The 287,070-nt window shown below is 40.9% G+C and overlaps 17 protein-coding genes across 29 annotated transcripts in view; 4 read left to right on the forward strand and 13 right to left on the reverse strand.

The window, feature by feature from the left end:
• Positions 1-537: 537 nt before the first annotated feature.
• Positions 538-4,048, reverse strand: dnajb1b (DnaJ heat shock protein family (Hsp40) member B1b). The gene is made up of 3 exons (XM_061680584.1): positions 3,640-4,048; positions 1,213-1,799; positions 538-1,109 (listed from the first exon to the last, which is right to left on the reverse strand). The coding sequence occupies exons 1-3, from the start codon at positions 3,848-3,850 to the stop codon at positions 876-878; spliced, it is 1,032 nt and encodes a 343-aa protein (XP_061536568.1). The 5' UTR covers positions 3,851-4,048; the 3' UTR covers positions 538-875.
• Positions 4,049-6,851: 2,803 nt separating this feature from the next.
• Positions 6,852-24,283, forward strand: tecrb (trans-2,3-enoyl-CoA reductase b). 2 transcript variants are annotated; one of them, XM_061680241.1, is made up of 12 exons: positions 6,852-6,913; positions 12,877-12,927; positions 16,762-16,813; positions 16,894-16,938; positions 19,954-20,057; positions 20,580-20,695; positions 21,557-21,662; positions 21,776-21,848; positions 21,928-21,971; positions 22,047-22,104; positions 23,438-23,526; positions 23,653-24,283. In XM_061680241.1, exons 1-12 carry the CDS (start codon positions 6,899-6,901, stop codon positions 23,824-23,826), a joined length of 927 nt encoding a protein of 308 aa, XP_061536225.1. In that variant the 5' UTR covers positions 6,852-6,898; the 3' UTR covers positions 23,827-24,283. The 2 variants fall into 2 exon arrangements, with proteins under 2 accessions (XP_061536225.1, XP_061536224.1); XM_061680240.1 differs by lacking the exon at positions 6,852-6,913 and having other exon boundaries at positions 12,653-12,927.
• A 2,831-nt stretch (positions 24,284-27,114) lies between these two features.
• ndufb7 (NADH:ubiquinone oxidoreductase subunit B7) lies at positions 27,115-32,071 on the reverse strand. The gene is made up of 3 exons (XM_061680068.1): positions 31,823-32,071; positions 28,076-28,244; positions 27,115-27,284 (listed from the first exon to the last, which is right to left on the reverse strand). Exons 1-3 carry the CDS (start codon positions 31,932-31,934, stop codon positions 27,197-27,199), a joined length of 369 nt encoding a protein of 122 aa, XP_061536052.1. The 5' UTR covers positions 31,935-32,071; the 3' UTR covers positions 27,115-27,196.
• Positions 32,072-35,097: 3,026 nt separating this feature from the next.
• On the reverse strand, positions 35,098-50,158 carry samd1b (sterile alpha motif domain containing 1b). The gene is made up of 7 exons (XM_061679900.1): positions 49,154-50,158; positions 41,862-42,078; positions 39,573-39,694; positions 37,084-37,117; positions 36,851-36,968; positions 35,886-36,000; positions 35,098-35,761 (listed from the first exon to the last, which is right to left on the reverse strand). The coding sequence occupies exons 1-7, from the start codon at positions 50,048-50,050 to the stop codon at positions 35,615-35,617; spliced, it is 1,650 nt and encodes a 549-aa protein (XP_061535884.1). The 5' UTR covers positions 50,051-50,158; the 3' UTR covers positions 35,098-35,614.
• Positions 50,159-57,799: 7,641 nt separating this feature from the next.
• prkacab (protein kinase, cAMP-dependent, catalytic, alpha, genome duplicate b) lies at positions 57,800-75,161 on the reverse strand. The gene is made up of 11 exons (XM_061679644.1): positions 74,340-75,161; positions 70,765-70,826; positions 69,410-69,538; positions 67,535-67,633; positions 66,660-66,742; positions 66,409-66,535; positions 65,442-65,537; positions 62,079-62,201; positions 60,855-60,914; positions 60,659-60,763; positions 57,800-60,587 (listed from the first exon to the last, which is right to left on the reverse strand). The coding sequence occupies exons 1-11, from the start codon at positions 74,383-74,385 to the stop codon at positions 60,462-60,464; spliced, it is 1,056 nt and encodes a 351-aa protein (XP_061535628.1). The 5' UTR covers positions 74,386-75,161; the 3' UTR covers positions 57,800-60,461.
• A 1,517-nt stretch (positions 75,162-76,678) lies between these two features.
• Positions 76,679-82,764, reverse strand: asf1bb (anti-silencing function 1Bb histone chaperone). Its single transcript, XM_061679806.1, has 4 exons — positions 82,496-82,764; positions 79,269-79,384; positions 78,997-79,173; positions 76,679-77,543 (listed from the first exon to the last, which is right to left on the reverse strand). The coding sequence occupies exons 1-4, from the start codon at positions 82,602-82,604 to the stop codon at positions 77,346-77,348; spliced, it is 600 nt and encodes a 199-aa protein (XP_061535790.1). The 5' UTR covers positions 82,605-82,764; the 3' UTR covers positions 76,679-77,345.
• A 1,275-nt stretch (positions 82,765-84,039) lies between these two features.
• On the reverse strand, positions 84,040-103,573 carry LOC133403636 (complement C3-like). Of its 2 annotated transcripts, XM_061678681.1 has the most exons (43): positions 103,419-103,571; positions 102,130-102,325; positions 101,872-102,034; positions 101,676-101,773; positions 100,151-100,239; positions 99,832-99,914; positions 99,648-99,735; positions 99,424-99,526; positions 98,698-98,818; positions 98,459-98,574; positions 97,535-97,681; positions 97,292-97,391; positions 97,115-97,209; positions 96,844-97,035; positions 96,551-96,706; positions 96,190-96,319; positions 94,602-94,670; positions 94,261-94,455; positions 94,058-94,178; positions 93,522-93,610; positions 93,261-93,400; positions 92,876-93,088; positions 92,489-92,552; positions 91,965-92,054; positions 91,598-91,804; positions 91,363-91,438; positions 91,060-91,219; positions 90,828-90,923; positions 89,671-89,821; positions 89,311-89,396; positions 88,985-89,062; positions 88,762-88,917; positions 88,608-88,670; positions 87,357-87,438; positions 87,199-87,247; positions 86,949-87,039; positions 86,785-86,874; positions 86,583-86,685; positions 85,588-85,677; positions 85,104-85,196; positions 84,945-85,028; positions 84,417-84,561; positions 84,040-84,288 (listed from the first exon to the last, which is right to left on the reverse strand). In XM_061678681.1, the coding sequence occupies exons 1-43, from the start codon at positions 103,493-103,495 to the stop codon at positions 84,147-84,149; spliced, it is 4,977 nt and encodes a 1,658-aa protein (XP_061534665.1). In that variant the 5' UTR covers positions 103,496-103,571; the 3' UTR covers positions 84,040-84,146. The 2 variants fall into 2 exon arrangements, with proteins under 2 accessions (XP_061534665.1, XP_061534664.1); XM_061678680.1 differs by having other exon boundaries at positions 86,583-86,874; positions 103,419-103,573.
• Positions 103,574-109,256: 5,683 nt separating this feature from the next.
• dennd1c (DENN domain containing 1C) lies at positions 109,257-121,180 on the reverse strand. 3 transcript variants are annotated; one of them, XM_061679502.1, is made up of 23 exons: positions 121,012-121,180; positions 120,506-120,675; positions 120,090-120,154; positions 118,990-119,033; positions 118,841-118,890; positions 117,544-117,663; positions 117,398-117,467; positions 117,243-117,323; positions 116,324-116,377; positions 116,127-116,237; positions 115,949-116,049; positions 115,842-115,887; positions 115,665-115,763; positions 114,547-114,672; positions 114,166-114,267; positions 113,109-113,196; positions 112,982-113,022; positions 112,841-112,894; positions 112,702-112,749; positions 112,506-112,607; positions 111,673-111,752; positions 111,020-111,236; positions 109,257-110,476 (listed from the first exon to the last, which is right to left on the reverse strand). In XM_061679502.1, exons 2-23 carry the CDS (start codon positions 120,658-120,660, stop codon positions 109,727-109,729), a joined length of 2,604 nt encoding a protein of 867 aa, XP_061535486.1. In that variant the 5' UTR covers positions 120,661-120,675; positions 121,012-121,180; the 3' UTR covers positions 109,257-109,726. The 3 variants fall into 3 exon arrangements, with proteins under 3 accessions (XP_061535486.1, XP_061535485.1, XP_061535487.1); XM_061679501.1 differs by having other exon boundaries at positions 115,665-115,766; XM_061679503.1 differs by lacking the exon at positions 115,665-115,763.
• A 1,430-nt stretch (positions 121,181-122,610) lies between these two features.
• LOC133403537 (tubulin beta chain-like) lies at positions 122,611-130,892 on the reverse strand. The gene is made up of 5 exons (XM_061678469.1): positions 130,733-130,892; positions 126,220-126,328; positions 126,019-126,129; positions 125,659-125,903; positions 122,611-123,771 (listed from the first exon to the last, which is right to left on the reverse strand). Exons 1-5 carry the CDS (start codon positions 130,787-130,789, stop codon positions 122,959-122,961), a joined length of 1,335 nt encoding a protein of 444 aa, XP_061534453.1. The 5' UTR covers positions 130,790-130,892; the 3' UTR covers positions 122,611-122,958.
• Positions 130,893-150,620: 19,728 nt separating this feature from the next.
• On the reverse strand, positions 150,621-191,657 carry gcgrb (glucagon receptor b). 4 transcript variants are annotated; one of them, XM_061680581.1, is made up of 14 exons: positions 191,553-191,657; positions 160,540-160,597; positions 160,369-160,465; positions 160,170-160,277; positions 159,198-159,286; positions 158,735-158,841; positions 157,872-158,028; positions 156,471-156,630; positions 156,135-156,195; positions 155,899-155,968; positions 152,895-152,983; positions 152,579-152,723; positions 152,283-152,324; positions 150,621-152,030 (listed from the first exon to the last, which is right to left on the reverse strand). In XM_061680581.1, exons 2-14 carry the CDS (start codon positions 160,591-160,593, stop codon positions 151,614-151,616), a joined length of 1,596 nt encoding a protein of 531 aa, XP_061536565.1. In that variant the 5' UTR covers positions 160,594-160,597; positions 191,553-191,657; the 3' UTR covers positions 150,621-151,613. The 4 variants fall into 4 exon arrangements, with proteins under 4 accessions (XP_061536565.1, XP_061536564.1, XP_061536563.1 ...); XM_061680580.1 differs by having other exon boundaries at positions 160,540-160,690; XM_061680579.1 differs by having other exon boundaries at positions 160,540-160,690; positions 191,229-191,657.
• An 8,501-nt stretch (positions 191,658-200,158) lies between these two features.
• On the reverse strand, positions 200,159-210,393 carry slc25a10b (solute carrier family 25 member 10b). Of its 3 annotated transcripts, XM_061678775.1 has the most exons (12): positions 209,957-210,393; positions 209,651-209,836; positions 206,042-206,161; positions 204,189-204,303; positions 204,061-204,109; positions 203,928-203,969; positions 203,795-203,838; positions 203,652-203,722; positions 202,101-202,193; positions 201,919-201,996; positions 201,789-201,845; positions 200,159-201,671 (listed from the first exon to the last, which is right to left on the reverse strand). In XM_061678775.1, exons 2-12 carry the CDS (start codon positions 209,738-209,740, stop codon positions 201,570-201,572), a joined length of 861 nt encoding a protein of 286 aa, XP_061534759.1. In that variant the 5' UTR covers positions 209,741-209,836; positions 209,957-210,393; the 3' UTR covers positions 200,159-201,569. The 3 variants fall into 3 exon arrangements, with proteins under 3 accessions (XP_061534759.1, XP_061534760.1, XP_061534758.1); XM_061678776.1 differs by having other exon boundaries at positions 200,159-201,631; positions 209,651-210,393; XM_061678774.1 differs by having other exon boundaries at positions 209,651-210,393.
• A 2,950-nt stretch (positions 210,394-213,343) lies between these two features.
• Positions 213,344-214,850, reverse strand: LOC133403667 (claudin-9-like). Its single transcript, XM_061678777.1, has one exon. The coding sequence runs from the start codon at positions 214,848-214,850 to the stop codon at positions 214,185-214,187; it is 666 nt and encodes a 221-aa protein (XP_061534761.1). The 3' UTR covers positions 213,344-214,184.
• A 2,781-nt stretch (positions 214,851-217,631) lies between these two features.
• LOC133403665 (GTPase IMAP family member 4-like) lies at positions 217,632-221,396 on the reverse strand. 2 transcript variants are annotated; one of them, XM_061678772.1, is made up of 3 exons: positions 221,064-221,396; positions 220,803-220,874; positions 217,632-218,583 (listed from the first exon to the last, which is right to left on the reverse strand). In XM_061678772.1, the coding sequence occupies exons 1-3, from the start codon at positions 221,071-221,073 to the stop codon at positions 217,652-217,654; spliced, it is 1,014 nt and encodes a 337-aa protein (XP_061534756.1). In that variant the 5' UTR covers positions 221,074-221,396; the 3' UTR covers positions 217,632-217,651. The 2 variants fall into 2 exon arrangements, with proteins under 2 accessions (XP_061534756.1, XP_061534757.1); XM_061678773.1 differs by lacking the exon at positions 220,803-220,874.
• Positions 221,397-226,338: 4,942 nt separating this feature from the next.
• On the reverse strand, positions 226,339-228,426 carry rasd2b (RASD family member 2b). The gene is made up of 2 exons (XM_061678849.1): positions 227,826-228,426; positions 226,339-226,868 (listed from the first exon to the last, which is right to left on the reverse strand). Exons 1-2 carry the CDS (start codon positions 228,424-228,426, stop codon positions 226,339-226,341), a joined length of 1,131 nt encoding a protein of 376 aa, XP_061534833.1.
• A 1,356-nt stretch (positions 228,427-229,782) lies between these two features.
• On the forward strand, positions 229,783-245,366 carry mycbpap (mycbp associated protein). Its single transcript, XM_061679275.1, has 14 exons — positions 229,783-229,983; positions 232,211-232,347; positions 232,425-232,543; positions 232,692-232,875; positions 233,135-233,250; positions 233,384-233,534; positions 234,534-234,646; positions 237,193-237,314; positions 238,273-238,381; positions 239,343-239,535; positions 239,723-239,910; positions 240,363-240,473; positions 241,701-241,796; positions 243,812-245,366. Exons 2-14 carry the CDS (start codon positions 232,254-232,256, stop codon positions 243,917-243,919), a joined length of 1,704 nt encoding a protein of 567 aa, XP_061535259.1. The 5' UTR covers positions 229,783-229,983; positions 232,211-232,253; the 3' UTR covers positions 243,920-245,366.
• A 99-nt stretch (positions 245,367-245,465) lies between these two features.
• epn3b (epsin 3b) lies at positions 245,466-262,516 on the forward strand. 2 transcript variants are annotated; one of them, XM_061679273.1, is made up of 12 exons: positions 245,466-245,720; positions 248,357-248,488; positions 248,602-248,760; positions 249,065-249,148; positions 249,500-249,815; positions 249,956-250,077; positions 250,736-250,819; positions 259,613-259,736; positions 259,849-259,986; positions 260,092-260,187; positions 260,585-260,866; positions 260,951-262,516. In XM_061679273.1, the coding sequence occupies exons 1-12, from the start codon at positions 245,712-245,714 to the stop codon at positions 261,247-261,249; spliced, it is 1,845 nt and encodes a 614-aa protein (XP_061535257.1). In that variant the 5' UTR covers positions 245,466-245,711; the 3' UTR covers positions 261,250-262,516. The 2 variants fall into 2 exon arrangements, with proteins under 2 accessions (XP_061535257.1, XP_061535258.1); XM_061679274.1 differs by having other exon boundaries at positions 249,959-250,077.
• A 3,298-nt stretch (positions 262,517-265,814) lies between these two features.
• The window catches only part of b3gntl1 (UDP-GlcNAc:betaGal beta-1,3-N-acetylglucosaminyltransferase-like 1), a 23,769-nt gene continuing 2,513 nt past the window's right edge, over positions 265,815-287,070 (forward strand). Inside the window, exons 1-12 of one of the 2 annotated variants that reach the window (XM_061679277.1) lie at positions 265,815-266,125; positions 271,584-271,700; positions 271,906-272,005; positions 272,527-272,591; positions 273,196-273,261; positions 274,469-274,564; positions 279,061-279,156; positions 279,555-279,679; positions 280,343-280,478; positions 280,597-280,665; positions 280,745-280,819; positions 281,522-281,633. In XM_061679277.1, the coding sequence (XP_061535261.1) occupies positions 265,991-266,125; positions 271,584-271,700; positions 271,906-272,005; positions 272,527-272,591; positions 273,196-273,261; positions 274,469-274,564; positions 279,061-279,156; positions 279,555-279,679; positions 280,343-280,478; positions 280,597-280,665; positions 280,745-280,819; positions 281,522-281,602 (1,161 nt within the window). In that variant the 5' untranslated portion in view covers positions 265,815-265,990 and the 3' untranslated portion in view covers positions 281,603-281,633. Of the gene's footprint in view, positions 266,126-271,583; positions 271,701-271,905; positions 272,006-272,526; positions 272,592-273,195; positions 273,262-274,468; positions 274,565-279,060; positions 279,157-279,554; positions 279,680-280,342; positions 280,479-280,596; positions 280,666-280,744; positions 280,820-281,521; positions 283,689-287,070 lie in introns of those variants that run through there. The other variant, XM_061679276.1, reaches the window with a different exon arrangement.

Below are 287,070 nucleotides of genomic sequence, written 5' to 3' on the forward strand. Positions count from 1 at the left end.
AGCGTGGGTACTGACTGTCATTACATATGGAGATCATCAGTTTAAAATGTTTTTTTCGAAAATGTCATTTGTAATGTACGCGTTTAAATGAATGTTTCAAACAAATAAGTACAACTCTCGGAGTAACACTTTCTGTCAACTATTCACCATTATTAATTATAGGAGGGAATTACATAACCATTTTAATTCATGTGCAAATATTTGTTGGCCCGTCAATATAACTATTAACTACTTAATTTAACCCAACTTGAATGAGAAAAGTGTCTCATGAATCAATAGTTTTGTTTTCACAGTTTCAGAAGTTGCAAACCGTTATTATTTCAAAGATGCTATTGTTGGAACCAAATGACTGAGTTTATTGTTGTCACGGAGGGTGAAGCCACATTATTAAACAAAGGCGCAAATTTTTGTCCTATGTTTTAATCTTGTTTAAGGCCCGTCTATTTCCGACTGCACTGCAACGGCTGAAAGGTCTCGCATGTGAGTACAAAATCTCACTACGTGCAGCTCACTTGTCAACAACATAACTACATAATAAACAATCAAATCCTCTCAATTTTTATTGCTGTTAACACAGTGCTTTAGCTCCAGTCCCCTTATAAACAAATATTTCAGAAAAATATAATCTTACTCATTACATTTAACACCAAACAATATTGGCTATACTGTATTTACAATGTAGCCTGTAATAGCTTACAGTTTCAAATGTGGCATTTACAATATGGGTGACTGGGAATTACGTCCCATATGTATGGTGTGACAACAGTACACAACATTGTCTCCCACGTGGTGAAATACAAAAAATTAAATACAATTGGCAGCTTAAGGAACTATTGGGGGAGGGGGAGGGGGCGCTTAAGTCCAGTTCAGCTTGTTCACGATCGAGGCAGAACCTGGGCGATGGTGTCCCGAGCGCTTTGACTGAGCCGCTCAGGGAACTTGACCTCATATTCCACAATGAGGTCACCGCGACGATCGGGGCGCTTGGGATAAGGCAGCCCCTCGCCACTGATGCGCCTCTTCATCCCAGGCTGCACCACATCTGTTGCTGTCACCGTGACGACTCGTCCTTCCAATGTAGGTGCGTTGATTGTGCAGCCACATAAGGCCTGATGAAAGAAGACACATCCAAGTAAGTTACACATATCAAGAATAGACTTCCCACATTTGGGTATTCCACACATTGAAGAGGTGTACTGAGATTGAACTTACATCTCTGAGTGAGATCCTGGCTATGTAAATGATGTCAGAGTTGTCACGCTTGAACACAGCGTGTGGTTTGTCCTTTAACACGAAGACCACATCAGCTGGAATGTTGGTCGGGGTTTCATCCCCCTCTTTGGGAAATGTGATTTTCGTGCCTTCCTTCCATCCCTTCTTTATCTGCACCTCCAGGATTTTATCCTCTCTTCTCAGCGTTCGGCCGTCAGGATTCACCCTTTTGCGAGAAATCTTCATTTTCTTTGTGCAACCAGACAGCACTTCTTCTAAGGTCACCCTCAGCTCATGGATCACAGGGGGGTCTTGTTGTTTCTTCACAACACTACTGTGACCGCCAAACCCTCCCATACCAGAGCTGAAGGAGCGGGGAAAGCCGCCACCTCCCATTCCAAAGCGGGCAAAACCATCGTCAGTGTCCATATCCTCATCCATGCCGCCATTGCGCCCACCAAAGAATTGCTCAAAAGGATTTCGTCCACCGAAAAACTCTGAAAAGATGACATGTGGGTCACCTTGGAAGGTGTAGCTGAAGTTGCCTGGACCACCGCCACCACCCGAGGGACCGCCTCCTTTCAGACCTGAATGTAAGAGGGGGAACAAAATAATCAAATATGAATGGTAAAACTGTGATCATGTACTTTTGGGAAAAAAAATTCTGTGCTACCTGAGAATGCACAATTCTTCTTGAATTAATTTATTATATAATATCTATTTTTGTCTATTTTAATTCTCAACTTGGAATTAATAGTCATAAATCTGGTGCCTAGAAACATGCTTGCTGGTTGTAGACATAATATCTAAGTCACAATACGGAAAGAGAAAGACTTCAAATACAACAAAAATATCTCCTTTGCCACACTTAAATTGTTGACCTGTTGTATTCAAGTGTCACCAAAAGTGAGTATGGTCACTTTGATGACAAAATGCTTGCCTTACATCTATCAGGGTTAAAATCTTAAAATGTTGCCCCCCCCCTCAAAAAAAAAAAACTGGAAAAAAATGATTCTGGTGGTTTGAATGTCATCAAATTTAAAGTCCACTGCATAAAGACCCTACCATTAGAAACAATATTATTCTTCAGCAAGGAATTCCCTTGCATGTACATACAGACATTCACCCTGCTAAATTGTCAAAAAAGGAAATACCTGGTCAACTTCTGCTACAAGTACAATAATTAAGTAGGGCTGGGTAAAATTGCCTTCAAATAAAATTTCAGATTTTTTTGACAAAAATCTGATTTTAATTAGTTTTACTTCTTCGCATCAACATGCATCAACATCTACAAAGACAGGTTAAACAAATGTTTTCTTTACAGACGTGAAAATGAGGCTAAATAAGAAAAAAAAATGTCCCTAACAAAACATACTTTATGTAAAAACGATCATGTGTTCAGTGTTCAAACATTAAATGTAATGAAATGAGCTGCCAGACTGCATGGCTCAGCTGTCCCGTTTGTCTGCTTTTGAAGATAACACCACACCCAATCCGATTCTCTCAGGTACAGTTGTGTAGGTGGGGCAGACAAACTGAAAATTATTGGTGGCTTGAAAGCATGTAGCTCGGGTCAAATGTTTCCCACGTCGATAACTCAATGACTTTGCAACGTATAAAACGGGCATCATATCTGTGGAAATGTTCAGCGCGATTGACTACGTCATTGCCTTCCACTGAGCTTCTTGCTTGTCATATGGAAAATGATGCGGCTCATGATGACTTTTTATTAAATTTGAATAAAATTTATTTAATTTTTTTTTTAAAAAAAAAGACAGGTTGGTAATTGTGTTGACAACACTGACTTAGCATTTGTAAACTAGTTCCACCGTTGAACTCCAGAAGTCACTAGAAAAAAAATAAAAAAGGTACTGACCAATAATGTTTTAAAATATATGTCATATAAAGGAAATGACATTAAGTTTTACATTTGGGGAAACGTTATATCCAGTCCACAGGGGCCTTACTACGTATGACGTTTCCACGGTAACATAACATGGGCCCGCGAACACGTTTCTCGGGTCATAAATTAATAACAATAAGAATCCGTTAGAATGATTTTCATGATGTATTCTGCTATGTATATTAATGTCCCACATTCCCATCTTAGAGGACTAGATTTTGAATTGGTAAAAGTTCAACAGCATGACGCTGGAATTAAAATAGGAAGCCACGTCGCTCTGACGTTCGGCATCTGCATATTATTTGCACAAGATCAGCTAAGAAGTCGAATTCTCAAGACACAAGTAAGGACTCGGTTAGGCTGGTTTCCGGGCCCAGACCCAAAGTTTGACGGCCGAACTTGAACCGAGTGCACACGGGACGACCTCGGAGTGCTGCTACCCATTTTGCCTGCCACCGGCTCAAAGAACAGCCTTGCTCATTTAAAATCCATCGAGCACTGCTGCCAAATGAAAACAAGTTTACCTTCTTCTCCAAAGCGGTCGTAAATGTCCTTTTTCTTCGGGTCGCTCAGGACATCGTAAGCTTCCGCGATTTCCTTAAATTTCTCCTCAGCTCCCGGCGACTTGTTCTTGTCCGGGTGGTAGCGCAGCGCTTGCTTACGATAAGCTTTCTTTATGTCGTCCTCAGAGGAGTCTTTCTTAATTCCCAAAATGTCGTAGTAGTCTTTCCCCATCCTGCCCGCCCACCCGGCCGGCCGGCAGTCAGACAGTTAGTCGTTTTAAATGCAAAACTGTTTGAAAAGTCTTGAGTCCTCGTTCTATGCCCCGTTTCAAATCTGCGACACGCCCGACACAGAGTCAATATAAACCGTATGGAAACTTCCAGAGACTTCCATAACAAGCCAGTACAATCTACGCGGTGGCGAGTCCGGAGTCTGAGATAAACCACGCCTCCCAACGCGTCACCCCGTGATGCCTTCAACTACAGTCAGAAATATTCTCGTACACTACGAGAATACACTATCTCCTTTTTAGTCCCCCCATAAAACAAACTATTTTTAAAGTAGAGTGTGCCGGTTATGACTTGAATAAACTGTAAAACAAAACAAAAAACACATCCGCAACACGCTAGTTTTTCTTTCTCAACCAAATGACAAAGTAAAGCGCTCGAACATTTGTTTCAGTAAGGTGTGGCCCAGATTTTTGCACACTAGTGAGGCATGTCAATAAATTGAGTCACAAATTCCGAGGCGAGAGAGAGAGAGAGAGAGTTAGAATTTTATTGGAGGACAATTGACCCATTGTATAATGTCCATCTCATCCATCAAATGTACACTTCTTATGCAATACTTTATTTGTCAACACTGTTACAGATACTCAGGCACCTGAAAAAAAAATAAAATGTATCCATCCATCCATCCATCCATCCATCCATCCATCTTCTAGCCTAAAAATTTTATACAGGTAAATTTGATCCATCCGTTAATTTTGCTGCACCACTTATCCTCCCTCACTGTAGGGTCACAGGTGAGCTGGAGCCTATCCCAGTTGACTTTCCGCAGAGCCTGCTTCACCCTGAATTAGTCGCCAGCTAGCAAACTGGTGTAGGCCTACCCGAAGAAAACACACACAAGCACGGGACGAACATGCACACTCCATAAAGGAAGGGTTTAGGGCTAGCCCAGATTCAAAGACCCAATCTCCGAACCATGAAGCGGATGTGCTAACCACTCAATCGCGTGCCACAAAATTTTATTGTATTACTCATTTGATTTTAATATGGAGTGGAAAACTGGTTAGCACGTCTGCCTCACAGTTCTGAGGACTGGGGTTCAAATCCCAGCCTCCCCTGTGTGGAGTTTGCATGTTCTCCCCGTGCCTGAGTGGGGTTTCCCCGGGTACTCCGGTTTCCTCCCACATCCCAAAAACATGCATCGGAGGTTAATTGAAGACTAAATTGCCCATAGGTGTGATTGTGAGTGTGAGTGCGAATGGTTGTTTGTTTCTATGTGCACTGCATTTGGCGGGCGACCAGTTCAGGGTGTACCCCGCCTCTCGCTCGAAGATAGCTGGGATAGGCTCCAGCACGCTTGTGACCCTAGTAAAATTTATTTTATTAGTTATATCTGATTTTAAAGTTGGTCATCAAGACAAAGGGACAAGAGAAAAAAATAATTCGGGAGGGCTCAAGAGCTGTTTCGGTATTTTAAACAATACTTTGGAATCACTTTCTCTTTTACTTTTTTTCTTTGTTTTTAAATGCTTTTAGTCATGTAAAGCACATTGAGTTACCTTGTGGATGAAATGCGCTATATAAATAAATTTGCTTATCTTATTACAACTACAGTTGCATTTGCCTGTAGTCAGCTATAATTTACATAACAAGTGCATGTTTCTGGATTTTCTGCATGAATTATTTGAATTGTCATTGCAATTTTGGTAGTTTTTCTGCCAACATGAAAAAAAAACCAAATCCATTTAGCAAGAAACATGAAATAGACACGCTTTATTTGCTTTAGTGAGTTGGCCACAGAAAAATGATATGGCGGGCTAGATCGGGCCCCCCGGGCCTTGAGTTTGAAAAAAACAAAAAACAAAACTGGCACACTACCGTATGGGATACATCTCTCTGTTTGATACAGTGCGAGTCTAAGCATCACCAACAACATATTTTTAGATAAATACCTCCCTGTGCTCATCAAAACTGATCATTGTTGTCTTTAAAGGGGAATATTTTCTCTCTCTCTTGTATCATATAATATTTATGTGTTAGTTAATTTTGTGACCAGAGTAGGCATTAGTGAACTAAGCAACTGCAAATTAACAGCAATTAACAGTCAACTGTAATGAGGAAGAAAAGAGCACAAAAAAAAAAGTTAAACGCTTGGATTAAGGTAAATTTGGATTTTTCACATTTTTTTAAAACACAGTTTTAAAACCTTATTATAAACTTTATATTGCTTTATAAGCACTTTTTGCCACCTGATTTCAGGTACCTTTGTTCAGTTGCATCATTTTTAAAGTATTTGCATGACATTGTATTATTTATTTGATTTAAAACACCTTTTTTGTACATTTGAAGTTATTTTGCATATCCCTAAATTGATTTTATTTGTCATTGCACTTTACTGTTGTTCTTTCACTACAAATTAGTTTAGTACATTTGTTTTACAGTTTTAAACCAAAAATAACACAATAGGCCTCGATGATATTCGTGCTTTATCACTTGGGATACTGTGTAAATCTACCCCTGCATGCAGTCTACTATTTTGGCTTCAACATACGACGTACAGTTGCGCTCATAGGTTTACACGCCCTGTCAGAATTTGAAAAAATATGTACCATTCTTAAAAGATCATGTGTGATTAGGCAAAACACGTTTATTTTATTTTCAATGTCATTCAAATTAAGCTATAATGATGCGTTTCAGAATAGCACAACACAAAACATAGCAATAAAAAAATAACGAGATAGTCCCCATTCAGTCATCATATTAGTCATATCTTCAGCCAAAATGGCCAATATTTCACATATTTTGCCAGGGCATGTACATTTATTAGCACAATTGTAGATACTGTATTTCTATTGACAAGGACCTCACAATTTACTCAAGTCCTATTTGCTAGGCTGCAGATACTGTGGGTGTATTTCTCCGACTAATGCAAACGACGATTGGCTAATGAGCATAGTTTAGCCTGCCTACTTTTTGCTCAGCGGTACTAGTTCTCTGATTGGAGGTTGCTGTGTCAATCATTTGAGATACCAAGGAAAGGACTAACAAAATGAAGCACTACGAGGTGAGTTGTGACCAAGAAGCGCTCGGTCGGCAATGGAGCTGAGAAAGATTTGGCCAGTGTAACGGCTGGCGAATGTTTTGTGTGAATTTATCGCAGCCAACACCCCGTCAAATGTACATATGTGATAATACAAGAGTTAGGATTGTACAGCACGAGGCAATTTACACCGCCGTGACCGAAGCTTTGTGGCTAAGCGTATGCGGACATATGCGGTTGTATTGTTGAATGTACCCTCTCATTAACGGGTTCGTCGAAGTTTGAAGACCAACCTGTCGCTTTTCTGTAACTACACATATTTGTAATCTGAGGACATACATTTATGATTAGCACCATGCGCTGCATCACTGCCATCTCTGGCTGGAATGACTCATGGCGCTGCTTATCACGTTATTACTCAATAATCCAGTTGATAAAACAGTCCCGTTTCAACGGTCCCTCTTCTTGATCCAGTGCAGAAGAATACCCACGTCTCTGTAAATAAAGATGACATTCACGTATCTGATAATGCGAAAAACACAGCCTAAAACAATGCAAATACAGAAAGAGGGAAATATGTCTCATTGAGTTCCCAAAGCCCCAAACACCTTCAGACAGGATTGAAGCAGTCTCCTGACATAAACCTGAGAGGGGAATGTAACAACAGGACACAAACAAGTCAAGGGAGCATGTGCAATCATCAAATCCGACGATGCTCACGATAATGTTAACCCTGGGAGAAACAGCACATTTGATGAGCAGACTGAGGACTAATATCTGCGGTTAACGAACGTATGCATTCATGTGTTATCATCACATTAGATACCTGAGCTGTATATACAAATGAGATCCAATGTATGGGTTGCGGTGGAATGGTGAATTACTGGTTAGCAAATCTGTCTCACAGTTCTGAGGACCCGGGTTCAAATCCGGCCTCGCCTGTGTGGAGTTTGCACGTTCTCCCTGTGACTGCGTGGGTTTTCTCCGGGTACTCCGGTTTCCTCCCACGTCCCCAAAACATGCACGGTAGGTTAATTGCCCGTAGGTATGAATGTGAGTGCGAATGCTTGTTTGTTTATATGTGCCCTGCAATTGGCTGGCAACCAGTTCAGGGTGTATCCGGCCTGCTGACCGCAGTTAGCGGGGATAGGCTCCAGCATACCCGTGACTGTAGTGAGGAAAAGCGGTACAGAAAATGGATGGATGTAAGAGTTGTATCAAACACATCAGCTTTTATAAAGATAATAATTCTTAGGTTTGACTGGCACAGTCAGGGTATGATGTTTCTTATACCCCATACCCTATATTATTTATTATAATGGTTGTAGCGTACTGAAATGTATAGTGCCAAAATGTAACAAAAATATCTATGCGAAGCTCTTTTTGGGCATGATTGACAATGCAAGCTCGTCTATCCATCCATGCATTTTCTTTACCGCTTTTCCCATAAATAAAAAGATTTTCGTTATGGATCTTATTAAATAATTTATTACATGTAGCAGTATAGTATTTGTCTTCATTACAGTTGTTGTCAAAGCAAATGCAGTATAAAACCTTAAATTAAGCATCTCAACTAGTGAAATGACACCAACATGGATTATTTTAATTTATTGTTATTTTTAAGCTTATTATTATTATTATTATTGTTAGTGTCCTTTACTGGGGACAATTAACCACAATTCCACCAAGCCGAACAGTTCATTTCAGCTTTCAGTGGTTTTGAACAGTAAACCATCCTATAGTTTATGTTTCCATCAAGGGGTGTGTAGGCGCTAGGGTTTGCATGAGTTGCGTTTTTTTTTTTTTTAAAGTCAACACTAATGTAATGAAAGTGGAGTCGACATCGACTCGTTGTTGAATATATTTGAAATTTTTTCAGTAGCCCACTGTAATCTAAAAAAAAAAAAAAAAAAAATCACAGTAGAAAGGGAATGCTTTGCAATATATACAGTATTCAGTGACAATGGACAGCTCATACACTAAATATACACAGAACATACAGGTGGGTACGGAAAGTTTTCAGACCCCCTTAAATGTTTCACTCTTTTTTATATTGCAGCCATTTGTTCAATTCATTTAAGTTCATTTTTTTCCTCATTAATGTACACACAATGGGGCACGGTGGACGACTGGTTAGAGCGTCTGCCTCACAGTTCTGAGGACCGGGGTTCAATCCCCGGCCCCGCCTGTGTGGAGTTTGCATGTTCTCCCCGTGCCTGCGTGGGTTTTCTCCGGGCACTACGGTTTCCTCCCACATCCCAAAAACTTGCATGAATTGGTGACTCTAAATTGCCCGTAGGTGTGAATGTGAGTGCGAATGGTTATTTGTTTGTATGTGCCCTGCGATTGGCTGGCAACCAGTTCAGGGTGTACCCTGCCTCCTGTCACAGTCAGCATGCAGTAGGACAACAACAGAACACATCCAGATCCCTTGGATGGATTTACAATGGTGCAAATGACAAATTCAAATTTGGTGCCTATCCAATTTTGTCCATGTACAAGTGATGCACAGCCAATATCACTGTGTTTACATTCACTGAACACATGAAACAACCCTATGTGCCGACATCCGTGCACGTGTCAACACCGGGCAGTGATACATACCGTTACATACCGTTTACTTGGCCTGGATTGACTGTTTCACCCCAATTGATTTAAATTAGGTTTAAGTATAAGGTTGTAATTAGTCACAAAAGCAGGGGTGCCAAAATTGGCACAGTGCAGACCATTAAGTTTGTTACCCTTCACAATTTAGGACAAAGTAATTGCAAAATGTTGCATGCTGTACTTCTTGTTGAAAACAGGGATACGCAATATAAACTTATGTGAAGCAAAAAAGAGGATGCGGTAAATTTTGCTTAAAGTACTATGAAGGAAATGAACTATCGTCATTTTCTTCTAATATTATTTCATGATGAATCTTTCTCTAAACTCCTGTTTTGATCTCATTGTTGTACTGAGCAGAACTACTTAAAGCTGACTCCATGTTGTCCTTCTAGTTGAGAGTGAATTAACAGCACCTCTGCTGGTGGAAGTTAATTAGTACACTCAATTTTGCCCCGTTGATAAAACAGAAAGCAATCAATTCCACACATTCTACATAATACTGAACGATAAATTAATGAAATTTCCTTGTAGGTACTGTATTCTTGTTTTGTAAAATGTATCCCAGACCGCTATAGTGGGTGATATCATCCCTTCTCCTCTCTCTTACACTATAGATAAACTGTGTCTAATGGTTGCCTATATTTGACAATAAGTATCTTACCTTGCAACTTCCTAGTCAGAGGGTTCTGGCAAATGAGTCAATCTTTGCTTGTGTTCACCGTACCAAGAGCTTTTGGAGTCAATTCTCCTCGCTTCACCCTCAGCTCATCGTGCCTTAGCGAGACAGCCTGTTGCTATTAAGTTGAACCTTTATATAGACAAGGATGAGAGGGTGTGGGGGGTATAAAGTGGCCATGGGTATGCTTGGATGCTTGGCTTGGAGAACAGTATCACAGGGCCATATCCCCCTTATGCTGCCATTTGAAATGCTTTTCTTCAATATGAAATAGATCCTGTCTAATTAATAAAACAAGCAATTGAAGTAATCGTAGAAAAGCTGTTGGACAAAAATATGACCAAAATAAATGCAAATTATTATATATAAAATGTGTTAGTGACTACCTCCATCAGGCCCAAAAGAGAGAGGAACAGTATTTTTTATAAAAACTATGAAACAATTTTGAAAAAAAATTTATGGAATGGGTGTCACTGATCGTGTAGTGGTACATTCGCCTGACTTAGGTGCAGGCAGCGTGGTTCCCACTCAGCAATTGTATAAATGTGAGAGTTAATGGTTGTCTGTGTATACTGTACGTGCCCTGTGACTGACTGACGACCAGTCCAGGGTCGAGTGTGCCTTTTATCCGAAGTCAGCTGGGATAAGCTACAGCTCACCACACCCCTGGTTATGATAAGGGGTATAGAAAAATGGATTTATGGAGTGGAGGCAAATGCCTCAAGGAAGAGTCCATTAAAATGTTGTGTGAATCCAGATAGAAAAGATAAAGAGGAATTAATTTTTTGTCATTTTTCATTTTCTATGTTGAAACCGCCATCCCTTCGCCAATGCTAATGGTAGACTGGTGTGGCTATTCCTAATATATTTTATTAGCAACATGACAAGATAGATGACAGTCTGTCAAATTGCTAAGTGTGGTTGGAATGGCCACTTCAAACTGAGCCCAATGCAATCAGACAATGGGTTCCAAAGAAATTTTTTGTTGTTTTTTTTTTTGTATAGGAAAAAAAAGCCTTTTTGGCCAATGTTTTTGTGGGATATGGCCTATAGAAACTCCTGTCAAAAAGTGGCTTCAAATTAGAGTAAAACACTATAACTTCGTTATTTCTCAATATATCTACCCCGACCCTTTAGTTTTGTCTACTACTTGGAGAACCCGTTCTCCGATTGGCTGAGAGGTTTCAGTTAAAATATCCACCACTAAGCTTGTACAGGCCGAAATTCCGAGGGGTTGTCCAAGTCGAAGCACCAAAATTGCCATGATGTTTCGAACAGTATCACTTGCCCTAAAAACCCGACTTAAATAGCGTAAATTGGAACATTATTCATGAAAGAGCAAATTTTATTTCTCCTTTGAGGAATTTACTTTCTCACTGTTGCCGTTAAAACCACAATGGAATCATTCACACATTCCTCAGAATGTACATGTAATATAGTCCGTATATTCGTAACATTTTACATTATTTTCCATAACACAGAAAGTAGCCTAGTGCTAACTAAATCGATGGACAATATGGTGCTCCATGATTTATCACTTTTGTTGGGTCAACCATGCCAGATATCCGTACTCTACTGAGTACCATTGTAATTTTTATTATTAACTTTGTGAGTGATGTGACGATACCATTGCACGTTAAAATCCGACTTTCATTGACAAGTTTATACTTGACAGTAAACACGTCTGAGCTGAAGCTCCATGTTGGAAGGTGTAACTGTCTTTCATTGAGAAATGGCAACTGTATGAGCAACTGTTGACCATTAGAGGGTGGAGAGGCAGTGGTGGGCTTCATCAAGGGGAATGCCCTAACTTAGTTAGGAGAATCTGTGGTATTATCACCCTTGGTTGACAGGAAAGTGCAATTGCCTCTGTGTGTGACTGAAATATAGGAAAAGAGGGTTTGAAGCCACCAGTCAACCAACAGAACCTGTTGAAGAAGTCAGGTGTTTTTTAGACACAAATGGCAGTGCCAATCTAATGACATCACCACATAGACATATGGGGGGGTCAGTGGCAAGAGGGTTGTGCAGAGTTAGCAGTAGATTTTATATTTAGCTGCAGGGAGAGGAAGAGATGGGGTCGAACGGTGTTGGTTGTCATAACACCTCTCCCTTCTGATCACTTAGCTGGAGACTAGACTGAGTGGTGTCAGAGTGTTGTTTATTGTAGAGTTGAGTGTGGGGAGTGTACATTGCATAATCAAATTAACTCCATAATCATGTGCCTGCTCGAGAAGTTTCCCTCAACAAGATGTTTGCAGATGGCCATTCTGAATCTGTAACTATGCACACACATGTCCACTCAATAGGGGTTGGCTGGCAGTTAAAATAACCCGTTGGCCAGAAGTGAAGGAATGAGGCTGGGCCAGCTAGGAAGGGAGGGACGGGGTGGTTGGATGAGTTAGAGGAGCAAGAGGGAGGGGCTGCCACAGCACCAAGCATGGAGGAGACAGATTTATTTCCATTGCTGAGTGCAGCACCTCTCCTCTTGGGCTCAGAGTGGTTCTGGTTTGACACTTGGGTGGTGGGGAGAAGGGAATAAAGTGAGTCCAGAAGGTGGACCGTTGACATGGATGCCCTCGCGCTCGAGGCCGCCATTGGTAAAAAGCCAGCTAACGGTGCAGCGGCTGCACCTGTACTGGCCCCAGCACCGGTCAAACGCAAACCTGCTAAAAAAGCTAAAAAGGCTGTTGTTTTCTTTGAGGTGGAGATACTTGATGCCAAGACCAAGGACAAGCTGTGCTTCCTGGACAAGGTGAGCAACAACACTCCAATAACACTGTGAATAAATAATTGTTTGCATGGCCTGGGTATTTTAATGCTTTTTGCACGCAAATGACACAACTGAGGTGGTCCTCTGTAATGTAAAAATATTCCACTGTGTCATTGAGAGTCGAACCTTTTCGAGAACATACTGTAGTGAAGCTGCCTCAGTTCCTGTCAGAGAGTGAGCAACTGTAAACCCATACCTTCACACGTGACCCAACTCTGCCTGTTTGGAGATCCGGCCACATGGTGATGATATCCACAATGTTGAGAAGTTCAGATTCAATATACATTGGGTCTTCCTCGGTTTACGGCACCCACATAGCCCAAATTTGTACACAAGTCAGGACAAGTCTATCACTAATCTATCCTAACGCAGTAGTTAAGTCAGAACTACAGAAAATCTTTTTTTTTTTTTTTTTCTTTTTCAAATTAATTTGTGTCCAAACGGCACAGCGAACAACTGGTTAGCACATCTGCCTCATAGTTCTGAGGACCTGGGTTCAAATCCGGCCTCGCCTGTGTGGAGTTTGCTTTTTCTTCCTGTGCCTGCGTGGGTTTTCTCCGGGTACTCCGGTTTCTTCCCACATCCCAAAAACTTGCATGGTAGGTTAATTGAAGACTCTAAATTGCCCGTAGGTGTGAATGTGAGTGCGAATGGTTCAGGACTGTGAAAAAGTCCACGGATCTGCGGAATTCTGTGGATTTTCCTCGTAGAGAAATCATTTATGTAAATCGTGTAAATTTGCAAAAACAATTCTGTTCACCTGAGATCTTCAATTTGAATAATTTCAAACAGAATAAAAAAAAAGAATGCAAGTAAACCCGGCTAGTGCTTCTGATAGTGTTTAGACCAGCAGAGAAGGAATTGTGGGTTTCAACACTTAAGCAGGACTTTAATGCTTATTACTATTATTATAGTTACTCCATGTATCCATTGTCCTATGTTGTACCTCCATCCATCCATTGTCTTCCACTTATCCGATGTCGGGTCACGGGGGCAGCAGCCTCAGCAGGGAAGCCCAGACTTACCTCTCCCCAGCCCTTTCCTCTAGCTCTTCCGAAGGGATCCCAAGGCGTTCCCAGGCAAGCCGAGAGACGTAGTCTCTCCAGCGTGTCCTGGGTCGTCCCCGGGGTCTCCTCCCGGTGGGACGTGCCCGGACACCTCACCAGGGAGGCATCCAGGAGGCATCCTAAACAGATGCCCGAGCCACCTCATCTGGCTCCTCTCAATGCGGAGGAGCAGCGGCTCTACTCTGAATCCCTCCTGGATGACCGAGCTTCTCACCCTATCTCTGTCACGTACGTGGTTAGGGCGAAGGCGAGGAACGCAAGGCAAGAACATGGTGGACCCAATTGCAGAGAAGCAAGGCAGGAGTGCGGGAGTCTCAAAATAATAACATTTAATCTTCAAAAAAGGAAAACAAGGATATTGGCTAAAGCAAAACTGAACAAAGTCCCACAAGAGATAACAACCAAACCAAAGTAACAAAAAAACACTTGAATATCTAAAACTGGAAACAAACCTGTGAGTAAGACGTGGAATAGATAGGGAAAAATGACACCTGACAATGACATACCACAATGATAAAGACAACTGGCGACTGTTGTAACACGTGCAGAATATGGTTTGGCTTAGTCTTGCTGAAATAAGTAGGGGCGTCCATGAAAAAGACGTTGCTTGGATGGGAGCATATGTTTCTCCAAAACCTGTATGTACCTTTCAGCATTAATGGTGCCTTCACAGATGTGCAAGTTACCCATGCCATTGGCACTAACACAGCCCCATACCATCACAGATCCTGGCTTTTGAACTTTGCATCCATAACAGTTCGGATGGTTCTTTTCCCCTTTGGCCCAGAGGACACGACGTCCGCAATTTCCCAAAACAATTTGAAATGTGGACTCGTCAGACCACAGAACACTTTTCCACTTTTCATCAGTCCATCTTAGATGAGCTCGTGCCCAGAGAAGCCGGCGGCATTTCTGGGTGTTGTTGATAAATGGCATTTGCTTTGCATAGTAGAGTTTCAAGTTGCACTTACGGATGTAGCGCCAAACCGTATTTACTGACATTGGTTTTCTGAAGTGTTCCTGATCCCATGTGGTGATATCCTTTATACAATGATGTCAGTTTTTGATGCAGTGCCCCCTGAGGGATCGAAGGTCACGGACATTCAATGTTGGTTTTCGGCCTTGCCACTTGCTTACATGCAAGTGATTTCTCCAGATTCTCTGAACCTTTTGATGATATTATGGACCGTAGATGATGAAATCCCTAAATTCCTCGCAATTGTACGTTTAGGAACATTGTCCTTAAACTGTTCGACCATTTTCTCACGCACTTGTTCACAAGGAGGTGAATCTCGCCCCATCTTTGCTTGCGAATGACTGAGCAATTCAGGGAAGCTGCTTCTATACCCAATCATGGCACCCACCTGTTCCCAATTAGCCTGTTCACCTGCGGGATGTTCCAAACAGGTGTTGGATGAGCATTCCTCAACTTTCTCAGTCTTTTTTGGCACCTGTCCCAGCTTTTTTGGAATGTGTTGCAGCCATAAAATTCTAAGTTAATGATTATTTGCTAAAAACAATCAAGTTTATCAGTTTGAACATGAAATATCTCGTCTTTGTTGTGTATTCAATTAAATATAGGTCACACATGATTTGCAAATCATTGTATTCTGTTTTTATTTATGTTTAACACAACGTCCCACCTTCTTTGGAATTGGGGTTGTCGAAAGGGTGGGGGTTACAATGGTAGGGGATTGTTTCTTTAAATGGTTTATCATGTCTAGTCAGGGTTTATAGGACAAAGCCCTGATCTGAGCCCCTTATGAGGCCCAGATAGTTGTGCGGGGGCTGTATGCACATAATCTTAAAGGGGCATTTTTTTAAAGTGATGTCATCCTGTTGAAAATGGCGCGGGGTCTTCAGAATGACCTGGACAGAAATGGAGCAGGTTAGTCTTTCAAAGCCGGGCTACTGAGATGGGTCTGCAAGTTCAGCCAACATGGAAAAGCCAACCTTTTGAGTAGATGTTAGATGTAATACTCAAACCAGCTCTACTTTCTTTAGATTGGCAGTATTATTAGTTTTTTTAATAGTTTATGATTAAGTGAGTCGAATTCTAATGTACACAATCAATTCAGTTTAATTAACTGATACAGGGTCATCTGGTCCCATGCCAAGGCAGTATAGAGTAAGGATAGAGACGAGTGACGAAACTTCACTGAGAGTCCCCAGAAACATCTGTAGTAGCTGTCATGATGGCATGCAACAAGATACTGAAGATAGATGAGAACAGAGAAGGATCTTCTTCCACCATGTTGTAGGCATATGATGGTTCACAATGTTTTGCTATGAATTCAAAGATTCGGGGTGAGAAAATGCTTTAACACCAAACTGATTAATGAACTCGTATGTCTGGATATTATTTATTGTGTAGATACGGTAGAATTATTGCTTGCTTTACTTTTTTTTTTTGCTGGAATATGGCAACATCAATTCACGGTATGGCCATTAGTTTGTGTATAGTCATCCCCAATTTGTGTGTTTGTGTATGCGTCTACTGTATTTTTGGGTCATATTTCGTCAGGCTGGTTCCCGTGAGGCCTGGCATGATGCCGTGTGCTTTAGCTGTCTGTGGCTTTAGGATCCTTGAAACCCGAATACCAGCTGTTGGCTTGCTCACATCCACGGGGTGTGTGTGGGCACAGCCAGAGCTAAATTTACCTCTAATCACTGTCATGAATGGAAAACTGGTTTGTCGTCTGTTCCTTTGTATGTTTGCGTCAATTATTTGTCATGGTGTTATTTGTAGGTGGAACCAAATGCCACCATTGGGGAGATCAAGTCTATGTTCCACAAGAGCCGTGAGTGCATTAATTCTTGCTATTGCTTCATATGTCCTAATTAAGAGCAAGCAAATATTCACAGTGTCTGTCTGTTTTAGATCCTCAGTGGTACCCAGCCAGACAGTCCATTCGCCTCGACCCCAGTAAGTCGTTGATATGGCTTCATCAAAGTAATCTCATCGTCAATGCAGTCAACAGTGAATCCCCGTTTGTCGGGGGGGGGGGGGTATGTTCCAGACCCACCCACAATTGGTGAAAATCTTCAATACAGTGGACCCCTGTATAATCGCGGTTCGGCAACCCCGGATTCACATACAACGGCTGAAATAAGTATGTAACACGTCACCATTTTTCTCAAATAGATTTTCAAAGGTGCTATTGACATGCAAATTTCACCAGATGTTGGGAACAACCCAAGTAATCCATACATACAAAGAAAGTTGAATAAATAAGCTATCAAATTAATTTGTGTCTAATAATGTGAAATGACACAGGGAAAAGTATTGAACACACCAACTGGTATTTATTTAATACTTTGTACAAAAGCCTTTGTTTGCAACGACAGCTTTAAGACGCCTCCTATATGGAGAAACTAGTCGCATACATTGCTCTGGTGTGATTTTGGCCCATTACGCCATAAGACATGGAACAAGGCTAAAATAAACTCGTTTTTGGATTCGCGGAGTAAATGTCTTTTGCGGAGCCGATCGATGACGTCATTGATTGGATCGGCGAATTAGGACATGAAAGCCGATCAGCATAAAATGGTAATTATCGGCCGATACCGATCAGGCCGACCAGATGGGTGTAAAGTCTACATATTATGGCCCCAACCAGAAGCTTAGATATGCGTCTGTAACCAATGAAATCGTTATGTTATGCAACAATTAGTTTGCAATGGTCTTGAGACAGCTCTCTGCTCTTACCCATCATGAGATGCATCTGGACTCACACCTTGGCCATGAGACCTTTTTGTTGGCCATCAATTAGGACTGAAACAGCTAATATTCATTTGCACTGACAAGTGCCTGGATTGCTGTTTGATTAGTGATAGAGTTTAGCTGTTGTCTTGGCTTTCCATCCCTTTTTGCACCTCCCTTTCTTCATGTGTTCAATACTTTTTCCCTGTGTCATTTCACATTTTTAGACACAACTTAATTTCTGATCTTATTTGTTCTACTTTCTTTGTATGTATGGATTACTTGGGTTGTTCCCAACATCCTGTGAAATGTTCAGGTCAATAGGACCTTAGGAAGTATGTTTAGTGAGAAAAATGGTGCTGTTATATACTTCTACTCAGTCGCTGTATTCCCGGAGTTTTTTACAGAACCTCTCCCGCACGCATTAAACGCATTAAAATCTATGAAAACACTTTTAAAGTATTCTTTCGCACCTGTTCTCACTCTGTAGCTTGTTTCAAGCTGTTTATTTGTCACTTCCAGTTGATGTTTACTGTAAAACTGACACATCAAACAAACGATCATAAAACCTTGTGTAATTAAACATTAAAATGTTCATCCAAGGTGGCACGGTAGACGAATGGTTAGCACATCTGCCTCACAGTTCTGAGGACCTGGGTTCAAATCCAGCCTCGTCTGTGTGGAGTTTGCATGTTCGCCTCGTGCCTACCCTGCATGTTTTTGGGATGTGGGAGGAAACCGGAGTACCCGGAGAAAACAGGCACGGGGAGAACATGAAAACTCCACACAGGCGGGGATTTGAACCCCGGTCCTCAGAACTATGAGGCAGTTGTGCTAACCAGTCGTCCGCTGTTCCGCCGCACTGTATAATAATATAATTAATAATGTAAGGTAAGATAGCCTTTATAAGTCCCACAATGGGGAAATTTGCATCATTTCAGCAGTAATAGTGGATACACGAAAAAAACATGAAAAACAATAAATATTCAGCATTTGGCAAATATGAATAATTTTGGTCATCCTAATTGACCTAAAACAGGAAAATGTTTGTCTGATTTCATGTCAGACAGTCAGGGGGGGGGGGAAATGACAATATCTGGTGTTCCTGCTGTGCGCGCCTTGGCCTCTTAGGGGCAGTGTGGTGTAATGCATGCATGGAGCTATACATTTGCAGCAAGCTTAAAAAAGAAAAGAAGAAGAACATCGCGATAAAACATTAACTATTACATATTATGTGTATGTGTTACCACGGAGTTTGTGTATAAATGTTCGTTATTTGAAGGTAAATCCCCCGCCCCCCTCCCACCCCCACGTGATCTAATGCTAATTCTAGCTTACCCGTCAATGGGGTTTTCCATTGACTATTATCATTAAGCTGGCAATTTCGAAAACGATCATGTGTCTTAAAGGTACCATATTTTACCCGACCAACTTTTTTCTCGTATTTGGGATGTAATATTGGCTCTGCGGTGTCTCAGTAAACATGTGAAATATGAATGAAAATCGTCCATGCATTCTTTAGTTTCTTTTTGCCGAGAGATCTGAAATAATGTTTTGATCTTATCTTCGTCACTAGCGAATATCTCCGCCTGCCTCTCCACTCCTGAGCCAGCGCTGTCAACATAACAACATGTGTGCTCTCACAAGTGGGTCTTCTGCACGGAGGCAACCAATCAGGGGAAAGGGGGCGGTCTTAGCCAAATATGGACAAAGCGGATACAAAATTCGGTCAAACAGCAATAGCTGTCAGAGGCCCTTTTCTGGACACTCGTATGACAAAACCAAGGTGTTTTTTTAAAATGAAATTGACACTTTTATGCTAAGTCCATGTTAGGGAGTCACTGTATGGAGGTCTAAATAGCCAAAATATGGGACTTTTAAAATGTACAATGTATCTAATTATTTTTCTTGCTTGTTTAGTTTTACAGTAGACAACACTTGGGGTGTCATTAAAGAGTTTAAAGCACGCTCAGGGAGACTCTTTGTGTGTGTGCGTGTGTGTGTGTGTGTGTGTGTGTGTAACGCACGCACACACAAAGACACAGAGTTTGTATTCCAAAAGAATGATTCCATACGTGGTGTGGGGCATGCAAGTTGGAGCAAAAATACTAATAATACTGTGAAAACTCATTAACGATCGCTTAAAAATCATCTGCAAATCTAATCTAGCATGAATGATGAACCACATTATAGCGGGGGAAGTGTATTTCTTTCTATAGTGTAGTGTGTGTGTTTCAGAGGGGAAATCTCTAAAGGATGAGGATGTTCTACAACAGCTTCCTGTGGGAACCACAGCAACGTTTTACTTCCGAGACCTGGGGGCTCAAATCAGCTGGGTCACGGCAAGTACAGGTTCTGCTATATAAACTGTACACGGAACCACTCGTCAAGGTTCCCGAAATACATTCTACCTGAGCAGCTAATTTCATCATCATTTAATGTTACAGTGGAGTTGAGCAATGATTTTACAGTTCATGTTTTGACTCTTTTGGGAGTTGGGGGAGAGTCTGTTCAGTGTAATCTGCATAGAGATAAAAGGTTTGTTAAAATTAGCCAGTTAAAGAGGCAGTAATAGCAAGCAGGCTGACTCAATTGGTAATGTTGGCCAATCTCTCTGAGATTCAGTACTGAGGAAGATGGGACAGGACAGAAGGAAGCAGAGAGAGGGATTTTTTTTAAGACCAGTAAAAGAAACCAAGCCCTGTTGTGAATAGCGAAAAGATGTGAATAATTACGCCCACCTCCATAAAATGTATGATTTCATAGTTTAAAAGCTAAATATATCAAAAACTACGGCCCTAATCTTATTATTCATGCTTGCTTAGTACGCTGTGCACTGTGATGTGACTTATTGTGACTTTCAGGTTTTTCTGACGGAGTACACAGGGCCTCTTGTTATTTACCTGATGTTCTACTTCAGGGTTCCCTTCATCTACGCTCCCAAATATGATTTTACCACCAGTAAACACTGGGTAGTACAGTAAGTGTCTCGGAAAATATATCAGAAGTACGCACACACTATCTTACCAAGTGAATATATCTTATTTCTAGTAAAAACATCTTACTCTGCTTATGTGACTGTGAGTGCGAATGGTTGTCTGTTTGTATGTGCCGTGCGATTGGCTGGCAACCAGTTCAGGGTGTACCCCGCCCCCTCCCCGATGATAACTGGGATAGGCTCCAGCACGCCTGCGACCCTAGTGAGGAGAAGCGGCTCAGAAAATGGATGGATGGATGGATGGATGGATGCATTATTTAGTCACTCCTCAGTCACACTGTAGTGGTGATAAGCTACTTGTGTAGCCACAGCTGCCCTGGGGCTGCCATTCGGCGCCTACGCCCCGCCTGACCACCACCAAACATCCAGCCATATTCATTCGTAGGCAATGTGGGTTATGTGTCTTGTCCAGGGAGATACGAACAAGCTACCCTCGGGTTGCAGAGTGTACGCTTACCCTCTGCACCACACCGCCCCAGTTAAGACAGTTTTGACTTTTTTGTCTACATTTTCAGCAAGACAGAAAGTAAATTCATTCTAGTTTTTTCACTTGTTTTAGAGGCAAAATGTCTTGTTTTTAGTATTTTTTAAAAACTTTTTTTGAGAAGGTTGTTATTTTTCCAGTGCAGTGACACCATCCATCCATCCATTTTCCGAACCACTTAGCTCGCCATTTAGCTAATTGGTTCCACGAAACAAATATGTTTGGCTATAAAAATGTAACCAGTAGACATCTGGGAACATGATATGAATGGCTGAGGCTTTATGTTGCCATGACAATAGGGCCATGAGCCACATCTGCTTTTTAATAAGCGGCTAACCCAGAGCTTTTGCTTTTCCCAGTCTGGCCTGCATGTGTCACTCTTTCCACTTCGTCAAGAGGCTGCTGGAGACACTGTTTGTCCATCGCTTCTCTCATGGTACCATGCCACTGCGCAACATCTTCAAGGTGAGACTGATGCTACCATTCTTGCGCAGTCATTTTACCATGCACTGAATTCTTTGCCCAGTCAAAGTTGAGGGACATGATTTAGCGCTACTAAAAGAGTGCCATCTTTTCAGAATTGTACATACTACTGGGGCTTTGCAGCATGGATGGCCTATTACATCAATCACCCGCTATATACACCACCAAGTGAGTGTGCACACACTGCAGTTCCAAACATGTCTCCTTGGAACTTTATTCCCCATGTTTGTGTGAATTATTGTTACAGTTTATGGTGAGCAACAGATCAGACTGGCCCTTGTCTTATTTCTGGTAAGAATCCTTCCACTCACTGTATGACATCCTAAGCGATGGTATGTTTTTGATCAGTGACGTTCTCTTCCTCAGTTCTGTCAAATTGGAAACTTTTCCATCCACATCGCGCTCCGCAACCTCCGTCCGCCAGGTACACACACTGCTGTCCCACCTGAGCACCCAGTAGAAAAGTGACTATTTTGACAACAACTTGTATGTATATCTGTGGATATTTGATGGGCTCTATTCCCGCTAATTATTAGTGATGGGACAAATTGTGCCGATGCTTCCAAACGTGTCAAGAAATCCAGCAAGTATATAATGAAGGGCGTATCGAAGCATGATTCGTTTCAGGCAAATGACGTCACGGATGACGTATGAAGCCTCGCTGCTTCAAGAAGTGGTTCACGTGTTGGCACAATTAATAAACAGGCGAGAAAAAAAGCACACAATCAATGTCCCATCTTTTGTAAACACTGCAACATAAACATATCCTATTAGATTTGAATGTTTTCCATTACAGTATTTTCACAACCGTAGGGTGCACCGTATTCAAAGGCGCAGTCTCAGTTACGGGGTCTATTTCTGTATTTAACACATACATAAGGAATATTATTGGGCGCAGGCATGGCAAAACATACGCTAGCTTAAAACATACAGTAGCATGCATGCATGCTAAAACAATGTTTTTAAAAAGGCAGCGGGAGCAAAACTGAGATCGGTTGTACTTTATTGAAGTATTTAACAATGTATTCACGTTATTTTTTTTATCAATCCTCCTCATCCACAAATCCATCAAAGTCCTCATCTTCTGTATCTGAAATGAACAGCTGGGCAAGTTCTCAATCATCCATCCATACATTTTCTGAGCCGCTTCTCCTCACAAGGGTCTCTGGCGTCCCGGAGCCCATCCCAGCTATCATCGGGCAGGAGGCGGGGTACACCCTGAACTGGTTGCCAGCCAATCGCAGGGCACATAGAAACAAACAGCCATTCGCACTCACATTCACACCTATGGGCAATTTAGAGTCTCCAATTAATGCATGTTTTTGGGATGTGGGAGGAAACCGGAGTGCCCGGAGAAAACCCACGCAGGCACGGGGAGAACATGCAAACTCCACACAGGCGGGGCCGGGGATTGAACCCTGGTCCTCAGAACTGTGAGGCTGACGCTCTAACCAGTCGTCCGCCAGTTCTTAATCAAAAAGTGTAAATTAAATTAAATTGAACAAATGACATCTTCATCAAATCTACATAAAATATATAATGAATAAAAGGTAAAAGTTTGAAAATAACTTAAGTCACATGAATTCATTTAATTCACCTATTTAAATTTAATATGGAAAATCACTTTCAACATGTTGAGATTTAACAGGTGTTACTATAAAATGTATTGTATTATAAAATACTTTTGGAGGTAACTGTACAAATGTTTTTAACACATCTATTAAATAGTTCTTTCATCTCACTACCTTTGTATTTAGGCTCCAAGACCAGGAAGATACCCTATCCAACAAAGAATCCCTTTACCTGGATCTTCCTGCTGGTCTCTTGCCCCAACTACACTTACGAGGTTGTGTGTTTTATTTGTTATACTGTTAACTCAAGTCAGAGTCTAGTATATTCTAGAATGCTTAATAATAATGGTGATATAACAAAGAGAATGATGATGATTTCCACGGTCCTCCTCTTCTTGCAGTTGGGCTCTTGGCTCGGCTTCACGCTGATGACTCAGTGTCTGCCCGTGGCTTTCTTCACCTTGGTGGGTTTCATTCAGATGACCGTGTGGGCCAAAGGAAAGCATCGCAGCTACCTGAAGGAATTCCGTGATTACCCCCCTCTCCGATCGCCCATCCTGCCATTTGTCCTGTAGAAGACCACATTCATGGCCGCTCCTTCATCCAAATCAGCTTCCATTGATTGTAGCAACCTCCCCCTCTCTACCCAAACCTTAAAAGAGCATCAACTCCCTTTGTTTCACTCCCAATTCTACACTGGAACGCCACTGACTGAAAACATGACTGCTGGCTTCCTTCCTAAACCATTTTTTTCTTGATCGCTATGATGCTAAATGTTTAATACATCACTGGGTTTATTTGTTTTCTTTATTTAACATGCTAAACAAACCATGCAATTATGCCTGGTTATTTGAATTATTTTGCATCTCCAGAGATGTTCTGACTTTCAAATGAGCCCGTGTGCGCTGAATGGCATACAGTATTGCATTCATACAGGTCGGATTTATGTTTTGATGTTCAGAAATTTATAAATTGCTGTTCACATCCATTCATCTGAAAAGGTAATTTATTAATAAAAAGGAACCAAACCTATGGCAGTTTTTTTTGTCTGTCTGGAATGTTAGTGCTAGAAAACATTTGACAGAATGACTTAAGCATGTCCTTGTCATGAAACAAAAGAGCAAAGCTTCATGGTTTTTTGCTACAGTGTATTAGGGCAGTGCTGAAGAGAGAGAGAAAAATACTAATTATGGGATTAAAATTGGAATTTTACAAGAATGAAGTCGGAATTTTACAGGAATAGACATAGTATGCAAACAGAGGTGTAACATGAGTATAAGAGCACGTTAAGCGCAATTGTTTCGCAAGATTTTGGCACATCAGCAGCATCAACAGTCGGAGAAGTTTAACATGACTGAACAAAACAGTCACCAACATCACATGGTGGAAGCACAAAGACTTGTTTCAGTCTTGCTCCTTACACACAACACTGTACCTGTGGACTGTCTCCTCTCTCTGAGTGTGAATGGGTGTGAGTGAACTAGTTCCCTTGTATTTATTGGAGGCATGATGCTACCACCACCATGCATGGTATGGTGTTATTGATTAAGAAAATGTGTTTCATATATATCAAATATTCGTTTTACATAACCTTTATGTATTTTATGGTTCCATAGCTCTTAGCACAGTACTTTGTGTGTCATTGATTGTTTTGACAACACACTGTTTTTATCTTCCGTTCTCATCCACTGCATGCACCCATTCCCATAAAGAGTGCAGCTGGACGAAGCTAATTGTGTGGGAATGAGAGGGGTGTATTTCTTTTCTTCTCAGTCTCTCACTTCTGTATAGCCATCCCTCCATCCATTCTCTGAGCCGCTTATCTTCACAAGGGTCGCGGGAATGCTGGAGCCTATCCCAGGGGACACCCTGAACTGGTTGCCAGCCAATCGCAGCACTTCTGTATAACGAAGGTGATTTTTTTTTCCTTGCGCTTCACTAAGGGGTAACAAATCATGACGACTTGTACCTTTTCCTCTCTTTGAAAAGATTTGTTTCTTGCAATAAAAACCCACAAAGACAAGATTGATTCCTTACTTATTCTGTCATAAAAATATTTGCCAAAACAAAGTGACTGCTGCTCAGCAGCAGGATGAATTCTGAAGGGTTTTGGCAAATATTATCTGCTCAATATTCATTTAAACGCTTCAGAACTCATCTTTTAAGGCAAAGAAATGGAATGTTAATTAATCATCGACCTGAATCCAGCTAAGGATGCATTTCACCCGCTGAGGAGAGAATTGAAGGGAAAAATCCCTCAAGAACAAGCAGGAAGTGAAGAAGGTTTCAGTAGAGGCCTGGCAGATCATCACCAGGGATGAAATCCAGCATTTGGTTATGTCTATGCATTCCAGACTTCAGGCTATAAGTGGCTGCAACTAAAAAAAAGTTTACTTTCGGCACCTTAAAAAGTGGGAATCACATATACAGTGGGTACGGAAAGTATTCAGTCCCCCTTAAATGTTTCACTCTTTGCAATATTGCAGCCATTAGCTAAAATCATTGAAATTCATTTTTTCCCCTCAATGTACACACTGCACCCCATATTGACAGAATTGTTGAAATTGTTGCAGATTTAAAAAGAAAAACTGAAATATCAGAGCCAAAAGTATTCAGACCCTTTGCTCAGCATTTAGTAGCAGCACCCTTTTGAGCTAATACAGACATGAGTCTTTTTGGGAATGATGCAACAAGTTTTTCACACCTGGATTTGGGGATCCTCTCCAGTTGTGTCAGGTTGGATGGTGAACGTTGGACAGCCATTTTCAGGTCTCTCCAGAGATGCTCAATTGGGTTTAAGTCAGGGCTCTGGCTGGGCCATTCAAAATCAGTCACGGAGTTGTTCTGAAGCCACTCCTTCGGTACTTTAGCTGTGTGCTTAGGGCCATGGTCTTTTTTTAAGGTTCTGAGCACTCTGGAGAAGGTTTTCGTCCAGGATATCCCTGTATTTGGCCGCATTCATCGTTTCTTTCATTGCAACCAGTCGCCCTGTCCCTGCAGCTGAAAAACACTCCCAAGTCATGATGCTGCTACCACCATGCTTCACTGTTGGGACTGCATCGGACAGGCTATAAGCAGTGCCTGGTTTTCTCCACACATACCGCTTAGAATTAAGGCCAGAAAGATTTATCTTGGTCTCATCAGACCGAATCTTATTTCCCACAATCTTGGAGTCCTTCAGGGTTTTTTTTCTTTTCTTAGCAAACTCTATGCAAACTTTCATGTGTCTTACATTGAAGAGAGGCTTCCATCGGGCTACTCTGCCATAAAGCCCTGACTGGTGGAGGGCTGCAGTGATGGTTGACTTGCTAGAACTTTCTCCCATCTCCCGACTGCATCTCTGGAGCTCAGCCAGTTGGTTCTCAACTGTTGTCACCCTGGGACCCGCATTTTCCCATTGTTGTAAAGTCGTGACTCACTTCTATAGAAGTTAACAAAGATTTTTTTTTTAATAGCCACTGAAAACATGTACAATATATTTTTAAACACCATTTCAAACGCGTATGACCTACCTCCAAAAGCATATTGCTAGCCACGACGTCCACTAGCCAGAGATTGAGCTAGATGTGGTTGTTTACGGAGTAATCCAATGGCTAGAGCGCAAGCAAGTGAGATTTCCTGTCACTTACCTAATATGTTCCAATTGAGAACCTGATACGCCTCTGTACTGTACCGAAAAAAAAATTACTGAATACGTCCACGTTTTTACTAGCTATCTGCGACCCATCCAAAATGGGTTCGCAATCCACCCCCACCCCCCCAAAAAAAACTTTCATGTTAATCCAAGGGAGCAGGGTAACGCTATTGGCAATGTGAAATCCCAAATGCTTGACATTACCGCAAAAAAATAGCGAAGACTGTGATACGTTATTAAGCAGCACTGTTTAATGTGAAACAGTGCAAATTGTAAATTATATACAGAGATGAGGAAACGGATGGGCTTTATTATGCAGCTTCAGCCTGCGACTCAAGTCTCTTCTTCCTCAGCTGGAGCCTCCTCTCCCTCTCATACTCCTTCATCCGCATCACATAGCTAGAGACGAAAACAAATACATGAAATACACATTTTGCCTGAAGATACAAAGCTTAAGCATTTACATCAAAAACATTTTTCTATGGATTAATCCACATTTTGTCAATTCTGTTTTCAACCCTGAAGAAGAGACTCCGGTTCAGACGCGGCGTCCTGTGTAGACGGGTATTATGTTATATTTACAAGCATATCTCTAAACATTCATTGGCCTGTTTTGTTGTTCAAAGTGGGTTGCTTTCTGTGAGAACGTGGTTCCAGCAAGACCTATGTGACAAGTGTACTGTATCACCAAATCACTTATTTCGATGCCTTGCGACTGCATGACACGATAGCTAAGCAATTAGAGATGCTTGCATGTGGAGTAGTTGTGATTAATAATCGTGATTACAATATTGATCAAAATAGTCACGATTATTTTGGCCGTAATCGTGCAGCCCTATCTAACATGCTGCAAATCGGAAACATTGTTTAATAAACATATGCTTAAAAAGGTATTCAAACAAAGTGTTGGAGTTTGTATTATTCAAAAGGTTCACACCAATATTTTTTCCCTTTTACTGCAACTGAATATCGGCGTCATATGTCAGTTATTGCCCTCCTCCACTACTAATAATTGGTATTGCATCGGCCCTCTAAAATCATAATCTAGTTCCGTTTTTGGTAAATTAGTGTTGACAAATAACAGACAAACTCCACTATAATCAAACCGTTCCCTTTTTGGTCAATCAAATATATTTTATAAAGCAAGAATGACTATTCACAAAACACTAACTCTTGGGGTAAACACTTACTCCTGGTGTTCACAGTAGTCCCAGTCATGTCTCTCATGTTTGCAGGCAAGGAAGTTTGGCCAGTTGTCCCTTTTGCACTTCATAAACTTGAGGAGGTGATGAGCACAATAGTCCCTCTGCTCCAGAGGCAGCTGGCCCAGGTTCAACTGCTCCTGGGTTGCAACCATCTCTGCAATGGGGACAAGAATATCAGTCTTCTTTAATGTAGTAGTAATGTACAAGCAGTGTTGGGGAGTACATAATTACATGTATGAGATTATGAAAAAAATCCAAGAGCCCCGTTGAAGCATTCACTCAAAATGAAGAAAAGTAATCAAAATTAATGACATTTGATTAGTTATGGTCACAAAGTAATTGAAATAGTTATACTACTATGACATTTTTAACAGGGTAACTAATATTTCCAAAGTAATCTTCCCAACACTACAAGCTAGCGGCTAAACTTGGCTGAGAGTTTAAAAATGTATTATTTCAGGACTATGATGCTGGTTAATAAAACAGAACATGTATATTAACTATTTATTTAATATTATTTATCATGCTTAGTAACTATTTATATACTATTGGTCAGAGGTGGGACCAAGTCATTCCTTTGCAAGTCACAAGTCTTTACCCTCAAGTCTTGAGTCAAGTAGCAAGTCCTACACTTTGAGTTTCGAGTTGAGCCATTTTAACAACAAAGTACTGTCATTTCTTGTGTATAATACGCATTTTTAGCCCCCCCAAAAAATGTCAAAAATCAATGGTGTGCATTATACATAGGTATAGGGGGAAATGAAAAAAAAACTTGCCCATTTTATAAATGTATGCCGCCATCTAGAGGTAAAAAGTGACGGGGATCCCCTTTAATAGGTAAAATGAAGTCCTTTGTTATGTTGGCAGTGTGTTTTGGGTCATTGACTTGTTGCTTCTCTTTCTGTCATAAACTGCTGTTGATACCCTTGGCCAACCTATTCGATGTCTGTTGCTCAGTACACCAGTAGTTTTTTTTGCAAATTGTTGTATTGGCAATGTCCAATGTTGGTGCGATAGCGCTGATAAATTTTCCCTCTTCTCTCAGCTTCAAAATAGTTTGCTTTTCTCTCATAGACAGCTGTCTGGTCTTCATGTTTGCTTAACAGCAAATGCAGTTTTCACAGGTGAAACCCAAAGGCAAAAACAAGCACTAATGTTTAAGCAACACCTGACCAATTAGAAACACCCATCAGTCACATGTGCCAATACTTTTGCGCACTTGAAAAGTAGGTGGCTTCAAACAAAAGGTACTCTGTCCTGAGTTGTTTAACACGTCTCGATGTAAACAACACGAAATAAATCAGAATCAGAATCAACTGATACAACTGGAGAGCGGCTCCAACTACTGGAGACAAATTCCTTGTGTTTTTTGGACATACTTGTGAAATTAAGATGATTCTGATTCTGAATGGTTGTTTGTTTATATGTGCCCTGTGATTGGCTGACAACCAGTTCTGAGTCCAAACCGCCTCTTGCCCAGAGTAAGCTGAGATAGGTTCCAGCACGCGACTCTACTGAGGATAAGCGGTTAAGAGAATGGCTGGATGGATATACTTATATATTAAATTTATATAATATTTATATATTTCATATCTTTTAAAATCCATATTCATTTATCAAAACAAATTTGAAAACAAGTCCACTGAACCGTTATTAGAAAACTAGGTTGCTGAAACAAAGATTTTGCGCCTTCAAAGCCAAAGGTCAAGGTGGGGGGAGGGATATTCTATGAAAAATTATACAACAGGCTATGACTTTTCCGCACTTTATTTCTGAGGTGACATTAAACAGACCTGTCACAAATGAGAATTTGCATCCAGTGGTGCTGCAATTAGTAATCAAGTATCCTACTGACAATTCTATTAAATAATCAAGTAGTCGGCTAAATATATATTTTTGCCTGGTTAAAGAGCAATTATGAATACACGAGAAAATGAGACCTTTCACTTAATAATGAACGACCAATTGTTTTCTTCTTTTGGATAATCAACAATATTTCTTGTGAGTATTAAAAAAGGAGCACAAGTTTGTCATCTTGTTGTAAAGACAATTGTATCAAACTGTGGTATCTCAGTCAGAACACTACGGGGCACTACATGAAAATATTACATAACTAACAGGCGAAGAAGAAAAAGACACAAAGAAGAATGTTGCTTTATGTCAAATAGATGCTAGCTGTGTGCTGATTGGTAAATAAAGTGCATTAAAAAAAGAAATACAATACTGATTCTTGAGAACACCACACTGACTAAACCACACTGTAATAAACAGGAACTCCAGACAGCGCACAGCCGGCCCGCCGTGTACTTGCATGATCGCTCACAAACCCTGCTGTTAATGCAAACAAAAACAAGTGATGTCAAACTGCGCGATTTTCTCTATGAAATGTGGATTGTTTTGCAATAATTAACATGCTTAATGTTAGGTTAATTATCCTCTGTGTAGGTTACCAGTACTTCATGGAATCTGTACCTAATGTAAATGCCACATTTATTGTTGATTTATATTGCACTGTTTTTGAAAAAATAATTATATATTTTTTTAATGAATATCATTACTTTAGGTAGTGTCTGAGTGACCTCCTGGTCAATTCCTCACCATGAACATGCGCAACAGTGTGTTAACTGTTAAAAGAAATAAGCTGAAATAAAGCTTTAAAATGGTGGGACAATACCACATGAGTGATAGCCGTTGATAATATCAACATTATGGTTACATCATTCTAAAATTCCTGTAATAAAATAAGCTTTGGAATGCTGAGCTATAGAGAAAAAGTTGCAAAGTGTAGGTATCTCAATACGTTGGTAAAAATGGCAAGTCTTTTCAAGTGGGCTTGAGTCCAAGTCACGAGTCATTGCTGTTCAAATCCAAGTCGAGTTGCACATCTTGTGAGTCTCAAGTCATCAAATTCATGACTCCAGTCTGACTCGGGTCCAAGTCACATGGCTCAAGTCCACACCTCTGCTATTTGTTATCTGGGGATTGCTATACAATATGATTTAATTTATTCATCACCTGTGGCCCTTCCCCCCCCCCCCCATTTCAATATAATTTGCCAGTAAAGATGTTTTCAAATCCTGTACCCAACCATCTATATTCTATGACGCTTGTCCTCATTAGGGTCACGGGTGTGCTGGAGCCTATCCCAGATGACACTGGGTGAGATGTGAGATACACCCTGGACTGGTCGCCGGCCGGTCGCAGGGAACAGACAAAGAACAGTCACACTCACACCTGTGGGCAATTTAGTCTTCAAGGGAGGTAACGTGCATGTTTTGGGAATGTGGGAGGAAGCTGGCAAGGGAAGAACATGCAAACTGCACAAAGGAGAAATATTCAAATCCTCAACCTTAGAACTGTGAGGCAAACGTGCCAACTGAACCACCATACTGATATCATTGCATTTTTGCCAAATATTAATGACCTCGTACCAGTGTTCAAAACAGTCAACTGCACGATCTAATTCGATATTACAGAAATCATCATTAGTTTGCTCATCCTATTTAGATTAAATATATCTCCCTCTCTCTAGGAAAAGATTGGTAAGAGAGTAATAAATTGTCTAAAACATTACATCGCGGTAAAGGGCAAAATATGAACGGAAGCAACTTCAAAAGGCACACGCCGAGCTGAATAGCTATCGCGAGAATACGTCTGTACATGCGAATATAGGTGCACTAATTTCAGACACCATCGAATTACAAAAATGACACACCAATTCTTCCTACAAACCTCGCTCTTTCCTCTCAGGAAACCCAAACTGGGGGTCGAACTCGAATTTCTTCGCCGGGTCCGGTTCGGTGTCGGTCTCGGTAATATACCGCCTGACCAGGTGAGCGCCCATGGTATCCTTTATATAGTATGCACTTTAATTTGTTTAGTCCGGTCGTCTTTGTGCTGGGATATTTTCAAAATGCTTCAGCTGGCTGGCATTCGGTCACCTACACAAGCCCCTTGGATCCACTTCCGCTTGTACCGGAAATAAACAGATCAAAAGTGCACGGTACTTCAGAAATGTCGTCCTCTTTAAACAAGTGACACAGGTTCCGTGACGAGCGCTGGGTCCTTGTTGCACGTGCCGACTGTATTAAAGAGTTCATTAATTCATTAATTTACCTTCTGTTCCCCTCATTAGGATCGCGGGCGGGCTGGAGCCTATCCCAGCTACATTCGGGCGAGAGGCGGGTTACACCCTGAACTGGTCGCCAGCCAATCGCAGTGCACATATAAACAAACAACAATTTGCACCTACGGGCAATTTAGAGTCACCAATTAATGCATGCTTTTGGGATGTGGGAGGAAACCGGAGTGCCCGGAGAAAACCCACGCAGGCACGGGGAGAACATGCAACCACAAACAACATGGCTCACAGGCAGGGCTGGGGATTGAACCCGGGTCCTCAGAACTGTGAGGCTGACGCTCTAACCAGTCGTCCACCGTGCCGCTTGATTGTGATCGTGATTTGATTGTCAGTGTTGTTTATGTCCTTTGTTTATGTCTGGTGTTAAGTAACCATTTGAAATTTGATTTTTTTTTTTTAAATCTTCCAAATTGCAATTCTAAATGGGTAATATTTCTTCATGCCACGTTGATTTTATATATTTTCTAACTTTTCTCAAATATAAAAACAATGCTTGACTGCATTATGGTTAATACTTATATATACTTTGAGTGTATTCCCCCTCCAAAAACTGACTATTACAAAACACACAGGGAACCTATATTTTTTTTATTCCACATCTAAAGCGGCCAGGGCAATCCGCTTCTTCCTTGAGCATCCTTGACAATTGAGCCATGTTGTTTTGTGGTCCAAAACGTTTTTGTTTCAGCGAGTTAGTTGTGTGCAAGGGATAATCACCCGGTGTGCGGGTGTGAGTTGTCGACTCTTTTTTTTGCAATCGTCTCGTTGCGACGCCGTTCGGCTGCAATTCAAATGCATTGCCCAGTGTGCGCCGGGCCTTACAAGCCTGCTGGCAGACCAGTCACTCTGGAGCAAGCTTCTGTGATGTGATACAGACAGGCTGGTAGACAGACCGACAGACAGAGATACCGAGAACTGAATAAAATGTTCCATTGCATAGATGGAATACAGAATATATGGCAGCGAACTGTCCACCTGTTGCCTGTCATGTCTGTAATACTTTGATGATTCATTCAGTGTGTATTTTGGTGATGGTGACAGCACGTCCTGAGAGTCGTCCTCTTGTGGATGACAACTGAGGAACAAACACAAAAAGGTGTGTGCGATACGTTGACTTACTTAACCTTGGGAAAAGCCGTGTTTGACAGCTTGTTATCCTTTGATAGTCAATAATAAAGTCAGACCTGAAAATTTTTACCATATACCCTGCTTGCATTTAAAAGCATAGACCTACTGTGGTTATAAGAAAAAAACCCTAGGATCCTGAACACATACTATACAATTGCTCGCCTAAAGTTTGTTTCATTACAAATATCATCTTCTTAGTTGTGTACAAGCTCGAGAACTAAATGCTGTACCTGGATATTAAAGCAGAACTGTTCATCATTATCACTGTCTTTTTTAAATTCATTTTAATTTTTTTATGTCAAACCCAAATCCTTTCAGTCAAGAGCTAAAATAAAGGCTCGATGTTGAAATACTTTGAAGAGTGAATGAAATCCAGTGAAAGAACTCCCACCTGTAAAATGATATATGCATGTAGATGCATGTAATCTACCAGAAGACATCACTATGTGGCTCGAGTTATCACACATAACAATGCACATGCATACAATTAATAAAATAAATTGTTCAACATGTAAGGTTTGGCATATACCCAATGTAATTATTGAGTAGATTTGTCATTTGGGACAAATTTAGATTGGACAGTGTTTGCTATTTAACGCGCTGTTCTCCTACAGAATCTGTTATGACTTGCTCTTCTTTGTGTGCTTCCATTTCCTCCACTTGTCATTCTGGGTCCAGTCAGGCTGTATTAGTCGGGTATGATCTGCCTTCTGCTCTAGTGCCAACAGTATCAGGTTCTTGTTCCTGTGTGCTTCTGCTCCTTTGGAGTCCCGTGTAGATTTTTTCCTCTCCCTCTTTATAATTGGTCAGGACAAACATGTTTCCACAGCAAAGCATGTACCTGCTTGGATGCCTCTATTGCCTCAGCGTGTGCACATAACTATCTACAAGCACACACCCAAAGTCCCAAATATGGGCACGGTTATTGCTTACACTGCTCTCAACATGGCAGAGCAGAGCACGAACATACACAGAGGAGACACATGAGGGAGTTCTTTAATTCACATTTTATTATGAAAGGTTGGCAAATAACCAGCAAGTATGACAAAACTTGATTGTATACAGCATGTGAGAACCAAAGATGTTTAACACTTACGGGTATACTGTATGTAAAAGGATCATCAAACACCTCAATAGGAAGTGAAAATGTGCTCTTGGACATTGAAGAGAAAGTTGAAGGGGGGAATGAGACAAAAGAAAGAGGTAGTCATGCTTGTGGAGTACAACATTCGTAAAATTGAACCAAATATATAGATTTGAATAACAAAATAATCATTTATGTGGTATAAAACTGCAGAAGCTGTAATGTTTGTTGCATGTGAGTTTGATTTAACGGCTGCTTGATGAGAGCAGTTGAATTACTTGAAACTGTTTTACTCAATTACATCATTGCCTTTATGTTATTTACAAATTCTTGTCAAAGAGGCTTGAATATTTTTACATATTTACACCTAACAGTTTTTTGTCCGGTTGACTTAGCTGGTAAATCTTTTATGTGATAGATTAAACTCACACAACCAATTGTTTGCTTGAGCGAATAATTATGTTGTTGCATTTAGCTGAGAACAGTACAGTACCAGATTTCTTCGGGATTCATAGCATCTATTTCTCCATGAGCACCAGCCACAATATTAGCTACACTTGGATAGGATCATGTGCAAGAACATTCTGCTTTAAAATTTAAAAAAAAAAAAAAAAAAAAAAAAAGATAATGCTCTGTTTGCCACATAATGCCAGAGAGGAAGTAAATTCACAATGAGTATTATTGAGTTTGCATCATTTAATTCCTATCAAGGTCAAAAATGTATTGGACAAAACATGACATAACTAAACACACTGAATGAAATATCATGAGAATGTTAGTGCTAATGCTTGTTTGTTTATATGTGCGCTGCAATTGACGGGTGATCAGTCCAGGCAGGTGTACCCTACCTGGGTTAGGCTCCAACTCACCCGGGACCCTAACAAGGACAAGCGGTATAGAAAATGGATGGCTGGACAGACTGCATCCGTCAACAAGCAAAACACAGGGCAGATTGACAGAGAAATGATTAAAAAAAAAAAAAATCTTTGTCATTGTCAATAAGTAAAGATACATTGTTTGATTGTTGGTGGACAGACTGATATAAAATATTTCTTTTTTTAAATGGGGAAGTTAAGCGTGTACATGTGAGGATAAGCGGTACGGAAAATGGATGGATGGATGGATGTGGTGTTGTTTTGTGTTGTAATATTTGAGTTTCAGTCTGTGTGTTTCATGTACAGTCGTCATCCTCAAAGTGTGTTTTTTGCAAAACCTTCACGTGACGGTCATAGATCTTGAGGGCGGGGCCTAGCCTGATTGACAGACCAGTCAAAACGTCATTCCGCTGCATGAGGAGAAGAGACTTCCCATCGATTTCCTAAAGAGAGCAAAGCCAAGTGCAGTCGGTGGAAAAGGAAACGTGCACACGTGTGAATAAAATGTACAGCTGTTGAGCTGGTCTGCGGTGCCCCCTGGTGGTAAATAGGGAGGTGCCTCCTCACCTGTATGCCAAAGGCAGCGGCCTGCTCAGGGAAACCAGCTAAGGTAAAATAAGTGACCACGTCAGACACGGTCCAGTCCACAGGGCTCCTCCTGACGCCTTCCATCTTTATAAACCTATAAATTTAAACAAATGAGTTAGTGCTGGGATACACTCACATGTGGGTAATTAAAGTCACAGTCACTGATCCACTTGTCATCCATTTATTGGACGGCTTGAGGTAAAACTTAAATTTGAGCACACATGCGGGAGCTGCTGTCAGCCACAGCCCACGCCCAGACAATCACACGCAGACTGACCATGTCATATGCCACCCCAAAGGGACATTCATGTCTCTAACACGCAGGCACTACAATATGTACAGTATTTTCTATACATTTTAAGGTGCTTACACATTGCACTTGGTTTGTGTGGCGCCTGCCGTGGGGTACCGCGCGGGATGGCACAGGGAGGAGGGCGGCACGGCACAAGCTTGCCCATATTTGGCACTGGTTGATCAGCGACCGAACAGGAAGTAGGCTGGTGCCCTTTCCCGGTGGTTTGGACATAAAATAGGGCGCTGTGCGATAATATGGATTTGTCACTGTTGCTACGGAAAGTCCTGGCTTTGCTTATAAGGCACTGTGGTGCACTACAGCATCTCTGTTTGTCCGAAACACTTTTTTTGGTCCATATTCAATGCTGAGTATTCTCAAGGTCTTTCACGGTGTCCATCGTGGGCCGTGTTGAGACAGGTACGCGTGCAATGTGGAGTTACCTCGACACCTCTCTGCTCATATATAGTTAGTTATAGTTACACTGCTTTTACATGTTCAACAGGGTAACTTGTAATTGTACCGGACTTCATTTCCCGCATAATCTTCCCAACACGGTCCACCCGTGACTCTAAAAAGGTTTCGCGGTAAAAAACCAACAAACAAACAAAACAAAAAAACAGATGGACGGTTAAGAAAAGACTGAGCTCACCCCCCATTAGTGACTCCACCGTTGATCCCGTGTTCTTCAGACAGGCCAGTGTCTCTTGGCGAGGCCGTGGGTGTGAGCAGGCATGAGGACACGCCTACTTCTGCCTTACATTCAACACCTGCCCAAAAAAGAAAGTTTGATTGCTTGCTCTTGTTGCTAGTAATGTTACTAGTAATATTGCAATGTACATGAAAATCAACACACACACACACAATGAGGAGAGAGGAACTCACCGTTAAAGCCTGACTGGTTGTGCTGGATCTGACTCTGCGTGTGAAGAGAGGTTTTTCAATATTGGCATAAATCAATAACTAATAACTAATTTAGTTAACACTTAGACAAACAGTATAACAGGTGAAATCATGCTAAACATCCTAATGATTACCTAAAGGACAAAAAGAAGCTGGCTGCATCATGTTACATTGTGACAAATTGTGTTATATACACTTCTGGACAGACTGCATATACAAAACAAGTTAGCTTGTTAAAAAAAATCTGAAATCAACTACTTTATACTATATGTTACTTTATATATCATCTTATCACAGTTTACTGTATTTTCTTTCTTTTAAGTAGTTGGGGAAATTGGTTTATTCAACTACAGTGCGTCCAAAACAGAAAACCTTGGCGAAGTTCCACTGTAAAACGAGACTTAGCTCTTCAAAGTAGTAAGCAGCCCACAAGGCAGGTAAACGTGTTACATTGATTAAGATGTGAGCTGTACTGTGATAGTATGTCTATGCAGGTTCGCACTGGTGTAACTTAGATCATGTTTAAGTACAGTATGAGGTGCCGTAAATGACATCTACCTCACACACACATGCACACACACACACACACACATTTTTGTTGTTGTGGTGAGATTTTTTGTTGTATGTGAGGTTTTTTTTGTGTGCGAAAGGTCAATATTATTTTTGGCCTACAATATATACGGAACCTAATACTGATGAGTATTTTCTTTGATCCACTGTATGTTTTAATAGACCTATTATATTTGGGGCCCGTTTGAACCCATTCAACATTTAACGTCACTGAGTATATCCATATATTTTCTAGAAACCCTTGTCCTCATTAGGATATACCCGGGACTGGGCGTCAGCTAATCGCAGGGCAAATATAAATATTAAACAAATAACTATTCGCAGTCAAATTCCAATGGGCAATTTAGAGTTTTCGATGAACCTAACATGCATGTTTTTGCCATGAAGAGTGAAGCTGGAGTACCCAAAGAAAATCTATGCAAGCATGAGGAAAACAACCATGCTTCATACAGGAAGGCCGGAGCTGAGATTCAAGCCCTGAACCTCAGAACTGTGAGGCAGACGTGCTAAGCATTTCACAATGTGTCACTGGTCAATAAATCTGATTGACAGATTTTTTTTCTTCATATTTTGTGACTTTTCCTAATTTAATGGGGACCACTGGGTTATTATTATTATTGTAATCATATTTTAAATCGCACGGTGGACAACTGGTTGGAGATATTTTAAATCATCCCACAGCTATGGGAGGCCACACGAATGATCGGGGGCGGGGTCTCCAAGTGCCCATTTTATGTCGAAAATCATCCAACCTTGGAGGTCTGCTTGCAGTTCCGTATAAATGTACTTTGCAGGCTTCCACCAAGCAAATCAGTTTCTTCTTGGGAAAAATTTTGTCGTCTGTGCTCCGCCATGTCAAAGGCTGTCAGTGCGCTACTAGCGTGCCACATTTAAAGGGAAGGAGAGGAGCTGCTTTGATTGGATATGATTGAAATCGGGTGTAATCAATCCCACAACGGCACAAACCTCTCTCTTTTAGATCCACAGGCCTGCACTTGTTTACGAAATTACCAACAGTCTAACTTGCCTCTGGCGCACAGTTGCCGTTGATGAAAAAAAGGGCCCAATATGTTTTCAATGGCCTGTACATATGTTGTATGCATTTGACCACAGTCTGTTTTAGCTGTATAAAATATGTATGAAAGATCCCATTTTAACATATTTGTTTTCCTGGATTTTATACAGATAAAAAGTGACATGGTGCCCTTTACGAGACAAAATTAGTTTGATTTTAACTTTGAAACGTAAATCGGACTAACCTGGAAGTGAACGCAGATGTTCAACTTCGACGAATTTATTTCTTAAATAAATTACGTTTTATCTAAACGCCAATATAGGCAGAGGTAAAGGGCTTTATTCAGGTAGTTGATCAAGAATCCGATGGTCACTCTGTCAGAGCTCCAACGTTCCGCTGTGGAAAGAGGGGAACCTTCTAGAAGGACAGCCATCGATGCAACATCACAGAAATCAGGCAAAATTCCCTGATATATTAAGACAATGATGGAACTCAGATGTTAGATATGGAAAAATCCCGGCACTGCTCAACACCTCACCAATAGCATCTCTACAGTAATGGTGTCATGGTGGTGTCAGCATCAACAGTCAACATAATCTATTGATATACTGCACAATATAGAAAACTACTGTATGCCCTGTATATCAGTCCATCCATCCATGTTCTATACCGCTTCTATATTCAGGGTCGTGCTGGGTTGCAGCCTATCTCAGCTGACTTTGGGCAAAAGGCAGACCACACGTTGGACTGATTGGCAGACAGTCAAAGGGCACAACTCACATTCACACAGTCACCCAGTGGGAAAACAGTCTAATGTAATGACTACCTTTAATAGTTATTTTTTTGTTTTATTTTGATGTATATATTTTTTAACAAAGTGGTTTACCTGCATGTCCATAGGTGGCTGATAAGGTGTGGCAGGTCTTTTTTCCACATATGCTGTGATGGACATAGAAGGGGGCGCACCCAAAGGAGGTGGACACCCAGTCCTACTAAGTGGATCCATGACTGAGAAGGCATTTGCACGTATAAGGGTGAATTAGTAAATAACCATTCGCCACTAATGCATAGATATGATATCGTCAAACATGTTATTCACCGGCCACAATATCAGAACACTAGCACAATTTAATGAGACCCTTACATGTATCAAAAGATGTGTTAATGCTCAGGTTTGATTGACATTTTCAGAGAGGTATTAATAGAATATGTCTGCATTCGTGTAAAACTGCACTGAATCATCCTGGGAGGTGTATCTTATAGTTTGCTAACTTTAGCCACACAAATAGCTGTAATAGAAACAGCTCTCCATGTGATGCAGAACAGTACATCAGTGTATGTATAGCACAATACTACAACCCCAAATCCAATAACGTTGGGACGTTGTATTAAACATAAATAAAAACAGAATACAATGATTTGCAAATCATGTTCAACTTATATTTAATTGAATACACTACAAAGACAAGATATTTAATGCTCAAACTGATAAACGTTATTGTTTTTAGCAAATAATCATTAACATAGCATTTTATGGCTGCAACACATTCCAAAAAAGCTGGGACATATGGCAAAAAAGACTGAGAAAGTTGAGGCATGCTCATCAAACACCTGTTTGGAACATCCCACAGGTGAACAGGCAAATTGGGAACAGGTGGGTGCCATGATTGGTTATAAAAGGAGCTTCCGTGAATTGCTCAGTCATTCACAAGCAAAGATGGGGTGAGGTTCACCTCTTTGTGAACAAGTGCGTTAGAAAATGGTCGAACAGTTTAAGGACAATGTTCCTCAACATACAATTGCAAGGAATTTAGGGATTTTATCATCTACGGTCCATAATATCATCAAAACGTTTAGAGAATCTGGAGAAATCACTGCATGTAAGCGGCAAGGCCGAAAACCAACACTGACCTTTGATGCCTCAGGCGGCACGGCATCAAAAACCGACATCAATGTGTCAAGGATATCACCACATGGGCTCAGGAACACTTCAGAAAACCAATGTCAGTAAATACAGTTCGGCGCTACATCCGTAAGTGAAACTTCAAACTCTACTATGCAAAGCAAAAACCATTGATCAAAAACACCCAGAAACGCCGCCGGCTTCTCTGGACCCGAGATCATCTAAGATGGACTGATGCAAAGTGGAAAAGTGTTCTGTGGTCCGACGAGTCCACATTTCAAATTGTTTTTGGAAATTGTAGACGTCGTGTCCTCTGGGCCAAAGAGGAAAAGAACCATCCGGACTGTTATGGACGCAAAGCATCTGTGATGGCATGGGGCTGTGTTAGTGCAAAGCAAACCGGCATCTGTGATGGTATGGGGCTGTGTTAGTGCCAGTGGCATGGGTAACTTACACATCTGTGAAGGCGACATTAATGCTGAAAGGTACATACAGGGTTTGGAGAAACATATACTGCCATCCAAGCAACGTCTTTTTCATGGACGCCCCTGCTTATTTCAGCAAAAACCACATTCTGCACGGGTTACAACAGCGTGGCTATGTAGTAAAAGAGTGCGGGTACTAGACTGGCCTGCCTGCCGTCCAGACCTGTCTTCCATTGAAAATGTGTGGCGCATTATGAAGCGTAAAATACGATAACGGAGACCCCGGACTGTTGAACAGCTTAAGCTTTACATCAAGCAAGAATGGGAAATTATTCCACCTACGAAGCTTCAACAATTAGGGTCCTCAGTTCCCAAACATTTATTGAATGTTGTTAAAAGAAAATGTGATGTAACACAGTGGTAAACTTGACCCTGTCCCAGCTTTTTTGGAACGTGTTGCAGCTATAAAATTCGAAGTTCATGATTATTTGCTAAAACAATGAAGTTTGTCAGTTTGAACATTAAATATCTTGTCTTTGTAGTGTATTCAATTAATTATAGGTTGAACATGATTTGCAAATCATTGTATTCTGTTTTTATTTATGTTTAACACAACGTCCCAACTTCATTGGAATTGAGCTTGTAAATACCTCTGTGAAAGTTTCAATCAAAACAGAGCATTGTTATCCTTTATCCTCCTTTGTTATTCAGCTTTTATATCAGATCTCTTTAGATTGTGCATGAGTATAGTGCTTCATGGCCAGGGCATGCAACATACTAAAAATGTGAGAAAATGTCTTTCACTAAATGATAAATGAATTATTCTTGAACTCTGACAAACACGCACCTTTGTCACGATGCGGTTGATGACAGAGGCTCTCCTCATCTTCCGACGCTTTCTGGATGTCGCTATCTTCACTGGCTTTCCCAACCAGTGCTGCTGTGGTTGTCATGGAGACTAGGGATGGTCCTCCTTCCTCATTAGAACTCCTGGGATCCTCCTCTTCCTCACTGTCCTCCTGCACACCATCTTCTTCACTGGCTTCTTTCATCGGCTCACTCTCCTGAAGAGACGGCAAGTGCAGCAATGACATGTACAGTATTGAAAGATGTCTAAAAAATTTTGAGGACTCGTTTAGACTTTGTGCTTTTGAACAACATTAGCAATGATTTATGGTAATTTAACAGGGTTGTTCACTTTGTAAAGTCCCCTCCAAAAGTATTGTAATGGCAAGGTCAATTCCTTTGTTTTTGTTGAATACTTAAGACATTTGGGTTTCAGATCAAAAGATGACAAAAGTTCAGAATTCAAGCTTTTATTGCATGGTATTTACATCCAGAACCCGGGGGGCACGGTGCATGACTGGTTAGAGCGTCTGCCTCACAGTTCTGAGGACTGAGGTTCAATCCCCAGCCCCACCTGTGTTGAGTTTGCATGGCCTTTCCATCACTTTGGCCGAGGTTAATCTTAGTCTCATCAGTCCATCAAAATTTGTTCCAAAATGTTTTGTGGCTCATCTCTGTACTTCTTTGAAAAATCCAATTTGGCCTTTCCGATTCTTCTCTGATGAGTGGTTTGCATCTTGTGGTATGGTCTGTATATTTCTTCTCTCGAAGTCTTCTTCGAACAGTGGATTGTGACACCTTCATCCCTGCCCTGTGGAGTTTGGCAGTGATGTCACTGACTGTCTTTGGGTGTTTCTTCACAGCTCTCTCAATGTTTTTGTCATCAGCTGCTGTTGATAACCTTGGCCGACCTGTTCGATGTCTGTTGCTCAGTACTGTTGATCTTTCTCTTTCTTTCTTTCTTTCTTTCTTTCTCTTTCTTTCTTTCTTTCTTTCTTTCTTTCTTTCTTTCTTTCTTTCTTTCTTTCTTTTTCAGGACATTCCAAAATGTTATGTGCATTGTGCAATAGCTTTGATCAATTCTCCCTCATCTCTTAGCTTCAAAATGGTTTGCTTTTCTCCCATAGAAATGAAGAACACAACAGTCTGGCGAAGTTAATGGGTAACGGGCTTGAGCCAGTTAATGCAAGTAAGGTATGCCACCAAATTCTAAATGTTATTCACTTTAATGTCTGTTCCAATACTTTTGCTCACTTGAAAAGTGGGTGGCTCCAAACAAAAGGTGCTCTGTCCTAGATGATCTAGACATCTAGATCTTGACACCTAGATCTAGATGTCAATACCACGAAATAGAAGCTGGAATTCTGAACCTTTGTCTCATATTCATCTTTTGATCTGAAACCCAAATGTCTTCAGTATGAAACAAAAAACAAAGGAATTGACCTTGCTGTTCCAACCCTTTTGGAAGGAACTGTATGTACTATAATGCTATTATTTATTTCTGTTTATAATTATTTGGTCCTGGGCAGCACACTGAAAAAGTCGTTAGCACGTCTGCCTCACAGTTCTGAGTTCCTGGGTTTGAATCTCAGCTCTGGCATTCCTGTGTGGAGTTTGCATGTTCTCTTGTGTGTGCTTTCTTTGGTTACTCTTGCTTCCTCCACATTCCAAAAACATGCATGTAAGGCTAATTGAAGACTCTAAATCAGGGGTCATCAACCATTTTGAAATTGAGAGCTACTTTTTGGGTACCGATTAATGTGTTACATAAACACTTCTGAAATAACAAATATGATCACATTATTTGGGAGTAAATCATCTCATTGGCATTGCACCTGCTAAATTGTACCGCAAACGCTCTGGTTTGGTCATGTGCGACAACACTGACCTTTGAACTACACCAGCTTTTTTAAAATTGTCATTTCCAAATTTATACCAATGTGTGATTGAAAAAAGAATAGCAACAAAAACAATTTGACACATCTCACTAGTGACACCTGCTCTAATCTCTCTTTAGGTTATTTGTCTGTGTGCCCCACAATTGACTGGCGACCAGTTCTCCCGCCCAAATTCAACTGGGATAGGCTCTCTCTCTCTCTCTCTCTCTCTCTCTCTCTCTCTCTCTCTCTCTCTCTCTCTCTCTCTCTCTCTCTCTCTCTCTCTCTCTCTCTCTCTCTCTCTCTCTCTTTGACTGTGCGGAGCAGCGATGGAGAGGGGCGGGAGCACACACGGCAGCACACAGATGAGGGAGGAAGACGAGTGGAAACAGCAAGGGGCCATAAGACAAAACACCAACGTGCTGGTAAGGAATATTTTGGAAAATGAGTGATAGCAGGAAAAGGAGTAAAATGTGGACATATTTAAACTTTAAAATACAAAGTTAACAATATAAAGGCAGTGTAAAGTCTGCAGAAAAAAAACATCTCTTATCGGGCTGGCTGCAGAAACAACCAGCACAGGCACCCATCCGTGCAATGAGAAGAATAAAGACAAGCATTTGAACCTGATATTAATGAAGGTTCCAGTTTTTCTAACGCAACTGTTGCACAATTTAGCAATGTCAGTCTCTTCTGAGTGAACCTTTGGCAAAACAAGAGACAGCAAATAATTACCGGCAGAAGAAACAAACAAGAATGGAGAAGGGGTGCGATTTCATAAGTCTGGACTTTGCCACTGGCCGTTCTAGACCAATTTTATTTACTGTTTTAGTTAATTGTATTTTTTATTTATTTATTATTGTATTCAGTACATTCTTTCATTGCCTTCGAAGCCTGACCCAGGGACGAAGACTGCAAATTACTGTAGCTAAAAGTAGGAATCTTCGATGCATCACATATTCCCATTTTTAAAGGCAACAAAGAGCAATGGAAAGGAATATACAACATACCAGCTACACACTAGGCATAAATAAGTAAAATGTATTATAATACACTACTCGTACGCGCTAGCTTGATTTTGTGTTAGCTAGAAGCAGACAATCAACTCAAGTTGACATGATTGTCTGCTCTGACAAGCTGCTATTACAAATCATGAAGTTGGCTAACAACAATCTTTGACAATAATATTTCCTTTCCTTTCCTTTATAGTTCGTAGTAATTGTTTTTCGGTTCTGATTGCTTCTTGCCAGGTGGATGGAAACTTTGCGTTGGGGTTTTCAACAAAACACACAAAAGGATCCCACTAGAATATTGAACTTGCACAAGATGCATTCATTCCGCCTTTTGCGTTGGTGCAATATCGCTATTTTAATATTTACAGTCAGAAGTGGGCTCAAGTCATGGCTTTGCAAGTCACAAGTAAGTCTCAAGTCTTTACCCTCAAGTCCTAAGTCAAGTTTCAAGTCGAGAGGGACAAGTCACAAGTCAAGTCCCAAGTCAAGACAAGCAAGTCAAGTTTTTTTTCAAGACTCGAAATGACTCAAAACTCAAAGTGTAGATTCTACACTTTGAGTTTTGAGTCATTTCGAGTCATTTTAGTTGCAGTTGGTTTGGTAACTGTTTCCTTGAGCGGCCGATCGGTCAACCACTGGTTTTGAGTTGATTCAAAATTATAATCTCCGTTGCACGGCGTCTTCACATCGCAGTTTACATTCAATCAAAATGCATGGAAGCTTTTCCCTACGGTGAAAATACTTTTCCCGGTTTGCGAGCTGTGCCGCTGCGTTGCCTCAGCTCAAGCCATATAAATAGTACGTAAAGCATCAAATGTTGTTTTACATCAATGCTTAACTATAATCATAATGTATAATGTGCCTGTCGATGAAAAAGCAAAGCTTGTAACCAGAATGTATGCAAATTAGAGCCCTCGCTCGGTACGTTCAAAAACGAATGGAGGCTGCAGCTTCCTTGCTAATATCCACACTTTCCCTTCAATTCTTGCTAGCATCCTCTCTCTTTAACAACCTGCTTCTTCCTTAACTCTTTCGCTATCTTTTTATAGTTTAAGAAATGTGATCAAGTACAATATATTGTGTGAAATGGGACGTTCCCCTTCCGGGTGTTTCGTCTTTTGTAATCTGTTCCGTCTTTTGTAAAAGTGTTTCTGCTTTTGCTAATGTGTTGTCTGAAATGTGTTTCGCTTTTTGTTAATTTTTTTTCTGAACTTTAAAAGTGTTTTGGCTTTTGCCAATTTGTTTTCTGAAATGTGTTTCGTTTTTTGTCCAATTGTTTTCTGAAACGTAAAAGTGTTTCAGCTTTTGCCAATTTGTTTTCTGAAATGTAAGTGTTTCAGTTTTTGTTTATTTGTTTTCTGAAATCTAAAAGTGTTTCGGTTTTTGTTCACTTGTTTTCTGAAATGTAAAAGTGTTTTGGCTTTTTTAAATTTGTTTTCTGAAATGTAAAAGTGTTTCGGTTTTTGTTAATTTGTTTTCTGAAATGTAAAAGTGTTTCGGCTTATGTTAATTTGTTTTCTGAAATGTAAGTGTTTCGGTTTTTGTCCAATTGTTTTCTGAAATGCAAAAGTGTTTTGGCTTTTGTTAATTTGTTTTCTGGAATGTAAAAGTGTTTCACAATTTGTTATATTGTTTTGCACTTCCAGGCCACCGTAATGTTGTTATGAAGGCACAATTTTATCCAACTGTGGCATCTCGGGCGGCACGGTGGACGACTGGTTAGAGCGTCAGCCTCACAGTTCTGAGGACCCGGGTTCAATCCCCGGCCCCACCTGTGTGGAGTTTGCATGTTCTCCCCGTGCCTGCGTGGGTTTTCTCCGGGCACTCCGGTTTCCTCCCACATCCCAAAAACATGCATTAATTGGAGACTCTAAATTGCCCGTAGGCATGACTGTGAGTGCGACTGGTTGTTTGTTTGTATGTGCCCTGCGATTGGCTGGCAACCAGTTCAGGGTGTACCCCGCCTCCTGCCCGATGACAGCTGGGATAGGCTCCGGCACGCCCTCGACCCTAGTGAGGAGAAGCGGCTCAGAAAATGGATGGATGGATGGATGGATGTGGTATCTCGGTCGGAACACGAGGGGGCACTTCATAAATATATTACATCAAAAAGGGGCGAAGAAGAAGAAAAGGACACGAAGAACAATGTAGCTTCATGTCGAATAGATGCTAGTTGTGTGCTGAGTTGTAAATAAAACTGAATTTGAAGATAAGAAATATGGAAAATGGATGGATGGATGGATGAATGGATAGATGGAAATACAAGACTGTTGAGAACACCACACTGACTAAACCAGACTCTAATGAACATGAAGCCCAGACAGTGCACGGCCGGCCTGCCATGGAACACAAAGCTAGCTGGTAATGCTAATGAAAACAAGCATACTAGTGTTACTAGTATTTCCACATAGTTGACAGGCAGGACACGCCCTGCTCCAATACGACTGACTGCAGGACACGGGCCGCTCCATTATGATTGGCTGTTGTATCCCTGTAGAACACCCCCTACTGCTTCCAGATGGGAAAAGATGTGACTTAGTGTGGCAGCGTTAAATATGTTTCCCACTAACCCTAACCCACCCTAATCCTAACCTCAAACCATCTAAACCGGTTTAGCCCAAACCCTAGAACTAGCCCTAACCATAACAAACATCTGTTTTAATTTCGTACAAATGTGATACATGTTCGGGATGGTCATCTCATCACATCTGCATCGCCTGCCCTTCCCGCAGGAGCCAGTCATGTTGCAACGGGGTGTGTCCTGTCTCGAAACTATATGGGAATTCTAATAACACATGCGTGACATTAAGCTGTGTGATTCCCACAAAGCAATGCGGATTTTTTTTTCTTTTCTTTTTTTTCAATCGTCAATGTCCTATTGTAACGTTAATTATCATGATTATTTCCCTGTACGTTACCTGTACTTCGTGGAACGTGTACCTAACTGCCGTAGTTATAATTGATTTATGTTGCATTTTTTTTTTTTTTTAAACCATAAAACGGGTAGTGTGTAAGAGTGACCTGGTCAATTCCGCTACTTTCACGTGCCCAACAGGGCTTTAACTGTTAAAAGGAATAAGTTCTACGTAAGCTTTACGTAAGCTAACTCACACTGAGCGAGTGTTTGTTTCTCGATACTTTGGTAAAAGTGGCGTGTCTTTTCAAGTCAATAGACGCGAGTCAGAGTGAAGTCATGAGTCATTGCTGTTCAAGTCCAAGTCGAGTTGCACGTCTTGTGACATTTTGTCAAGTTGAGTCTAAAGCCATCAAATTCATGAGTCAGTCATGTGACTAGAGTCCACACCTTTACAGTACATACTAGTACTAGTAGTAGTGCCAGGAGAATTGGACGCAGACTTCCCGCCATGCCTCGCGACATGTACATGCGGTAATTACTCATCAATCGTAATAACAATAATAGTGTGTATTTCACTCACCTGTTGGTTTTCATTTTTGTTGTGTTGTTCTACTATAAGTGTAGGTTGCGCTCTGTGTAGTGATTCATTGCTTGTTTTCACTGTGCAGAAAGGCCGTAGTTAGTGCGCATAAGCTGTTGTCTAACATAGTAACTGGATGGGGCAGAGGGGGTTCCAGGCACAGTGTTGAGGGGGCACTGACCACCCCCCACCCGGGCACTGTTCTTCCCACTCCTTTTTGAGCATGCTAAACTGGTATTTAATTCTTTGTTGTTGATTTGTTTTGTTTTCATCTTCGAATTAAACGTTCAAATCAAATCACTAAATAACTGGCTTGCCAACGCGTGCCCGCGTCACGCATGGGAGCGGAGAGGGAGGAGGAGATGAAGGGTGGTACAAAGGACTGGATGATGATGATGATGATGATGATGATGACGACGACGATAGGAACTTGGGAAATACGGGGATGGCGGAGAAGACGGGGAATACGAAGTGACCAGTTGGTTTATACAAATTACAGCAGGAGCGTCGTGACGTGGCTCGGTGGAGCTCGGAACCACGAATACGATCAAAGTACCCGAGAGCCGAATGAAACGTTACTGATCCCACTTCCAAAGAAGAAGTCGCTCGTGGACGCGCCTTGCAGAAACGCGCTCACAACATGCGCGCGCGTTTGATTGTTGATTGGTTTATCTCCCCCCCCCCCCCACCCCCGGGAGCCGCTCCTGAGCTTTAACCTGCAGCATGTCCATGCGAGCACGCGCAAATGCACGCCTGTCCCATAAACACGTCCCACTATGATGAATCAGAAACGAGCATTTACATGAAGCGACAGTATCGTCCTTTTTTTTTTTTTTTTTTTTTTTTACCAGGCAGACTCCTCGTTCGAACGAGGAAGTGAAGCGCGCATTGTGCAGGCTTTCATTCATTTAACAGCAGACAGCGTTTCACCGGACGTGTTGCAAATATTAAGTGAGTGTCGCCCACCTTTATCTTTGCCAGAGTCCCGGCGGGCGCCCGCACGGTCGTCGTCACCCTCCCGAGAGGAAGAGTAATGTTCCCGCAGCGGGTCCTGCGCAGCCTGCCCCCGGCCCCCTCTCTCTCCATGACCATTTTGACTTTGCCCCTGGTCAGCTTCTCCTCGGAGAGGCGCTCTCGGCTGCTCAGATGGCCCAAAATCTCCTTGAACCCCAGCGGCTTCACGGGGCCTTTGCTGGCGGCGGCGGTCCCCCGGAGGCTCCTCTCGGACAGGCTGCGGACCGAAGCCGCCAGCCCGTCGCCCAGGTCCGAGTTGGATCCGGTGCCCCCCGCCAGCTCGGCTGGAAGTTTGGGCTCGCGTGTGCTGGCGTCTGCTGCGTAAGTTTGGTCGTGCGTGTCATCTCCGGAGGCATCGCCGTGGCCGGGACGGACTGCCTGTGCTCCCGTGGATGCACTTGCTTTCTGTTGCCCGTCGAAGCGGGCCGCCGCCGGCCCGTGGCCGCCGATGCTCCCGTTTCCGCTCGTCGGGCTGGAGGGAGAGTCGCGCTGCTTCTTGCTGGTCGCCGAACGCTGCCGAGACTGGCTGGGCTCCGCGTCGTCCTCCTGGTCGGTGAAGCTGAGCGCGCTGTCGCCGTTGTTGTTGTTCAGAGGGTCTTCGCTCTTCTTTCTGCTTTTCCTCTGCACCTTGGCCGCGTTCCGGTACGAGATCGAGCCCTTGTAGCTAACTTTAAGCACAGTCTGCTCTTGGATCAGTTTTTCCAGTTCTTCCCTGGTTCGGTCCGGGTCTGACCCGTGTCGTCTCCGGACCATTCGACAAATCCTCTCCAGATCCGGACGCGCTTTCCGCGAGCGGAGGGAGTCGATCGTTTCTAGGATCCACTCTTGGTACTTGTTGGTTCCGGACATGTTCCGCTCTCCTCGGGGGCTCGGCCGAACAACGTGTGTATTTGGTGGTCCTCAAGTGGCGCTGCTGTGTCCGAGCTGCTTCAGCAGTGTGCGACTCCCCGGCTGGAGAGCCGCTACGGAAGCCCGCTCGGCACTTCTGCGTCGGTCGGCCACAATGTGCGCTTAAGGTGGACCGAAGATGGCGCTCGCGACGCCATTTAAGGTGGAATTGTCTCGCTTTTGGCGCATCACGGCCGCGTTCTTTGTTCACCGTGTCATCGTGTTCAGTCCACGGTGGATACACAAAGACTGACGCACGCTACGCGCGGTGGGCTGCGTGTGCGCCGCGTGGTGGTGGTGAGGAATTAGACGCTCGAGAGATGCATGGGCGGGGGGCGACTCCGCAGGCGGCTGGACGGTCGAGCATGAGGAGGATGACCGACCTTTGGGTCAGCAACACCAACACAGGGGGCAGAGGTGCTCACACTCCGGACTAAAGTATAGAAGTACAGATACCGTGTATATTTTAAAAAAAATCTATTTAAAAAACTGGCTCAAGTAGAAGCACTGGTTCAACTCCTTAACATAAAAATACAAAAGTGCACACTCAGAAATGAAAGATTCACCAAGGAGGGCCCAAAAAAATCTCTGCTAAATTTGACACACCGCAGAGAAGAGTGTTTTAAAAAATGCCTCCCAAATTTAAATCAATAAAAACAAATCACCATGCATGGAAAATAACCCTGCGTTCCATTTGTACTTGGAAGTCGGAAATTCCCTCTGAAATCGGCAGAATAACTTCAGGATAATTTTTTGTCAGACTAAATAGGTCGTATACATAGTATCGTTAAACGTATGTGTGTGTGTGTGTGTGTATATATATATATATATATATATATATATATATATATATATATATATATATATATATATGGTAATATTGCTGGAGAGCAAAATACCTTTTTCACAAATATATATAGTAACTGCCTGTTTGTAGCGTGTCACGTCAACCAAAATCCCCTATTGCAGTGTAAGCTATATTTAATTAAAGTATAATCACTTTACTGTATTTTACTGCATCATGTGTCGTAAATAACTAGAATTTACAGCAATGTCTCAGTGTACTGTAATATATGTTCCCAGCATGAATTGTAAAATTCATGACTCCACAGTCTTTAAGCATTCCGGTGTAAATAACAAGACATGTATATAAAAGAGACACAACAGTGTTGCCAACAAGTTACTGTAAAACCCCTATGAAATGTCTAACAATGTAGCAGTGATTGACCTCTGGACTAGGGATTCTGATTCTGAATATTGTTTTGACATACCAATCGTTTATCAACAACCACAGCTGGCGATGTATCCATGTATATTGTAGAGAGCTTGGAGGAGAATCCTGCCTGCACCCTCAGGCCTTCACCATCTCCTGCCATGTCTGCAAACCAAGGCTTTAATAGGGACCAGACGCTATTACTTATTGACCTGAGGGCATCATGATGTTGTCTTTCCTCTGGATGGCACATCAGCAAGGGCGGAAGTAAGAATACCAGACCAGAGAAGCTTGGATCTTTGGGTGCCACCCTGCCTCTTGCTCCAGCAACACCACACGGCCTCATAAGCGTCAGCGAGAACATGATGACGCGCTCTAATTCCTCTGTGAGTCCGAGGAGGCCAGTCAGAGGTGCCACGAAGAGTTGCTGGCTCAACTGAAGTCAGCCCAGCAAGGGTTTCAGGCCGTGATGGGTTGACTGATAGATCAACTGTAGGAGTTAAATTGATGACACTTTTCTTATAGTTTACATTTTACTGTAAGTTTACACTTTTGCACAATGTTTACTACCTTACTACCAGGAGAAACTTTAATTTTTTTTCCCAATTTGCATCTTTGTTGTGTTTTTCCATTTTTTTTTTTTTTTTTTTATGAAACTCTTATTATATTTCTATGTGGAGTCATTGCAGTAAATAATAATAATAAAATAAACAACTGAGTAAAACACTTTTTGTATTGGCAGGAAAAAAAAGGAGTAACAGGAGTGCATTTTTTATGCCCACTGTGCTGCTTGAAAGTTTGCAAACCCTCCTGACATGGTCACTCTTTTTGTAAAAAACATTAAACTAACCTGGATAAGCATACATCCAAATCCCAATACGTAAAGCACAATATAAATATAAATAATTATATGGGACAATAAATACATTTATATATATTATATAGGTATAGGTGCTTTTATAGCTGTTTTTGATTTGTATGTGGTAGTCAATCTTTTTTCTTTTCATTAAAATCCAAGATACTACTGTTACTAGTATAATCATTTATGTGATTGTATTAGTGTCTATAAGAATGTATATGTTTTCTTATTACTCTATTACTATATTGATGTTCTATAAAGTAATAGCTATAAAGGACTAAAAGGAAGTAGCGAGAGATCTCACAAAAGCTGTTTTGGTTGGCCATGGTCAGCACTGAGCATTATCGCTCATTCTGTTCCAGTCGATTCGCTCTGCATCCTGCAGGATAGCAATTATTCTAGACAAGAGACAAAATGTATTTCAGTAAAGAATATGACAATAACATTTTAATCCTAACAGATGGAAGAAATAGAGCAACACAAATACCACAGAGACAAAGACAAAAAGCAATGCTGCTATCTTATTCACCCTTTATGTAAACAATGAAATATGTCAAAAAAAAAAAACAATAATAGGCTACCTTCAGCGTCTTTATGTTTCCTCTTCATCCACCTTGTTTGAAGGTTGCAAAAGGACCGCATGTACAGCGGCTGAAATAAGTATTTAATGCTCCAATGAGCATGGTTGGGACCATAATACATAAGTGGTAAGGCAATCATACTACCATAGATTTGCCTCGATCAGATGCTCCTCGCACAATTTCTGACAGAGGAGTCCAAAGAATAATCAGAAGAGTTGTCCGAGAGCCAAGAACCACCTGTGGAGAGCTTCAAAAAGACCTGGAATTAGCAGGTACTATTATCACAAGGAAAACTGTGAGTAATGCAGTCAGCCGCCATGGCCTGTATGCATGCTCACCACGCAAGACTCCATTGCTGAAAGAAAACATGTCAAAGCTGGTTTAAAGTTTGCTGAACAACATTTGGACAAGCCAGTTAAATACTGGGAGAATATATTCTGGTCGAATGAAAGCAAAATTTAACTGCTTGGATGCTATAATGCACACCACTTTTGGAGGAGAAATGACACCGCACATCACCCTAAAAACACCATACCAACAATGAAGTTCAGAGGTGGGAACATGATGGTGTGGGGCTGCTTTTCACCAAATGGTACTGGTAAACTTCACATTATTGAAGGATGGATGAATGGGCAAATGTACCGAGACATTCATGACAAAAATCTGCTGCCCTCTACGAGGATGATGAAAATGAAACAAGGGTGGACATTTCATCAGGATAATGATCCAAAACATACTGCCAAGGAAAATCTCAATTGGTTTGAAAGAGAAAAAAAATAAAGCTGCTAGAATGGCCCAGCCAATCACCTGACTTTAATCCAATCGAAAATCTATGGAAAGAACTGAAACTCAAGATCCATAAAAGAAGCCCATGGAAGCTTCAAGATTTGAAGACTGCTTGTGTGCCGGAATGGGTCAAAATCACATCAGAGCAATGCATGTGACTAGTTTGTCCATACAGGAGGCGTCTTGAAGTTGTCATTTCAAACAAAAGCTTTTGTACAAGTTATTAAATAAATACCAGTTGGCGTGTTGAATACCTTTTCCCTGTGTCATTTCACATTATTACAAACAACTTAATTTCTGAGCTTATTTGTTCTACTTTCTTTGGGTTACTTGGGTTGTTCCTGACATTCATTCATTCATCTTCCGTTCCGCTTATCCCCACCAGAGTCGCGGGTGTGCTGGATCCTATCCCATCGCTCTTCAGGCGAAAGGCGGGGTACACCCTGAACTGGTTGCCAGCCAATCACAGGGCACATATAAACAAACAACCATTCACACTCACATTCACACCTACGGGCAATTTAGAGTCTTCAATTAACCTACCCTGCATATTTTTGGTGTGTGGGAGGAAACCGGAGTACCCGGAGAAAACCCACGCAGGCACAGGGAGAACATGCAAACGCCACACAGGCGGGGCCGGCATTCGAACCCCGACCCTCAGAACTGTGAGGCGGATGAGCTAACCAGTCGTCCACCGTGCTGCCTGTTCCTGACATCTGGTTAAATTTTTATGTCAATTGCACCTTTGGAAAAATGGTAACGTATTAATTACTTATTTCAGCCGCTGTATGTCCTGAAGTAGTTTATATTCAGACAAAGCAAGCTTTCACGGACGTAGCCATCTTGTTTTCTGATTTGGTCAATGAAACGATGGTAACTCGGGAGTGACAGTCATTGCCAGGTCCGACTTCCCCTTCCGAGGTAAATTGAACACACCGCCGCTTTGACACGGGGGCCTTTCGCACTGAGCAAGTGCCTTGTGAAAAGTCCTTAATGCTTGGACAAGACAAATTTTGTCTTTCCCGATTGAAGTATGTCAGACTACTGCCATAAAATCTTGCTGTATCTCGGCAAGACAGTGGCAACACTACACGACATATTCTGATACCACCGCATTCCGTCTTTTACGATCAGTAGGCTTCATCTTGTCAAACACTGTCGGAGAGGCGCGGCCAGAAAACGTGTCACCGGTCAACACGACTGGATACACTCGTTACCATGGCGACGGCAGCAATGCCCCGTGCCAATGTATTGTGTGTGTGTGCCTGTGTATGTGTGTGTGTGGAGGGGTCGGGGGGGACAAAATGAGGGAAAACGTGTCGTCCATGGTGCTCGGGAGAAAACGATCATTCAAGGATTGCTTGAAGTATGTTCTCGTACTTTTAATAGGATACGGCTTGCAAGCAGGCAACAAAACATGCAGCCTAGCAAGCTAGTGCTGGCACTAACGGTTGTACGTAGACGTGCTGGTGTTCTGTCGAATAATGCTCTAAAGCTTCGGTTAACATTGATTTGTGGGCATAAATAAATGTTGACAAGGACGACCAAGTATGTTGACAACGGCAAGCACGGCGGGCAATGTGCCTACTCACAATACGCAATCCTATTGGTCGGAGTCAAGGTGCGCTGTCAGAGAGTTGTCGTTGATATGTCACATGACACGGAAGATATCGAAAAAAAATTGAACATGCTAGACTTTTCATTTTGGCGTCGTAGGGCTATCGTAGGGCCAAATCATTGGTCGTGGATTATGTTACACTACAAGATGTTTTGTCGTTTCCGACAAAATATATCGGGCCCGATCTCGGAAATCGGCTGTGATAACTAATCGGGCCAATATCGAGGATAAGATCCTGGAGTCTTATCTAGATATCAGGCTCTGAAATCATGAAAAATAAGGCCCGCCCTCGAGCTGCAGGACTGTGTTGGGCGTGTCTGCTGAAGGCGCTGGAGACAGTCCTTCACCTGTCAATCAAATATGTTGGCGCGTACATACTCTGTGTATTTTTGTCTGTAGTCAGCTACTGGCTGAATAACATTTGCTGCTTATTGTTAAGAAACGGTCAACTTTCCCGTGACCAACACATAACTCTGAGCAAGGCACTGACGTTTGGGACGCCTCTGCCATGGTCGAGCGAGCTCTTTAGCTTGTTAGCTTGCAGGCTAGTAAACGCAATAAATAGTTAACCTTCCCTTAAGTGTCCCTGTTGTGCGGATCTACACGTGGCGCATGAAGCAAGGCTGTGGAGTATTGGACGCAACTTGTGTGAGCATACTACTATTTCATAGTAATCTATTGAGGAATAAAAAAATGCTTAGCTAACATTGGCTCAGGCTTTTAAAATGTGTTCTTCATGGCTTTGCTAACGTGAACCGACTAAAAACTGCATCAAAACTAGCAAATAATGACATCTAAAAGGAAATACACCTTAAAGATAGAGTATATAACTTTCAAACTGCTAGCAAGACTTGAAAGTAGCTTCACTTTAATCCCTGACCCCTCCTCGTGTCTCTGCCCAAAGAAACTCCCCCAGCTCACGACATGTGTGCCCAACACTAAATGTTACCAGTTTGATGTTGGACAATCAATTATAAATATGAGAGGTGATCAACTTACTTGACGAGCCGGTGAGAACGGTTTCGTTGTCAGTGGTTTTCCAAGCCCAGCCATATGCGGCCGTCCGCATATAGGACATCACCGTTATGTATTTTAACCCTTGATGTATCTCAACAGCTGTCCAATTCCCTCTTTTTAACTTTTATTGCTAACCTGAGTTAAACTAGCCAGGAAACCCCCATATTATAGTTTCCTTTGCGAGAGGCTGCGTGTGCAGTGGTGCGCATGAGCAAATGATTGAGACACTCTTCGGTCACGCCTCCTTTGTCTATAGTCTCTGATTGGCTATTATTGTCATTCTGTGACCAATTGTGAAATAATTAAAATTAGAGGCGTAAAATGAGACCAGAGAGGGATGATTTGTTTGTTAAACAGATCATTTAAATATTCTACTGTCAGGTCATATAGACAGTCAAAACATTTAGAACAAAAAGTTTTTTTTAATTTTTTTAACTCCGGCAAGGCCGAAAACCAACATTGAATGCCCGTGACCTTCGATCCCTCAGGTGGCACTGCATCAAAAACAAAGATCAATGTGTAAAGGATATCACCACATGGGCTCAGTCAGGAACACTTCAGAAAACCAATGTCAGTAAATAGAGTTCAGCGCTACATCCGTAAGTGCAAGTTGAAAATCTACTATGTAAAGCAAAATCCATTTATCAACAACACCCAGAAACGCCGCCGGCTTCTCTGGGCCCGAGCTCATCTAAGATGGACTGATGCAAAGTGGAAAAGTGTTCTGTGGTCCGACGAGTCCACATTTCAAATTGTTTTGGGAAATTGTGGACGTCGTGTCCTTCGGGCCAAAGAGGAAAAGAACCATCCGGATTGTTATGGATGCAAAGTTCAAAAGCCATCTGTGATGGAATGGGGCTGTGTTAGTGCCGATGGCATAGGTAACTTACACATCTGTGAAGGCACCATTAAAGCTGAAAGGTACATACAGGTTTTGGAGAAACATATGCTGCCATCCAAGCAATGTCTTTTCATGGACGCCCATGCTTATTTCAGCAAGACAATGTCAAACCACATTCTGCACGTGTTACAACAGCGTGGCTTCATAGTAAAAGAGTGCGGGTACTAGACTGGCCTGCCTGCAGTCCAGACCTGTCTCCCATTGAAAATGTGTGGCGCATTATGAAGCGTAGAATACGACAACGGAGACCCCGGACTGTTGAACAGCTGAAGCTGTACATCAAGCAAGAATGGGAAAGAATTCCACCTACAAAGCTTCAACAATTAGGGTCCTCAGTTCCCAAACGTTTATTGAATGTTGTTAAAAGAAAACGTGATGTAACACAGCGGTAAACATGACCCTGTCCCAGCTTTTTTGGAACGTGTTGCAGCCATAAAATTCAAAGTTAACGATTATTTGCTAAAAACAATAAAGTTGATCAGTTTCAACATTAAATACCTCATCTTTGTAGTGTATTCAATTAAACATAGGTCGAACATGATTTGCAAATCATTGTATTCTGTTTTTATTTATGTTTAACACAATGTCCCAACTTCATTAGAATTGGGGTTGTAGTTGTAAAGTATAAATACCTGAAACAGTACAGTAATTGTTCTATTGTAGTATTTGTATGTCAACATTGAAGAAGCAACACATCCACCTAAGTGAAAGAAAGGAAACGTCAGGATGATTTTACAAGTAAAACTTTATTGGAATGATATTCATGTTGCAAAATATTACACTCACGTTTTTATGTCACTGCTGCCGTGACTTCCCTTTGCTGTGTGTGTGTGTGTGTGTTTTATGCTGTATTGTATGTGTGGTGGGGGTTAACATAGTTCACACTGGGGTCTCTCATTTCCCTAAAAGTGTGACAACATATATCACAGCATAGTACCTGCTTCGAAGGGAAGTGTCACTACAGAAACATCGATGAGACACATCTAACTGTTGTATCATCACCTCAAATTTCATTTTATCCATAATGTTAGTCAACATTGAATCGGACGTGGCTGGGATACAGCAATTGTGAAGTCTTGACAAGTGGTACAACAGTATGAAATAATAAGAATAATCATGATCCATCTAATGTGACAATGTGAATTAGACCTCAGCCCAGATTGATTAATCAACCATTTCACCTGAGCAGTGTTTCAGAAGAAACACTGCTCAGTTGGTGAGCATTTGTTCTTTGATTGTATTGTTAGATTAGCATCAGTTATGTTACATTTCATTAGGATAAACCCCTTTAGCTGTATCATGTCATTCTCACGGGGTCTCTTGTTGGTCTTTAGAATGCAAACGCTCAAAGGTCACTTTCGTTGTATTGTTCTTATGTCTTAGCTTGGGTATGGAGCCTGCTATTAAAAAAAATGGAGAAAAAGACAAAAAGGGGTGTACTAAATTGGTGCAGCTTAGTTTGCGCTGAGGAAGTTCTGAAATAAAAGTTTTGTATCCCAATATCCTGCACTAAACCTGGGGCCATCGCATTCGAGTCATCATGCAGAGAATATGAAATGAATCCTGGGGCAACTGGGTCCAAGACTTAGAATGAAGTCATGACAGAGCAATTGTGAATGGGGCATTGAGCCCACACCAGCTGTACAAAAGTCTGCTATGTGAACTGCTACTACCAATAGCCCCCTTCATTTTTCATAACATTCATGGTTAAATAAAAAAAAAAAACCTGAAGCTTTTTATAATCTACTGCAGACTGAACCTTTAATATGAAATCCTACTATATTGTTATGAGAACCATTGAATGGTGGTGCATTAAAATGTAGCTATAAAATGATACTCAAAGGCTTTAATGTTTGAAAGCAATCAATACAAGTTTAGTTTTAAAATTCTTGAATGGCAAGATGTTAAAAAGAACACCACTGAGATGTCAAAACGCTTGCCATCATATCTAAAGGAGGCATTGACCACATGTATCATGTAGGTTAAAGAGTATACAGTGCACGAACCGTGTTAGCCACTCCAAGATCTAGCTGCAGATGCGCTCCCTTTTCCAGGCCAGTTCAATGGTATGCCATTTTCTTTTTTCTTTTTTTTTACATCACCACCATATGGAATAAAATTCCTAAATTTGCCATATGATTATTGTAGTTCAACATTTGAAATGACAAGAGGAATGAGCTAAGTGAGTATTGGGATATTTAAACACATTTTTTTTTAAAAGGACACAAATAAGACCAGCATCAATGACAGATCAAAGTGCTCTGGTAATCCAGAAGCAGTTTGAGGTAGTCTGCCTCAGATGGTCTCTTTCAGGACAAAAACATGCAGAGTAGGTGAGATCTGAGCGCAGACAGCACAGGCTTTTGTCCAGTCACAAAACCAAATGGAAGGGCAAAAACGTGGAAGACACTAATCAAATATCTAAAAATTCCCTTTAGTTCCTTTGAATTCTGCCCATAAATTAACATTTCCATTTCCATGTTTCCATTGGATAAAAATATCCAATGTCCCCATTGAGTGATATGTTCAAACCTGAGATACCATTATGTAACATGATGTGTTCCTTCACACCATTGAAACCGTGCTTGTCCTTTCCTTTGTCCGCGTCTTTGTGTTAGTTAGCGTCACATGATATCACTGGAGACACATTTAAACATTTATAAGTTGGTGCCGTGGAGATGGACAAAGTTGTCAAGTTGCAATGACAATAAATACTGACACACACACACAGAGTCATCAAGAGTGACTTCTGTCTGTCTATCGTCCAATCACATTGGTGACTTGACGTATGCTGTCTACAACATGGAGGATGGAGTTACTTGACAAAAAATAAAGTTGCAAAACCGAAGCCTTTCAAGCTGAACTTGTATCTCTGTGTGTCTGCTTTGAGCATTTACTTTAAAACTTCTGTTGCTCACCAGAGGAAGCGCAAGCCAACCAATTATCAATGTGAATTTAAAAAAATCAGTGCAGACATTTGCTGGTCCAGTTCCAGTGGTCTTCACATTTGACGAACAGATGCAACAGTTGACTCTAACAAATGAATTTGCCTCTCTTGGGCTCCAAACGTGAAGGATGAAACCATACCAGCAGGGAGTAAACTGTGTAGAGGCGACTCTAAACAAGAGGGGTTCCCCAACCCATGAATCTGAAGCACACCTTCATTATAAAGGGATCCATAAATGAGACAGAATCATAAAGAAAGTAGAACAGAAAAAGGCAACACTGCTGGTTATCAGTCTCCTTGCTTGATCCCCTTTCCCTCTTCTTGCAGCTGGTGCTTGTGATTGTGAGAGGAGATGGTACGCTCCTCCTTACATCTCCCACTTGACCAGCTTAGCTCTGTCTCCCCCAGCTTCCTTATTGAATCCCTCCCTCATTCACTCGCGCACTAACTCTAGAACTCAGCAAACTCCTTGGCACATTTCTCATTGAAGGAAATGCGGATCTCCTCCTCCTCGTAGTCGTCAAAGTTGCTGGTGTCGCCTGGCCCCTTAAACTTGGGGACGAATGGAGCTTCCACCTGTTGAAGGACAAAAAAGACAATTTGCTTGCGTCTGCACACAAAAACACGAACACGCAAAACATACACACTTTTTTCTGGTAAATGGCAATCCAGTCAGTAGTTGAAAACCACTTGTGTCCCTTAATGTCGTTGACCCCGTTCTTGAGGTTCCCATAGCGTTTCGTAAGATCAACCTGAGAATAAAAACAATACATTTACTCCATTATGATTTATTGAGGGGGGAAAAAAAGGGAAGTTATCATTACAATAGCTGCAATGTTTTACCTGTAGCAGGTTCCTCAGGAGATCCTTCAGGTCAGAGCTGAAGTGAGACGGGAAACGCACCTATGGCAGAGAACAAAGCTGCTTGTTTCTCTCAATCCGTCACAGTTTTTCTTTTTAGAGTTGACCGACTTTGACCTTCACCCAAAGTTGTATGCCTCAGATGCAAAATGCAAATAAGAATGGGACACAAGACAGTGATTCAATGCTATCGTGTATTAGAAGAGAAACATTACGATTCCCCCCCACAAATTGAAGGGAAGTTTGCAATGAAAAAAAAAAAAGTCATTTGTCATACAGTATTTGTTAAAACAGTCATTATGACTTGGTAGTAGTACATGATAAATATGAAAGACTCAGCCGTCTCTGACCTCTTCTTGTGCCTGTAACTTGATATACAAGTAACCACCGCGCCCGAGGAAAAACAACCAATCCGATACAGAAGGCGTGACTTCCAAAGTCTCAAGTAATGCTTGTTACTCAAAATGGTGCCTATTTTGGAGTAACGCATTACAAAGCAACATCACTGGTGCTGGTATAATGCTAATGTGTGCTTCAACAAAACTCAAAGCAGCTCTTCTTACCTTGCATGAAGCCACAAATGTAATATATATTATTACATATTTTTTTTTTTTTTTTTATTATTACATTTGCCTGGCAAATGTAATAATATCCCTCCCACACAATATGACTAGAAATTGAAGTTCAAACAAAATATTTAAGTATATCGACAAAAATGCCATCAACATAAATTGTAGACAGGTGGTGAATTAGATTTCCAAATCATGATGAGATGATTAAACCAACGACTGCATTAAAATGTGGCCATCAACTTGTAATCATGTAGTGTATTATTGAAGTCGCCTCGTGAAAGTGATCAGCATGCGCCACTGCAGGTGAGAATACAGCACCTGTCTAGTCTAAGGATTTGCTTCTTTTGTCTCTTTTGTCCAGTCATATACAGTAGACATTTAAGAAATAAAACAAGTCATTGAAGGTGTCATTGTCAATACATATTGTACATGCATAGCTGTGAAAAGATGTATTTGGCTTTCTGGTGCGAAATATGTCAGTTGTCTGTGTTTTATTTGACTGAAATATGTTGTTGTAAAACTGTTATCCCCCCCCCCCCCCCCAAATAAAAGGTAACATTTTAATTTCTCGTACACAGTTTTCAGCAGACAGTGTTGAATAGAGTATAAGTGTCGATCGGAGAGCGAATCATACCTTCCCTGATACAATCTTCTCGTAGATCTGAATAGGCTGGTCAGCAAAGAAAGGGGGGTACCCGGCTGCCATCTCATAGACCAGTACGCCCAGCGCCCACCAGTCCACTGCCTTGTTATATCCCTAATTAGGATGAGAACATGATTATGAGACATCTCATAAACAGGCTTATTGCAGTCTTGGAGAAGCTCGTTAAAAGCACGAATCCCTGTATTGTTAATACTTCCTCGCAAATGTATATGACAACTCTCCAAATAAACGTAAATATGGGTAAAATGATGGCCTGGAAAAGCATTTCACATGAAGAAAGCAATAGTCTGGTGAAGTCAATAGGTCGCAGGCTTGATGCAGTTATTGCAAGTAAGGGTTATGCCACCAAATATGAAATGCTATTCACTTTAAGTTAATTTAATCATGTCTGTTCCAATACGTTTGATCACTTGAAAGGTGGGTAGCTGTCCTGAGTTGTTTAACACATCTTGATGTAAATGCCATGAAATAAAAGCTGGAATTCTGAACTTTTGTCTCATATTCATCTTTTGATCTGAAACCCAAATGCATTCAGTATGCAACAAAAACAAAGGAATTGACCTTGCCATTCCAATACCTTTGGAGGGGACTGTATATTACGTATGCATACTATATTTTTAGCAATACAGAGTAAATAACGGCATCATTTGGTGATCCAGTTACTATAACCCAGAGGTGTCAACCCCAAGGCCTACGGGCTACATCCTATTGTGCCATTTTATGAAGCCTGTGAAAGTTTGTCACTATTGTTTCTTATATGATGTGGTAATCATTAGGGGTATAACATGGGTAAAAATGGGTAAATATTTAAACTCAGCAATGCATGACAATTTTTCTTACTGCAATTCACTCTTGATTCAGCAAATCCGCGGAATCGATTCACTTCCTGGCCACCGTGAGGCGCTGTGCACGTGGTTCGCGTTATATAGACAGCAGTCAAACAAAATGGCTATTCGAGCAAATAGCAGCGTGAAGCGAGCGACTTCTACTTTTAAATGTGACGTTTGGGGTCATTTTGGATTCCCCTGTAAATCCGGAACACAGAAATGGACAAGACACTCCAACCACAATTCCAACACGAAAACATGTGAGAAGAAGCCATCCCGGAACTGTACACGACATTAAGACAGTTGTTTCGGAGTCATCGGAGTCGACAAAAAGAGCGACTGACCCCTACGTACGTAACTATCATTTTTCATTTCATTTCTAACGAGTTGGAATTCGTGACAAATGCTCTGCAGGCTCGAGCCCCCTCCACAGAAGCCATACAGGAAGGCAGCAATATTGCGAACTTGTTGACAGACAAATGGGGTTTGACGAACGAAGGTACCGGTACTGGTTTATCTCACAATGCCGCAAAAATGAAACTTAATTAGATATTACTTAAATGCCCTGCAAATAATAACAGCAACCCTAATCAGTTACATGCATTTTCAATTCAGAGCTGAAATTTAACTTTTGTACTCCATATGAACAAATAAGTTATTATTGTGCATTTTTATTCCAGTTTCAAAGAGGAAATAAACATAACTTAAGTTTACATGCACTTTACTTTTTCAGCGTTTGTACACAACTGCAATATCTTTTACTTTTGTACTCCATATATACAGTACAAATAAGTTATGTGCAATTTTTATTTTTTTGTTGACGTACAACATATTTTTACATGGCATCAAATATAGATATTTCAAAATTATTAAAATGTACTCTTAATTGTGTATTTTTACGGAATCGATATGGAATCGAATCGAATCGAATCGCAACCTAAAGAATCGAAATGGAATCGAATCGTGAGGTTCTGAACAATGCCCAGGCTTAGTGTAACAATGTTTTTCGCGTTACCACACGGAACATATACACGTCTACTCTGTAAACAAATACAGTGCTGCTCAGGCTAGCGATGGTTCATTTAAAACATGAAAAAGGGATCAGTGCAGCACAAAAAAAGCCGTTGGTGTTTTTATAGTATAATGATTCAGACTGATCAAACTGTTACCGCACCATTGATTTCCTATTAAAAAGACAAACTGTGGATGTTGCACTTTCCAAAAAAGAACAGATTTATGCTGTTAATAATATTAAATATTTTATTTTTATTGTGTTGAATACATTACTTTGTTTATTGGGGGAATCTTTCATTTTTGGGATCATTTACTGCCAGTGTTCAGTCTAATTTTAAACATCACTAAATATTTTCCAAAGGATAAGCAGTTTTATGTTTTTTATTTATTTATATATTATATTTTCTTCCCTTACTGTACTAAATGTGAGCCAAACCATCACCTCAAAACCAAGATACGTACCGAACTGTGATTTTAACGTACCGTTATACCCCAAGCGATTATACATTTACTCTACGTGGTTTCACAGTTCTAAGCAGCCCTCTAAGTGAACCCATAACAACGACATGGCCTGCAATGAAAAGGTTTGACACTCCAGCTAAAAGCCAACCTTTTCCTCAACTTATGGTTGGGAATTGGATAGTTTTTATGGGTCACCAGCTGTTACAGTAAAATGTTGTAAATGGGAATTTTAGAGTGTTATTATTGCTGTTGTTGCTATATTATTGTTTACAGTAAGAAAGATTTGGGGGGACGGGGCCGACACAGTACTCAGCGGGCCTGTGCGTTTTTTTTGAGAAGTAAATTAATCAGCCGTCGTCGGTGGGCAGTTTTCACGTGTGGCCCGCACTTTCCGTCCGCTGCGCTTTGGCCAAATTCAATATGCAAAACGGCGTCGCCCGTCGGTGACAATTGATCACTCTGATTGGTTGTTAGCAAGCGAACCGACACAAACGCAAACAAACGACAAAGAAAAAGGCACTATATGGTTAGCTAAACGTCGATCATTACCCATTATTTGTTCCTGCTTGTATTATGAGCGTGTCGGGTAAGGTTAGGAGGCTATATGTGCATTTTATTTCATAAAATCGCGTCCGTGGATTGTATGGAAAACAATGATTTCTCACCCATGCTCACTAAAATGCAAAAGTTGTCTGTGTAGCCATCGCAGTGGTTGACTAGTTGAGTTCTGTGAAGTCTTTTGACACTGCACTTTCTTTGAAAGACTTGACACTGCCAAAATAGGCAGACATACATCGGTGAAAAAAAATAAGTTTTGAGAGAATACAGATGTTGAGGAACACAAAGTATACAAGCCATCATGTGGGAGGTCACGTGCTCCCCTACATGCTATTGAATGAAGGTATTCTTCACCCAAAATATGTGGGTCAAATTTACCCAATTAAAGTGGCTGTAAATTGTTACACTAAATGCATTGGGTAAATTCTATAGGTTCTTTTTTTTTTTTACAGTGAGGAAAACATGGATTTACCTTGCTGAGGATGATTTCAGGGGCAAGATATTCTGGCGTGCCACACAGTGTCCAAGTCCTGCCCTTTACACGTTTGGCAAAGCCAAAATCTGTCACCTGTGAGGGGAAAAGACAATGACTTAACTCGGAGTAAGAGTAGTGGTCTGTCTGTCTGTCTGTCTGTCTGTCTGTCTGTCTGTCTAGCCATCCTCTTAATTTACTCTGAAATGGATTTACTCAGTGTGCAATCTGGGCTTGTTTAATTGAACACAAAGCTAATATGTAGCCATTACCTATTATGTTGGATTGTGTATATTGTACCTTCTGCCATCTGATGAAATAGTGGCAAACCTGATGATCTCTCACGGCACCCTGGTTGGGAATCGCTGGCTACTGTGAGTGCGTATATCAGCTCATATTTTAGAACACAACATTTTTTGTGAGCAGGGGTTTCTACCGCAAATACATCGAGCTTGAATGTATATTTTGCAGAAGAAACGGATACCCTCACAGGCATTTAAGAAGCTTATTATTTCGTCGTGATTTATAATCTAGGTTTTGTGGGTGTCTGTACTATTAATACACTCGGGGAAAACATGAAGTGATCAAAAAAAATAAAATGAAATGCAAATCATGATTACATATTAGCTCCATACCATTTTGATACCGGTTGCAATGTGAAGGCATGCCAGTCTATTATTGTAACGACACAATAGCACATCACAATTCAGCCCTTCATTTCATTTTCTAGTGAAACATCACACATTACCCTTCATTGAAGGGAGGATTTCCAAAGCATCACTCACTTACAAAAACAATACTTCTCAATAATTGTTTGTAAAACAGCATGCATGATTATCTATCTACATGTAGTGTACATACATTACATATATTTTTTCCCCTCTTTTTCTCCAATGCGAGAATTAGCTCGAGTGACATTTGGTAGTTACATGTTCTCATTTATTCCTTCTTTAGGGTATACATTTACCTGTATGTATCCCTGTTGGTCTATGAGCAGGTTTTCCGGTTTCAGATCTCTATAGATCAGGTCCAAAGCATGCAGGTATTCGAAGGTCAGAACAATTTGTGCAGCGTAGAACCGAGCATGAGGTTCACTGTAAAGGTAGGCAGACGTGCACAGGGAAACACATTGCACAGTTAAGGACAAACGTGCCGGAACGTATTTCCACATTTTTCCACATGCCCCCCCCAAAAATGCTTCATGAACTACATACAAACCTAAATCTGCCAATTCTCCGTAGATGGGAGAACATCTCTCCGCCTGGCACATATTCCATCACCATGTAGAGGTTAGTGCTGTCCTGTAGAGGAAGGAGAGTGAGACATGCTCTGCATAGAAATGCATAATTTTGTAGCCAATACAATTAAATCCATTAACTACTTCACTACCTAAGGCGCAAAAGTTAAAAAGGTAAGGCTAAGTGACATGACAAAATAATTCTATTACATGTTTAGTAAATACAGATATTTAAAAAACACAAACTGCATACTGTATACCTACAGTACATGTTTTGGCTAAAATGAAAAACAACCTGTTTCTGTGTGGAACAAATGAGAGGAGATGAGTTGATGAGTTTATGTTCATCGGGCTTGGCAGTATTGAACTATGACATTCATCATCTTTTGGAATAAAATCCAGAAGACATGCGTTTAATGCTATCAAAATACTGACTGGCATCGTTCATTGAGGAGCGCTCCTCCATTCTAGTTTCCAAAATGTGCCACGAGAGGCCGCTCTCCACAAGGAAACGGCTCAAATGAAATGGACCGGCAGTGGTCCAGTATCAAAGAAATATGGCCCCACCTGGGCCATGGATGGATTCAACTGCAGATCATCTTTGTTATCTTTGCAATATAAAAAGTGGCTCATTCCACATACCAATTCGTTCTGTGGAATGTCACGGAGGTATAAAAACTTGACATTGTGCAAGCCTGCTGTTAATAGGTTTATGGCCAGCTGGGGAACAGCTGGCCATAAACCTGGGGAACAGGTAGGTACAGTGTCAAACAGGTCAGCTAGTCCCACATTGCATCCAATTTCAAATTTCAACCATACAACATTTTGGAGAAATACACAATCAAAATTGCCTTACCTTGAATGAGTACTCTAACCGTACGAGAAAAGGAAAGTTAACAGCTTGAAGAATTCTCTTTTCATTAAGAGTGTGCTCGATCTGCTTGAGCTTCACCACCTAAAATTTGGAGAAAGTGAGAAATGAAATGGCCGAATTGTGGAACAAGTGTGTTTTTGCACTTTTTCACTTTCCATCTGTCTTAGCAGAGTTCTCTCTCTTCAGTCCAGAAAACCTTGTTCCAGGATTGTTTAGGCTTGTCTATGTACTACAGCCTGGCCCTGCAATTGAGTGTTTTGCATCTTTCAGTGTAGCATTTGAACTATTGCTCATGTTCATGACGCTCACTCCTACCCTCCTGCAGGTTGTTCGTAATGCCACTGACACGTGTTTTCGGGGTCTCTCTCTCTCGCTCTCTTTTTTTTATTTTTTTATTTTTTTTTTACAGCTTTCAAAATGCTTCTTTTGGTGTTTTTCTTGGTCTACCCGACAGTACACCAAACTGGTTGTATTGACTTTGGCCAATGTTTGTGCAATGGCTCTCATTGATATTCCATAGACATTGCGTGCGCTCTTATTTATTGTTTGAATAAACAATGCAATATGACTTTCCTGGGCAACAAAACACAACTGTCACATGTCGCAATACTTTTACCGACATGAATATGGCTGAGTTTCAACAAAACCTTTTCAAGAAAGTTACATTATCATTGGGTGAAGCAACTACTTTCTCCATCTTGGCCGCAAATCGCTTCTGACTCAAATCCAGGGTGGCATTTATCTTTTGATGTCAAACACAAATATTTTCAGTCTACAACACAATTGAAGGAATAGGCCGTACAGTTCCAATACTTTTGGAGGTGAGTTTATACCCTTATTTTGAAACCATCTTGTCATTTCCGCTGCAATTAAAGTGCAGGTTAGTAATTAAAAACAATCCAACACATTGTAAAACAAGATACATTGAAAAACTGTCCATAGCCACAATACCAGGAAGGCAGTCAATGGTGATATTATACAAGCTTTTCCAAGAATAAACTTTTTTCTTTTTTTGGGGGGGGGGGGGGGGGGGGGGCGTGCTTTCTAGAGCTAGTTCAATATGGAATGAAATATCACTTGATATCCGTCAAGAAAAAGGTAAGATTTTATTGAAAAAGAAACATGGTCCACTTATCAGGTAAATAATGGTAGGTTATTGCTTTATTAGCTTTTAAATTGTTTCTATTTGGCTTTATTATTATCCATTTGAGACACTTTTCATCATCTGAGAGGTGTTGCTTGAGGATCAAAATACATTTCTGTTGTAACAGTATTGTACTGTATTTATATCTTATCAGAATAAAAATGGGTGTCTTTTGTGTTGTTGTTTACTTTTGTGCAATTTTATACCATGTATTTTGAGTAACTACTGAATCGACGAATGATATCTAACTACTGCATTGTGTACTGTACGAATTTATTATTTGTATTGTTGATTATATGTGCACCCCAGGAAGATTAGCAAACAAATAAACACCAAATTTAGCAATATATTATGAACACAATCAGCACAGTGAAAACGATTTATATATATTTTTCATATTAGCTGTAAAGTCTAATCCAATATCAAATGATAAGACTCCAAAATATGTCAAATTTTGTATTACATATAATACTCAGTCTCCGACACTTATGTTTTTATATTACAACACAATAATTAGACCCCTAAAGATCTCAAAGGCTCGTTTCCATTTCTAAAAAGTGACATAGTACAGTATATTGTATGTGTACATTGTTTTCAGCAGCAATGGCATTTCCATGTTTTCTGTGAGCATCTAAACACATCATCACATCATCACCTCTTTGTAAATTAGCATCGTGGCAGAGAATGCACCCTGACCTCTGGCCCGGACTGACCTTCTGCTTGTTGAGGATCTTCATGGCGTAATGCTGTCCTGTTTCTCTGTGCCTCACCAGCATAACGCGACCAAATGAGCCCGTGCCCAGAGTTTTCAACCTCTCAAACTGCTCCAGGCAAGCAGTGTTCTGAGCGGACGAAACACAAAGCGTCAGTTCAGCTCGTCTTTCTTTGACGAAGGCTTTTCAAGTGTTGGGGTTTGTCGAGGGAACTTTCAAGTTCTCATCTATCTGATAAGGAATCCACTTTTAGCAGTGAGTAGCAATTTCTACAAAACACACACGACTCTAAAAAAATGTAATCTGTGTCATGCCACAATTTGAAATAATTTAGACCTACGGTAACCATGCTAAACTGTTTTTATTTGATTTGATTCTTTTTAACCATTCTGATGCGAGAGAATGATTAGTATCGTAATTCGTAACTTGTATATTTTTTCTTTTTAAACTTTTGCGACGTTCTTTCAATAGTTAAGAGGATCAAGCATTATTTGTCTTCTTTAATTGCACATGCGCTGTAGGTATGCATACCTGTGTAACATGCTAAAATGTCCCTTTTGCCGTTAGTCCAACGCAAGGTTTAGATCAGTTAAAGATCTACAAATGCACACAATTATGTTTCCAGTCCACATTTTTCATCATTATCCTTGATTTATCTTCCCAAATATGGTTTCTTGTATCTACAAGCTTCATATTATTCATACACTGGCCAAATTTTGTCTGAGCAGTTAAAGAGTAGCATTTGAATTTTGTGAATGGTGATATTTTAAGATAGAAATGACAAACGAAAATGACAAAACATGTATATTATATTTGCTCTTTTTATGATCATAGTCTACGAAGTTCTGTGTCCACTTCCTTGAAAATTATTCTTCCTTTTTCCTCAAGACTGTCCTATCCAATGTTCTGAATTTATGCTGGAGTTTCCAGGATACTTTCTAATGGTGCAAAGATTGTGTTTCCTCAAAACTGTCCAATCACTTACGGGATATGAATATTTTCTAATGGAAAACACAAGGAAAATGCTGAACATTTGTCATACAACTTCTCAGTCTATTGTGACTTTCTTCTCTCATTTCTAGCCAGAAGGTATCCACTGAACAAATACAAATTCACATCTGGCATGGAAATGAATAATTTGGGGCATAATACAGCCCCATGACTTCATTTTGGTTCTTGTTATGGAAATGTAACAAGTTTTACATTAGTCTGAACTATAGTAAAGCAAAGGTTTAAGCACATGCCACTTACTTACTTGATAAGCATTTGAAATGTTTGGACCCAGTGAAATAGAAATAAAATAAAAGTACATCATCACCAGTAGGTCTACTCTACTGTAAGATGGTTTCGGTCACCTGTTCAGGGCTCTCCCACTTCTTCAGGAAGTCCTCTTTGGCTTTAGCAAGGAACTCCTTTACTGTAGAAGACAACACCAACTATGCATTATTTTTTGGGGGATTCAAACAGAAACTCATATTTGCTGTACAACGATTATTCGATAACAAATCCATCCATCGTCTGAGCCGCTTCTCCTCACTAGGGTCGCGGGCGTGCAAGCCAATCGCAGGCCACATATAAACAAACAAACATTCGCACTCACAGTCACACCGAGGGGCAATTTAGAGACTTCAATTAACCTAGCATGCATGTTTTTGGGATGTGGGAGGAAACCGGAGTGCCCGGGGAAAACCCACGCAGGCACGGGGAGAACATGCAAACTCCACACAGGCGGGGCCGGGGATTGAACCCCGGTCCTCAGAACTGTGAGGCAGACGCTCTAACCATAACAAATCGATGACCAAATTAATCTATACACATTTTTTGATGATCATTGTTTAGAGACCTTGTTTAACCTAAAATCCTCCAAGTCATCGGAATTTCAGTCACTCAACAGTAAATATTAATTATTATATTTATTAAAATAATAAAGTAGTAAATATGATTCATTACATTTATTATCGTAATAATAATAATAAAGCAGACTGATTAGCATTGTGTTTAATCAAAAAAGACATTTACAAACATTTTCTTTTACTTTACAATCACCAATATTTTTGTCTAATTTCTGATGACTGTGATGGAACAAACCAGTCACTGAATCGTAATCAATTAATGTTTATGCATTTTCTGCACTGTCCATTTGAAATAATGTCCTATTTTTGAATAAAGGGATGGCAATATTAAAAAGTTGATTTTAATCTGATTCATCGATTAATTGAAAAAAAATAAATCAACAGAATAGTTAATTCTTAGAATAATCATTAGTTGCAGCCCTAATTGACACCAATGCTCAAAAAGGTGGCAGGTGGGCAGGAGGGCACACCCTGGTCCCAAGTCAATCACAGGGCACATCTAGACAAACAACCACTGGACAATTAAGAGTCTTCAAGTAACCTAAGAAGCATGTTTTTAGAATGTGGGAGATTGCCAGAGTACCCGGAGAGCCAAGTTTCGAACCGAGTTAAATGTATAATTGCCTCATTTTATTTCTGTATTACATATACACCAGTAATTAATGCAGTCAGTCAACAATGGAGGAAGGGGAGGGGCTCACGGTTTCAAGCTGTCACTATTTTGAGTTGGTGTCAGCTAAAGATGAAAATATTGAGGTTCGTGGTAACTGTCAACAAACTGTTATATGGCTTCAAAAACACTACGTCAATTTTGAAGAAACATTTTAAGTTGTGCGGTTACATTCCAGCTGACAAAGTCCGACTTGTGGATATGAACAATCGGTAGATACGACATGCCCCCTTGAGATGCGTCCTACGACGACACAAAGCTAGTGCGGGGAAAAAGTGTCAGCACATTCCATGTTTGTGGACGGCACGAAAAACAAAATATGCTGTACAATGATCACAACGAGGAGTAACCTAGGTAAGGTAAGATTAAGATGTTTGTCTTGTTTTTCAAATGTTCTTGATTCTTTGCACATGCCTTGGTGTGAAAACAAGTAGCCTATTTATGTTATGCAAATTTGGTATTTCACGATGGCACTATGTCAGACTACCGCCTTAAAATCTTGCCCTATTTCAATCAGCCACTGGGAAGACAACAGGACATTTATTACGACACCACCATATCTTGTATTTTACGATCCCTGGACTATCTTGACAAATCAAAAAGTGTGGGAGGCGGAACCAGAAATCATGTCACTAGTCAACGCGACCTGATGCACCGTTACCATGGCAATGACAACAACAATGGATAGCGCCAATGAACTGTATTGGAAATAAACAAATAAAATGAGGAAAAACGTGTGGTGGTCATCACCGGTGCTCGGTAGAGTACGTTTTGGGCTGTCCATTCAAGGATTGCTTGAGGTATGTTCACTTACTTTTAATACGGCTCGCAAGCAGTCAATAAAACGTTATGTATCCTAGCAAGCTAGTGCCAGCACTAACGTTTGTACGTAAGCATGCTAACATTCTGTCGAATCATGCTCTAAAGCTTCAGCAAACATTGGCTTGTGCACATAAATAAATGTTGACAACGGCGACCAAGTATGTTGACAACAACAACCAAGGGAGGCGATGGGCCGGTCACAATACGCAATCCTATTGACCGACGTCAAGGTGTGTTGTTAGAAAGTTGCCGCTGATGTCACACTACATGGAAGATAACCAAAAATAAATCAAACATGCTCGACTTTTGATTTTGGCATCATAGGGCCATCGGAGGGCCAAATCGTTGCTTGTGGAATATGTCACACTACAAGACATTTTGTCGTTCCCGGCAAAATCGGGTCCGATCGGGGAAATCGCCTGCGGTAGCAAATCGGGCCAATATCAGGGACAAAATTATCAGGGACTTTTTTCTTAAAAATTACTTTTGGCGAAACCGGCTGTCGTTTTTATGTTGAGGCAGTGTTGTAGGCATCTGCTGAATGTAAGTAAAAAAGTTACTTGTAATACCTTACTTTTAAAATCAAGCAATCAGTGAAGTAACTAAGTTACTTTTTCATGGTAACTGATGGTGTGGCACAGAGGGTAAGTGTACACCCTGAAACTGGAGGGTTGCAGGTTTGTATCCCCACCCGAGCGCATATCGTCGTCGTGTTCCCGCGCAAGATACTTTTAACCGACATTGCCAACGAATGAATGCGGTTGGATGTTTGGTAGTGGTCAGAGGGGCCGTAGGCAAAGAATGGCAGTCGCACTTCTGTCAGAATGCCCCGGGGCAGCCGTGGCTACACAAGTAGCTTACCAACAGCAGGGTGTGACTGAGGAGCGAATGAATAATGCGTGCAATTGTAGAGCGTCTTTGAGTTCGTGCTACATCTGCCAAATGCATTATTATTATTATTATTATTATTATTATTATTAAACACATTTTCAAATCAGAAGTCAATGAAAATCATCAATCAAAAGCAAACTGGGGTTTGGTAAGAAAAAAATGCTTGCAAAAACTCAATGTTATTAAAAGTGAAGGAAGAAAAGAACAAAAAAAGGTAACGTGATTTGCTTTAGCAGGCCACGTAAAATGATGTGGCGGGCCATACGTGGCCCCCGCGCCTTGACTTAGTTTGACACAAGCAATTTAGAAGGCTGTGTGTTTAGACGATTGTGGTTGACACTTCAAGTGATGTGCATCAACAGAGAGCTGTTGCTGATGGAGTTGTTACCTCATTTAGCTTCGCGACAGGTGCAAAACATCAGTTCGGGCTGATGTAACGAAGTTGTACGCCACCGCAAACACATTGCACGTACTACACACGACTTACTGTACATAATGTATGGCTCAGACTGAACGAACGTCGTAGTCGTTGCTACTGACAGCGTGTCGCCTACTATTTGGATTACATGCACAGCGAGGTCCAACGTGGCTCTTTCTTAATACACCGTAAGGCCTCTGACGCTGTTGCGAGGAGGCTGGCGTCGGTGGGCCAGGTGACGCTCAGGTGCGAAGGGTGCCGCTTTGCTCTACTCACCGCTTTCCATCTCGCTGCCCTTCCTGGCCGTGGGCGCGTTGCCCATGATGACAACCTGTCAACGGACGATCAGTCGCTCTCAGGCTCCGCCGAGCAGGTCTGAGCTCGGTCAGGACTACAAAATATTTCCTCAATGCAAGCACGGTGTTGATCTTGAACAGGGTGTCCGCTGCCGATGCCGCTCGCTCGCCGAGCGTCAGATCCCGGGTCGCTGCTGGGCGCTGTTGGCCAGTCTTCTCCTATGCCTCCTCGCAGCCCCCTCCGATGGAGGCCCCCTGGCTTCCCACCTTCACCCCAGCCTCCCCGAAAAACACAGTAACTGGCCGGGCGGGGATGCGGTATTCTAGGTCGAAAGCCTTCGCGGGAGCAAACTGAGGCGTTTTCAAATCCAGTGTCCTCCTATATGGACGGCAATTCGCCCAAATCAACATTGGCCCCCTGTAGCCCCGGAGATGAGCGGGATGACGGAACTACAGCCCAGTGAACGTCCCGCCCACTCAACGCAATCCCACCTGATTGACAGCGGGACCTCGGCTCCCAATTGGCCAACAACCTACGGCGACGTCCGACGCCGCGCTGCGATTGGCCCTCAGCAATCCAACGGCAGTATCCCGGCGCCCTACTCAACTAAGGTGGGGTGGTGGGTGGGAAGGGGGTAACGTCACCGATATTTTCCTCCGCCGCTGACCTGGCGTGGCAGGACCGCGACAATGTTTGGGAGCGTGAGGTTGTCGTTTGACGGCTGATGGTAGCGCACTCTCCCAAAACACGCGGGCGCTCCAGTCTCCTCACTCGTCTCTCCCCCGCCCCCCTTTACCGCCGCTAAGCGACTCATACACGTTTCGCCGAGTGACGTCAACCGCGAGCTATTTTTAGAAATGTTGGTCAGAATGGAACGCACGCGCGGCGCGGTCTGGCCAGCTTGGCAGGACGAGGCATGACAGACGGACGCGGGAGGAAGATACAACAGCTCTTCTGCAGCAACAAACACACGCCGAACTGGAATGAAAGCGCCTCATCCTCCGCTGCATGTATATCAATGTTCTTCCACAGGGCGAACGTGCCCAAAAGCAGAAGCCCCCCCATCTATATTTAACTTGAATGTCACGCACGGCGTATAGAGCATATACAGCTCTGCACATTCAGAGACAAAGAGAAAAACACTGGCACTTTTTTTTCCCGGTATTATGACACCTTTTTATTTTCTGATAAATAAATATATATATACATATATATATACTTTAGAGTCTTCAATCAACCTATCATGTATGGTTTTGGAATGTGGGAGGAAACCGGAGAAGTAGTTCTAGCCAATAATTGATATTATGTGGGGACACCGATTATGTTGATTCCTCAAAATAAGTATCGACAATGATTTAAGATGGTAGGAAATGGCTTACTATCAACATTAAACACGTTCTATAAACATCTGCAAGCGTTAACATTTTTAAATGATCCCTCTGACAATGTCACATCGCTGGTGAGCTATTTTTAGAACAGGCCCACGAGTTACTCGTGGTCCTTGGGGGCTACCTGGTGCCCGCGGGCACAGTGTTGGTGACCCCTGGTCTATATGAGCAGTAATCCTATGGAAGTTTTCTGATGGCACAGCTATACTTCAATATAATTAGCTCATCATATACCCCTGTATTTCATGGATTAATAGATGTGTGCATCTATTTTTGTAACGGAAAATTGTATTCGAAACAAGTTCTGGAAATAGTGAAGACCAAATATTTAAGTATACATTTACTGTTCAATTTGCTGGGTAGGGGCGAGGGTCGGGGGAAAGCTTGTAATATCTGTAAAAAAGTGAAGAAAATTGCAATTCTGGTGCATTTTCTGCCAAAATGAAAACAGGTGGGAGCATCCACAAGTTGATCTAAAATCAAAACATTGGTATAAAATGGTTTAGATATTCTCAAAAAGCTGTAACTGCATTCATGAATCACGTAATCATCAAGTGAGCACTGTGGTGCACACCATGAAATACATATATGACATTTTACGTGACTATCCAGTGACTCTCTACCAACAGGTTTGTCCTTTCAATAGATAACATATTTCCCTCTCGCTGACTCATTTTTCCCCCCCCTGCTGTTGCCTAGCAACTTTTGGCTAGAGTGAAAATGGAGTGGCGAGTGATGCTGCATTTTATGAATGAAATATAAAAAAAAAAAAAAAAAAAAAAAAAAAAAAAAAGCAAGGAGGCAGGGGAGGGGAAACAGAGCCGACTCTCATCGCTTGTGTCACTGCACTTCTTTCTGGCCTCACTAGCAATCAGGAGACCACCTTTATTGTTGGCAAACCGAAGAGAATATTCCAGGAAGCATAGAGCCTCAAGTGGAAAAAAAACTTTATTTTTCAATTTATTATTACAAAAATGTCCTGAAAACATACAAAAATTGGACAGGGAAAACTTTATTTCCAAGGTTGACTGCAGCTTGGAATAATTGTCATCTCTATGGACCTGCATAAATGGAATGGAATGAAATTTGATTTTCAAGTTAACAGGAAATTGTGTATTAATTTGTCCTTCAATTTTTATTCGAGACTGACTGAGGTCACGTTTTTTTCTGCAAAAGCAAACAAGGCACATCGGACATAACCCCGAAAGTAGGCCATGACGCTTCAGTTTTTTCTATGGCATTTATAATGCTACACGTTCATAAAAAAATGGCACACTTTTTAGTGAGCAACCTTTTCTAACTACGCCAAGCTTTAAATGGCTTCTGCAAGCTGCAAGTGTACACAAGTATGAGGACAAATGTATTTTTTAAGAAGTATTTAAGGCAACCAGAGGCCTCAAAATGGTAACTGATGACTTACATATTGACCACCTCGGCTACGAGATTGCAAATCGGCCAAAGATTATATATATTTGATCAGTCATGTTTGTGTTGTACCACCATGTCTGTTTTTTTCCTGTTCTAGGTCCCACAGTGATGCTGTGTTGGCGTGTATACAAGTGAGAAGTGCTTGTCCGTAGAACTAATATGACCATTCTTAAATGCAGTCCATGGAATTGTCGGGTATTAGTCCAAGAGGTGGCATCTTTCCTGCTAGACAGTCCGGGTGGAGCATGCCGCTGATGTTGGGAGATGGGTCCAGGTTCTCGTTGTTCTCCATCTTCTCTGCCAGACCTTCCCAGTTGATTTGGAAGCGAGTGACCCGTGGGTTCGAGGCCAAAATATTCCTGTGCAGCTAAAAGGTTGAAACGCAGGCCCAATATCAGACTTTGACCCCACAATTGTCTCATCACATCGTCAAAATGGAGCACACGGCAGTTTAAGTCAAGTTTAATTAATGTAGGTGCATTGATTGATTGAAGGTACACAGACACAATTTTAAAGCGGGAAAAAAGCAACAAAACTTCATAAAGATCCTGTGTATCATTGTGAAATCCTTTTCAAACACACTAGTGAAACTAGTAACTAGTGCAAATGGGCTAGTTCTAGCCTAGAAAGATCCAGAATTGGATTGGAAGCCAGTCTGTGTGAAGTTTATGATTGAAAACACAAAATGTGCACAATGGGAGCTTGGGATCATTTTAAAGGCTGCAAATGTGTGTACAAGCCCAACCAAAGGCTAGGGATACAAACCACTGCCTGTAACTAGTGCAACGGGGTCCGTTCTAGCTAGTGTATATTAAATCGTTTTACTCGATTAAATTAAAGTGTTTCACTAGTGTGTGTGAATGCGTCTCAGGAGTGTTTATGAGAGCATTTAACAAGTGTTTATGAGCAAAACATTTTCACTAGTGTTTATAGGAGCGTCGCAGTCAGTGTTGGAAAAGTTCATTTTGTACCTGAACTAGTTCAAAGTTCAGTTCTCCATTCTAAAAAAATTGTATTAGTTCAGTTCATAATTAAAAATTTTGCACATTTCTTTTGATCATTTTTCAAATGTTGTGTATTGATAGCATACGCTTTGGCGTTGACAAAACAGTAAAAAAAATCGGCTGAGAGATGAGCAAGTTACGACTTAATTTCAATGTCCATGTATTGGCTTCTATGAGAATGTCGCCCCTGCCAGTATAGCTGCCATGTAGGCATGGCGGTTAGTGGGGTGTGCTACAGCGTGCTAGCATAACTAGTCTTTATATCTATGTGGACAGCTATTTTGACGTGATTACGCTGACATTAACTATTCATTGTCTTAATTTAAGAGATGGTCCTATAAATAGTACTCTTTGACAAAAAAATGAAATGAATTCCGGACCTCTAATCAGAAACGCTATTAGATTTCTGAATGGCTGATCGAGGATGTGGAGGCGTATCTTCTGCCTTACGCCGCAGAGCAGACAGCTAGTTTCTGCACCGTGACCAGAAGCATACAGGTTTGTCCGTTTCTCCATACCAAGACCGTTCACAAACTGAAAATAATACATAACTAGAGGTAAGCTTTCTACGAAAATTTCGGATGGAACCCGAATTGTTGGTAAACTGGGTCGTTCATAACGCGAGTTCCCACTCTACTATGAAAATGCATTAAAAAAAAATAGCTCTCTTAAAAAAACACAATGCAGCGGGGGTGCAAACGATGATCCGAAATATAACGGGGAAGACTATCTTTAAATATACCAGACAAAGGGTCCTTATGTCATGACAAACAAAATTGGAACTGTTAAAACGGAAGCCCAACTGTCATCTCTTACCTTGGAGTAGTCAGGTTTCTGAGGTGGGTTTTCTCGTAGTTCTGGGTCAGTGTATTCATTATTGACATAGTAACCAATTCGGATGAACACCTGACCACAGTAGGTGCATGTAATAAGGACGATAGTCACTCCTACAGCGTCACTCTCTGGAATGAGGTCTGGGTTCGGCGCATCGGCCTGAGAGGAGTTACAACCCCACACAGAAGAAAAGAGAGGCTGGAAACCACTTGTACAACATGATGAATGCAAATGGGAACAGAAAAATAACTCACCTGAAACACAAACATGTTTTTACCAGCTGGCACAGGGCCCACCAGAACAGAGTCCAAAACCTGGTCGTATTCTTCACTCTCAGCTGAACCGACATAGATGATCTTCCATTCCAGATCTGAGAACACACGATTGTGCCGTTATATCTGACAACAATAAAGAGGAAACTGGTGGTTCGGATTGTGTCGAGGCTTCAGAGCGTGTGACGAGACATCTAAGAAGCAATTTGTGAATTGCGTATCGAGTTATAATGGGCAAATGACGTGAAGCCTCGCTGAGTCGGAAAGTGGTTTGAGTGTTGGCGCGATTTATGAACATGTATAAATCTTAATAGAGCTCTGCAAATTTTGCATGCCAGTGCTCATGATAAAGCTTTGCCACTTTCCATTGACAAAGGTGATCGCTTACTCATGAATCTGCTAAAAAGTGTTTTTTAGTGTTTTAGTTTCACAGACAGTTTCAACTGGAAAGTCAATAGACAGCTTAAAGCAGACATGCCCAAAGTCCGGCCCGTGTTCATATTTCCACTGGCCCGAACCCTCTGTCCTAAAACCAATAATATGTGGCCCGGCAGTGCAAATTACACGCGCAATTTTATATTTCACCACAGGATGGCAGCAAACTTGTGGCTGAACTCTCGCGGGGCCGTTTTGCTCATGATCTGTTTTTTGCCCATTTCTAAAATGGCAACTGGAAGTAAGAAAAGGAAAGTTGATAGCGAGGGCCGACGTTTCCAGGACAAATGGAAGTCTGAATATTTTTTCACCGAGTTTCGAAACAACTGCGTCTGCCTAATTTGCCAAGAGACTGTGGTTGTGTTCAAGGAGTTCAATATAAAGCGGCACGGCCAGACGGAACATGCTAATTACGACAAGCTAACTGGGAACGAACGCAGTGAAAAATTGAAGCAACTGGAAGCTGGTTTAACGGCACAGCAACACTTTTTCACAAGAGCCAGTGAGTCGAATGAAAATGTAACAAAGGCAAGCTATGAGGTGGCAACGCTGATTGCCAAGCACTGCAAACCTTCTACTGAGGGTGAATTTATTCAAGACTGTGTGATGAAAATGGTGGAGAACATTTGTCCTGAGAAAAAGCAACAGTTCGCCAATGTTTTCCTGGCTCGTAGCACTGTGTCACGAAGGATCGAAGATGTTTCTTCTGATATTAAGAGACAGTTGGACGCAAAAGGAGTGGAGTTTGAATTTTTTTCGTGAACCCGTGACGAAAGCACAGATGCATCAGACAGCGCTCAGTTACTGATTTTTTTTAGAGGAGTGGACAGTGAAATGAACATGCGTGAAGAGCTACTTGACCTCCAGAGCCTTAAGGACCAAACAAGAGGGAAAGATTTATTTGCTTCTGTTTGTTCCGCCGTACATGACATAAAATTAAAGTGGCATAAAATCACGGGGATTATTACGGATGGCGCACCTGCCATGGTTGGCGAGCACAGTGGATTATCAACCCGAGTGTGTAACAAAGAAAGCGAAGAAGGAGGTAAAGCTATAAAACTCCATTGTATTATTCACCAAAAAGTTATTTGTGCCAAACTGTTTCCGTGGATCTCTGACGTTCCAGCCCACCTGCAGCTGGAGCTCATTGAGCTGCAGTGTGACACATAGTGTCGCAGCCGGTACCAACAACTCCCTCTTGTCAACTTTTACCAGCAACTGGATAAAGACAGGTTCCAAGAGATTCGTACATTTGCTAAGAAAATGTTGAGCTTGTTTGGCTCGACATACTTGTGAGAAGACATTCGCAGTCATGAACATGAATAAGAACCGCGTGAGGACAAGACTAAGTGACTCCCACCTGCGTGACATCTTGCGCATTAAAACCAGCGCTTTTGAGCCAGACCTGCCCCATTTACTGCAGTCGAGATCTCAGTATCACCTTTCACATTAATGCAAACATGTTGTTTGTTGATTCTGATGAATAAAGTTTGAGTTTGAGTCAAATTTCATAAAAATACTTTATTTTGCATTTCATAAAAATACTTTATTTTGCATTTCATTAATTTTTATTTTAACCTTCATTTATCCAGGTCAGGCAGCTATAAGATCTACCTAGCAGCAGACAGCATAGTAAAACAGTAAAATAAAAATACAAAAAAGCAATTCCCTCGTCGGTAGCATGTAAAATTAATGCCGGCCCGCATGACAATTTTTTTACGGCAATGTGGCCCCTGAGCCAAAAAGTTTGGGCACCCCTGGCTTAAAGCAAGCAAAGTTAGACTGTTTTTATGAACGCTCACAGGGAGCGCTGTCACACAATGCACTCTGCCGTAAAATCCATCCACCCATCGATCGATCCATTTTCTGTACCGCTTTATAGTCACTGGGGTCACGGGCGTGCTGGAGCCTATCCCGGCTATCTTCGGGCGAGAGGCGGGTTACACCCTGAACTGGTCGCCAGCCAATCGCAGGGCACGTATAAACAAACAACCATTCGCGCACACATTCACACCTACGGGCAATTTAGAGTCTTCAACCGACCTACCATGGATGTTTTTGGGATGTGGGAGGAAACCGGAGTGCCCGGAGAAAACCCGCGCAGGCACGGGGGGAACATGCAAACTCCACACAGGCGGGGCCGGGATTTGAACCTCGGTCCTCATAACTGTGAGGCAGATGTGCTAATCAGTCGTCCACCGTGTTTCAAAATGGTTGGTGACCCCTGGTTTAGTTCCTACCATACCATTATGCACACATCTGGCCTTCACTAGCCTGGTTCACGCATATATGACGAAAATAAATAGACTGACGTAAAAAAAATATACTTTTAAAGTGCACAAGCAGCAAAATAGGTGGAGAACTTTGACATTAGTTAACACGTTGACAGAAGGAAAGTCTACCTCAACGTTTCCGTCTTTGGCGAAAGTTCACAGCAAAACATGAAGCCGTTTTGCTTGGACAGAAACGCACCGCCATCTCCAAATCAGCTCTTGGCAAGCATACGCCGCACTAACAAGTAAACCAATCAGAGCAGCTTGGAGGCGGGGCGTCAAACCCAAATGCGCCAATTTTCAATAAGTGCTAAAATGGGAGTCATAATGCAACAGGAAAAAAAGCGCAACCTCGTGGTACGAATAACCACCAAGAGAGACTACGTTTCACACCCACAGAGCGAACAGCGAGGCAGGTATCAGATAGCTAACGTGTCAAGCAACACAGCACCGTGATTGTTATGTTATTTATTGTTTTAACAAGCTAGGAGCCAGACTCACCTTCGGGCAAATCTTCCATGCATTCAAACGTGATTTCAAACTGAAAAGGATTTCCGAATGGACTCGGGTTGTCCAGTACAGCCACATTATGCACTTGTACCTTCGCCATGGCGGTTCCTCAGACAGAAACAAAGAAGCACCTTGTGAGCTTATGAATTTGGCGATTCTAACGTCTCTGCCAGATGTTTTGTCAAGCCCGAAAACATGCACACGCTTCACCAGATACGTAGGTGGACAGTCACTGTTTTTGTGGACCCGGAATGGGCGACGGAGCTCCAAGCGGAAGTACGAGTACGTCACGTCTCCTCCTCCTCTCGCTAGCTGGGAACACTACTGCCATCTACTGGTTATTTGTTGAACAACTGGTTTATCTCCTCGTGCATTTTCTGTACAGTTTATCCTCACTGGGGTCGAGGGCTGGTCGCCAGCCAATCGCAGGCCACATAGACAAACAACCATTCGCACTCACATTCACACCTACGGGCAATTTAGAGTTTTATTGCATTACGTTCACCGAGAATTCAAATGACTTTGAGTCCCGAGGTGGCAAAAGTACTTGAAGAACCTATAGGCTACATGTGTTAAAAAAAAGAAAAGAAAAGACTGTGATAAAAGTTGAAGTAATGATTCAACTCCGTACACTAAACTCTTTTACTTTAAAAAAAATAAGAAAAAAAAGTAGACTCTTGAAGTATATAAGTAAGTAAGTTTGATTGGTGAACAGCTCAGGGTGTAGCTGGGATAGGCTTCTTGTATCCTAGGCTTTAGGTTACATCTACCATGACCACGGTTATAGAATTTAATTTATTGCAATTAGCTAATCCCTCGCGGCACGGTGGCCGACTGGTTAGAGCGTCTGCTTCACAGTTCTGAGGACCGGGGATAAATCCCTGGCCCCGCCTGTGTGGAGTTTGCATGTTCTCCCCGTGCCTGCGTGGGTTTTCTCCAGGCACTACGGTTTCCTCCCACGTCCCAAAAACATGCATGGGAGGTAAATTACAGCTGGCCTTCCAAGCAGTTTAGTTCAAGGAGTATCTTCCTTTCGACTGACACGTAACACATTCAAACTACGGCAGTAGAGAAGAAGATTTCCTGTACCACCCCGCAAGAAGAACATTTCAAGCCATTTACCCTTTTTTCGCAACTCTGCCTTGGTCAAATGACAGAGAAGGGTTTGTTTACTTGTGGGGCCATCGGAGAAGCTTTGGCGTTTGCCACCTGGAAGACGGTGTGACATCGTGGTAAAATATTCTATACTGCCCTCCCCATTCAGAAACAATGTGTTGTATATAGAGTTACTGTGAATATGTCAGACTAGCAAACTCAGTTCATCCATACCATGCAAAAAAAGAGAATTATTGGTAACACTTGTAGACATCGGTGTGAGTGATCAATCAATGACTGTATTTTTATCATATTGTATGTTTAGTTTTAAAATCATCTTCTGAGCTTAGACGTTATTCTCCACTGAGCAAACTGACTTTCTGATTTTAATTCATTATTTAAAAGGAAAACAGAGGCAGTGAGATTAGTAGCCATTTTATTTTAATAACCCCGGTGAAACTTTTTATGACATGAAAGGAGCAATTTTGCATGACGAGAATATTGAAAACATGTTTTCATTGTACAGGTATGCGCTGCTTGACTTTGATTATTGCTCACATGCAAATCCTTGATATTTCCTTATCAGGAGTTCCATGCCTAAGCAAGTAGGTCTGTGCTCTGGGGTTTGACACTGCGCGGCTGTAGGCCAGTATTCGATCCAGGTTTTCTCCCCAAGTACATAGTGGAACCTGAGAAGAAGAGGGTGAAAACAAAGTCATGTTTCAAGTACAGTACTAACACCATACAAAACCAGCCTTGATGCAAAAAAAGACAATCGACCTAGGTCTCGCGCACACATACACATCCGAAGACTCACGTTTGTGCCTTGTCATCTCTGTGGATATCTTTCGATGAGCCCATGATTAAGTAGGATTTGCCAATGTCCAGTTCTAAAGTATCCCTGCAGTGTGGATAAGTGAGGAATGTACGCAGTTTGCCTTGGGCACCCATATCTTTATTTCCTGTAATGGCAACAGGGGAGAAGAAAGAAAATATGTTTACGGAAGAAGTATCAGAATGAGAGCGTCAATAATCCCCGAAAAATATTGCTGATGTTGGTCCGAAACCACCTATGTCAAAATGTGGTGAATTTCACTTTTTTTTCACAAATCTGTACTATTGTCTGTACACATGGGTCTGTTATTTTTAGAAACTAGTTAACAATTTTGAGTGTCTAAAATGGTTTGCTTTCTTTGATGCAATGTTAATGGCTCAACAAAAATGCTGTTTTTTTTCCCCCCGAAAAAGTGATGGTTTTAGAGATGCGTGGATTTTCGCCCAACACCAGCAAGCTCTAAGAAAGCAAATGTGAATATTTCCTTGGTTACTCGACATCCAATCCCACCTTCTTTGATGACTTGCATCACCGTCGCTGTATAGAGGTCAGTTGACACACTCTCATGAAATTGTTCCAGTTGTATGCGGTACACTGAGGACAGACAAGTTACACATTATCCTCTTATGTATAAGAAGAATGAAATCCATATACTGTACATTCCCTTACCAAAGTCTATCTTGCTGGTCGGGGTACTCTCACAAGACTTGTCTGCGCGCAAATCATTGCTGATTAGACCCTTCTTTTGAAGACTGCAGTTCTCTGGGGTGGGATGGGGGGGTCGATAGAACATTTAAGTGGATGTAATGTTGTGTTAGTGCTGCTGGAACTCAGGGTTTCTTTTTATCCAGTCTAGCAGGATCTTGCAGCTGCTTAGTGACATATAATAAATATCCTGTACATACTGTATATTGGTGGCAATTTAAGGAATACTTGGAGACTACAAATATTTAACAAGTCACTGTTGCTATTTACTGTGACTCATGTGTGGCTCGTGGAGAAGGCTTCAAAATATGTTTCATACAACAACTTTATCAGAATGTAGTATCAAACAGGACTCTATACAGACATGGAGGCTTTTTTCCCGCAGTGTATTTCTCATGGAATTCACTTGATACAGTCTGAGTGAACTGGAAGTTGCCATCTATCTTACCTTCAGCACAGGTACATTCATTTTTTGTGCATAGTTTCAGCAGCTGACCAGCTCGCCTCTCTGGATGGTAGAATTTCACACAATGCCTCTCTGCAAATAGACAAGTAGTTTTTGTTGATCTAACAGAAATGTACAGTATTTATTCTCGGATTATCTGTGAAATATGATGTAAGACACTGGCTTTGTATGGACAAATTACTATTCAATTACTAAACCAAATTTGAGTAGACAAATTAGTTCCACGGCGGCACGGTAGTTGACTGGCTAGCACATCTGCCTCACAGTTCTGAGGACCGGGGTTCAATCCCTGGCCCCGCCTGTGTGGAGTTAGAATTTTCTCCCCGTGCCTGCGTGGGTTTTCTCCGGGCACTCCGGTTTCCTCCCACATCCCAAACATGCATGGTAGGTTAATTGACGAGTCTAAATTGCGAGTAGGTGTGAATGTGAGTGTAAATGGTTCGTTGTTTATATGTGCCCTGCGATTGGCCGGTGACCAGTTCACGGTCTACCCCGCCTCTCGCCCGAAGAGAGCTGGGACAGGCTCCAGCACGCCCACGACCCTAGTGAGGATAAGCGGTATTGAAAATGAATGAATGAAGGAAATGAGTTCCCCTTGAATCTTCTTTATCTTATCAAGACATTTAGGATGATTCTATGCTTCCAACTTTGTGGTCACAGTTTGGGAAAGGTCATGTTCTGTTCCCAGTGCACAAAGCACGGTCCACACAGGCATGCTTGTTTGAGTTAGGTGCGGAAAAACTTGACAGCCGAAACTCAGTCCAATCAAATACATGTGAGATGAACCTTGACCTCACAAATTGTCAAATTCATCTGGATCTCTGGATTAATATAGCCACAAATCCCACTCTCCAAAACCTTGTAGAAAGTTAGAACTCCATATATTTTTTTTCAGTTCCTGTATGTATAAAAATATATATCCTGTATCTCTGCACCAGAGAACCACAGTCTGAGGCAGAAGCGTCTTTGTGACTCACGATTATAATATTCATAGACAGACACAGCAGCTGGTTGTAAAATTCCCACTTTCAGGGTCTGGATGATCCTAAAGCTGATTTCCTCAGGACGCTTATGAGAGACCTGTGGAGGTAATGTGAAACAAAAGTGAGGCAACTCTAGATAGAAGATGATCAAAAGGGAAATAAGCGTGAGAGGCAAGGTGAAGAAGACATGTCTTACTTTGTCCAGGTAGATAATGAGAGAGCCTTTCTCTGACAAGGCTGTATTCATCTCATACTTTGAAATGGTGGGGGCACGTCCTTTGGACAGCTACATAGAAACACACAATCAGCCACTGTCCTAAGCTATATTAACAATGTAAGGTTTGTCTGTGAGGCTCCTACCAAGCCCAGGTCTCTGTCGTCAACACGGAAGCCAGTCAACAAGCCAATGTCCAAGATTGACATGGATGCATCATGCTCCTTGTTCTTATACCTGCTCAGACACCACATTATTTTCAATTCAATCCTACCATAATAAACTGAAACAGAATACGATTTCACTTTTTACATTTTCAGTGGGACTGAGAGGAGGGGACAAGGAGCAAACTGGCAACGTTCCAGTTGCTAGTTTTCGTTTTCTTATTGTACTTACATAACCTCGATTTTGAGCTTGTAGATCTTCTCTTCCTTATCAATTTTTTCTAGAAATATACAGCAGATTCATGTTTTCATGCAAGCAATAAAACAGTCAGGCAGATGAGCACATTATCAAATACTGTATTTAAAAAAAAGAAAAAGTATTACAATTACCTGGAATAAGCTGCACTGACAAGTTAAAGTTCTGACAGTCATTTTCTTTTTCGGAAGGCAGGGCATAATACAGCGACACCATCTGTCAGATTGAAAACAGCAAATGATATCATTGAGCTGATAGTAAAGGGAAGCGCATTCACAATTCTCAAATATATCTTTATTCATACATTGGCCCAATTCTTCCATTCATCCATCCATTTTCTATACCACATGTCCTCAGTGGAGTTGCAGGTGACCTGGAGCCAATCCCAGCTGACTTTGGGCAAGGGGCGGGGTACACCCTGAACTGGTCACCAGTCAATCGCAGTGGCCTAATTCCTCTTAACAATAAATGGAATCATTTTGATTCATATATATATATATATATATATCTATATATATCATCAGCCATTTTCTATCCACTGGAGGATGTTGGCCTCTTCTTCCCGTTTCCAACTACACTGTACTACGGCAGTTTGCAATTTGTTGCCAGTGTATTCTGGTGTGTTTAATAATTTCATCTATCCATTTACTTTTAGGTCTTCGCCGTGACCGCTTTGTGTCCAGTGGTATCCAGTTGATAGTTTCTGTGGTCCACCTTTTGTCAGCTCTTCGGGCAACGTGGCCAGCCCATTTCCATTTAAGGATTTTCTTTTTTTTTTGAATAATGTCGGTAACTCGCGTCTGCTGTCTTATCCAACTGCATCTTTTCAACACGGAGCCTTTGTATAACATATGTATAGCCTTTTTATAACATATATATATATAGCCGGAGCCTTTGTATAACATTCATTCATCTACCGTTCCGCTTATCCTCACTAGGGTCGCGGGCGTGCTGGAGCCCATCCCAGAAATCTTCGGGCGAGAGACGGGGTACACACTGAACTGGTCGCCAGCCAATCGCAGGGCACATTGAAACAAACAACCATTCGCACTCACATTCATACCTACGGGCAATTTAGAATATTGAATTACCCTACCTTTGTATAACATATATATATATATGTGTGTGTGTGTGTGTTATACAACGGCACCTTGTAACCCAAAGGAACATGGAACGTCAAATGTTGAAAATAAGCATATATATATATATATATATATATATATATATATATATATATGTTTCGACAATTATTCATATCTCTTAGATAAAACTCACTTTAAAAAAACAAAACAAAAATGGTCAGGGCACGAGTAATTTTGGACCTACTGTATAACTGTATTTAGGTAGTTAACAACAGCTGACCAGAGCACGAGTAATTGACTTACTGTAAATGTTGCCTCTCCACTACCTTCAGCTATGACTTTCACATCCTGGTTAATACTCTTCATCTGTGAGTTAAAATGCAAACAAAGGCTCATACATTAACAAAAAGGGACAGTAGCAAGAATAGTCAATGAATGGGATATTAGGCACTCTCACTTCAGATGTTCTTGTGGCATGGTGGTTTTGCCTGTTGAAGCTATATTTGATAGGTCTTGCTCTGCCCGGCACATCAATGTCCACTTTCAGATCATAATCTGGCTCTTTGGCATTAGTCCAGTATTCTGATATAGCTTGATATACCATGATTGTAGCCTAGACAGAAAGAAAATTAAGCTTATCCCCGATGACATGAATATTTGACAGAAAAATCTTCTCTCACCTGAGTTGATCCGAAGCCTCCGCCCACCTTCCTCTGTTTGTTGAACCATCGCACCACAGGTCTGGCTTCCTCAAAGGCCTTTACAAACAGATTAAATGAAAAAGTTTGAACTGGATGCATATGTATAAACTATCAACTACTGTCAAAAGTGGTTGTCAATCCATGATAGTACAGCACAATGTGCTAAACATTTGCTCAATCTGGAAGTGTAAAGTTTTACATTGATTTTGATGTATCCGTGATGACAGGGTCAATCTCGAACAGTTTGCTTCAGGAAAATGTCCCGATTTTTTTTTTTGTAGCCCGTATTAATCAAATTCACTTACCCCAACCTTGACCAAAGCCAGAAGAGCATAGGATGTCGCCTCCAGTGTATAAATATGTCCCTTAGGCACATGCCAGTGGCTAAACTCTACAAAGGAGATATGCAATTTATTAAGTACTTTATGTTCAATGAATATAATATTTTATAATATCTAATTATATAAAATACAATAAAACAAATTCATTACAATAATTAACCATTGTTTTCATTATAGTTTATCCACTTTTTTTCTGAAGTGTGTTGTTGTTGTCCTGTATTTTTTAAATGTGTTTTATTTTTTTGTCTTTGGTAAACATACTATATTATTTACTTGTGAATATAGGATACCAAAGAGTAAAATGAATGGTGTTTTAGAATTCACCTGGGGAAGCAAACTTGAAGAGGATCTCCTTGTTTAGCTTATTCTTATTAGCTAAAGCATATGATGTTATGGCCACAGCATAAGGGTTGACAAGGCTGGGCAGACGCTTTTCCAGGTAAGCGATAGCTTTGGCTTCGCTGTCTTCCAAACTCTGGAGAGAAGGAGAGGAGATTGTAAGAAGGGGGAGCATGGTGGTACCAATATTGGAGTTAAGAGTAAGACTAGAAAAACATAATACAAAAAGGTGTCTGAGTGAATTATAGGTGAGTCTGTGCAGAACCTGTCGTGTGCTCTAACCGAGTGACAGATAAGACCGACAAGATAGATAAGATAAGACAGATAAGACCGACTGTGGTGGAATGTTTGGTGGTGGTGGTGGGAGAGGCTTGTAGGTGCAGAATGGCAGACACGGTTCTGTCAGACTACCCCAGGGCAGTTGTGGCCACCAGGGTGTGACTGAGGAGTGAATGAATAATGTGGAAAATTGTTAAGTGTCTTTGAGTGTTTAGAAACACACTAAATATGTGGAATGCATTATTATTATTATTATTATTATAAGGCATGGAGATTTGTTTAATATAGTATTTAATACAAAGTATATTTTTACATTTCATAAAGATGTAAAAACCCTTTTGTTTATCACTGACACAAAGATGAATTCATTCATCCTTATTCAGCAGACCTACTTACAGTATACGTGATCATAATGCAGTTGTTTGCTTTCTGGTCATTACCAATAGTTGAATGATTTGAAATAGTACCATTAGCTAGAATTATTGAGCCTGCTGTGTGTCTATGCAGTGGATGAAACATTTCTGAATGATGGTTGAATATCAGTTTCATTGAGCTTGGCACAGCAATGCACAATATACTGTAGTTTTAGCTAGGTACAGTATGTGCTGTATCGCAAATAACAGGAACACTAAAAATGACACTGCTAAGGGATAGAGACTTGCACATGAAGATGCACCATCAATTACATCTCCAGTTTCCCTACATGTGGTCCATAAAGTAGATGGGGATAAAAAAAAAAAAAAAAAAAAGGGTGACCTGATCAATAATACTGATGCAGCTTTTTTATGTCCCTCACTGTTTTAGACTCCGTTTCTGAGGCCAGTCAGTAAAAGATGTTTGAAAGTAAATGGGGGTGTACTCACATTAACAGTGGCCGAGCAAAGTGCCCTTGACTCCTGCATTGCAATGAGATTGAAGGCCGTCATGGAGGCATCTGAGTCTCCACCACGCACGTCACCCTACACGCACATGCGTGCACACACACACACACACGAAACATAGATAAAGCAACGTCATAATCAGAATCATTAGCAAAATGCTCAATATATATAAAAATAAGCTAAAAATAAAAATTAAAAAAGTGATTGCCCTTACAATCATCTCGCCGTGCGCCACCCTGCCTACTTCTCTAAACATGCCGTCGGGTTGCTGTGCACGGAGAATAAGAAACTTGACAGCATCACAGATCACATCTTTTTGCACTGCCACCAGCTGGTTGGACATGGCGAACACTTTGGCAACGTAGGCTGTCAGCCTGAAAGAGGCGACGGCACATCAATTTAGTTTTATGCATTTGCACAAATAAAAGCCATCCATCCCTTCTCTGAGCAGCTTATCCTCACTAGGGTCAAAAACAAGTAAAGGTACATAGTTTTTTTATTTGTTTGTTTGACTCACCAGCTGCTGCTGCCGTGATTGGTCCACACAGAAAAAGAACCATCTTTCTTCCGGTAAGCAAGCTGATTTTTGTAGCCTGTGCACAAAACAGACTTTCTAACCACCTTGACATCCAGTTATCTTTCATCTTCTGCAGTTTGACAAATCCTCAGTGTATAGTGTTATTTTATTTTTTATTTTTTTATTTTAAGTTTACAGTAATGCTTGCTCCTTAAACAATGTAATGCGGGCCTACCAGTCTTTATGTGTTGCAGGGCTTCATTACGTTTCTGAAAGCCCACAGATTCCCACTGGTTGGTTTTGTCCAAATATATGGTTGCAATTACAGGCAGGGTCATGTGGATCATGTTCTGCTCTCCGCAACCTCCGGGCTGATAGATCAGACTACCCATAGATGTGCCAGCAATGGCATTCTCCACCAGTACACTCACTTGTTCTCTACCTGTATGCACACAGATCCACACAGTGAAGATAATAATAAAAATTAAAAAAAACATCAGCACATACCATGTTGTACAACTCCATATTTGCTTCAGTTGCCAGCACATGTTTTTGTCCATATATAAAAGTATAGATGGCTAGATATAACCATAATATCTCACCTATCACAGAGATCTGTGTGACAGATTCTGTGCCTGGCACCACATCTTTTTGGGGAATTTGACTGTTGATAATGACCTCTTGTTTACCATCTACAATGTACACACACAAATTGGAGGATTAAGTGCAAAATGACTAAAACATTACACATTTACAAGGTTATTGCCACAGAGTATACACTGTCAGAAAAAAAGGTGCTAAATATTTACCTTTGAAAGTCCAATAGCTCGTGAATGGGGCAGCACCCGCAAGGGTACACCTATTGTACACCTTAAACAGGGTGCATATTGGGTCCCTTACAATCCGTCCCCATAGGGTACAAATATGTACCCTTAGGGTACAATATGAACAAGGTACATATTGGGACCCTTAGCGTCCATATAGTAAGGGTCCCGATATGTACCCTGTTTAAGGGGTACAATAGGGGTATCCTTGAGGGTACTACCTCAGTGTCAAGACATTGGACCCTCAAATGTACAAATTCGGCTCCTTTTTTCTGACAGTGTAGTTGAATGTGGAAACTCACTTATTCCCTTTTTAGCAGGGTCAAGGTTTATTATCTGAGGAGACTTAATCAGGACGCCTTCAGGCTAGAAAAGCAAAAGCAGACAAAGAAATGCTTAAAACAAAAAATATATATACATTTTAAACTTACAGTATATTTTTGTGTTCTAATATGTTTAGATTAGTGAGAAAAATGTCTTTCCTCCCGTATATCTTCTTCCCATTGTTGATTTTCATTAAAGAAAAGTGTGTTAAAATTTACAAGACATATTGCTTTTAACTTTACAGGAACTCTAAAGTGCCTGATAAGAAAACCCTTTCTTTTTTCACAAGTATCTTGAAGCACCAAATAATAGTGAAATTATTTGACTGAACATTTCAGTAGCCACTCTTAAAAATGTTCTTTTACCACCACATTCAGCTCCTTCAATATTCCATCAGCGAGATGTGAACCTCTCACAGCTGCTTTGACCTCGATACCAAACTTTCCTTTCTCCATGGGAATGATGATATAGGGTACAGCTAGTGTAGTTTGGGCCCCCATGTCAACCTCCTGGCTGTACTTTGAGCGCTTGGAGGCTGCACTGCACACATGCGCCGTCTCAAAGAGATCCACACGCACCTTGAGCACAAAGATGGTGAAGGGGTTTGAGAGATGGACTCGCTATAGTGTGGAAAACATTGCACCCGAGAACTGAATATATATAATTTAGTATATGGGTTCATCTTCTAAAACAGCAGAGTAAACACACACACACACACACACACACACACACACACACACAAAGACTTACTGTGATTTCATCAGGGCTGTAGTTGTGGAGAATTGCCTTGATTTCAATCTGCTCTCCACGCACAGCCGAATAAGGAAGTTTGAGATCAATGAAGAAATCCTTCCTTACGATCACCTCTAAAGGTTCACTAACACAGATTCCTTCAAGATAGCAAACATTTAAAAAAAAAAAAGTTCAATGGGAAGGAGCATTCAGAGCCAGCAGGACATTTTGTAACCGACGTTTAGCTTTAAGGCGAGACTGAAGTGAGTGGCTCCTCACCATGTGTTTTGGATAGGCTAATGCCAAGGAACTGCCATGTTGTTATGGAGTCTTGCATGGGAACGTAATTCAAATGTGATGTGGTGTCACTGAAACAAAGAAAACATTGGATCATTTTGCACAGGGAGGAAGATGCATTTTTATGTGTAGAATTGTCCTGCATCGTAATGAGAGACTGCTTTTAGTATATATATATATTACATTTTGACAAATATTTATATCTCTTAGCTTCTGGGGTAATTTGAATGTAAATAGTAACGTATTTCAGTCTTTTGCCACTTTGTGTCATTTCCAGCCAGAAGATACCTACCCATTCACCACCTAAAAACTCACTTTAACAAAACAAAACTAAAATGGTCAGGGTACGAGTAATTTTGGACCAACTGTATAATATATAGGGGTTAGCGTTATACAATGCTAAATGTACACACAGCTCCTATATTGTGTTTGAATCGCTGTGCCTGTGTATCGACCTATAGTACCGAGCACAGTAAGTGGTAAGTGTGTACTCACACAGTATAGACCAGTTTCCTTACCAGTTAGGCATTTGTCGAGGGCAAGCAGGCAATTTGAAATCCGACCAAAGCCAGCTTTCAGGGAAATTGGTGCGGGTAACAATTTCAATATTATCCATGTAAATGTGATCATTCTTCTCACCTTAAAAAGAGATTCAAAAAGAGTCACGAGAGACAATGACTTCAGTCAGCTACGGTTAGCATCACATGTGTCCATCTCTTACTCCGAGCTATTTGAAGGGTGTCTTGCTTCATATCAGCTTTCTGGCCTTCCAGCTCCTTGCAGCAATACAGGAAGGCCTCGACACACGCCGCTCCATCAGTAATGTACTCGCTCCGTATTTCACAAGTGTATGAGAGAGGAGTTTCTCCCATGCCATCCAAACAACAATCCTTCTGTTGCCCTTCATATTTACTAGCTGAAAACAAAGGAAATGTACACATGATGACGATGATATGATGAATAATACAGAGGCCACAGTCAATATCACATGATGTTTAATGACAATGTTTTTTCAATTGTTTGGCATACAATGACTAGAACTGAGTGTAGAGATATCCATACCTAAGGTTGTAGTAACCTGTAACAGAGTTGTAGCTCGTTTCCTCCTGCTGGGTGATGGACATTTCAGCTCTAGAAATGTAGCACAGTTTAAGTCATGAAAATGACGTAGATACAGATGAGCTCTATAAATAAATTGTTGTGCATCTACAATCAATCAATTAACTGGGAGACAATATTCAACATTTGTCAAAAAAAAAAAAAAAAAAAATCCAAATGTCAATGAGACAAGTTTAACTCGAGACAGTCCCCTCAAGAGTCAAGGGCATCCTGAAAAAGTTTTGTTGGTTTGTTTTACCAGTTTCTGCCTTGCAGCTAGTAGGTCACTTTTTTCAATTTCTTGAGTGTTGTGAGACTTAATTTGGCTGTTTCTGACTATAGGCCTGACATGGGAGTGGATGTTAACTCCCCCTCCCTCCCACTCCCACAGAGATTGCTCCCATTCCCTCCCAATCCTGAGTATTTCACGAAAAAAGCCGTATTAGTTGAGCAATGTTTAGCTCTATGCTGAGGGGAAATGTCCAAATACGATTAGAGTAAAAGTAAAATGAATGTAACTGCAGCATGGTGGACGACTGGTTAGCACATCTGCCTCACAGTTCTGAGGACCCGGGTTCAAATGCGGCCTCGCTTGTGGGGAGTTCGCATGTTCTCCCTGTGCCTGCGTGGGCTTTCTCCGGGTACTCCATTTTCCACATCCGAAAAACATGCATGGTAGGTTAATTGAAGACTCTAAATTGCCGTAGGGGTGAATGTGAGTGCAAATGGTTGTTTACATGTGCCCTGCGATTGGCTGGCGACCAGTTCAGGTTGTACCCTGCCTCTAGCCCCAAAGATAGCTGGGGTAGCCTCCAGCATGCCCGCGACCCTAGTGAAGGTAAACGGTACGAAAAATGGATGGATGGATGGATGGTTTCACTCCCATCATAGTTCCCGCTCCCGATGACTTTCACTCCCGCTCCTACCCAATCTCGTGATTGATGGTGAAATTCACTCCCATCCTGCGGGAATCCCACGGGACCCACGGGACCTGGTGTGAATCACGAAAAATGTAAGGCTCCATTTCTGACTACAGCTCAATGTTGCACTATAAATAAATGAAACTGAATTTTATTCTGTAAAATGTTGGAATTGGCGTCAATCGGCGTAGCTGTACACAAAAAAAGAGCGGTGGGGGATGGGTGTTTAGATGTCCCATCCACTGAAAATGCTTGCCTTATCATAAAAAGAGCATAACGCATAGCCGCTGCCCTGGAATGTATAAGAAATGTAGCACAAGTCACTGCGGCTACACTCACAGACAAGAGCATTAGGTAGCTCTAGCCTGCACTGCAGGGCGAGAGGTGGGATACACCCGGAACTGGTTGCCAGCTAATTGCAGGGCACACATGGACAAATAACCATTCGCGCTCACATTCACATCTACGGACAATTTCAAAGTCTTCAATTACCACAGGTGAGGCCGGCCGGGTTTGAACCCGGCTGCCCAGTACTGTGAGGCACATGTGCTAACCAGTCGGTCACTGTGCCACCCCTGCACTATCTAATGAGATAAAATATAAGAGCTGTTAAAAGAAATAAAATCTGTCACCTTGTCTGTAAGGAGTTCCTTGTGCTGCGTTGGTCTCAAACACCAGTCCTGCATCGTAGAATACACTCATTGCATCCTTGCCTCCACCCGGTGTGCAGCCTGTGTCGTCCTTCTCCACAGTTTCCCATACCTTTTAACCAATGACCAATAACATTAAATACAGCCTTAAAATTTCCCAACAAATCACCTACTAAAATCTGAAGCTTGACCATTTTCTACTTTGTACAGTATTTGTGTGATTGTTGTGCCAAGCATTATTTCCCTAAAAAATACTCAAATTTCAGTTACTTGTATAAAGGTATTTCTCATCTGGCATCAATGATCCTATCGTGCACAAAACAAAGAAGTAAAAAATGGTTGCCTTTTTCTGGGTCAGACGATACTTCTTGTTCAGAACAAAAACACCTTTGTCAACTGCCACCAGGCCCACAGTGGCTTCTGGGTCTCCAGTGACCTTTAGTCCAAACATCTTGCGAGGCTCAAAGGATGGTGCTGGTATTGTTGATTCCAGTTTCAGCTAAATATATGAGGGAAATAAATGAGATACACAGAGCTTTGTTTTTGTCTCATCAAATCATTGAATCACTCATTTATACTCCAATTGCAACTTCATGAGTTTGGATGACCTCTTTAATAGCTTTACTCTCATTTTACCGTGCCCATGCAGGAGTCCTTGACGTCCACCCAAATAGAGTCTGACACCACGTCGTCGTTATTTGGCCGGTAATAAGCTACGATACGGAACGATGGCAGCATATCTTTGGTGATGGGAATGATGAGGGAGATCAAAACTTGGCCTATTGTCCTGTGACGGCCATATTTCACCAGTTGTCCTCTGGCAACGACCTGAAGAGACAAATGTCAATGTTCATCTTTAAAAATAACTATCAAACACAGACACAGCCTGGTATATAAAAACTCATACCAAGTATGTGATGTCAGTATCTTGAGCTGGTGGCATGTTTAGATTAAGGTTGATTTTCAGGTTATCGCCCAAATCCAGCTCAGCTGTGTCCACCCCTGCAAAAGGCACACTTTTAAGATGACATACTGAAATAGCTTCTGCAATGTAGTACTTGGGAGGATGATAGCGTCCTATTACCTATGTGGATGTAATTTTTGCTTTTGGTATTATATGGGAGGGCTTGCATTGTAGCAGTTGCTTGCCTTTCTTTGGGAATTTTAGGATCTTTGGTCCATGCCTGTAGTTGAACAACAGAGTAAAACAAACAAAACAAACTACATGAGATTTAAAACACATGGCATGAGGCCATTAAGAACAGATGACATGCACTGTTTTTCCAAGTTCTCTGTTACCTTCACCTGCACCCGGGGAGAGACTTACATTGATCACCAAGCTTGGGTCCTTTGCAACTGTATTGACAGTGAGTTTGGCAATGCCGTTGTCTGAGGTGAAGCCGTGCACATCACCTGGGTTCACCACCACAGGCACACCTCGTGCTGGAGTTTCATCAGGATTTATAACCTCAAGCTGCCACAGAAAACACAAACAACTGCTTTGTCAACAAACATGCAACTATTTTTCATTCTATATTATCATCATAGGCCAAATTGTATATCTTTGCTATCGGAAGAAAAACAATATTTCGCATAAATTTTAAAAAGTTGAACTATATAAGCCTATTACATGACCATTTAACATGACAGCAGGTCACAATATCAGTCACAACCTCAAAATGTAATGAAAACCAATATGAGTGGCACTGCATCATGATTACAACTGCTTGTAATACTGTATTTTTCTGTAATACACAACTGAGTTTAATTTTCTTATTCAAGTCAGATTTTTTAAAATATGGCTCTTGTACTGGATCTAATTGAATTACTGTATGAATGAATGTATTTTGGGTGCTGTAATCTATTGAAAGCTATATTGGCACTGTAATTGCTGTGTTGTCAATAGTTGTAATGAATAAATACCAAGGTGTATTCTTAGTTTTGTTACGTATAGTTTACTTTTCGAGCAGCTGCAAAAATGTCCGATTTAGTATTAAACTTAACATTGTTTGATAGTTTAAGTGTACAGTCACTTCACACAGTGCCAAACAGAAGCACTGATGCTAGGTAACACAACATGAGCGGTTTCCAGGATAGTTCACCACTGTTATAGAGTAGCAATACTGTTGTAGGTTGGAGATAGGGAGGTGTGCCATGACAATGACAATATTCTATTTTTTTAGAAAGCAACACACTTATTCTGAATTCTCTTACATATTGTTGTTTCATGGTAAGTGTATATGCACATTACCGTAACATCAAAGGACATTCCTGGTTTGAAATATTTGGGCGTCTTCATGAATTGGATGGTGTATGGAGAAGTGACAATCTGGATACCTCTCAACTCCGCCTCTACCATTTCACTCCCTGTAAATGCAAAATACACACACAATATACTTTTACATCTCAATATTTTTAACAAATTGCTCTTGATTGCGGTTGAATTGGTGTGATTCTCGCATGACAAAATCATTCAGAACACATTCTTACCACTCAGCGTCATTACGCTGACAGACACAAATATGTGACTTCCCACCAAATCATCAATGTTTGGGACGGTTTGTGTGATCTGCGCTCTCTTGAGTGTGACCATTCCTTTGCCTGTCTCGATCTAAAAGTCCCAAAAAAAACATGAAACATGAAAAAAAAGCTGAACATTGGTCAACTACTGTTATCGTGCAGTGGTGCTGTTGACTGAGTTTCGATGATTTGCACAAGGTTAGTGAGCACATCAGTACCTTGGCATGACTTAAACTGTGTTTGCATTTGTTGTTCTACTGTGTTCACGTGGACATATTTGTATTCCTCAACCTGTAAGCTGTAGCTATTTTGTCTTGTTTCATATATTATGTACGTTTTATGTGAAGAAGTTTAGCTGGGTCTCAGGCTCCATCCACTATTCTGTTTTATTGCTCGTGCTTTGCCTTCTGTTACAAAATACTTCATGTTTAATTTTTAAAGCAATTGTTGCAAAAAGGTACACTTAAGATGAATAAAGTATATCTGTGAAAAAGTCATTATCCTTCGTATTTTCTGGCAGATAATTATTATACGTAGAAAATAATGTTTTAAATAAACAGTTGATGAATTGATTTTCTCTATGGAAGAAAATGAATCGGAATGCTATCTACGTACATTATGGTGTATCGTCTTCCAGATGCCGTATTAGTGAAATGGGATGCAGTAAAAGTTACTTTTACTGTAGTATGTACTTACAGGCACTCGCTGAAGAGATTCAGGAAAGCTGCTCTTCTTACCATCCTTTAGAAACCCAAACACCACAAAAGCCGTCCCTTCTACCTCTTTACCAAATAGATACCTAAATCACATAGGAAGAAAGTGAAGTCCACACTGACGATCAAGGAATGTATAACACACTCTCTTTTTTTGCACCAAATCATATCCATTCTTTGAATCCTTCAAACGGCACGTTCACATACGTGGCTCTGATGTCGACAGTGAACTCTTGACTATCCTTATAGAAGAAGGGGACCAAAGGGATCACTCTGACTTCAAAACTGGGGAGCACTGAAAGTCATGAAAATAACTCATTATTCCAAATTAGACAAAAAGTACAGCGACACACTTTTCTGTGAAATAATTCACAATGGAGTGGGTCCTCACCATACTCTTTGACCTCAAACTGTGCATAGTAGCTCTGCTGCGGGTGACTTTGGAACTTGGCGACAACTTTCCACAGTCCAGGACTACACACACAAATTCAAACAAGCTTTTCAAAATGTCTGGAAGAGCATGAATTTATGAATACGATCTCTGTCATACACTTTAATTTCATATTTGCATGTGAAAAAAACTGTGAGGAGAGTTGTTTTTTTTGTAATAGGATTAGCCATGCATTTATAAATAAGGACAAAAATATATGACATTCCTCATTTTTTTGTATTCAATAAAACAAAACAAAAATAGAATTAAAAAAATTCACCTCACAATCTCAGCAAGTTTAAAGCTTCCAGAGTAGATCCCTGACTTCAGAAAGACTGACTCAAGAGGTAAAATGATGTCTTCGGGTGTCTAAGGATAAAGAACATTGAACAAACGTTATCATCAGCCTCACGAGTTTCCTATTAATCATGTATTTGAGCCACTCCAAAATAGGTTATTCGTGAAGCGTGAGATTGATTGACTGTACGCAGAGATGCCACAACAGGGCAGGTAACCCAGGCATTTCCCTCGGGCCCCCTTGCTGAAGGAGGCCACCAGAGATGGCTGGCATTGGCCCATCTCAATGACAAAGCAATGGCACTGCTTTAGGCAATGCAACAAAAGCGTGTCACTGTTGGGAATCTCTGGCATAGGGGCCCTGACTAGCTGCTGCTGGTTGAAGGCCAGTAGGTGGAATCGAGAGACTGCAGCTATTGGTCCAATACAACAATACAACTAGAACCACACGCTGCAATGACACGTTGGAATTCGTAAATCTCTGCAATGACCCCCGTATCTGGCTTGTTGAAATAAAACAGAGTGAATTTAAACAAAGATCAGTTAACTTATCGTGCAGAACATGCAAAAAAAAAAAGAAAAGAAAGAGGACCATGTTAGTGCTAAGTGTGAATGTGTATCTGTTACTTGAGAAAAGTAGTGATGCCACTTTGTCCCAATCCCACTATGCATCATAAAATTGTACTGCACATTATCAGCTCACATTGGTTCAATCAGCAGACCAGCTCATAAACTAGTTGATACATAATATATATGATATATATCTAAATTTTTCAAATGATACCAACCTCAAATCTTCTATCAGCTTGCTCTATCCAAATGCATACTAATGTGTTTGGAATAGAAAAACATTATATATCTTGTTATGTTAACATGAAGCACTGAAGTTGTTACTGCAAATGGCTGTTCATTTGATTTAATACAGATCTCAAATGTGGAGTGTTTGTGACAGAGGCGCACACACTTGCATGAACATAAAGCAAACTAACCAATTATACTATGCTGTTTTATTTTTTCACTTTCAGTGTTGGTAGTTCACTTATTTGTTATTTTATACATCAATTGTTTAATTTCAAATATCTTTACTTTTTCATTGTCCAGGTTTTTTTCTTTTTTTGTTTTGGGGAGAGCCTCCACGATCTGTCATGCCTGGGACCCCCAGAGGTCAAGATAACGCCCTGACGGTATAAGTGTGAAAATGTGAATTCTGTGTGTAATTGCCGAACAGTCCAGCAACCATTCCGGGTGTGGTCTGCCTTTCACACTCAATCAGATAAGGTACACTGCACCTACCGGGTGACCCTGAACAGGATAAACAGTGTGGAGAATGGATGGATCGAGCCACTCCGTTATCCTCTATCCATTCCATTTCACGTCACTCACTAGCTACCAACAGCCCCGCTGCATTATCATTTTTCAAAATATGTGATTGTGTCTTCCATTGGTACGTTACAACTGTAGAGGGAGGCTGTTCTGCTGCTGTGAACATTTGAGATAAAGATGCTAACCATCATGTCAATGATTATGGCGGCGGCATCAGCTTGGTTTTGGTGATCTCTCTCGACAGGTTCCATGCTAGGTGTCACTCCAAACATCCTGTAGTTCACTGAAAGAGACCCAGACAGTGATTAGTCACTATGAATCGTCTGTTTTGAGCCATATGGCTGTTAATGACTTGACGCCCCAACGAAGAGCTTTGCGCACCCATGCTGTCAGGGGTGTAGAGATTCTTGTCGGTCTGGATGAAGATGTATCCAGACTGGAAGGTCACTAGCACAACCTTGTCCAGCAATCGGTCAGGGAATTGAGCTTGCAGGTACACATACTGCTTCATGGTGGGGTCTGTACTGAAGTCTGTTGGCGGTATCTAATGTGTGAGGAGCACAATGTAGCAAAGATAAGATATGCTGTAGTAAGGCACTCGGAGACATCAAAAATACACCCGTAGTATCTTTATTTTACCGTAATTTGTCCAAAGCCCTGGAAGTGGTTAGCACTATTAAGGATCACTGATGCAAACCCAAGCCTTTTGGTTTTGGTTGGATGGTTCATCACGCTGATGTCCACCTTCATGTCACCCCCAGTGCAGTCTTGACACTCCACAAAAATGTTTTCTGCTGCTCCTACTCGCAACAGGTTAGGGGCAGACATCAATTTCCTGCAAGACATTAGAGGGAGAATCATTCGTTGCTAAGGATATGTAGACCTACACTCTTGGTCACAACATAGTAGTAGCAGTAGCAAAGCAGTCTCCAAAATTCAGCTTTCACAAAGATAATTCTCAAATCACACTAAATATTAGAAAGAACATGTTAATATTGTTTTTCATTCAATACAATAATACTTTGTGATGTGTTTTCTAAGGACAGGTTTACTGAATTTGCTGATCTGTTTTATTCCTTTCACTCTGCAGAAGAATTTTATTAATAAACATTGACAAATGCGTGTTTCTTCCCCCTGTTTTTGTTCCCTTTCTTATCATATTGATCATCTCATGACCCTGTTCTGAACACTCCATCATGTTCCATCTAAGGAGAACCTCACTCGAACCCGCTCCCACATGGACTCTGCAAACAATGAGTCAACTATTGATTGGAAGGACTAAAATCCAACATTTGCTAAGTACAACATGTTTACCGTGTTTGATGCAATGAAACAAATAAAGAATGACTGTCTGGCCACATTTGACCAAATTACCTTGACTTGTGGAACTGCAAACTAGTGGTCTGCTAATCATTATGCGAGTGGGCTAAGCCAAAGGTTACAGTTCTTAAACGTCATTAATCAATTACAAATACCTAATAGTCATGAAGGTAGGTAACTAGGTAGGTCATTTGGTAGATAGATTAGATAGATCGATAGATAGATAGATAGATAGATAGATAGATAGATAGATAGATAGATAGATAGATAGATAGATAGATAGATAGATAGATAGATAGATAGATAGATAGATAGATTTTGACATTGAGAAAAACAGTCACTGAGCAAAAAAAGGTTGCTGGTAATGCTGGTACAATTTTTATTTTTTGACAATTGTGCAAAAAGATGCAGAGTTCTCTAGCAGTGAGAGCAGTTTGAATGACAAATAGAGCAATAGTCCGGTGCAATGACCGTTGTGCAAAGGGTGCAGAGACTTCAAGAAATGTATGCAGTTTAAAGTGACTCGTAGTGCGATAATCTGGGATCGAGGTAAAATCGTACAAGCAGATCACAGTTAGTGTTAGAAGGTGAGTGACAAGTCTACTTACAATGGAGTACCATCAGCCACAGAAGACAAGTAGGCAATGGCCAGGGAGGCCAGCAGCCACAGAGGAGTTGCACCCATGGTCTCCTCGATCTTGAGCTGCTGTCAATGTAGAGTCCAGCAATGCAAAGCTCCCCTTTTATACTCCTCTCATCCAATCTCCTCCCAAAGGGTCCACATAAGTAACGCAACATCATTTCCCAGCAGCAGTTGACACACTGCGGCGATTGGCAAATGTCTACAAAAGATAAGCATTTAATCATCAATCATCGTTTGCCTGAGTTTCGTTTTCTTGAAAAGAATAAATGAATGCACAAACGTCTATAACAATACACAATTAAACAAATATAAGTATGTATGACTTGATGACTCTCAAATATAAAATTAGATTCAGTTTCACATGAGTTTTGTTTAATGATTTGGGTTAGAACATACACTGTATGTGTGGAGTTTGCGTGGGTTTTCTCCAGGTATTCTTCCCACCTCCCAAAAACATTACTCTTAGGTGACTCTAAATTGCCTGCTGTTGTGTGAGTTTGCATATATTTGAGAGCTACAAATCCATGAACACTTTCTGATACAGTATAGTGCATTTACTTTTATTTAATTTGGTACAGAAAGTTAAGTCAATGTTGATTTTCTAAGCCTGTGGGTCAATATATTTTTTTTAACATGCCTACGTGCACAAGGTTAAAGTTGTGTAATGCCGGACAAACATTTTTGGGAGTTTCAGCAACATGGAATTTTCTTTATTAGATTTAAAATGTAAATTATTTAAATAATCATTCGAGCATAGCTGTGATAACTAAATAATATCAAATAGTTTTTCAGACAAACTATATAAAGTTTGTCTGAAAAACTATATATCTACTATATACTTTTTAGTTATTTAATTAACCTTCTGTTTCAATTTGAAAATCCATCCATCCATCCATTTTCTTTACCGCTTCTCCTCACTAGGGTCGCGGGCCCAACACATTTGGGTTGAAGGTAGTTAAATTAGATTAAATTAATTAATTAATTTAATTGCTTTTTAGAAAAGAAAAGTTTCTGGGGTAGTCTGAAAAAGTGTTAAATGAAGCCCATTTACAAATTAAATACTTGCAATTATTAATTAAATATTATCCCCCCCCCCAGATAGTTGGTATGGTGTGTGCACGCACGTGTTACTTTGAACTAGACTGTGCAATTCCTGGAGAAATTGCGTGTGAATGCAGAAATTCAGATTAAAAGCATGTGCTTGAATGAGGTGAATGCGTAGAAGTTGAAACGATGCAAATGAGTTGAGAAATAAGGAAACTATAGAAACATTTGTAAACATTTAGAATTTCGGGCTTTTATTTTGAAATTTTGTGAAATTTGGGTAATGGGTTCACAGGATGGCTAGAATGAGCTGAACACGTAGAAGCTGAAACGGTGCGAATCGGTTGAGAAATGTGTAAGCAGGAGTCAAAAATGTAGAATATATCCTAATTTGGAAATTTTGTGGGTCAAAAAGTGGAAACATTTGGTGAAAATGGTGACATTTCTGGTGGGTGGGAATTTTTGGAATGTTGAAAATCGATCCCAAGAGGAATTGAATAAGCTGAACATTTTGAATTTCGAATGGGAACGACGTGAATGTGTTTTGTTGAATGTGCCATTGGAAATGAATGGGCATATTTTTTGGGAGGGGGGGGGGGGCGCAAAACATGGAATTGTGGGAAATGTAAAAATGTTGCGGCTTCGATGAGTAATGCCACACGAGGCGTGAATTTTTCGCACATGTTGAAGTTGGAACGGAGTGTGAATCGGATGTAAAATGGCGAAGAAGAAGTGGGCGGAATCATAAAAATAAAAAAAATAATGATAAAAATAAAGGTAGAATAACATACGTGTGAAAAACATTCACACAATAATGAAATGTAGAAGTCGATGAAACATACAAACGAATGTCTAACGTCTTCTAGCGAGAATAAGAGACGCTTGTGATTGGCCGATGTTCTTCACGTGACCTGCGCATTTGCATATGGCCAGGTAGTGCGGGTCCAAATAGTTTCGGTTGTGTTGAGAGCACCGCCGTTGCTCCGCCGAATTTCCCCGTAACGTCTTCAAACCGAAGCTTCCGCGAACGACGAACTTCATGAACAGGTTCCCAGCTTTCGGACAGGTAATTTCCTTTCAAGTGACGTCGTAAGGCTGACTGTTGAACGGAGAGCGAAGAAGCCGAGTTAGTGTCGGCGAGGGCTCTTCGCTTCCTCCTGCTGCTTGTGGCGACTCCCAGCAGTCAGATGGACGGACAGGTGGAGCAGGACGGGCTGCATTCCTGCCTGGCCCGCAGAGGCGCAGAACCGCAGAACAGCATCCCGATCAGACAGTCAGCAGTACAGCAAGTAGTCTATCAAGATACAATCTTTCAGTGGTGGGAAGTAACGAAGTTCAAATACTTACTTAGTAGATTTTTTTTTTTATTTTTTTTAATAGTATCTGTACTTGAGTAGTTATTTTTTTTTAGGACGACTTCTTCATTTTACGCCTTATATTTGAAAACAGATACTGCATCTCGGGGAGTAGCCACCATTTATACTTGGCAAATAAAGATGATTGTGATTTCAGAGATGGCACATACAAATTATTCAGGAATAATCAAATTTTTATGAGCAAATGATGATCATCTAGTATCCAGCTGTTCCTCTCGGTAGTGGTCAAAGGCAAAAGCATAAGTAGCCAGATAATTAATTGGCCAATGGTGACACTGAACTCGAAATGGAAGTAAAACATAATTCTTGCCAGCAAGCATATTGCACACAAAATGGAAAGAAGATGTAAAGGTTTTGAGCTATTTTTTTCAATCTTATTTTCAAATCTCGCTGAGTTCCAAACACATTTTCTTTGTGTTTTAAGCATAACAAGACATTAGTGGACATCAGCTTGGATTTAGGAAAACTAGTAAACCTTTTTGCCCATTTTGTGACACGGGTTCAATCATTCCCAAACGTAAATAGTGCAAGGGCTCTATTTGGAATCCGAAAATCCTCTGAAGCACACCAAAAACATCAACATGAGTTGAGGATCAGTCGTTCCCAAATATTTACTTTTCATAAGCGGAATAAGTGTATGTGAATATCGGGTTATAAATATGCTTATTTATATTTAATCAAATCCACATCAGTGGACATTTACTCGTCGATTCATGGATCAAACACCTGTTGTGAATTTTTCCATCCACCTCCTTGTTGTCGAACAGCAAAAAGTCCTGGAACATTGAACAGTTGGACGTGCATTCTAAAGTTTAAGATAAGGTTAAATTAAACCGAATATCTTTTTGTGAGTAGTGTAGGTAATTGACTACTATAGGGTGCAGAAATGCTTGGCAATTGATATATTGTAAAATATATATATATATATATATATATATATATATATACTGTATTGTAAAATGAATACCACTCTGATAGTGTCTGAGCATTATATTTGTAAACGCAGACATTTTGATACCACTCTTGTATAGCATTTGCATTAGACTGTGCCATTGTACCTAATATTTTGGCCAGTGGATGTATTTCTCTACGTTTGCTCTAATAATTTTGGCATGTAATTTTGTTTGTGTATTCTCATTGATGGCATTCTTCCACGATACTAGGAATGTTTCCCAGACCTTTGTGTAACTAAGTATACTTATTCTCTTTCTCTGTGTATAGCTGGTGAGTTTAATCAATATGATTTGAGAGTCGTAAGAAAAGGCTTCTTTTTTTTTTATTTTTAACTTTTTGTGTGAATGAGTTAGTGGACTTCCAACATTCCCCAAAAAACAACTGGCTTACAGAGGTTAGGATTTTGAAAAAAAGAATGGAAATAAAAAAAACAAAAACAAATTACTACTTTCCTATGAGCCATTTTTAGTAGATTCTCAAATTTTAAAAATTACATACAGTATATCGCAAACAACTCTTTATCTTTACTTCAGCACTTACAGCACCTTATGTTGAGCAGCTTGTGCTTACCTGCTGTCAAGCTGGCCAGCTATTGGCTAGCTGCTCTTCTGCAAACACAGCACCGTAAAAGGAACAGTGTGTTTGTGTGACATTTTAGGGTGTTACAGAAAAGGTACATGGGTGAGATTTTCAGCAAATAGTTGTTAGATTCTACAGAAAAACTCACTGAGTCGTGAATAGTGACTCGCGAATCAGAGGGGGTTCTCTGTATTTCCTTTTCTAAAATAACGGTGAACAGAAACTTCCCACCAGGGAATTTGGGTTACACGTTATTTTTTTTGTACAAACCAAAGTAGCTGCAGTACATTCATCGACTCACCTTAATCATTTTCCAGATTAATTTTGTGTGGCATGTACATATTTTTCCATTATGTGTGACTGTGGTTTACATAATGTTCTTCTTTTAAGTGTAATTCTTAACAGGGTAAATACCTTAATATATACAGGAAATAATGACCTAATTATTGTCTGACAAGTTGTGGTCTTCCAGAGTCCTCACTAATGGCTACTTGAAACGGCATGTGGCGAAGCGAATATTGCCCACGTTCGCCATGCCGGCGAATCAAAATTGCCTGCGTCAAAACTCAAAAGCCCTTCCTAATAAAGGTTTAAGTGAGCGCGGTCACTCTGCCGCGTGATATGTAATTAATATAATTATATCATATAATATAGTTTTCCATTTGATCCACTTTTATGTGCACATCTTGGTGATGAAACGTGTCACTTGTGTCACTCCACTTTGTCTCTATACTCTGCTGACACTGACATCAGTGCAACTGACAAGAGCATCATTATACAGTAGAACATTTTTACAAGGCATGAAGTTAAATGAGTAAGTCAATTTGATGGAAGGTTTTTCTTTTTTACAATTCAATAGTAAAATAAAGACGTGTTCTTCGTATCAATTCATCATAACATTTAAGTCCGGCCTACAGGACAGTCATTTGTTGGCTATATCCAGTGTGTTGGTCATACAATAGAGTCATTTATTTCTTGTGTTTAGCGAATAATGCTGAAGATAACACTATTAACTATTTCACATCGATTTATGTCGTCCGAGAGGCCAACTTGCCGAGAACAGATCGATGTAGTGGGATCGTAGGAATATAGATCCATACATTGAAGGAGCGGCTGAATCATTACACCCTTAGTTGCAGTAATTTCCATTCAGTCATCACTATACTTCTTCTTTGCCAGGTGTAACCACAAAAAGCCAAAGAAAAAGTAAAAAGTCTGTGATTTGCTTACACATGGTAATAGTTTGAACTCCAAGTTTAAAAGATTTTAACAAGTATATAATTACAAAAGCGCAGGGGAATTCAAGAAACCTTTGTTCAAATGCACAAATGAGAATTTGTTCTCCATTGCCTTACTTGGATAAAAGTTAATTAAATAAATACTGGTATATGAGTTTAAAAATAGTTTTCCTGTATTAGTTGAAAATATTTGCGTGTTTGACACATCGCCTGTGATGTTTTTTTCTCTCTCAACATTTTCATATCCTTTTTCACAGCTGTCCGTCACAATGACGAAACAGGCATTCTTCCCTCCCACGGTTTCGACACTCGTCTCCACTGTGGTTCTGCTGCTTTGCTTGACTCTGCTACTGTTGCTGTGCGTCATAAAGAAGAAGAGGAGAATGGAGGGAACCTACCGTCCCAGCGCAGAGGAGAGGAAACAGGCTGGAGCAGCTGGTTCCGAAAAGAACGGCCTGCCCCTCCCCTTGCCCAAAGAAGAACGCCTCATATGATTACACCACATTACGTGGAACCCCAACCGTTGACCCCTTTTCAACCGTTTGGATTAATACGCCCACTAATTTCTGGTGATGATACATGCTTAGGCTTTGCACCTCAAGTCTTCTGACACACCATACACTTCTTTATTCGCCATCTTTTTATTCACTTTTTGGACTTAACAGACCATCAATGCTGTTACCAGTTGTGCTGCATGAAAAAGGGAAACTGTGTAATTTCACTGCATAAATTTTGCTCCATGCGAAGGTCCATCGAGTTGTTCTCAGTTTGACACATGAGGAACTTGAACTGAACTTTGTATTTGAACAGAGGTTTGTTGGTTTTTACAGCACTTTGCATTGTTTTTTTTTTCTATTTAAATATATATTAACTATGTATTACACTAATGAAGGATACTGATTTACACTGACACCATGATGCACTTTTACAATGTTCACTTTATAAAGTAAAAATAATGTGGATATAAATAAAGTATATATGCACACCACTGCTTACTCTCCTAGGCAAGATCCCAACTTTGTTAAAAGATACACGGACATGCAGTTTTTTGCGGTTAAGAAGAAGCAAATTGACTCTCCCAGTCAGCCGGTGTGGGCGCTCCATTGAGCTTCAAACTTCTTTTTAAGTTCTGACACCTTGACAGGAGTTGCGCCTCCCTGCGCATGATTGATGGTGCTGTTAGCATCCGAATGGGTCCTTGAATCACACGACTGATATGTTTGAACAATGTCACTGCTGTTACCTGGTCCGTTAGTCTCGGCCAAGTCCTTATTCCTTGTCTTGTCCAGGAACCCTTCACTGGAGACCTGAGACTGGAAGCCCACCTCTTCACTTCCCTCCCCTAGGTTTCCACTTCCCTCTTCTGTTGCATCCTCATGTACTTCAGGTGTTCTATTTCCATCATGGGTCTCATTCTTACTCCGATTTGCACCACCTTCCGTCATTTTCCGCTCTTCGTCCTCATTCCGCTCCGATGTTTCCTCCACAGGACACTGTTTACAAGTCACTCTTTTTTCTGGCTCATTCTTCAATTTTGCTTCCTCAAACTTCACTTCCCTTGAACTATTTCTGTTATGGATTTCTACTCCACGGGTCACTTTTATTGCTACCTTCTTTTCCTCCTTTTTATCTCCAATGCCTCTCGCCGTCTCATGTTCTCTGACACATGCTGATGCCTCACTGACAGCCTTGTTTGGCTCAAAATGCAGACAACTTGAGTTCTCAGTCAGCGTTGGCACCTCCTCTGAGTGTTCTGGATTCCAGCTGTGAAGGTTGCCACTGCCACTCGTGGACAGAGGTAGGCTCTCCTGGCTGGAATTGACTCGACCAAGCTTAAAAACACAACAGTAGTGGTTCAGCGTATTTACAGTCAGTAGATGACTGAGTAAGATGGCGACACAACGAGATCCAATATGATAACTTTGTCAAAATTCCACCTCAACCAAAGTAACTGTGATGTTGTGCACCAGAAATCAGAATTTTCTTATACATTCTGATAAAGACGAAAAGCAAAAATAATATACTGTCGCAGCTCACCCACTCTTAAATGTTACAGACATGTCATAATTTAAACATTGATAAAAGGAGATTTTTGGCAAAAAAAAAACAAAAAACTACGAAACACCCACACTGACTGACACTGTAAAAGAGATTAATTTAACAATATGTTTATAATTATGCAGCAGTGGACAACATCATACTGAGAATGTAATCATTTTACCTGAGGGGTATATTTGAAAAACATCTCAGTATTGACATTAAGTGCAGTATTACCTCTGACAGTAAATTAAAATAAAGCATTAATATGCTGACCCCACCCTTCTCATTAGTTTCTGCAGCATTACATTACGCATGTTTCAGTTTTACATTCTTACCTTTGTAATATAGTCATAACTGTCTGGCCCAAACAGATCCAGGCTGCGTGTGCCATATAGCAGGCCACGGTCGTGTGAGCTGCGGGTGCTGAGTGTGTCAAAGATTTCGCTGAGAAGATCCATTTCCTCTGAATCACACAGAAATGACTCTTCCTCATCTTCCTCGTCATCCTTTTGAAGCTCAGAGTCAGGCGTGACCACTTGCCCAGACATCATCCTTGATATACAGGGACAAACGCAAATATACACATACATTTAATGTACTACAGTATTTAAGGGGCACATGGCCATTACACTTACAGGAAGTGAAAATGAAAGAGAGAGAGTGAAGTTGAAGTCAACTTCAAGTCATCCGAGAAGATGTTTTACACAGTTTGGTAGAGTGTCCGTGGCATTTGTGTCCATTCATACAGAAGAACTTTAGTCAGATCAGAGTCACTGATGTTGGACCTGTGAGAGGGCCTGATGGCTCATCTACTCGGTTTCTAGCTCATTCTAAAGGTGTTTGACAGACATGAGATCAGGACTTTACCCAAACTGTTAACGCAAAATTGTAAGCAAACCTCCATGTCCGACATGGTAGGTTAAATGGTCAATGCATTGGCAAATAAGTAACAGGTCTCGATACTTGCCCACAGGTTTATGTCTCTCACCCGTTCCGTGCATCTCCAGCTGCCGTGGTGCCCTTGGCTTGGGTGACGCCATGTTTGTAACTAGGCCGACGAGGACGTGGCTGAGGTGCAATGTGAAAGTAAAAAAAAAAACAAAAAAAAAACAAATCACCAGCCCCGAACAAAAAAGAAACAATGATGGACTGACAAGTAGTGACAAAAGTGCAAAACAACACACAAAAGTTATACAATAATCCATTATTTGATTTATTGTGCTTTATTTCTCAAGCAACTGACAGGTATGGAAAGACATTTGAGCATTTATTCAATATCAATGACATCCAACTTAAGATCCATACCCTTGTACACTCTTTATCGTCACTAGTTTGGTTTTGTCATACGAGTGTCTAGAAAAGGCCCCCCTCTGACAGCACCTTCTGTTTGACCCAGTTTTATATCCGCTTTGTCCATATTTGGCTAGGACTGCCCCCTTTCCTCTGACTGGTTTACTCCGCGTAGAAGACCCACCTGTGAGCGTACACGTGTTTGTTATGTTGACCAGTGCTGGCTCGGGAGCGGAAAGGGAAGGCGGAGATCTTCGCTGGTGACGTAGATAAGCTTGAGAAATTTGAATGAACTGATTCCAGTCCTCTCGGCAGAAAAACGTCTGGAATTTAGAAATGCGTGGATGACTTAATTCATATTTCACATGTTTACTGAGGCACCACGGAGACAAAATTACATCCCAAATACTTGAAAAAGTTGGTTTGGCAAAATATGTCCCCTTTAAGCTCGATATCAAGGATTTTGAATAAATGCTCAAATGGCTTTCCATGGACAAGCGTAGATGTTGCACGTAATTCTGTGGTTGTTACCATTCCAAAGTGTTGCGTGATTGGTATACGATTCTGCAGGCAGTCAGACTGAGCACAATGGTATGATGCAGATCCACCTCTCTGAATGAATTGATTGCTGGCCTGTCTTACACACAAGCACACACAGAATACACTTGTTGGCGGAGCCACAAATGTATCACTGAAGTATCACTGCAGCCATTATGCTAACGCTCACCTTATGTTTCAACCTGCTTTTCAAACCTGAACTTGCGATACCGTTTGCCTGTTAAAGACAAAGCGTATTATTGTATATACACAGTAGTTCAAGTATAGCAGACGCTCCTATCAGTAAACACTCCTCAGCTTAAACTCACCCGTATATTATTTGTTTTGCACTTCATGTTGAGGATCAGCGTCCCGCTTCCTTTCTGTCAAAGGTACAGTACAACGGCATTCTGAATTGTGCAACAATATGGGAAGAAACTTTTTTTTGGCCGTTACAAGTTGTAACTTACCTTTATGTGATCAACTACCTGTTGATAAGCTTTACTCTTTCCTGCCAAAAAAGACCAACAAGGAGATACAGTAAGTGACAGACTCCACCATCCACAATCGCTCTACACTCCAACACACTGTATATACCTGTTGTTTCACCCTCAAGGATCACCTCTTCAAAGAGGTCCTGTGGTATTTTCCCTGTGTTCAGAATATCCAGGCGTACATCAATAAACTGAAAATATTTCACAAAATAGTTATGAATACTAATATCATATCATGATTTCGGGGATGGCACTGTCTTCAAATCAAATGCATATGACGACTGTCCCTCAACAGAATAAGTCTGTTCATTGTTTAAGTATGTGCATGTACTTGTACAAGGTGCAGAGCCAATGTTGCCTTGCACCTGTTCACTAGAATAAAAACGCACGTTGTTATCCTATTGATGTTCAATATTTACAGATACAGATGGGGCGCATGCATGGCTATTGTCCTGGTAAGTATGAACAGGTAAGGTAAGCCAATATGTGTACAGCACTAACTTACAGAAAGCAGCAGAACACAACTGCCAGCAAAATTTTGCCTACAGGACGGAGAACTTTACCACAGTGGTTCAGACATTATTTGCTCACTTTCAGTTGGTGTTCAGACTGGACCCGGCATTGTAACTCTATAAGGACCACAGGATTTTACACATTGGTACCTGTAATAATCTATATAGCACTGAATGAAATGTCCGAGCATCCATTCATTTTTAAATTGCTTACCCTCATTAAGGTTGCTGGTGAGCTGGAGCCTATGCCAGCACCCTGCACTGGTCTCCAGTCAATCACAGGGCACGAATAACAAAACAACCGTTCACACAATTTAGAGTCTTCGAATAACCTACATGCATGGTGTCGGAATGTGGGAGAAGGAAGCCACAGTACCGACAGAAAACCCATGCAAGAACAGGGGGGGGCGAGCAATTCCCCACACAGAACTGAGCCCTGAGTCGAGAACACAGAACCTCTCGACTGTGAAGTGCTAACAACTAGAGCACCGTGCTGCCCAAGAATGAAAAATAACAAATTATAGTGACTAATAGTACAATGATATACTGTAACAACGACAGCTAAATAAATAAAACAACTGAACAAGTCACGTAGCTAAAATGCTTTAATTTGATTATCTGTCGAGTAGAGAGCAGCAAACCTTGTACCTGTTTGAAAAACTGTAAATGAATGGCACTGTGAAGAAACCGCCTCATACTGGGTGACTTGTGATCGAGAAACAAATCTTGATTGAAGCATACCTCACCGCTCTGCAAAAAATAAACATACATAAATAAATAAACAACCAAGTAAGTAAATACATGAATAAATAAATAATGTGAGCAATAGAAAATGTACAAGAAAATGAGAAATTTAATCTTCACCTGGATGAATTTCACCTCGAGAAAAATGTCAAAATATTTAAAGTAGCAGAAAGTCAAAAAATACAAATTGTTTCGAACCGTCAAGATAGAAAGAAAACAAAAAAAAAAGCTAGGAATACCGAAGACATTTGAGTCCATTCCAAGCCACGTTATTAAGAAACCAACCTTAAGATTCTGCAGAGCATCTTTGTATCCTCCAAAGAGGACAGATTGGGCCTTGAGGAAGGCCCGTGAGACCCCACAACCAGAAGACACCGCCTGACGCTTCAAACATAACTTCAGCCCAGACATCTGGGGACAGATATACTGTACATTCAGAACTGTTGACATGGTGGAGATAACAGTGGATATAAAAAGGCAACACCCCACTGTTCAAATGCCAGGTTTTAGTGAGTTAAGGTAAATCAATTCAAATCTTTTTCAGCCATTAATGTGACCCACAGTATAAACTGAACAACTCAATTGAGCATTAAAAAAACATCCTTTCGAGAGGGAAAGTGAAAATAAATGACTGAAATGATGGCCGCTGGCCCACTGGTAAGCGCATCTGCCTCACAGTTCTGAGGACCTGGGTTCAAATCCCCAGCCCCGCCTGCGTGGAGTTTGCATGTTCTCCCCGTGCCTGCGTGGGTTTTCTCCGGGCACTCCGGTTTCCTCCCACATCCCAAAAACATGCGTGGTAGGTTGATTGACGACTCTAAATTGCCCGTTGGTGTGAATGTGAGTGCGAATGGTTGTTTGTTTGTATGTGCCCTCCGATTGGCTGGCAACCGGTTCAGGGTGTCCCCCGCCTCCTGCCCGATGTTAGCTGGAATAGGTTCCAGCACGCCCGCGACCCTAGTGAGGAGAAGTGGCTCAGAAAATGGATGGATGGATGGATGGATGGATGGATGGATGTATCTGTTGCGATACATTTGCACCACATTCTAAAATGTGGTGTTTCCTTACAAACAATGGTATCTTCTAACTACCAGCAAATAAAAGCTGAACTGTTGATCTTTAACTCTACAAAAATAAAGGAATTGGCCTCACTGTTCCAATACTTTTGGAGGGCAGTGTACACCACGTATCGTGTTGAGGGTCACAGCAAAGACCGAAGCCTATGCCAGAGTTTGGCGGACGACAGGTACACTCTGGACTGGTTGCCAGTCAATCACAGAAATGATCCCACACCATCTGAAGGACAGTTGTGTGAACCACTACACTGGCAAGGGCGGATGCAGAAATTGTTTTCAAAATACATACTGTATTACACACACATGCACACACACATGCTCTCGTACCACATCTGAAGGTATCTTCTTCAGGTCATTGAAGGGAGTTTCCAATGTGTTTGTATCCACATTCAAAATGACAACTTCCTCCATACCTCGACTCCTCACCTTCTGCCAAATCCACGCTGTGATTAAGGTTGTGTGTTCATAGATTTGTTAAGAGTTTACTTTTCTATAGTTTCTTACCTCAGCGAGGCTGCTGTGAACCCCGATAAGGTACGGCATGGGTGCACTGTAAGAGGTAATATCATATGTGACATATAGAAACACAGACGACAGACTGGCAGACTAACCAGCAATAGTCCAGAAGGTGTGGTGGCAGGACTGGGATGAAGATGTGTTGCCAGTGCATTGGGTATAACAGAGCCCCAAGTGCGTGTACACAAGATGTCAGCTACAAAAAACACAGTAGCACACAATATGTGTTGTATGTGGAAAGATTCCATAAAATGTAATGAAAGAAATACATACAGTGCTGAGTTTGCAAGCAAATATTAGGATGCGTCTCTCAAACAGCATGCTGGCGTAGAGCTGCAGAAGGTTCTTCACATCTACCGCCACTATCAACTCTGTCAAGTTCCTCTGGTATGTACGCACACGTAAATGCAAATGAAGTAGCGCTGTTAGCATGAAAGTTTGAGACGATAGATTTCATCCCAGATACTCACATTTTCAGGAATGGACGGGAGACCTCCAGGATCAGGACCAATGAAGTATGGAACCTTCTCAAGAGGATTCCACATTATTATTTGGGGAAATGATAATAAGTCAAAGGAATGATCAACTAAACACGAGTACAGTTTGTCGTCACAGGTACATTGAAACCCCACAATGGTCAGAACAAACATGGATTGGTTGTTGGAGAAATGCCAGTCTGCTCTCCTGAGCTCTGTCAAAGTATTCTTGAGCCAGGCACCGTTCCCCCTAAAACTGCTCAGTGGCTCAACACTGCTGTGCAGCCTCACAGTTCTGAGGACTAGGGTTCGAATCCGGCCTCGCCTGTGTTGCGTTTGCATGTGCCTGCGTGGGTTTTCTCCAGGTACTCTGGTTTCCTCCCACATTCCAAAAAACATGCATGGTCGGTTAATTATTATTAACACACTATTTTTGTTATTTTTTGTTATTTTCCTTTGTAAAAAGTGTATTTTATTTTTTTGTTACTTTTTTTATTTACATATTAAGAATAGAGTTTTACTGGCGTGTTAAGCGCACAATGCGTTGTGAGTTAATTCTTCATACCGTAGTGTGCGGTCAGAAATCGTCATGGAGGTAACGACTGACTCACCGAAGGACTTACAATACTTAGTTGAAATAATATTTACAATGAAAAGTGAGAGCTTTCAAAGTCGTCTGGAGTCTGGATTGCTTGTGAGCTGGTTAAACACGCTGCACCGCTGACGTTCACGTAAGTAAGTGCTTCTCCCCCCGTCAATCACCCACAGCTTTCTTTGTTAAACAGCTGCTTAAACTTGTTTTCTCGCTCTTCTCCTCAAAATTATGATGGTGGGAGCAAGGATGTGTGTGCCTGTGTGTGTGTGTGTGTGTGTGTGTGTGTGTGAGCGTGCAGGCATATAATTAGAGATTTACCATTTGCAGTGAGATAGAATCAGCTGCCAGCGGTATGGGCTGCCTGTACAGTGCCGCGAGCACAGCTTTCATATCATTGGTCTGTTAAGCACACAAAAGTGTTTTAAGCGTAATCGTGTTTATTTGGAACATACTCGACTTCATTACAAACTCACCTGCCCCTTGGTGATGTAGTCAGCTAGGGTATTGAGAAATTTATAAAAGACCTCAAACCATGGAAGATAACTGTAAAAACAATCATTATGTCAAACTCTAGGAGCGATTTAATTAGAGATGACCGTTTGCTCTGACATGTTCGCACCTGAGGATGCAAAGGCACGTCCGAGCACTGTTGGTGAGGCGACAGAAGCCAAAGCGTTGGCAGCCCTCGAGATCAGTCAGAACAAAAGTGAAGTGCTGCACAGTCCCTCCTACTCTCACCCTGAATAAAAGAGGTTATAGGGAATAGAGTGCTGTCCACCGCAAGTTTGAACTAAGAAAAAAAAAAAACTGCAGACAGATATGTTTGCCCAATCATACTGTGATGAGATGCAGCTTCTGATTTTAGTAGCATTTAGTCTGGTAAGTACAAGGCAGGAGATGACAATAGAGGTGGCTTTATTGTATGAGGCACTGTACGGACCAAACAAATAACCTTTACCGCAAAAAAAAAAAAGCCCCTCTCACCTCAGCAAAAACTTTCACATTAATCCCCCCCCCCCCAAAAAAAAAAATCTAACTTATGTTAAAGACCTCTCACACTCAGCAAAAACATCTCATTCACACCAAAGAAAATCGTATAGTCACCGAAAAAAATCCTCTGACACACACCCAAAACACTCATTCGCACAAAAAAACCCTCTCAAACTCACCAAAAACTCACATAAACCTCTCACTCACATACAAAGAATTCTTACATAAACTACAAAAAAAAAAAAACACAGAAAAACTCACACACACCAAAAAAAACTCTCACACATCAAACAAGTTCTCTTATCACGTGAGACCAAAACCGACAACAGACCGAGGGATGGTATTATTGCATGGTGGAGATAATTAGCATTCAATATTTGAGAGTCTGCCTTTTTTCAGTCTTGAGCTTCCTCTCAGATGCACAATTTTTGATGAACACAAATATTTTTTAATTCTCACTGCCAAGAAAATAAAAGAAAATTGTGTCACACAAAAAAACATTGCTTTTTTTTTCTCTGCGTGTGAGGTTTTTTTTTTGTTTTAGCGACGGTTTTTGGTGAATAAGAGAACTTTTTGATGTGTGAGTGAGGTTTTTTTGGTGTATGTGAAAGTTTCTTTGGTGTTTTTCTGGTGCGAGAGGTAAATGTAATTTTTGATCAATATAATACTCCATTATTGTGAGGCCACACAAACACAAAAGGCAGCCCTGCTAAGAGCCAAGTAGTCATATGAGAGTGCAAAGTGTAATCTCAACAACAAACAACACTCAATAACACACTTCTGAAATTCAGACGGTAAAAAGAAAAAAACACTAATCGATTATATCGTTTTTGTGTGATCGTGCTCACTAACATAGAGAGCCATCGCAATCAAAACGATAGTTTTCGCTTTCACGCTTTTTGGCGAAGTAATGATGGAAAACTCACCTTTGTATGTCATATGGGAAGCAGAAACTGGATAATGTTTGACAAGACTCCTACAAGGCAGATTTTTAGTGATAGCTACATCATTCAAAGTTAACAGTAGATGGAAGCATGTGGTACTGTGTGTCAAGCAGATGCAAACAAGAGCCTACCTTATCGCTGAAGTCGTCTGGAAACTGAAGACGGACACCTGGATCTGTAGCATATGAATACCTTAATAGTAGCGTTTCCCAACCTTTATTAAGCCAAGGCATATTACATGAGAAAAATCTCATGGCACCCATCCATCTATTTGTCTATCCTGCTTATCCTCACTAGGTTCGCGGGCGTGCTGGAGCCTATCCCAGCTGACTCTGGGCGATAGGCAGTGTACAACCTGAACCGGTTGCCAGCCAATCGCAGGGCACATAAAAACAAACAACCATTCGCACTCACATTCACATCTACGGGCAATTTAGAGTCCCCAAACAATCTGACATGCACCTTTTTGGGATGTGGGAGGAAACCGGAGTGCCCGGAGAAAACCCACGCAGGCGGGCCGGGATTTGAACCCCGGTCCCCAGAACTGTGAGGCAGATGTGCAGCCAGTCGTCCACCGTGCCAGCTAGAGATGTATTTGTCATTAAAAAAAAAAATGTTTAAGTGAAACTGGGCGGCACAGTGGATAAACGGTTCCACGAATAACCATAACCCGAATGAGGACAAGAGCTATAGAACATTAATGGATGGGTAGTTTTCATGAAAGGCAAAATTGATGGGAGCCTGATAACAATTGTAGATTAACAGTGTGTTCACTGTCACCTTTGATATTTTCAAGACCACAACAACTATAATAAATGCTGGATAAAATATATTATAAATAAATGTTGCATGTTAATAAAAACTTTGTTTAAGGTAATGCCTGGAGACAGATCACTTCTGGTTCAAAGCAACAGGACAGGCTGTGTGGTTTTCAAACCACAGAACAGGAAGTACCCTTTGTTACAGTGTTTGTGTTTATATCAGCCGTGTAAAGCAGATGTTCAGCACAGATCACTTTGCTTTACTTTCACCAGTGCATACTGTAAATATGTACTAACTGCAATCTTTCTTTCTTGTAGAAATGGCGAATGTGTGCTTTCTGATGACCAATTTCCATGGCTGAACAGTTCCACTAGTAAATGTGTTAGCGTATTGGATGACGTTGTGCTGATCTATAATGGGAACTATAATGCTAGCAGGCCTTGGTGCAAGGTAGCGAAAAGGGACTTACCTCTGTCTCTGGCTGTAGGACATGTTGCCTCAAAGAATACGTTGAATGCTCTATCAGGGTTTTGTCTGTGAAAACAAAGACAAAAGAGAACCCATCACACCAAATATGTCCTTCACTTCTCTCAAGCAATGATCATCATGTACAGTCTATCAAAGGACTATTAGCAATATTTACATTTGCAGGTTTGAATGGAATGGCAATTTAAACACAAATGAAGGATGGTTGCCTGTGACGAACAGACATTCTATTTTCCTTTCCGTTAATTTGAAAGTTTGGGTCACTTGTTGAGTGCAATGTACGTAGCTACCCGCCGCAGGAAACGTTCTGACATGAGAGGAAGTGAAAATAAATTTAAAAAAGCACAGAGGTTTTCACATCATAATTTGGAGGATGAAGGAGTCATTTGATTAACTTACCTGAGTCTAGAGCCCATGCTGTCTGAATGCCACTGCGCCCACGTGTCGGTACAGGTGAGATCTTCAGTAGGTGAACTCTGATGGCGTTCAGGAAGACGGAGAGGAGTAGTGGAAGTCTGCACAATCTGCGTGTGACTGAACACTTCCTGCTTCATGTCAGTCTTGTGTCACTGTGTGTGTGCATGAACATATGACACCACAAATTCAAAAGACTGATGTTCACTGAATCCAAATCCCTAATATTTTATTATTTTTGAATGATGTAATGTGCACACTATAATGACAATCCTATAAGATTAGTTTCAAAAATGTAGACTTTACAATAATAATGATCATTTTAGAGATGTATTATAAATATTTTTAATGTAGAACTACACTGAAATGCATTTGCTGTATTTAATTTAAATTAAATACAGGAACTATTAGATCTCTCACGATGGTATTGGGCAGTTGTACACCACTGCAAATTACAAGGACATCCATCCATCCAGCCATCCATTTTCTACCGCTTATCCGAGGTCGGGTCGTGGGGGCAGTAGCTTTAGCAGGGATGCCCAGACTGCCCTCTCCCCAGCCACTTCATCCAGCTCTTCCGGAGGGATCCCGAGGCATTCCCAGGCCAGCCGAAGGACGTAGTCTCTCCATTGTGTCCTGGTCGTCCCCCGGGGTCTCCTCCAAACTCTGATACCTGTAATACAGGGAACGAACAGCCCTTATTAAGTAGTACCCCATACTTGCGGAGCACCCTCCACAAGACCCCCTGAGGGACACGGTCGGATGCCTTCTCCAAGACCACAAAGCACATGTAGACTGTAGTTAGGTGAGCTCCCATGAACCCTCCAGAAGTGTGATACCCTGAAGTTGGAACACACCCTCCAGTACCCCTTCTTAAGGAGGGGAATCACCACCTTGGTCTTCCAATTCACAGACACTGTCCCAGATATCCATGCGATGTTGCAGAGGCGTGTCACCCAGGACAGCCCCATAACTTTGAAACGGCTTTAGGAACTCTGGGTGGATCTCATCCACCCCCGGGGCCCCGCCACCGAGGAGCTTTTTAACCACCTGGGTGACAGCCCCAGAGATTGTTGGAGGTAGAATGTAGGAGAGCCCATCTATGAGTCGGAGGAATTGAGGAGGTCTTCGAAGTATTCTCCCCACAGACTCACAATGTCCCAAGTTGAGGTCAGCAGTGCCCCGGCCCAACTATACACAGTGTAGCGTATATTGGTTTGGAAAAAAGCGTAATTAATTTAGGGGAAAAGAATAAGCTGGAAGCGATCAGAATTTCTCGACCTCACACACCAACTCAGGCTCGTTCCCTGCCAGAGGTGACATTCCACGTGCCTAGAGCTAGCTTCTGTAGCTCACACTGTACTCATTGACCCGTCCTACAGGTGGTGAACCCACTGGAAGGTGGACCCAGGTCGTTTCTTCGGGCTGTGCCCGGCCGGGCCCCATGAATGCAAGGTCTGCCACCAGGCGCTTGTCATCAAGCACCACCTCCAGGCCTGGCTCCGGGGAGTCCAAGCGAGTGAAAACAATGTCCCACAATCTTTTTCATCTTAGCGCGATTTATAATACTACTAGTAGTAATATCCATCCATTTTCTGATCTGCTTCTCCTCACTAGAGTCGTGGGCGTGCTGGAGCCTATCACAGCTATTATCGGGCAGAAGGCGGGGTACACCCTGAACTGGTTGCCAGCCAATCGCAGGGCACATACAAACAAACAACCATTCGCACTCACATTCACACCTACAATTATCTGACCACGCATGTTTTTGGGATGTGTGAAGAAACCGGAGTGCCCGGAGAAAACCCACGCAGGCACGGGGAGAACATGCAAACTTTACACAGGCGGGGCTGGGGATTGAACCCCAGTCCTCAGAACTGTGAGGCAGACGCTCTAACCAGTCGGTATCTTCAACTCAAAAGCTATGCTGATCTCTCAGTTAGCCATTACAGTGGTTCATAAACCTGAATTTCACAAACAAACTGGGCACGTCCCTCTTCCATGCCTACCCATTGAAAAACATACTTGATGAATACATATATAGAGTCAGTGAACGGTTGGATTTGGGTGGACAAATATAGTTAATGAAATATAGTGAATGAGTTTATTAGAACCTTAAAAACACAAGACATAGATATGTTTACCAATACATTTATTGAAATCAAATACCAAATTACACAACTGAATTCAAATGCAACGTATTGCATTCGGCCCAGATATAGAACAGTGCAGTGAACAGAAAGAAACCTTTACAGAAACCTGACGACAGACCTCTATGTGGTCACTTGGGGAATACAGCTAATCCAGTGAATCACTGGAAGAAGAGGGCAATTGTCTGAAGCCACGAAAGCAGAGAATAGGCAGAAGTGATAGTACAGATAATGCAGACCCGGGCCGCGGTTACAGTAAGTGCATGGAGGCAGTGAATTGCATAGGTTTTAGGCACCCTCCTCCTCCTCTTCCTCTTCAAAATCTCCCTCCTCAGCAGTAGCATCCTGGTATTGCTGGTACTCAGACACCAAGTCGTTCATGTTGCTCTCCGCCTCAGTGAACTCCATCTCATCCATGCCCTCTCCCGTGTACCAGTGGAGGAAAGCCTTGCGGCGGAACATAGCAGTGAACTGCTCAGAGATGCGCTTGAACAGCTCCTGGATGGCAGTGCTGTTGCCAATGAAGGTGGCGGCCATCTTGAGGCCCCGGGGCGGGATGTCGCATACGGCTGTTTTTACGTTGTTGGGGATCCACTCGACAAAGTAGCTGCTGTTCTTGTTTTGCACATTCAGCATCTGCTCATCCACTTCCTTCATGGACATGCGGCCGCGAAATATGGCAGCCACGGTCAGGTAGCGTCCGTGGCGGGGGTCACAAGCAGCCATCATATTTTTGGCATCAAACATCTGCAGAGTAAGTTCAGGCACGGTGAGGGCTCTGTACTGTGTGCTCCCCCTGCTCGTGAGCGGGGCAAAGCCCGGCATGAAGAAGTGCAAACGAGGGAAGGGGACCATGTTGACAGCTAGTTTGCGTAGGTCCGCATTCAGCTGCCCGGGAAAACGCAAGCAGGTTGTCACACCACTCATGGTGGCAGAAACCAGATGGTTGAGATCTCCGTAAGTGGGTGTGGTCAGCTTGAGGGTACGGAAGCAGATGTCATACAAGGCTTCATTATCAATGCAGTAGGTCTCATCTGTGTTCTCGACAAGCTGGTGGACGGACAGTGTAGCGTTGTAGGGCTCCACTACTGTGTCAGACACCTGCAGGCAAAATGGTTCAATTAAAAATTTGAATTTCACTCAGCAGAGTGTCCAACTTCACCAATGATGATATGTGAAGTGTCATTCCACAATCAGAGGACATTTTCTGTGTTCCCCCCATTCAAATACTCAAAATACAGAAACATGCTCTTGTTGTGTAAATAATGTAATGTAAATGTAACTGTGGTCAAAGGGATTCCTAAATATTATTTAAAATGCCAACTCTTGAGCACCCCCTAAATTAGATTTTTTTCCATTGTCCCTCCCCCTTGATCATCAACTCACATACCAAATAACAGATACAAATTCGAGTCAGCTTTATACTGTATTATTATGTTGATGGGTCTTCCTTGCAAGCTTTAAAACATTTTCTTTTATCACAGAAATTTCAAAAAGTTTGCATATTCTCCCTGTGTCTGCGTGGGTTTTCTCCCACATCCCAAAAACATGCACGGCAGGTTAATCGAAGACTCTAAATTGCCCGTAGGTGTGAATGTGAATGGTTGTTTGTTTATATGTGTCCTGCGATTGGCTGGCGACCAGTTCAGGGTGTACCCCGCCCCTCGCTCAGAGTCTGCTGGGATAGGCTCCACCCTTTCCCACCCTGTTTTCACTTATTTCTGTATTGCACTATATTTATTTTTAACCACACACTTAATTTTGAGGCTGGACCGCGTTAATTACATTTCCAGTCATTTCCATGGAAACATTACCTTGGTTTAAGAACGTTTTGGGTTACGGAACAAATTAAGTTCGTAATACAAGGTTTCACTGTAGTTACGGTGGAGGAAATAATTATTTGATCCCTCACTGATTTTGTGAGTTCACCCACTGACAAAGATATGAACGGTCAATAATTTTAATGGTAGGTTTATGTTAACAGTGGGAGACAGAATCCGCTCGTTGAGCCGTCACCTTATTATGGTGGAGGGGTTTGTGGGTCCCAGTGATACTAGGAGCTAAGTTGTCTGGGGCTTTATGCACCTGGTAGGGTCACCCATAGCAAACAGGTCATAGGTGAGGGACCAAACAAAGCACGGCTCCAAAAACCCAAGTGTAAACCTCCTCCTCTCTGCCAGAAAACCATTGATGGGGCTTCCGGCATGACAGTGACCCAAAGCACGCAGCTGAGGAAATGAAAAAGTGGCTAAAGAAGAAGCACATAAAGGTCATGGAGTGGCCTTGCCAGTCTCCCCACCTAAACCTAGATTTTCTTGATATTCTTTCTCTCCCTGTTAAAATACACCTACCATTAAAATTATAGACCATGTCTTTGTCAGTAGCTAAACTTACAAAATCAGTGGGGGATCAAACAATTATTGCCTCTACTGCATGGATGTGTGTGTGTAAATATATATATATATATATATTTAAGCCCAAAGTGAGTGTGTCGGTCAAACCAACAGTAACCTGTTATTCATATTATCAGAAAAAAACACTTATTTTTTAAATTTTATTTTTTTTATTTTATACCTGTTTAGCTGTTGTCTTGACCAGTAACCATAGCAACTAACAGGTAATGTGCTCTTCAGCAAAAAGTCTAACATTTGTATTGATTTGCAATACTGACACTTGTCAGTATATGGAGTAGGCTAATACTAAAATTAAATTAGTATTCAAATAAAGTTGCACTCTTTTTAATGTTTTTCAGGGGCAGCGCTATCTGTAATAGGGTTACGCCAAGCACAGCACGAGACAAATAAAAAAGTGTACCTTGTTTGATGGAGCTGGACACATTAAATTATACTGTATGATGATAATTACAATTTTCTTAAAAACATCAATAAATATGAAATAAATGGTCAGATTTTCAAACATATTGGTAACTAAATTGTCCTACAATTCTGGACTGACCCTTAACAAAAGTTAGTGTGACTTGAATTGTACCTTTGGAGAGGGCACCACACTAAAGGTGTTCATGATACGGTCAGGGTATTCCTCACGGATCTTGCTGATGAGCAGAGTTCCCATCCCAGAGCCGGTGCCACCACCCAAAGAATGAGTAAGCTGGAACCCCTGTAGGCAGTCACAGCCTTCGGCCTCCTTTCTCACTACATCCATAACCGAGTCCACCAGCTCGGCTCCCTCTGTGTAGTGACCCTTGGCCCAGTTATTTCCCGCTCCACTCTGGCCTGGAAAGAAAGACCTAATTATGATCTTCTAGCCTATAGTTGAATTTCAAACCATCATGTCTTCTCTTATATTATTTGCAATCACCAGGAAGTAGCATGAAAAGGTGTAGTTTACCGAAGACAAAGTTGTCGGGCCTAAAGATCCTGCCAAATGGGCCAGACCGGACAGAGTCCATTGTGCCTGGCTCCAAATCCACCAAGATTGCCCTTGGGACATACTTTCCTCCTAGAAATCAAATAGTTCAACTAAAACTTGGGATTTTTATGCCATTAAAACAAATGTAAGTCATTGCAGTTGTGTTTAAGGATTCCTGACCTGTAGCCTCGTTGTAGTAGACATTGATTCTTCCCAGTTGGAGCTCATCATCTCCATGGTAGGATCCAGTTGGGTCAATGCCATGCTCGTCACTGATCACCTCCCAAAACTGCGACAGACAAAGCAATTCACAGTACACAGGAAACATAAACACTGTGTCAATGTGCAGTTAGGCCAGACGGATTTGAACAACATAGTTTATGATTTCGCCTATAATAAACCACAATAACTTGAAATGAAATAATCAAGATCTCCTTGAAGAGTAGATCTTCACAAAAAGAGGTTTCACTTAATTGACATTTACTAGTTATTTGAACAGTTGACATAATTGTACATTTAACTATTTATTTCCTCTATGGAGATGCTTTGCCAGACCTAAACTAAATACCTTCACTTTTTGATTGTTTGTGGATCTTACTGCCTTCATTTCTAAGTGAGAACCATGCAGCATTGCAATGTTAGTCTTATCAGACTGAGGCAAATTCCTTGGCAAAGTGCTTTTGTTGCGAAAGTTGTACAAAGGGCAGCCGTACTCATTTTATGCCACACCTGCACCAGTGGCAACTGGGTAGTTTGCAAACCTGCCTGCTTTTTTAAGTGAACAATTAGAGCCATTTTCCATCTGTTTTTCTCTTTCCAGTTTAAAAAAATATTAATACTATAATAATAATAGGATGTATGTTTTTGTCAGGTAGGCCTATTGGGGTAGAGTTGCCAGAGAAGCAATTGGAAACAGCAGCATTTGGATCATATATTCAATTAAATCTGGGTAACATTGTACTCAAGGATGGTGAAAACTTTGGCCAAACCCATACTTTGCAATTGTAAAGCAACATTTAAGAACGGTAGCATTTTGTTTTTAGAATTTTCAACAAATGGTACATACAAACAATAGGATGTCAGAAAACGTATTTACAGTAAGCAGACAAACGTGATCAAAAGATAAAGAAGGCAAGTCAATGACTGCACACAAATATCCACTTAAAACAACATCGTGCCTCGTAATAGCAAAGTTTGCAGGAGCACTCTGCTTGTCAGGATTGAGCTTTTCGTGGTGTTGCAGGCAAGAGGTAGTGGACCCAAATGCAGGGAAGGGGGGAGGCAAGGCAGTAGTGCAGGAGTCTCAAAACAGGAATTTATTTTCAAAAACAAAAAGACAAAAAATGCATGTTGAATAACAAAAACAATAAAATAATTAAATAAAAATAAAGTTCGAAAAACAAGATTCAAAGTGACAAATACTGGGAATAAGCTCACCTAAAAAAATAATCAAGACATGACTGACACTAGAAATGATCCAACACAGACTGACAGAAAACAACTATAAACTGTACAAACCTCAATTCCACTGAAGTGGGGACTTTGTGTAAAACTAAATAAAAACAGAATACCATGATTGACAAATAATTTACAACCTATATTCGATTAAATACACTACAAACAGTAGACATTTAATGTTCAAACTGATAAATGTTAACATTTCTTTACAAATATTCTATCATTTTGAATTTGATGCCTGCAACACGCTCCGAAAAAGCTGGAACAGGGGCAGCAAAAGATTGGGAGAGTTGAGGAATGCTAAAAAAAAAAAAAAAGAAAACTATTTGGAACATTCCACAGGTGAACAGGTTAATTAGAAACAAGTGTGTGTTATGATTGGCTATAAAAGGAGCAACCCCAAAACGCTTGGTTGTTCACAAGCAAGGATGTGACGAGGTTCACCACTTTGTGAACAACTGCAAGAGCAACTAGTCCGTGCTATTGGGAATTGGCTATTGGCATTTCGTCATCTACGCTCCATAATATCATCAAAAGATTGAGAGAATATGGAGAGATTTTTGCGCGTAAGCAGCAAGGTGGAAAACCAACACTGAATCCCTGTGACCTTTGATCACTCAGGATGCACTGCAATAAAAACCCACACCATTGTGTAAAGGATATTACCACTTGATGCAAAGTGGGAAAAGCGTGCTGTGGTCTGACAAGTCCACATTTCAAATGTTTTTTGGAAATCATGGACGTCGTCAAGAGGAAAAGGACCATCCGGATTGTTGTCAGTGCAAAATTCAAAAGCCATCATCTGTGATGGTGTGGGGGTGTGTTAGTGCCCATGGCAAGGATAACTTGCACATCTGTGAAGGCACCCTTAATGCACTTAAAGTACATAGGTAAGGTACATACAGGTATTTTGAGCAGCATATGCTGCCATCCAAGCAACGTTTATTTCAGAGACGTCTCTGCTTATTTCAGCAAGACAATGCCAAACCACATTCTGCACGTGTTACAACAGCTTCGTAGTAAAAGAGTACACGTACGAGACAGCCCTGCCAGCAGTCCAGACCTGTCTCCTATTAACAATGTGTGACGCGTAATGAAGCCCAAAATATGACAACGAAGACCCTAGAATGTTGAGCAACTAAAGTTTTACATCAAGCAAGATTGGGAAATATTCCACCAACAAAGCTTCAACAATTGGTGTCCTCAGTTCCCAAACGTTTATTGAGTCTTGTTCAAAGGAAAGGTGATGTAACACAGTGGTGAACATGCCCAGCCCAGCTTTTTAAGAATGTGTTGCAGGCATCAAATTATTATATTGTTTACAATGGAAGAAATCAAATACAGCCAAATACAAGAATACTGCATACTAAAAGTGTATATTATGTATAAATACAGTATTTATAAATAGATTAATATTGTCATGGGGGAAAAACAAATATTTTTCATTTTTAATGCCTGGTACAACTAAAGTTACATTTGTTTGGACAAATATAATGATGACAAGGAAAATAGCTCATGAGAGTTTAAGAGCTGATATCTAGCTATTTTTCATGGTTTTCTTGATAACAACGAAAACCACATTTAACGATACAATTAAATGTATGTATTCTTCAGGTAATATATCTTGAGTGGTACCAGGCATTAAAAGGAATAAGAAATTGAAGAAACATGGGTAGGCTCACAATTTTTTTCATGACTGTGTATATCATACACATAATGTAAATAGATATACAATTTTATACACGTACAAACACATTTGTTATACAATATATACTTGATAAGGCAGGCATCAATGTAATTAGTTTTTAGAAAATGGCTTCAAATGGCCTAATTACTTTATTACATTATTTTCCAAGATTATCCTAATATTTTGAATTAATCAAAAATAAATATCATAGTATTTAAAGTTGTTTTGTCAGTTTTCGTTCCACTGGTTTTACTGATGTTTTAGATTTTTGCAATGGTATCATTTCAGTACCGGTATCGAGGTATTTTATGCGGGTATAGAATCAAAGTCAGAATGTTGGTATCGTGACACCACTACGTTCATTATTAACGACGTTTCCCTGAGTCATAACGCCATGAATTGTGACCTGAAACGAAATGCAGCCAATCAAAGAAGCGGCCCTACTGAGGAACAACGAAGCGTCCATAAACAAAATTTTTTTTTGGGTCATTTTTTTTGTATAAAAGTCGGCTTAACAGGCGGCAAGAAGTCTTTTTCCAAAGCAAGCCATTTTATTTGCTGTTGCTACGCCGCTTCTGCCTCCATTGCCTTTGGCAACACTTGCCAAAGATCGGCGCATAACCAGAAGTGGCTGCCCGTCTTCATTTTTGTGAGATCATGTGTGATCATGCGAGATTTCGAGATTGGCAGTAGAACGGAATCATTGTGCGTGGTGTTCTGTGTTGAGATTATCGGATAACACCACACACAACACAAACAAAACTGTTAAATGCGTCATTTGTGATTGATCTTTATTTGTGGGGTATGTCACAGGTAAAACAATCTTATGTATGTAGCAGGCCTTAGTGCATTTGCCAGCAAACAACAATTAAGCCTTGCAAAAGAATCCAAACACACCGGTGTAACACATATGATGTGTGACGTCTCTTGCGAGTTTAACCCAAGATTATGCAAACATTACTAAATCTTATTTGAACAGGGAGGGTCCGTTGATACAACCGGCACTGCGACAATCTTCCGAACAATCTGCTGCAGTGCTTCAGGACTGTGACACTGCCACAAGAAAACCACAACAACAAAACTATCTCTCAATCAGCAGACATGGGGAGCGAAGGTCAACACTGGTGATTGTTACAACATACATTTTTGATCCTGTGGGGCGTGTTAAATATGACCTACAGTACAATGAATTAGAGTTTTAAGCATATCTTTTCACAGTTTTAAACTACCAACTAACCAGAACCAGGACGGCTTCCTAAGAAGACTGCAATATTTTCTTTTCATCCGCTACCAGTGGTTTAGAAACTTAAATAATAAAACACAATGAAGACTAAGAAATATAACATATGAACAGAGAGCAAAAAGATGGTAATAAATGAAAATTAGACAGGCAAGAATCAGTCACATCTGTTTGCAAATGTCAAATGTCAGAGTGTGTTATCCCACTTACACGAGATTTGCCCGAATGTTCACCTATTTTTCGTAATCATGTCCACAAAGTGGCAAGCAACAGAAGACAGGTTGCTAATCGCAGTATCATGGGTGTACCTTCGCTCCAATCTGGTTCCCACATTGCCCGGCCTGAAGGTGAACAATCTCACGCATGTTGCTGTGTCGTGTGCTGCGTCTGCCAGGAGCTGCTGTGTAAGGAGTTCGTGCACTGTCCACAGTGTGTTGGAGAAATGGCGGAGCACTGGATTAGCTCCCAGCCTCAACCCGCCCTCCCCCTCCGCCTGTGTCCTACTTTCCTACTTCCTGGAACGTGACATCATCTATCTTCTCTGAAACAACGACCTGGCGCAACTGGATAATGTACCCGGGGCACCTGCCGAATGGAGGAAGAATCGAGTTCTTGCTGGACGGGATTTTCATTTATTATTATTATCATTTTATTTTTATTTTTTAAAACGGTACACACATACATCGTGGATTCAAACATGAAGACGAATGCAGAAACATTCATGCACTTCATAGTGTTACACAAACAGTGACTCTGACACCAAGATAGCATTTGAGGTGAAGTTGTATAAACCCGTGATTCCCACTCAGTGTGCCGCGGGATATTGTCCAATTTTACTTAATTCGTCTGAAAATTATTTATTAATGAAAAATAACGTGTATTTCTCAACTACCTATGCCAGTGACAGATAGTCACCTGTGGAACAGTTAAATACCATTCCACTAGATTGCAGAAGGTACATAATTGTATCTAATGTAGTTGTATTCATTGATGGTGTGCCATGATATATCGCATATACAGATAAAACCAGAAGTTTCCATATACTGTATAAAAATATTTTTTTTTCTCATCGTCTGACATGAAATCACATTAGGTTTTTGCTGTTTTAGGTCAAATAGGGTGAGCAAAATTATTTCTATTTGCTAAATGCCAGAATAACGAGAGGATTTTTTTTTAAGACCATTAGATCATTTAATGATCATTTGTCGTTACTTACTTACATACAGTAATACAGAATTAAAAATGATTCATTTGATGGAAGATTGCAGTGTTGCAAAAATAATAGCGCATACTGATAGCTGTATGTAATAGCCTAGTTGCTAAATCTCACTGTAGTACAACCAGCCACGGCATTATCCACTTGCATAGTACAGTATGTTGATATTGATATTGATATCCATTCCAAATGTGGGTAAAATGTTCTGCCTTTACACAGATAATAATGTCCAGGTTTGATTGAAGGTGATAATTGAACCATTAAAACCACATACTGGTACTTAAAATATGGTTCGAGAGGTTAATAGAATCAGCCAAAATTAAGCATTGTTACCTTTGCAGAAGCAAAATGATTGGATATTGCTGTTGCATTGAATATCATACTGTGCGAGTGATTATCATGCTGTGGCTACTGGGTCCTAGGAAGTCTACACACGAGGGCAAAATCCAGTATTAGGGACAAACCTCTGTATGATGCAGAGCGCTTCATCAACGCAGCACAATACTGTACATTATGAAATCCATCAGATCCAATTGTATGTGTGAGTGCACAGAGGCATAAGTGAAATAAGCACTGGATTTTGTCACCTTGTTTCAGATATCTGTGTTCAGTTACGTTCCGAGTGAAGTATTTGCTCTGCATTTTGTTGTTTATTTTATCAATAGGCTGATTTTGTACATTTTAAGTTATAAGCGATTTTATTTGCTGTTGTCCTTTATTGTCACACCCCTGATCATTTCCGACAGCACTCTTGATCATTTCTCTCATGGCACACTATGGTGCCATGGCACGGTTGTTGGTAATCAGTGGCCCTAGATTATTCAGTATCCCACATAGTGCTTTATGGAATCTCGTGTGAATCAACCCCAGCACGCTCTTGCAGATGAATGTGCTACCTGAGATTCAAAACATACAAGGGTAAAGATATGTCAAGCTGACAATGTGCTACTATAAACAGCACTGGCAGAGCTGCATTGAGTTTAGAATACTGCTCGAACGATCAATAATCATTATTACTGGAAGAGATAGAGGGCCCCCCCAAATGTAATTTTGCTGAGGGTACCTGAGGTGCGTGGGCCGGCTCCGAGTATTGCATATAAGTCATGTTAATAATACTATACTATATTTTTGCAGTTAAATCATTGATTCACCCGTCGCAATAACTTTTGTGAAGGTTGTAATAAAGAAATTGCTAGTGTTACTTTATATTTTTTCTTAGTCTCAACTGTGTCAACCAAGCAGAGTGATGGAGTTAGGTGTCCAAATTCCTGTGTTTTCAACGTGTACAGTATGTTTTCAAGCTGACAACATTATAGTACCCCATGTGACCAGAAGGAGGCGACAAAGACTTTACCATTTGTACGTTGCAAAGCCACAGCTCGGCCGACCACAGTATGTTACCCGGCTCCTAGCCATTTGTATTTCAATAGATTTATCGTAGAACTGCAATGACCACCAGTTGAAGTAAACTGAATAGATTTAGTAAGCAAATGTAAAATATACGGTAAGCACATATTTGCAAAGTAAACACAGCTAAACATGAAACAAGAACATGTGGAATGTGACTTGATTTTGGAAACAAGTACAGATACTTAAAAAAATGAATAAAATGGAAGAAAAATACTGATTCAACTCCTGTGCTTAAGCTAAGTAAAGAGTAAAAAAAAAAAAAAAAAAAAAGATTTTCAACTTTATGCAATACTAAAATAAAGGGAGTGGGATATCACTTTATATGTTGAATGTTGTTGTTTACGAGCTAGCTAGCGTTGGATAAACTTTTATGATATCAAAACAACCCATAGCTTTGCTTACGTTGTGAGCTGAGTAACAAAATATGCTACATAAGCTAACGATAAAAAAACGTGAAAAAAAAATACACGTGACTTTTCTTCCGTGTTTTTTCATATTATACACACATTTTGAACATCAGAAGTTTGTGGTTTTTAGGCTGACACAAGACAAAGCACTCACAATGAATCTTTCTTGAAGACAAAAACTGAAAAACAATGTCTTAAATAAGGCCATGGATGGGAAATACAGTAGCTAGGTGTGCGCACTACAATATTGCTGTTGTCCCAGTTTTATTTTCTGCCCGATAAGACCCCAAGATCTCAGTCAATCAGGATATCAAACGTAGTTGACTTTACCTCTTCTTCCTTACCTTTACTTCTTTTGTACGTCCTGTCGTCTTCTTCTTACTGCCGTACTGCACTGTATCATACAGGTGAGTGAGTCCGCCTATTAATTCAAGGATTTTGAAGGACATGCATGACAAACATAGTATAAAATTAAAATCTTTGAATTAGTTAATTGAATTATTTAATTTTGTGAAAATATGCACAAAATAACACTCAATGTTACATTGGCTCGCTAAAAAAAGATACATATGCAAAGATTTTGTCACTATTTAAAACGGCATGTTTGTCATACATCTGGGGCCTCAGGTACAAAAAGTGTGTACGCACAAAAACGTGGCGACCGTTCTTTTTCAAGGCGAAGTTCAGATGTATCAAGAGTGACATGACCGTGGAAATGTGCGGTGCCTCACGCCAACTGCTTGGCTGGCGTACGCACGTTTCTGCAGCTTTTGGTGCTTTGGCGACATTTAGAGGTGATGCTCGGAAACTGTTCTCATAAATCTGCACACCAGAGACAATTAATAATTAGCACTGATGAACAATTCATGCCTGCGATTGGCTTGCAACCAGTTCCGGGTGTACCCCGCCGCCGGCCCTATGATAGCTGGGATGGGCTCCAGCACGCCCGCGACCCTAGTGAGGAGAAGCGGCTCAGAAAATGGATGGATGGGGGAAACAATTCATGCCCGGCAACATTTGATTTGAACAATGCAATTGAGGCAAGGACTGAGAATTAATTTCTTAACAAGTGTATTTAATGAACCACTGATATTTGTGAGGACACCTATTAATTGATCAAGGCGATCATTTATGCCGCCTATTGCCCTTACAATCTCTTCTTCTGACTCTAGCACATGCATTGAAAAAAAGAGTCCTTTGAATTTACTTCATTTGAACATGTACATCAGTTGCACATGATTAAAATGTGTTTAAATTGACATAATTTACCCCTCTTCTCCTAAAAAAAACCATGATTTTTAAAATGATAAATTGAGTAATCAAAAAGGAGTCAAAGTTTTTGATATCCTCTTTGCTATGTTGATGTACTTCTATTTGAATTCAAAAGATTTATGACAAATACCACACATACATTTACACATGAACCTTTATCTAACAGGGCTGAGTGTAGGTTACTGTATGAGCACATGTGTTATGAGTTCTAAAAAATACATGGTATTAACGTTGTGGGGTGATCATAGTCAGCCACATGTCCTCCCATCACCCCTGAGAGAGCAGCGTCCCCCACGATCGCAGCGATTCTCTCCTCAAACGGGGTGAGGCCCTCCCCGCCGGTTTGAGCAAATTTGTTATTTCAGAAGTGTGCATCAAAATGGTACCCCTTTGCATTAATAAGTACCTCAGAAAAAGCTCTCAGTTTCAAAAAGGTTGGTGACCCATCATATACAGTATTGAGTCCACTAACAAAAAAATAACTAATGGTCCCAATGGGAATGTGCCATTGTTTCGATCTTAGCTTCTCAAATCACCACTGGGACTGTGATCAGTGTCCTCCAAATCAACTTCTTCCAACCAGTGAAAAATACAAGACTTTACAGTTCCTTTAGCACACTAGCCTACAAATTATAGGTTTTACAGCCACTTAGTTGTGACGAGAGGAACTATCGACCAGTGCTTGTCTATTTATGCACGAGCAGATCGACTCCTTCTCATTGATGAGAGAAATAAAATCACCAGGCTTGTGAAAACACAGAAATCATTGAAGAGGATTGGTGATGCATCACAAGGACACACATATACGTACTCAGACACACATACACAAAGAGGTTAAAAAATATGCATTAGAGAAAACTTTGAATTAAAAATAAGGCGCAATAAGGACAAAATGAAACAATTTCCCTGAACGGCTGAAGGGAATGGGTTTACTCCGTAGTTATTAAAGGTTGTGATTTATTCAAACAGTATCATAAAAATCAATGTGGGTTTTATTGGAGTAATTTAGATTTTTGAAATTCAGAACTTCTGACTTTACTGAGTTAAAAGCCCTTAGAAGTATCTTGTTATAGTTTTATATGCCTGAAAGTGCTAATAGGAGTGAATTTGGTTGCGCACATTGTTCCTAAAGTCAGTATGATTGTTGATGGATTTAAACAACAGTATTACGTAGTAGAATAACTACTAAGAAGTAGTTAGTGGTTTAACACCACATCACATGCATGTTTGTCAACTGGTGAACGGAGTTGCTGAGCCAGCACATTGAGGAAGGGTGGGCCTGTAACTCCACCCACAAGGGGGGGGGGGGGGGGGAGGTGGTAAACCAGGAGCCCGTCCAGCAGGGGACCCAACACAGGGGACACCCCCTACGCCCAATACTCAGCCTCCACCCAGCGCGCCACACCGCTGACACCACCCCTCACGACCCCTGGAGAGCATCGGGGCCCCAGCCACCAATAGGGCCCAACGCAGCAGCCAGCTGCCACTCGGAAACGGTCATAGCCCACCAAAAGTGTGCCCATGTTCAGCACCCGTCGTGAGCAGGGACAGGTGAGGGCGCCAAGAGAGGGGAGAGGAAGGCAGGGCCCCACGGACTACGTTTCAAAATAAGACCAAGTAAATAACAAGAGAAAGTTATATGTGTTCAAATAAAGTGCTTAACTTCAGAAACACAACAAAGATCGAGTTTTCCCGTTTCTGTTTGGCATTTTGACACAACAGTAAATTCTGAAACACACACACTGCGTGTGTCTCTGTTAGTAATTCTGTACGGGTACTAAAACATACCCAAAAGTTACATTGTGTTAAATAAAACAAGGCTATTACTATTCCATTTGTAACTTTGGATTGTTTCGTCACTTTGTAACCTTTAACATGTCAGAAAATGGATAAAACCGATCTTTTTTACCCGATCAGCTAAAAATCACGTTAAAATCACGCAATTTTCGATCGCATGATTGGATTGGGACAGTCCGAGTCAAAACAAATTGGATTGGACAAATCATTAACATCAAACGTCTGTAAATTGTTCTTCACTGAGAAATTGATAAACCTCTCATTTCTCAGAGGGCGTGTGGACGCATGATGTTGAATACTGTAACTGCAACAAAATATCTGTTATGTGTATTTTTTTGTCATAGGATAGACTACATGGAAACAAAACTACCAATGTTTTAAAAAAATTCAGACAAGGGTACTGGAGTACGGTATTGGGAAAAAAAACACGTCATGAGCTATCCTTGTAGTTCCTGTTTTGGAGCGTGGGTGGCACTTTCTGCCCCTCTCTCTCTCCCTTCCCTGTAATCATCACCACCTTGACCGCGCACCTGTTTTCAATCAGCCGTCTTCATCTCTGCCTGCATAAATGCCTGTCAGATCTCGGAAAACCTCACCAGAATATTAACGTTCAACTGTGGTACACCGGCCTAGTACTTTCAAGTAAGCTGTGCCTTATTCACATTGTTCTGATTTCCATGTTCATCCTCGTCCTCAGTGCTCCTTCCGTGTTCCCCGCCTTTCTGACAGCTTCCACCATGCCGCCAAGCCGTCCACCTGCTCACGCCACCGCCTGCCGCGTGTTCCCCGTCTCGACGGCCTGCCATTATGCCTCAGAGGTCCAATTCCCAATTCCTTTTCGATAAATTATTCACCACAAACTTCTCAGCCTCTGCTTGCTTCTGGGTCCAGTTACAACGGATACCTTCGTATTGTGACAAAACAATCATAGAGGCTGAATACGGTTATGGTGTCATAATGGCTTAAAAATGTAAAATTCACATGAGTGTAAGCACATGTGTCACTAACCAACTAAAGCAGGGGTGTCAAACTTGTTTTGATCATGCGCCACATTGTAGTTCTGGTTGCCCTCATGGGGACCCACCCAAAAATCACTGTTGTTATTGCTTTGACTCCATCTATGGATCCCGGGAGAAGCAGTTAGACTTCTTGTTCCTTAACTAATATGTTCTGTAAGTACCAATCACATTACATAATTCCCCCTGCATTTGGTTATTATCATTTTCATAGGGTAGTTTTGAACAAACGTCAAAGGAAAATTGTGCAAATACTAATTTGAACAAATCTTTGAACAAGTAAACAGAAAGAAACTAAATGCAAGCAAAATTGATGCAAAACCAACTTTGCATGCGAGTACACATGACAATTGAAAATCATTTAGAAAATCCAATTAAAAAAAAAAATTTGATTCCAAAGAACACAGGGACCCAACTTTCAAATGAGCAGAGGGAGTTAAATACACAAACAGATGCTGACTGGACTCTTGTGAGCCAAACAATCAACCTATCATCCAACAGCCAACGCAAAAATTGTGTTTTAGTCTGCACGTCATCTCATCTGCTCTGTTCCTACAGCTGAAAAAGATGGCACGAACACAGGACCCAGAGGAAAACAAAACAAATCTCCAGATATCAATACAAAATAAAACAAAGTCCAAACGTAAATCAAAACACAATTCAGAAAACGGATTATTGTATTGTTAAATTCAAATGATTGTAACAAGAATGGTATAATGTACAGTCAAAATCGTAAAGGTGGAACAAACAATCTATTGTGGTGGAGTTTTATACAGTTGTATACCTTGGAGTGAAAACAAAATTGTCAGGAAAAGTACGCCCAAAAATTCATGTGAGTCGACAGCAAACTTCATGAGATTTTAGCTAGTCAGCATCAGAGGTGGATAGAGTAGCCAAATATTGTACTCGGGTAAGAGTACTGTTACTTTAGAATAATATGACTCAAGTAAAAGTACACAGTAGTCCTCCAAATATTTACTTGAGTAAGGGTAAGAAAGTACTCAGTGAAAAAACTACTCAAGTAAAGAGTAACTCATGAGTTTCAGATTACAGTTGCAGATTCTTTTTTTTAAATAATATGTAGGAGTCAACACACACCTGCCACCATTTCAATTTTTTTACTGCTCAAAAACCCACAGAACATGCACTGGACCCTACAGATATATTATTTGCTTTAGTCGCTTAAATGACTGAATGAAGAAGCTGTTTACCGACCAGGCATTGATAGAGTGCGTAGAGTGTGTGTTTGAGCGTGCGTGAAAGAGAGAGAGAGAGAGAGTGAGAGAGTGAGAGAAAGAAAAATCTGAAACTGACCTCAAGGTGTTTTCTCGAGTTAGAAGTGGGCTGAAATATGCACGTTTGTGCAGTCACAATTTAAAAGACTACACCGCATGACAAAGCTGTTGTTTTTCGAGTCTGTAAAGTAAACACTTGAGAGGCTGTTTTTTTTTCTAAAACGACCCACTTTGATTTGCCCACGAAGGGTTGATGTACAGTCATGTGACTGTCTTGAGCCGTCTGATTGGTGAATTGGATTCAAATGACACTCGTGATCACATTGGAATGCCCGCAACGGCGCCCGGTGATGAAGTCTAAAAATAGATGGTGAACACAATGGATAAATAAAAGTAGTGAGCAGCATGTTGATCATTGTAACGGGGTAAAAGTATAAATTCTTCTTCACATAAATACTCAAATAAAAGTAAAAAGTATGTTACATTCAAACTACTCTGACAAGTAGAATTTATCCAAAATGTTACTTGAGTAAATGTAACGGAGTAAATGTAACGTGTTACTACCCACCTCTGGTCAGCATAAAAATTATAAATAATTACTCCCCACAAGTGTGTTTTTTTTTTTTATAGGCTTTTTGGGAACGCCACCACATACGGGTATCAAGAAACAGTAAAGAGGTAAAGTGCGAATTTAACCTACTGGGATATAGTATGCGGTACACGCATCTGACTGCTGATAATTGGCACACTCGAATGTTCGGACAAACTAAGTCGGGCACACTAAATGTGTAATTTTGTGCTGTAGTGATGAAGTGCTGTCTTCACACATGGAAATACAAACAATGTTTTCACTTCATCTTTATGGTGGCTCACTTTTCTCTTCAGACTCCAGGCTGTCAAAGAACAAATAGCCCCTCGCCTTGCTGCAATGCCCTCGCGCCGCCCTGGCAGTCATGATAACAAAAGCTGTACATGCTGTATGTATGGTGAGCAGTCGTCAATTTGTATGAGGCAGTACCATCCGTTCAAAACATGGTATTGATTGATCCTTGGGGTATTTTTTACAAAGCTTATAAGAAATATGTTATTAAAACACCTCAGAACTGTTAAAAAAAAAAAAAAAAGAACAATATGTGTCCGATGTCTATCATTTTTAATAATATCCAACTGGCATCACTGATCACTAATTTTTGGTCTGTTATTATCCTATCCTAGTTTTTGGGTCAAATTAAAAGCATCATCTGTTGGGTATAATGTTTCATCAAATTTTCTGTGTCCACATGGGCAAACTGTGATCTCTGATGGCCTTCAATCTGTGTAAAAACAGATTTGTCATCTTGCTTGAAATGTATTTAATGAATAGCAACAAGCATCTATATCACACTGGGGGGGGCTATCAGTTCGACTCTGTTATCATAATTATAGCCATTAGAGAGTTAAAAATAAACAAAGCAAAGAGTTCAAATTATGAGATGTATCTCTGGGGTAAGAGGCAGGAGTAGGTAATTACCTATTGTTATGCAGAATAGTAATGTTTTATTGAAAAAAAAGACATTGGAATAGGGAGAAAACCTAAAATAAACACCTCAGATTATATTTGCAAATATGTCAGATAACAGATAGATTTTCGATCTATTTTGTAGCTATATTGTCACGAATGGAGAGGAGCTGGACCCAAGGGCAGGTGGAGGCAGATAGGTTATGATGAATAGTTTATTAGGGAAGGTAATTGAGGTGGTCCTAGGTGCGTTGGCAGCCAGTGGCGAGAACAGGCGGTTGCCTTGGTGGCGGGGTGGCAGGAATGATGTAAATCAGGAAAACGGGGGAAACACTGAGAATGAGGAGAGACACAGTAGTCATAAAAGGGGACGGGGAATAATGTGGTTTACGTGAGGCTGGTGAGCCAGGGTACCGCTTGGAGAAGATGCAATACTTTGGCGAGGAGTTCTGTGATCAGGCAGGTTTATATGCAGGTGGTGAAGAGGGCTGATTGGTGACAGGTGCGCGGCTTGAGAAAGGTGCTGGAAAGAGAGAGGGGAGGAGGGCGAGAGGGCGCAAAGCGCCACCCAGGCGCAAACAATACTACTGCAGGGCAGTTCATCACATATATCTCATGCACAGATCCAGTACATGTAAATGCACCAAGACACTTAAAGGGCTTGAGAATGTACAACACACCAACTGAAGTGTAAACACCAAAGGCAGTCTTCTTCCTGCAAATTGTGTAGCTTTTCACACATTACCAGTTGCTGCACGGCTCTAGTCAGACAAACAGTATGGGAGTCACCTCCTCGTCATCTAATTAGCCCAAGTTTGACTCTGCCATAATTCATTGAGCCATAAGGGGCACGCAACTGAAATATCTTATACGTCTAAGATCACAGGGTATGCTATAACCATTACAACTGCACTGTGGCATCATTTCTGTTCCTGCAGGAAAGTCTAAAACCAAGGATGCATAACGTCTTGAGCTTAGAAGTGAGACAAATCTGTGGCTGGAATTGGATGTGAACGTCCATTACTCATGCATAAAAATTTCAAATTTAAAATGTTTTTTTTTTTTCGATGAAATAAATTATTCATATTATTATTAGAGCGTCTGCCTCACAGTTCTGAGGACCGGGGTTCAATCCCCGGCCCCACCTGTGTGGAGTTTGCATGTTCTTCCCGTGCCTGCGTGGGTTTTTGCCGGGCACTCCGGTTTCCTCCCACATCCCAAAAACATGCGTGGTAGGTTAATTGACAACTCTAAATTGCCCGTAGGTGTGAATGTGAGTGCGAATGGTTGTTTGTTTGTATGTGCCCTGCGATTGGCTGGGAACCAGTTCAGGGTGTACCCCGCCTCCTGCCCGATGATAGCTGGGATAGGCTCCAACACGCTCGCGACCCTTGTGAGGAGAAGCGGCTCAGAAAATGGATGGATGGATGGATAAATTATTCACACACACACACACACACACACACACACACACATACACACACACACACAAAGTCAATAAGAAGCTGATTCACAGAAACCGGACACCCGGACAAATAGGTCATTCTAAAGAAAAAAGGGTCACATGATGGATGGTATTTCCTATTTTGTAGCTGCCTGTTGGTTGTTGTATTTTTAACATTATTGTGTTAACTACAGAGGCTCAGACATGTCATTGGGAAGAAATAAATTTTGGCCACAATTTAGATACAGTTTAACGTGTGAACAAAAGGCTAGTTTTTGGCCACAGATGACAACACGTGCTTGGCTACATAGTTCCATCTAAAGAAATAGCTTCTTACATCAGGTGAGTTGTTCACAAAAAAAGCAAAAAAAAAACTAATTTATTGCATTTCCTGAAATATAGTCTTTCACTATAAATTTGAAAATATTATTCATTTGTACCCCTCCTTGAGCTGTCAACTTATCGTGGTGGAGGGGTGTGCGTGTCCCAATGGTCCAAGGAGTTATCTTGTCTGGGGCTTTATGCCCCTGGCAGTGTCACCCATGGCAAACAAGTCCTAGGTGAGGGACCAGACAAAGCACAGCTCCAAAAACCCCTATGATGACAAACAGTTCAGGGAGATGTTTTCCATTGCCTGGACGCAGGTCACCAGGGCCCCCCTCTGGAGCCAGGCCTGGAGGTGGGGGTCCCGGCCGGGCACAGCCCAAAAGGGTAACGTGGGTCCCCCTTCCCATGGGCTCACCACCAGTGGGAGGGGCCATTGGGGTCGGGTGCAGTGTGAGCTGGGCGGTGGCTGAAGGCAGGGACCTTGGCGATCCGATCCCCTACTACAGAAGCTGGCTCTAGGGACTTGGAATGTCACCTCTCTGGCAGGGAAGGAGCTGGTGTGTGAGGTCGAGAAGTTCCAACTAGATATAGTCTGGTTCGCCTCCACACACAGCTTGGGCTCTGGTACCAGTCCTCTTGAGAGGGTTTGGACTCTCTTCCACTCTGGAGTTGCCCACGGTGGGAGGCGCCGAGCAGGTGTGGGTATACTTATTGCCCCCCGACTCGGCGCCTGTACGTTACCGGTCGATCTACGTTCCTACCCTCACCTATGGTCACAAGCTTTGGGTCAGGACCCAAAGAACAAGATCCCGGATACAAGCGGCCGAAATGACTTTCCTCTCGCAGGCTGTCCGGGCTCTCCCTGAGAGATAGGGTGAGAAGCTCGGTCATCCGGGAGGATCTCAGAGTAGAGGCACTGCTCCTCCACATCGAGAGGTGCCAGATGAGGTGGCTGGGGCATCTGATTAAGATGCCTCCCGGACGCCTCCCTGTTGAGGTGTTCCGGGCACGTCCCAACGGGAGGAGACCCCGCCTCTCGCCCAGAGTCAGCTGGGATAAGCTAAAGCTACTGGCCCCGCGACCCAACCTCGGATAAGTGGTAGAAAATGGATGGATGGATGGATGGATATTCAGTTGTATTTGCTCAAATTAATTCGGAACTCTTATATTATTAAATTTCATCACACTGGCATGCATCAAATCATCAAATGTTAAGCACATCTGGGTAGTATTCATTTGAAAATCAAATCTTCAATATTTTCCATAAAATGATGAAACATGTTTTATCAAATTTCAAATTTGTCTGAGAGTCACCTCCTCGTCATCTAATTAGCCCAAGTATTTGTGCTCATTTGTCCTTTAGGAAATAAGCATGGATGTATCTTGAATGCATCAAAATTAATTTGACTGAACTTTATTTGTATGTACATTTTCAAAAGTGTCAATTTGCTTTTTTTCCTCTACCGCACAGTGAGTATGCACAAGGTGTGGTTCAGTTACAAGAAATAACTTGCATCTTATCCTTAAAGCATTTTTTAAACGTACTGTACCTCTGACTATACACCTTTTAAAATCATGTTATGCAGTTAATTCTGTCATGATCTGTGCCCTGCAGTTCCTCTGCAGAGCATGGGTGGCGCTTTTGCCTCTTTTTTCCATCTGTCTCCAGCACTAATTACCTCCTCGCCTGTGCACCTGGTTCCAATCAGCACTCACCACTACCTGCACTTAAGCCTGCCAGTTCCCGTGTTCCAGCGCCAGAGTATTCTCGCTCCTACGCCGTACACTGACTGACGCATTGCTCATGATAGTAAGAAAAGATTATCTGGTACCTGTGCTCGTACTTACTCCCTGTTGTTCCTCCTCCTCCAGTGTCCTCCTCTGTCTCCTGCCACAACCCTCGCTCCAGCCGCATTTCCAAGTTCCCTCACCTGCTCACGCTCGAGTCTCCCGCACGCTCCCTGCTCCTACGGACCACCATCACGCCTTTGGATTCCTGACCCTGCGCTTCTCCCAAATAAACCCTGTCTTCAGTCTCAGTCTGCTTTTGGGTCCAGTCCAATACCGTTTGAGACAAACCGTGACAAATTCTATGCCAATGTAAACTACAATTACAATAATTAGCATAATCTGTCACGTATACCTTTCTGAAAATGTCAATAAGACTGTGAGACAGAAATGAAATAATTATAATATTCGTAAATGCAATATTTGTGAAAAAAAAGCAACATATTTCAGAATATTAATTACAGGAGCCATTATTTTCTATTGTAGTGCAGTGGACAACTGGCTAGAACATCTGCCTCACAGTTTGGAGGACCTGGGTTCAAATGGTTTCACTCTGGTTTCCTCCCACATTCCAAAACATGCACGGTAGGTTAATTGAAGACTCTAAATTTCCCTCAGGTGTGAATGTGAGTGCAAATGGTTGTGGTTGTTTGTTCATATGTCCCCTGCGATTGGCTGGCGACCAGGTCAGGGTCTATATAACCCCGCCTCTCGCCCAGAGTCAGCTGGGATATGCTCCAGCATGCCCGCGACCCTACTGAGGATAAGCGGTACGGAAAATGGATGGATGGCATTATTTCTTATTAGATTCGTGATCCTACTACTATCACTGAAGCGATGGACTGTTTACTTTTACTGCAACAACCATTAAAAAAATACAATTTTCTTTTCCATTTCAGTTACCCCCCAAAAAGCCCTTTTATGGCCTTTTGTACTTGTTAGTGTGATACATGCCAAGACGTAATATAAGAAAGTCACAAAATATTGTCATTACCTGTGGGAGATTCCAGGGTAAACTCAATTTTAAATCCAATTAATTTGTCTACACCTTATTATTTCTCACATCTTTTATTCACCAGCAGTTATAAAAATAACAAAATATGAACCTGTGTCAAGGATTTGATTTGTGGTGATGGTGGCAAAAGATAGACCAAAATGCAGGAGAAGCAAGGCAGTCATTTCATTCCAAAACAAGAAAGGCAAACAAGGCACGTGGCATAATCAAAATACTTAATTAACAAAGTTAAAAAAAAATAAAAAATTCAAAGTAACAAAAATCATGTCATATTGTACAAATCTATTGCTGCAACTTTAAGCTCTGTACACAAACAGGACTTTGGAAAAAAAGATCAGGAGAAATCAATGTTGTGGTGCAGGCTGCAGTGGGTGAGAAAGACAAGCATCCGTTTGTAATAATGGGAACGTCTCAGACCTGGAGGAATGATTTGACACACACACAACATACCATTGCAGAGCTTCTTCTGTGGTTTTGTTGTTGTTAATGGTCTGCTAACACGACCCGCTGAACAGCACACTACCCACATGCTGAAAAATATGGGCAAAGGACACCCTTGCAATTTTGATTGCACAGAGCAGTTTATAAACGTGGGCCTTTAATCAAGACATGCTGAATCTATAAAGAGTTTGCCTCCCCCAAGAAAGCAAAGAGAAAAAAGAAAATGTCTTTTTATGGCCCTTGACACTGGCAGGGAAAAAAGTGTAAGCAGATGTTGTTTGTTCACACTGGATTCTTTTTACAATGTTAGGTAGGGGTCCTAATGAAACGACATAGTCTGTTCGTATCTTTATGCTTAAGTATGTACTACTGCATATTTTCTCTTGCCTGCATTCTCCTCTCAAGGTGTTCCCATCATTATTAGTGATGGCAGCTTTCCAGTCTGCAAGAAGAAGCGTGTAGCTATTTAAATTAAATTGTTGTGAAATGTTGTATTGTGTGGTGAATTCTTTCTTCTCCACAATGTGATTGTTGTCTCAGTGAATTGCATTTATGGAAACAAAGAATCAAGGTTAAAAAACAAAAACAAAAAAAAGTCATTATGAGGAGTTCAAACGAAGGGCTAAAGGGTTGTGATCTTGTCAACCACAGCAAACAGAGTGTTAGTATTGTTGAGGTTCTTACAAGTGATTTCAGAAAAGTATTGCTCTCTAGCCCTAACCTACTCTTGGTTAAAATGACAGACTTAGTCTGTAGAGGTCATAGTCCCAAGGGTACTGTGTGTATAATGACAGAGATCACTGTTTGGAGGTCGTTACTGATCTTCATGATTTTCTTTGAGATGTCAGACACCATGTCGTTAGTAGAACACAGCACTTTGGTGTTCTTCTTGCTGCAAAAGCGGTTTACATAATTAATAACATTGTCACCGATGATCAACGTTTTTGGCCCAGTAAGTGGCTGCCTTTTTTCCTTGTATGATTTAGCGTCATACCTTTCATCGATGCTGGGATATGACCATTCTTACAAGGGCTGAGGGTCTTGTAGTGGCACAAATCTGTTTGTAAGTCAGACGTCGATCTTTTGGACAGGTTTGCTCATTTTCCTTAGTTTCGCTGCAGCAACTGTAGCGTATATTGGCGTTTGGATAAAACGTAATTTATTTAAGAAATCAATTTGTCGAAACAGCGACGCCTGCATTGCTTCGGGTTTAGTGGGATTTGACGCGTAACGTTAGAATAACGCTATTTTGTCTTGTAAAGGGCCCCACCTCTCTTTTTTTAATATGTGTAAAATGTAGGAAATTTGACGAGAAACCTTTTATCAGTCCCATAATCTAAAGGCTGCTACATTTTATGAAATATGAATCCTAGATTACAGAGGCTTTATTGTTATCGTCAAAACACACACAAAACAAAAGGAGTGGAATTTTATAGAATATTTAATGAAATCTCAAGGGATCTATAGGGAAACACACAAAGGGATCTAACGACAGGAGCAAAGGAAACACGAATAATGGTGAAAGCAAGAAAAACAGGCGTACGAAAAGGGAAATAGGACATTGTGTGTTGCAGGGCGAAAGTAAAAAATGTGAGCATTTAATGCATTGAGTCAGAGCGATAGAGAGCAAGGTTGGAATTTTATGTGAAGCTAGTATTTTCCCCAAAATGATTAGGCACTAATTTTGTACATGCTTGCAACGATTGTTATGTCCTACTCACGGCCGTAGATCAGCTGGTCTTTGGGGTGGTCTGTCTCCTCTAATCTCAGGAGGAAAAGGAAGCAGGTTTGGTTGAAGAAGAAGAAGATGCACAAAAATAAACAACAACTGGTCCCATCGGGGTCCGCTCGTGACTTTCCTGCCGATTGAACTTGCGGTGGGCCCAGCTCTTGCTCATAGCTGCGTGCGTGACCGGTACAGGACGCCAGTAGTTGCTTGCTGAGGCTCTGCCAACTGATCGCAGCTAGGAATATCGATCGAAGCCGCATGGCCGGCCGGCTTCCTCGATCAAAAGTGCTGCCGTCCTTCAGTTTTACTTTTTTAATAAATGTGCAAAAATTTCAACAATTCAGTTCTTTTCCTGTCAATATGGGTTGCTGTGTGTACATTAATGAGGAAAAGAAATAACGTAAATGATTGCAGCAAATGGCTGCAATATAACAAAGAGTGAACAATTTAAGGGGGTCTGAATACTTTCCGTACCCAGTGTAAATCCAATTGGGTGCTTTAAAAATCAAACAGAACATGGCTTTTTTTATGCGCTTGCTGGGTTCCCCAAAATTATTGGCGCGATCGATTTATTTTCTGTCATTCAGTAAATTGTTTGTTTGCTTCTTCCACTAACACTTCCAGTTCCATCACTGCCAATTTCATTTTACATTTGTGGTGCTCTCCCAAATGTTCCATGGTGAAATCCATGAGAGCTACCCAAAGCACAAGCACCCGCAATTTAGGTTCTTGGTAAAAGTTTGCAATATGAGTAAATCACGCACAACACGCCCATTAATAACACACACAGTCTGTTAGATTGAATATGCAATATGCAATTAAGCACCCACTATTTGGGATCTTAGTAAATCAGGCCATTTCCTTTACTTTATTTGAAATCCGATCGAATCGAAGGTCGAACAGCTTCCTGGAATGAATTCAGTCTGTGTTCTAAGGATTCAATCTTCTGAAATGTTACGGCCCATTGCACTAAAGATTTATGAGGAAAATACTCAGTGGAATGTTACGATACACACACACACACACACACACAATCACCTCTCACTCACTCTCTCTCTCTCACACACACAACACAAACCAAGGCAAAGTGTTTTTTCCTTCTTTGTGAAGTGTAAAGCTAACATTGTGATGGATGTCTTCCCAGGATGGCTTCAGTGTCGTTATGTCATTGTTGCTCTCCTGCTCCAAAAATAACTCTTCCTGACTTTGTGCAGCGAGTGTTTATGGTTCCTTTTCGACTTTGACTCAAACAACATCAACCAGTCCGCACAACACAGAGAGATGGAAACGGGCATTCAGAGCAAACCAAAATTTCAGCTGTTTAAGATGAAGAAGCCATTGTGGATAAAATGGATTGAACCATCATATATTTATTCATGAATCTTTAATACATATTCAATCGTGCATTCATTAATCATAGAGAAGAGGCATTTTGCTGAAGATGGAGCCTCATATAATTGTGATCTTCTCTGTTTTATCTCAATTGCATTGACCTATGCTATGTAATGAATTTCCTCAGTTTGTAATCATGAATGTCTGTCAGAAGGATTATTATTATGGCATCCAAACAGTTCAATTTTGCTCTCATCCGACCAGACTACAGTATATTCTGCCAGTATTTAACTGGCTTGTCCAAATGTTGTTCAGCAAACTTCAAACGAGCTTTGACATGCTTTTTCTTTTCAGCAATGGGGTCTTGTGTGGTGAGTGTGCATATTGGCCATAGCGGCGGAGGACATTACTCACTGTTTTCCTTGTGACAGTACCTGCTAATTCCAGGTCTTTTTGAAGCTGGCTTTCCACTTACGTATTATGGCCCCAGCTGTGCTCACTGGAACGTTCAGAAGCTTAGATATGCACCTATAACCAATGCCATTGTTATGTTTTGCCACAATTACCTTGCAATGGTCTTGAGACAGCTCTCTGTTCTTACCCATCATGAGATGTGCCTTGACTCACACCTTGGCAATGAGACCTTTTTGTAGGCCATTAATTAGGACTGAATCAGCTGACATTCATTTGCACTGGATTGCTGTTTGATTATTAAAAGATTTTAGGTGTTGTCTTGCCTTTCCATGCCTTTTTGCACTTCCCTTTCTTCATGTGTTCAATACTTTTCCCCTGTGTCATTTCACATTACACACAACATAATTTCTGATCTTATTAGTTCTACTATCTTTGTATGTACACCTTTGGAAGTATATTTATTGAGAAAAATGGTGATGTGTTTAGTACTTATTTCAGCCACTGTAAGTGAAGGTAACAAAATATTTTTTTTTAATTTAACCTAAAAAGAGATCAGACTTTGAAACAAATTGTCCTACAAAATTGGAATTTTGAGTTTATTCTTTTGTTGAGTGGCCTGTAGGTGAAATATTTAGGGATTATAGTAAAAAAAGATTAAAACAATAATATACAGTATAGATTTTGACCTGAATTAAAATGATTTTTTGAACAACACTCATTAATCTAATGAGTAGCTTTTCAGATAAACAGAAATTGCAAAGGCGAATACGAAAGCGTTTTGTACGGCCAAATATTATAGTGTATCAAAAAATGCTTATTTTTGAATGTCTGGCTGATAATTTAATGGCAAATACCCCACTCTGTTTGGTGAATACATTTGTAAAACTGACTCGAATATCAGTGCCTCACCAGCCACAGACCTCTCCGCACATCACTGTCTTTTGAAATACAGTATGAACTAATCTGAGGTTGTTTAGTGTTGATTTTTTACAATTATGCTTTTCATTCATGTTAAACAATTCTTCATGCCTATCAATCCCTGCCAATGCAGTTAAACTAAAAGACATGAAGCTAAAGGGTAGTTTGAGTCAACCTTTCCTTCAATTCATCACACAGAAAAATGTCTCCAGTGTTTTGTGTTGTGTAATATGTTAATACCAATGTGGACACATTATTGTTCACCTATAAGCAATGCATTATTCATCTTTCATGCTGCAGTGTTCTTCAATCTGATTTGTTATGCTGTCCAGCATATGGAAACATTTTGCCATCGCCATTTAAGCATGAGAAAATGCACAGGGACTACTTAGATCCATTGATGAATACTAAGTATTTAAAAAAATAATAATTAACAAGGCTTAAGATGTTGTGAAAATAACTATAATCATTACATGATAATAGCTTGTTATTTAGAAAAGAAATGCACTTGTTGTATGGACCAGAACTCCTTTAATAGAATTCACACACACACACACACACACACACACACGCACACACACATGTCAACACAAAAATTGGCTTTCATCTACTACTTGCTCCTGTTTTGACATTAGTTTCCACCCTCACCTGTCCTTTTTCATTCATTCATTCATCTTCCATTGCGCTTATCCTCACTAGTCGCGGGAACTGTCCTTTTAATAAATATTTTTTGTATTTGAGTCAGCCGTCCTGCATTTTGTCTTCATATTCTATTTTACCAACAGTATATTTACAGTATAAATTCTCACTCCAGTGCAACAAATTAACATTTGCCAAACAATTTGAAGATAAACAGATAAAAACAAAAACATAAGATAAATAACATTTTTACTCATATATTTCAATAACGCAACAAAGGAAGCAATTGGCTACAGTATGTGTGGCACATTCTCCTTCAACGGAAGGAGAAAATTTAATAATCTATTAAAAAAGATCAAGTCTGTGACTGTGCTATTCTTTCAAAAGAACTGCAAATGCAGCAGCAACAAAATGTATCACCTTCCCCTTACAAATGACAGTCATTGTGCAAGGACTTTTGAGTACACACGATACACGTACAATTATGTGCGTGCATGCATCCTTTTTAGAAAATATAGAGCTCAAAATGTGAGGGATGACAGAATAGCATGATGATGGTGATCCAAAGCACCAATCTATCGCTACACAAGATAACAATTTGTGTTACATTGTTTTTTAGCTCTTTAAAATGCAAGTTTGTTAAAAGGTAATTGAGTGAAAATTAAGTCTTCACAAAACATCCAGTTATGGTAGCTAGTATACATCTTTCGTGATAGTTTAAGTCTAACATTATTCCACCCATATTTCACCATTGTACATTTACCAAAATATAGCTATACCATGGGAAAAAGGAATGTTCGTGGAATAATTAAAGACACTAATACACATACATAATAATTTAACTATTTGGCTTTGGTCACGTGAAAAAAAAAAAAAAAAACACGGTTAAACAATGCGGCATAGATGCTGTGGTCATTGTGCGGGAATACTTTGTGGACTGCACTAGGTAAAGATGCTTTCAAGCGATGCATGCTGGAGTTCACATTCAGTTTTATAAAATATATGTTTTTTAAAGCCATTGAAAGTCAGCGAGTCGTGTTGGACAGTACCACAAATGTGCATCCATTAAAACAAAGAGGCACACAACAGAAGCATAATTCCCAACATTAAAAGTACACAGTTACGAACACGATCACATTGTACAGCACATGACCTTTGTTGGATTCTACTGTCATGATTTCATTCTGCAGGTCTGGTCTTTTTTTTTTTTTTTTTTTTTTGCTCAAGCCCCCCTCAAACCATTACATGTCCCTTTAAACTGGTTAAAAGCATTGCCGCGTTGACGGAGGACTCAGACAACAGTTTCTTCTCCTTCCATTGGGTAAGAGTGCGCCCTCTCTTCCAGACACACGTCCTCTGAGGCGGTGTTGGCGTGGCTAGTGGCGGCTCGCTGTGACAAGAATGAGAGGTGAAAGGTGTGTGTGTTGACTTTCCCGATCCCCTTGCTGTGGGATACAACCAACTGGCGGGTTTCCTCAGGTGCGGTGGAGCTGGATGAGCCTCTGTCATTTTTTTTGTGTTCCGGTGTACCCCCCGGTGATCCCCCAATGGGGTCACTGGTGTTGTTGTCATGGAGATCAGGCAGGTTTCCTGTGCCGATGCTGCCGCTTTTGATGTGTGGCGTCTGGCTGTGGGTGTGGCGGTACTCCTCGCCAATGTCCTGACCCAGCTTCCACCGCTTCCACTTTTTTAGAATCTCTGACTGCACCTGGGGGATAATGGGATTGCAGATAGCCGCTAGCAGAGAGCCATATAAAGATGATGAGGAAGATTAAATAAAACACTCAAGTGGATGGATGTCTTTAGCCCAAGGATAGCGATTAGTAGAATGCCAATACGCTTGCGGAAGCAGAACAAAGCTTTCAGAGATGAAAAAAAAACAACAACAAAAAACAAGGACACTGATAATGACACAATTTATCAGCACATCAGGCCCTCAACATGACCTCACACCCCTCACCTCTTTGTTGACAAAGCAGTACAAGATGGCAACAAGCAGCCCCTGCAGAGAAAAGCAGGGTTGGAGAGTGTGATAGCTTCCTTTGTTCTAGAAAACGAATTCAGCAAGAGAAATGCTAAATGCAATATTTTGTGCGTCTCTTTTTTTAAAGCTACGCTTTCGTGTAGACCTTCACTTTCCATCTTTATTGGCAAAACCATAGAATTTCATTTCATAAATGCAATCCTGTATACTGTAGCCATATTTACTTTGCGGCACCAGAAAGAAGCCATGGATCATGTATAATGACCTCTGACCTGGAATGAGTTGAACAGGAGGTCACAGAAGAGCCGTATCAGGCGCAGCATGGAACCTTTTGGTACGGACTCGTCGATGACAAAGGTGAAGAGAAGAGCGTGAATCCCCAGCAGAGGGATTAGAGTCAGTGTCGACTTTGCTAATCTGGACCAAAATACAAACATGGACATTGGAGGACGTACTAATACTGATAGACAGATAGATACATTTTTCGTCCCGTAAGGGAAATTACATGATTCTATCCCATAAGCAAGTAGGCCTCCGGGGTATCCTTGCATGCATGAAATAAATACAACAAAAATGAAAAGATCTAACCTGAATTTGTAGTCTGTGTATCTCATCTGATGAGCTCTGAGTTTAGACATCAAAATTTTGATGATACGTATGAAAATGAAAAAATTTATCTGTAATGAGAGGAGACAACGACTATAATTGGGTTACTTCGATGTTACAACACATTTACAATACTTCCTGCCAGACTTGGTCCAGACACACATACATGCAAGAAAGCAAGCGAACACACACATGCCTGTGCGCACAGACACACACACACACACACACAGACGCACGCACGCACGCAGACACACACACACACACACACACACACAGAGTTTCATTGTCATCGAGACCACGGTAGTCGATACATGGGCGGAGAGTGGTGTCTTTCTTTTCAACGAAAAAGAAGCCGGCCCCTACTGGAGAAGAGGGATGAGTCCGGAAGCCAGAGAGTCATGGATATAGTCCTCCATTGCCTTGTTCTCAGGTCGGGAAAGGTTGTAGAGACGGCTGGAGGGAAGAGGGGCCCTCGGAATATTGACGACCATCCGGCCTTCATGGTGTCGCGCATCCTCGACGTGAAGCCGTGGGGGAGAGAGTTCCAGTACCCGGATGACTGCGAATGGTATGGGCCGGAGATCATGGATTTCCTGGAAGCTCATTCTCGATCACACCCTTTTGGACGACTTCTACACGGCTCACCCGGGGAAGCCGTCCGTTGAGAGGGGGGTCCTGTCATATACTGCCTTGCAATTCCATTATTGGAGCCGCTTTACGTCCTCTCTCTCCTCCCTCCCCTCTCTGTTTTCAGCCCCTGTCTTCAATCAGCCTCATCACCACCGGTGTATATAAGCCTGCCTGTTCCCGGAAATCCTCGCCAAAGTATTGCAGCCTCTCCTAGTTGTACCACGGCCCACCTTACTCAAGTAAGCCGCTTAACTACTCATTCCCTTGTTAACTCTTGTGTCTCCTCGTTCTCAGTGCTCCCCTGTGTTCCTGACCCACATCATTCCTGCCACCAAGCCAGCCTGTTCTGTCCATTGCCTGCCACCTGTCCAAAAAAAACAACCCCACAGCATGATGCTGCCACCACCATGCTTCACAGTAAGGATGGCGTTAGCCAGGCGATGAGCAGTACCTCTTCTTCTCCAGATGCTTGCAATTCATGCCAAAAAATTCTATTTTGGTTTCATCAGAACAAATAATTTTATTTCTGCAGGTCTGAGAGTCCTTAAAGTGCCTTTTGGCAAACTCCAATGTGCGTTTTAGTGAGAAGTGACTTCCATCAGACCACTCTACCATAAAGGCCTGATTGATGGAGTGTGTTAGCAATGTTTGACCTTCTGGATGGTTCTCCTGTCTCCGCAAGGGAACACTGGAGCTCCGCCTTCTTCCCGGTTACTCAGCTTGGTCGGACAGCCCACTCTAGGAAGGGTCCTGGTGGTTCCAAACTTCTTCTATTTCCGAATCATCGAGACCACAGTGCTTTTCAGGACCTTCAATGCTGCTGAAATTATTATTTTTTTATCCTTCTCCAGATTTTTTCCTTGACACAATGCGGTCTCCTTCATTGTTTGGTTTATGCTCTAATATGCAATGCCAACTATAAGACATTATATAGACAGGTGTGTGCCAGTCCAAAGGATGTTAAATCAACAAAATTTACCACAGGTGGACTCCATTCAAGTTGTAGAAGCATCTCAAGGATGATAATTATGGGATATATTTTGTAGATTGTTTTTTTTTTTTTAAAGAAAACTTTAGAATAAGTCTATAACAGCAAAATGTGGGAAACGGGAAGGGGTGTGAATATATATATATATATATATATATATATATATATATATATATAATAGAGAGAGAGAGAGAGAGACAGAGAGAGAGTTTCTTATTTACAGTGTTGATCTGCTAATAGTATATTCAATGTAACATAAACTTTGCAGCTTGTACCAGCATTCCTGACATGATTATAAATCTATCCATTTTCCGTATTGCTTATCGATAGTGTCAATTAAAATGAAGGTGATACTCTGGATTTAAAATGTTTTTAACTCTTTAGTTAAGTTTAGTTAGTTCAGTTTAGTTTGGTTAGTGATCATGTACAATCACAACAAGGGAAATGGGAATAACCTTTTGTAGGCAACGTTTTTTTCAAATGTTCTGTATTAATAGCAAATGTTTTGACGACAAAAACTCATAATTTGGTTGAGAAATGAACAAGTTCGGATTCGTTGTCATTGATAGAAACGTTGCCCCCGCTAACACGGCTGCCACGTAGGCACGTCATTCAACCAGCCTCCAATAGCGTATCGATCTTCTATTCATATATGTGGTTACAAAGTTATATCATATATATAACCTGTGTGCTAAGGCTAAAGAACTTGTCATCTGTAGCCTTAATGTTAATGTTGACAACGTTAAGCAATTAGGTCACAGCCGTTGAAGCTGATATTAGCAGCTAACCATCCAAAAAGCAGTCAACAGCATACCATAATGACGGTCCCTCTTCGCCATTAATGGAATCAGCCACAACGTACTCCCTTCTTAGATGATCGTGTATCATTGTCGCGCTGCCATGAAAGGTGTGTTCGGTCTCTCATGTTTGGACTTGCATTCTTCTTCAGTATTTGGGCTTAAATGCTGATCTTGATCGTCAACGTCGTCGTGACGAATCGACTAATCGTGGTAGCCCAAATTTCTATCGGTATATTTTTTATTCTGTTTTTGAGATGCTTATATGCTTGCATGTTATATTTCATTACTGGGTGGCTTCATTTGTAAAACTATTCAAATATCCTTTATTGCCACATGGCAGTAACAGTGGGAAAGTTTGTACCCGCACTGCTACACATAAATTAATGATGAACCATATTATCAAAGTTTAGAGACTGTGTGTCATATTAAAGTTAGTATTTGCACTCAGATTTTTTTATTAACAGTGTAGATAAAGCGGCACTTTTTTTTTCACCTGCCATATCGACTTGATCCACATACCGAACAATCACCACAGAAACACAGAGACAAAGCAATAGGACCAACTTACCAAGTAAGCAACCAAAATTGGGAAACGGATTATCCACCAGTATCCCATGTTTACATTTCTCTCCCAGCACCTACACGAACAATGCACACACACGCACACATGTACACACAGACACACACACACACACACTGTACCCAGTGTCTCAATATGAGGGGCTGTGCATATCTGATGTGATCGTTTCTCCTTCAAAGTCATCGATAGAGATGAGTACACTTGCGCTGAAAACTATCACTCACTCCTCATTCTCATAGAGGTACTTCACTGCGATCCAGGGGGAAACAAATACAAGTGGTGCACCTGAAAATGAAGGACGAATGTGAGGGTTTAGGGCCACAGCCTTTGAAGAGATAACATTTAAAAGGTAGACATATTGACATCATGAAGGAGACATCATCGTTTTGCTCCAAGTGACAACGTAAATAACTTCATCATTGATTTGAGCAACTCAAATTTTCAATAAAAATAGACATTATTTAACTCCAGTTTACATGATAAATCGTCATGCTAAAAGTTAATAATGACACTATCTGAATGTAAGTCATTATTTCACAATGTCAGAAACTCATATTTACCCCAACCGATGGCCATGTAAATATAAAAGTACTTCTTCTCACTGAACACATTGACGATGAGCAGGCTGTGCAGGTAGATGCCTTCCACCAACAGCCAATAGTTGTTGGCCATCACGGTGTACTGCATCATCACCATGGCGCCCCGACACCAAATCACAGCCTGCACAGCAGTGAAGGACGAATAAGACAAGAACTGCACCAAGCTGCACAGCTGCACAGGTTACCACATGTACGGACTGATATTTCAGCTGCACATAAAATAAACTGTCTCTACAAGAACTATTATAAGACATGTTAAACTACATTGAAACCCTGCTATAAGGTGTTTCATCGTTCACGTCTCTGCTATATCACAGATTGTTGAGTGTCTTTTTTTTTTATGGCTTATTACAGTACAGTACAGTACAGTACAGTACAGGCAACTCTGAATTTGGCCTGTCCTCACTGTAGTGCCACATAGTGCCGCAACATTCCATCCAGCAACTGAAGTTTACTGGAATAGATGCAGCGTAATTAAGAGCAAGAAGAAGAGGCAAAGAAGGTCCCCAACTAACCTCCAGTAATTGTCATTTATCTGACAGAGGAGTGGGAGTAGCCTGTGAATTCTGTTGCATGGTCTGTGTTTAACAGCGTGACTCTATTTTCGTGACTGATGCAAATCTGAGCTTGGCGTAACTCTGCAAGGAGGCGGGCTAGACCCTGTTTGAGTAATTTTGTGGATCGGCATACCCCCAGGGAATTTTATACAGTCCTTAAATATTTCTCTTTTACATCACAGCTGTTTTTTTTAGGGTTATTGTTTCATTTTGTTCTTATTCATTTATTGGAGTTGACTCCCTCATGTTCATGGTCATTTGACTGTCATCTCACAAGTGTATGTGTGTGTTGTGTGCGTGTGTGTCTGTGTCTGCTTGTTTGACTAATTAAATATTTAAAGCAACAATATATCATAAATTTACGTTAAATTAAACTGGTTTGCAACTAGGCAAACTGTGGCTTTGTCATTGCTATGGCAACCCCTGTTCACCCACTTAAGTGGACTGCCATCAGCACTAATAATGTATGCAATATAACACACGACAAAAATAGTTTGAAACAATGGTCAAAGTGTATTGTTTTTTTTTTCTTTTGCCATGGAAGCGTATTTTTCTTCTCCAATGCAGCCGTAATCAAAGATTTACAGCTCAGAGCTTTTTTAAAATTATTATTAATGCTTGTTGTTATATACTCATGTCCGTTGTGTTCCTCGATTTTCCTTTACGAGTGTGGCTTAAGTGAATTTCATTTTCTTGTAATTTGATTAAATTAGCTGAACTGCCCATAAATGACAAGGCACCATTTTTATTTCTTTCTTTCTTTATTTATTTGTAGAGACTCATGTTGCGATGTGTGTTCTCTAACCGGTATGTTGACCCATGTTTGAGCCCGAGTTTCACCACTGCTCCTGGGGTTCAGGGTGTGGGCCAACAGGGCATCTTTGACCAGAATGGACACGGCTCTCAGGATGAAGGAAGCAAACAAGTTCATGTGGATGTTGTTCCTCATGCAGTGCAGCTTCCTGGTGCAGAGGTGACACTGTGTTACAAGGTCTTACTTACAGCTAGTCCCACCACACAATTGTAGCACTGCGTGGCTCACCACAGGACCCTGTCATGTCCTGTCAAATGTTCCTCTCATTACATCCCTTCCTCACAGGGGCAAGCACTACTTCCAACAGTCCCTATAATATACAGTAGAGAGAACCCAACTCCCATGTAAAGTTTTTGTAGTCATATACAGTTCCATACATGCTATTATTCTGACTATACTATACTACTGTACTATACTGTTTTTTTCTCTGTTATCGCTTTTCTATTTGTGTGTACCCTCTCAAACATTGTTCAGTCCAACTTACTTTTCCCAACAATATCCATCATAACATAAATAACCAAAGATGCAGTATATCAAAATTCCTCTGTTGCACAGAAAAACTGTTCTCGTATAAAAAAGAAAAGATCCTCCATTCTGCATGACCAAGCAGCTGGGGGGGGAGTATGCAGCAACATGAGACATTTCTTTCTACTCATGTTTTTTTTTTCTGTCATATTTCTATACCCCAAGCCTTGTTTTTCATTCCCTAGTATATTATTAATGTTTCCTAGCTTCATTCAGTCTCCATTTGTTGCCTTTATGATTCATATTATTCTGTTCTGTTGTTTCCTTTACTATTTATTCCTCCTACACGTTAAAAAAAAAAAAAAAAAAAATTCCAGTTCATGATTTACCGGAAGCTGATGAGGATTCCCAGAGCCAGTAGAAGAGCTCCCAGAGACAGAGAGTATCCCACCGTATACATGATCCGAAACTTACTGAGGATGCGGCCATATTGCTGCTGCAGACATATGTAGCAGAGGCAGGGTTTTACCTTCATGCAAATCTTTTAAACAGCATACACAGTCATTGTGAGATGGAAAAAAGCTATAACTGACAGATAGGAGACATTTCACGCAATAAATCACTTTATTTTATGTAAATGTGTGGAACCAGTCATATTAGTCATTCATCTGCTGCTTAAAGCTGCCTTTAAAATGAAAGGAGTTTCAGAAGTCACACTAGCATGCTTCATTTGTAACACAGACACGGACACACGTACGCACGCACGCACGCACGCACACTCACACACACACACACACACACGCACACGCATACACACAAACATATAGTGTGCACTGTACACACACACCTCACCTGGCCAGGCTCATCCTCACATTCACTGGTATTCTTCTGGGCCCAGCTACCATCTTGGCCGCAGAATCTGTAGACCACACCCTGTTGGACTGTTCCAATAGGCACATTGGGATGACATGCAAACAAAACCATTTAGCTCAAGTCAGACCAATCTTGCTGCACTAGAACAATTAATTGACTCGAGAAGATGCTATCAATGCAACTCTTTTATTATTTCTTTCTTCTTAATATACTTTTTGGCTGATTACATGGAACCGTGCACTGGGAAAAGGTGACAAACAGCATGAATTTTGTCAGTATAGGATCAACTTGAATTTTTTTGCTTATAATGTCAATACACTAACCTGGCCAAATTGACACACACGCAAGCATGCAAGCACACATGTATGAGGGAAATGTGTATCATTTGTATCTACAACCCCATTTCTAATGAAGTTGGGACGTTGTGTTAAACATAAATAAAAACAGAATACAATGATTTGCAAATCATGTTCAACCTATATTTAATTGAATACACAACAAAGACAAGATATTTAATGTTCAAACTGATAAACTTCATTATTTTTAGCAAATAATTATGAACTTGGAATTTTATGGCTGCCAATAAATAACTCAAGAAAGTGGGAAACGAGCCGAGCTGCTACTTATTCTCAAACAGCCCAGAGTTTGAAGGCAAAAGAGAGCACCAATGAAGATGAACTAACTAATCATGTATTTTCACTTACAGAGACAGGAACTCATCACAAAGCCCCCCTGGATTTCAGTAGTCAGTGACTTTCTTGCATAAATTGTATGCTTTGAAATGCTTTTTAATTGTAAGTATATGGGTCATGTTTGTGCTAATCAACTGCAACTGTGTTGGTTCTCTTGCTCTCTTCATCCATCTTCTCAGCTTCACCTCTGAACACAAAAACAGCACACACTCACACATTTCTTTGGATGCCAAGCAGGAACATAATTATAAAAGCTGACCTTTATAATGCCATGGCAAGAACCAAGGGCAAGAGACATTGACTGTGGTTCCAGGGATTCCATCAGGCCAGCAGGCAAACTGGTCAAAGGTTCTGTTACAAACCGCCCCTGCAAGGGTAACAACAACATCTTGGTTTTGCAAAAGCAGATATTGTATTCGTCAGCGTACCACTTCACACAGTGGAAAAGGAGGGCTCACCTGTTGTGGGGGGTGCGGAGTTCAGGAAGTCTAAACACTGGTTCTTGTAGCTGCTCCACTGCTTCTTCAAACGCTCCAGGGATGTGGTGGAAGACACCTGTGGAAGGAGGACATACGCTGATAATCACATCAGTGTGACTGTAGATATCAGAGTGAGGGCAGAGTGCGTACCTTTGTGCAGCTGCAGAGCATGAGCAAGGCCAAGAGGAGACACACCTGGGACATCCCACTGAAGATGGGAGGATGAGGGGAAGTGGGGACGAGCACACAGAGGAGGAAGCCCCACACATGAGGGGCTCCTGGACTGAAGTCACTGTGTGGCCTGCACAAACAATGGGCAAAGGGACCAGAGAGGGCAAATAATGAAGTCCACATATTTCAAGATTGTATCTGCAGTTGTACTTTTAAGAATGTATTTTTCTGATGACTTCATACTTTTGCTCCCTATACTAGAAAACAGATATTTTCTTCTCCTTACTTTGTGAAAATAAGCTTGTTACTCTTTTTCCAACATCGGTGGACGACGACACGACGTAAACAAGACGTAACTAGAGAAGGGTAAAGTCAACCACGGTTGAGGTCTTGATTGAATGATTGAGGTCTTGGCGGAAAACAAGATGGAGAGCAGTGATAGAGGACCATAAACCAGTGACCATTAACGAGGATTACACAACAGATTTTGAGAAACAAATTACTCCCCATCCATGTCCTTATTTAGTCGAATTTTTTGATGTTGTCGGCTCCAACAGGGATTCATGGCGAATGCGTTGTGTCTCATGCCGGATTAAAAGACACCATTTTTGGGTCTTAAAAAATTCTCTGTCTAATCTGAAACAGAAACAAAACAAAATTCAGGTTATTTCAGTTGTTATCATGAGATAATTTTGCATTTTCTGTTGGTCAGTTCACAAGTTAGCAAAGCTATGGGAACACATTTTGATTGTGTCCGAGCGACTATGAGCACTATGCAAGTTAATACAAGACGGAAACTATTTTGTGTCCGTTTCTCTCCATTGCGTTAAGTTGGGAAAATGGGTTTTGAATATACTGACACTAAAAAAATGATTTTTACTTTTGTACTTAAGTACATTTTAGAGTCTGTACCCCTTTATTTTTACCAATAAGTTAAGGACTTGAATCAGTGCTTCTGCTTTTACCAGACTGCAACTTACTGTAAGTACAGAGTGTGAGTACTTTTTCCACCTCTATCAGAGCATGCGTGTCTGTGTGCATGCGAGTGTGTGTTTTTGTGTGAGTGCGTTTCCATGCACAGTACATGTGGCCTAATGAACTTACCTAACCATCACTAATACAGCAAAGTGTGCTTCTTTCCTGCCTATTTACAATGCTTTGTCCAATTTCCATGCAAAACCATCAATCTTTAGACTGCTTCGGTGGGTTTGTGGTTTGTCTAGTACATTGGACTGGGCTACATTTATTGTACAATATAATAAAGGGGTGCGAGTGGAAATGTATTCCTTTGCGTCATCAACTTCAAAAAACACAATTCAAATACAAACAAAATAATAGGTGGTGCTCTAATATATACACAGGCACCGTTTCACCAAGCGGTACAGTTTGCACTTCAATTAGTGCTTTCACCCCAGGGGCAATGACAAATCAGCAGCTAGTAAATCGCCACAGTATTCAACGAAAAAGAAAAAAGTGAGAGAAAATAGTGCTGCGTGGACATTCTCTGTATAGAGGAAACATATACTGTTCATGTATTATTTCCCTCATTATCATGACCACCTCATTTAATTATTATTTTTCGTTCCATTCCGTAGCATCCCCAGGTAGCACACGAATCTGATGACATTGGGTAAAAACAGGGCTTTTTCTTTTCGCAAGACAAGTGAAGATTGAAGAAGGACAAAATTGTACAATCAAACAAAGCACACGGAATGTTCTCACAGCCATGCACCAAGTGAAACCGTACTGTAGACAGCAAATCATTCAGCCTCAAACTGCAGAGCACTGATTAAAATGACACACAAATAGAAATCGCTAATGTGAGGCAATTACACGTTCCATTTTCCTTGTAACATGGAAGAAACAATTCTGCGTCAACAAATCAGGAGTATTATTAGGAATTTGGGCTCTTTTTCGAGAGCCATAGTTTGGGCTCGGGTCTCTAAAGAGAGCCGATTCTTTCGGCTCCAAGTGACTTCTCAATGTTGTTCTTGCTTCAATTAACTTATTACCCAATTATGTGTCGAATAAATGACAAAAAAATACATTATATTGAATATGCATTATTTATATTGATTTGTTGATTCACATAGTCAGAGATAAAACTGTCAAATGCAAACACAAAGGACCATCAAGTACTGTTAAGTACTGTTTAACTATTGGAGGAGCAGCAACAGTTGCAGAAGACACATTATTTTTTTTAATTATAGCTAAAAGAGGACAGTGCATAGTAATGTACACCTGCATGGAAATATGTCAAATTATAGGCATAGGCTATTTTCTGTCTGTAGTCCCTTGAAAAGTAAAAAAAAATAGGGCAAGAAAAATCAACACGTACACAATACAAGTCAGATGTAGGCGACCATCCGAGCAAGTGTGCAAAAGAGAGAAGTGCTTACTGTAAAGTGCTGGTGCCTGTAATGTAAAGCGCTATTATAAGATAAAATGAACTGTATTAGCATGTTCATTAACAGCAAGTGTGCAAGTGCACTTGTCTTTTTTCCTCTAGCTAAAGGAATGGGTTAACAGTACACATATGCCTAATGTGGGTTGTTTGTGGAGCCTGCTCAATATGATTTTTTTTTTCTTGCAGTCTGCACTCTGCCCTCGAAATATCTATTAACTTTAAAATGTGTCGAAATTGTTATTTGTTTCATCTGTTTTTTTATTCTCTTTTTTTTCCACTTTAGCTGTGTGTAGTCTTTCACTATAGCAATTCCGTTATGCTCTCATGTCTCCCTAGCTCCAGTTTGTGCTCATTGTCTGTAACATCCCTCTTCCTCCTTCTGCTTAGTGTGGCCACATATTGTGACCAACCACGTGGTTTAAACAGAAAGAAAGGGGACTAACCGACAAATCGGCTCCCAATCAGGAGCCGGGTCCAGTCGTTCACTTCAAAGAGGCTGCTCTAAGAACCGTTTCATTTTCAACCGAGACGTCACTAATCAGCAGACAGCAGTGTGTCTAATACCACCCATACATAAGCATAGAAGCATTAACATTTTTTTGACATATGGTACTCGTTGCCTATTTGAGGAAATACTGTATGTTAATTGTTTTAGTTTAGACATTTTTGTATACAGTATTATACTACATGCTCATGAGAACAGCCACTATTTAAATTGATGTGACTCAGATTTTTGTCTAATTTTGTGTACTAACTCAAGCAATTATTTGACAACTTAATCAGCTTCCACTCACTCATTGCAGATGTAACTTTCTGCACTTTAATTACACGCTTGTGTGTTTTAAAAGCTTTCTTTTTTTTCGTCATGTTGGTATGCTACTGCCCAAGGTTCACATTTGGTAATGCTGTTGCACGTAGTTAAGTCACTACTTTGTACTTACTTCCCAAGACCAACTTGACTCATCATGCGCCATGTCCTTTGTTCCTCCGGGTCCAATTAGCCTTTCAGCGCTACCAAGGATGGCTACCAATAGACATAATACACAGCTAAAAAAATACAGGTTAAGGTTTTACACCTAAACAACACATCTTAGATCTTGTTGAATGAAATACAGCATTCTAGGTGCAAATCTTTATTCATTACATAGTGGAACGCATTGAGGACAAAATAATATAAGAATGATCAATGGAAATGAAAATCATTGAACCCATGGAGGTATGGATTCAGAATAACACTCAAAATAAAAGTGGAAAAATCATATCACAGGCTGATATAACTTTCTCTAGGTACACTGGCTTCCTCCCATACTGTATCCAAAAACATGCATGCCAGGTTAACTGAAAACACTAAAATTGTCCATAGGTGTGAACGCCAGTTTAAATGATTGGCGGGCGACCAGTCCAGGGTGTACCTTGCCTCTTGCTTAAAGTCAGCTGGGATAGGCTCTAGCTCACCAGTGGCCCAAATGAGGACAAGTGGTGTAGAAAATTGGTAGGTGGGAACAAAACACAAAACATGCCTTGTACATGAATCTCAATGAGTTAAAGTAAAGGATTACGCCATCGGGACATTCTGTGCCATTAAAATGCTTTGTGACTATAAAACTTGGCATTTGAAGCATTGGTTGCGCATCTTCACATATGAAGGCGGAGAACAAAACGGAATCTGAAACGTTTCTGCAAAAAACACCTTATGTGTGGAAACTTCTTTGGCTAAAACGTTTCAAATTCCATTCTGTTCCAGTCTGTCTTCAGCTTCGTTTGCCTTGTCCTGACATTGAGACACACATCGATATCTTTGATAAGCGATATGATATGTTATCTGATATGTTATCCCGTCATAGATGTCACCTTCACTTGGAACATCTTCACGGCAAATGATGTGTTGTCATCATCCATCCATCCATCCATCCATTTTCTGTACCGCTTATCCTCACTAGGATCGCAGGCGTGCTGGAGCCTATCCGAGCTATCTTCGGGCGAGAGGTGGGGTACACCCTGAACTGGTTGCCAGCCAAACGCAGGTGTTGTCATCATCTCCTGTGAAATTCCCCTTGTTCAAAACAACATGCAGCTCTTATTGAGACAAATTAAAATATCAGAAAGCTTAGGTTTTCTAGGAGCAGCACATCATTATTTTGGTACAATGAAAAGAACCAAAAAAGCATAAATTAGATTAGACGATGAAGCCATAATAAGGCATTTGTGGAAAAAAGTCAAGTTCCTATGGTGACAAATGACCCTGCCTTTTCTATCACAATTTTAAAACTGTGAAAAAGTGAAAACATTACCAAAGTATCATCTTTCCAAACAATAATAGTTGCATTAGATTTCTCTTTTTCCTAAAAGTGATTTAAGAAAGTTGTCTTAGTCATTCAGGGTATTGCTACTCTTTTAACCTGGGGCATGCAACATCTTTTCAAAAACAGCGCAAATTGCATAATGGATGAAATCCTGTTAAAATTCAACCTCTGCTCTGGCAATATCCAAATAACAGCCATGCACTTAAATAAAGTGGAAAACAAGATAATGCATCCACTCATTTCGTCTCAAAATGTTTTATCTTGCTCAGGGTAACAAGTGAAAGCTTTTCATGTGTGCCGCTGGATTGACAATGTTTGTGTCTGTTTGTGTGTATTTTTTAGTAGAACCTAATTTTACAACCTCATACACACACATAATGGAATGAGCTATAAATACGCCCTGATGCAATCGTTTTTGTCCTAGTTTGATGCTGGTATGTAGATAAATGAAATTGTTTTATTTGACTATCCTGAACATGATAAGCGATGTAAAAAAATAAATGGATGGAAGTATATATTGTATCTTTTATTTGTACTGTATTCTTTTTTCATTTGATATACTAGGTACTACGGTGTGTCTGTTGGTATAGTTTGTGATTCCTGATTATCATTTGTGAGGGCAGAGCTGTATATGCTGCAGAAGTTCAAAAAATTATGGATACAAGCAAATGAAAGAAATTGATGAGAAAAGCTGCATCATCTGCGAATAATTACAAGTTACAGGAGCAAGCATCTTTAATGTCATTAATATGAAGTAAAAGTAGCAGTGGTCCTAAAACACTTCTTTGTGGAAGCCCGTATACTGGTTTGGTGTCTGACATAAGATCCGTCTGTCAGGTGTGAAGTGACCCGCTCTATAGCAGTCATTCATTCCTAGAGCCTTTAAATTTTTTAACAGCAAACTATGGTTGACTGTGTGGAAGGCTTTTTAAAGATCAAGTAAAACCATTCCACACAGTTTCCACAAGTCCATCTCTTTTCTCAAAAAATCACTAATGTAAAGTAAGCATCTGTCTGAAGAATAGGACTTCCTGAACCCTGACTGAAATTCATACAGAAGGAATAAGAACTTATTGTGATATCTGTTCATGCACCAGTCTCTCTAATAGCTTAGATGTGACACTCAAAATGGATACTGGCCTGGAGTTACCATAATAGGGTCTGCTCCCTTTTTTAAACAGTGGGATAATCTTTGCATGTTTAGTACAACTTGGTACGATGCCTTGTTCCAGTGACAGTTTTATCAAATGTGCATTGCAGGAAGTAATAACCTGTGCCTCGTCTCTTAAAAACTTGGAAAACAGAAATATTATAAAGACTAGTGGATTTTGTCGTGTTAAGCTATCCCAGCATCTCTGCTACCCTCTCAGCTGTCACATTGGAAAATGAAAACAAATTTGCATGTAGACCTCGACTGGAATAGAGTTCTTGGATAAACTCATCTCCATATTCTCCTGCGTTGGGGAGCAGTGCCTCCACTTAGTTAGTGGCTACCGAGGCAAAAAAAGTTATTAAAGTCATCGGATCCCTGTGGTTTATCAATTCAATTTTGCCATTTATTTCAAGGCCAATGGTCATGGCCATTATTGGCCTTACCCCTGCAGCCCATGTCTTTTAGAGTTTTCCACAGCTTCTTAGAATCATTTTTATTTTCCACTATTAGATTCATGTAATGTTCTTTTATTGCTATCTTAATAATTATTTGTGCTTTATTTTTGCATTTCTTTTAAACTGTCAGCAACGTCTTGGTTCTGGGACCCTTTAAACATTAGGAATGCCTACGCTCTGACTTTAATTTCATTTGAAATCTGTGGGTTAAACCATGGACTTGATCTCTGCATTATCTTGATTTGCTTATATAGAAGCTATGGAACTCAATACTTGAGGAAATTACTGATTGAACAAATCCCAGACTCCGTCAACACAATCCAACCTAAGCACTCCAGACTACTCTACTCTGTGAAGCTGCTCTATAAAAACCTCTTCACAACAGCTCTTGAAGGATTTGACTTTAATTATTTTATTGTTTAACAAGGTTTACCTCTGAAAGTTACTGGTACAAAAGAGCTCATAAGCAGTCACACGATGTCATGAGATGTTACACTTGTCAGACAGCAGGATAACGTCGATTATAGTTTGGGTCTTTTGATCGACTCTAGTGGGTTCCTATAATCAGCTGTTTCAAGTCAAAAAGTTTGCCAAACCAAGTAAAAGCACCATAGAGGGCAGCAATTGCTGAAGACATCTGTGTTGAAGTCACCCATCAAAGTACATTCATTTTCAAATTCTCTCATCCATGTCTTTATGGCCTATGCGTTGTGCACTGATGAACAGACATGTTGGAACAGGAAGAGGTATTCCCCAAACCTTTTGACTGTCTAAAATCTCTTGGTATGCTGAAGCATTCAGAGTTCCTTTCACTGGAGCTCAGGGGCTAATATGTTGGACATTTCCGACTTTGTGGGAACAGTTTGGAGATGGCCCCTTCCTGTGCCAACATGACTGTGCATCAGTGCACAAATCAAGGTTTGTAAAGACGGATGAGAAAATTTGATGTGGATGAATTGAACTGGCTTGCACAATCCTGACCTCAACCCTATAGAACACTTTTTGATGAAGGACAGCGGAGATTGAGAGCAAGGCCTTCTTGTCCAGCATCAGTGTGTAACTTCACATATGCACTTCTGGAGAAATTGTCATAAATTCCTATAAACACACTCCTACACCTTGTGGAAAAGCTTAAACTGTTATAAATGCAGAGATGGGGCCAATGTCATATTTAAGAGATAATGTCATATTAGATAGATAGATAATGTCATATTAGATAGATAGATAGATAGATAGATAGATAGATAGATAGATAGATAGATAGATAGATAGATAGATAGATAGATAGATAGATAGATAGATAGATAGATAGATAGATAGATAGATAGATAGATAGATAGATAGATAGATAGATAGATAGATAGATAGATAGATAGATAGATAGATAGATAGATAGATAGATAGATAGATAGATAGATAGATAGATAGATAGATAGATAGATAGATAGATAGATAGATAGATAGATAGATAGATAGATAGATAGATAGATAGATAGATAGGGCCAAAGATGTTTATTTATGTCTGTCAGTCTATCTGATTTCAGATCTAGAGACTTCTTAAAAACATTGGGGATAAGTTGTTGGACTTGGTTTTGTTTGTTTTCTTTTGTCTTGCTCAGGGACTGGCATATCTGGATGATGCTGTCTAATATGCAGTAGCATGTTATACATGTTATATGTGTTTCCATCGACAGACCTCACAGCTATCGAACAACGCCGACACACTGTCCTTGTCCAATGAACCACTCAAACGCCTTCTTTGTTGTACTCAACAGGAAACCCCAAACTTTCCCTCACAGCTAATTTTAATGAAGCCGATGGGTCTTCTAGCTACTGTCTCATCTGAACTTGCCGTGACCCCAACTTTTCTTCTTCTTAGGTTTTGTTTAATGGCAGTTGGCAAACAATTTAAGGCCCATTACCACCTGGTTTGGAGTGCAGATACTGCAATGAACTCGGGTATATATTTGTCATGTGACTGCATGCATCTAACCGTGATGTACATACCGCAACAGTTCGGGACGAATAAAAATACAGTTCCACCCATACACATTCATTCATTCATCTTCCGTTCCGCTCATCCTCACTAGGGTCGCGGGCGTGCTGGACCCTATCCCAGCTACCTTCGGGTGAGAGGCGGTGTACACCCTGAACTGGTTGCCAGCCAAACGCAGGGCACATATAAAAAAACAACCAATCGCACTCACATTCACACCGATGGGCAATTTAGAGTCTTCAATTAACCTACCCTGCATGTCTTTGGGATGTGGGAGTACCCGAAGAAAACAAAGGCAGCGGCAAGAGTTTATTTTTTTGGCTTTCCAAGTGAAAAAAGAATACGTGACCAATGAATAAGGAAAGTCAATCAACAGGGGGGGAAAACGTGGTCAGCTATGGGTCCTATGGCCATCGGGACCTCAACCACCAGCAAGAGAACTCAATCTCGCAGCCGCCACAGTGCCGCAGCGAAGCGGCGCAGACAAGAGGTGAGCATTTCCTTGTATATACCTACGACTCTATTATGGTTACTATGCACTAGGGAGTAGGAAAAAAAGACCCACACATACTTTTCAGTACTGTCGTCTGGACTTTTGCCTATATGACAAGCCAACAGACGCACAGCAAAGACTTTGCGTGCGGCGTGTTATAACGCAACTCGAGCGAGGAGTACACAATATATAGGAATACTGCATACTATGTAAAAGCTTGTGCCGTGTCACTGAAACATATCTGAATATATAATACGTATAGTCGTGCTAAAAAAATATTGGCACCCCTGGGGTGGCATTATTTGATGCCACGCCTGTATAAAAAGACATGCTTTTGACAAATCGTCACATCAAGCCAGTGGCCGCTCTCTTTTTCTGGTGTACAGCTGCTAATTGGCTGCTCGTTGTCGTCACTGTCTGAACGGCTCAATTGTACGCTTTGACGAAGCCAAGTTCAGTTGGGTGCTCCTTTACGTCGAAATCCTCCTCCTCCACATATTCCAACACGTTGCTCGCCATTGTGCATAGTGTGTAGCGCGTTGTGTTTGCCAATTGCAATGTCACTTCTGGTAGCCCTTGCGGTGGATAGAGTAACCTCGGGGAGGACTCAATATGCATCATAAAAACCTAATTCTTAGCTAAACTATGGTTGAAAACTTGCTGGAAGTTACGTGCATGTATTACATAACATATAAACAACGCAAATATTAATTTTAACTGACCCCGTAAGATCTTTGTCATCTGACCTTTAATGTTCATTAATTATTGTTTCAGCTAAAAGTTAAATACATCATTGTTAAAATAGTTATTTGTGACTGTTTTATCATGTCAAATGGTTTATATGTGCAAGTTTTCACTTGACTTCCTGTTTTAAGCATGTAGCCTTTTATTTTGAAGGGTACGCATCAGGAACTCGACATTTTGGCACGAAAAGTAACTTCACACAACACCGGTGAATTTTTGTAAATTAAAGTAATGGAAACAAACGCTATAAAACATTGATTCCTTTACCTACCAACCTATGAGACACAAGGTTAATGTTTGTCACACTGTGAGACAACGTTTTATGAATTTTGTCCCAATTCATTGTGATGTAAAGTTGCTAGTTTAAGCTTTCGTGAAGTTTTAGCTCAATGTTACGCTTGTAATGGAACTGTTTCTGCTTTCTTTCCAGTATGGTAAAGTAATTTACATTTTATTTTTGTGTCTGTCATCAGCTCTTACGTTGACTGATCAGCACATCTGCCTCACAGTTCTGAGGACCAGGGTTCAAATCCCGGCCCCGCCTGTGTGGAGTTTGCATGTTCTCCCTGTGCCTGGGTGGGTTTTCTCTGGGTCCTCTAGTTTCCTCCCACATCGCAAACACATGCATGTTAGGTTGACTGAAGACTCTAAATTGCCCGTAGGTGTGAATGTGAGTGGGAATGGTTGTTGGTTCATAGGTGCCCTGCGATTGGCTGGCGACCTGTTCAGGGAGTACCCCACCTCTCGCCCGAAGATAGATGGGATAGTGAGGATCATCGGTACAGAAAATTGATGAATGGATGGAAATTTACCAAAACAACTGTAATTTAACTGTAATTTAATTACACATTTAATTACACAATTAATTGTAATTAATAATGTAATTTAATTACACATTTTCTCCCACTAATGTAATGAATTACATCTATCCATCCATCCATTTTCTGAACCACTTCCCTAGGGTCGCAGGTGTGCTGGCACCTATCTCAGTTGACTGCTCGTTACATGTACAGTAATCTATTGCTGCCCAACACTGGTGGTATGATACCTAACTGGTTGAGCTCTGCATAGCACAGTCTGCTGAGAATCTTCAAATTATTATATGATGGGAACATAAAGATAATAAACAGCCATGTAAACATAAATAGATGGAAATCTTCCGCTGTTGTCCATTGTTTACTGTTCCTCTTTGCTGAATTAATTGGCAGGTTAACTTGTGTGTGGGTTATATTTATATAACGACTGGTTAACACATCCGCCTCAGAGTTCCGAGGTCCTGGGTTCAAATCCGAAGTTTGCATGTTCTCCCTGTGTCTGCGTGGGTTTTCTCTAGGTACTGCAGTTTCCTCCCACATTCCAAAAACATGGATGGTAAGTTATTTGAAGACTCTATACTGTCCGTAGCTGTGAATGTGTGTACGAATGGTTGTTTGGTTATTTAATGTATATGTGCCCTGCGATTGCCATCTACGAGGATGATGAAAATGAAACGAGGGGGGACATATCAGCAGGATAATGATCCAAAACATACTGCCCAGCAAGCTCTCCATCGGGTTCAAAGAAAAAAATAAATAAAGCTGCGAGAACGGCCCAGCCAGTCACCTGACTTGAATCCAATCGAAAATCTATGGAAAGAACTGAAACTCAAGGTCCATAAAAGAAGCCCACGGAACCTTTAAGATTAGAAGACTGCTTGTGTGGAGGAATGGGCAAAAATCACACCGGAGCAATGTATGCGACTAGTCTCCATACAGGATGCGTCTTGAAGCTCTCATTGCAAACAAAGACTTTTGTTCAAAGTATTAAATAAATACTAGTTGGCGTTTTCGAAGCTTTGAGGCCTGTGTCCTTTCACATTATTACACACAACTTAATTTCTGATCTTATTTATTCTACTTTCTTTGTATATATCGATTACTTGGGTTGTTCCCAACATCTGGTGAAATTTTCATAGTCTATAGCACCTTTGGAAATATATTTAATGAGAAAAATGTGCCGCCATAAAACATGTGCCGCCATAAAACAGTCATTTCAAGATTTTTAACCACTGCATAGTGAGCATGCGGATTCTTACTGCCTGCTACCATGGTAACACATTCTCTGAGAATACAATTGTATTTCCAAGCTTTTGTTCACATGAGTAATTCACCTTTGGAAAAATATTTGCATTTCTGTCACACTTCATATCGTTTATTGCTTTTCGAGAGTGTGCTTGCTGAACAAGAAGTCATGGGTGATGGAGTTGTGTAGAGCTGCTCCGCTCCTGCAGCTTGTAGGTGAAGCAGTGCTCATGACTATGAAAATATAGCTGCAGGGTACTCCAAACCATGTTTGAATTTTGACATCTGGAGGTGCACTCACCTCCGTCAATGCCATTAGCCCTCTGAGACCAACATTTTATCATGATCAACAGTGGAAGTTCCAATTAAACTGTTTAGACAGGTGGATCCCCGGTGGCGCGTGAGCTGTAACTTGAGGTTCTGCAAAAATGTTTAGTGTTACAAATGTACACATGATGACGCAGCTTCAAGAAACACTGGGGGTTAGGGGTGAAACGATGTATGGTATAACTGTGATAACAATTTTAAATGGTTAGTCTTACATCTTCCCTGTGTGGAGTTTGTATGTTCTCCCCATGCTTGTGTGCATTTTCTTCAGGGACTCTGATTTCCTTGTCCTCAAGTGTGAATGGTTGTTTGTCTGTATCTATAATGTGCACTGCAATTGGCTGGGAACAAGTCCAGGGTGTAACCTGCCTCTCACCTGAACTCAGCTGGAATAGGCTCCAGCACATCTTTAACCCAAGTGAAGTTGAACAGTTTTGAAAATGGATGGATGGATGAATCAAGAGATGGATGGATAAATATTGTGATTACACTATTTAGTGTAATGTACGGTGGCCGAGACCAGTCACAACAAATGCAAACACCACAACACAACACATTAATGCCGCAACATAACGACATTAACCCACAGCAGAAATACAAACGCTACAACATAATGAAATTAGCACACCGGAAATGAGCGCCCACTCCCTTCAACCTCAAGGTACGTATCAAGTTAAGTATCCTGTATCCTGGTGACAAAGGGAAGGATAATTTAAGTCATAAATCTGATGTTAAATGACTACTAATACAAAATGTCACTGACCCTCTCACGCAGCTTAAATATTAACCATGGCACAAGTTAACTCTGAAGTTCGCGTAATTAACGAAGTAACAAAACAATATTTTACTTTCACTTACTTTTTCACAACTTCGTTCATAAAACTCTGTCACTTCGCTCCTCATTCACTGGGTCCACCGGCAATAGGAGTTTTTTTATTATACAGTCGGGGGAGCAGGAGCTCACTCACTTCAGGTGTGCCAAAGTGTCACGATGTTTTGGATTAATGTCGTTATGTTGTGGCGTTTGCATTTCCGTTCTCTGATTTTGCTGTTGTGTTGTGGCGTTAGTTTTTGTCATAGCGTTTGCAATTGTTGTAACTGGTCACGGCCACCGTAGTAATGTTTCAAGAATTCTGGGGAAATACATACACATACAGACCCTTTCCATAAAATTAGAATATCATGGAAAAGTTTTTTTTTATTTCCATAATTCCATTCAAAAAGTTAAACTTTCATAGATTATAGATTCAGGGACACAATTTAAACAATTTCAAGTATTTATTTATTTTTATTTTTTTTACATAATTAGGGCTTCCAACTCACACTCATCATCGACTAAACTCAAAGCACCTGCACAGGTTTCCCCAGGTGTCATTAATTTGCTTCAGTTTGGTTCAATGGTCTCAGTTGAGTTCAGTATGGGGAAGACTGCAGTCTTGACAACTGGCCAGAAGACCATCACTGATACCCTCCATAGGATGGTAAGCCACAAAGGTTCATAGCTAAGGAGGCTGGCTGTTCACAGTGTGGTGTGTGTCCAAGCATATCAATGGAAAGTCTAGTGGAAGGACAATGTGGCAGGAGAAGACGTACCAGCAAAAGAGATAACCGTGGGCTTCAGTGGATTATCACAGTGGAATGAGGTGGGATTTCTTCACAGTATTATAAATTTAGAATTTCTGATTTCTTGGATTTTATGCGCTGGAACGCCAAATGATGTAAAAATAAACAAATAAATACTTGAAATTGTTTAAAATTCTGGATCCTGAATCTATAATCGATGGAAGTTTCACTTTTTGAATGGAATTATAGAAATAAATAAACTATTCCATAATGTTCACATTTTTTGGAAAGGGTCTGTAACTGGCAAGGCTGAAAATCAACATTGAAAGCCCATGACCTTCGATCACTTCAGCACTGCCTTAATAACCATCATTATTGTGCAAATGATATTGCCACGTAGGCTCAGCAACACAGAAAACCATTGCAGTGTGTTGCTACATCGACACATGCGAGTTGAAACTCTACCATGCAAAGCGAAAGCCATATATCAACAACACAGAAACGCTGCCGGCTTCTCTGGCCCGAGGTCATCTGAGGTGGTCTTTCACTTTGCTTCAAAGTGTGCTGTGGTCTGACGAGTCCACATATCAAATTGTTTTTGGAAATCATGGGTGTTATGTCCTTTGAGACAAAAAAAGGAAAAGGACCACCCGGATTGTTATTGATAGTTCAAAAGCCAGCATCTGTGATGGTATGGGGGTATGTTAGTGCCCACGGCATGGGTAACTTGCACATCTGTGAAGACACCATTAAGGCTGAACGGTACATACAGGTTTTGGAGCAACAGATGTCATCCAAGCAACGTCTTTTTCAAGGACGTCCCTGCTTATTTCAGCAAGACAATGCCAAGCGACATTTTTCGCGTATTACAATAGCGTGGCTTCATAGTAAAAGAGCGTGAGTACTAGACTGGCCTGCCAGCAGTCCAGACCTGTCTTTCATGAAAAATGTGTGGCGCATTATGAATTGCAAATATGTGACAACAAAGACTGCTGCCACCACCGTGCTTCACTGTTGGGACTGTATTGGACCGGTGATGAGCAGTGCCTGGTTTTCTCCACACATGCTACTTAGAATTAAGGCCAACAATTTTTATCCTGGTCTCATCAGATCAGATAATCTTGTTTCTCACCATCTTGGATTCCTTCAGGTGTTTTTTAGCAAACTCCATGCGGGCTTTCATGTGTCTTGCACTGAGCAGAGGCTTCCGTCGGGCCACTCTGGCATAAAGCCCCGACTGGTGGAGGGCTGAACTAGAACTTTCTCCCATCTCCCGACTACATCTCTATAGCTCAGCCACAGTGATCTTTGGGTTCTTCTTTCCCTCTCTCACCAAGGCTCTTCTCCCTCAATTGCTCAGTTTGGCCGGACGGCCAGCTCTAGGAAGGGTTCAGATCGTCCCAAACGTCTTCTATTTCAGGATTATGGAGGCCACTGTGCTCTTAGGAACCTTAAGTGCAGCATAATTTTTTTTGTAACCTTGGCCAGATCAGTGCCTTGCCACAATTCTGCCTCTGAGCTCTTCAGGCAGTTCCTTTGACCTCATGATTCTCATTTGCTCTGACATGCACTTTGAGCTGTAAGACAGACAGGGGTGTGGCTTTCCCAATCAAGTCCAATCAGTATAATTAAACACAGCTGGACTCCAATGAAGGTGTAGAACCACGTCAAGGATGATCAGAAGAAATGGACAGCACCTCAGTTAAATATGAGTGTCACAGCAAAGGGTCTGAATACTTATGGCTGTGTGATATTTCCTTTTTTTCTTTTTTAATAAATGAGCAAATATTTCAACAATTACGTTTTTTTCGGTCAATATGGGGTGCTGTGTGTACATTGAGGAAAAAAATGATTTTAAGAAATGGCTGCAATATAACAAAGAGTGAAAAATTTAAGGGGGGCTGAAAATTTTCTGTGCCCACTGTATATTCAGTAGACAAGGTTTGTCAAACATTTGAGGGCTGGTGTCACAAAAGTTGTATTTCAAATCAAGCTTTCCTCTTGGAAGCAACCCCCATGGAGTCTAATACACTTTCCCAACTTTCAAACCCTCGCCATTATGCAGTCCTAGAAAGGATTCTTCCAGGATCTGTCACCACAGACGTTGTCCACATCTTCAAAATAGGTCTCATTGATGATCCCCTTGAGCTTGGGAAACAGTATGAACTCACACAGAGCTAGTTCGGGTGAGTAGGGAAGTTGGTCCAGCATAGCGATGTTCTTCTTGGCCAGGAACTGTCAGATGCTCTGTGTAGGCACGTTGAAATGGTAAAGCAGCCACAATTTGTCTTACCCTAACTCCCGCCTCTTCTCGCACACTGAACGAAACAAACACAGCAAAATCCCTTTGTTGATTGGGTTGTTGATCGTCTGGCCTTTGTCAAGAACTCGCAGTGGACGATGCCCCTCAAATTGAAGAATACGATCAACTTGACTTTGACTTTGGACTTCAACTGTCTTGCATTCTTCGGACCTAAATGTCAGATTCTACCACTGAAGGCTCTGGTGCTTAGTCTCCGGGTTTTACTTGAAGATCCATAACTCATCACTGAGGATGACTCTCCCAACCATGTCTGGACTCTTTGGTCTCATCGTCACTCACTTTGCTTATTGCTTGGCGACCTGGCACAGAGGATATTTGTCTATAAGCATGTGAGAACAAGTTCAATGTCTGCAAAGAGCTGAAGTCACAATTATATACTCCACTGCAATGACATTGAAGGGAAAAAAAACAAACTCTGGTTCTAGTTTGAGCTTAAGTACGTAAAGGGTTGGGCATCGGGAATCGAGAAACTAATATTGCGGTTCTCCCGGAACCGTTCAAATTTAAAAATTCCCGTTCCCAGTTTCGATGCCTACAGTGCGCGGACCCCAGAGGAGAACGAGGCGAAAACTAACGATGAAGAACGCGTACAAAATGACCAGTTGCCTCAGTGCATCACTTGGACTCAACCCGGTTGTAATAACGCAATTTAATCAAAATAGTGTCATAAAAAGCAGGGTTTGATTCAGGGTGAATATCACTTGTGATGAAACTGTTTGTTTTAATGTTAATTTGACTCAATGTCAAATCTTTCTTATTTTACATCCAAACCTGCACTGAATCAATGAAAATCTTGCGTGTGTTTTCATATGGGTACCACAATTGTCTTATTAAACAACTTATGTGCTCTCATGTATGTAGAAATAACACACGCACACACTGAACAGATATACAGTATAATAACAAACACTGTTCTTGCCCTCATGTTTGGAGTTGCCACACGTGCGACTGTGCGTTCAGCAATGCATGAGAGACAAGACACACATTTGATGACATTGGACCACAAGGTAGAGAGATATTGTGGTTTCATTTGTCTCGTCCTATAGTATATTTTCTGTAAAGTAGGGATTAAACCGCTAATGGTTTACCAACTATGGTAACGTTTCAGATGGTAAGTACTGTATTACTGTTTCAAATTTTAAATATGGTTACTACCGTATTTATGGGCTGAGATATGTGCCGGCAACATATATGTATATTTGAATTTGAATGGCTTAACTTTAATAATTGTATTTAAAAAATTATTTCAAAATAAATATTTAATTTATATTGTTTAATTCGAAAATTGCATTTAAAAACTGAATCTGACAAACATCAGGGTACTGTAGGAATAGCAATCAATCGGCCATACACGGATCTCCTCTACGACCAATCACTGCCTTCGTTTTAGAGCAGTGACAAAGGTACTCTCCGGAAAGTCAAGTCTTCTAGCCGGCTACAGTATTTTAAACTTTATACCGCCTTTGTGGAATGCATCATATAGTCAGAAAGAGATAAAAAGGTGCTTCCTTTCATACATAGGAAAGGACAGTGTATATTAGGAACATATCACACTGACGTGACTATCATCTTTCCATTTAGATTTTTTTCCATCATAACGTTCTCTAGGCATTGAACTCCATGCCATAGGCTTTACTGACATCGGGGGCTTTCCCACCGCAGCTTGCGCCATGGTGCCATTTTAAAATGTAACTTGTTCAAAACTGTGTGGCCAAATTTCAGCCCTCTAACCTTTGACTTTAACTGATTTGTCATTGGTGGAAAACATCAAAGTCCAAAAAGTGTCCATAAAAATGGACAAGGATTGCATAAGGGCTGGAGTACAATTCATTCATGCGTTTCAAACAAGTGCTGCGTGCTACATCTACCCCCAAGAGTCAATAAAATAACGTAAAGCATGGAGTTCAATGCCGGGATGATGTAATGTTGGGTGAAAAAACGGAAAAACAATATAGTCGCGTCGGTATGACATGTTCCTACAATATAGTGTGCTTTCCTATGTTCGAAAGGAAGCACCATTTTATCTCTTTCTGACCATATGACACATTCCACAAAGATTTAGGAAATATGGTATAAAGGTTCAAATACTGTAGCTGAATAAAACATTAGATATTCCGGAGAGGCCCTATGTCACATGGTCAAAAATGAAAGTGCTGATTGGTCGAAGAGGAGATACAGGTATGTGCATCCTTGATCGGTTGCTATTCAGTACCCGGATGTCTGTCATAGCTAATTTGAAATTGAATTTGTCGAACTGAATCTGAAATGGGGCGGCACGGGGAATTATTGGTTAGCACATCTGCCTCACAGTTCTGAGGACCAGGGTTCAAATCCCGTCCCTGCCTGTGTGGAGTTTGCATGTTCTCCCAGTGACTGCATGGGTTTTCTCCGGGTACTTCGGTTTCCTCCCACATCCCCAAAACATGCATGGTAGGTTGACTGAAGACTCTAAATTGCCCGTAGGTGTGAATGTGAGTGTGAATGGTTGTTTGTTTATATATGCCCTGCGATTGGCTGACGACCAGTTCAGGGTGTACCCTGCCTCTTGCTGGGATACGCTCCAGCACGCCCACGACCCTAGTGAGGATAAGCGGTACAGAAAATGGATGGATGGATGAATCTGAAATGATAAAACTGAATTTGAAAATGTCATTTGAATTTTCACACCTACGGGCAATTTAGAGTCTCCAATTTATGCATGTTTTTGGGATGTGGGAGGAAACCGGAGTGCCCGGAGAAAACCCACGCAGGCAGGGGGAGAACATGCAAACTCCACACAGTCGGGGCTGGGGATCATTTGAATTTTCATTGCGGATAAAATAATCTTACATTTCAAATGTATTGGACTTCAGTTCCAAACTAATGCAAGAGCATGCTGTGACAATGCGAGAGAAGACAAAAAACATGGTGGCGCCCCTTGCATAAATTTGAAAAAGCAAGTCTTTTTTTTTCCTTTTTGCTTTTTCAATGGCGGATGGTCACATCGTTCTTTTCTCTTTTCCTTCGCCAGCTTCGCTAGCAGTGGTAACTTGTAAAGAGCCACTTGCCATCCGCGCAGCTATGTCAACGCCAACTCGTCTGTCATGGAGGATCCGAGCCATCGCGTTGAGCTGCCGCTAAAGAGGAAAAAAAACTGATTCTTCCACTTCAACTGAGGAGTTACTTGATTCGACAGCGATACTGACGAGTGTCCTCCTCTCAATCGACAAGAAATTGTCGATTACACTTGATTTGCTTCGCCAGGAAATTGCCGAACTCAGAAAGAGCTTGGAATTCACACAACAACAGGTCAAGGAGCTAAGATTAGATAATACTGCGCTCCGATCAAACGTCAACGTCATCAGAACCAGAAACACTTTGACTGGAATATAAACTCATGAAAGAAACTACGCTGGACATTCAATCAAGAAGCATGCGCGACAATCTAATTTTCTCAGGCATTCCAGAAAATCGTCCGGAAGACCCCGAGGTGCAGAATACAAAGTTTAAGATACCCGCACTCAAGATACAGCAAGATACAGTCGACGAGATTACTTTTCACCGTGTTCACCGATTGGGAAATTGTTTGAAATTAATGATAAGTTCCCCAAGGAAATCAACGAGAGGGTTAAAATCTTGTACCCGTTGATGAAGAATCACCGCGACAAGGGCAAACGAGCGTGGCTAGTTGTCGATAAACTATATGTCAACGGCCAACTGTTTCGTGATGTCAACGTCACGCCCTGGCTCTTCTAGATAAGTACTTCTTTTGATCTGTTGTCGTTATGAATTGTCAAAAGTGTCCGTTGTCAAAAGTATTTTGTTTCATTCTTTCCATTTTTGCTTAGAGAAACAAACAAAAACAAAAAAACGGAATCACGCATGAATCCTCACTCCTATCTGTCGGCTTTCCTGCTCTGCTTGTTTCCACACACACTAAACACACGTCGCTCAAAACTGTTCTTGCGCAATACAAACAACCACCACACACCATTTTATCCCTTTGTCACTGTTTGTTTTTTATCTTCACTGTGTTTTCATTACCCTTCTATGTACCTTGGTTTTGTTGTACTTAAATATAGCCTCTCTAGCACCCTCTCTATATAACATCTTTCTCAAGAATAGACTTTTTCTTTCAAACAATTTGGCAGCTCAAAGAATTACCCCGAAAATACATACAATCATCATCAGGGACCATGCACCAATATCTCTCAATCTAAAAGTTGAATCAAGTTTGGGACCCCCACCAACATGGCGCTTCAACACGTCCCTATTGAAGGACCCGGATTTTGATTCTTTCGTGAGGAAGGAATGGGATGGGTTTCTGAAATTCAATGACTCCCCAACCATCTCTGGTCTGGGAAACCGGGAAGGCTGTATTGAGAGGTCCAATCATATCATACTCTTCGTATATAAAAAAAAAAAAAAAAAAAAAACAAGAACAAAAATTGGAAAATGAAACTGAGGAAAAAATTAAACACCTCACAGAAGAATATGCAATTAATTTGACAGATACGCTTAGAAACCAACTTCAAAAGGCAAAACATCAATTAGACGTTATCTTATCCAAAAGAACAGATTTTCTACAACAACAGTTAAGAAAATTCCTTGAGAACCAAATTCAGCGCAATAAAGAAAAGTAATTAATTACAGCTTTTGATCAAGTTAACTTGGCTTTCCTGTGTGCAGGAGTTCGTAAATTTGGCTTTGGAGATTCATTTATACATTGGATAGCAACATTATACAATTCGCCGAAAGCGACAATCGCCACAAATTTATTTTCAATGATTCCATTTAAGACCCCATTTAAATGGTTTCAAACCTTAGATTCTGCTGTAATACATTTGTATTTAAAAAAAATAAGAAAAATAGAATTAGTCTGTCCACTCTTCAGAAAAGTAAACAGGAGGGAAGCCTAAATGCTCCCAACTTTAAACACTATTATTTGGCTAACCAATTGCAATACCTCATCAAATGGTTGCACCACAATGAGGAGTATGATTCTTGGCTAGAATTGGAACAAATAGACTGCAACAACATCAAACTCCCAAATTCCCATTTATTTCCACAAGTCTTAAATGCCATTCATGCTTCAAGAACCCAATAATTGCATCCACCTTAATGGCTTGGTGGGAAAGTTTAGAATCTACAGGATTTCAATTAGCTCCCAATCTGTTATCATCCGGATTTCTAAATTAATAATATACCCCTATATATGCACGCAATGCACCAAAAATACCCCAGACACCTATTTTCATGCTATTTGGGAATGCACATCAATTCAATGCTTTTGGTCTTCTGGTACACAAAAACTCTTACATTTTGAATTTCAGGATTCCACATTCACCAAGATTGTGCATACTTGGCGACTTAAGCAATCGATCTCCCTAATAAATATTCTCAATCATTACTTGTTGCATTAGCTACCGCTAAGAAAACAATTATATTAAACTGGAAAACCAAACACGCTATTAACATCAATCAGTGGCTAAATCTCATCAGAGAATATATTGAGTTAGAAAAAATATCAGGAGAACGAAAAAAATCTATTACATATATTCGTAGATAGCTGGTCACCTTTCCTCAACATGCTAAATCTAAGACTCTTGATTCCTTTGCCTGGGTAGGGTGTCATTTGACAATAACAAGACTATCTTCGTAAGTGTGAAAGTAAACTTTTGAATTTTGTATTCTTTATTTGTTGTCGAGGTTGTTGTTGTTTTATTATTATTATTATATTTTTTTATTTATTTTTCTTTCCCCACACATTTTAGATCGGTATGCATGGTGAGAGGACACATGCATGGAGTGGGGATCTTCTTCTTTTCTCCCTGTGTTTGCGGTTGCGGCGTTTGGGGGGGGGGCGGGACTTTCTTCACTCCTTCCCGATCTTGGGGGTGTGGGGTGCAGGCCCCGGGAGTCATGCCAAGAGAAATGTAAAAAAACACCACCCACCCTATTACTATGGTTACCAGGTCCCTGACTGGCAACCATTATCCCTGTACCATGATTGTATGTGGTGGGGTGTAGTGCATTAAAATTGGAGAAACTGGTTTGGGGTGAGGTGAGACGGTCACAGGGCAATACTGACCCGCAACCGTAAACCCCACCCAGGCCAACCAGCACCCCAAGGATGTGCGAATGTATGTAGTGCGTTAAAAATTCACGGGAGAAAGACATGGCGGGCCAAAGAGCACCTGGCCGAGTGTCCTCCCCAGCCCGACCCTGCCCAACCCCCACAGACGGGTGTATGATGCATTAAAACTGGAGGACCGGCAGAGCAGTGAAGGCAAGGGGAGGGCGACCAGACCGGAAACCAACACAGATGTGCCACCACCCGGCCCGGTGTCCGACCCACCATACCTGGTGCCAGTCCCCCAGGGCACCCTGAATGAGATATGAGTGTGCCCAATGTGCGGAGTATGTACAGTATGAGTACTAAAAATCTGCAGAATGTGTGAAGTAAGGGGCTGGACTCCTGCGGGCATTTTATGTATATCATCATATATTCCGTATCATCGCCACGCCATTTTTATTTCTCTGAGGTATTGTAAATTCTGGAAGAATGTCCCTGCTCTTTGTGAATTCAACATTCCCTCAGCATGGCCAGCAATTTTCATTCTTTTCACTAAGACCTGACTTGAAATTAGCAGCATTATCAAAAGTGCCCACTGACATAATGGTTGTCAGAACAACAGGAGCCATGACGACCGACGGGCAGCATGACTAAAATATTAACTGGGAGTCATTGAAAGACATGTAGGGGTAAGTGATACCCCCAAAGGTATTATGCTTACCTGTCAAATCCTATCCATGTGTACTTGTCACTGTACAGCCTACACTCACATTCACGCACATATTAGCTAGATTTTCCATGCACCATTCTGATAATCGTGAGTTGGCCAGATGGGCGAAAAGAGCAACACTTGCAGAAATGTGTTGACATTGTCCAAATGTCCCACATGCCTCGTCTGCACAGACTGCATTTGACACCTGTCTCTCTTCATCCTGCCTCTTAGTCACCTGATGTTCCCTGTTAGCTCTGCACAGTATAGAATATTAAATTTACCAAGACTTTCTTCAACTGTACTGAATGAACCCTGAGGCGGCTTCTAACTACCATGTTCCCATTATGTAGCTAAGGGCACCTCTTCCAGAAAACATTCTGTTGTTCTTTTAAAAAAAAAAAAAAAAAAAAAAGAAAATAAATTGTCCCGTATTTAATATATTCCAGAAAATACAATTCATAGCATCAGTCAAATACTGTATTACATTCCAATCAGAATCGAAATAGGCAGACTAACTTCATGTCTACCTGTACAACATGTCCAATTTGTTATTTACAGTAAATTGTATTGAACTATTTCCCATAAAACCTGTAATAAATATGTACAGCAGGTCCTCACTGTTAGGTTACAGCATGCAAGTCAAATCTTGTAATACTTACGGTCATTAGTACAGTTGTAATCAGGGATCAAATAGACTTCTTAAAAGTGTTCACAACAGCAAGATCAGAGGAGAGAAATGCAGCTGGAGAAGGAGAAGTCATTTCATATAGGGATTCATTCTTGTACGCATTTTTCAAACCGTTCTGAGTCAGATTCTTTAACACACCGTTGCTAAAAGAGGTCCAAATAAGTTCAGCCCAACTGGTGCTCTTTTGGCTGAAGTTGCAAAGTCTCCCTCTGCCTTTCTAAGGCTATGCTCACATGGAATGAAATAAAAATGTTGACTATATTCTAAACAAAATAGTACTGGGATAGGTTGTTAACATAAGCAGAATATTCCATTAAAATGTTGTTTATATTTTAGTGGAAAGCCTAAGTGTGAAGTCAAGGCCCACTTTACACCACCCCATTCCCTCCAGGAGTTCATAATGTCCATTTCTATTAAAACTAAATACACTACTAACTCCACTACAGCACAGAAGTGCTCACTCTGTTCATATAATCTTGAACTTGTAAATTACGTGGTGCCTTGAGATACCAGTGACCCAATTTATGTGTTTTTCAAGATAAGAGCTGTAGTTGGGCCAATTTTAGACTTTTCTCATTTATCCATACATACTCCAAGGCAGTTTAAAGTTACTGTGAGCCTGCAGTGGGATAATTTGAAGGGTATTGAGGGGAAAGAGTGGAAAGCAAATCACCTGCACAAAGCAGAGGGAGGCTGGGACGTACAGCTGCTTCAATTTCAATGTTGCTTCCAGAACATGAGAGCATGTTGAGGGATAAAAAGAGTACAGTGTTGGACTATAAAAACAAGATGGGGAAAAGAAGATGGCGCCTAACCGAGTGGTCCTCTCGGTGACGTGCTCGCTAGTACTGTCTATGTTCTTGTCCTTTTTGTTTGTCTTTGGAGACATTACACAACATACTTACACAAGGGAAGACTTGCTAAACATTAGGGAGTCTACTCCAGATTTTCTTTCACCAACTTTCACAAATCCACACAGTTTTTTCTCTGAGTTACTCACCGGCGGAGCGGCTGCGTTCTGTGGAGCATTGAAGAAGCTTAGACAAACACTGCAATGCAAACGCTGGCTGACAAAGTAAACAAACTTGAAAAAAAAAAACACCCAGATTAACCCCTCATTATTCTTGGAGACTTTAACAAAGAAAAACTCAACCGCAAACTCCCTATATACAAACAGCACATTGACTGTCTCACCAGGGAAAACAACATTCTGGACCACTGTTATACCACGCCGAAGGACTCGTACCGTGCTATTCCCCATGCAGCTTTGGGTTCGTCTGATCACTGTTTAATTCACTTAATACCAACATACAGGCACAAACTTAAATGTGCAAAGTCAGTGGTGAAATAGTGAAGAAGTGGACCAATGAAGCTAAGATGGAACTTCAAGACTGTTTAGAATACAGAGATTGGAGTGTCTTTGCAACTTCAACTGGCAGCTTGGATAAATATATGGACACTATTATAGCCATAGCCTACTTGAGCGTCTGTGGACATGTGTGTGTACCAACAAATACATTTCGCATGTCCACTAACAACAAGCAGTGGTTCACTGCCAAACTTTGCCAACTTTGCCAGGCTGAAGAGGACACCTAGTGAGGTGGGACAGAAACCATTTTACAAAGGAAATTAACATCGCAAAGAGAAATTATGCAGAAAAGATGGAAAACCAGTTTACTGCTAACGACTGCGTCAGTATGGCGTGGATTAGAATCGCTAACCAACTACAAGCGACCATCCCCCCATGCAGAGAACAATAAAGGACTAGCTGGTGACTGACATGTAAAAGTGTTTCGTGTTTTGTTCATTTGTTTTCTGAAATCTAAAAGTGTTTTGTAAATTTGTTTTGTCATTATGTAAAAGTGTTTCACAATTTGTTATATAGTTTTGCACTTGCAGGCCACCATACAAAACCACAGCAGAAGTGATTACGGACTGTTCAATTGTGTAAACTGCCAACATAATGTATGTTGCACTTGTGTTGTCAAGCATGAATAATAAAGAATAATTGTCAGAGAATATACAAGTGAGGACATAATCGTGTTGAACCAGAAAAAAAAAGGAGCCACCAGCTCCTCCGACCTTGGATATTCATTCATCAACTGTGTAGTTATACATTCAGTTCAACATCATCGACAGCTCATTACATTGGTACCTTGATTTATAAATTTGTCTAGCACTGTAATTTATCATGCACACCCATGTATAATATGCACCCCCAAAGTGGACCTCAAAATTCTGGAAAACCCCTTCTACCTATGTATAATGCATTTTTACAATGCATGATTTTGCTTGTACCCATATGATCATAACATGAAGTATTATCTGTATTTTGTTAGTTTTTTCAAATAATTATTCTGAAGTTAATCACTTTATTTGAACAGGTAATACTTTTTTATTTACTTGCTCTTATTCTGAAATTCACAGCCCTACTTGTATTTAGTGAATGAGAAAAGACACAGTTGCGCTCATATGTTTGATGACCCAGGCAGAATTTGTAAGATGGGTACAATTCTTTAAAGAAAACATGAAGAACCAGGGGAAGCACATTTAATTTTATTTTAATGGGATTCAAATTAAACGGTCAAGCATTTCAGAAAAGCATTATCGTTAAAGAAAACACAACCATAAAGACATTAATGATGGTTGTTGTTCAGTCATCAGTCATATTAAAAAATAAAAAATAAAAAAAAAACAGTACTTCACAAATTCTGCCAGGGTATGTAAACTTATGAGCACAACTGTACATATATGCAGCCTTATTGGAATGAAAGTGTAGGCTACATCTTTTTTATAACCATTAGGTGGCGGTGGCATATTGGAATGAAAGTGTACACCTTTCTCAAACCTCTAGGTGGCGGTGGCATTTTGGAGTGAAAGTGTACTGCTTTTTCAAAACCACTAGATGGGGGCATACATTTATAAAATGTGAAAGGTTTTTTTATTTCATTTGCCCCTATACCTATGTATATTGCGCACTATTGACCTTTGACAATTTTGGGGGGGGGGAAATGCACATCATAGACAAGAAATTACAAATTTATATTTCCCATTGAAATGAGTTGAAATGCCATTTGTCCATTCCAGCCAACGCCCCCACCCCAAAAAAACACTACAATTTATTTTTATTACGGGGGGCGGGGGGTGGAGGGTTCTTATTGCATTGTATAAAAAAAAATTATAAAAGAGAATTTAAAGAAAACAGTGACTGTTTGTCCCATTCAATAAACTGCTGAAAGTGCATCAACAAATGTGGCTGTCGGTTTTTGTTTTTGTTTTTACTTTAATTGAGAGACAGCGTATCTCAAGCTCACCCGTAACTCAAATTGTGGCTAGCAAAAAAACCAAAACAAAAATAAAAAATGACTAAGCGACGGCTCATAACTCAAAAGCTTTTAACTTGGGGAACTCGTACTGTAAATCAAGGTACCACTGTATTTTGACATAGTGCTGTAAATGACATATAGCAGAATTTGTGGGGGGGTGTAAGTGACATGTACTTCATGTCACACAGTCAAGGCGACGTCACTCTCTGTCATTAAAGCTTCAGATACAAATCTCCTCATAAGATGATGTCACATCGAATCAAGCTAAGAGGTCCTCGATGGTCCTCTCTGAAACTTTGACGGCAGGAGCTTTATGGCATAATACAAGAAAGCAAAAGTCCTGAATCTCGAGACAAATGTACATGGCAGATCAAAGGTAAATATTCTTCACTGTATGTAATTGAATTGGTGTTCATTGTTCCATTGTTCACATTTCACTCTTTGAGTGTTAACTACAGTAGAAATAACAAAGCTAAGGCCCTGCATCTTCCATTAACGTCCTCAGCAAGCAGAACAAAATCATTTATTTGTAATTATCAAAAGAATAGTTGTATGTTTCACTGTAATTTATCTTGTATGTGAAACAGATGTTGCGTTCATTTGTACTACGCTGCGAATTGACAAATGCTGCTTTTCCACCACACAGTATTGTTCTGGTTGGCTCTTCTCGACTTAGTTTAGTATCAGCAATGCATCATGCTAAAATCAACAGGGAACAATATTTACGTATTGGGTTGTGGCTGTTGGCCAAAGCAATTTTATTCAAGAGGAACTCGAGGGCTGCAAAAAAGTCTGGCTGCAACAAAGTGGAGACTGTGGAATACAATACTGCAGCATCTTGAGGTCAGGCACAACCACAGGGTAGGTTAACATTAGCATGAGTGAGTGACCAACGGTGGTATATTATACATACTGGAACACCAGCTTATAATGTACTAGAAATAATATCTGATCATACGTCCTTTTGCCAATGGGTAAGTGTCAATAACACAAAGGCTAGTTCCAAGCTGATTAGGTATACCATGTTGTGGAAAAGGTATTAGTGTACTTGCAAGACACATTATCCACTCATTATTAGATTCTTATGCAATAAAGAATTGGACTCATTTGCAAACATCCTGAACAAACAACATAGTATTTCATGGCCCAAATGCCAGATTTTATGACAATGTTCATCCAGAACCACAGTGGATCCACCGTCAACAATATTGTAATTGATTTCGATGTTACAGTTTTTGCTTTATGATAGATATTATATACAGTCGACAGAATGTTAAGTGTGCCATGAGTTATGGAAATGTTTATAAAACATCTCTGCAATGACTGAGGAGAGTCATCAGGACAGAAGTACTGTAAGTCACTCCTCACGAAGCATCAGCTGCCCATGTAAGTGACCCAGTAAGTTTAAAGTTCGAATAAACAACCCCAACAAAAATATTGAAAATTCGACACACCACAAAAAAGAGTAACGTTAACAAGCCGGACAATGAATGAATGGAAAATAAAAATCACAAAGTATGTCAAATCGGGCTTCAAAATGGTCAAGAATTGAGACATTCGTTGAGCTTCCAGACACTGGCTGGGTGCTCTGAAAATCCCGCCACCCCGATACTATCAGCTCGCACTCAAAAACGTTCGTCCATGTTCCATCACACCATCACGGCTCCTCTGTAGGGAGAGGAGCGATACACAGCACATGCTTTCACGGGCCGCAGCGAGTCATTCCGCCCCTTTGTTTCAGCATGACGTTAATCAATGGAGGGAACCGTCAGCCGTGATGCATTGCGAGGAGGTGGGGTGGGGGGGGGATCATCCATGGTGTGCGCGTTGCGGGTTGCAGCCTTACAGCCAGATGACTTTTTTCCCCCCTCCTTTTTCTCGCCCATGACCCGAGTGACTGATGACTGAAAGCCCTTCACCGTTGCACTGGACCTTTGCCGTGTACTCTAACAGCTGCTGGGCTAGCGTGGGCCTGCGAATTCTCTGCGGTGCGCCACTGCCTTGCAACGCGCGTGGGGACAGACGGCAGCGACATTGTAGCCCAAATAACACCAAATACATTACACTTCAGGGAAGATGTGTTTTTTCAAGTTGTGGGCATAGTTTGATGGTTAACTGCATGCTATACTGCTAGAATTGGGTCCATTATGAATTAGTAAATGGCAATTCTGCATGGAATAAGGGCGCTTGGTGTTTATAAAAAATGGTAATTCTGCATGGAATAAGGGCGCTTGGTGTTTATAAAATGGGGGAGAGCTTCCTGCTCGAAAGTATACCCCAAACCTCTTGATGTCGTGAGGGTAGTTTTTAGCCCCGCCCACAAAATTAGGAACATTTCGAACATGAAAAAGTGTTTCAAGCCATATCTCAACAATCCAGTACGATATTGTTCTCAGTCTTTCCTCGTTTTTAACACTTATCTTCAAACACATTATTTGTATTAAGAAACAAAACAAGGATATACACTTTAAAAAATTGTGCCTCTAGCACTTTTTGAGATTTTCATTTACTTGAAAAGTGCTATGTAAATTGAATGTATTGATATCATTAATCATCCTCATCCTCATCATAAATCTCTGGTAGAAATGAGACTTAGATGTGTCCCACAGCTGGTACTGGGCAGATACAACTAAAGGGATTCAATACATTAATGCAGGAGTTCTCAAACGTTTTACACCAAGTACCACCTTGAAAAATATTTAGCTCTCCAAGTATCACCATAATGACCAACCTTAATATACGGTAGCTAGTAGTCTCGTAGTAAACCCAAGTGTTCATCAAAAATAGGCACAGGTTTCCTACATAAAATATATATTTAATATTATTGTCAGACGCTGCAGAGTGCACAGTGTGAAAATTAACACTGCTCAAATCTAGGAAAATAAAAACTATACTTCAATAATGACTCAATTCATATGTATTGCAATTGCACAAAAAAGTGAAATAAATATTGTACTTGAATACATTTTTAAAAGCAAACCACTGTAAATGCAAATGTGTTTTACTGAAACGTTAAATGCAACTCAACTGTACTTAACAAGTGTAATGTGCTGGATTTTAAAAAAAAAATAATTAAGCCACTGTAACATGCACAGTTTGAACATTTAATCCACTGATTCTTTCGCATACCGCCAGATCGTACCCTCGCACCCTAGTGGTACTTTTACCTCACTTTAAAAACCACAGTATTAATAAACTCAAAGTTCAGCGGGGTAATCACTCCCTTGTCTTGTGTCACAACTTTCTGCTCCCATCTGCTTATTGATTAATAAAGTAACTAAGACCTTAATGGGGAAAAAAAAGCTATTTGTGTCTGCCTATTTTAAGACTCAAATAACTCAAACATGTTCCGACTGTGTGTCTGTTTGTGTGTGTCTGCCAGAGAAACTTGAGCGGAAAGCAGTAGTTTTTGCATTATCCTGCTGACTGGCAGAAAGGCCGGTTATTGTGATTTGGGTGATAACAAGGGTTTGTTCCTCGTCTGATGAGAATTTACAGATTTAATGCTTAATGCGGTTACCACGGCTAAAATAACTTAACGACCACGCTCCCTGAAAGACATAATGACAAATAGTATAATAATGGGAAGAAATTACATAATAGAATAATGTGTATGTTGAACACAAACTACTGGGCAATGGACAAAGGAGTCTTCATTTGACTAACTACTGTAATACGAGGCAAACCGCAATACCAGTGAGGCATTAACCTTCACTACATATGGACTTGCAATTCAAACCCAAGTTTTCATCAGACCACGTGAAGCTATATAAATTCCATATATATCCGTTTTCCGTTCTTCAATCAGATTACCACATTATATCAACAATGTAAAGCACGGTATGCTTTTGCAGACCTGTAGGCATTGCTGTTGCTGTTGATGGGTTGTACAAGGGCGCGCTTTATAGTCAGGCATAATGCTTGAGTAGTGCAGGGCAGAGCAAAGTGCCAGTAAAAATGAATAGCTTTAGCCTGCTTTTGCTCCTAGAAAAAGAACATATCAAAACTTGGGAGCTGGGGAATGGATGAATAATAAGTCATGTATTTCACCCCCCCTCCTTACCTAAGCTTGCAGATGTCTTCTGGCACCCCGGGGACGCGCACACCTCCGGAGGTCCATCACAATCCGGGCGCAGTCCGAAGCGCGCAACCAGGACACGTCGTCACCGAGTGCAGCAGAAGAGAAAGGAAGAAAGAAAGGAAAGAAGAAAGAAAACGAAAGAAAGAGAGAAAGCGAGAAAAGAAAGAAAGAAAGCGAGAGAAGAAAGAAAGACACAAAGAAAGAAAAAGGGAGAGAAAGAGAGAGAAAGAACTCAAGAACTCAAGAAATCAGGAAATAAAATAAGAAAGAAGGAAAGAATGGAAAAAGGAAACTGAAATGACTGACCTGTGTTGTTAATAAATTAACTCTTCTACGCTTTTTCGTAGTGTCTAGAAATGACTTTTGTGTGAATGAAGTCTCGCTATTGTTGCAGAGCATGCAGTGCGTCCTGGCGCTTTGCACTCGAACACATCATACCTGTCTGTCAGACCAGACAAGACATGGAAGGTGATTCCCGGTTAAATCTTTCAAAATAAAAGATAAATACGATATTTATTATAGCAGCCAAGGCCTGTACAGCAATTTCAGGTTAGAGCTTTCAAAATAAAATTCGTTCGTTCCGAACAACTACGGCAATGAAAAGGACACTGCATGACAGTTCTGCACATATAAGTTCCATTTAGTGCAGCTTCTACAAATGACTCAAATCATTAACGAAGATATAGTGCAGTCAGTTAAACTATTTTACACTTTGGTTTGTTTCTAAATGTGAGTTGTGATAATTATAAAAATGGCTACACTTTTAACACTACAAAGGATATTTGGAGGTTAAAAGTTTTATTTTATATAACAATGTTTTGAAACTGAAGCTAATTACTTCACATTTGCCGTAGACCTAAAAAAAAAATTTTTTTTTAAATCTGTCGACAACAGATCAACAGAACCACTTAAGATAGATTGAAGTGAAAATGATAACATATAATATATATTAAATTGCAAATCATTTGCCTGGAGTGATTGCAAGGCAAATAACCCATTGATGTCGTTAAACTCACCTTCAGCCTTCTCTTTAGCAGATAAAGTGCGTGATCTATAAGAGTTTTAAGTCTGCCACTGACTTGGTCATAATACAGTATGTTAACATAACTGAGTGCTTTTTTTATTTCTATCGACATATCAAGACAGCAATACCGAAGAACAAAGTTCCAGATATACACTATCCAGACATTTACAACTACCTCATTTATTTGAATATTGCAAATAGCATTGGTGAGAGTGGACATCCTTGTCTGGTTCTTCTTTGTAAAGTAAAACTGTGATATAATCCTATTTGCGGTGACTAATGTTGCTATCCAATGTATAAATGGGTCTCCAAAGCCAAATTTGCAAAGTACTGCAAACAGGAAAGCCCAGTTAACTTTATCGAAAGCTTTCTCTGCGACAAGTGACATGATGATTGCATTTAGATTTTGACGCTGTGACATGCTGATTAAATTTAAGAGACGTCTGACATTATTTGTGGAACTTCTACCTTTACTGAAGCCTGTCTGGTCATAGACGATTATCGACGGGAGTACCTTTTCAAGTCTTTTGAGATTATCTTGATATCTACATTAATCAGTGATAAGGATAATTAGCCGGGAGAGTGGGGTGTTTTCCCGACTTTCGTAATAATTTAATTGAAGCTGTATTCATATTGCTACTTACTTGACCTTTATCGTTTATCTCCTTGACTGTTCTGAAAAATAGAGGTGCTTGTATTGGCCAGAAATGTTGAATGAATTCAACGGAGATTCCGTCCGGGCCAGGCGCTCGTCCCGATTGCATATTTTTTTAATGCATTGCGTAATTCTGTGATGGTCAATGGAACATCAAGACTCACTTTCATTTCTGTATTTAATTGAGGAATGTTTAGATCCTTAATAAAAGTTTAAATTTATTTTTGGTCTGGGTTGTTCGAATATGCGTACAAGCTGCTATAATAATTGTAAAATATTTCATTTATTTCTAGCGGTGACTGTGTACATTTTCCATTTGAATCTTGAATGGCTGTAATTAATTACTTTTCTCGAAGAAAGCCATTGACATTAAGTGTGACATAAATGGGTGCGTGTACAGTCATTTTAAATAGACTGGGTACTATGTATTCTTTGTTGTTGTTTTTTGACAGTTTTAAGGAGATTTTTTTTGGTATTGTGTTGACAAATGTTATTTAGAGAGGGTGATAAAGATGCTATATTTAAGTACAGCAAAGACAGGGTACATCGAAGGGCAGCGAACAAGCACTGAACATAGAGAACAAACATTAGTGACAAGGGGATAATATGATGTGTGGTGGTTGTGCACAAGAAGAGTCTTGAGCGACGTGTGTTTTGTGTGTGTCTTGCGAAGCAAGTCAAGTGTAATTGACAATTTCTTGTCGATTGAGAGGAGGACACTAGTCTGTGTCTCTGTCAAATCAAGTAAATCCTCAGTTGAAGTGGCAGAATCCGGCTTTTTTCTCTTCAGCGGCAACTCGACGCGGGGGCTGGCATCCTCCATGACAGACGAGTTGGTGTTGACATACCTGTGCGAATCTCAAGAGAAAAGAACGAAGTGTCCATCCGCCACTGAAAAAGGAAAAAGAAAATTTGTTGTCTTGTATTAGCTGATTTTCCAAGTGTAGAGTCTTCAATGAACCTACCATGCATGTTTTTGGGATGTGGGAGGAAACCGGAGTGCCCGGAGAAAACCCACGCAGGCACGGGGAGAACATACAAACTCCACACAGCCTGGGCCGGGGATTGAACCCCGGTCCTCAGAACTGTGAGGCAGATGTGCTAACCAGTCGCCTCACAGACAAATATCACATCAAATTACATGGAAGATGTCCCCTTACTGAGTTACATTGTACTCATATAGGTGACACGGTGATATCACGTCTGCCTTAGAGTCATGGGCGTAATTTACAGGGGGGGGGGGGGGGGGGGGGGGTTGGTTTATAATAAAGGCACATTAAATGCTGCAGAACCAGACATAAACTCTATTAATGTTCACATTATTACAACTATTTATGGAATTAGTTGATGAATTTACATAAAACAGCATTTTAAAAACTTAACAACGTTGCTATGGCTTCTGCGTAAATCTCTGATAGCAAGCCACAATGTTTTAACGATGACGTCATCTAAAGCAGCATATTATAATACTGTAAATGTCGTGTCCAATCACGTGTTCATTAAAAATGCGGCGCAGGTTTTATTCCGCAGAAAGTGTCTTTAATATTATGCACAGTTAGAACATTAGCACTGTCCTTAAATAAATAGAAAATAAAAAACTATACTTACTGATTCAAATCAAATGTATTGCGCGCTATAAATTTGACCTAAATAAACGTTTGAAAAAAACCATTCCTAAGTGATTAAATACAAAGATATTCTGCTTAAAGGTTAAATAGAACTGAATTGTACTTACCAAAAGTACTAAACTGTATTTAAAAATTAAAATAACAGTAAAAAAGTTGAAAACGCTGTAACAACGTGCAGTTTGAACCTTTACCACTAGAGGGAACCCGCACCATACCACACTTTGAGAACCACTCCTCTATGTTGTTGTTTTATACAAAAATTCTTGTACATGTGACCCTCATAGTATACTATTTCAAAAATAGCTGAACCAGTAAAATCATAGCTGAAATAATATAAATAACAATAAGTTGCTGTTCTCCTTTGTTTAATTGCAAATAAATTGAAGTACATCAAGAAATCTTTATATTCAATCACCTTAATTTTACCTGATTCCCTTAAAAGAAACAACGGCACTGTCCAGTATGCAGGTATTTATTCCACACTCACACTGGTTAAATTTTTGGCTAAAAAGTTACTGAATCTATTTCAAGTCACTGAATCATTTCGGATCGTATCATCCTAAATGAACCAATATCGTCCTTTAATGGAATCAGCAACCACGAATCGTGATACAAAGTGAATCATTACCCAAATGAATTCTTACACCCCTAAATAAAACATAAGATATTTTTTTTAAAACATGTTTAAAATCTTTTACCCGTGAAAGGTTATTTCCAATTCCGTTGTTGCGATTGGATAGAGTCGGGTGCAACCGTATCCTGTCCAATCCAACTTTATTTGTCAAGAACTGTCTAATGTGCTGAGGTTGTTTGCCGCTAGCACTAGCCGCTACGTCCACTGCGTTGTTCTGAGTCTTCTTGCGCTATTAGTCACATCTCTGTCGGGTCAATTATACATTATTCATTCACTCACTGTAGTAGTCTCGCCACTCTGCACTACTTGGATATCTGTTGTTGACCAATACTGGCCCCTCATGTGCTTGAGACGTATCTGCACAATTTGCACAATTGACATTGTTCTAGATTATCGCACTTCGAGTCACTTTGAACTGCATGGATTTCTTGAAGTCACTGCACCAGACTATTGTTCTATTAGTCATTTCAAACTGCTCTAAATTTCTAGAGTACTCAGCATCATTTGCACAATTGTCAAAAAGATAAAAATAAAAACAATTAAAAAGTATCGGCATTACCGCATTACTTGTAACCTTTTATTGCTCAGTGACTGTTTTTATGTTTTTACGTCTCAAAGGTATTCACTGTTGTCGTACTAGAGCGGCTCCAACTACCGGAGACAAATTCCTTGTGTCTTTTTGACATACTTGGCAAATAAAGATGATTCCTATTCTGATTCTGATTCTGCTTAGGCCACCGGGCATTTGTTTTGTTTTTCCAAAGTACAGTACGTCATTCCAAACCCAGCATGTACTCACACTGTTGCATTAAATAAAAACTGTCACTGTCTAAATACTTCAAGACCTACAGTAACTGACTTGTCTATCTGGACATAATAGGCTGGGCACTCATCAAAAAGCTAGCTGCGTCACAGAGGCAATTAACTCACTTCACTTGACAATAATTCACTGTTACCTTCAAAGTAGTATCACTTCCTGTAGTTTCTCACTCACTTTTAAACAGCTCTGCGGTTAGTGTATAGAATTACATATCAAAGACATTAATTAGTATAGAAACATTGCTTTCTGGTGTTTACATTGATTTTCCTTTTCAGATTATAACCTTAAATATTGCTGTATCATGCCTGTTGACGTGGTAAAGTTCGCTGTTATATTGCTCTGCTGGACAGCAGCCCAGACTTCTTTTAAATGATCATTCATTCTGAATATGTTGATAAAAGGGAAATGAGCATGTTCAGGAAGGTATATACACAGTATGTAATATATACTTATATATTCTTTGATTCTGCGTGTGCAAATGTGATGTACAGTAAATTGATCAATTTGTGTACGCACCACAGCTGGCACGGTTGTTTGTGACATACTGTACCGTGTCTTATATTTTCTGTGGCTTCCAACGCACATTTTATGAATTCTATCAACTATAAATGTTTCTTTGCTGTGCTATATTTATTCCTTACTGTTTTAAAAATATATGCAGTGAACCCCAATTCCAATGAAGTTGGGACGTTGTGTAACACATATAAAAACAGAATACAATGATTTGCAAATCCTTTTCAACCTATGCCCCCCGCCCCACCCCCCCCCAAAAAAAACAAAACAACAACAAAAAACAAAAAAAACAGCAAAGACCAGCAAGTTGCTCACCAGCATTTGCTGTTTTTGTGTGTGTGTGTTTTATGCCGATCTTGCTGGTGACCAGCAGGACAACAGCAGAAGTGAAAACAAAATAAACAGCTTTATTTTGCAGGGACTGCCATGCCCACTGGGAGAAACTTAGGACAGTCAGAGCCAGAATTCAAACTGCTGACCCTTTGGTTATTGGATGACCCACTCTACCAATTGGGCCACAGCCACCCTGGCAGACTATTATGCTGTTGCCCTTCTGGTAGCTGGTAACTGGTGTAACACAGGTCAGCAGGGCAACAGCAGCATGCTGGACTTGTTAAATGACTGTGGCTCGGTTGGGAGAGCAGGCCATTCAGTGACTGAAGAGTTAGTGGTTTAAAACCTGGCCCTTACTGTCTGTTGTTAAGCTATCCCTGTGCAAGATGTTGAGTTTTAGATTTCTCCCAGTGGGCCTGGCAGAATCTTGCATGGGAACCCCGCGAAATAAATCTGTTTTTGTTTTGTTTTCGCTGCCGGTCTTGCTGGTGTCAGGTCAGCAGCAACACCAGCAGCATGCTGTTGCCCTGCTGGTCACCAGCAAGACCAGCATGAAAACAAAACAAAAACAGCCTATGCTGGTGAGCACCGAGCTGGTCTATGCTGTTTTTGGAATATATATTCAATTAAATACACTACAAAGATAAGATATTTAATGTTCAAACCGATAAACTTTGTTTTTTTGCAAATATTTTGAATTTGATGCCTGCAGCACAATCCAAAAAAGCTGGGGCAGGGGCATGCTTACCACTGTATTACATAACCTTTCCTTTAAACGACACTCATTTAGCGTTTGGGAACTGCGGACACTAATTGTTGAAGCTTTTTAGTTGGAATTTCTTTCCCATTCTTGCTTGATTTACAGCTTCAGTTTCTCAACAGTCCAGAAATTGACACTTTCATACTAAGTCCATGTTAGAGAGTCACTCTATGGAGGTCTAAATAGCCAAAAAACGGGACCTTTAAATGTAGTTTGAAATACAACTTTCAAACAATTCAGTGCGATAAATTCAATCAATCATCATCTCAGTTGCTGCTCATTTAACATTTATAAGATGTGAATACCTTTTTTAGTGTTATGATTTGTGAAAATAAACATTTTATTACCACTCCAATATATGTTGCGACTGGAGTACGATTGTATGACTTGACTTCCGATTTGCTTAAACCAAGTAATGACTTGACTCGATTGGACATGCTTGGACAAAAAAGGCAACTTAAGCAGCGGAATAGTCAAAGAGGATAATCATCGTGCTGGCCTTCCCCAGGTGGACGGAGCACATGAGAGAAAAAGATTTAAAAAGGGACCCTGAAGTTGCCAGCTTTTTCCTCGACAAGTAAGTCAACACTGCATAAATTAGCCTAAACCTCACTTGTTTCATTCGGTTTTGGGAGACTGTTGTTTACCATAGGCAGCATAACACAGTAGGGCCGACAAATTTTCCTACGTCTGTGAATCGTCCGACTGGAGTATGAATTGACAGTCATATCTGTCGATCTTTGCGAGCGCACTGGAAAATAACTACTATACCGTTTCAGTTTCAGTTGGGGTTCCAGCAATAAATGCTCAGCAAACTAATTTCCTCTCAATGCGTTTGCAGGCCCCTGACGCCGATCTCTTATCCTCTTACATCAAAATGTAAATGAATAATATAACCTGTGTAATTAGTACATGCTTCTGAGGATCACAAAGTGTTGTGGAGCAACAATTTGCTCACATTCGTTTGTGTTTGTTATCAAATTGTAGCTACATTCTAGCTGGCTGCCACACGGTAACAAAAAATATTTTTGGAGTGTGTGTTTTGGGGGGGGGGGGGGGTGAATACACACACACTAATGATGCAATGCATTTTGTAACATTTATGAAATCACGAGCCTCTTCACCTGAGCGAACACGTCATGAAGTATCGGATAACATGTTCGAGTTTTTTTGATACACGCCGGCTACCGTTGTTGCAGTGCACGTTTGAAAAACTATGGCGCTGGAGTGCGCTGTTTGTTTGGATGCAATAAACAATTTCAAAGCTAGATGGGAGTAATTGCTACACAGTGTCCCAAAGGAGTCTGCAGCGTGAAAGGGAGGAGGTGGAACCTTGAAAAGAATCTCACCTCATCCTTGCTTGTGAACAACTGACTTTCCTCCCACACCCCCAAAACGGACTGTTTTTTTATCCCCAGTCATGACCTGTTTCCAATTCCAATTAACCTGTACACCTGCAGAATGTTTTGGGGATGTGGGAGGAAACCGGAGTACGCAGAGAAAACCCACACAGTCATGGGAAGAACATGCAAACTCCACACAGGCAAGGCCGGATTTGAACCTGGGTCCTCAGCACTGTGAGGCAGACGTGCTAAGCAGTCAGCCAACGTGCCACCCCCAAATTTCTGAAAATAGGATAAAGATTAAGAAAGTTATTAGTTTTGGAGCCATCTCTTGTGACTTCAAATCTCTGTGCATTGGCTGAGATGTGACACAGGCGTTTGCGTTTGTGAAAAAAAGCTTTTTGTACAGTGGTGGCCTTTGTGTGGCCACAGCTGAGTTTGATGGGCACTGCTGGCAGGCGTCACGTGAATACCATTTCAGTCAATGACACGTAATAAATTAGAGATTGAACTGAATTTTGGGGTTCTTTTGTATTGATGTACTGTAAGAGTGCAATGGTATATGATAGCAATTTTTGGTTTAATGCCAACTTGAAAAAAGCGCTGTTTAGAAATTCAAGTGAGATTTCTTTTTTTTTTTTTTTTTTTAAACCTGAAAGATCATTTTGGAGGTGACCGGATAATGCCCAACTGCAACGATATATAAATGAGTAAATACTGCTACTCCTTTGTCCACACCATCCACATAGAGAACATGGTCTCCAGTTATGTCACACCAAGATCTGGTGGCATACCCGTTTTGACGATGTAAAAGGGGCATTCCCACGGCAATTAGTAATTTACCGATTGCTCCAAAATTAATTGTTATTATTGGAACAGACTGATGGTTAAATTTTTCTTGAGCGAATCTGACTTCACTCCTACATACAGTACATCTGAAGATATAGCAGTCACCCTCGTGAACACTATACCCATATGCTACGGATATGTTCGCCTGACCTCAGGAAAAGATCCATTTACGTGCATATACCACCACCACCACTACTTTCTACCGATGAGGACAAATCCCTGAGGGCGCAGCTCCGCGTCATTGCACTGCCGACCCAGTCGTATTGTGATCTAGTACACGTAAATACTAACGTGCAGCCTAACTTGTAATGCACACACTGTGAAAGCACACAATCAAACGGGTATTTTCCTTAGTGTTTTAATTAAAAAGTTAAGTCATTTCATTGCAATAAAAACACAAAGAACACACATAGCAATGTGTGTGTTCATAAAGGTGAGTGAGTAAGGCTGATCTGTAGGTCACATTATCAAGGACATGCAGCACAAGTCAAGCTGGTGGTTCTTTAAAAATCTATCCTGGGATGAAGGTGCAAGGCTGTTGGGATGCCCATCGGAGTAGAGTTCAGGGTGATGGGATTGAACCCAATCACACTGTTACCCCACCCCAGTAAGCCATAGACAGTAAGGCAACAGGACAAGGATTCCCATTTAAGCGGAAAAATGGGCAAATCTTCACGACAGTTCATCACTGATGGCACGTACAACAAATGCTCTCTTTTAACAAGTAACATTTGAAATTCCAAAACGTGTAGAGCAGTTTCATTCACGAGTCAAAGGTTATAATAAAAAGCCACTCTCAAAAATTGTAGAATCTAAAGTCATTACATTGAAATGCTATTAGTTTGACATTAAACACTACATGTACCACTTCTGTACTTTTCCATTCATAGGTTCTTCAATTTTTCTATTCAGAAGTCACCTTTAAAATTGGGGAAAGAGTGAGGGGGCTGCCAAGTGTACCATTATTAGAACGTCAGCTGACGTTAAGAATGAGACAACTTGGTCCACTCCTTAAAGATTAGACTGAATTACCACCATATTGATGGAATGACGCCACAATGCTTGATAGACTTCTACTTGATTTCCAGTTCTAAAATAATAAGTACAACACTAACAACAGTGGGAAACTTGGTCAGTACTGACGGGAATGAATAGTATGCAATCACATATTTGATTAGACATATTTAGTTTAGCTGTATTTGTTTACAATGCATGTGCTATTTACCTGCCAATACTGTGTTGGCCTAATATGGCACTTTTATTCCCCTGGCATATACTATTTCAACAGCAGTCCATTATTGACATATTTTTCCTCACCTGCGCCCCAAAAGAAGGCTTTAATGCGCACTAATGGATCAATGTAATTAATCCAAGTCGAAATAAGGAGACCGGGAATTAATTTAAGTCCCAATTAAGTCAGTCGTTTTCATAAACATGTACCAAGAGAGGCTTGAAATAATTAAATTAAAAGACAACATTGCATACCTGCAATCATACAGGGCATGTTTGTTTTGTTTCTTATGGTAGCAGGCTATTCCAGTAATCCTGGCACCACAGCCTTAAATTTTCATTTTTCATAAAGTTTGTTCCAGTACTTATCCCTCAGGATGTGCAAACACTCCGCTTCACGCCATCAGATTAAGGCAGAGGTAGAACAAGAGGAAGCAACATTCCCCTAGCCATCCAGCATGTGTTGCATCCCCTCTTCCGTTCTTCTGACGACCACGGCAGAGTTGCTGAATAATAGCCAGTCACACTCTGCCATCAGGAGATGATGCGAATCCCAAAGTTCTTTTTCAGCTGCTCCAGGAAGATGAATGTGAGCACTGTATGAGGAATCAAGCGGATGCCTGCAGGCACAAGGCCCTGCAAGACAATGTAGCAGATCACGTCATATGTACAGCGTAGCTCGGAGAGGAAAAAGTACAAATACACCTGAGTTCTGTTTTATTTATCTCATTTCTTTATTTAAAGTGTCACTACCTTATAAAATGCCAGGGGACCCAACTTGGCAGTTTCTTGTAAGCAATGTCGTACCCCCTGAAAGTAAACAGACATCGGTTAGATCAATTAAAGAATAAGGGATGACAATGAGGAGGAAAGAGGCACTCACGGTGTACTCTCCCTTTGAGTTCATGAGTCTCGTCTTTAGGACATCGAGTGGCTGACAAAGGAACGTAGCACAACCTCCCTGCACAAGGTTCACATTAAAACAGTGGTTAATTAAAAATAACACTGTCTCAGATGCACTTCGAGTCGACGATGACCAAACCATTTCATAATCGTAGCACTTACAGCAATGAAGCTGGAGAGGAAGTGTGTGAACATGTTGTCCCCCAGCATCCCCGTTCCCAAAACAAGCTGCTTGGCCTGGTCATAACATGCCAACTGAAGGAGGGGAAGGTGTATTAAGGTGTGAAGAATAACTCACCATAATTTCTATGTCACCATGGTGAAGCCTCATACAATGCAGACTGACAGCCACATACCGATAATTAGCTTCGGCCTCAAGAACTCAAGTAAACCACTCCTTTATTTAATTTTCCTCATGGAATGAATAAAGTTTCTATCATCTATAATATCCATATCTCTAACCCCCCATTTCATAATCATATTAGAAATTCATTCATTCATTCATCTTCCGTTCCGCTTATCGTCACTAGGGTCGCGGGTGTGCTGGAGCCTATCCCAGCTATCTCCGGGCGAGAGGTGGGGTACACCCTGTACTGGTCGCCAGCCAATTGCAGGGCACACATAAACACTCACGTTCATACCTATGGGAATTTTTTTCCAATGTTTTGGGGATGCGGGAGGAAACCGGAGTACCCAGAGAAAACTCACCCGGGCACGGGGAGAACATGAAAACTCCACACAGGCGGAGCCGGGATTTGAACCCCGGTCCTCAGAACTGTGAGGCAGATGTGCTAACCAGTCACCCACCGTGCCGCATCATATTAGAAATTGCCTCAGAAATTTGGGTCTGAGTGCTGAGAGATTCGATTGAACAGTTAGTAAGTGCTCTGATCTTCGATGGCCTCTGATATTCTGCAGTAAACGTTGAATCGCTGGAAGTCCCAGGTAAAGTGAGGTGCTCACTTGTCCTGAACAACACTTTGGGAATTTTTGTTCAATAGTTGAATCCACTGAGAAATATTGATCCAATTTCTCACTACTACAACAGTTAGCTTTTATGTGAATGTTTGATTCTCATCATTCACAATTATAACTGAAGTATAGATCTTGCTTATTATTGGACCTTTGGTTCGCTGTAAGGTTAAAATACAACTATCACTGTAATGACATTTAAAAAAAATGAATACATAAATAAAATAAAAACCTCTCTTTACATCTTCAAGTTGAATGTCTTTGAAAATCACGTTGCTTCTTAAAGTTGGAATGGTTACACATAAGACGAAATACTTTGTTGCGGTAATGCAGAATTTCACTTGGACTCTTGAAACGAGAAGTAAAAATGCTTTAGGAGCTCGTGTGTCTCAACTATATTTGCACAACATCCATTTTCTATGCTCACAAATGCGCATAAATGAAGCTCTCACTGAATTGCCCCGCTCATAATGAATATTTAATTGTCCTTTACTCCTCAATTCATTTCAAATATTGATTTAACAATAACGTATTACTGTGAATGACTTCAACTTCAAGTGAGTATTGAATTTAGAATAGCTCCCAATGTGGCAAATAAAACATTTATTCATGTTTTGTCTGCAGTCTGAATCAATTTAACAAAACAGAAAACACAAACAGACGTTACACAAATTTAAAAGTCAACCACGCCAAAGGGACACATTTGGTTTTAAGGATATGGCTGTGAGTAACTAAACTTGCCTGTCCCACAGTGACCAAGGCTCCTCTGCTGGATGCCATGGTGGCCCCCGAGAAGAGCTTCCTCACACCCTCTGCAGGACAGCTCAGAGGTCAGAAACGACAAGGTTTCATTTTGCAGTCATCGTACATGTTGTTGGCGTTACCTTCTCTGAAGACTCTGAAGAGCCCATCGATGGCATGTTTGTAGCTGATAGAAGAAAACAAGTTGAGGTGCACATTTCCTATAGAGGTTTAACATTGTGATTTCATATTTTGGTAATATTCTGAATCATTTACTTTCTCCTCAGTTCTGCTGGTAGTTTCATGTCATTTTGCATCCTTGAGGAAGAAAATGCATCATTTGAAGATCCTATTCATTAAATAAATGACAGAACACAACTTTAAGCTAAGTGCATTCATGGGATGTTACCTGACATTCACCATGTCTGCTGGCGTGCCAACAAAGCCCCCAGTGAAACCTATTAAAGTAGAAATATTGTTAGTTTATTGTTGTATTAGTGTATGTTTCTGTGTGTGTGTGTGTGTGTATGCACAGACCTCCAAAAGCTCCCAACAAGACCTTTTGGTAGAAAGGCATGGGGCCCTGGCTTTTGTTTCCAATCACGTCCCTTACAGTCTCATAGATGGCAAATCTGGTCAGGGAATAGGACATCTAAGGAGGAGAGGATTCATAAATAAAGAAATATTTAATTAAAAAAAAAAAAAAAAAGAAAAAAAGAGGCTTTGGAGTTACAACAATCATTTTGTACTATTTTCATTTAGAATATGAATTAAATTGAAAAAGAACAAATATTTGAAAGAAGTACATGGTGTATGATTGTATTTATTAAATTGCTTTTCTATTTATTCATGTTAAAGTTGTACAAATATTTTTACAATTTGAAGTAAAGCCTTCTTCTGGCTGGAAATGACAAGTGAAAGCGTCAAAAGACTGTTGAAGTAATGTAAGAGGGGATTCTTTTATTTTTTTTGCCTTTAAAGAATATTTTATTATATATACACACACACATGGTGGTACTTGTAATTTATTTCTGAACTATAATTCTTACAAGAAAGGAACATGAGAAGAAAGTGTACTGCATGCAGTTTTATTTCAAATTCAATATGGGCGCCAGCCTTAGCCACCAGTTTCTCAAGACGCCCGAGAACCGCATTAACTGATTTCACAAGGAACTCTCGTGTTCGCCCTTCAAGTTCTCCAAAGTCGTTGGTTTGGTAGAATACACTTTCTCCTTTAACCGACCCCACAGAAAAATGTTGCAGGGTGTTAAGTCAGGACTTCTGGCTGGCCACTTATACACAAACAAATTGAGAAAAATATTACAACATATGAATAAATTGTAAGTATTTTCAAATAGGGAGTTACTTTTCAATCACTCTGTACACACACACACACACACACACACACACACACACACACACACACACACACACAGTGTATAGAAAATGATTATGTTGCTGAAATGATCAGACAATTTTGAGGAAACACAATCCGTTACACTATTCTACCGAATCCTGTTAACTCTTTATGCAGTGCATTAGCAGTGATTCCCGACCAGTATGCTGTGCCACATTAGTGTGCAGTGAAAGGCAATCTGGTGTCCCACGGGAAATACCCAATTTCACTTAATTGGCCCGAAAATTATTTATTTACTACAAATAATGTATATTTGGTCATTTATCTATGCCATTGGTGTATGGTGACAGTCACAAAAATGAAATGCCCTTCCACTAGATGGCAGAAGGTACATAATTGACCTGTGTATCCACTTTTTGTGAAATTTGTTGAGTGGTGTGTCATTGAGACTTTTTCTCATGTAATATATGTGCCTTGTCAAATACGGTTGGGAAATGCTGATTTTGAGCATCCATATCCACTATAAATTTAAAGCATTAGATTTGCTTGTACTGAGAGTACGACTTTATTTTCAGGCAGTAGGTAGCGATACAATATCTCAAATCTGCTTTTAACTCAAAATCTGGCCATGGAATGAATAACGTAAGACTTAACTGTAAAACATTAAAATAGGATAACTTCAGCAAAGACCTCCAATCTTGTTTTACCTTAAAAGTAAAAAGTAGCTAACATATATATTGTGAATAGGACGGTGCTATAAAATGAGAGAAAAATTCGGCCTTGGAACAAGTGCCATCATTCTTTACGCTTGAGGTCAGTCACAGTGATGGGTGTGCATGCATTATCCTGTGTCGGTACGCGGTTATATGGGGTAACACAATTGATGGTCGAGTGGTTGTACTGGGCCACTTTAGCTTGTCCAAGTGGAGCTAATGAACTGCAAGTGGAAGATCATTAATTCAATTCAGATTGATTCAACATGACACCAAGGAAACAGTTGCCAAAAAACGTACACAAACATATACATACATACCTGTCTGCAAAGGGAAGCAGAAAGGCCATTGTAGAGAGCAAGCACTCCATTGTTGTTCACCACATGAACAGCCATGCCAAACATCCTCTTCTTTACCTCCTGCTGTGTTTGTAGGTGCACCTGCAATCAATACATATTAGCATGATTGAGTTGAAATCATATAGCTCTCTCTCTTAAATGAGCTATCACCACCACTTTGTCTCAACTTCCCTTCCTGAAAAATTCAGCTTTGGTTGTTTTGATGACAATTTTTATTTATTTTATTTTATTTTTTAAACCAACCGAGGGCTATCGTCAACCTGTGTCTTATTCCTTTTGAAGATGAATTTTGGTTAAACTAATGGCATAACCAAATAGTCTATTAAATGATCAATAAGAATTCTGTCACGTGACATGAATTGTTTTTTTTGTGTGTTTTTTTTCACAAAATATGGGTTAAAACAATTGTAAAAAAAATATGGTTACTCTTTATGTGAAGATAACGGAATGGAAAACGCACATTGCATTGTATTGGTTATCCAAAATTGATATAAACATTTGAATTAAGTTAATTAACCATTACTTTTTTTTTTACCCATTTAGCAATCATTGATAAAGTGATGAAGTAAGCGGCAGTTTTTGTAGACAATTTGAGAGGAAGCTGACCAATGACTGTGTCAAGCTGCAAATTCCAAATTCTGTATGTTTCACAATGCCACTCAACACTGTCCTGAATTTATGCCTTCCAGCCTGGTGAACTTTATAACACAGGCTTGTGAAGTTGTTGTCCATCACAGAAATAGTTTTACTTTCTTATTCAGAAGAGATTTCCAAGGCCACAAGCCACTTGACACCACCATATCATGAGCAAACTAGCTTACATAATAAAAGAGAATATTGTGACAGTGTCACAGCAACACAAACCAGTTTTCGAAACAAGGGACGCCCGGAGTCGGTCAGTAATTTCACAATGTGGCTTTTGTCCTCTGTTCTAATAAGAATTTATATTTAAGGAGCTCTGAGTCTTTAAAGCAATATTGTTCTAATCAGCGTTTTACCAAAATTGGGTCATGATTTATCTCACTCAACTTACTATCATTTGTCTCGCGTTAGGTCTAAATCCTACACATACAATTTCAATATTAACCAAGTCAGATGGAAATGACGACTCATTAAATCTTTAACACTGGAAGGCGCCGATTTTTTTTTTTTATTATTTGTGGAGAGTTGAGAAATCATGGGTGAAATAGATTGGAAACGGTGAAAAAAAAAAAATATCTCTCTTTTCTAAAGGAGGAGGATGTGTGAATGTGCGAGTACGTCACATTCATTCATTCATGAGTGGCTGAAGCATGCGGTTTCTGTTCCACTCAAGATAATGAGCTTGATTGCACTTCTCCAGTGAAGTGTATATTTACTTTGACGAGCAGACACACATCACTCCCATGGGATATAACTCAAAATTGTCAACCCAAATATATACCAAATGACACGCAGCCCTTTAACTGCACCTCATTGAGTCAGAAACGTTTTAACAGGAACACACCTACAAGAACTTCGACACCAGAGAAAATGTCCTGTTACGTTTACCCTACAAAAACTCATTTTTCCAGGAAGACCCTTTCAACATGCTGCGTTCAGCCCTTGTCTCTTTAAAAGGCCCCCTCCTAGCTGCAAACCCACTGTCCTCCGATTGGTTCTCAGAAGTTGGCAAAGGGCAAAGAAGGCTCCATGTACTTTGGCAGAATGCCTGAAAAAAGATGGCCAGGGACTATAAAAGCTGTTTAATGACTGCCGAAGCTGAATTCTTTGTAATTATTATTCTTCTGTTTCTCCTAGTAATCATGTGCTATTTTATACTCAGTAAAACTGAGTAAATAACCGTGTGTGATAGGTGACAAAAAAACAAAAAAAGCACCATTTTTCATGGTGCTGCAAAGTCAAACATACAACAAAATCTAGTCAAAAGACAAGTGACAGGCATCTTTACTAAACTTTTGTGATTACTGGCCTCTGTCAATAATTACACACCACATGATTCCCCGAGGGCCACTTTGTGTTTTCAAGGTCATGTGATGCAGCCTTAACCATTACAATGCCGTGCAAGTGAGACAGACTTTCACTAGTATATCTGACAAACTCCAGTTCCATCCTTCTTTTCTTGTTCGTTCTTAATATAATATTCCCCAAATTCTGCTTCTACTGATTTCATTATGAAAAGACACACACACACACACACACACACACACACACGTGGTTCTATGTAGTCAAAAATGTACGAGTAATGACTGAAATCCCAATTCATTCCATGACAAAAACTCAAGCCTTTTATCAACAGGTTGCAACAAATTTCAAAGATAATAATGCCCAGTTTTGATTGACTGACAAAGTATTCATTTTACAGTATTTATTTTTGTGGTTGTAGTTTGCAGCGGCGGAGAAGTGCACCAATTCACAAATCGAGCCGTTACGAACACGGTGCCCGTGTCATGTCGCAAAATGTTAGTAAAGAAAATTACAAACCACTCACTTTAATGCTGTGCTGTTCTACACCTTACAAACTACAACCACAATCACAAAATCAATAAGTATCTGACTGTGTCCGTCAAAGCCGAGCATTTATTACCTTAGTAAGGGCAGAATTTCTTTGATAGAGCTCTTGGACTACGTCTCACTTGTAGATGTACCTTATGTTTTGGTTTACTTGCAGCTAAATTTGCGTCATGTTTCAGTGATACTAATCAAATGGACTTTTTACTTCTTACTACTCCTTTCGAATGTGCAATTTAATTTGATTTCTATTTTGATTTTGTCTGGTTTGGTTAAGGCGGATGACTGGTTAGCACATCGGCCTCACAGTTCTGAGGATCGGGGTTCAATTCCGGCCTCACCTCTGAGCTCCAACCCGTGGCTGCGTGGGTTTTCTCCAGGTACTCCCAAAAACTTGAATGGTAGGTTAATGGAAGACTTGAAATTGCCCATAGGTGTGAACGTGAGTGCGAATGGTTGGTTATTTGTATGTGCCCTGCGATTGGCTGGCGACCAGTTCACGGTGTAGCCCGCCTCTCGCCCGACGATAGCTGGGAAAGGCTCCAGCACGCCCGCGACCCTTGTGAGGAGAAGCGGTACGGAAAATGGATGGATGCTTTGTTTCATCTAGAGGTAGGAACATGTTTGAAATAAAGATTTCTATCCAACAAATCCAAATTTCTCTCATAGTACATATTCAGACTCTGACCGTATTACGTTAGGTAAATACAGATTTGAAATACATCAGGTCCACTTAATATTGACAGTGGGACCGTAATTATTTACCCACTCATCATGAGAAAACAATACATTGCATGTTGCTGGGCCATTTTGAGAGTGACATTTTTCTGCCATAATCATCATCAGCTGCAACACACCTGAGCACAGAGAACGTGCAACCTGACAGTGTCTTACATCTTCAGTAAACACAGCGATCGCTTTATACACTTTGACTTGAGTATCAAATGAGTCAATGTATTGATTAGAAAGTGAGCGCCGTGTCAGTGCTGGTAACAAAAAACAGCTGCAGAATGTGCTTAGGCCTGCACTCCTCGACACCCCACTGGGAAGAGGGGGTCACCCTGCGTCACGGCCCCTCACCTTGAGGAGATCCAGAGGATGCGTGCAGCATGCGGCGCCACAGGACGCCAACCCGCCGAAATACCACCGCGACATCCGTTTCTCGGTCATGGCTCCGTCCTGTACAATCGCGCAGTGCGGCTACAGCGGTGGCCGCCTTCGTGAGTCCGTCCGCCTGTATGGGCTCTCTGCTCGACGCCGACGCTTCTAGTAGGAGTAGCAGTTGCACGTCCGCGGACACGCCGATAGCCTCGTTAATCTTCAAACATTCCGATAACAGGCGTGTACTTTGGCTCCAGATGTACCGCGCACACTCCCGTCACATACCTATGGAGACGAAGCACGAGTGTGCGCGCGCGCGCGCGTGCGTGCACGGTACGCGGCCACGATGTGCAGTGATCCAGGAAGCAGCTGAAATCGCGAGCAGCCAATTGACCGAGTGGACGCCGGAGCTGCCTACCCGCCCCTTGACAGGAGTGCCCATACATAGATATGAACACTAGATGCACCGTCGCGCTGTTGTTTCCTCGCAGCTAAATTGACATCATGTTTCAGTCGTACGAATCGAATTTTTACTTCTTACCACTCCTTTCGAATGCGCAATTTAATTTTAATTTTGTCTGGTTTGGTTAAGGCGGCACGGTGGATGACCTCGGCGCCTCAGACCATCTCACTGCTATATATATATATATTCACACACACACGCGCACACACACAGAGTGGTCCCAATGCAGTTCACACACGCTCACAAGACTTTCCACACGACCCAGTGTCTTGTGACTCGTAAAGAAATACGTGCTGCAGTGGGACAAGACCATAGATATGAACATCTAGAAACGGAACTGCAGCAGCTCGGCTAACCGACGTACCTACGTGGCGGCCATGTTAGAAAGGTCGACGTTCCAATCCATGGCAATGGATGGATACTGAAATGAAGTCTTAACTTGTTGATTTTACTTGTTAACCTACCATGCATGTTTTGGGGATGTGGGAGGAAACCGGAGTACCCGCAGAAAACTCCACACAGGCGAGGCCGGATTTGAACCCAGGTCCTTAGAACTGTGAGGCAGATGTGCTGACCAGTCATTCACTGTTCCGCGTAGCAACAGCTTTCGATAACATTTCATCTTCAACATATGAAGATGAGACACCCACAGTTTGAACTTGAAAGGATAACATATGTAGGAGGAGTTTGTAAAAATATGATGGCTGTAAAAGGTGAAAAATAGAGACAATAAATTCAAAATGGCGGACTTCCAGCTGGGTTTAGGGTATTGCTCCAAGAGACTTTTTTGGAGGTCGTGGGCTATTTCATATGCCTCTCCATTTTAGTACAAATTGGTCAAATTTGCAACCGGGGCTGCGTCATTGAAAATCTGTAGGGGGCGCTACTGAGCCATCCATTTTCAACACCGCTTATCCTGGTTAGGGTCGCGGGGCGCTGGAGCCTATCCCAGCTGACTTCGGGCGAAAGGCGGACTACACCCTGAACTGGTCACCAGTCAGTCACAGGGCACATAGACACAGACCACCATTCGTACTCACATTGGCACTGTCACCGAGTGGGAACTGCACCAAAGTCAGGCGAGTGTACCACTACACCACCAGTGACCCTTGCTACTGAGGCATTTGTTTAGAAAATGGACCAAAAAAATGTTAAATATTGCCAGGCTTGATGTGTGCAATGTTTCATGAGTTTGCATGCATGTTTAGACACTCAAAACAGCGTTGGTTTCTTTGCGAACAGCACAGCAAACATCATGTCGCCCCGGCAACAGCCTTATACGAAATGAAAAACTTCTGATAACTGTTCATTTTCAAATTATTGTTGTCCAGCGTTTGTCGAAAGTCACAAACTTTGTATTGTGACATCATTAAGGCGTTAATAGTCTGAGCAAATATTAAGTCGATCGGAGTAACCTTCTAGCAGGAGGACTACAAAATAAGAAACATCATTTCCTTGTGCCAGTAGGTGGCGGTATTAGTAAAATAGATTTAGTTTTTGTCCATAGATGCGCTTACGTGATAACGGTCAATCAAGTGTGTGACATTTTGAAAATATATGAATATCTGGTATCAAGTTTTTGATTTCACGGCAGTCATCAAAATTCGCCACGTTCACGATCTCTGGTGAAATGTCACCATTTTTTTTTACATTCAATTTCAGGTGGATGTGCTCAACGTGCTTGGCCCAGTAAATTAAAATGTAATGGAAGACGTTTTTTGCCGCCACTCGGTGGCGCTATATTTACAATGAAATATTGTCATACATATGTATTCAGAGCATGACTATTATGAAACGTGAAGTTTGGGACTTTTTGGAGAATGTGCAGAGGTGTTATTAAGTTATTAATTCATTTGATGGCCACACTTGGTCACGCATTCAGCAACGTGCTCAGCATTTCTACTGTACACATATTCACACAATCACATACTCACCATTTTACACTCACATTTGATATTTACTGAGCGATGTGTTGATCACAAACACAGCTACCATGTTAGTGGTTAGCGGGCCAAGCTAAGATAGCGAGTTTAAAAGGCTGCAACGTGCACAGCGAGGCGAGTCACACGCATGCATCCAATCTGACAATTTTTCACTCCCCGACTTCTCATCTGCCATCCACCAGACAGACAGATGTCTTTACTAATAAAAGTGCTAAACAACACACAAACGTACTGTGGTGTCTCTAGCCAACTACTATGGGCATTACAAAAAGAAATGTCTAAATGGGGTTCATAGATAAGATCTTCTTAGTTTCCTTTCGGCTTGTCTCGTTAGGGGTCGCCACAACGTGTCATCGTTTTCCATGTAAGCCTGTCTCCTGCATCTACGTTGTACCTCTCTAACACGAACTGCCCTCATGTCTTCCCTCACTACAGCTATCAGCTTTCTCATTTGTCTTCCTCGAGCTCTCTTGCCAAGCAGCTCCATCCTCATCAGCCTTTTACCAATATACTCACGATCTCTCCTCTGGATGTGTCCAGACCGTCAAAGTCTTCACTCTCTAACTTTGTCTCCAACACATATAACCTTGCCTGTACCTCTGATGAGCTCATTTCTAATTCTACCCAAGCTGGTCACTCCTAGAGAGCACCATAAGATCTTAATTTCCGCCACCTCCAGCTCTGCTTCCTGTTGTCTCTTCAGTGCCACTATCTCTAATCCATACATCATGGCTAGGACGTCCGGACGGCTTCGAGGAAATTCTGGTCCACCATCCGGCGTCTCATGAGGGGGAAGCAGTGGACCATCAACACGGTGTATAGTGGGGATGGGGCGCTGCTGACCCCGACTCGGGACGTTGCGAGTCGGTGGGGAGAATACTTCGAAGACCTCCTCAATTCCACCGACACGCCTTCCCATGAGGAAGCAGAGTGTGGGTTCTCTGAGACGGGCTCGCCTATCTCTGGGGTTGAGGTCACCGAGGTGGTTAAAAAGCTCCTCGGTGGCAAGACCCCGGCGGTGGATGAGATTCGCCCGGAGTTCCTAAAGGATGTTGTGGGGCTGTCCTGGTTGACACGCCTCTGCCTCGCGTGGACATCGGGGACAGTGCCTCTGGATTGGTGATCACACTCCTCAGCCTCCCTGGTAAGGTCTATTCAGGGGTGCTAGAGAGGAGGGTCCGTCGGGAAGTCGAATCTCAGATTCAGGAGGAGCAGTGTGGTGACGAGAACTACAAGGACTCACACAAATGTGCTTTGTACGTTTTATTAGGTGCTAACCTTTTTATGTAATCCGTGGTATAAAATCACCGAATACAAAACACACTGTAAATCCTACCAATGCACATCCAAATAACATTGAAATAGGATTTGAAAATGGGTAGATACACATCTACGGACACTTGTGTCTACAAAGAATTAACTATTAAACAATACATTACACTTAGCATAATATTATTTGATGTTAGATCATTATTTATGACAAACAAAAAATATTAGACTTAAACCAAGGCAGTAAATAATAAGAATTATTTATGTTAAACACATTTAGATGAGCAAATCTAAATTTGTAAATAGCACTTTCATTGTGTTAATAATGACAGTCAGCAACACATTTGAAATACAGACAAAAACGAAACTCCCAAAAAATGAAGAGTAAAAAATAAGTGTAAAAAATAATTTGACATAATCTTGACAATTCAACTACTTTACCCAGAATAAAAATTCACAAATAAACAGGAACAGTACTTTGCTTCTCTCACGTTCTCATTCTCCCGTTCTCTCCCGAGCGTATACACACACACACACACGCACACACACACACACACAGAAATTGACGGTGTACACTAGTCCTCTGTGTGCTTCCCACCCACTCTAGTGGCCACATACACACACAGAGACTGAGTGAAATTTGACAAATGTATATTATACACATTAGTAAACAGCACAGTATGTAACACCCCCAGTGACTCGAATAAAACCATCCATTTATAAATCCGATTTTTTGTGCGATTTGATTTACTTGTTGTTTATGTAAAACAACATTAAAAAAAACCACATGACAAGTACAATTCCCTCAGCTGTTACATCCAGTAAAATACAACACATTTTACACAAATGATTTTTCCTGTGGCTTTGCCTCTCCTGCTGCCCCTGAATGAGGGTTGTCTTTTGCTGCTCTTCCAACAGACGGTGATCCTCCTCCTTTTGGAGAAGAACCAAAGTGCAGGAGAGCGCCCCCCAGCAGCAGAAGCACACTGGCGCCCCAGCCCAGATAGAGCGCCGGTCCCAACTCTCTCTTTAGAGGTGCTGCAACATTCAAATCATAAAAGTCCCTGATTATTGAATAGGCCGTCCAACAGATGGGTATCAAAAAGGCCAGACCAGCCACGATGAAGAGCACCCCTGCTAGCCTGGCGAGGCGAGCCTTGGAGGCTTGGTTAGTGTCACCCAGGCAGTGGGTGCACTTGGCCCCCATCACCCCAAGTAGGAGGGCCAGAATGCAGAGCAGCAGAGAGAGAACAGTGAGGCTCCGAGCGGCTTGGGTGGACGTGGGCAGGGCCAGCGTTGAGTCGTACGTCTTACACTGGATCTGACCTGTGGTCTGAGACAGGCAGTTCATCCAGAGTCCTTCCCACATCACCTGGGCGATCACCAACTCCCCACCCACGAAGGCGGACACGCGCCACAGAGGGGCCGCAGACACCAGAGTCCCACACACCCAGCCTAGCACCGCTAACACCAAGCCCAGTAGCTGAAGACTCGTCGACGCCATGTTTGCTTGAAAAAGCGGATCTCACTTATAAAGAACGTTCATACAAAACTCCCCAGGAAGCCTTTGTTTGAAGAAGTCCTTGAAAGATGTGTGATTGTGATATGCCACCCAGATGAGTCCAACTCTTTAACTCAGCAATCTGCAGACATGAAATGTTTTGCACATTTAAAAAACTACTTTCCAACAGTAAAATCCAACTTCTTTCAGAAATTGTCTGTGAGTATTGAAGAGATTGTTGAAAGGTGTTCAAAATGTCATCCATCCATAAATTTTCTGTGCAGCTTATCCTCACAAGGGTCACGGGAGTGCTGGAGCCTATCCCAGCTATGATCGGGCAGGAGGCGGGGTACACCCTGAAGTGGTTGCCAGCCAATCGCAGGGCACATATAAACAAACAACCATTCGCACTCACATTCACACCTAAGGGCAATTTAGAGTCTTCAATTAACCTAACATGCATGTTTTGGAATGTGGGAAGAAACCGGAGTGCCCGGAGAAAACCCACGCAGGCACGGGGAGAACATGCAAACTCCACACAGGCGGGGCCGGGGATCGAACCCCGGACCTCAGAACTGTGAGGCAGAGGCTCTAACCAGTCGCCCACCGTGCCGCCTGTTCAAAATGTCAAAATTTTAAAATACATCACAACAATCAATAGCAGACCCTTCAAATACACCTCGTAGGTGCTGAAAACTGTATAGGGATGACAATAAGACAATGTGATTGATATCTTGTTTATGATGTTCTGGCCATGATCAGCGGCTCTGCCAGGGATTTGGGATCCTGTGAAAATTCTATTATTTTCTTCTTAGAATCGTCAGCACTTTTCCTTATGGCACCCCTAAGGACTTCATACTGTAGTATCGCCATATCATTGATTTACTATGACCAATCTCTTCTTTGATTTTGTTGCATTTGAAAAGTCCAGATTGTTGGAAACAATGTGTTAGGACAAATGAAAACAATAGCTCATCCAATTCAAAATGACATCTTTTTGTTTTGATTTGAGTATGAATCTGTAGAGCTCGGCTGATCAATAACAATTGGGGGGGACATTTTTTCCCCCTAATTTTTCAATGTAGTAAATGCAAGAACAAAGACTCTTACCAGTTTTGATGGTGTGAAAAGTCAGCGTCCTCACAAAGTCTTCCACTCTTCTCTTATGACAGGCCAGCTTGTTTGCGCATCGGTTGTATAGAGGAGTGTAGGAGGGCTGCAGTGTGTCATACTGCATACTTAATACTCACACGCAGATAGTTATGCCACAAATTACAACACAAGGACACTGTGTTCATGTTCCAGAAGAAAATCAAAATGATGGCCTCCCATAATGTCATTCTCTTTGTATGTTCCAAATTTAGCAAATGTTGAGTTTTCTTTTCCTGAGCCCTTCACTCCTCCAGCCATCCTTTTAAAAAAAAACTAAGTAGAGCCACGATGTTGACAGGATTTAATCCTCAAAATATTTATGCAAATGTTTAAATGGTTAATGTCCTTTACAAGGGTGGTATACATAAGAAAATATTTTCACCTGTGATTATAAGACCAATATTTATGACATAACAATAAATAAAGTACAATACATAATAATAATAATAATAATAGAACGGTGGACAACTGGTTAGCACATCCACCTCAAAGTTCTGAGGACCCAGGTTCTAATCCGGCCTCACCTGTGTGGAGTTTGCAGGTTGTCCCCGTGGTGCTCTGGTTTCCTCCCACATCCCAAAAACATGCACGGTAGGTTAATTGAAGACTCTAAATTGTCTGTAGGTAGAAATGCGAGTGCGAATGGTTGTTTGCTTATATATACCCAGCGATTGGCTGGCGTCCAGTTCAGGGTGTACCCCGGCCTCCAGCCCGCAGTTAGCCGGGATTGGCTGCAGCATGCCCGTGGCCCTAGTGACGATAAGCGGTACGGAAGATGAATGGATGATAATAACAATAATAATTATAATAATAATGTCAACCTGGCAGTCATAGTAAAAAATTCCCGACTGAAGTTCATCAGAGGATGTTCAGCTCCACAACAAGATGAGAGGGTCAAAATGTAAGAACCTCTCAGGAAGATATAGTGGAGCTGGACCACAGCAAACTACAACCACAAGAAATGTCATAGCTCTATGACAGTGTCAATAACATCACCAATATTGTCTTAGTCAGGAGGAATTTATGTTAAAGGTTCTGTTGGCTCTCATTAAATGGTGGCTAATTAGTGTGAACATTATATTCCCCAATATTTTAGTCGTGTTTCTCTCTTAGAAAAACACTTTTTCCCTGTATTGTCATGTGTTGTGTTTGAGTAAACTGTCGTTGGTGTGAACTGGCGTTGACGAAATGTAAGTATAACGCGAGGTTACTGCAGGATGTTTCCTCTCTAAAATAAAAATGTTGGCATACAGACATCTCCCATTGTCTGTCATTTCCTAAAAGGAAGTGAGCTTGTAATGTTTCTAACTATACAGAGAGCACAAGACAGCTTAAATACAGGATACAACTAAAATGATGATTTAGCATAGTTATGACACTTACATTAGCCAACTGTAATGTGCTTTAAGATTCTTACAATCTTCTTTTCAAGTATAATGTGGTTTTCAAATGTACATTTTATATGGAATTAAAATCTAAATAAAAAGGCAGCAAGTATCATACCGTTCACAGTTTAAATGAGAGTTCATATCCGGAAAATTGTTTAATTCTGTAATTAGAAGTTGCTCAAAATCCTTAAATCACTGATTTACAATCAAAGCAAATACTGTGTGCTGAAGATGGTGCAGCATGTCCTTGGCACTGACCTCCTTCTATACTGGAAAATCCGATTTACCTTTGCATCTACTTCCTTTCCAAAACCAAAGAGCAGCTAAGCCACATAAGACTCCCAAGAGGAGAGTAGGTGCTCCAAGAGCCAGCGCCACAGTGGTGTCGGCTCCCACCGCGATAACCATGCCAGCCAACACCAGCACCACAGCAGCCGCTGAGGCCACGCGGATGTTCCTTCTTTTAGCCTTTTTCTTCTTTTCCCTCTCTTTCTCTTGCCTCTCCCTCTCTGCATCCCACATTTTTTTCTCCTCTTCCTTCTTGTCTTCCTCCTCTTGTTTCTTCCGATCCTCCTCCTCTCTTAGCTTGCTCTGGGCTTTCTCATACATTTCGTTTGTATAGTGTTTCCCACCGTTGTCTTGTATCATTTCCCTAATCATAGTGACAAGCTCTTTGACCTGGACTCTATCATCCGCGTCGTTGTTGTTAAAGGCATGATATCTACGTCCAAATGTGATTGAGAGTCTACGCAGCTCCTTGCACTCCTTTAGGGCATTGTCAGCTTTGGCCTGGTCTTTGCACGTAAATAGCATGATGGTGTACATGGATGCATCATCGCCAAAGTTATCCTGGATCCACTTGACGGCATTTCTCTCCTCCTCAGTGAACCTCACTCCTAGCCTGATCACTAGTAGGAAGGCGTGAGGGCCAGGCACTGACATCTTGACACATTCTTCTATTCTTGACTTTAATTCTTCCTCTGTGATGGCAGTGTCAAACAAGCCAGGTGTGTCAATGACCTGCACTGTGGTCCCATCCACTTCCCCACTCTGTGTCTCACAGTGTTTGGTCACCGACACCGGGCTCGGATCCTCTCTGAAGGCAGCTCTGCCAAGTATGGTGTTTCCTGTTGCGCTCTTCCCTGATCCAGTCTTCCCCACGAGGACGATTCTCAGGCCTCCAGACAGATCCACAGCTGCAAAGGAGATTTAGACTCATTAATTAAGCCTGACAATATGTATAAATGTTGTTTTGTCATCGACAGTACGTCTGAATGTGAATTATTGTTTCATGTATAGCTGCATGGTAACTGCAACTAACGCATTAGGTCTACAACGTATGATGCACGCCTGGTTGAATGACACAAAGCCAGATATCAATTCTTGGATATTGATAACTGGAAATGTTTGAGTAATTGTTAGCTTTTGCATGCATTACTTCATACTACCAAAACTATACCAACCAGCCACAACATTTCGACCATCTGCCATATCTAATTGAAACAATACCAGAGTAACACGATCAGAAATGTTTGCTTTTACAAAGATAATAATGCTCAGTATTACACTGAGCACTTTTCCCTATATTTTGATGACTTTCGGACACAGCGCATTATGATACAGAACAGTTACACACAGGGGCGGACTGGCCAGGGAGTCAATGGACAGAATAGTCCAGTTCAAGTGTGCCGTGGGGAGCCAGCCAGGAAGCAACACAAATTTCATATAACACGATTATTTAAAAAAAAAGAAAGAAAAATGTTCTCTCCCAGAGGGTTATACGTTTAGCCCTGTCATGATAGCAAATGTTTTAGGATGATATATTTTCCCAAAAACTATCACGACAAATGATAGTGTTGTTGATGTTTTTTTTAATGCCACTGATATAATGATATTAGAACATAATAATTCAAGTGCATCCTTTCAATTAACTTTTAATTCTAATTCTAAGAATAATGAACATTCACATTGTAATGCAGAACAATAAATCAAATATCTTAGATTTAAAAAAAATATATATATATATATATATAAATAAAACAGACTGAGACGCTCCCAAAAATTGCACTTCTACAAATAGTAAACATTGGCACAGCGGTATGGACAGTCATTAATGCCTGAATAGGCATTATACTGCCAATCAAGTTTTCTGTTGATGATGAAAAAGTGCCAAGTAGCAACATTAATGACAACACAAGTAGATCAAAGCAACCTGTTTTTATTCCAGATGTATACTACTTTTTAAAAGTCTGCAGCCTCTCTTTAAACGCTGCTTTGTCAACATGTTCTTTTACAATAGTCACGCTATACTGTATATAATGTCAGCATACATGCACCATAATCACATTTGTATTTGCATTGTTGGGAAAAGGGGTTCCATAATTGCAAGCTGACGGGAAATGGGAAATGTCTCTCTGTGTTTTTTGGTCCCAGCTGAAGAAATTGGGTGGGATGGTTGTGTTTAAAATGTATTTTGTCAGCTTGAGGTTTTAAATTGTCTTTGTTGTTGTCTTTTTTGGGACTTCTGTCAAATTAGACATACCGGCTCTTTGGTCTTAGCGGGATGGCCGTGATCAGCTGGCTTGAATCCAAAATGTTCCCACATCGTCGCGGTGGCATCAGGCTTTGGAATTAATTCCATTTATGCCGCTCAACTTTCTGTAACTGTAGCTGCTGGCTGGCGGGGTCAGAAAACTTAGCTTCGTGCATGCGAGCACCCGCATTTCATACGCACGCACACGGCCAATCAGACAGAGGGTCCCCGCTCTTCACTACCTCTGATTGGTTTAGAGACCACAATGATGAAACCCATCGTGTGTCTGCTTTCAAGTCGAGGAAATGTTTTTTTCTTACTCAAATGACTGGGCAGCTGTACACACCCTCTGTTGTGTATTCCCCCCCTTTCTGTTTCATCTGCCTCTTCGTCTTGCGGCAGGGCCGGCACACTGGCCCATCGGCCCACAGAGGAAATCCCCGATCCCCCCCCGTACGCCAGTCCGCCCTTGGTTACACACTGCACTACATCAATACCTCTCCGACTGTGTGATTGAAGATCGCATTATTATCGTTGTGAAAGCAGAATATTTGACACAGTTCTTGCATTTGGGTTACATTAGATTGTGTAACTGGTCATAATGTCATAGCTGGTCGGTGTAGTTTTAATAAAGTACACAATTTATCAATGTCAGAAACAATCTTAGATCTAGATCTAAGATAGTCAATGTGAAGTTATGATATAATAAATATTTTCTATTTACTAAACATAACAAGTATAGTACATTGTTACAGCACAAGAACGTTCGTTTTTAAGCATTTAAGTATTTAATAATAAAGTCAATATAAAGCCATGAGTTCGTAAACTTGGGATTCACAATCATCTTAAGGAGGAGGGATAAGGACAGAGACAAGAGCATACCATCAAAGTTATTCAAACCACACCCATCAGATCGTGGTAGAGTTTTCTGCTTCTTTTCTCGCAGTGGTATTGCTGTGAGGTTAAATAATCATGTGGAAACACAAAGGGAAATAGATTATTAGCCATTGACACGATTATCACTGCCTGAGGGAGTATATTGTTTTCTGTTTTGGTCTCGATCTTTCCATTGTCACATTAAAAGCAACTTTTCTTGGCCATCACACAATCAACCTGTTATTAGTGATCAAATCTTTGTCTTACCTTCAGCCATTACTTTAGGTCCAATTTCCAGTTAGCAGGTGGTCAAATGTGTGTCTTCAGCTTTGAATTGAGAATATATTTAGCTTCTTAACTCAGCGTTGCCGTTTGTTTGACTGGGAAACTTCTGGAAGCACAGGGTGCTTCCTATTTCCTTGTATTGTCTTTAAATTGAATTTGAGACTGAATCCCCACATTAGCAATCCAACGCACTCTGTATACACTAAGACGATTGGGGTATCAACACAACTGCCATGTTTTGGGAAAGGAAAAGTAAACGCAGAAGCAACAATCCTGCTCTTCCACTGATTAATATTAGTCAATTTTAGTGGTCCTTTTGCTCGACCAGTTTGTTTAAAGGGGAGGGAGAAGACATCACATCCTTCCTTTTGTGATTTCCCCTTCCCTCAAAAGCAAGATACAATAATATCTACAAGAACTATATGATTGGATTTTCTCAGGTTACATTCGGATGTACTGAATTTCATCTATTGTTTTGTATTAATATAATCAGTGACTCGAGCCAGTGGGCTAAACGTGGACTGCACCCAAGACTGGTCACCCCACATTTGACTGTTGCAGGTAAAACTTGTATGTGACTTTCAATGATATTGGCGCGTACTCAAGATTATTGGTATCGGTCTGAAAAAAAAGTGGTATCAATCATTGCTAATTTAGATACAAAATTATAACATCAGCCCCCAAAATTTGGGGTTGAGGACACTTTGGGCTGGAAAATGTAATCTATTTCAGTAGTTTTCTCTTTAGGTTGTCAGAGTAATTAATGACTATCCCTCACGTGTTTCCCTTACACCTCACACATGCCAAGGCCACATCTGTTTTCACTAAACGGGGAAACCGTAAACTGCAAACATTGCAAAAACTATTTGACTTGTTTAATTTGGCAGTTTGGTGATGAAATGCTGTCTCCGTGAGTAAAAAGTCAAATCCTTTTTTTTTTAATTATTATTATTATTTGTGGTTATGGTGGCTTGCTTTTCTCTTTAGTCTCTGGGCTGTTTCAGAAAAGGAGTGAGTTGCCTCGTCACAACGCCCTTGATCTGCTCTCATTGGTCATGGTAACAAAAGCTGTGCAGTACAGGAGACGAGTGCAGTAGCTCATTTGCTTGAGACAGGACCGCCTCCCCAAAACTCATTTTAACCACTGTGTTACATGTGGCTATTAAGTATGCTGCAATTCTTTATCCTTTTGAAATGTAAGGGAACCAAAAAAAAATGTGTTAGCTCTACAGTAGAGATTAGTTAAGACTGGTTTCAAAGTAATTTCTCGTGTTAGCTTTCGGTGAAGTCGCATATACTGTAGCTTTGTCCCTGCGGTGAGGTGGAGTGTTCCATTTTTATGTTAACTAATACGTACACGGTCGCAGAGGCTCACACACAGAAACACACATATTTGAACAGGTGATCAGTCCTCTGTAAGCAATGAGGAGGAGAATGAACACACCTACCAAATGTGCCTACATATAAATCTGTCGAGCTTTTAAATTGAATTTAAGCTGCTGTTCAAGTGAGTTACATCCGTCCATCCAGCCAATTACAATTAAACTGCATACACGGAGTGAAAGAAAAAAATTCCTTTATTAAGTCACCATTAGAGTAACATAAAAATAACCTCTAAGTGGCATCATTTCCATAGTATAGTTTTTACACTGAAGGATTTACGCTGCCTCTTGCCTAATCAGCTGGGATAGCGCAAACTTATCTTTGACCCTAGTAAAAACAAGCAGCACAGAAAATGAATGAATGGACAATGAATTATAATAACAATAACAATTTAATTATAACAATAAAAATGTGAAGCTGTCGACTTTTGGCCAAATGGGAGCAGAAAGTCTATCCCATTCCACTTCTCAATGAAATTTGTTCCTTCTTTCAGCTGTCACATCATCAATAATAAAAAAAACAAAACACTGAGTTCATTCCATTATTAGCCACAGATGTCCATGCCATAACATCTCCTTCACCATGATTGTCACCCAATGCGATACATGTTTTGGGTCACGAATTGTTCCTTTTCTTCTCCTTACTTGTCGGTTTCATTACAAAGGTATCTGTTTCAGGAACTCTTCTTTTCAAAATATAGTTTCTTTAATGTCGAATCTGTCTCTCCTTAAATGTTTGTACCTATGCTTACATATACAGAGTATTCTTGACTTCTGCTGATATTGTGAAAAGGTTTCTATGGATTCTTTGATCAATCACATCATTTGTCCTGTTGTTGAGCTCAACGGTGCCTTCTTTCTTTTTAAAAATGTACCAAACTGTTGAATTGCCAACAACTAATAGGGTTTATGATTTACTTATAGATTGACAGACCTTTGTCATAAAACCTCATTCTCCAAATGCAATACTTCTTGACCATTGTATGAGCTTGTACAAGTGGAAAATGAGCCAAATAAAGATTGTTCAGACAACTACTGTGCGCAATATAGCTTCTTTGCAACAACTTTTCATATGAACGAATGTTTGATGCCCAGATGGATCATAACATTAACCGCTCTTTAGTCATTACATTAGTTTGGGTCTACAGTATATGTGACATCAGACATCTGGTGGAAACGTTAGCAAGTCAGATCATTGTGAGGGCGGTCGTGTTTGTCAGCAGTCCATTCAGTCCGTTACACACAGCAGCTGGGCGATATCATTCAACAGAGATATGTTGACAGCTTGTCTCGCAAGTTTATGAAAGGGCAGCTAAATGAGAAATAGGGACAAAGCACATATGCAAACAAACAAGCCTGCCACCTGCCAGTGTCCCACCCACCCAATCATCTTATCTTATTAATTACTGCTTGCGGGCAATGTGTGTGTTTGATGTACTGTCTGATTGTACTCAAAACACTCTTTTTTTCCAGCTGCTATTTATTTATTTTTACAATTACGTTTGAGTGTTTTCTAGTTATCTAGGCTAAAGGTGCTTAAATCGTATCATATAATGGTACTGAGCAAGGCATTGCTGCCCTTTGTGCTGCTTGTAAACATAGTGGCACAAAAACTAATTGGGTTTTGCAACTGTTCACAATGTGGTTGTACACTCCAGCTGCTTTTTGTTTATTTTAAAATTACATGTGATTATTATGAATACATATATATATGTTTGTAGTCATCTAGGTTAAAGGTGCTGATTATGCTGCAGAGTGCATTGGGTACTGAGCAAGAAGGTATTGCTGGCCTCCCTTTTTTTATGCACTGCTTGTAAAAGTAGTACAAAAAAGGTAATTGGGTTTTGCAACTCTTGGGCGCTCCCAATTGTTGGAAGTGTAATTTTTGTACCCAGAGAAAGTCCACGCAAGCATGGGAAGAACATGCAAACGCCACACAGGAAGGCCTCTGAACTGTGAGGCAGATGTGCTAACCAGCTGACCACCGTGCTGTGCTGCCCACGAACTGAATTTAATATGTAATGCATATGAGAACATATTTGTTTGGCCATCGTTATTTTCAAAATCTTTTGGCCTTTGCATTTCTACCAAAAAGAAAAGATTACATTAAAGTTGTCCTCTATACATGTCTGGGGTTGTCCAACAAAATTGCAATTTTTAAAAACCTAACTTTAACTGACCATGTTACTATCTCTGGCTGTCTCTGGTGACAGTGTTTTACTCACCTGACTGCCATGCTGGCAATCTGCTGTCAGTGACGTGCACACATAGACCCAAAGTGGTGCTCGAGTACTGGCCCTTTTGCCCTGAACAAAATAAGTGCCTGCGATTGGCTGGCAACCAGTTCAGGGTGTACCCCGCCTCCTGCCCGATGACACCTGGGATAGGCTCCAGCACGCCCGCCACCCTACTGAGGAGAAGCGGCTCAGAAAATAGATGGATGGATGGACAAAATAAGTGCCTTTTTTGAAGAAACCATTTTTAATTCATTCATCAACCAAAAAAAGAAGAAGAAGAATCATAAAAATGACCCTCTCTGCTATCACCCAAAGTGTTTTGATATTTGAGCTGCCATTTATTTGAGTCCTTGGGAGAATTGCAAATATGCTTCCACCTTAATTTATTTGGGGTTAATCGGAGGCATTTTAAATGATGGCAGGTGAGTCCTGACCCCCATTTAATATGAGTTTGAATGTAATTGCTTAATTATGAGAAAAATTGCAAGAGGGTGTGTTCACTTGTGCAACCATGTTATCTCAATTACTTTTACTTCCCCTCTCTATTTTTTTTTCATTTAGTTGTACAAATAGCAGTGGATTATTTATTGTATTTATTTTTTGGGATGATTTATTTTGGCCTCATTTTTGTACATCACAAGCACCTGCCATTTGAACACGGGTGCATAGATCGTTTTACACTTAAGACTACGTGAGTCTCAGGGTGCACATGTCATGGAAACAATGAGTCCCAGCCCTATCACGATTCTTGCGTCACGGTCCTGCTATATTGCAGATTTTTATTACAGTTGTTATTACCTTTTATACTGTTTGTAAATTGTTGTGTTATCCATTTCTTTCTTTCTCTCTCTCTCGATACGTTGTGTTTAGGCCTTCCACGACAGAAAATCTTTTAGAATATGTATTCCCCAAAACTTTCAAGATAAACCCACAGAGCCCCTAAAGGGACATGGGAGGGGAAAAAAAGAAACTTGTTTCTCATTCGAACGAGAAACTTTATCATTACAACAAGAAACGTTCTCGTTAGAATGAGATTTTTTTTTTTTTCCTCCCATGTCCCTTTAGGGGATCCGTTTATTTCCAACCAGAGAGGGGGCAATTTGCACATCTTGGTCAAACGGGAAAATCCTCGCTTAGGGCGACTGGTTCTCCCTCATTTACCAGAGCTGCCCAATTAAAGATGAAATACAATTGAAATCAATCGAGGTAACAGACCAATTTCCTTCACTCCACTCATGCGTTACTGCAAGCTACTCTGCCTCCTCAAGGCAAAAACACGTGATGAGCAATTAGTCGACATCACGCCCTAAACGTCCCTGTGGAGGAGTAAAGTTAAATTAGGTTTAATTGCGTATGCCACAATTGGCTCTAGTAGTAGAAAAAAAAATTACTATAAGTTGACAAGTTGAAAAGACTAGCCAATTGACTAGTCTGTACAACCCCTAATACACACACATGCACACAGAGGATGAGTTGAAATCAATAATGGACTTTAAAACTGAGGAAAACATAAGATTTATTCTAATTCCATATAACATATGGAATTTCTGCTGAATGTTGTGAGCTTATTTCTTCCACATGCATGTAATCAGACGATGAAATGTTATTATGTTACAATGTTTTACGTTATTTGGTCCCTCACTGTATCAGACATCTTGCTTTTGTTTTGCTGGGCTTGTGTGCGTCTTGCGCCCCAATGACTTGTCGTAGATCGGCGCTGAAACTTGGCCTGCGGGCCAGCGGGAACAGCACCCCGCAGGCATCATCATGTCCCATCGGTTGGACTGGAAGGTGACCGGTGCGCATGGCCTGATATGAATGGAGGGACACTTTGCGGTGCTGTGACGGTCCAGTCTCGGTCGGAAGCCCACCGCACTTCGCCAAAGTCTCAAATACTTTCTCCAGATTGGTGCTGTCCTTTGCAGAGGTTTCGAAGTAGGCGCAATTATCACCGAGAGCGTGGAGCACCTCTGCCCGGGACACTTCCCTCTCAGATTCCTGGAGATCAACTTTATTAGCACAGACCACCAAGGCGAGCTGCTGCTTTGCCAAACGGTGTGACAATTTAGTCAGTTTGGATTTGGCTACCAGGATCTCCTGTCTGAGAGCGCACACCTCTTCGAAAGAGCTCCTGTCATCCAGACTGAAGACAAGCAAGAAAATGTCTCCTGCAGAAGCAAAAATATCCTTTTAAATTATCGCCCTCAATGAATTGTTTATTATTAATGTCAAAGGTGTCATGCAATCTTATGATTATTACACCTAAAAAAAAAAAAAAAAAGGCATTTGAGTTTACCTAATTTCGAACGTGTACATTGGTTGCGCATGATTCAAATGTGTTAAACAAACACACAGGATATTATTTTATTATTTTTGAGGAAAAGAGGGGGAAATCACATCGGTTTATCACATTTTAATCATGTGCAACTGAAAATTAAGTACTTTTTTTTGGTGCCCACACAGAACTTACGAGGTAAGGGACAAGAAGTGTAACGGCCTTTTTGCTCTCACCACACACCACTAGCATCATCCTGGATTTCCTCAAAAGACAAAATGATTGATGTTGCAGTTTCCTAAAAGATTTAAGCTGCTGTATTTTAAATGGCATTAAAGCTTTGCGTGTTTACACAAATGCCAAGGAGTTAGTTTGGCATTTTCTTCCCTTGCTGTACAGAATCATTAAGGCAAAACCCAGGTACATACCCAACTGTGATTTTTGGCATACATTACATGTGGTTTCACCACCTATTTTGTCTGAAAATGAGTATTTTTAAGTACAAATGTATTTTGTTCATCTATCCCAGCAACATATGGCGACAAGCGGAACATTTCTATGCTCTTCCACCTTGAAATCTACCTGTTGCCATTCATATAATAAGTCGTGGCTTCCTAACAGTACACAGTAGCTACAGTGGCTTTGTGTTCAATTAAATAGACCAAGATTGCATAAGTTTCTTTCTTTCTAAGTTCATTTGTGAGTAAATATTCAATAAACTTGGGTGAAATGGTTGTGCCTGAGACTTTGAATGTGAAATGATTGCCCTTGGCTGAATAAAGGTTGGGAAACACTGCCCTGTACGACATACAATAATAATAATAATAATAATAATAATAATAATAGGCACCTGTAAGGATAGACAATCGCCGCTTGGCTGGGAAGTCCCTCTCCCCAGATGCATCTAAAAGGTCAATTTGGTACGTTTCCCCGCGTATGCGGAAGAGCTTTCGGACAAAATCCTCGGACGTGGGCTGGTACTCCTCCACGAATCCATCTCTCAAGTACCGCCGCAGGATGGAGGTCTTGCCAACCCGCGGCGCGCCGAGAACGACGATGCGCTTACAGTTCTGTGGCTTGGTAGGGAAGTGCTCCTTTCGGGCTTCTTGACCTATTTGCAGTCGCCGCGTTTGGCTATGGAGAACCAGGACCGCCAGCTGGTCCAGCGGAGAACGCTTGCACACGTGATCACAGTTCGTCGCCTGCCTCGTGCCGGCTGCACCCGTGTGCGTCTTCTTGCCCTGCCGCCACTGAGACGCGGCCACTTTCAGTATCCCCAAACCTACTTTGATCCCCGACGAGTTAAGGCTCTGCGATGCGTTTTGGACTTTGGAGGACCCGGCTCTCTGTCGGCTGCCAAGGGGCTGGGGAACCTCCGAGGAGGAGCAGCAGGTAAGTTGACGTGGAATGGAGGACGCCTGCGCACCCGCGGATATGCGCCGAACTTCCATGGGTTCGTGCTGTTTTCTGTCCGCGTGTGACGAGGGTTTGGTGCCGTGACGACTCCAACCGCGCATATATAGGCGACCCTCAATCACGTGATCCATCTCGCTGCGTCAGGCTTTGTTCGAATCGGCCTATCGTCAAGACCTTCTCATTGATGTTCTGAATAATAAATAATCATCATTTGTATTTATTATTGCATTTTGTGTTCTGAAAATGAATGTTTTTTATTTTTTATTTTTGGTTCATCTTGTCTAGAGGCCTGACGAGAACAGGTGACAAAAAAAAAACAAAAAAACAAGGAAACATGACACCAACATGACACCAACTAAATCAAATCAAAACAAAGTCAACCAAAACACAGATCATGACATCTGTAGTAGCTGCACACATGAATACATTTATTCAGGGTGAATATAAGTCTTAATTTTTTTGTCATTTAAGCATATAAATATTATTTCTTTCTTGCTCCAGAGCAGATGTGTCAAATTAATTTTTTTCTCGCGGGCTACATCATAGTTGGGGCTTCCCTCGGAGGGCCGTTATGACTGTGAACCCATATTACCTGTTAATGAATTATCGCCTCATATAATTACATATACACAACAAATTGATGGCGAACTAGTTTTTAAATCAGAAGCCAATAAAAAATGTTTGTCATCTACAGTATTATTACATTTCTTTTAAAAGCGGGATTGGTAAAAAAATAAAATAAAAATGCTTGCAATATCGCTGATATTAAGTGAAGGCAAATTGCAATTGTGTTCATTTAGCAAGAAACATGAAGTTGACGCGCATGATTTGCTTTCGTGGGCTACATAAAATGATGCTGCGGGCTGGATCTGGCCCCCGGGCCACGGGTTTCACAACTTGCTCCAGAGGATTACGTAGCACAGTTGTGTGCCGTTAAAATGTGTTTTGGTCTAGTATGTTTGGTTTGTGTAATTGTGGTATTAGTAGTGGTATTGAGTTGGATTAAGTCAAGTAAGTCTCAATTGAAGGCTCAGTTACCAAATGCTTGGCCACCATGATAAAAACAAAACTTGAAAACATTTTTGTATTCGTGCTGGTATGGATACATTTGTGCAGACTTGTCCATCAGAAAATTAGCTAAATAAACAGCATGCACAATGACATATGTGCAATTAAAAACGATAACTTTACATTAAAGTAAAAAAAAAAGAATAATAAAAATGACTGCTTATAATAATAAAAATGTTATCAATAAAATTGAGTATATGTTAAAAGAAAAATCAAGATTTGCTCACTCCTTCTCGTCACGCTCACTCTTGATGACGTGTGTGTTGTCAAATGTAGCTGCGCTGCAGCACTAAGCATTACGGTAAATGCGTGTGCGCCGTTGCCATGTGATGACAGCGGGACGTGCGTCCAACTGACGACGGCAAGTTTTGGGGTGAAGAGACCCAAGGAGTGTAACTTGTTCGTGAATTATGTTATTATGACTGACATCTTGTGCCGTCATTACATTTAATTGACTGCTTATTGGTTTTGTTAACCTTACCTTCCGGAGAAATGTTGGCATAACGTATCGGAAGAGATGTAAGGTGAGTTCGTTAAAACTTATTTTTCTTCAATAACCTATGCGGCGGAAAAGCTACAACGTCCACACAGTACCCCCGTAAATAGCTAAACAGTCTCAATTGCACAAAGACGTCACAGAAATGAGACCGTGGCAGTAAAGAATCCGAGCGCTTTGGAGCTGTGCTGAGATACGTCAGCGCGCCCACCATATTGGCAGTGGCAGATCTTCCCTGCTTCAACAAATGCATGAAGGCCTGCACTTTTTAAAGCACCTTCCTACAAAATGCACAAACAAAAACGTACTAAATTAGGCTTTTCCTGTTTTGTTTGTTTGTTTGTTTGTTTTTTTTTTTTTTTTTGGATAAGAGAATTTTCCAACGCCAACGCCAGAAGCTTGTGTTTTGTAGGCTGACACAAGACACAACACATTTGCCACAAATCGTTTATGGGGGCAACAACATCAAACAGTAACTGCTTTCAAATATAAGTAAAAAGTCATAAAAAAGACTAATACTGAAGTACAGATACCTGAAAACGTAATCTCAGCGCAGTAACAATGTATTTTTACTTCGTTACTTCCCCACACATGCACCAAATACAACACGTCACTTTTAAACTGATGATTTTAAATGTTTATGTGTGAGATCTAGGTAAGCACCAAACCAACATATGTATTTCAAATGTTTCCATGACTGTTTGCAGCTAACAATGAATGCAACACTTACTGTGATGATAAATATTTCTGTTAAATATCTAAACATGGATTTTTGTGTGTATAATAACCAGATCCTGAAATGTAGCTATGACACATAGGTTTTCTGAATAAAGAGCACCAATGTTTACGATAACTGATTTTGATGAATCTTTTTTATATCCAATGATTAATTGTAAAGTATATCAATGTAACTACAAACGGACTAGCTGAAATCTCTTCCCTTGTGATAGCTGTTTCCCCACTGCTTTTTTGGCCCTTTATCTTTGCATATGGTGAGAAAAGTTAGCTAAGCAACTAACAGCAATTAGAGTAGCCATATCTAATCAGGGTAGACTGAGTGAGCTCCAAGCGTTCCTCTGTGGAAAGAGCAGAACATTTTTGAAGGACAAACATCTCTGCAGCAATTCACCAATTAGGCCTGTATGGTAGAGTGGCCGACGGAAGCCAATCTGTGGCAGCCTGTCTGCAGTTTTCCCAAAGGCACCTGAAGGAATTTCAGACCACGAGTGGCCAAATGATCTGGTATATTGAGACAAAGATGAAACAAATTCTGAATGCCAGACGTCATGTTTGGAGGTCACTTGGCCAATACGATCATTACAGTAAAGCATGGCGGTGGCAGCATCGTACTGTGGGGATGTTTTTCACTGTGTGAACGAGGGGAGTAGTCAAGTTTGAAGGAAAGAAGAATGCAACAATGTACAGAGACATCCTGGATGATAACATGCTCCACAGCACTCTTGACTTCAGAATGGGGCCATGGTCCATCTTTCAGCAGGACAGCAACTCTTCGCACTTAGTCACGATATTGAAGGAGTTACTTTGGATCTACTCTATGAAATGTCCTTGAGTGGTCCAGCAAGAGCTAAATCTTGAATCTGACTGAACATCTCTGGAGTGATCTGAAAATGGCTGTGCACCGACAACTCAACCAACTGGTGCTGCAAAGAGGAATGGGCGAAACTGACAAAGATAGGTGTGCCAAACTTGTGGCATCATACACAATGTGTCAGAAAACTTCCAGGACTGGTGTAATGAAAGATATATTTCAAAATCAAACCACAAAGTTTTCCCCTTTGTCGTATATATTTGTTTTCATTTATTATACTTAGTATAATCCCCCAAAGGGATATTCAACGAACACTCTCTCACTATTTTGTTTTGCATTTCGCCTGGGGAACCAGATCACACACATGCAGGCATGCAAGGGCAGATGTCAGTGCAAGAGGCACGCAAACGGTGCTGCACACCCTTAGCTGATGGGTGGGGCCCGTGCCTCGCTGAAGGGCACCTTGACAGTGGCCCGCAAGCAGACTATTATCTCTCCAACAACGGTTGCCATGTTCACATTTTTGTCGGCAGCAGGACTTAAACCACTGACCCTTCGGGTCCACAGCTGAAAAATCCACGAGTTGTCCTTCTAAAACCCTCGCCTCACAGGTTTTGATTGTCAAACGTGTGTCTGTGAGGAAATGCATGTTCCACTAACCAATGGCACTTGTCTAGCTCACTCCTGCTTATGATTTCCATTGCAGATTCATACAGCAGCCGGTTAAAAAGAACAGACAACAGTGGCTCATGGCTCATCCACTAAGAACTCAGTCAGCTGATGTGAGCAAAAATGCTCATCCGGCAACTCGGCGCCTGGGATCTCAATCTCTGGTTCATTTGGGTGTGTTTTGTTGACAATGACCCAATTCTCAATGTGGCTATTGTATTTATCGAGAAATTGTGTCCATTCTGCTTAAGGCCTGTCTTTAGGATCTGAAGGGTTTCAATTTGACGACAGTGGGATGCTTCTTCCACACAGCATCCTGGGTAGCTTGGATGGCTTTAGAAAGTACCTGGAGACTAGAGGAGAGACAGAGGTGAATTCTTGAGAATGATTTTCATGCTTGAATTTGTAAATTTATGAAAACAATTCTTGACATGAACAATTCTAAAACTATCAATTAAATGTTTAAACCTTTGAAAAATATTTTTATCCATCTTAAAGCGCCCTTTTCTTGCTTCCAGTTGGTTAGGCAAATACCCAATTTCAGACGAGACTGTCCATCCCAGGTCCTCGGGAAGCATCTTCATGAAGGAGTACAGAATCAGCGAGATGCTCCTTTTGGCCAAAGAAACATACAAGCAAATGCCCTGCAGCATTGGGATGAATATATAAAGCAACGCAGACGACAGCAGAACATCTTATCTGGTGAGATGATTGCCAAGACGCAGTCTATTGTGAAATATTTTAAAAGAAAAAAAGCATAATAATATACAGCCACAGAAATGTCATTCAGATTGTTTATTTTGTCAATATTAAATGTGCATGCACAACAACAACTTGTTATTCAAGAACACTCAATTTAACACCTAAACACTGAATCTATTGCCGCCATAGCCTTCGGCGAACTCTGTTAGAAGTCGACTTTTGTGTTTTTGTGCATTTTGCTGGTTCCACCTGCATGAAGAACGACTCCACAGACCAGTCGAGAACTTACTGATGAACCAAGATTACAGTTTTAAAGAACTACAGCAGCAGAGAGAACTTCTACGTCGAGTCTTGCCTCTCATCCAGTCAGGATATGTATGATCCTAGTTCATGTTTTTTCATCTAAGTGTGTTGGATGTCACCTCTCTGTTATTACAATCTCAAGCTTTATTTCCACTGTCTTGGTATGATCTTCAACCTCCTGTGTTTTTCCTTCAATGCCATATAGGGGCACCGTGTGGGAAGTGAATTTTGGAGTCTCCCCCAGCACTATGGAAATGAATTAAGTGGTATCAGAGCCACTCTGACACAGACGGAACAAGGCAAACGGAAACCTGTCACAATTATCGGACAACCACACAGCATACTCCAGGAATCTGGTAGACTCTCTCTCACTCACTAACGAGCCCCCTGCACCCTTTGGGTTTGTTTGAACTTAAAACAAAGATAAGTAAAAGATTAACATTTCAGTTATGTTGAAAATTTGGAACCTTTAATCACTGCAGGAAACGTAAGGGAGCTAGTTAAGTTTTCATGTAACTTTACAAGGCATGTTGCAGGGCCTGGGAGCTCCTTTCACTATTTGTTAGAATTGTATAATAAAGATAAAACAATTAAAAAAAAGCACATGTGGCAAATCTGAAAATCTTTTTAGCATTTAAACAAAGTGTTAGCGTTTGTGTTATTCAAACTTTTGACACCGATATTTTCCCTTTCACTACAAATGACTATTGGCTCCAATTTTCGGTTATCGGCCTCCTTGACTAATAATCGGTATCGGTGCTGAAAAAAAACATCGCTCTATCTCTAATTTGTAACTGCTATTTGCATTCATTTACACACAGGCGCAAAGGTGCTTTAATGCAGACTCTTTCAGTTGCAGTCAGCTCTGGGCTTTTTGCCATTTTGAACAGATGTTAGGAATTTCAAACAGAATTTGCCTTTTTATACCTGAATTTGCTAACTGGGGTTCTTTGAGAAGTCAGAATGTAATCAAGCACAGCATTGGACCACTAAAACATTTTATTCTATTCAGAAATGAAGGTAAATAACTACAATTTGCTTTACTGTTGTTTTTTTCAGCTTTTTTTGTTAGAATTAAAAAAAAAACTGTTAACGAACCCTTGTGGGACAGGCCAAAAGTTGCAACATTAAAAAATATAATTTCAGTTAAAGAGCTCCTTAACTACATGCGGGTGGATTTACTATTTCAGAAACATAATAATTCTGATAGTTGCTGTTAATTTTGGGCCACTGTGGCAGACCTGCCACATTCCAGTTCCAATGCTATACATACTGCAGAGGGTTAACATTAATAACACCAGCCAAAGGCTTGTTTTATTTTATTTTATTGTATTATTTTTCTGGGCAATGCTTAGGAATCACTTGTGCTGAGATGCTGCGTCCAGCGTCTCAGATTTTGGACCCAAATATGGGCATGCAGCAACGTGCCCTTCAAGATGTCCAGCAGGGCTTGGAAATCAACAAGAAGGTAAAGCAAATTAATCTTCACAATTTCTCTCTGACTATGTTTACTTTATGTTTGATTTATCATAATTTACCAACAGTGATGCCAGTAATGCGTTACTCCAAAAATCCGCCATTTTGAGTAACGAGAAAACTGGCGCGTTACTTTTCCCGAGAAAGCAATTCGACTTCAGTTACTTTTTCAATCCGACAATAGTTACTTTTGCATCATCAATGTCTCTCACCAAACAATCATTTGTAGCTGGTGATTGAAACAAAGACCAGTGCAAGTGTGCAGTAGCATTTAACCAATACCGTTAAACTGTGATCACTCACCGGACACTTCATCAGGTACACCACACGAGATGAATTAGATGTAATATAAGAACTTAATCAAAGGGGCAATAATACAGTCACATCTCAGCTGTGATGTTCCACACCACTGCAAACTACAATCACATAATAAACATATTGTTAAGTCAACACACTGGCTCTTCTTACATTTTGCATGTCTACCTATAATTGCACAACAATGAGTCTAAATCAACCTACATATGTTTCACTTTATTTTATTTTGTTTGTAACCTGGAGCAGCTTCCTTATTGTGATGGGGTCATAGTATCCGTTGTAATTCTATGATTTTTATTATTAAACATTCACAACAGTGTTTCTGTTGTCTGTTGTCTAACAGTGCACAGGAACCTGCTCCAATATTTTGTTTATGCAGCCTTTATTTCAGCGCAAAATGTTGTACTACGCCTCCAAGACTGCCCACCCTCTGAGTAGACAAGTAACACAACTGCATGTACATAGATAATCCCACAAATGACATATATATATATATATATATATATATATATATATATATATATATATATATATATATATATATAATTGTCAGTATTATGTATGGTGTAATGAAATGACACATAATTATCTAAATATATATATATATATATATATATTTATATATATATTAAAGGAGTAATATAAAAATACTATTACTCCTTTGAAGTGGACAGAGTGACGACATTGATATGATGCACAAAACCACACAAGCCTTCGTGTCTACACTATGGCCACAAATATTGAGCCACACCTCACAATGTATTACAAGTATCTGAGAGCTCTGTCCTCAACCTGCCATGCATTTTTTCCGAGAAAATGTTTGCATTGCATAAAGGTACACTCCCAACCGCAGTTTTATCCCTGGACTATTAGACTAACCTAGGGGTTGTAACTATTTGTTTTATTATTTTGTGATGTTTCATTATTTTTATTCTGAGTGAATGCGTGTGGTCAAAGGCATATCCTTTCAATGAATAACGAGTGTACTTTTAATGTACAGGGTGTTCCAAAAAAAAATCAGTCTTTTGAAGCATCAATACCTTACCTGTCCTAGGAAAACAAAATTAAATAGTTTTCATGTTGACAAATAAAACATATGTATATTGTCACTGTCGGGCGGAAACCTCCCGTGTCCAAAATTGGTAAATGTAAAATATTTTCACAAATTGATACTATATTTCAGTCCCCACAGCGGTCTGTTATTTTTACAAATTATTCACCGATCTAAAGTGTTCAAAATGTCTTACTCTCTTTGACAATGCAATGCTAATGGCTCAACAAATACACCGTTTTTGTTTTCCTAAAACATTATGGTTCTGGCTACAAAAAGGGGGAACCAACTAGATGTTCTTCCATTTTTACTTCCTATGTGAGTTATGCCCAGGCGTCCCAGTAATTTTGTCCTCATAGGGTAACTTAATCATTAGCTTGGTTGAGACCAAAGGGAATGTCCAAAATGTCAAAAAGTTTATATGTTGATTGGCCACGTTAGACGGTCCACAGCTGAGATTCATGAGGTATTAGAACATTAATGTTCTGCATTTTAATTAATATTTCAGAACGGGCAACCAGTTCCCAATTACTCAAAAGTGCCAGGTGTCGATTATGGGATAATGTATTCATATTCCACCCTTGTTGGCATAAGTGGAAAATTATACCAAGGTTTTTCTGTTGCGCTCTATGCGACTCATGTGTTTGTTGCGCTGTATGCAACTCATGTGTTGTTTCCCTGTGGGGGGGAAAAACAGACATTATCAGAACATGAAGAGAACACCGCTTCATCTGTGGTGAAAGATGAAAATGTATTGCACCTCGAGTCTGACCTGAGGCTAAAAACTGGGAGATTTCTGAACCGCATGAGGTGAAAAGAAAAGATTGGATTTGTAGCTACAGTAAGATTGTGTTTTCCCCACTATGAAGTCACCGTTGGTCCAGAGGCATTCGGGTAGACTGTTATTAAAACATACAATTACTTTACAGTGCGTAAAACTACAGAGGAAATGAGAACGTTTCCCTTGACTTCAAAGCAAAATAAGTACAGTGAAGGTGAATCTGGATGAACACGTACTGTGACTACTGTTTCAGAAAACTTATTTGATCTCCTGTGCCAGTGCTGCAGGAAAAGGACTAGGACACACACACACTTTACGAAGGACATGTGTGACTTATTAAAGATGTGGTGAAATAACTTTCAATAACCAGAATGTCTCACTGTAATTTTAGGATCTCAACAAACTGGTGGTGATTGGCTCGAGCAAACCTGTTGTTAAAGAGTGCCACAGTAATTTGTTGGAAGACGGAGAGAGTATGAACAAGCAGTGTTCGGAGATAAAAAAGGAAAATGCGTGAGTAACGTGTCTCTTCTTGATTATGTAACTCCTAGACAATTCTGATGTACAGATAACACTTGAACGGAATAAGTTGGTATTTGTCCATTAGTGCTGACATACACTTAGGCAAAACTGTTGGTACCCTTGTATTAAAGAAAGAGAAGTCGCAATGGTCTCTGAAGTAACTGTTCAGCTTCTGTTCTGTGGTCCGAGCACCCCGAGAGGTCAGGAACCAGAGCCGGAACAAGAGCTTTTCCTAGAGGTGGGCCGAGAGCTTCTCCTTTTAAACAAACAAGAAGGACAGAGCTGAACCCACCCAATTTTATGATGGGTGTAAAAGTTTCTTGGTTCGCTAATTTTCCTGACTAAACTTTCTCTTGTATTTCACGCTTCGCTGGTCATTTTTATCTCGTCTTGAGGTATGGAAAATAACTGTCGTGCTTTGTCGTTCATTTGAGTCTAAAAATGAGTTATTGTGTCATTTTCAACTTATCATCTTCATCACCACCATAATCGTGTTCATAAAAATATATCAGGAATGCCCAGGAACAAGGAGCACAGCTTAACAGACATCAGTAATAAAATCACATTTCGTCATCTGCAGTGTAAGAAAATACACCAAAACACAAACTTAAGCTTTACATCAACAGTTTATCAGTCCCGAGATTCCCCTCTTGAGGGTGCTGTTGCTGGACTGTTCAGTAAAGGCCTCTTTATACTCCCGCGGTCGCGCGGCCGACAACGCCCGCATTGCATCACGTGACCGACGAATTGCCCCGCACAGCATCTCTGTGTAGCTTGCCGCACACCCGACAAAAATAGTTGTTGCACGTCGAACACTTTTTATTTTTACTATGTTGTGAGTTGTACAACAGCCTATTTAAGCAGCTAACTAGATGACTAACGGCGCGGAGATCATCATCATATATATATATATAAATCATGAGTTGGCTGTATTTCATTTTCTTCTCAGCGATCTACTGGCAAATAATAATGGTGGTGAGTCTAATACTCTCCTCATACCTACGCTGAGGTTTGCTGGTCAGCTTGCTAGCTGGACTGGAAACTCTTCTTGTCAGCAGGTACAGAATGCTTTTGTCATAATATGATAAGTACTGTAATTTCTCGTGTATAATGCGCATTTTTTCCCCCCCAAAAAAATTGTCAAAAGTCAATAGTGCGCTTAGGCATAGGGGAAAATGAAAAAAACAAATTCACCTTTTATAAATGTATGCTGTCATCTTGAGGTTATGAAAAAGCTGTACACTTTCACTCCAATATGCCACCACCACCTAGAGGTTATGAGATAGGTGTACACTTTCAATCTATTCTGCCACCGAGAGGTTATGAAAAAGGTGTAGCCTACACTTTCATTCCAATATGACAGGGGTATGTATGTCTGCATATATGTACAGTTGTGCTCATGAGTTTACATACCCTGGCAGAATTTGTGAAATATTGTTTTTTTTTAAATCTGATGACTGAACAACAACCATCATGAATTTCTTTATGGTTACGTTTTGTTTAATGAAATTTTTTTTTCTGAAAATTAAAATGTTTTTTTCTGAAATGCTTGACAGTTTAATTTGAATACCATTAAAATAAAATGAAATGTGTTTCACCTGACCCTTCATATTTTCTGTAAAGAATTGTACCCATCTTACAAATTCTGCCTGGGTAATCAAACATGAGCTTGACTGTTTTCTCATTCACTAAATAAAAGTAGGGCTGTGAATTTCAAAATAACAGCAAGTAAATTAAAAAAAGTATTACATGTTCAAATAAAGTGCTAAACTTCAGAATAATTATTTGAAAAAACTAACAAAATACAGATAACACTTCACGTTTTGATCATATTTGTCAAAGCAAAATCATGCATTGTAAAAATGCATTATACATAGGTAGAAAGGTTTTCCACAATTTTGAGGCCAACTTTGGGGTGTGCATTATACATGGGTGTGTATTATACACGAGAAATTACAGTATATGATATTTCTGTCAAATGTTTCCTGCTATTTTCCAAATACTGTATGTTTTGACCAGGGAAAGGTAGGAATTATCACTACAGTAATATTTGAGGCTCTTGTCGGAGAGCGGGTCTCGTCTCAGCTGGAGATAAGCAATGTGGGCAGCACAGCTCTCCTCTTCAGCTGGCAGCATCTTCCCCTGCCACAGCACTTCTCAAACCTTCAGTCACAATCAAGCAGCCCACACTTCTACTTCAACACCTCCTCTGGTACAGACACCTACACACAGTTGCCACCAACCTCAAATGTTTTTGATAAATATAAACTTTTATTTGCCTGACACCAGAGGCTGACAGAAATTTACAGTACCTTTGATAGGGCTGTCTCTCTCTGTGTCCTGACTTCCACGTAAGACTTAAAAGACTTTACATTCCATCATTCTCTTCCTCCATTCAGGGGTCATCTATCCAGGTGAGACACAGCAAGTGGAGTTTATATTTAAGTCAGCAAGGCCAGGCATCCTAACTGAGCGGTGGCAGCTCAACACCCACCCTTTGTTGCTGCAAGGAGCCTCCATTCAGGTCACACTGAAGGGGGTGTCCCACTTGCAGGACAAAACTGCAAGACAGAGGCAATTCATAGAGGTATGATCCACTGTCAGGGAAAAAAAACTACATTGTACCTTTATGGATATCCAGTGGTGCTTTGAGTACAAGTTTAATTTGTTCCATGACCACACCAGCATAGCAACGGCTCGTATCATGGAAAACTTGTGAGTCAGGTCACACGTATCTCAAGGCACTACTGTAATAGCTTGTTACCGGGGAGATGTACGGATTTTGTACCTTTGACACTTTTACAGCTTGGGATCATGCCTGTTCCAATCTGGTTTCGGTAAAAGGTGCCAACATTGGTGTCCAATAACCTTGATGACCAATTTCATTAATGTAGAGAGGAATTGACATGATTTACTGTATGTTTCTATGTGTTGAGAGTGTACAGATTTGTTTTGTTTTACACTTTGACCAACGACTGGTGTCGGAGAAGGAACAGAAAAAAAATATATATATTATTTTTTTTGTTTGTGTGTCCACAGACGAAGCTGGAAGAGACAGCAAGGCTGGAAATATGCCGAAAGATTGTGTACGAGGTGCTGCGAGGAATTCAGACTCCAGAGAGATGCAACTCTCCTGCAGAGCCATACACGGTATACAATCTGATCCTTCACTACAGTCATTCCATCTTATTATCTAATTTATGAGTGTATATCTGATCTTCTTGAACCAGTCACGATTGCCTCTTTAAGATATAAGGAGTTGTTGTTGCCATGTTACCTAACTGGGTCGATGAAGAGGTTGATTAAATTGTTCCAAGGAATATAGGACACAGTGTCACGTATGGGGAGTAGCTGGATCCAAGAGCAGGCGGAGGCAGATGTAAAATGAACAGTTGAACAGTTGAAATGAACAAGAAGAGGGAGCCCCGCCTGTTCAGGGTGTACCCCGCCTCCTGCCCGATGACAGCTGGGATAGGCTCCAGCACGCCTGCGACCCGAGTGAGGATAAGCGGCTGAGAAAATGGATGGATGGATGGATGTAATTTCCAAAATTTACACCCATGCAAGTGTGATTTTAAAAAATAATTCGACACATCTCACTGGTGTACTCAGGCTCCAAGTTGGTGACCCATGCACCACATACTCAGGCTCCCTCTTCTTTACCTCGCTACCCGCCTCCTTGGCCTTCTCATCGAATCACAAGTCAGGACTCAGCCAATACACAATAATTGCCTCACAGACAATCCGAAATTATAGTTCTCTTAACAAAACACATAACTGCAGAGTGGCTACAGTATTTTTGTCACTTTCAAATTCATCCAGCAGGCTGGGTTGAACATTTTATGTGCCATATGCTGATGTACAGTATTACTTTAATCCAGTGGTTGCCAACCGGAGTTCCGTGGCACACTGTTGTGTCGTGAGAGACCGGTAGGCGTGCCGGGCGAAATTATCCAATTTCATGTAATTTATTTGAAAAGCATTATTTCATCATCATTACAAATATATCTTTGTTCATCTTTCTATGCCAGAGACGTATAATGACAGGTCGAACGTTTAAATGCTTTTCCATTAGACGGCAGAAGGCACAATATGCCAGTTTTTCCACCTGTAGCCATTCATCCAACAGAATAAGTCATGGCTTCCTTTAAGTCTATCAGCTTTGCGTTCAGCTAAACTGGCCCAGATTTCTCTCTGAGTAAGTCAATTTGTGAGTGACATGAGACGAGAGAATCATTTTCTGAGTATCCATTATTTTTCTGCCATTTTTGTTTGGTGGCGTGTCATGAGATTTTTCTAATGTAAAATGAGTGCCTTGACTCAATAAAAGTCGGGAAACACTGGTATAGTCAATGTTTTATCCTTCTTTGTGTTTAGTTGCACTACCTTGATCAGTCAGAGGAGGACCTAAATAAGCTTCTACAAGAAATGAATCCAGAACACATCTGGGACCTTTCTGACACATCTAGACAGGTAGAAACATGACGTGATGATGTGCTGCAATAACACATGTATACGTTTTTACAGTTGCTGTGCTTTCTTTGCCTGTGAAAGCACTTGAGAAAATAATTTCTGAAGCATTATGAAGATGAGATCTTTCATTGTGGCGGCTTCTTACATAGTCACGTCATGAGCAGCTGTGTGAGTGTGTGTCATGGGTTTAATGGAACTATAAATGTCTGTCATGTGTATAGTGAGAAACATAGTCATGCTTGTGTGATACATATTCTGCTCAGTGTTTTTCTCCTCTTTGTAACAGCTGAGTCACAGGTAAGCTATAACCTACTACTCGCAGGGGTAACAGAAGACTGTAAAGATGTGCATCTCTGCAGCAGTTCCCAACATAAAATGCATATAAGTGGACGTAATATAGTCACAATACTGGAATTCCCAGCAGTGAAATACAAACATAATACACAACACTGCGCTACTTCCTCCTAAATCCTAAATATTAGTATCAACACTTCACATTCAATATTTATGAAGTTATTAACCAGGAAAACTGCCAAATATGACATGTAATATCATTTCAAGTGTATTATTGTTGTGTTTCAATTGCTCTTTTTACCTTACCATAGATCATTTCAGACTAGATGAATGGTTCCAAGACATAGCAGCCTCTGTGAACACTGATTTAATTTAGATGACTTGTTTTCAAAGTCCATTCACTTTAAAACGTCTCAAATTAGTGGACAGAGCATTTTTCATTCTTAAAGTAAAACAGGGGTGTCCAAACTATAGCTAGGGGGCTATTCACGGGCCGCCATTGTTATTTAGCAGCCAGCGGCATATACTGAAATGAATAGTTGACACGTTGTACTACTTAATTTCTACACTTTGTTGAAAGGCATAAGTGAAGATGAAGAAATTCGTTCTCGTCTCACTTCTTTTCTATCATCAGCGTACGTCTTTTTGCGGTTCATATTGTCCTTTACGCCTTTGCGACATTAATACAAAAAATAAATAAACAAAAAGGGTGGATGCGGGAAGCTTAACTAGTATTAGTGTCGAAACCTTTCATCGAGTGCGATGCCCTTGACTACTGCTATTACTGCTGTGATGCACCTACTAATACAACTACTACTACTAATAATAATAATAATAATAGTAATCCATGATTTTATAGTATAGTGCTTTTCTAGAGCTGCACGAACAACAACTAAAGAATAACAATATTCCTATTCATAACACCCCGATGAATAAAGATAATTCAGTTACCGATAAAGATAATGTCAGTGATTGTTTGCTCCACTTTCTGCTGTGTCAAGGTCACCTTGGCACAGATTGCTCTTCTTTTGGTTCGTGATGGGATTCTGCAGCTGCTCAGTACATGGGCGGATTGATTCTCGTCCACCCAAAAAGCTTTGAATTGTTAAAAAATCATTAATATGCTGTTTTTTGGGGGTTTTTTTAGAAAATAAATATCTATAAATCCATCATTGCTTTACCAACACTGACGGCTTGGTTTTAGTGTTTTACTGTAAATACATTAAAGGTAAATCATCCTCCGATTTCTCTCTATGTGGCCCTTGGAAGAAAAAGTTTGGACATCCCTCATTAGTAAATCATGATGTATATCAGCACAGACTCCAATAAAGCAAATGAAAGGATCAAGCCCAGGATTTATCAGGTCAACAGGAATTGTTTTTCCCTCAAAATATTGTTAGAAACTGGATTTTGTTTCACCCAAACTTATTATACTTCTTACTATGCTTACTATTTCAAAAGTAACAATAAATATTCATAGTTCCTTAAAATATACCGAAATTGTGTCCTGCTTTTGTGTATGGTTAAGGAACAATGAATATTTATTGTTACTTTTGAAATAGTAAGCATAGTAAGAAGTATAATAAGTAGAGTTTACAACAGTTCTATAATGCAAGATTGATTCTTTAATTTTAAATGTTCTTGTGTCACTTAAGATCTCTACAATTAGAATCAGTTCTGTATGCAGTCAATCTTTTTTTTTTTTTTTTTTTTTTTAACAGGATCCTCTGGATGATGAAATGGACAGTCGGCGTACTTCAATGGATAAGTTCAATGATGATGAGCAAGATGCAAACTGTGATGACACACCAGACAATACAGATGAATGACTATATTCTCACTAGACACAAAATTATGTATATCATAAAACTGTAAAAAGAAAGAAAAAAAGAGATATTTGATAAGACATAAGTACAGTGGATATAAAAGGTCTCCACACCCCTGTTCAAATGTCATGTTTTTGTGATGTAAAAATATAAAGTCAGAATAAACTTTTTTCAACATAGTGACATATGACCTGGACAACTCAATTGAAACAAAAAAAGATTGTTTTAAGGGGAAGTAAAAATAAAGAACTGAGATAATCTGGTTGCACAAGTATGTACACCCACACACCCGGGGACGTGGCTGTGTTCAGAATAACACCATTCAAAATCATGTTAAGTGGGAGTCAGCACACACATACCACCATTTAAAATTCCTCTGATTAAACTAAAGTGTAGCTGTTCTAGTAGGCTTTGAGTGACTTTCTTTTTCTTTCTTTTTTTTTTGCTTTTTAGCATAAGCCATTTTTGTGCCAACTGTGACTGCTATTTGGAACTGTTCATAACTGCCTCACCCTTGACTAAGGTCCCAGTTCCAGCTGAAGAAGAACTGTGTGAACGCATGATGATGACACCACATGCTTCATTGTCGGTGTGGTTTTCTTTTGGTGATAAGCAGTATAGGATTTTCAAACTCCACACAGGCGGGGCCGGGATTTGAACCCTGGTCCTCAGAGCTGTGAGGCAGACGCTCTAACCACTCGTCCACCGTGCCACCTATGTTATATTTAATACTTGGAAAATTCTTCTCCTGATACCTTTAAATGATGCGATCCGTTTGATGCCGTGTAATCTTTCTGTGGACCATGGCCTGTGCTGTAAGATGTAATGACAAAAATGTCAGGGAAAGCCTACTAGAACATCTGAACATTATTTGGGCTTAATCAAACAATTTAAAGGTGGCAGCTGTGTGCTGACTCCCATTTCTAATAGTTTGAACATGATTTGTTAATTCAGAACACAGCCAAAGTTGTAAGAGGGTGTGCACACTTGTGCAACCACATCACAGGTATTATAGGTCTCAAGGAGGGATTTTTTTTCATGATTTATCTGGCTCTTATTTTCTTACATCACAAAAACTGGCATTTATACAGGGGTGTGTAAACGTTTTTATATTAATTGTATATTTTAACAACAACATTATTTGTAAAGCAACAAAAGCCTGAATGAAAAAACTGAATGTGCACATCTATTCAATCTAAATCACTATTGGTTGCAAAAAAAAAATGGTAATGTCTTATTAAGCATACACTGTGATTTTCATCACTATACTGAATTGCATCGTATCTAGGTTATATGTTGTGAGATATAAACGTCTTTGGAACAATCATCCATATTACAGAAGTGCAATTTTTCGTTCAATTGTAAAGGTCTACCATATTCTGCATGATCACGTGCCACTTCAGCGAATCGTAATCGCGTTGTGCACGAATAAAACTTTCAGTTCTTCCTGTGTTGATTCTGGTGAATCCTGACTCCTCCATTCCACGTAACAGTCACGACTCTGGGTGCACCGCTGACGCTGCAAAAATAAATAAACGCCCCCTGCGCGCTCCCCTTACTCCACGCGTGTGAGTGAGTGAGGTTGGGGGTGAGAAGCCGCGGTTGAGCTCCACCACGTCCTCACCGGATTTCATCATCGACTGCTCGCCCGGCTTCCTCGCACCACTGCCGTCCTTTTCGGATCTTCAACTGGGTGTGCGTGATCTCATCGCTGCGTGGTGCACTGTGGTCACGCGGCAGGGAGGACATCATCTTGGAGCTACAAGGGGGGAGGCAGTGCGGCGAGGGATGAGCAATGGGAAAGGTAAATGGAATGAGATTATAATTGAGCTGTGTTACGATGTTAATCTATTTTTTTTTAAATAAAAAAATCATCTGCACATCTATTTTAAAACAATCCATCTACACATCATTCTATGTACATAACGCATAGTCACGCACATTTACGTTGCATGAGGGGGCGTGGGTGGGAGTCATGAACATGCTCACGCATGATGAAGACCCACTCTGGACGCCCTGCCTCATGCAGAAACATGCAGTGAAGATCTTTGCCACACTGCCAGTGCAACGTGGTGACGTGTGAGCATGTGACCTGACCGCACCACATCAGTTCTGGACTACACTACATCTTACTGGCTCGTGGCAAGGAGGTTTGTATAGTCACACAAAGGTCAAAGGATGAGGAAAAAAGTAGGAGTTAAGAAAAGCGGATGTTACCCCAGAAGACTAGATGACTTGCTTTGTTTAATGGCTTTGCTTGTGTTATTGATGCAACTGTTTCTTGTCGATCAGCCTGTCCCCAACTTGTAGGCGTTTTCAGGATGAAGACAACTTGCAGGGCAAGGACAAATATGTGAATGTTTTTTTTTATTTTCTGTAATATAATGTCTGCTCCGTTACCTGCCAGCCATGCTATTCACTCGCTCTGACTCCCCCGTCACCTGTCAACGTGACAACCTCAGCCCTGTGTAGGCAATTGAAAAATGTGTGTGTGAATGGTTTGTCTAGATGAACCCTATGCAATTGGCTGGCGACCTGTCCAGGGTGTACCCCACCTCTTGCCCAAAGTCAGCTGGGATAGGCTCCGGTTACCTGTGACCCTATTGAGGACAAACCGCATCGAACATGTCATGGACAGATTGATTGTTTTGTTGTTTGCTGTGATGTAAAACTACACTGCATCATACTGAGAGCTTTTTCGAACAATTTGCTTACCTTATGAGAAGGCCAAATTATAAATATTGTTATCATAACATCATAGAGCTATGAAGCAATGCAGTTTCTATCCAACACAGTACTGTAAGCATTACAGCTATCGGTGTCACTGGTTGGGTAGGGATTCACTTGCCTGACTTCTGCACAGGCAGCGTGAGTTCAATTGAGTTCAATTGCCACTGAGTGAATGTGACTGAACGGTTGTCTGTCTGATGTCATGTGTCCTGTGATTGGTGATCAGTCCACGATGTGGTGTGCTTTTTGCTGGGATAGGCTCCTGCTCCCTGCAACACCAAACAGGATAAGTGCAGATTGATGGATGTCTACTGTGTTCTATATCAGCAGTTTTTGTTGATGTTAATGGAATCCAAGATGTTTTCATGTAAGCCTGTGTGTTCCCAAGAGGAATCCAATTTCACATCCGGAAACCCAGTGGTGAACCAATGGATGAGAATGTGGCCTGTGAAAAGAACAGCCCCGGGTTTGATTCCCTCAACTGGCATATGATTCACTTTTAAGGTGGCATCGAGCAAGGCATCTAATCTATCCCAGTTGCTATCCTGAGTGTTGCAAACCAAAACACTTTTCTACCTTGTCACTAATTGTCTGAGCACTGTTGACTACTGTCATGGGTTACTTGGTTTCATTTTGTGTAAATTTTGCATGTAAATTATATAAGCAAGACCGATAGATTTTTTTTTTTATATTGTTGTTGTGTGCTTAGCATCTACACTGTTTGAACTGCATTCCCATTAATGACTGTCATTGGTGCCAAAGATGATTTTGCAAAAAGTTGATCTTTGCAGGCACCTAGGTAATCGCTCCCTTCGGTAGTTTCGGTTCATTCATAAGTAATAGTAAGACCACTAAGACTGTTCTCCAGAAGGGGACTGACTGAGTTAGGTTTAGGAGGTTAAATAGGCTCACATCTTTTTCACCGGATCCCCTCATGATCTGGTCCCTTGTGTCCGCTTTGAACCATTTTAGTAGAAAAAAATTATGTTGTGCACTGACCTTAATAAGCTGAGCAATGAAGAAGCTTCATCAGACACCTGATTGCCAGTGCTTCTGACCTACTTCTTCCTGAGTGTGCACCAAATGTGAGCCACTCATTCAGTTGCTACCATCAACCATTGTTTCCATTGTGGGAATAACTTGTCCAATTCAATACTATGTCCTGTAGTTTGAATGTTGTGTACAAACAAATTACGTATCTGCCTTTAAATATGTACTTAAATATAGTGAATTAAATGTAATTCGAAGAATATAAAGCCTTTGTTCCCAACACACCAAGCATCACAGTTGATACATTTTCAACTTTGTTCCCATTATCAAAAATCAAATGTCTTTTTCAGTTGTGGTTCCCAACAAGCTAAATTTTGAAAAAAAATATATATATTATTTTGTAAGATCATCTCATATGAGTTCCTGCAAGTAGGCTTTTTGTGCCAATGGCTTTGTGTGCCTCAGTATAAACTTACATTTGTGCCTGGAATCACAAACCTTGTTTACAACAGTTTTTCATTTGTTTAAAAAGTATTTATATAGTTCTACAGTTATGCACACATCATCAAAAGGTTCATCTAAATATTTGATCTCTCGGCTGTTATTTGGTTGACATTTGGCTATCATTCCTTCCGAACAGGAGTGTGTAGCATCTTCTGACAGAAGAGGAGCATTCATTGCCCTAGTTGCTCCTTCTTCAGTCCATGTTCTTCTTTTCAGCTTCACCTGTTGAAGGCCTGCTCTTCACTCACTATCACTCTGACTCCTCCATCCCCTGTCAACATGACAACCTCAGCCCTGCGTAGGCAGGTGAAGAACATAGTGCACAACTATTCCGAAGCAGAGATTAAGGTACTCTATGTCTGTGTGTGTCCACGATGGGTGATAGAGGATGAACAAAAAAAGTGAATGTTAAAGAGGAAAGTGTGCAAAGCCATTGTTTTTCTGTTGCCGGTGGTCTGAAGGTCCGTGAGTCCACCTCAAATGATCCATGGGGCCCGTCATCGTCGCTCATGTCAGAAATCGCTGATTTGACATTCAACGTGGTGGCTTTTGCTGAAGTCATGGGCATGGTGTGGAAGCGCCTCAATGACAGCGGCAAGAATTGGAGGCATGTCTACAAGGTAAAATACACACACAGCTCATTTTCATGTCTCGTGTAGAACTGCATTACAGTTTACTCAGAGGTGATGCTAATATTTTGGTTACCTACCTAGCCACACGAGGACAGTGAAACACTGTACAAGCCTAAAAACTGAGTATCAGTAACTTTGGAAACGCTGAATTTTGGATTCAGTTCTCAAAGTGGATCCAGTTAGATTATGTAGGTGAAAAGCGTGATCATAGTTTCCCCACTAATTTTCTAGTTAGCGTCTATATCAATGTATCAAAGGCGTAATGATATTTAACAGTGCATTTCAATTTCAGTCCCTAACTCTATTGGACTACCTGCTGAAGACGGGATCAGAAAGAGTGGCTCAACAGTGTCGAGAGAATGCCTTCACTATTCAGGTACTTCACAGTAACTACAGAAATAGTTCAGTAATATGAGGATACACATTGTTGTTTTATTATCACTCACTTTCTACCCTGCTAAATGGCCTGACAAAAATCTTTCAAACAACATGTGCAAAAAGGTAAAAACAACACAACTTGTTTTACTTTTGTAAAGTTTTCTATATGTTTGGAGTCAAAAATAGATTATATTTTGGTGCCGAATGAAGGGGTTTCATTCCGTAAAGTAGCAGTAACCGCATGATATATGTATGAACATATCAAGAACACAACTAAAAATACACCTGGGCTACACATAGTTTGAAATCATGTACAGTATTGTACAGAAATGTCTTTTTCTTGGTTCAGACGCTGCGTGATTTTCAATATGTTGACCGCGATGGCAGAGACCAAGGAGCCAATGTCAGAGAAAAAGCACGCCAACTGGTGTGTCTTCTCCGGGATGAAGACCGTCTTCGCCAAGAGAGGAGTCAAGCTCTGAAGACCAAGGAGCGAATGGCTGGGGGAGGTAGCGGAGGTGGAGGTGGAGGAGGAGGTGGAGGGGGCGTGTATGGAGGAATACCCCCATCCTATCACCCAGGCAGACGGACAAGCCAGCCCAGCATGGCTGTACTCTATGGCGAGGAGTTAAGCCGCTCCAGAGGTTCTCCATCGTCCTTTAACTGTGAGTGTTGAGTCGCTGTCCCCAAGCTTCTGATATTGCACACCTACTATACATCAACCTCACACACGCACACACACACGTAACTATGCACACATGCATACATACTGTATCACCATTCCACCCTCCTCATTGTCCCTCAGCAGCCTCGTCTTCATCTCCTCAAGATGCCTCAGACCTGGAACAGGCTCGACCTCAAACCAGCGGGGAAGAGGAGCTGCAGATCCAGCTGGCTTTAGCCATGAGCAGGGAGGAGAATCAGAAGGTAAAACAGCAGTACACCTACTGGACTCTGAACATCGGTATGAGATCCATTCTTTGTTTTCTTTATTTCTCCACCAAATAAGTTTGCTAATACAGTATTTTACTTTGTTGGAGGGAGTTGGAAAGAATCCATAACATTTTTTTTGTTGTTCAAGGGAGATGTCTTTCACTTTGTTCAGCCTTGGTCGAGGTCTGTGCTCCACACAGCGGTTGTGGTTTGCAGTTGTGGTTTGCGGTGGAGAGCTGCATTGCATCACACCGGAAGGTGTTTCAGATTGTAACTAATTAACTAAATTGTGATGCACCAGTGCAGTGGCAAGACCGAATTGTTTTGATACAGCCCCTGTATTGATCTCATTGGATTGTTCAGCTGTACTATACCTAATGGATCACAGTGAATTTATCTTTACCAACAAATATAAGTTTTTACCTAAAAAATGAATTGTACTGTATTGAATTGTGTTCCATTTCCAATAGAATCTCATCAACATACACTTACGAAACACAACAAATCATTTCATGTCTACAATTTTGATTCTATCATAAATCAGCATAATGTCAAGAAGAACAATTGCTGTCAGTTGACAGAGTTAATAAGTTCAAGCGTCTTTTACAAAGACGGTGTTGTGTTCACTGATGATGTCAACAACCTTTTGCAGGAACAGCGCTGTCGCCATGGAGATGAGTCTCTCCTACAAAAGGTCCTGGATGAGAGCAGGAGAACAAGCCAGACTGGGACAGAGGTGAGTGTGAAAACAGTGCATGCTGTCCATGTGGGTGTACGTATTCTCTATGAGTGTGCGTTAGCATGTTTGTTCACTTGTGTGGCGCTCACTGTGGACTTGTGTGCAGAGGTGGGTAGTAACGTGTTACATTTACTCTGTTACATTTACTCGAGTAATATTTTTGATAAATTGTACTGCGACCCTAGTGAGGAGAAGCGGTACGGAAAATGGACGGATGGATGGTGGGTGTACTTGTCAAAACAGTTTTAACACATTATACTTTTTACTTTTACTCGAGTATTTATGTTAAGAAGAAACGTTACTTTTACTCTACTACAATAATCTACATGCCGCTCGCTACTTTCATTTATCAATAATTGCGTGCACGATCTATTTTTAGACTTTTGTTTTGGACATCCGTATGCATGGCGGACAACTGATTATCACATCTGCCTCACAGTTCTGAGGAACCGGGTTCAAATCCCAGCCTCGACTCTGTGGAGTTTGCATGTTCTCCATGTGCCTGTGTGGGTTTTCTCTGGGTACTCCGGTTTCCTTCCACATCCCAAAAACATGCATGGTAGGTTAACTGAGGACTCTAAATTGCCCGTAGGTGTGAATGTTGCCCTGCGATTGGCTGGCAACCAGTTCAGGGTGTACCCCGCCTCTTGCCCGAAGATAGCTGGGATAGGCTCCAGCATGCCCCCGACCCTCGTGAGGATAAGCGGTACGGAAGATGAATGAATGAATGACATTCATACTCTGATTTAAAAATAACGCAGAAGTTACTAGTTACTCAGTACTTGAGTAGTTTCTTTTCACTGAGTACTTTCTTACTCAAGTAATTATTTGGAGGCCTACTTTTTACTTTTACTAGAGTCATATTATTCAAAAGTAACAGTACTCTTACTTGAGTAGAATATTTGGCTACTCTACCCACCTCTACTTGTGTGGTAGAGAGAGTGATATGAGGCAAAAAGACAGATCAGCATAATGAGAGCGAAAGGTGGGAGAGGAGAAAGAGGTGGCTGCTGAATGATAACACGTTTGTCTTGTCTAACCTTGAGCTCAAGTGACATTTCTCTCAACACGATCTCCTTATCTGGTTGCACAGAAGCCCCTATTCTCATTGGCCAGTTGACAAGCCAATCAAGAGTAACCTGATGTGCATATTGGTTTACGTGCATCCTTCTGTCAAACATAAAATAATATAGTAAGTAATATAACGTTTTAATAGCGCAGTAAGTGCAAAATGATGATCATTTGTTTTGAAATTGCAGAAATACAACATGTATGTTTGTATTTTAGTAAACTCCACTTCACTCTATCATAATTGATGTCCAACAGAGAGAGATTTATTTTGCTTGAAAGTGGCAGCATGAATATGGTGAATAAATGACGATATACAACACCCACACAGAGGTTTGAAGCTTGGATACTGTTGCCACATGCCTTAAATTACAATATCCTGTTGGGCAGAAATGTGGGGCTGCAATAGAGGTGTTTGTTGTAACGCAGCACTTTCTAAGTCTGTTAATGAACTGAGTGAGGAATGTGCCTCTCCTTTGTCCCTCGGCCTGTAGCTGCTGGAAGCAAACATCTTTACACTGCAGAGCCTCTTCTTCAGGGAGAGCCCAATTTTCTGTATTAAAAATCAATTGTTTTGGGCTCCAAGCAGCAAAGTCACCTTTCTGTGCTCAGCTGCTTCCTCCCTGCAGATGCATCTGTTTCCATTTGGCTGCTCCACTACAGAAATTATGGTTTTAATAACAGGGCTGAAGCCAGTTGGTACCAGATGGTACAGATGATTCAAACTCAGTTTCTCATCATGTATAAGACTGTCCACACGTCTGGATGACATCTATGACCAATTTGTGATGAATTTAGACGACAGAATGATAATGATTTCAAGCCAAGCTATGTATTTTAACAACACGCTTAGACAAACGCCAATTTCAATGAAGTTGGGAGGTTGTATAAAACATAAATACAAACTGAATACAATGATTTGCAAGTCCTTTTCATCCTACAATATATTCAAGTGAATACACTGCAACGACAAGAATGATAAAACACAGGACTTGATGTTAACTCTCCGTTGTGCCAATGGATGGTAGTCACATAAGGTTAGCCTCACGTTGAGAGTGGCATGGGAGCTGTAGCTCAGACAAGGGAGGATGTCAATTTCGGGACACATCATCAGTAGTGTACCTTTCAATCATAGGGTGTTTCGGCAATTCATCACTAGACACCCTCATCAACGACGGCCAGCTACAGGGTTGGGGAATTACTGCTGACAGTCTGGGCTCTGGAGTCCTTCAGAGTCATTTAGAGTCTCACTGTGGAGCGCTTGTACTCTTCGGTGAGGATTGTGAAAGTTACAGTAGCTCCAGGACACCTTTGCCATAGAGGCTGATACTGATCAGACAGCATGGGACACCAAGTAATTTCTTCACGTATGAAGTCAAGATTTGCTCCATCTTCTCAACAGTTGTTATTGGGGCCTCTTAGATGATTAGTAGCCACATTACCCAGCGGAGAAGTCATGTTCATGTTTTTAAGCTCTCCCTTGACCATTGAGATGCTGCGTGACTTGTTCGGCTTGATTTTCATCTGGGCCGACTTGATGTTCTCCAGACGTTTTCCAAGTAGCACGCCTGCATGCTGCAGTAGTGGTCAGAGCGGTCATGGCACCCATGTACGGTCAAATAGGATGAAAGCGGATCCCGTTCTTTAGCCGCTCACCTTCCACCACCCATTTCGAGGCCCTGATGATGACCACTATTGCCATTGTGAAGGCCAGGGGTGAGCTCATATGCCATGATGCCTACATCAACACGCTGCCAAGATGTCATGATGTCGGCTGTTATGAAGCACTGTTGAAGGTCTTTGAAGTAGGCTTTTACCAGATGACTGGATAATGGAACATGGAAGAATTTGAAGTATACCCCAGAGGAAGTTGTGGGTTAGGGTTAGAACTGTGTTCTTGTGTGTTCCTGGCATTTGATGTCCCCCTGCAGTAGCATGAGCCTTTGTCTCTCTTCATCATAGGCCTTTCCTCCACTGTTTTGTCAGCTGTCTTGTCTGTTTAACCAGTCTTTCAATTTCTTTGTGATTCCTGGATTTGACTAGTGTAGGTGTTGCTTTGTTGCTTCTCCTTATGTTCACTCCAAAGCGCTCTTCTCCATAGTTGTTCACAAGCAAGGATGAGATGAGGTTCACCACTTTGTGAACAACTGCTGGAGCAAATAGTTTAAGAACAACATTCCTCAATGTAAAATTTCAAGTAATTCAGGTACTTCATCATCTATGGTCTATAATATCAACAAAATATCAACTTCGTCGTAAAAGAATGTTACTACTAGACTGGCTTGCCAGCAGTCCAGACCTGTCTCCCATGGAAAATGTGTGACGCATTATGAAGCTCAAAATACTACAACGGAGACCCCGGACCGCTGTGGAGCTGAAGTTATACATCAAGCAAGAATGGGAACGCATTCTACCTACAAAGCTTCAAAACAATTAGTGTCCTTTGTTCCCAAATGTTTATTGAGTGTTGTGAAAGGGAAAAGGTGATATAACAGAGTGGTAAACATGACCCTGTCCCAGCTTTTTTGGAACGTGTTGCAGAAATTCAAATTCAAAATGAGTGAATATTTGCAACAACAACAAAAAAGTTTATGTTTGAACAATAACTATCTTGGTTTTGTCATGTATTCAATGAAATATAGTTTGAAAACAATTTGCAAATCATTGTATTCTGTTTTTAATTTACATTTTACATAATGTCCTAACTGTGTTCCATGGTATATGCCTTTTTCCTATTGATGCCTCCAGTGCTGTGGAAGCTCTCTGTGGTCCATGGCTTTTGCTTTAAGACGTGATGACAAGAATGTCAGGAAAAGGCCTACTAGAAAAAAACTGACTTTTATTTGGGGTTCATCAGAGGCACTTTAAATTGTGGCAGGTCTGTGATGACTGCTATTTAAAATGAGCTTGAATGCACATTTGTGCAACCACATTATCTCCGTACTTTATTTTTCTTCCCCTGACTCAGTGATTGTGTAAATGTGAGTGTGAGTGGTTGCCTATCTTTATATGTTCCCTGTGATTGATGGATGACCGGTCGGTGTACTTTGCTTAGTCGGCTAAGATGGGATCCAGGTTCCGTGAACTGGATAAATGGTAAAATGGATGGATGGATGGATGGATGGATGGATATATTGTTTACTGTTCGTTAATTCATCCTTCTAATAGTTTGAGTTTAGTTAAAGCTCTGCTGTCTGATGTTTTTACTTTCTTTTTCTCGTTGTTGATACACTGACTATTTCTTACATTTCTAAAATTTGAATTGTCTTTAATTTGACAGTGACTATTTCTTAAATTTGATTTTTTATTTTTTCATTTGAAATTCTTAAATTTCTTAATAATTCTGTCACGGATGGTGATCGTATGATGTTTGACTGGACCCAAAAGCGGACGGAGGCGGAGGAAGTAGATAAGTGGTTTATTTGACAGTAGCTCAGTGTAAGTATCTCCAAGGCGTGGTGGTGGATCGTCAGGACAAGGAACATGCAGGAAGCGATGGTGAGAGCAGGTGGACGAACTCGGCGGCATGGGTGGAGCGGACAGCAAGGTGGGGTGCATGGCAGGAGCACACAGATGAACGATAATACTCTGGCGCCGACTACTTGGATCTGGCAGACTTAAATTCAGGCAGTGTAGAGTGCTGATTGCAGGGGAGAGAGAGAGGAAGGGAAAGGCGAGGCACAAAGCGCCACCCAAGTTCCATAAAAGGAACTCCAGGGACAGACCATGACAATTTCTCAGTGTGAGAAATTGAAGTGGAATTAGGTTGAGTTGTGAAGCTTGGGAAGGGGTACATAATGGACACAATTTGAGAACCCATCAATGATAGTAAGAATGATGGTGTTACCTTCAGAGGGGGGTAGGCCGGTAACAAAGTCCAGGGAAATGTGGGACCAAGGGTGACTAAGAATGGGTAATGGGTGCAGCAGAGCAGCTGGGGGCTGATGTGAAGCTTTACCTCAGGCACAGATGGAGCAGGCTAGGATGAACTCTCGGGTGTCTTTAGCTAGGCTTGGCCACCAGAAGTGCAGCTGGATGAAGTGGATGGTGCGGGTGATTCCAGGATGACAGATGAGCTAGGAGTCATAATTCCTTTCAGATGGGGAAAGGTGATTGGAAAAGAAGGCACAAGGATGCAACCTATGGGATTTGGGGTCCTGCTGGGAGAGGACGGCTCACGCCCCAGTGTCGGAGGTGTCAACTTCCACAACAAACTGCCGTGAAGGTTCGGGATGTGTCTAAAGGCTGAGAGTCACTGCGGCTGTCCCACGTGTAGTTTGTCTTTATACTCGAGCGCAACCCACGCCCGCTGTTTTGAAAGTGTACTGCAGTTTATCTCCAAGTAGGAGGTGTCGCTACGGCTGGTATTGGATAGGACACCACAGGGTGGAGTTTCCTCTGCATTTTTTTTTTTGGGCCATTTCCGATAGCCGTTTTTAACTTTCCTTTCAATAACAAGGAACAAAGCAACAACAATGGCGACCGCGACAGAACAAATGGACCTAGATGACCAGATGATACGTTTAATTATGCTGCAAAATCGATCGAGAAGGCGGCGACGTAGATTGTATTTAGAACCAATGGGCACGCTGGTATGTCATCACAGCATGTGACTAAAACGGACCAATCACGAGAGATGATTCCTGCGGCATTCGACGCGCACCAACTATTTTTGTCGGGCGCGCGGCAAGCTACGCAGAGGTGCTGCGCAGGGCATTTCGTCGGTCACGTGATGGAATGCGGGCGTTGTCTGCCATGCGACCATGGGAGTATAAAGAGGCCTTAAGGATGGGGGCACTGGTGAATAGTTTCTTAAGTCGTTCGAATACTTGGGATGCGCCAGAGGTCCAATGGAATGGGGAGCTGGTGGAGGTCAGGCTGGTGAGAGGAACAGCCCCCTTGCTGTAATTACGGATGAAGCGGCAGTAGAAATTGGTGAAGCCTAGGAAACGTTGTAGCTCTTTGCACGTGGAGGGAATTGGCCAGTTGACGACTGCTAGGATCTATGCTGGGTCTGGTTGTAACTGTCCTTTGGGGATGATGTATCCCAGGAAGTGTACAGAGGAGAGATAGAATTCACATTTTTCCAGTTTCACAAAGACTCGGAGGACTTGGAGGACTCGGCTGACATGTTGTTTGTGTTCCTCGGGAGAGGGGGAGAAGACTAGTATATCGTCTAAGTAGACGGAGACAAACCGGTTGAGCATGTCAGGGAGGACGTCATTAATGAAGGTTTGGAAAATGGCGGGAGCGTTGGTTAATCCAAACGGCATAACCGAGTATTCAAAATGTCCGAGAGGGGTATTGAAAGCAGTTTTCCATTTGTCTCCTTCTCTAATGCAGATGAGATGGCATGCATTGTGAAGATCCAATTTGGTGAATAGCTGTGCATCGCAGAGGGGTTCAAAAGAGGGGTCAATAAGGGGCAGTGGGGATTTATTTTTTATGGTGATGTCATTGAGTCCATGGAAATCGATGCAGGGGCAGAGAGTGGTATGTTTCTTCTCAACAAAGAAGAAGCCAGCCCCCACGGGGTAAGATGAGGGTCAGATAAGTCCAGAATCCATGGAGTCATGGATATAGTGCTCTATAGCCTTTTTCTAAGGGCGGGAAAGGTTGAAGAGACGGCTGGAGGGAAGAGGGGTTCCCGGCAGGAGCTCGATAGCGCAGTCATAAGGGCGGTGAGGGGGTCGTGAGATGGCAAGATCTTTACTGAAGACAAGAGAGAGGTCGTGGTATTCTTCCGCCACACGGGAAAGGTCGACAGGTGTGGCGGGTGGCTGAGTTTTGCTGGAGGGCAGAAAGCCAGAAAGAAGACAATGTGAATGGCAGAAAGGACTCCACCCTGTGATCAATAGGTGAGTCCAGTCGATGGAGGGGTTGTGCTTCACGAGCCAGTGGATTCCGAGGACTAATGGAGTCACAGGCGAGGGAATGACAAAAAGCTGGATGGTTTCACTGAGATGAGGAGACTAAACGGAAATGTGTGGTGGGTAACAGAGGAGATGATTTGCCCATCCAGGGCTGTAACCTTTTTTTGAGAAGGGAGGGTTTCGGGATGAAGCTGGAGTTGACGTGTAAACCCTCATAAATAAAGTTGTCATCTGCGCCGGAGTCAATGAGGCCTAAGGGCGATCGGGGCTAAGGATACACGAGGGAACGGACATACGGGAGGGAGAGCTAGGAGAGGTGTGGGTTTGGCTCACCACGGTGCTCTTGGGTCATGGTGAGCCCGGTCTTTAAGTCCCTGGCTGCGAGCTCGTCTTTGAGCTGTTCTGAAACTCCCTAACTAAAAATACCCCTTGACGGTGCGTCATCTCACCAGCACTCACTCGCTAAAATTCTAGATTCTATGGAATATGAAGCGACTGAACTAGAGCCCTGAGTAAGACCAAGGAGGTGACGAGTGGCTTCACTGCCCTTGACGGGGTGGTCAAAGGCCTTTTTAAGTTTGGTCGAAAAGGAGTCAAAAGAAGCAAGTATTGGGGAGGAATTATTCCAGAGGACGGTCACCCATTTCGCAGCTCTTCCGTGTAGGAGGCTGGTAGCAGATGCTACCTTGGATTTATCAGAGGGATAAGTCAACGGTTGCAGATCAAAAACAAGAGTGTAATTTAAAAGACATTGGCCACATGAACCTAGGTCCCCCGAATAGGGTTCGGGAGGAGGAACGTGAGGCTCCTTGTATGGGAGGAGGGGCCGGTCGGAGTCTGCGGGCTCAGAGGGAATACTCGCACGAGGGCTGTCGGAGTGCATCTGGGAGGAAATGAGAGATACTTGCTGGGAGAGGGTGTTTAAGGAGTTCATAATACCGCATAGAGCTTCGTCTTGTCTGTCTATGTTGAAGCCTTGGAGGGCAAGCGCTTTCCCCAACGCCTCCCTGGTTGCTCGGTCCATGTTGGCCACAGTATTCTGTCACCACAGATGGTGATCGTATGATGACTGGACCCAAAAGCAGACGGAGGCGGATGAAGTAGATGAGAATGGTTTATTTGATAGTAGCTCAGAGTAAGTATCTCCAAGGCGTGGTGGTAGACCGTCAGGACAATGAACGTGCAGGAAGTGGTGGCATGAGCAGGTGGACGATTTTGGCGGCGTGGCTGGAGCGGACAGCGAGGCGGGGAGCACGGAAGGAGCATACGGATGAACGTTAATACTCTGGAGCCGACTTCCTGGATCTGGGAGGCTTAAATGCAGGCAGTGTCGAGTGCTGATTGGGAACAGGTGCGCAGGCAGTGATGAGTGAGGGAGAGAGGAAGGAAAAGGCGAAGCACAAAGCTCCACCAAAGTTCCATAAAAGTAACTGCAGCGACACACCACTTCAATTTTTCACACTGAGAAATTGAAGTGGAATTAGACTGAGTTTTGTATACACAATTTGAGTATTGAAGGATTATATTGATGATTCTCAGAATATCGTTAATCGAGGTCCTGGCTGGCGTAGTGTCAACGCTATACAGTAAATCTGAGTTGATGATGATGATGATGATGATGATACTCAGTCTCCCAGTTTGTCATCTTAACTTTTGTGAGCTGTTCAGCATCCACTTTTATCAAAACAGCCTCAGTGTTATCTGAACTGATGGTGCATTATCTAAATTTAAAGTGAACAAACACACAGAGCTATCAAGCTTGAAATGTACAGTTCGGGCATGCATATAAACTAAAACGCATCAAACTTTGTACAAATATATACTAAATGTTTGGTTATTGCTTCTATAGTCGACCATGTTGGACATAGTAGACATCTTTGGCGCATCCTCTGAGAGGCCACCTCCACCTGGTGACCCCTGGGACTCTGTCCAGCCTTCCTGTAACGTCACCTCTGACCCCTGGCATTCTGTAGGTGAGTGTCCTGTCATGGCCACACACAGAAGTGAAAGGATAACATGTTCATATTTCAAAGATCCCTGACAGAATGTGCTGCATAACAAAACTTGTTTTATCTGTCTTCACAGCCGTCCCAGCCCCACCCCCATCCTTGAATACTGCTAATCCTTGGGCTTCATGTACCAAACCACACAAAGCGCTATGGGAGGCGGCATCCACCTACAGCCCTGCAGTCGATCACACGTGGGACAGAACGTCCGAGCGCGGTATCTTCCAGAATCACTGGCTCCTTTACTTTACCACCCTTTTATTTGTTCTAAAATAAAAGTACACCGGCTGTATTACTTCATCAATGAAATGTGATTCTGCAGAGAGTGATGGGACATATCCAGCCAGTGCACATGAAAAGGAGAAGTTTCAGCAAGAAGTTCCTCAATTGCCTTCTCCTCCCTCAGCTAGTCCCACAGGTAAAACAAGTGACAAGCAAAATCTTGGGCTGTGGGATTTTGGTTTTATACAAGTACTGTCTGCGTGGGTTTTCTCCGGGCACTCCGGTTTCCTCCCACATCCCAAAAACATGCATTAATTGGAGACTCCAAATTGCCCGTAGGCATGACTGTGACTGCGAATGGTTGTTTGTTTCTATGTGCCCTGTGATTGGCTGGCAACCAGTTCAGGGTGTACCCCGCCTCGCTGGGATAGGCTCCAGCACGCCCGTGACCCTAGTGAGGAAAAGCGGCTCAGAAAATGGATGGATGGATGGATGAAATAAACGGGGTTTTCCGTGGTATTGTAATTTTGAATAGACACACTAGTACCTTCTTACTTTCTATTGCTCTTCCACAATGACAATCCTCTTTGCAGTTTCTGAGCTACGTGGGTCAGCAGACATGTTCTCTGGAGCAGATTCCAGCACTGATCCATTCAGGAATGAAGCTCTGCTGAAGCTCCAGGTAAATGGACGGGACTCAGGCAGTCCAGAGATGTTTGCTCTGTCTCGCCTTGTGCCCCCTGTAAGCACTACGACGCGTGTGTGTCGGACCCCTGAGGCCTTCCTCGGACCAACGGGGGCCTCATTGGTCAATTTGGACGCACTGATACCTCCTACCCCACCAAGCAAAGCGCACAACAACCCATTCCTCTCAGGTAAAAGCTATTATAGTACTTATGACAACAGCATACACAATGTAAGTTTTAGGTTTCTAACCAGCAACCTGCCCCCACCCATAGGTCTGAGCGCTCCATCTCTCACCAACCCCTTCCACTGTGACCAGCCTCGCCTTACCCTCAACCAAATGCGTCCATCCTCTACATCTCCACTGCCCCCGCACATGCTCTCCTACAGTCCGTCACTTCCACTCCCTCTCCCTCACAGGGGGGCAGTCCTTCCCTCCTCGCACACCCAGCCTCCCACCAGACTTATGGATCTTCCCTCCAACCTCCCCCAACCCCTGCTCCCCCTCTCTCCTCAGCCAGTGGCTCGCATTCAATCCCAAGCACTAATACACAGCCACAACCCGTTCCTCTGAGACTGGAATTGCTTTTGCTATTTGCACACGCGAGACACTCGAGACTATGAGCCTGAACCAGAGTGAAGATCTTGTTTATTGTCTGTGCACACACGAAATGGATCAAACATGAACTGGATGTACTTGTGTCTGTCAAAAGGCACATCAGCTGCTGCAGTATATGTAACCCCACCTGAACTCTTGAAGGAATGCATTCACACTGATCCATCACAACATTAATACCGCTGACAAGTTTGATATTAAGTGCACAGCCCTGCAATAAATTCCCTCATGAGAATCATTTCATCATCTGATCTGTTTTTTAATGAAAGGTGTTTCTAATGTATTGTCACTCAAATGAATATGAGTGGGACTATGATGTGGCATTCAAGAGCACTGAAAATTAAAGATGAATCAGAATCCTGATGAAGGGAGGATTTATTGCGAGAGCGCTGTGTTAAACATTAATGTCAAATGAACTAAAGTGTGGTGAAGTTAACCGTGCGGATTATACATTATTATATTGTAAAAGTGTGCACATTCTCAGCAAGCACATTTCCACACTTTATCTACAGCTGACAACCTGAGCATCGTTTGTCAATTTTCCAGTTTAATAACTGGAACAGTACACTTTTATCTATTGTTGCTTCTTCACCGACAAAAGAATGCATCCCTACCCCCATAGAGACACCACCACCTGCAACACCTTTTTCACGTCGGTCATATCATGAGTTTAATTGAAGTTGATGGTCTCTTGGCCCAGATACAAAATTCCTCCCAACACTGTCAAAGAACTTCACAAATATGTACTGAATGCTGTATTTTTTAGGCCCCTGACTTGGTCATCTATCAATAGCGCAATTACTTTCCTTCAAAAAGTCTTGAGTTGCTTTTGCAGAATGCTTGGGTCACTATCCTGTCTGCGCTGCGTTATGACAGTGAAACCATATAAATGTTTCATTGCCTCATCATAGTATTACAGATAGAAACCAAATTAATGAATATCTAGTTTGGAATCAGAAGTCAAGGATAATTAAGCCATTCTTCACATTACTGTAAATAGGAGTTTGGTAACAGTATCTCAACATCAAATGACAATTTGAAATTTCACTATAGATTTTAGCAAAAATGCAAGTTGAGGCAAATGATTTACTTTCATGGACCACATAAAATGACGTGGCGAACCGGATGTGGTCACCAGGCCTTGAGTTTGACACCTGTGCCTTAGAGTGTCATAAAACTTAGAATTAAAGATAAAAGTTTGAAATCTTTTGTGTTATACAAAGAATATAGAAAAAAATATGTACAATTTCATCTCAATAAATTAGAATATTGTAGAAAAGTTGTTTTTTTTTTTCAAAAGTGAAACTCCTCACACACCTGACTTTGATGCAGGCAGCGTGGGGTCAGTTCCCTCTCAGTGACGTGTGAATGTGTGTGTGAATGGTCGTCTGTCTCTGTATGTGCCCTGAGATTGACTGGCAGCCAATCCAAGGTGTGAGCCGCCTTTCGCCTGAAGTCAGCTGGGATAGGCTGCGGCTCACCTGTGACCCTGAACAGGATATGCGGTATAGAAAAAGGATGCATGAAGAGACTCATTACACTATTGTATATTGATTCACTAAGAGAAAAATGCTTTTCAGAGGGCCAATTCCTACCTCAATGTTATTTTACAAAAATATGTTCATTGTTTCCTATGTAATGTTCTGATTTGTTATGAATATTTTGGTTTCCGTTAGCTGTAAACTATAATCAGCAAAATTATAATACAAGTTTCACTTTTTGAATTGAAGTACCGAAATAAACGAAGTTTTCCTCAATATTGTAATTTATTGAGATGTTAATAAAAACTCTGCTACTGTCCATATACTTACGAATCTGAATCTCATTTTGTGAATTACAGTACATGTACGCATGTGGACAAAATTGTTAGTACCACACAATGAATCATTAAAATAACTTGAAAAACAAAAAAAAATTATATTTAAAAACAAATTTAATAACTTGAGACAAAAGTAATGATAAAAAAAAAATTCTGAAAACTAACCAATGAAAATCAGGCATTGATTTATGCGACCTCCCACTGCAACCAACAGTGGCACTGTGACACTGCAGCACATTTCGCTCCAAAATGCCTTAACGGACTTGAGATTTCTTTGCACCTATCACAAGTTCAAGACACCCTGTGCCGGATAAAGCAAAGCAGCCCAAGAACATAACTCAGCCGGCTGTTTGTTTCACAGTAGGTGCAGTGTTCTTTTCTTTGTACACATGCAAAGGAAAATTTGTTGGTACCCTTTTGTTAAAGAATGAAATAGCCACTATCATCACTGAAATTACTTGAAACTGCTGAGACTGGAATTTGCTTTAAAAGGCATACTGACAACTGACAAGCCACATTGCTTCTTGGACAATGTTCTTGTGACAATTGTGTTTTTGGGTTATCTGTTATCTGAAACACTGGAAGCAGCCTGATGTCCTCCTTCTTTCACATTTGTAGTTTTTGTTTTTTAAAGGTCTATAGTATACCAAGTTGCTTTTTATCTCCTTTTTCCACATACAGTACATTCAACCACCAATTTCAACTTGCTAAGTGCTGTCTGAACCCAGACCTGAACAGCTGCAGTCTCGACCTTCTGATAGTCCGAGTTAAATTGCATGCAGGCAGTACTATATCAATATCAATGTTGGTTTTATGCAAAGAGTGAAGTGAACAAACAGCAAGGAATGACTGTGAGAACACTTGCAAGAGTTGACGTTGAATAGTGTGAAATTTTATAAAGTTACTATACACGCCTCATAGATCAGTGAGCAGTATAAGTGTCACAATAATAATTAGATTCAGAACATCAAACGGCGCTCATGAGACTAAGATATGAATTGCATTATATTGAATGCAACAGTATAGTCGCTCTTATTCCATATTTGCCTTCTACATGTCCATCTCCATTAGTCCAAATTAGTTTGGTTCTCTTGTCGAGGGCCAAATTCTAATGGTTTGTCTGGATTTCTTGCTGCGTTTCGTAGGCCAAGCTGTAGTCCAACTGAGCCAAAAGTTCTCATGATTACACTTATCATGCACTGAAGCATGACAGTATATTTCCTAAGATTGGCTTTAGTCTTTTGTCCCCTGGAGCTGTTGTTCCTGGCCTGCAATAAGATGTCCCATCAAGTTTAAAGAAGCAATCTGATAAAGGTCAGTGTGATCGATGTGGAAAAAATTTGTCTGCGCACAGACTAATGCAATACAGAAAATGTACATATACAGCTTCTTTAGTCAAGTCCACTTTCAAACCGTATGCTGTTTTAAGTAGTGCCCGGATTAGAGTGGATTCAATATCTGTGCAGATGTGAAGTAAAATGTGAATGCATCACAGTAGAGAGGCAGGAAGCAGTAGAGAGGGGTATACTGCATGTTTCTAAAATGCAGTCACCCTACTGTGTTCCATGGGGCCTTTAAATTGCACTCAATGCGTTCTGTTTTTTCTTGGGACAGCACAGTGTCCTAGTGTCTGCCTCACAGTTCTGAGGTTCAGCCTTCCTGTGTAGAGTTTGCATGTTCTCCCCATGTTCAAGTGGGTTTCCTCCCGGAATGCTGACTTATTTCCGAATCCCCAAAACTTGCCTTTTACGTGAATTAAAGACTCTAAATTGCCTATTGGAGTGAAAGTGAGTGTGGATTATTCTTTGTTTACATAGGCCCTGGGATTATCTGGCAACCAGTCCTGGGTGTACCCCGCCTCTCACCGAAAATCAGATGGGATAGGCTATCGCTCAGATAGAAGATGGATGGATGGCTAGATGTTTAATTTCATTTTGCAGCTGTTGGCAAACATTTTATTGCAGAGTGCAGAGATCAGTTAAATGATGAATAAAGCTTTCACATTGTGATATAATACACTGGAATTTGAAAGACCCAATCAGTCCAGATAAACCCTTTTTTGGTCATTTACAGAGCCCTCAATGGTCAGGCCGCTACATACTTGGTGGAGTTGGTGTCACTGATATTACATTGTCTTGTTAGGTCACTCTAGTCTGCTTACTACGTTTTACCTAATGTCAATCACCTGAAATCACGTAATCGAGTCCCCTAATTGTAGAATGCACTTCATTTTCAGCTGCATATTCAGTGGCCATTTTTTAAAAAGCAGTTAAAAACACCATTTCTTCAGACCGGCATTCCATAAAGACTGGAAGATTTTTGATGATTTTATTTATTTTTATTTGTTTAAGTTGCGTTTTTCAAAGTGAAAACGTAAAATGTTATTATTCTGCTATCTTAATAGCTTATTTGCTTGAGTCATATTTAAACGTTTTTTTTTTTGTTTTGTTTTTTATTACAGTATCATGATAAGGATAAGACTATATGTGACGCACTATGTAAAGTCTTCTTGGTGAAAAGTGCTACATTAAAATATATATATATATATATATATTTCATTATATTTATTTCTTTGACGTACACTTGGGTAATTACTGTGACGTTTACTAAACGGTATGATTGACAATACTAATAACGAATCCGGTGTCGCCCTTTGTCTACGATTAGCCAATCAGAGAATGAGGTTGATTGTTTACGGAAATCATTGCAGTTTGCTTACAGTGTACATGTGAACGCGCTGCATCTTGTAAAAATGCCACATTGGCTGTCACTATTCAAAATAAACATACTGAAATAGTTCGGTGAATGATAGTTTTAAAGTTTAAGCCAGTGACGCTTCTAACCTGTTCGTAGTAGCCCGTTTACTCGTCGAGATAAAGCATGGACTGTCCAGACGAGGAGGAGTTCGAGGTGAACATGAAGCCGTCGAAGCGACTTCGCATCGTACAAAATGGAGCAGAAAAACGCCTTACTCCACCTAAAAGACCGGCGCAGCGGCAGTGTGCAGTGGACGTGGTGGGTGTGAACGTTCGTTATCAGAATCAGAACCAGAATCATCTTTATTTGCCAAGTATGTCCAAAACACACAAGGAATTTGTCTCCGGTCGTTGGAGCCGCTCTAGTACAACAGACAGTCAATTTACAGAACACTTTGGAGACATAAAGACATTGAAAAAAAAAAAATTGTGCAAAAAGACGCAGAGTCCTCTAGCACTTAGAGCAGTTCGAATGACTAATATTGCAATAGTCCGGTGCAATGACCATTGTGCAAAGGGCGCTGAGACTTCAAGGATTGTATCCGGTTTGAAGTGACTGTTGTATGACTGTTGCGCTGTCTAAACTTATACTATGCCATAAATGATGTCAACCTGTGTTTTAACAACCAGGGTTAGTTGTTATTAACTATAAAAATAATTTGTACTTCATATCAGAAACAGCTTTTGCATAGTGTGACTGCTGAACAGGGGCGTGCATAGATGGGGTGGCGGCTAGATGCCCAAGGTGCCCCTTTGTCAACCCTTGTTTTTTTTATTTTATTTTTTTAACATGTGGATGAATTTGTGTAAGTCTGTTTCAGGCCTATAAAATCGAATGTATCCATGTTGGAAAAAAATAGGTATCAAGTTATAATTTATTAAGGAATTAATAAAGTAATGTGCTTTACTGGAGTGACTATGTAAGAGGGGAGAGAAGTCTCTCCGCATGCCCACGTGAGCTGCTCATCCACAAGTGAGATTCACGTTTATTTACATGTAAATGTAGTCAATGTATGACAAATTAATAGGTCGTGTTAATATTTATTATAAGGGATAGTGTGGAGGGAGTCGGTGATTGTGAAAAGTCGACCGGCAAGGAGATGTCTGTGTGACCCGGTGGTCCACTCCACTCCAGTCCAGAAGTTCCAAATCAAAAGTTAGTATTTTGATACACTATGTGTCATTAAGTCAAATCGGAGCTCTGATGAAAGACCGACATTGTTACTTACAGTACATTAGCGTTCTTGCTAGCTTTTTGAATGTAATAAACAAAGCCACTCACTGCTTTGCACATATTTATGGAACATGGTTTGGAAGATTATTGTTCCTAGCCTCATACATTGATCAGAGTTTTGATTTAAAGTTTTGTTGGGCCTTAGGATTAGTGTTTGATTCCAAACATGTCAGAAAATAGGCAATAATGTCGATCAAGTCCATGAATGTCTTGTTTTGCTTAAACTTGTTTCTTGACAGAGGACTAAGGAAATTAGAAAGTAGTCCAATTTGATAAAAAAAATCTAAGAATTTGCAATCGTAATTTATATTTAAAAAGTGGTTACATTTCTTTTCACTTCTGTTCCATCTTGTGTCATCATTGGACAGTTAATTATCTTGCCAGTTGCAATTTAACTTCATTGTATTTTAACCTAATTGAAGTTGTGCAATTTTCATTACTGCATTTTCCTTTCATGATAATAGTTTGGTAAATTCAGTTGAGATCGGGAGTGTTATGAATGTATTGTTGAGATATTTTATTTACTGTCCTGCAGAAGGTGCTTAATTAATGTCTAATGTTACACTTTTAAAAAAAGTATAATAATAATAATATAATTACGAAATAATTGAGGGCAGAGAAGCAATGCTATGCCATGGATAGAGAATTTGAGGTGGACCACCTTCTAAAATCAATCTGCTCAATTGTGTTTCATTGAAAACAAAAATAGTTCTAGAGAATAAATCCACTAATATGTACAGAGCTCCAAGCATGACAAGGGAATTTTATTTTGGCCGCAATATAGTTGTGACATACAGACAAAATGGTAATATATGATGACAAAATAGGTGTAATTTGCGCATAAAATGCTAATTAGTGGGTTTCTTATTATTGCGGGCCTTAGGTTGCCATGCAGGAGGTGACCACTAGATGGCAGAACTGACCCTGTTAATTGTTTCCAAGCTGTGCTGCGGCTGGGGACCAGTTCAAGGAGTACCCCATCTCGCACCAGCTTGTAAACTGGGATAGCTCCGACCAGCTCATCCGCGACACCAGTGAGGACAAGTGGTAAAGAAAATGGATGGATAAACTGTAAATCTAACACAAACTATCCTACTTTAATTACTTTATCATAATTTCTAACTCATATTACAACATACCGTAACCCTTAAAAGTAAATGGCCAACAGATTATTTGATTTCGGATAAAAGCACCCGAAGTGCGAGATAGTGTACATGTCCTGTACATCCACATGAAGTAAAGACTCTTTAACTTCTCTTAACAACCCAGGTTTAACACCCCAGTGACGCATGGTACAAAGTGTGTCTCTCTATCATGATGTATCACTTTGACATACAAACAGTACTTCACCGTAGACGCCAACTCCTAATTAGACAGGGTTTTGGTGGCATTTTAGGGCGATTCAGAAAGTACACGCACACAGACGTACACACACATACAAAAGACAACTTGGTGACAGGTTCGAAAGGGGGGGGGCCTAAAAGGGGAATTTGTGAATAGTGAACTGGAAATATGCAGGGGATTATTCTATTGCGCACGATAGTTCCAAAAGCTGTGAGTTTAATCACTTCACTGTTTTGAAGCTCAGCCCAGTTGTTTGGTTTTAAATGAAATTCACAGTAAATTGTGTTGCAATGTTATTTAGCTGAATGCTACATCTCTGCACAGCAACAAGCCCAAGAAACAGACACTGGAAGCAGCCTGATGTCCTCCTTCTTTCACATTTGTAGTTTTTGTTTTGTTTTGTTTTTTAAAGGTCTATAGTATACCAAGTTACTTTTTATCTCCTTTTTCCACATACAGTACATTCAACCACCAATTTCAACTTGCTAAGTGCTGTCTGAACCCAGACCTGAACAGCTGCAGTCTCGACCTTCTGATAGTCCGAGTTAAATTGCATGCAGCAGTACTATACCAATATCAATGTTGGTTTTATGCAAAGAGTGAAGTGAACAAACAGCAAGGAATGACTGTGAGAACACTTGCAAGAGTTGACGTCGAATATTGTGAAATTTTATAAAGTTACTATACACGCCTCATAGATCAGTGAGCAGTATAAGTGCCACAATCATAACTAGATTCAGAACCTAAAACGGAGTTCATGAGACTAAGAGACTAATTGCATTATATTGAATGCAACAGTATAGTCGCTCTTATTCCATATTTGCCTTCTACTGTCCATCTCCATTAGTCCAAATTAGTTTGGTTCTCTTGTCGAGGGCCAAATTCTAATGGTTTGTCTGGATTTCTTGCTGCGTTTCGTAGGCCAAGCTGTAGTCCAACTGAGCCAAAAGTTCTCATGATTACACTTATCATGCACTGAAGCATGACAGTATATTTCCTAAGATTGGCTTTAGTCCTTTGTCCCCTGGAGCTGTTGTTCCTGGCCTGCAATAAGATGTCCCATCAAGTTTAGAGAAGCAATCTGATAGAGGTCAGTGTGATCGATGTGGAAAAAATGTGTCTGCGCACAAACTAATGCGATACAGTACATGTACATATACAGCTTCTTTAGTCAAGTCCACTTTAAAACCGTATCCTGTTTTAAGTAGTGCCCGGATTAGGGAGGATTCAGTATCTGTGCACATGTGGAGTAAAATGTGAATGCGTCACAAGCAGTAGAGAAGCAGTAGAGAGCGGTATACTGCATGTTTCTAAAATGCAGTCAGCCTGCTGTGTTCCATGGGGCCTTTCAATTGCACTCAATGCGTTCTGTTTTTTCTTGGGACAGCACAGTGTCCTAGTGTCTGCCTCACAGTTCTGAGGTTCAGCCTTCCTGTGTAGAGTTTGCATGTTCTCCCCATATTCAAGTGGGTTTCCTCCCGGAATGCTGACTTACTTCCGCATCCCCAAAACTTGCCTTTTACGTGAATTAAAGACTCTAAATTGCCTATTGGAGTGAAAGTGAGTGTGGATGATTCTTTGTTTACATAGGCCCTGGGATTATCTGGCAACCAGTCCTGGGTGTACCCCGCCTCTCACCGAAAATCAGATGGGATAGGCTATCGCTCAGATTTTGTGAAAAAGAACTGAACAATTCGGTGAACACATTTTTTTAATGAACTGTTTCGAATGATTCAGTACACTCAAAAGAACTGCCGTGCCCATCACTGGCTCCCACACTGTCGCGCACAAACACACAGAACCCTCATCCCTCAGGGTATTTTCAAACTTTTCAGGAGTCATTGGCTGATTGTCGGCTTTTTGTGTATTATCCTTTAAGACACCCGATGAGGGCTGTTGTGTATGGGTTTAAAAAAAAATTTTTTTTTTTAAGTGTAAGTGTTTTTAACTGGTGCCGTGCTATTTTTTACGTTAAAATACTACTACTATAATACTACTAGTACTAAGTGCAACACTATGGTACACACACAATCTTCGCTCCTCCAGCCACTGCGATGTTACCCACTCACCATGGATACAAAATTAATACATGTTTAATGTGCTTAAGTTATCAAAAGGAACATGTTTCCTGAAAAAATAAATGACTTTGTGGCCATTTCTACGTACAGTCTCACTTCAGACAACCGGCACACAACACGAAGCAGATACAGATTTGATTTGATTTGAGAGGGCACAGCATTTGTTTGAGGGAGTCGTGCTCCCTCTTGCCCCAGCATGCAGCCCGGTCCTGTTGGGAACTATGTTCCATATTCATATACAATAATTCCCACATTCCCAAAATTCCACGTTTTCCAATAAAATTCACCTATTAAGATATTTTAAATATTTAACTCCTTCCACATTTTGTGACTAATTTAAACCATTTCAAATTCAAAATATTCAACTCATTCAGGACTTATTGGGAACTATTTATGAAATTCCCAAATTTTCGCAATAACGTTCCCGAATTAAGAGATATTTTACATATTTGCTTCCTCCTTCTACAATTCTTGACCAGTTCAAACAATTCAAACTTCAAAATATTCAGCTCATTCAGGATATCTTGGAATCTTCACTCCCCAAATTTCAACATTTTCCCGATAAAATTCCCAAATTAAGAGATACTTTACATTCATTATTTACCTCCTTTTATATTTCTTGGCTGATTCAACCCATTGGAACTTGAAATTGCACAGCTCATTCAAGACATATGAAGCTCTACGATTCCAAAAATTCCCAAATTTTCACAATTGAATTCCCAAATTCAGAGGTGTTTTACACATTTATCTTCTCCTTCTGAATTGAAACGATTCCAACTTGAAAATATTCAGCTCATTAAGAACATTTTGGGAAGTATTTTGTCACCTTGCCAGACCACATTTTACAACATTAATTCCCAAATTAAGAATGTAAGATTTTACATACCAACCTCCTTCACAATTTGTAGCTTTTCTTATGGAGTTGATGTAAGAAGTCAGTAAATCTATTTTTTAAATGAAAAATGTTGACAAAAATAAGTAGAAGACCGTAATTGGACAATTGAATAGATTCTATCGCACTTTATTGATGCATAAATGAGAGAATATCTTTTGTGTCTCAGAGTATCATCATGCCCGTGTACAACGCCTCCTGTTGGCTAGATGAGTGTCTGCAAGCAATATTTGACCAAGACTTCACTGGGATTATGGAACTATCCGTTTTTGATGACGCCAGCACTGTACGTTTGATTTGTTTACATTTTCACATATGTGCTTTGTCTTGAAATATTTATAGAATCCCAGCATGCATGCATCTTCTTTTAAAAAAAAAATAAATAAATACAATTTTCCTCACTGGATTACAGTGCATCTTTCTATCTATCTGTACAGTATCTATCTAGTTATCTATCTAACTATCTCTGTATCTGTTTGTTTGGCCTTTAGGATGACTCCAGAAAAGTAGTGGACGCTTGGAGGGAGAGGTTCGAGGGAAGGGGCATCTCAGTGGTGATCAGTGGCCACAACTCGGACCAACCAAGAGGAGGTCTGTTGTGTTGTGAAGAGTCATAAGTCATCATCGTAGATACAATTGTTTTGCACAAAGATGTGTGGCATAATAAGATTTGTTCTTCTATTTAAGCAATTTTGCCCCCCCCCCCCCCCCCCCCCCCCCACAATTTTTGCACACAGCTTGTATAAACTTCCACATTGATGTAGCAACACACCATCTAATTTGGAAGCTGTTGAGCATTTGCACACATGCAAATACAATCTGCAGTCCCAGCTTCCTTAATGATGGCATCAATTAGCAAATTATGCGCAGATGGTTCCCTAAGATGTACTGTAGATGTGGCTGATAAAAAAAATTATAATTGAAGGCTGCATTTTGTACTGCACAGGCATGCATTTTGGAGTAATGGACATTGTCTATTAGAAAAATGCATATAAATTCTTTACATTTACTGTTATACCATTTGTTCTAATCAGTGTCACACATTCAGGTTAAATGAAAAAGAACATAAATGTAAATCTAAAAAAACCTTGACTGATTGATTTTTCTTTCAGTGGGATATGCAAAGAATAAGGCAGTAGCACAGAGCTGTGGAAAATGCTTGTGCTTTCAGGATGCGGTAAGTGTGTGTGCAGACTTACGTTAGCTCTATTAAAATGTCAGTTGTCTTCTGAGATCCGACTTGAAAAACCTGTAATGGAAAGGCCATCTGGAGCCTTCTGTCACTAATCAAATTAAGTTGACCTCATCGCTCCTTAGTTTTGCTTTTTAACTGCACGTAAAGTCTTTTCTTACTTCCAGAGGAGTGTGTCCATCAAAAAGAGAGTGCCTGATTCTCATAGAAGACCTTTCTCGATTAGCTTGCTTGTACATGTCTGCTCGACACAGTTCAAGTCCTCCTGCAAAGTCCGGAAGTAGATGAAGTAGAAGTATTCCTTTTAGACTTTGTCTGGCACATGTTAAATGTTGTTACAAGTATGATCTTTTCTCCCATATGCATGATTACATACATTCAGAGAAAATCAGTTCCAGATGAGGTCTGCCCAGATTCCTTCATGTTGGGTTCTTGTCCTTAAGTTCAATATGATTTATAATAATCATTCTCTTGGGGGGGGGGCAGCCTTAAAAAAGCCTCCACAGTCATAAACAGAAGTCTATGTACATTTGCATCCTGACTCAAATTTGACAAGTATTGTGAATTACGCTTAGTGTATGTGCTGCAGGATGACATCATGTTACCCCAAAGAGTTCGGCTGCAGTTTGAGGCGTCTGTCCTCCACTCAAGCTCTGTAAGTTTTTCTACAAGTGTTTTGTCTCTAACGTCCTTCCCTTTTCCTCGCCCCATCCCTTTTTTTTTTCCCCCACTGTCTTGTCACTTTGTGTCATCTGTCCTTAACACCGCTCCCCTAGCCATACGGCGCCATCATTTGTTTGCATTCTGCTTTAATGTGTTTTGCAGACTCGTGTGCTATAAGTGAATCAAATCCAATCCTTGATATAAAATATTAGCACAATGTGAGCGACTGTGTTGGCATGCCATGATGTTGGCATGCAGAACAGTGTGAGTATCCTGTGTTGATGCTTTCTGTGGCCCTCTAGGTCAGGGGTTGGGGGTCATGTGTGTGAGGGAAGTGAGGCAGACTGCAGAGAGACAGCAGGCCTGCTGCCCTGCACAAACAGCCTGTCCCTTTCTGTTACGCCTGTCATTTTTTCCCCTTGACACCTCTGAATCGAAATGCAAAACATCTTTCGGTTTTTATTTTGACAAGAGCCTCAGCCGAATGCCGTATTTTCCAAACGACTTGGACTGCTAAATATTTATTTACTGAATTCCAAGGTAAAGCCGTGTGCTTAGTTTGTGGCGCACGTAGATGTAATCTGAATTGCTACTACGTCACTCACGAGTAAAAATATGAGGATTAGATTGATGGAGAGCAGGCAACGGAGTCAAAGGCTTTGGTACCCAATTTGCAAACAAGGCAGGGACTTCAAAAAACTTTTCTCATCCCGAGAAGTAGCTATCAAGACAAGTTACTGGTACGCAATGTATCACAAAATCGCCAAAACAAGTAAATTGTTTTGTCGACGGAGAGTTTATTGCTCTGTAACAAGGAGGCTCGAAGACATCGCAGGAAGTATTGAGCCTTGACGTTCAGCCAGATTTTAAGGCACATTGTCTCTTGTGGTAATGCCGAATTCCAGTGTTGGGGGTAACAGAGGGTACATACTGTAGCTTAAATACTTTTATCACTGTAAACAATATTTCTTAATGTTAAAAAAAATAGGGTGCAAAATCATCGTCGCTGTATTTAAATCTTTTTAGAGTAAGTATTGTCCTTTTTTAATCACATCACTACACCAACATGCGGAGGTCCTGGTTTGTGTTCAATGTACCAATGAATTTAATTCTGTTTCAGTAATTGTTTAAACAATCTTCAAAGGTTATTTGAAAATAAATCATGTTGACCTTCTCATAAATGTGTGTTTTCATTATAGTTGATAGGCTGTAGAGTTCGGAGGCTTCCAGAGGGATCCACGGAACGCTACACCCGCTGGATCAACACAATCACTCAAGATCAACTCCTTACACAAGTAAACACTGAGCTCGCTACAGTATGTTTGTGTTTGCCTTTCTAAGGGGTCGTGTGGCAGGCTGCAAGCAGGTCTGTCTAAAACAGGATACATACCTGCCCCTTGTCGTTTCCAAGGAAATATGTCGGTGGACTGGACGTAAGCTACAGGATCACTGGTGACCTTTCTGTTACTCACAGTCCCACCGGAGGAAGTGGGTCACGCTGCCAACTGTCAATAGTGGAAAGTGTTGGTGGTGGAATTGTTAGTTTTGCAAACAAAACTGCACTGTGAGTTTAGTGAACAGACAGATTGTCTTCCATTTGCAGTGGACATCTGGGTATGCTTATAGTGCGGCAATAGCACGTGACCCTCACATCCAGAGTGCCAAAATATTAACGTTTAATCCAGATGGGGTGTATTTCTCTTTGACGAGCCAATTACACCAAAACTGTAGAAGCCAACCTATCCCTTCACTGATTACAAGTGAGGTATTTCAGTAAGAAAACAGCTTCCTAGGTTTGGATGTCATCCAGCATCATCCAAAAATAAGTAGGTGTTCCAAGATAATATGGGTCAGTAATAGTTTTAGTAGTTCAAAGGGTTGGCTTTTTTTTGTGGGCGGGGTGTATATTTTCAAGCACGAGTTCCCTCCCCCACTATATAAGTACAAATTGACGTAATTTCGTTTGGCTATGCTGCTCAGTTGTGAGTTAGCTGTGCTTTGCTTCCATAACAAGGCCCATTTACCACTCCTGCTTGCAGTTATCAAGCTAACGATGGCTACAACCCGAAAATGCATCTTTGCTGGATGCCTCAATTTACACAACCGCTCAGTGACGATTTTTAAGCTCCCTAAAAACGAGGAAATAAAAAAAGCGACTTTTTAAAGACACAGGCACATGGTGAGCTGAACATCAACAACACCACCTGACTGCAGTGCACATTTTACGAGTTTAGTTTTGTAAACCTTCACCAGAGACAACATGGCTATGTGGGTAACTTGATACTAATGAATGGGGCAGGGCCGAGTGTCTAACTACCTGGGCTTCCTCCTACCGTCCCGCTGCCATCAGGTGCCATGTTCGGCTGTGACATTATGTCACCAACAATGAGGGTAAATTGACTTGTGTGCTTAATTTATGATTATCGTCCACAATAACCATTCAGTTTTATAGTTGAGCCTCCTAACGTGATAACGTGATCATATAAGCTATCACCCCCACACTATGTTTGATTCCTTTTGGCGCATCCATTCGACACGCCCTCAGTGTCTGAGAGCTGAGAGGTGGTCCTTATTATTCAAGTTTTAAAACCTGATTTTATATACTTGGGGATTTTTTTTTTTTTTTTTAAATTCGTTCAAATTTGGCAGGCTTGTTAACATTACTCTTCTCTGTGGCGCGTCGAATTTACATGTGATTCTTGGGACCTGCTTAGTGCCACTTTAATAATCGCTGTAGCGGCTGCCTCGACTTCAACTTTTCGGCTGGCCTGACCGCAGTAATAAAACGCCGGTAAGTAAATCGAGAGGGAAATCACAACCGTTGAGTTCTTTGCCGTTTCTGACCGTGCACGACGGACCCACGGTCAAGCAGAACAACAGAGACGTATACCCGTCCTTCACAATTCACTATATTGACGGGAATTTTCAAATGAAAAGTCGGTGCTTCCAGCCTAATGTTATTGCGTTTTATGCATTAACTGTATTTGCTTCCATTAAGTTGCAATTTGTGATTGTACTTTGTAATAGCATATTTATTCAATTAGCCCTTGATAAAGTAGAGTTTTTTTATTTTTTATTATTATCTCTCCCTTATTGTTATTTAAAGCTTCATTTTGCACTGAAAACTGTTACATATTTTTTGCTGAAAAGTAGTGCAATAAAAATAAAGATTTTTCCCTACAAGAGAAATAATAATCGTGATTACAATGTTGAGCAAAATAACCCTATTTGTTAGTTTGCCCATAATCGTGCAGCCCTACCCGCTATGTTTTTTTTTTTTTTAAATAGTTTCTGGGTATACACTATATATGTGTTTTTTTACAACTCCCACCCTTCAGAAAATTTGTATGGACTGTAGCTCTGTATAGTTATCAAATATTTACAAAGCAGAAAACCTAACAACTGACAAATAAATTTAGCTGGGATAAACATTGAGTAGACTGTATTTCAATTTATGTAGTAGTGGAATGTAGTATTGGAACTACTGTTGCTGTCTGAGCAAAACACCCCGTCACCAAGGCGACGGGTGTCTCTTGGTCTCACACACACATACACGCACACACACACGGTCTACATAATGCCTTGCCAGGCATTCAAGGAAATATATATGATGGTACATTTCATGAGAATGTTATCATTCCTCCATTCTGTTGCTTTAAAACAGCTTATTTCCATGCACTTCTCTTTCTCTACATTCTGTGTCGTTGCCCACACTTGCTGGGTCCAGAAGCAGAGCCTTGGTCGACGTAAACTAGAGATTTACTTAGGGTGGTGCTTGGTTGACTTGATCCAAAGCAGGACTCTTGAGTGCTCATCTGCAGGACATTAGGTATGGTTATCAATAACCTTCCCAACCCTGCTTACTAGTCACATCCACTGACTTTCTCATGCTTTCCCACATTCTTATTGATTCGATTCATGCATTTGGCCTTAGCTTACATCTGCAAATTGTTGAAATATTGCAACAGAGGAGCCACATGTACGTAGGTGGATGCACATAAACACACACATGCTCATATTTAGCAGATTCCGTCCTGCTGACACTGTGTGGTTTATGCAATGTTTTTCATCTGTGATCATTTGAGCTGTGCAATTGTGTGCACATAAAGGTTAAGTGCACACATTCACACGTCACTTGAAATATGGTGAGGCAACCTGAAATGACACCCACACGCTAAAGACGACAGCTGTTACAGGACACCCACAAAATGGAAAGATGGAAAGAAGAATAAGGAGAGGTTGTAGAGCACTGAGGTGGGGGCCTGCGAAGATATAAATATGAAACTCATAATGGGGTCCTGGTGCGTGTAGAAGATGCAGCCAAAGACAAGAAGAGGCCAGAACAAAGGCATTAGTCTGTTTTCCTTGTGCATGACAGGAAGCGCACACCTCTCTGCATTTTGCTTGGGAGCACACTTTTAACAAAGTTGAAAATCAAATGACATTACTGATTGGACGTTTTGAAGGCACCTCCTGCTCAATTTATCGCTTGTTTGGTTTATATGTTTATTGCTTGAACCGTAACTTACATTTAACAAACTTATGTAATAAATGCACCCTATAGTACCCCAGATTACCTGCTTTAGCCCTAGAAGTTTGGTAACCCATCCTTGTTATGTCTCATGTTGTAGTTTTGCTTGTGTTGCTGAAATTACTTTTCTGGTCGAGCACAGCACTGCACTCGAATTTGATCTGCTTATTTTAAACCATTATCTGTTTAGTATTCTGTGTCCACTATCAAGCAAACTTCACCACAGTCAGTTGATGGTGAACGTTTTAGCGGTCACTTGAACGTAAACTACGCACCATAACTATACAGTAGAGAAGGGATTTTCATTTACAATTCAGAGGGGTCCGGTTGCAAAGGGTTTCCCAGGGCAAAGTTCTGACCATCAAAGTATTTCGTTTTGTGTACCTGACCTGTCAAAAAAAATGAAAATGGCACATTACCTTTTCCTTTTCACACCATTTGGGGTGGCAGTAGCTTTGTCTGTTAGGACTTGGACTTTGGAGTCGAAGAACATAGGTTCACGTTCCACTACGGACAAAAACGTAAAAAATTGCAACGAGTTGTTGGAGAGACACTAGTCTGCCTGCTGGGTATTTGTGTTGCAAATCCACGCGTTGCTCTTTGTTGGCCTATCAGTCATGTAGCTCTACTGTACTGGACTCTCGGTTTGCTTATGTTGCGTGTTCTGCCTCTGACTTAAGTGAACGTATGGTTCGAAGGATCCGTGCCGCTTAACCTTCACGCTTTTTATAAAACATATGGGACAACAATTTTGCACTTGCTCCCGGAAGAATAAAAATGTACTGATTCTTCCATTCATTTTTAAAATATTTTGTGAGTCATCTTTCCGAGAACGTCAACTGTGTCATCAATCCGGCAAATCACTTCCGATAAACAAACTCATTATGATCACATGATCAAAACAAGGTCTAACGTAATACTGAATATAGGTGCGTACACAGTCTGTGACCTTGACTCGGTCCAGACCCGGACCGCAGTCTGCCATTTGAAGATATCCGCTATAGAGGGAGGCGTAGATCCAAACAAGTACAGAATTCCTTCCTCCTGAATGATCTTCAATTAGTTGACTTTAGTCACTGATGTAGTGGTTCATTCTCCAGACTGTCAGCAGGTGAAGTAGGTTCAGTTCCCACTCATTTCTAAAGTTAGATCTCTGAAAAACTGACAACATTTCCTTTTATGTCCTGTCCAGTATGCAGTATGAAAACCTCTGAATGAAAATCTTACACTCTATGTCTCTGTGTTTGATGTTACTTATAGGTCTATACATCACATGGACCAACAGTCATCATGCCGACATGGTTCTGCTCAAGAGACTGGTTCTCAACTGTTGGATGGTTCAGCGAGGAGAGCAAGGTAATGCACCCCTTCTTCTTCACTCCGGATTGTCGGCAAACACGAGTGTCACAGGTACTGTTTGAATTGCCTGCGTTGGGTTCTTTTGTCAGTTGCATTGGTTTCTTTCAAACCCTGAATGCACAAAATCATTCTCCACAAACCAGAATGTAGCCTGCTGGCTAATACAGGAAAACAAAAGAAAATAATTGTTGCCGCATGACTCACTATGGACACCTTCCCCCCACCCTAGAATCTAAAGTGTCTTTTCGTCTTTTCTGTACCACGAGTCACGATTTGTTGTCGTTGTTGTGTTATCTTTGTGGCGTCTTCTGTACTGTTTTAATGACAAGATCTGTTGCACCGGGTATTAACTGGTTGTTATTTTGTACTTGACTTTCACCTGTCTCTGTCTCCAGGGAGTCCCCGAGGACTTGATCTTCTTTTACCAGAGTCTTCGTCAAGGAGGTCTTGTGACCAGAGTTGACCACTGCTTGGTGGTGTACCGTTATCACGAGAAGGCCACCACACACTCCGTGAAAGAGTCAGTTTCACCGTGCACCCCTCCTCCACTGAGCTACTCGTGCTCAAGCACATGCACTTGGACACGGTGTTGATCCTCCACCTACTCACAGCTGCCGACTGGCATCCCAGATTCCCTCAGCTCAACACACACATGCAATCTATCACTTTCCCAGGATGTATTCAGGAATGTCAAACTTCTCTGCATCCCTTTTTTTTCACTTTTCTTCTTTTCTTCCCGTGCTGCTCTCGATATCAGTATATGTATACAGTGCTTCACCAGTCATCCTCCTCCTTTCATCATCTATTATCCGTCTTATTTCTGGAAGCCTATTTCAAGCTCGCCTTGCCTACTTTCTACCCAACCCCCCACCCCAACTCCTTGACAACCCCTCCCCGTCCACTACTTCCTTTGACAAATGAAACCATCATCTACCACAGTCTCGCACACATAAAGTAATTATAGAGCATGTTTGTGAGGTGAGAAGTGCTTTCTAAAAAATTTAAGGTGGTGCCAAAGACGTACTGAGATGATTGTCTAACACATGAAGACGTGTGAATTTATGAACGGTATTGTGTTTCTGTTATGTGAACTATGTGTGTGTGTTGATGAGCCAGATTTAAATGACACAGATGTAGATTCTTAGATTGACACTGTCCCTCTTTTTGCCTCCTCCCTTCTCAGGGAAACCATTTGGAACCTGCGAGTTGGATTCCTTCAGGAGAGAGTCATTTGCCAATGGGAGAGCTTCACCATATGGAATGCTGGGAAACAGGGCCGTAAGATGTACCGATGCCTTAACGCCACTAATCAGAAGAAAGTATGCAATCATTTTGTGCCGTATTATAAGAATAGTTACGAACTATTGGGGGTTGTAGAGGAATTCATGGGCACCACCAATACTGTATTAATGGCTGTGATGTCTTTTTTTTTTTAAGGTCAAAGCTTTCTGTGATGTGGACAAGAACAAGATTAATAAGGGCTTTTACACATATGAGGACTCCAAGGTGAGGTTAACTCAACACTTACTATCTGTCCGTCTATGGCAACTAACAATCTTTCTTTCTTTTGATGCCCTCTTTTTAGGAACGACCAAAGCCAAAAATCCCAGTCCTGCACTACAAAGATGCGTCTCCTCCTTTTATCATCTGTGTCAAACTGGTGAGCTGAAAGTGTTTTCATGTTTGCTGTTTCTGACCCTCAGATCTGCAATCTGAGTTAACGACATAATGAGCGAGGGCGTGTGCCCGGCACAGGACATAACACACAGGAGGCCTGCAGGAAATGGGTAGAGACAGCAGCCTGATCTTTGATCAAATGCTGCTTGTATAAACATCAACAGTTGTGGCAAAATCTACTTTGTCAAATCTTGAAACCATGTCTTGCAAATTTTTGTTTTAAATGTCTTCAGCAATGACAAATTGTGTCCTTATCGCACAGATTCAGACATCAAATCTACACTGACCCCATCAGCACGCCAAACTAATTGCTCAATTATGGAAATTAGATGTGGGGGTCAGTGTAATTTTCCCTGAGAAACACCTGGACTCAATCTCACATTTGTCAGCCAAATGCCACATTGCTCAAAGCAACAATAGGATGTCTTGGAACTGCACTCACAGGCCAAGGTTGAACCTGATTTTTAGAATTCCAAAGATTTTTTATGTCTGTGTAAATTTGTGTGGATTTAAAAACACCAGTGAGAAGTCCAAATAAAGGAAGTCACTAAGACAGCAGCAGAAAAGATTAGTTTTGCTAATAGAACAAATAATCCATCTAATAAGGTTTTCTGGAAATTTTTTACTGTCTTTCTCTCATGCGCTCTGTTTTTCCACTCATACGCAATGTTTTTGATATGTTTAGGACATGACAGGTGGCGTTCTAGAGGAAAACCTCAACTCGTTACAGATGAAAGAAGGAATAGACTTCTTCCATTTCAACTGACTGCTCGGAGGAACGTCATAGAAAGAAGCTAGTATGTTACTGTTTGACAAAATTCATCGCAGGATCATATTTTAAACACACGTACATCCTTCCATCCATTTTTTTGTGGCCAAATCGTATTCAGAGGTCTGAGAAGCTGAAGTCTATCTGAGCTGAATTAGCCTAAGAAGCGGTATACACAAGGCTGCACAGACAGACAGCCATTCACACTCACATTCAAACCAGTGGCCAATTTACAGTCTTCAATGACCCTAAAATACTTGTTGCTTTTTACTAGAATGTTGTTATTGATCATTTGTAAGACTGGCCGATTAATTGATTGATTCATTTGAGTTTATTTGTCAGGACAATTTTCTTGTAATCAATATTTTCTTAGCGCAAGTGTAGTTCAAAGAAAGTTCGCTGCTTGCACAAACAACATGGATGCGGGGAACAGTGAGGAGCTAGTTTACAAAGCACAGTCAGTGCCAACTTAGCGATTTGGTCACAATATTTAGTGACTTTTCGGACCACTCTCGTGACCATAAAAAAAAAAAAAAAAAACTAGCGAGTTTATTCACTCTAAGAAACAGACAAAATGAGGGGAACCATTTTCACATTGTTTTCCGAAGGACAAGAAAGAAGCCTGGTGGAAAGGAACCGTGGAGTCAATTGCTCTGAACATCGCCCATTTATATGTTGCAAAAAAGCAGTGACTTGGAAAATTGCAAATATTTTGCTTTACCTGAGAAAAGGACTGCGAAAGAGTTGGTGTGATGTTACTCTTACATACCATATGCACCAGCCGAGCCATGCGGTATGATGGCTCATTCATTGTATGTTTAAGTGTTGAACATTATAAATGTTAGTTTATTAAGGATTCTGTTTATGTGCAGCACATTTTAACAAAAAGGATATTTTCCAAGAAAAAAACCTATGAATTTTGATTGTTTCTGCATGGCTGATTTGCACGTCTGGCTCGCAGTCCTGAGGACACGGGTTCAAATCCGGCCTTCCTGTGTGGAGTATGCATGTTCTCCCCGTGCCTGCGTGGGTTTTCTCTGGATACTCCGGTTTCCTCGCACATCCCAAAAAGATGCAGGTTAGGTTAATGGCCAGCACGCCTGCGACCCTAGCGAGGATAAGCGGGACGGACAATGGATTGATGGATGGATCTGTTGTTTCTGTGGCGGTCAATGCAAGGTAGTGCTTGAGGAGGGGATAAAGGCCATATATTGCCCCGCCCCTTAGGAACATCTATCTATCTGTCAGCCTAGGTAATGATCTGCTTATGTTAGGACTAAGACTGAAAATGTCTTTGTACGAACCGACTGGAAACAGTGCAATGCAATTTCATGATCCATCCATCCATCCATTTTCCTCCGCTTAACCGAGGTCGGGTCGTGGGGGCAGCAGCCTCAGCAGGGAAGCCCAGACTTTCCTCTCCCCAGTTGGAGAGCACGGCTTGATAAAGCCAACAGAACCACGTCATCTGCAAAAAGCAGAGATGCAATACTGAGGCCACCTGCTCTATGCCTCGGCTGCGTCTAGAAATTCTGTCCATAAAAGTTATGAACAGAATCGGTGACAAAGGGCAGCCTTGGCGGAGTCCAACCCTCACCGGAAACGAGTCCGACTTACTGCCGGCAATGCAGACCAAACTCTGACACTGGTCGTACAGGGACCGAACAGCCCGAATCGGGGGGTTCGGTACCACATACCCCCGAACCTTTACATGGTTTATGTGAATAAATAAAGATGATTCTGATTCTGATAATGATATCTTTCTGGAGTATCCGTTTCTTGCAAATTTGCATGCAAGTTGGTTTACTTTTGGACAGAAGCTTGTCAGCTTTTGGCAGTCTTTGCATTAAACGACTCACTCCTGCTGCCTGACTATCTATGGTGGTTTTCTTAATGGCAAACAGACAGAAATAACTATTTTTCAAGGGTGGAATGACTTCGGAGGGTTCCAAAGTCATTCCTTCATATTTAGCTTATTGGAGTACAACCATTTTCTTAAAAGATGACATGATGATTACAGCTGTTGTTAATATTGAAGGAATCAAAGGTCTGACCTGTACACTTGAACTTATTAATGTTGAAAGATGTGAGGCAATGAGTGTACTATCAGAACATTGAACTTACAATGGGTGTGGCCTCCATTTCTGATGCAACCAAAAGGACACATCTGCTCTAAACATGGACACAGCCTGTGCTTGTTTAGCATTCTGCAAGACTCCTATGAAACAATATTCTCTCCAAGAGAGCACAGCTCTGATGCGTAAACATCACAAAAGTTTATTTTACCTCACGGAGCGTGAAGATTTTCTGCCTGGAGCCAAACAGACCTTTCACCACAAATCTCCTTCAGTGTTCCTGTCTTTCTTTAAATCTGCACTCTGCAATTTAGAGGGAGGCAGCATCGCCAAACTACAGTGCAGCATTGTATTCGATGAATGGGCACAACTGTTTGCACCCGATAGTGCTATTAGTTTACTGCAAGATAGTCACGTTTGCTGAACACCCACAGCAACTAAGCATTTACAGTTAGGTAAATAAAACAATATGTGATTGTGGGTGCGTGAAGGCCCGGTTTAGCATCACCAGGGAGGTAACTCACAATATGGTGATGTTCAGGCAGTCATCAACTGCAATGGATTGTCATCCAAGTGTTAAAAATGGTGCTCATCTACAATGGTGTCACTTTGTCCAAATACTGTACATTTGAGCGTATGAAAATAAATTATAATGTGCACAAAAGGGCTTTAATCCCGAAATGACAAATGCATCAAGATTGTCCAAATACTTCTGGACCTAACTGTATGTGTTTTCTACCCATACTGTACCATCATGCCTTTGTAATATGCCTGCAACTAAAGATTAGCATCACCGTAGTTTATCTTACCCTTATTTTTTCAGTTAATTGATTCATTGTTTGGTCTCATCAAAATAGTAAAACGATGACTTTAGAATAAAGTCATCGTTTAAAAAAAATATATAAAATCAAAAGATGTTTACAACCAATAGTTTGGAACAAATGTTGCGTCCTTTGATTCGCTGTCACTCACCCCGTTCACATATTTGATCGAGTATGATGCATTTCAACATCTGCAGAATGGATCCCTACTAAGCGATCAGGATTTTTGGGGCCGATGAGCGAGTTTAAAAAAACGATAACCGATCCAATCACAAGATGGTACAATATTTCTATTTAAATGACCTGTTCATTTACTGTAAATACTTAAGTACTTAATTGCTCAAAAAATATATATTTACAAGAAATAATGTATCTTTGTTCATCTATTTATGCCAGTGAGGCATAGTGACAGACAGAACAAATGAATGGTCTTCTATTAGATGGCAGGAAGTACATACAGTAATTAATCTCTCCACTTTTTGTGACATTTTTGTTTGTTGGTGTGTCGTGAGATTCTTCAATTGTAAAATATGTTCCTTGGCTCCATAAAGGTTGGAAATCACTGCTCTAGTCAGGTCATGTATTCTAATCAGTCAGGTCAAACCAACATTACAACATGACAGAAATAAGGGGTGCTAACTTGCTGTAATTAAATGACTTTATTGTAATTAAATTACAACCCCAATTCCAATGAAGTTGGGACGTTGTGTTAAACATAAATCAAAACAGAATACAATGATTTGCAAATCATTTTCAACCTATATTTAATTGAATACACTACAAAGACAAGATATGTTCAAACTGATAAACGTTATTGTTTTTAGCAAATAATCATTAACTTGGACTTTTATGGCTGCAACACGTTTCAAAAAAGCTGGAACAGGTGGCAAAAAAGACTGAGAAAGTTGAGGAATGCTCATCCAACACCTGTTTGGAACCTCCCACAGGTGAACAGGCTAATTGGGAACAGGTAGGTGCCATGATTGGGTATAAAAGGAGCTTCCCTGAATTGCTCAGCCATTCACAAGCAAAGATGGGGCGTGGTTCACCTCTTTGTGAACAAGTGCGTGAGAATCTGGAGAAAATCACTGCATGTAAGCGGCAAGGCTGAATGCCCGTGACCTTCGATCCCTCAGGCGGCACTGCATCAAAAACCGACATCAATGTTTCAAGGATATCACCACATGGGCTCAGGAACTCTTCAGAAAACCAATGTCAGTAAATACAGCTCGGCGCTACATCCGTAAGTGCAAATTGAAACTCTACTGTGCAAAGCAAAAGCCATTTACCAACACCACCCAGGAACGCTGCCGGCTTCTCTGGGCCCGAGCTCATCTAAGATGGACTGATGAAAAGTGTTCTGTGGTCCGACGAGTCCACATTTCAAATTGTTTTGGGAAATTGTGGACGTCGTGTCCTTCGGGCCAAAGAGGAAAAGCACCATCCGGACTGTTATGGATGCAAAGTTCAAAAGCCAGCATCTGTGATGGTATGGGGCTGTGTTAGTGCCAATGGCATGGGTAAATTACATATCTGTGAAGGCACCATTAATGCTGAAAGGTACATACTGGTTTTGGAGAAACATATGCTGCCATCCAAGCAACGTCTTTTTCATGGACGCCCCTGCTTATTTCAGCAAGACAATGCCAAACCACATTCTGCACGTGTTACAACAGCGTGGCTTCGTAGTAAAAGAGCTCGGGTACTAGACTGGCCTGCCTGCAGTCCAGACCTGTCTCCCATTGAAAATGTGTGACACATGAAGCGTAAAATACGACAACGGAGACCCCGGACTGTTGAACAGCTGAAGCTGTACATCAAGCAAGAATGGGAAAGAATTCCAACTACAAAGCTTCAACAATTATTGTCCTCATTTCCCAAACGTTTATTGAATGTTGTTAATAGAAAAGGTGATGTAACACAGTCGTAAACATGACCCTGTCCCAGCTTTTTTGGAATGTGTTGCAGCCATAAAATTCTAAGTTAATGATTATTTGCTAAAAACAATAAAGTTTATCACTTTGAACATTAAATATATTGTCTTTGTAGTGTATTCAATTAAATTTAGGTTGAACATGATTTGCAAATCACTGTATTCTGTTTTTATTTATGTTTAACACAACGTCCTAACGTCATTGGAATTAGGGTTGTACTTCACCCACACCGAAACTTTCGAGCACAGCTGTCAAACTCAAGGCCCCTGGGCCAAATCTGACCCGCCAAGTCATTTTATGTGGCCCGCGAAAGCAAATCATCTGCGTCAACTTCCATGATTATTGCTCAAATTCCCATAAAATAATAATAAATAGTAGTGTTGAGACATTGCAAGCATTTTCTGTTTATGGTAACTTGAACAATAGTTGAACAAACTTATCCTTGACTTCTGATTTCAAAACTAGGTATCCATCAATTTGTATATAATAATTAAGTGACTAAACATTTATATAGTTTCACAGTCAACGGCCCTCTGAGGGAAACCAAAAATGAGTTTGACACACCTGTTTTAGAGCATGATTCGACAGAATGGCAGCATGTTTACGCACAACCTTAGGCCACATAACGTTTTGTT

The sequence above is a fragment of the Phycodurus eques genome, chromosome 6 (genome assembly GCF_024500275.1).
Source record: "Phycodurus eques isolate BA_2022a chromosome 6, UOR_Pequ_1.1, whole genome shotgun sequence".
Lineage (NCBI taxonomy): Eukaryota > Metazoa > Chordata > Actinopteri > Syngnathiformes > Syngnathidae > Phycodurus > Phycodurus eques.

Bases quoted from the DNA above. Each gene is read 5' to 3' on its own strand.
- prkacab (XM_061679644.1), bottom strand. From the start codon at position 74,385: ATGGGCAACGCGCCCACGGCCAGGAAGGGCAGCGAGATGGAAAGCG. The intron at 66,743-67,534 runs GTAAGGCAATTT...CTTCCTCTACAG, and splicing joins GGTTAGAGTACTCATTCAAG to GACAGCACTAACCTCTACAT. The intron at 66,536-66,659 runs GTTTGTATGTAG...CTACCTTTACAG, and splicing joins CGGAGAATTGGCAGATTTAG to TGAACCTCATGCTCGGTTCT.
- LOC133403537 (XM_061678469.1), bottom strand. From the start codon at position 130,789: ATGCGTGAGATTGTTCACCTTCAGGCCGGGCAATGTGGGAACCAGATT. The intron at 126,130-126,219 runs GTCAGGAATCCT...TTTGATTTCTAG, and splicing joins CTACTACAACGAGGCTACAG to GAGGAAAGTATGTCCCAAGG. The intron at 123,772-125,658 runs GTACAATTCAAG...TTTTGCCTGCAG, and splicing joins GTGTGGTGCCCTCTCCAAAG to GTGTCTGACACAGTAGTGGA.
- mycbpap (XM_061679275.1), top strand. From the start codon at position 232,254: ATGGCTCATCCACTAAGAACTCAGTCAGCTGATGTGAGCAAAAATGCT. The intron at 232,876-233,134 runs GTGAGATGATTG...ACCTGCATGAAG, and splicing joins ACAGCAGAACATCTTATCTG to AACGACTCCACAGACCAGTC. The intron at 239,536-239,722 runs GTACAGACACCT...TCCTCCATTCAG, and splicing joins CTACTTCAACACCTCCTCTG to GGGTCATCTATCCAGGTGAG.
- LOC133403665 (XM_061678772.1), bottom strand. The intron at 218,584-220,802 runs GTATGCTCTTGT...TCTCCTTTGCAG, and splicing joins TGGTTTGAATAACTTTGATG to CTGTGGATCTGTCTGGAGGC.
- ndufb7 (XM_061680068.1), bottom strand. From the start codon at position 31,934: ATGGGCGCTCACCTGGTCAGGCGGTATATTACCGAGACCGACACCGAA. The intron at 28,245-31,822 runs GTTTGTAGGAAG...TCCCCATTGCAG, and splicing joins TCCTGAGAGGAAAGAGCGAG to AGATGGTTGCAACCCAGGAG. The intron at 27,285-28,075 runs GTAAGTGTTTAC...TTTCGTCTCTAG, and splicing joins GACTACTGTGAACACCAGGA to CTATGTGATGCGGATGAAGG.
- slc25a10b (XM_061678775.1), bottom strand. From the start codon at position 209,740: ATGACCGAGAAACGGATGTCGCGGTGGTATTTCGGCGGGTTGGCGTCC. The intron at 203,839-203,927 runs GTAAATGATTCA...TTCTTCTATCAG, and splicing joins CCAGCAGAACTGAGGAGAAA to CTACAAACATGCCATCGATG. The intron at 201,997-202,100 runs GTAAGTGCTACG...AACCTTGTGCAG, and splicing joins TCCTCTCCAGCTTCATTGCT to GGAGGTTGTGCTACGTTCCT.
- LOC133403636 (XM_061678680.1), bottom strand. From the start codon at position 103,495: ATGGGTGCAACTCCTCTGTGGCTGCTGGCCTCCCTGGCCATTGCCTAC. The intron at 98,819-99,423 runs GTAAGTACATAC...TGGGACTTTTAG, and splicing joins AATCTCTTCAGCGAGTGCCT to ATCGAGACAGGCAAAGGAAT. The intron at 89,822-90,827 runs GTGAGTACACCC...CCTTCTCTCCAG, and splicing joins TTTGCTCGGCCACTGTTAAT to AGTTTGGAAGACAGCGAAGC.
- tecrb (XM_061680240.1), top strand. From the start codon at position 12,742: ATGGATGCCCTCGCGCTCGAGGCCGCCATTGGTAAAAAGCCAGCTAAC. The intron at 16,814-16,893 runs GTGAGTGCATTA...TGTCTGTTTTAG, and splicing joins GTCTATGTTCCACAAGAGCC to ATCCTCAGTGGTACCCAGCC. The intron at 21,972-22,046 runs GTAAGAATCCTT...TCTCTTCCTCAG, and splicing joins TGGCCCTTGTCTTATTTCTG to TTCTGTCAAATTGGAAACTT.
- dnajb1b (XM_061680584.1), bottom strand. From the start codon at position 3,850: ATGGGGAAAGACTACTACGACATTTTGGGAATTAAGAAAGACTCCTCT. The intron at 1,800-3,639 runs GTAAACTTGTTT...TCTTACATTCAG, and splicing joins CGACCGCTTTGGAGAAGAAG to GTCTGAAAGGAGGCGGTCCC. The intron at 1,110-1,212 runs GTAAGTTCAATC...TTCTTTCATCAG, and splicing joins CCAGGATCTCACTCAGAGAT to GCCTTATGTGGCTGCACAAT.
- asf1bb (XM_061679806.1), bottom strand. From the start codon at position 82,604: ATGGCGAAGGTACAAGTGCATAATGTGGCTGTACTGGACAACCCGAGT. The intron at 79,174-79,268 runs GTGAGTTATTTT...AACTCCTCTCAG, and splicing joins AAAACATGTTTGTGTTTCAG to GCCGATGCGCCGAACCCAGA. The intron at 77,544-78,996 runs GTAAGAGATGAC...TCAACCTTTTAG, and splicing joins AGAAACCTGACTACTCCAAG to CTGCACAGGAATATTTTGGC.
- samd1b (XM_061679900.1), bottom strand. From the start codon at position 50,050: ATGTCCGGAACCAACAAGTACCAAGAGTGGATCCTAGAAACGATCGAC. The intron at 39,695-41,861 runs GTGCGTGTTTGT...ATGCCTTCTCAG, and splicing joins TCAACCGCATCGTGACAAAG to TCATGGATCCACTTAGTAGG. The intron at 36,969-37,083 runs GTGAGTTCCTCT...TTTTTTGGGCAG, and splicing joins CAACCAGTCAGGCTTTAACG to GTGTTGAATGTAAGGCAGAA.
- rasd2b (XM_061678849.1), bottom strand. From the start codon at position 228,426: ATGGAAGTTCGGCGCATATCCGCGGGTGCGCAGGCGTCCTCCATTCCA. The intron at 226,869-227,825 runs GTGCCTATTATT...TTGCTTCTGCAG, and splicing joins GCGATTGTCTATCCTTACAG to GAGACATTTTCTTGCTTGTC.
- gcgrb (XM_061680581.1), bottom strand. From the start codon at position 160,593: ATGTCCCAGGTGTGTCTCCTCTTGGCCTTGCTCATGCTCTGCAGCTGC. The intron at 160,466-160,539 runs GTACGCACTCTG...CTCCTTCCACAG, and splicing joins TGCTCTGCAGCTGCACAAAG to GTGTCTTCCACCACATCCCT. The intron at 158,842-159,197 runs GTGAGGTGTGTG...ATATGTCTGCAG, and splicing joins GTGAGGATGAGCCTGGCCAG to CAGCAATATGGCCGCATCCT.
- LOC133403667 (XM_061678777.1), bottom strand. From the start codon at position 214,850: ATGGCGTCGACGAGTCTTCAGCTACTGGGCTTGGTGTTAGCGGTGCTA.
- dennd1c (XM_061679501.1), bottom strand. From the start codon at position 120,660: ATGAAGCAGGAAGTGTTCAGTCACACGCAGATTGTGCAGACTTCCACT. The intron at 118,891-118,989 runs GTAGGCTCTTGT...TCTGCCTTGTAG, and splicing joins CAGACGACTTCAGCGATAAG to GAGTCTTGTCAAACATTATC. The intron at 111,237-111,672 runs GTGAGAGACATA...CTGTATATCAAG, and splicing joins GCTGGAGATGCACGGAACGG to GATGATGTCTGGGCAAGTGG.
- epn3b (XM_061679273.1), top strand. The intron at 259,987-260,091 runs GTATCTTCCAGA...GTGATTCTGCAG, and splicing joins GGACAGAACGTCCGAGCGCG to AGAGTGATGGGACATATCCA. The intron at 260,188-260,584 runs GTAAAACAAGTG...TCCTCTTTGCAG, and splicing joins TCCCTCAGCTAGTCCCACAG to TTTCTGAGCTACGTGGGTCA.